Here is a 288,358-nt window from a genome sequence, read left to right on the forward strand (position 1 = left end):
GCTTATGTTCCCAGTTTGGTCACCACCTTTACACTTTAGGAGGTATATAATAGAAGTGCTTAGCAATTACACATTTTTTTTCTCCTTCTCGGGTTGTCAACCTGTAAAGGAGACATTCCGCACGACAAGGGGGTTGGGCTAGACACTGTAATTTCTTCTTCAGACCTCAAAAATCTAGGAACTATTGAGTAAAAGCCTTCATTGGGTTCAAGTCACTGGAGACTGAAGTTTTACTGCAGCTGGAAGGGATAGAAATTTGCAGGAAATACAGTACAGTATACATCAGAAAAGGAATGGGTTGTTTCAAATAAAAAGTTGTGTGACTTGTTGCTAATTCCAGAGAAAGAGGTTACAGCTTGCAGATGAGGCACGGGCTGTAAACTATTCAGGGTGACTTTCATTGCTCAGAAGGTATAATTAAAAGGATGAAGCAAACTGCCAAAATCTACAATAGAAATGAATAGTGTACACCGGGTCAAAAGGGTTCTGGATTCATTTTTGGAAGAAGAGACAGTGCACAGCTGTTAGCTCGAATTTTTAAGGGTGAAGATGATCAGTTACTAAATGAATTGATGGGTATTTCCTGGGCATGTTCTGTTAGGATTTAAAGTCTTCTCCTGGACCTCCATGTGTCATTGTTTCTATCTGGCAGCTGCACCATGCCTTCCATTGACTGAAAATGCATACTGTAGATTAAAATTTCTGTAGTTATCATAAAAAATACCTTGGTGTGAGGGAATTTTCTTGGTTTTGCTGTGATGCAATTCAGATTAGGCAAAAAGGAATGGGTAGCTAGTTCCACCATTGTGAGCCTTGTCTCCCCTTTAATCTTCATGACAGCGCCCAGATCTGGGAGTATGGACGTAACTAACTGCACACACACATCCACGCAAATAGTATCACAGAATCATAGAATGGTTTGGCTTGGAAGGGACCTTAAAGATCACCCAGTTCCAACCCCCCTGCCATGGGCAGGGACACCTTCTACTAGATCAGGTTGCTCAAAGCCCCGTCCAATCTGGCCTTGAACATTGTCAGGGCCAGCTTCTCTGGGCATATCCAAACACTTGCATGTACTTTTTGAATCTGACTGACTCTACTGCTTCTGCAGTGTAATGTAACATGTAAAAACTCGGAACAAGGGAAAAGTAGGCAGGACTGAGGATAATCTGATCAGATGACACTGCAACTGTCATCGAATCCCACCACAGCAACTCAACCTGCCAAGCCTAAAAGCACACTACCATCTGAAATGAGCAGAGGCAGGCATAGGTAAAACTGAAGAGATTTAGAAAATCTAAGGTTCACAAACTTCTTGGATGCTGTAATCCTCCCAATCACACAGTAACACTTAGACACCTCATCATCTGTAAGAGGGGGATTACCACTTTGGAGACAATTGTGAAATCACTAGAACAACTGATGTGACTTTAAGGAGTATGTTTCCACACTGCTGGCACAGAAGATATGCTCTAAAAGGGGAGGTATTAGGGTGAGAACAGATTGCAACCATTTGGATTTATTGGAATAATTCTTGGAGCCCTCTGTAGCAGGCCGAAAAGCTGAGGGTTAAGGAGCCCTGCCTGCTCCCTTGCATGTCTTGAGCTCCCATATATTTGGGGCTGCAAATGCTGCATCACTTCAGCAAGGCTCTCTTTGTGCGGCATAAGGTGGAGGTGGCCAGGCATGATTGTACTTACTCTTTACACCCTCTGTGACATGGAGCAGCAACCCACTTTCACAGTTCCAAACCAGGGAGGTTGAGTGTGAAGGCTGAAGGGTTTTTTGTATCCTGGACAAGTTACCTGGGACATTAACTGCATGAAATCTGCTTACACCAGAGCAGCAGCACAAAGAAAGCCCAAGGCTTTCTCTGCTTTCACTAGCACTGTGGATCCAGTGCAAAGAGGCAATAGTTACTTTTGGCTTAGCTCCAAGTTTACAGGGTCCTGGGAAAATAAAAGCAGCATATGGAGGCAGCTCCTGTGGCTAATCCTGGTGCCATGCAGCCACTCTATTTGATACCTCTTTACTCAGAGGAGTTCGTAAAATTTAGGTCATATTAGTATCCTACCTATATATGGAAAAGACCATGGATAACCAGTTTTGCTCCTAGGCTTTTTTTTGGCATGGTCTGAGTCACCCTCACTAGATGTAGGAGCAACAGAAATAGAAACTGAAATTCTCACTGAAATAGACCCAGAGAAGTCGTCATAGACTCAGTCTTCTCTCAACTACCCCCCAGGTTTTCCTAGGCACTGCATAAATACAGCAGGAGATTCTCCATACTTCAAAGGTGTTTTAATCTAAATATTAGCAGAGATTAAATAGCAGTTCAAATGTTTCAGAATTTTCCAGCTTCGCATACCACATGCGTTGCTAGTGGTACAGCTCTCTTTAGAGCAACTTGAATTGCACAGGTGAAGAAGCCTATGGGGCTATGAGCCTCTGAATGCTCTTGGGGACTGATTTTTAATGGACTTCCTGCACTGTGTTTCTGACCCTATTTTTAACATCTGCCCACTAGCTCTTCGAATATACTGCTCCTGACTGAAAGAAGCTGTCTCAAAGGGATAAACTGGACAAATTACAAATTGTGTTGTCAGGTGTCAGGTGGGTGGCTGATCTGTGACCGTTACCACTGATACACCTCTGCTGGCTTATGGTGAACATAGCTGGCTTGAAACAATCAGCCTTCCTATCCTTAACCTATTTTCCAGAATGACATAGATAAACACCTAACAGTGTACAGGTATCCCTGATTTTCATCTGTCATTCCTCGTCGTTCAGGACTAACACCTCATGAAACAGGTGAAATCTAAATTGCCCCGGAAATTTCTGGCAAACTTTCCACTAACATGAATAGAGTTGGGATCAGTGTCCCATCACTGGGATTTTGACAGTGATGTTTGTTTCTATATTATTTATGTTCAATATTTCCTATCCATATCATATTTATGGAACACCATAGTAGAAAATAATGCTTTGGCATAAATGTTTCAATAAGCTTTGACGCTTTTTCAAGATACTGCTCCTTGTTTTGAGGAAGGTGTTCAATGGAAATTGCACAAACCTTTCTTCTGCACTGAATTTGCTGAATCAAAGAACAAAGAACCAAAAAAACTGTAAAAGGAACACTAAAATACTGAGAACAGATTGGATATTTCACTGGTCTTGCTCCCATTTCAGCTAAAGAACTTTGGCAAATCTTGTATCTTAAACACCTGGCCCATTGCCTTGGCTGAAGAGAGATGTTTTTCTGTGTCAGGCCTCCAGGTTTAAAAATATGTTTGTGTCAGCACCAGCTGGTTCTAGTGGTTCATTGATCATACATAGGAAAAGATCCTACCAAGTCCTACAATACTTCAGAAAAAAATTGCAATGAAAGATTTCTCCGGATGTGGTTAATGCTCCTAAATGATCATAGGGAGCATCAAAACTATTTTATGGAGCTAGTAGTATGTGATAGTAGAACTACACTTACAAAGACTAAATTGATCCTAACTTGTAAGTGCTCGATTCTGGTTCTCCAATATGTAAGTTTGTAGTTCCTCCAAAGCAGGATTTTAGATATTTTTTTTTCTTTTCCTACAAATATTCCTTGGTTATTTTGCCCCATAGCACTAGTGTATGGACAGCAGAAAGAAGTCAAATAATTCTGAAAAAGTGATCCTGGGACCATAGTCCAACTGGACAGGGCATTGAGATTGGAAGATCACAAGAATACTCTCAGCTACCTTTGCTTCTGAAAGGCTGACGCCACTACTCTCAAATTTATCTTTACTCACCCATTTTAGCTATAATCAGGGCTTCTGTATTCCTACCTGGGATTTCCTGGCCTAGGAACCATGTACAGAAGAAAATGCTTCTTTTAGGAGATGTCTGATCTGCAGGTAGATTGTACACATGCACTAAATCTGAGGCTTTCAAAGTGTACCAGACTTTGTGCTTGGGTATTAACGAGCTGTATAGCTCTGGTGCAATTAAATCAATACTGCTGAGAGCTGTTGGAGTCACAGGGAAGTCTGGTGCAGCGGATCTGCTCTTGCACTGACAAGGAGGAGCAGGGCCCTGAAGCAGTTAGGTAGGAGGGAGTACAGATCTGCTTCCCTTGTCCTGCCAGATGCCCAGGAATCCTGAACAAGTCTAAAATCCCCTACAGTTCTTCCTAGACAACATTTCTGAATGGCAAGACAATTTTCATGGTGACCTTGCTCAGAGCCTCCTTGCTGGGCTGATGTTTCTGGGGAGCTGTGGGGCTGTGCCTCAGCTCCTCACCTCCTCTGGTGCAAGCAGGACTCACAGGTTTCTGTGGGACAAAGTCGGAAGCTCGTGGCAGCTTTCCAGTCACTTTTCTGGGGTTGGGATTAGGCTGGTTGCCTTTGGCATGGGAGTTTGTCAAGAGCACAGGAGGGCTGCAGGAAGAAGAGAGTGGAGCTAATGTGCATTAGCTCTTTTTCTGTTTCTTCCACATGATTGCTGGCAGATGTGACCCATGACAAATCCTTGAAATATGGCTGTGCTAACAGAGATGGGATAGATCCAAGGGTAAAAAGCCTGTGCTTAGGATATTCTGTGCTGTGACAGATTGCATGAGTTCATATGTATCTCTCCCATCTTCATGTTTGCTATTGCTTACTTAGAGGAAAGCAGAACTGTCAAGGAGGACGGCTGGGTAGGGCTCACTTCTTTATTCCCGAAACCTATGGAGTGGGGAAACATATGCTAGTCCAAACACTGATGGTCTCCTAACAATATGGATCATTTGAGACTGAGGAGTGGAGCTGAAATGACAGAGATAGTTTGTGCCAGAAGTGCATTTTTTGTGAATGCTGAAATCCTGACATTCCTGGCTAGCCGAGTATAAATATGGCCACCCAAGTGCTGTGGCATTATTTGAGTTCATCTGCTGGATAGCTGTTATGTGGTTTCTTTGGCAGCCCAGTGATCCCCTGAACTGACAGCAAACCATGGCCTTGCTCTGTGTGGCTGCGTGGGGCCAGTGTTACAAAAAATCCCAAACACGCTGTGACCATGCGAAAGCACATGGGCCTGTGCATCCCTGTTGGCATGCAGCTCGCTAACAGTGTTTGAAAGCAAGTGTGTGTGCACACCCCACACCAGATCTATCCTCTCTCCTCCTCACCTGCGTAGCTCTAGCAAGACTCAACCTGGGAACAGATTTCCCTGTCCTCCCTCTTAAAACACAAACAATTTCTCACAACTGTAACTGGAGGAAGAGGCAGCGCATTTCTGTTAAGCTTGAGCTTGGCTGGGTGTGTTTATGCTTTGTTTCTGAGAACTGGTCTGGGCATATCAGTAGTGTGGGACAAAGTTCAGTTTGTACGATGCGAAGAGGGCTGTGGGGGGAAGATGACCTGGAGGTCGGTACTGAGGCTCCTGCCTGGGATATTTTTTTTCTTTTAATATTTGTAGGTTGTTGTAATCTGGTCCCTCCTAAGGGAAATAATTTGCTCTGTTCAAGACATTTCATAAGCTCCAAAGAGAATCTCTTGCTGTGCTGGGACAACAGAGAGGAAGAACCACAATATCCCACAATAGTGGAGAAAACGTCATAACTTTACATTCAGATACAAGGCACGACTTTTCAAGAAGGGAAAGAGGAAGACTCTAGCAAGCTAGGGAAAGGTGAACTATCAACACCCTTCTTTGAACTGAAAATTAAAAATCAGCAGAAATGCAGTGGAAGCTGCATACAGGGCCCTACCCCTCCTTCAGGTGCTCGCCCAAGATTTTTGTACCACTCAGGAGCTATTTAGTTTCTCCAGCCATAACACAGGAGTAAAATATCAGCCCACACTGTTTTTATAGTTAGTGGATTGCACTACTACACTGTCAAACCCCAGCATTTTCTAAAACCTAAAGCAGTGTAGAAACACTGGAGTGAAGGAAATAGGGAGTTCCACTGTCTCAGTGAGCAGGCAAAATTTCCAAACTATCTGAATAATTTAGAAATGTAAACCCCACTTATATATGGCCAAGTCAGTTAAACAGAAAGTATCAGTGTGTCCTTTCGACTAAACCACTATAGGGATCCAAAAGTTATAGTTGAACCCTAGTTTAGGTGTCAGCCCTGCAGCACACCTTTAAGAGGCTCCCACCTTTGCAAATAGGGTTCACACTTCAAATTCACTTGATCAGGACTTAAGTCTGTTACTCAGACAGTGTTTAACTGTGATAGGGGATAGATAATGCCCCATGTTAAAGCTTCCACAGGCAAGAGGGGATGCTATTGGGCAGCCGGTGCAGCGCTTGTGTTCATTCTCATAGCTGCCCTGGCTGAAGCAGGGCCAGCCTTTCTAACCTCTGACTACCTTGCTCAGTCCAGTCCCACAGTACTTTCTTTGTTTAATGCTGTCCAGCAGCCTTGAGATAATGGGGATGTTGCTGGAGAAAATGGGGCCAGATCAGGGCTGGCCTCATGGCTCTCCAGAGCCAAACAAATCATTGCCCAGGGTTACTTCAAACACTCTGGATCCCCAAGTAGGCCATAATGCCCAGTACCAGCAGGTCAGAACTCAAATGCAGGTTGCATTTAGAGCTCTGAGATGCCTGCTTGTCACCTAGCCATTGGCAAAATCTGGTTTAGTTCAATAATCTTGGGCTGTGCTGGCTGCTGAGATTCCTGTCAGTGTAGAAAACGCTCTTCTGCTCAGAAGAAATTAAAACAAGCATGTCAAAAATATCACATGTATGCATGTATGCATGCACATATGTAAAGATATGTATAAACTTTCCCTTTGAGAGCTGTGTTGGGCATGGAAAGGTTTACAGGCCCTACAACGGAGCAGTGCTGTCAGGCAAGAGGAAAAGAGGAAAGGGCAGCAGCTGCAAATCCTCATACAACATCTCACTTAAAATGTCATGTGTGCTACTTGGTTTAAATTGTCACCCCTCCAGCAACCACAAACAATGCAGAAACAGCAGATGTGTTTTCTATTTAGAATTAAACAGTTTATCTCAACCACTGTCATTGTTACAGAGGAAAAATAAATAAATATCCATGTTAATGTAAACTTCAAAAGGTACTTTCTGGCATGAATGGCTATTGTGAATCCAGATTTCACTGGGAAAACTAGGATTTGACCACAGATTTTTTTTATTTTTTATTTTTTTTTTCATGATAGTGATGCTGGCAGCTCAACATGCAGTAAAACTTAGACTGGTGAAAAAGATTTTTTGGCAAGATATAGCGTCCAATAACTCATGTCATTTAGACTTAATGGTCCAGAAAATTTAAGTAAACATCATAAATGTCTTTTGTTATTAAACTTTTCATTCAAACATTTTGTTTAACTCTTTCTTAATGGGGACTGAAGATGACATTTTGGGCATATATTTTGCTATGTGATAATCCTACAGTCACTTCATTGTGATTTAAAGATTTGCCACAGTCTTAGCCTAGGTAAGCACTCAGCAATTTAAACAACAGTTGGTGTGAGCATGTTCTCCAGAGAAGTTAAGCTAATGATGAATTTGACCTTTAGAGGTCAAGGTCAATTTATTGTACAACTCTTAGTTTTAACAGTCTATTGCTTTCTACTTTGTAGGGGCAATCAGGTTCTTATGCAAGAGCAAACATCCAAATATAGTGGATCCTATTTTATTTTTATGAGAAGACACTATCTGTAAAGGGTGTTGTTGAATGATGTGGTCGGGATAGGCCTTAGGAAAATATGGTCCTTTTGCACAAAAAATGTACAGCTTCATTTAGTAATCAATGCCCTTTTGCATCGATGCTTACATTTAATATACAAAACCAAAGCAGAACTCTGTCTAGTTGTGAAGATATTTTGACTAAATGTAGCTTGATTTGTTTCCATAGCCCAAGAAAAGTTCCAAAGCTGAATATCACTGTGTTCCTCTTTGTGTATGACATGGTCTTCACCAATACCTTTCTTGTGTTTGATTTCCAGCCAGTATTTCAAGATCTCACCAGCCAGCTTGTTTCCAGATTTTACATTTTCACAAAGAGTTTTTTGTCTTTACAGAAGCAAACACACAAATGTTCCTGTTACTCTTCCTGCCTGAAATGGGCAGAAGGGTACATGTGACCAGCAATAAGCTGTAAAGACTGAACTGCCAGTAGTTACTTCACGGTCTTATAATACATTCAATTCAATGCTTGTTCCTCCACAGTCATCAGAGTCCTGCAACTCTGCAGTACTTCTTAATAGTTAACTAGATGTCTGCAGACAATGCAGTCATGAGGACAGGCACACAATCGGTGTTAGTATTTTGAATGAGCTGAAGAAGACACTGTAACCCATCATCCTCTGGGTTCCCTGTAAGAAAAGGAGCATTTTGAGAACTGCATAGTTTATCAGTGGTTAAGGCCAGAAGGGATCATTTTTTCATCTGGTCTGGGGGCTGACCACAGGCACACATTTGAGATTCATCAGCATGAAATCTCAGCAGCTCTTTTCACACCACAGAGAACTGATCTAATTCAGCTGTCCTGTCCTAGGACAAGATCTGTCTCTAGTGTTTGGGGGGAAGGATTAGGAAGCCCTTCCTCTGGACAAGATGGGACACTTGTTGTGTGTTGCAATGGGATTCCCTCCTCATCTCTAAGCAATTGCCTGTAAACATCAGATTAAATTGGAACACTTGATTAGTTTAATAAAGAATCAAAATCATAGAATAGTTAGGGTTGGAAGGGACCTTAAAAGATCATATAGTTCCAACTCCCCTGCCACGGGCAGGGACGCCTTCCACTAGACAAGGTTGCTCAAAGCCCCATCCAACCTGGCGTTGAACACTTCAAGGAATGGGACATCCACAGTTTCTCTGGGAAACCTGTAGCAGTGTCTCACCAGCCTCATAGTGAAGAATTTCTTTGTAATATCTAATTTGAATCTACCCTCTGTCAGCTTAAAGCCATTCCCTCACTACATCCCCTTGTAAAAAGTCCCCCTCCAGATTTCTTGTAGGCTCTCTTTAGTTATTGGAAGACTGTTACAAGGTCTCCCCAGAGCCTTATCTTCTCCAGGATTAACAAACCCCAGCTCTCTCCACCTGTCTTCATGGGGGAAGCACTCTAGTCTAGTCCCCTGATTACCTTCATGGTCCTTCTCTAGACTCACTTGAGCAGGTTCTTGTTCTGTTGTGTTGGGGTCCCCAGAGCTGAACGCAGTACTCCAGGTGGGGACTTACAAGAGTGGAATAGAGGGGGTGAAACACCTCCCTTGACATTCTTCCTGGTCATGCTCCTTCTAATGCAGCCCAGGATATGGTTAGCTTTCTGGGTTGCAAGCACACACTGCCAGGTCTTGCTGAGCTTCTCATCAACCAACATCCCCAAGTCCTTCTCCTCAGGGCTGCTGTCAATCCATTCTCTACCCAGCCTGTGCTTGGGATTGCCCCACCCAGGTGCAGGACCTTGAACTTTGTTTTGTTGAACTTCATGCCCACCTCTAAGCATGTCTAGGTCCCTCTGGATGGCATCCCTTACTTTCAGCATATAAGCCAAACCACATGATGAACTTAGTGTCATCGGCAAAGTTGCTGAGGGCACACTCAATCTCACTGTCAAGTAACATAGTGGTCAACATAATTTCTGTGTGTGTCATTCTCATCAGCCTCTGTTAGCTCTCCTGAGGAGAGGTAACATGCGAGAAGGTGAGAGCAGAGCTGGTTTCAACGAATCGTAGTTCTGATCTCATCACTGGTACACACTCGTTGCAGTAAATCTGCAAAAATTAGTGAAATGCTTTGGAATTAAAGAATCAAGTCTTGGCTAAGCTTTGGGCAACTTTCAGTAGTTTTCTGTCAGCCTATAACAATATGCACATCACAGGTTTTTTGCTGTCTTGACTCCTCTTCTGGTTTATGGGATTTGAATATAGATCAGAAGGACTTTTCCAAACATGGTATTGCATCTGAGCTTCTTTTCACAAAGCAACAATTCTGGATCAACATTCCTGAATAATCCCATGAGTGGACCATTTTAATGAGCAATAACAATATCTACATGAGGAATTACACAGAAATAGGTACGCAGTTTCGTTTTCCACCTGCATTTGTGCCAAGCTAATTTACAAGTGTAAATGACCCTTAAGAGGTTACATATTTACTCAGAATAGGAAATTCATTCCTTTATCATAATACTGAATGTGTGCAATTGAAGGAACATGCAATGCAAACGGAATGGACAGAAATCTGTTACTGAATGGGAACTGAAGGGCTTAACTAAGTGCACCACTGAATAATTAAGGCCTTTAGTTCTTACTATTGGCTTGAGTGTTCATACCCATAAGCATCTATAAATTCTCCAAACAACTGAATTGTATATTCACATATATAACCTCTTCCTCTGAGTTATAGCTTGGAAATACTTTTTCTTTTCTGACATATATTAACATACATCTGAAAGGGAAGGGGAGCCTTTAGTTACTTACCAAAGTATGAGTGAAAGCAGACTGTGAAAAATACAACTAAAGAGGTAATTTCCTTGTAGTTTTTTTTTTTTTTTTTTAATGCTTCTGCAAGATTTAAAATTGATTTGCAGTAACTTGGACATTTGAGCAGATTAATTTGAAGCCAGTATAATTTTCTTATTGCTTGCTTTTATTTTCAGAGAGCCTTATTTGAAATTATTTTAGGCCATCACTCTTCAGGGATCCTGAGGTCAGGCCAAGAAACCTTCCAAAGAAACAAGAATTTCATAATAAAACAATGCTATCAGATAGGAAACATAAATGATAATGCTATCTACTTGTCAGAGAGCATGGATAAGTTCTTACAGCATTACTGTGGCAAAATGGATTTGCTTCCTTACTGCGGAAATCATACTATTGCTATTAGTCTCAACAGAAAAAAAACCCAAAACTGTTTCTGTTTAATAAAGGAAAAAAACCCTTATAAGAGCAAGAGAGTAAGTAACAGCAAATCATCTGATTTGGTTCTTTTCCTTTTTGTGAGCTGCCTAGGAAAACCAATTTATTTTGCTGAAGCTATTTTATTTTCTTAGCTTGTTTACCACATTTAGTTATACAATAATTTATGACTCACACACAGTTTCCTCAATGTATTTAAGCAGTGCTGGTAACATTTATTCTTACAGAGATCATGACAAAGTTTCACTGTCTTGATTCAACAAATAACTCTCAGACTCCTGTTTCCACATTAGACACAATCAAATATGCAGTGTACTTGATTATTCTTTGATATCAAATAAAACATCTAATATCGCCTTTACATCCTTTTCTCTGTGAACGTGGATGGTAGCAAATTTATTCAACAGAAAAAATAATGACCATAAAGTTGGCCAAACTTAATCTCAAATTAATTCAGTTTTATCTAAGTTTCTGCACAAACAAAATAGTTGGTAGTAAGTCTGTAGCTCCAGGCAGTACTCTCTCTGCCTCAACACAGGGCATATGCCTCTATGCAGGTCAATCATGTTTTGTTGAAATCATGCCAAATAGACATAGGTATCTGTGGTGCAAACTGTAGGGTTAAGACTATGTTACTAAATTTAATCCTTTATTAATTTTGTTTTTAATAATACCACCTATATTTAAAACACAGAAGTATTAGGATTCCTAAAATGCCTTCTCCAAATCTTTTCTTTCCAACAACTGACTGTCAGGACAAGAACTGCTTTTACCACTGCGATGTTATTTCTCAGGAATCACAAGGTGAAACCTTTGCTTTTCACCTGGGAAGAGAAGCTCTGCAGATGCACATCAACAATGAAATAACTGCTTAAGATTCTGGCTTCTTCTGAATCCTGACTCATCTTGTAGCTTCATGCCCAGTTTCAGCCCTCAGTACCCCCCTTTTAGGGACTCCAAGCATCTTTCCCTGATGGGGCTGACAACAGCTGTCACAGTCCTCACTAGCTTCTCATACCCACAAGAGTTTTGCTCAGGAAAAGAAATTTTTCTTCCATTGAAATGGCTGCCCAGCCAAACCAGAAAGAGTGGAGCCCTGTGAACCTCTGAGCAGTGGGAGTGAGACAGGATAGCAGGTGTTCAGAAGCAGCAGTCACAACTTAAAAGCATTCTGGGCATCTCCTCCCTCCTGCCCCCAGAAAGCAGAACATTATTTGGTTCTGATTTCCTTCACAGACAACACTAAACAAATTAATTCAGATATCTTCAGAACTCTTTTTCCTCAGATGATGATGGGAAGCAAAAAGGCCATGCCCATCTTTGTCTAATGACTTGCCCTTATCACAGTAAAATTACTGGGTTTGCAATGGAGGAAAATGTTCTTTATAGGAAAAGGGAAGACAAAAGAACATGGATAAAATGAAAGTAGTAAAGAGGAGAAGGAAAGACTTTGAAGATTAACAGTGAAAAAATGTTCATTGTAGGAGGTGAACACGAGAGATGATGCTTATGATGACGTTACTTGACATCCTAAAAATTATGTGTGGTTATCAAATTATCGAAATGTTTGGTTATCAATTGATGAAATTAATTCAGCTCCAGTGTGGCACAGTGATACTGCTGAGATGGCTGTCTTTTGTGACTTTGGTAGCTCAGGGTCATTAAGAAACCCAACATAATACCTACATTTTCCTGAAAAGTTCTTTCACTGAGGAGCAAACTCTATTTTGACTGCTTAGATTGAAAATAAAATAATTGTAATCAAGACTAAAATATCCCATATCTCAGAATGAAGGTAAGCTTTGCTTCAATTTCTTTCAAAATATGTATGGAAAGGGAAAGAAGCTCTAGCTGTGAACAGTGAGAAAAAGGGACCTGCTTCAGATCTCATTCAAGAAAGGGAAGAGTTGCCTTCTCCATCGTGATTTTCCAGTGGTTGCTGCAGGTGAGTGGGGCTGCTGTTACCAGCCATCCTATCCAGGTATGGCCATGATCCTGGATGTATTTCTGATTGGCAAATTATGCAACAGGCCATGGGGTGCCTATGTATCTATAAACCAAAGGCCAAGTCAAAGTCTGGATCCTTGCAGTGACTTCTCTGGGACATTCTCCTAGTCTGAAAAATGCTCCCTGTTCCTGTTATGTTCTTATTAGAGCCAGTAAAATCTTGGAAGAGTGAAATAAGTGTTAATTCCCATCTTGATTACCTCTTCAGCTTTAAGCTGGAGCACTCCAGCTGGGGGTGAAAGGCCTGTTCAGTGTCCTGTCATCAGAGCTTACTGGAACCTGTTCAGTTTTTGAAAAGCTCAGGGAAAAATACCGTTTCATTGCAAATTAGAGCCTTGAGGGGCACAAAAAAAAAAGATAAGATGAACTTCTGACTTTGACTGAACTTGGAATACTTACCTCCCACACTTCCATTAAATTCCATATGTTTTTATTAATTTCAGTATTCCTTTATATACATGACACTGAACACTAAGTAGCACCATTAATTAAAAGCCAACAAAACCAATGACATTTCATATTCTGCATAAAGCTATCTGAGTAAGAATGACTTGTTGTTTCTCTGTGTATATGAAATATAAATCATCTTTCCATCAGGGTGAAGCAGTCATGGTCTCAACAGTACAGATCTCTTTGAATTGGCATGGAAAATGAAAAGGAAGGGGAGACAAGCCAGAGGAAGTAGTCCAGTGGTGTTTAGTCACAGCAGCAGCAGCCATCCCACAGGAAGTATCTCTGGCCAAAAGGATGAGGGGTGGTCTCCCTTCCACTGCTCTGACCCTTGCAGTGCTGCAGACCTGTCTTTAGGGTGTTAGAGGCAAGGAGTACGCTGCTCGAGAAAGCCTGGGACATTGGAGCAAAGTAGCGAATCACAAACCATGACTGCATTTGCACTGGGCAACAATCCTGCAGGCTGGGTGCTGTCTTTGAGGGGACTGACACAATGCAGATGGGCAGCAAGAAAACAGCTTTCAAAAGCCTGATTGCAGCCAGCGCTGCAAACGTCACTGCTCCTTCAGTTCACCACAATTTCTTCATTGCAGCCTCCCTTCTGGTTCAATCAGATACCATATGCTAATCAAGCAAATAATTTCTGCTTATCACTTACTAATATGTCCAGTGTTAGACACAACAGTTGGCCAGATACAGACAGATGCTTCCAACAAAACTTGACCATGGGCTTTGCCCCACACTTAGAAGAAGGAAGATTCTTCAGTAATTTAGGAGGGCTAAACTAAGTCTGTGTTTGGTTTTTAAAAGGAAAGCAAAATTATGCAGATGTAGAATTTTGGAAGGCCAGATGGATTGTATCTGGAAGTGTTTATAATTTTTAATATTTTGAAGCCAGATGTTGTTGCACAGATATTGCTGGTTGCAGCCATAGGAAGCTGTGTTAGAAGGACATTCTCTAACCTTTGTTAAAAAATTACAATGTTTTGATTCAGTTAACATCAACTATTAGTACAGAACTGGCCAACCACTGCTGTGAGCCGTTAAAAAAATAGGAAACAGATGCTCAGTAGAAAGAAAGCTATCAGCCAGGGCATTCCTGATCTTTTTATAAAATGTAAACTTAAATACTTTATGTGTCCTTTAATGAACTGCTATGGAACAACTATAGTAGTCAAAACATCTCACAAGATTACACAAATGCAATTTGTCATTTATTAATATTTCCACAGAAGTGGTGCTCCTTTGAAAAAGGGCACAGAGGTGGCACATGCCAGGTGATAAATGTAAAGCGTTTCTGTGACAGGAATTCAACTCAGATCTGATACTTGTAAGACTGATGGCATTTTGATTGTAAGAAAGCAACAGCTTTTATCCTTCAAACAGACTGTGGCTGTGGGGGAAGTAACAGCCATATCTACATTATGTGGCGGCATCTATAAATGTTAACAAGTATATGATAATTGATCATATTTGCAGGAAGGACAACCACAGCAATGCTCAGAAACTGAGAACAGAGTAGAGATGTTGCTGCTGAAGCCTGCGCCGTTGTTACATTGAAGGATTAATTCTGCTTTTTGGTTTTTTTTCACTGTCTTGCAAAGCTCAGCGATCTGGTCCTGCCCTGTTTTCCTAGCTGAGAACAGTGATGAGTGGCAGGCATGATAGTGAAGCACCTGCCACCCTCCTCAGAGCTGTGACTTCTGTCTCAGAGAAAGAACGGAGCTGGACCAAGACCCTGGAGTAAGTAAATTTTCTGAGTTCCCCATGTCTTCCTTTCTTTCTTTAAAATGAGGACAATAATGCTTCCTATCTCCTCCTAATTTCTCATTTTAATACAGACCAATAATGGCAAGCACTGCCAAATTGCTTTGAATTACAATGGAGCCAAACCAACAACCTTTTGTTCAAACCACATTATACAGATTGACTTGCTACTTCGCGCGAATTTGACAGCTGGATCCTGCCCTCATGGGGAAAACAGTAAAACAAACAAACAAGCAAGTTAAAAATGGAGAGATATATTGAAGGTATGTCTTAATGTGCTGTGGAAACCAAGGCAGAATGATCCTTCTTTACTGCAGGGCTCTTCCGCAAAACATTTCTGGAGAAACACATTTATGCTTCTTCTGTCCACTTCGTACTCTGCCCGTACTCTTTCAAGTTGGGGAATGCAAGCAGGTGATGGGACAGATAAGGCAATTTGATCTACGTGGTCCTTCTAGGTTTTCTTCATAATCTAAATGGTCTGGGGGAAACGTAAACTCAGCAGTCAGAGGTATAACTGAACATAAGATAAAGTGATTTGAGATAGAACTCCCAGTAGAAGGGAGTTCAGAATAAGACAATTTGTTTTCCTTCTTGGCCACATAGGCTGGGTTCAGTTACCATAATCCTTAGCCATTTGTACCTTAGGTAACAAGTCCCAAGGTATATCAGGCTCTCCATCCTGCAGCGTAATCAGGGGATGAAATGACCACCAATGTACCCTACACCTAACAGAGGGGATCTCAGAGCTGCACTCTTCTTATGAATCATCCTGGTTGATTCACATTTTAAAAATGCAGTTTCTCAAGCAGAGCAGCAGTAGTTTGTTAAAACATTGGACGCAATTGCTGCACAACCGAAATAACACTCCCCAACTCTCCTCCCCATTTAGCACAGCCTCCAATGTTTATCATATGAAATCAGCACAACCACAAACTGGATTACATTTTTTTTTCATTTGTCTTTCCCCCAGATTAGATGCAATTTGCACATGGGGCAAAGAGTGGAATACGTCCTTTGAGTGCATTTTAGCAACCAAGTAGTTAGGTCTTTTGTTCACAAACAAGCTGCTACTTCTCTCTGTCCTTGTTTTTGGAGGCTATCCCACATTTCAGCTCATGCTAACCAGAGCTATATTACATCTGGCACTGTCCCTGTGATTGCTCAGGCAGCTGGAACAAGTTAGATTGCATTGTTTCCTGTGACTTCCCCTTGTATATCAGTTGCCATTACTCCACCTCTGCTGGAGCGCTTTTCCATCTATGTTCTCTCCTTCTGTTCTCTGCAAACTGCCAGAAGTTTTCACTGTTTCTTCATTTCCACTGTGAAGTACATCGAAGGCCAAATATCCAAAAGCAGATGCTAAGGAAAATATAGTATAGCTTTTGGACCAAAGCAATACAGATTACAGTAAATGCTACTGTACTACTGCATTCAGGACTGTCCTTATTAAATATGGGCACTTCTCTTTCCTGAGGGAGGACAATGTGAGGTGTTTTCCAATCATTCTTCTTGTAGTTTACAAATCCTAACATTTCCAGACAGCAGCCTAAACCCCAGGTCCACTGTGTGTAAAGCAGCAGTGATGTTAATAGAAACATCACCTACATTTGGCAGGTGATAACTTTGTCAGAGGAAGGTCCTAAGATCCCTTTCCTTATATGAAGTGCTCATTATCTTGAGAGTGCTGATGCAAAGGTATATCTCTGTAAATCCAGCCTGGGTAAGCCACCTTCTCTGTTCTTTCTGAGAGCTGGGAATTGAAGACAATTGCTTCAGTTTCTGTGGTGAGACACAGCCACTAGTTCATATTTCCCTTGTGCCACCATATGCAGCTTGCTCCTTCCCTGCTATATGTACCTAGCCAAAAGCTGGGCCCCAGCACCAGTGGGCTTTGCAGTAGATGCTGCCATAGTTCAAGTTATCATCGCCCTGCAGCACTTGTCTGAAAGCCACTTCATCACCCCAGTCCATACCTCTGGATTATGGCTGGAGCTACCATGATAGATGGTGCTTTTCCCTGGAAACCTGTGAGCTATGGGCTAGAGGTTGTATTTTCTCATTGCAAACATTTATGGTTACAATAGGCATTACATTTGATGTAACATAGGTAAGGTGGAAGATGTATGCATTTTTTATAAAGTACAGATACACTCTACCCATTAATTTCTGGTCCAGATTTGGATTACTATTGTTTATTTCTTAAGTGCCAACAATGTGCTCAGAGCTGTAGAAGACTCGAAATGAAGACAATCCCAGGCCTCAAGAACTTGGATCTGAGATTCTCCAAAAGTCAGAAGAGGGTTTAGATCAGGTGTTCGGGCTCATCTCCATTATGAAGTGGTGCTGAAAAAATCCAGATGGTTAATAAATGATTGCTGCATTTTCTTGTGAAAATGCAACATTTATTGTAAATGACTAATTTTTCTAATGAATATTTTGGAAGTGACTTCCATGTGGAGAAACTATAAACTGCAATAAATTGCTCAGGGGTTGCCTGATGTTTGTGGGGGCTGAAGAGAATAGAACTTTTGGCCAAGATGATGAAAAACTTTCAGACAAGCCAGGGAGTGAGTGCCGACATGGTGTAATCTTAGGCATCCATTAAAGGCTTCAGGCTACATTATCTGTGTAAGTGCTGGACAGACATGGACTGAGGCACCAGAGCCTGTTATAACAAATAAACGTTAGGGCTGTGAGAACAGCAAAACTCATGTGTCGATATACATTGGGAACTGAGGATATCTCTCTCTTTCTAGCCATTCAGCCTGGGGGATAAAAAAAGAGATGCACAAGAAGAGTGACCTACACTTTGCTGGTGAAGTACAGAGGAAGATCAGGAAGGAAGCGGTTAACTTTCTGGTGGGTATGGTTGGGCTTTAGCACTCAGTTCTTTGCCCAAAGCACATCAATCCTGTGTACTGCATTGCTCGTGTATGAGATGATACTCACAGCCATAGAAAAGCAGCACACAATGTGTGTGCGCAGCTTTTTCCTTCCCCTAAACTTGTACCTCTGTTCTTTGGGATTCTGGGCCTCAAACACCTTGCACTTGACGTGCAAAACACTCATGGTAGTTGACAGGAGGTGCACATTCATTAGATGTGTAATCTGCTTTAACAAGAAGCAAAGCCCTAGGTATTTGAGCCTCAAACAATCTATTCCTCATTACTACTCCTGCGACAAATAAAACCAGCTGACACATGTGGCATGATCCAAAGCCCAGGGAAAGTTCCCATTGATTTCCATGCCTTCTAGATCAAACCATCACCAGCTAGGGAATTACTTAAATCTAGATTAAGAGTTATTATTAAAAAAAAAAATAAAAAATAAAAAAAATACATCGCTGTTTTGTACATGTTGGAGAGAAAGCAAACACCTGTTCCTGGTAATTTTATCCCAAGTTTGTGCGAACATTTTGTTCAGCTTATTTTTCCTCCCATATCCCCTTCTCTCACCATCTCCCAAAACTGGTCACCTCTGACGCCGCATTAACATAACTAATCTCTGGGTGGAAAAATTACATTCCATTGTGGATGTCTCTAGCCTGGAGCAGGGTGAATGACACACCTGTGTATGAGACCTACTGCGTTGTTTAGCATGGATAATAAATGAGTGGATGTGATTTGTACAAGGAATGTGTACAATTACAGGCAAATACTGTAAACTACTCAAAAGCCTTTCCACCGGGACAGATCCTCCTGTCTTTACTCAGACGAAATTCCCACCACTTTCCTGTCTAAACACAACCTTATTTGCAGTTCAGGTTTACTGTAGGCAGTCGGAAGGAAGAGGAGAAAGGGAGAGGTGTTGCTAGTGCTGCTGTGCTGAGAAGCTGCTTTTAGGTGGAGATAAAGAGTGGAATGACCCCTGGTGTTCTGGCAGGGAATTACTGGCCTTCGGCTTAGTACCGAACTGCACCTCCACCGGCGTCCCGCAGACGGCCCTACGTATTGGAGCAGCGACAGGCACAGAGGCTACACGCACAGGCAAATCAAACGTTCTTTCATAGAATCGGAGAATCGTTTAGTCTGGTTTCCAACCAACTCTTAAGATCGTCGAGTAGAACCATTAACCCAGCACTGCCAAGTCATGGCCCTAAGCTCCACATCTACATGTCTTTTAGACAACTCCAGGGATGGTGACTCCACCACTTCCCTGGGCAGCCTGTTCCAGTGCCTGACAACACTTTCAGTGAAGAAATTTTTCACGTCTTTACCTCCCAAGTTTTGGTTTCCTTGACTGGTATTTTAAACAGCTAAATGTAAAGGTGCATGAATTTCTGCTGATTTCTAGCACATATTAGGGTCGTTTTGGAGGAGAAAATTACGGCATTGCCTCCTTTAAATGCCTTCCTCCTTCAGAAAAGTGGTCCAGGTGTGTGGCTTAGAGGGTTTGAGCAGGAAGAGGCACAGGCAAATTACTGATTCCTATCTCCCTGCTGTTGCTGGTGCCACCTACAGCCTGTGACAGCCCACTCAGTTCCACCTGCTGAATTTGGGCTTGTTTCCGTGTATCATCTCTGGCTCACTGTGCTAACTTCTACATCAGACCGTTACGCTTCGGCAGCCAGGAGCGTGACGTCCCCCCACTGGCTGGTAGGCTGCCTGTAGCCAGCTCTCCAAAACTCCTCTGCATTCAAAACGGGAACCAGCCTTGGGGCCCCATGCACTTGCCTCCCGCTGCTTTCCCTGCAGTATCCTCAGGAGGCACTGGTACACAGCCTCCACCCGCCTGGAGCTCAGTGTCAGGAGGTGGCAGTGTCTCCTCACCAACGGCTGCCCCGCAGCCTCAAACAGCAGCAAGAGCAAGAAGGCCTTGAGAAGCACAGCCAAAGCCACAACAAACATTTGTCTTGATCTCTCCTGAAACATGCTCAGCTGTGCGTTTGTACAACCCGTGCTTGATAGTCTGGCACTGGAGGAGAAACTTGGTGGCTGGAGGCTTGGGAGCAGCAGCAGCATCCCTTAGGCTACCTTCCCACCCTGCTGCCACTGCCTGTGAGATAGGGGTGCGGGCTGGTTGCTTGAGCACAGGCACCCTCTGCTCCCTGCTCCTTACACTTACCAGCCAGCTGGGTCAGGACTTAAGCAGGCACTGAAACAGGCTAAAATGACTGCTTCTGAGCACTGTGTTGATGACACTGATCTCTCTGAGGTATAGGTCATTGGACCAATGCAGACAGCTTTCTAAACTCTGTTCAGCTGGTGAGCTGAAGACAGCAATTGCTGCTGCACAGGGTACAGAGAAATGGGAAGTTAGTGCAAGGCAGGTGGGTACACAAGCAGTACCTCCTGTGTTTTGCAGCAGGCAAAATACAACTGATTGTATGTACTGTGCCAGCCTTATGAAGTTCAACCATGCCAAGTGCAAGGTCCTACACATGGGTCGAAGCAATCCCAGGTACAGCTACCGGTTGGGCAGAGAAGAGATTCAGAGAGGCCCTGCAGAGAAGGACTTGGGGGTGCTGGTCAATGAGAAAATAAACATGAGCCGGCTTCAGTGTGCGCTCGCAGCCCAGAAAGCCAACCGTATCCTGGGCTGCATCAAAAGGAACATGACCAGCAGGTCGAAGGAGGTGATCCTGCCCCTCTACTCTGCTCTTGTGAGACCTCACCAGGAGTATTGTGTGCAGTTCTGGTGTCCTCAACATAAAAAGGACATGGAACTGTTGGAACAAGTCCAGAGAAGGGCCGTGAGGATGATCAGGGGACTGGAGCACCTCCTGTATGAAGACAGGCTGAGAAAGTTGGGGCTGTTCAGCCTGGAGAAGAGAAGGCTGCGTGGAGACCTCATAGCAGCCTTCCAGTATCTGAAGGGGCCTATAGAGATGCTGGGGAGGGTCTCTTCATCAGAGACTGTAGTGACAGGACAAGGGGTAACGGGTAAAAAATTAAACAGGGGAAGTTTAGATTGGATATAAGGAGGAAATTCTTTCCTGTTAGGGTGGTGAGGCACTGGAATGGGTTGCCCAGGGAGGTTGTGAGTGCTCCATCCTGGCAGTATTCAAGGCCACGTTGGACGAAGCCTTGGGTGAGATGGTTTAGTGTGAGGTGTCCCTGCCCATGGCAGGGGGGTTGGAACTAGATGATCTTAAGGTCCTTTCCAACCCTAACTATTCTATGATTCTATGATTCTACTGTATACAACCAGATGGATGCTTGAGCAACAAAAGTTTCACATCCCCATCCAAACCTTCCCATAGCTAAGGTATTGAGAATCACAGTTTCTGCAATCACAGCAAAATCTACTTTGGATCAGCCTATATGAAGAAAAGAGGAAATGTGTACAAATAGTGTTCTGTAAATACTCCAGGGCTTCACTGTTCTAGGCACAAACTGTCACACAGCTGTTCACCTGTAATAGTTTATCTTCTGCCAGAGTGATAGCTACCAGAGTACTGAATGATAGGAGAAATATCTGATTTTTTTCTGGGAGGGTTCAGTGGGAGGCAGAAAGGGAGGTTGCATTCTCCATCCCAACACGAGCCTATGGCTAGAGAAGAAAACTGCTTTCCAGTAGCACAGCAGTTCAGGAACAGCTCATAACCCGAGTGCTGCTGCAATAACTGCTTTACAGATTTCAAGCCCTGATCTGTACCAGCAGCCTCTAGCCCTGCCCCAGCTCCTGTCTGTACTTCTTCCTCCAGTTTCACTTCCAGAGCTCTTTGTGCACCTGAATCTATTCAGCAGTGTGGAGGGGCCATGTTTCCCAACTCCTTTTTCTCTCATCCTTTAGTCAGTCTTATGTCACATCTCTTCCCCTGCACATCTCTTCCCCTGACCCAGTCCCAAGAACTCCCAAGATAGAGGTGGGAGGGTCCTTGAGACCCTCTAGTTTCTCTTTTATTTAAGAAAACCAACAAAAAAGAAATGGTTGCTGCAAAGGTCTTTCCTTGCTTCCTGGAATTACTTTCAAAAGTAGGAAATTTATCTCTGGATTTGTCTTTTTTATCAGTCCCTTTTCTCCCGCCAGACTTTTCAAGACTCTTCCACAGATAGTCCACATCACCTATGAGAAAGACAACTGGCATTTTCTGACAAACATTAACAACATGTGTCTGCCTGAGACTACTAGTCTGCCCAGAAAGTGAATGCGTACGTCAGTCAGTGCTTCCATTAACGTTTTTTTGGTGTCTGAGGTGATGAAGCAATTCACAAAATTCTCTGCCAGAGCATCATGTTATTAAGATTCATTCTACTTCCAAAATGAAAAGCTGTAATCTGCTTGCCTTTTGTGTCAACTTGTTTCTGTCAGGCACTGAATAGTGGTGAGGCCAAAGGTTCCAGGGACCCATAAAACATTTGTCCGAAACATGTATGGATGTCTTCCATTGAGGCAGCTGTTGAAAAGTTTGTTGTATCCTACAAATTCTATCCTATGTTTCAGAACGTTTATATTTTTGTTATTAGCAATAAGTTTCAGTCCGCTCTCAAAATAAAATGGGCAATGGAAAAACATGGCAACAGCTAGGAATTTTTTAAAGGAACCCTGTAAGGATTGCCATAGCAACACTGTAGTCCACATTTGTTTGCTGTTAATTCCACCGGATTACCAAAATACTGAGTAGCAGAAAAGACTTCCAGAAGTCTCTGTAGTTAGAAATTTTAAGAGAGGCATTCAGTAGTACCCTATTTTTCAGGAAACAAATTAATACATCTAGCCTCCCATCCTCTCCTCAGCCCAACAGATGCACTCAATCAATTGAACTGAGGTATGCTGAAAGATGTAATGGCACTGGCAAAGCCTTTTGGAGACCGTCAACTACTGTGAATAATGCTATGACTAAGTCTACTATTTAAATGGCTGAGGTCCAAGGAATTTTCTGGTATCAGATACCTATGAGATTGGCCCACCAGCTCCATTTCACTTACTACTCCTAGAATGAATCAGTACACAGAAAATTTGTGACCTCAAACAGGCATCTAAAAGAGAACAGGGCCACAGCTTTCCTAAGGTTGCTGACAATTGTTTTGCACAAAGCCTCTCTAGGAGGAAGAGCATGGGAATACTGGTTCTTTTTTTTACGCCTGGGAGAATGCAGAAACGTTTTGCAGATAGCTGAATTACCCACTCTCAATATGCTATGACCTCAGTAGAAAGGAAACTCGTTCGGTGAAAATACTCTGCTTTTCTCCTAGGTTCTTTGAAAATCAAATTCTGGCTCCAGAGATCTTATGGAATGTCTCCTGGGAACGTCTCTGTGGCCAACTCGTTGCCTTGTTAAGCACAGGGTGATAAAGTTACAGAGATCCCAATCTGCCCATTTATCTCCGCCTGTTCTTACACATTGAGAGCTGGAAAAGCCCCACACGCTGCAGTGCAAACTCTTTGGGCCACATTCCTGTCATCTCTGAAGGCTCTTTCTGTTGCTTTTGTAGGCAACAATAGGTCTGGTCTGTTTTTCTGATAAATTATGTGATTTGTCTGAGACATAAATTTGGCTCACAGCAGAAGCATTTGCCTGGCTGAAAGGCATACTGTAACAACAAATGTACTTATTGGATTGTCTACCATCACTGAAGTCATCATCTTCCGGCCAAGGCCAAATGTTACAGTGCACATGTCTCCCCTCATCGCTCAAGCAAATCACAAGACTGCTTACACAACTGAGAAAACTTCACTACAGATAGCATGCTATGGAGCTGACACTTCAGTAATGTTACACATATGTGATCTCAGTTTATTGGATGCCCGTCAGCTTCAGAGATAGCAATTTCAGGAAGTTTTCTCAAGTGACCCTCAGACACTCACTACCTCTCATTAAATGGGACATGCAGCATAATCTTCTTTTCAAATGGCCTCCAAAAAATTATTGCCACATCCTAAGGAGATGTCCAACTAGTCCCATAGGTGGACTAATTCTGAGGCAAACGGAATTTTAATCCCTCAATGCCCAGACTTGCTCAACCATCGTGAAAAGGTTATTCCTTGGTGCTCCTCTATTTTAGATGTAAGGGCCATTGTCAGACAGCTGGAATTCTGTTTAAATCCCTGGATGCATTGTTCTCTATTGAATGAAAACAGATAGTACACATGCCAATAGAAAGTAATGGTTAGCGCTGTTTTTAAAACTATAATTCCGGATTAATGCAAGTGCTTGACTAAAATCAAGTAGGAGAAAGATAATTTTTATGCACAATAGTTACTAAACAGACTAGAAAGCACAGCGGGGATTAGCAGTAAAATAAATTGCAAAATGTAAAAATATTGTATGAACAGAGATACTCCATCAGCAAGGGGCAAGAAAGAGTGAAATACCCAAATATTGTTTCAGCTATCTCAGACATCTTTGCTGAATGCACAGCTATGCACTACTGAGTATACAGATAATTAACCTCATAAAAGGTGGGAGTAGGAAGAAGGGGTCAGGAAAAATACAGTGTTATTGCCAAGTACTACTGCCCTTTTCTGACATGCCCTGTCCACTTGATAGAGATAGACAGTAATTATTGTTATTTTGCTTTCCCTATATTCCACAATTCTTCCTTCCCCATAATATTGTGCAGGCAATACCAAATAAAATCATGAGAACAAATACAGAACAGAGAGATGTGTTTTCAAAACAGTTGTAACTGACCTGTAATTTTGACTTCCAAATACAGTTTTGAGGGAAAGAGCATGATAAGTTTCAGAAAAGACTACAGTTTTAGATGATGAGTAATAATATCATCAATCCCCTCATTGCTGGTAGTTATGCAAGTTGCTTTCTTAAACCAGTAGCTGCAGAAAGACTGGAATAAACTTGTTCAACATGGGGAGCAGCCTCTTCATCTGTCCTGAAAGTTTTTCCTTTTTCCTTGAAATAACCTGGTGCTGGTCCCTGTCAGAAACAGGCTAGATGTGATAGATAGCTGCTGTAATCAGATCTGATATGGCTTTTCATAAAACACATAACACCTGCCTATGTTCTCCTGAGTAACTTTGAAAGACTGAAACAACTTCCACTTGAGAAAGCATCCAGAGAGCCTTGAAGCAGAAAATCCCCCAAGCTGGGACAAGCTTTAGACATCTGTGACACAGCACACTGCGAGGAGCTGGCAAGGGAGTGCAGCTCTCAGTATTGCTGGTCCTAGGTTTTAGCTACCAAAGCGGCCTTTTACTTATTGCTGGGCTTTGTCCCTCATTAGAGATGTTTTTTTCAATGGACAATTGATGTAATGATTTCTGTGGGTTTAGTAGCAGTAACAGAAATAGTCTTTTGCAGAGCAGGTCAATTTATCTGAAGAAATAGCTGCAGGTAGGCAAGTGGAGAACAGCCATTCCCACAGCTACAGGTTTGGGACTGCTGATGGTGAGCTAACCTGCTTACATCTGTAGAAAACAAAGCAGTCTTCTTTTCTTTGGTCAGCTTTACTACACTGAAGCCAAACACACGACTGAATGTAGGCTTTTCAAAACCAGACATTAATGCTACGTAGCAGTAGGCTGCTGTGAAAGGAGAAAGAAAAGGTAAAAGAAAAGGTGAAAGGTAAGCTGGATCATGAGAAAATCTCTGCATTGGGAAATAATCTACGCACTGAAAACCAATGAGGAACTCGGGATTAAGTACAAAGGTGGGGAAACAGGAAAGAAGCATATTAGCCAGGATCACATTACAGAGTCTGCATGCTGTTATTCAGTTTGCTGTTTTAAACAAAGCAAATGTCAACACATTTGTTTTGTTCCTGACTGTTCTAATAAATCCCAAGAGTGAGACAAGGGTTTTGGCTTCTTCTATTCATTACGTTATCCTGAAATCCACAGTGATAAAAGCTCTGGAAGCATTGCCTCTCTATATAAAAAAGCGTCAGAAAGACCGATTGTCAATTTACTACTGTGAAAGTCAAGAAAGTTTAATGGCAAAAGACTTAAAGTTACAAGGCTAGGAGTACAATGTGATGATTTATCATGACAAAATGTTTCTCGTAATACATCTCAATATTGAAATCAGTGGTTACCAGAGATAAAGAGGTTTCCCCTCTTTTAATTCAGAAATGCGCCAAAACAATGTCATCCGCTTCTCGACATACCTCATCCTGTTAAAGCCATTTAAAAGCAGACATTGTCGCAGGGTCCAGTGGTTCTTTTCTGTACACAGAAAGGTGTTCTGTGTATTGCAGCACCACAGAGATCTGTGTTACCACATTCGGTGCTACTGTATCACTACAGAGATCACAATTGTAGAGTCTTCATAATAGAGACAAGATTTCTTTATTAACCCCAGAAGTCTGTGTGTCAAATGTCTGTAGCTTTGTATATTTGAGTGCAGGAGCTGCTGGCTCTGAGATCTACAGGTGCAAGTAAAGATACTCAAGGTCAGCACTGGAGTTGCAAGGAAGACTGAAATTTGGCAAGGACAGCCAGCTGAAGGAAGCAAGGGAACACATGCTCTCCAGATGTTTTCTAGCATAAAACCACAGAGTCGAGTTTGATGGTAGTTCAGCAGGAGTGGGGACAAGAGATGGCTACCAATTAAAGATACATATTCTACATACCTCTATGAAAGTGGTCAAATTACTAGATAGAAATTCAGTATCTATCTCTTTCATTAATTCCTCTTAAAATCAGAATGCTTTTATTATAGACCTGTGATAATCTCTGCAGATGGAGGAGAATATAAAAGTTCAAGAAGGATAAGCAAGTCACATGGGGCCTTGGCCAGAGAAGGATACTGGATTTTGCAACAGGTAAGGGCAGAGAGTTGAGGTTAGTCTGGGATTTGTGATTCATACCCTGCCATGCTGTGCCACCATAAATCACTTAGTGCCTCAGTTACCTATGTGTTAGAACAAAATAACAGTGCCCTTCCACTCAGCATGGAAGAAGCAAGCTGTGTCTCTCTGAAAGCTCTCTCCCTAGGCTTGCTCAGCAGCAGAGCACCATATCTCTTAGCGGAGAGTGCCGTGAAGGGCTTCAGCTTGTTGGGCAAACTAAAGGATTTATTTTTTTTAGGGTAATCTAATAGAAAGGGAAAGGAAAGAAAAGAAAGGAAGATTTTTGTTTCTTAAAATCCAGCCATAAAGATTCTACCTGCCTATTCTGACTGTTCTCCAGGATTTGTGAGAATAACCATGCTGGGACCCAAAAGTAAGTAAATGTGCCAACAAAGGCTAAACTTGCCCATGCCATTAACAGCTCTGAGCAGACCTCTGTGAACAGGGTGACAGGTGATGGTGTATTTCAGACTGTGGGGGGAACAAGTGACATGTAAGAGGTAAACAAGTTATTTCTTTTGCAGAGCTACATCCAGAGCACAGTCTGTTCAGCCCAGCTGCAGTGAGGTAGGAGCTGGCTAGGGAAACTACATATAAAACATAGCCTGGCAAGTATTACTTGCCAAAGGGACTCTGCTGTTATCCACTTTAATGGAAATGACTGAATCCTCCTAATTTTTTTCTGAGAGGTGCACACCTGACCACTGAATTTACAAACTACATTAGGAGATTAAAATCTTTCTTCTCATAAAACTAGAGGTTCCCATCACCTGCATCACTGCCCAGGATGGGCCAGGTTTCTATCCTTTAAAGGGAGGATTTCAAGCAGCGTGGAGCTTTTCACTTGAGGCAATACTGCTTAGCACCGTGGACTTAGGTAACAAAATGGCTGGCAGTGCACATGGAGCTGGGAACAGCGTGGCTGAATGCCAAAAAATATGTTAACAGTCCACTTGTGCATACTGCCCCTCCTTCAATGGCCTTCAAAATGAAGAGGCATCAGCTGCTGTGACCTAGGAGCCCTGCGAGAGTCCAGGCTCTCTGCTTCCAGCCCTCTGCAGTAGGACCAGCAGCATGAAAGGGACCAGCAGCACTTGTGCGTTGGAACCAGTAGCATGAATGGGATTTGCGTGAGCAGCACAAGGGGGCTGTAGTAGTGGTACCGTTTGCTCCTTCCTCATTGCCATGTGCCTGGGGACTGACTCTTTCCCCATGTGTGCCCCACTGCTGTGGCTGCCATCAGCAAGGGGGAAGGCTGCTGCAGTACATTATTTATGGTGAATTTAGGCTTATTATTGCATGGCATTCCAGCACGCAGGCTCCACAGCAGCTTGTGGGGAGATTTCTGTGTGATGAATAGACTGAGAAAGGCCAGGCAAATGGTATTATTATAACACTACATAAATATGGATTTTTTTCATTTAACATTAAAACACCTGATTTCCTTTAACATTGTAAACATGCCACTTTATTAGGTTTGGGAGAGCTGATGAATTTAAAGTCATTTTCAGCAAACAAGTGGCAGTCTTTCTGCGTTTTAAATGGAGGTGAAGGAAATAAACCTTTACCATGAAAACATATGGAGGAATAAAAGGGACAGGAGAAAGCTGTCACCCACTCTGAAGTTTCCTATAGAGAGGGGAAGAGCCACCCAGGTGATGATATTGTTGGAAAACAGTTAGAAAATGGGGGGAATATAGGATATAATCTCCTTGAAACTGTTGGCACAGTCTCTGTGTTTTGTAGCTAATAAATTTAGTTTTCAGGAGGAAATTCAAATAAGCTGCATTTACTAGTTTTTACGAATGAAAATGAATGCATTAATTATGTACAATGTTACCATCTGCTAAATAAGGCAATTTTGGCCAAGTCTTGGCAATTTCTTCCCACACATGAAGTTTAAAACCAGGTCTTTTCAACCATAAAATTACTGCCCTGTAAAAGGACAGATAAATGTCTAAGCAAGCGCCTCATTACTGTCAGAGCAATGATTTGTTGTTTCATTTTACTGTTGTGTTTTCCTGGTTATTAGAGTGAAGGTTGACTCAGCCTTTCCATTATAAAGAAACTGCTTTTAAGGAACTGCAGTTTAACCAGAAGAAAACTCACTGTGAGCATTTAGGTAAAGTGAAAAAATAAAGACACTAGCCGTACTTGGGTACCCTTTAGGCTGAGTGGTTTTTGACTTCTTGAGACCCCAAAGTTGTTTTTCCTCTGTGAACAGGTTCCGCCCAGCTAAGATCCTTGTTCCACTGAGAACCAACTTAGGTTAAGGAGGGTGTGAAGACGACTCAGAGATAACCACTAAAGCACTGGAGCTGCACTCCTTGTGATGCTGCCTGGGCCGTTGCCTTCTTCCCACTGGGATAGTGGCAAGCAAGGTTGTGGTGGGCAAGGTGAGGGGTGAGTGGGGGTGGGTGCTCACCTTGAGAAGGGACCTGGGCAGGTTCAGCACTTTCCTCTCAACTAGCCATGGGGGCTGTATGGCTACACAGCCTCTGTTACGGTCACCAGGAGGTTCAGTGTTGAACGTGAATATGGTCTTCATCAAAACTACTCACTGTTTGCGATAAAACCTGCATTTTCGCTCCCAGTGAGTAACAGGAGAAGTTGGGGTTTGCTAATTACCTTACCTCCATCAGCTGCCATGTGTCAGTGGCCTGTGGTGATTGTTGAGGATAGGATTGCATTTCATAAATCATTGTGCATACTGTTCGAGCAGAGCAGCCCCACACACTTGGCTCCATTCTTCTCCCTCCCCCATTTTTTTTTTCCTTGTTTTGTTTTCCTTTAAGTATGGGTGATCCTGAGGCACAGATGTCATTAAGAGTTTCTGGTAAATACCCCTTTGCATGGGCTCCTATACTATAGCACTATGAACTATATAGCACATGGCTTGTACCATAAAACTGAATCAAACTTAAAGATTTCCATGAGAGAAAGACAGCATCTGAAGCTGATGCACTCTTGTAAAGATAGCATTATAGGCTGCTCATAGCACTAAACCTCCCCAGCATGGAACCTTGGAGCCTTGCCCTGGCAGAAGAACTGCTCCTGGGCATGCTGGTGAGGGAGGTAGGGATAGCCTGTGAAGACCTTGCCCTCCCTGAACAGGGCTCCTGAATAAAGGGGATGGGATCAGGCACCGTTAGGGAGAAACTAAGCTACATTAGCAGCACTCATACAGTGCAGCTGAAAGAGGAGCAAGAAAGCAATTAATTGTTTCTATTTTGTTTCCTGCTAACAGCAATGACTTGTGTACAGAGGCACTAAGCTGGACCTCCAGTCAAGTCCAAAACCTTTCATATGCAAAGTGCAGCTTGAGGGTGACAGGTCAGGGCTGCATGAAGGAGGTGGCATACAGCCATGCAGGACCAGGAGAGATCCTGCCTCCAAGAAACAACAGCTTTTATCCTGAAGCAAGTTTCACAGAGCAATATGCACTCACTTGTCAGCCCTCTTTATGGGTGAAAGATAATATTCATATGTTGCTAAAACCACACTCAGAAGATATCCATTTCAGTCCCTATTCACTAGTGTCCGTTCCCAGCAATTAAACTGTTTATTCCAGGAGAAAAATAGTATATGTATATATACACACCGATAAATAAATTAAACCATCCTTTTAGACCATTAGCTTGTTGTAATGGCAGTGGATTAAATCAACTGCAGCTGACTGTTACTAAAGTTTCACCATAAGAGCTAACTATTTCCTAGAAAATTAATTTGTCTGCATGCGGCAGACATCATGTGGCTGTGAGTTGCCATGCTTTCATGGGTTGCTAGGAGCAAACAGCTCAGCTGCCAAATGGCTGGGATGGCTCTTACACGCTTGGGTGGCACTTTTCAAATGGCCTGCTGGCTTCTTTGCTAAACAGGTCCTAACCAGAGGTGGTGCAGGGCATGAGGATCATTTTGGGCACGAGGATCATTTTGGGCACAAGGATCATCTTGTGCATGTGGGAATTTCAATGGGACCTGCCTGGTGTCTTTAAGCACACGAGATGCTCCTCTGCAAGCTGGCTACTCAGGGGCTGGGAGTGGTGCTTCGGCTGGGGCTGCAGATGGGATGTGGCAAGTGGGCAGGAGGTGAAAGATAAGTCCCTGCCTGTCTCAGCCAGACATGAGGAGTTACACCTGCCGAGACCTCATCTGGCAGCTCTCCAGCGTCAGGTTTAAGATGTGCTGGGCCCTCTTCATGGGCTCTGGGTAATCTGGGCAGCAGAAAAAAACCCTGTGTCTTCCCTTTGTTCTTCTGCTTGTGGTTAGGTCTGTATGTCTCCTGCTCAGACTTGTCTTGTCCTCTTCCACTGGGCTTCCACCATTCATGAAAACCATGCAGAATGAGAGATTTGGTATTGTATGGGTTTTTTTCAGACACACCTTCCTTTCCACCCCATTTGGGTGCAGGTACCCAGGAGCTGGTGGGAAGGGGGGTGAGGGGGTGGGGGGAGGCGGTCAGGACTGCCCCATGCTGGACATGGCCCATCCCAGCCAGCTCCCACTGACCCACCACAGGGCATGGCAGAGCGCTGCAGCCTCAATGACAGCACCTCCGGGAAAGCATGTGCAAGAAAGGCTGGAAATCACCCCACAGACAGAGGAGGAGGGAACAAAGAGTGAGAAGGAGCAGAGAGTGCCAAGACGAGATGATGATGATGATGATGATGATGATGATGATGATGATGATGATGATGATGATGAGTTCCATGGTGGAACAGATGTCCGCACTGCAGCTTGTGGAGGACCCCATGACACTCCCCGAAGGAACTGCAGCCCGTGGAAAGGAGACGACACTGGAGAAGGGGAGGAGCATGAGGAGGAAGTGGCAGCAGAGAGGGACCACTGTGTACTCACTGACTATAGCCACCATATTCCCCCATCCTGCCATATCTGTCCAGGGAACATAGAGGAATGGGCAGTGGAGGAGTGAAGCTAGGCAGGGGAACAGGGGGAGGAAAGGTGCTGGTTTAGTGTTTGCCTCTTTGTTTCCCACTACCAAATGCAGTGATTAGGTGTTTATTTTAACCAGCAATAAAGTAATTTTCTCCAGGTGGAGTCTTTTTTCCCCATGGCAATAACTGCTAAGCAGTCTGCTTGTCTTCATCTTCACCCACAAGCTTTCTTATTAATGTTCTTCCTACTTTCTCCATCCCACAGAGGGGAGGAGTGAGCTGGATGGGAGTTTGCTTGCCAGCCAAGGCTAACCCACTATACCCCAAAAAACCCTTTCAAAGAAGTCCTGCTGCTTAGTGCTATTTTGCTTGCTATTGAGGCTCACAGTACTAGACACGATCCTACACTAACCCTGCAGACTGTACTCAATACCTCACTCTCAGCTCCACAAAGGGACGCATCCATTCTGAGTGCTTGTTCCACAAACCCCTTCATTTCATTCAAAGGCTCAAGCCTTTGCTGACAGTTTTCTGCATCTGTTGGCTGTGAACAGTGGCAGAGGAAAGTATTTGCAGCCCTACCTACCAAAGAGAGATGGGCATGGCTGGCGGGGCTGCTGCATATGGCTGGTCCTGTGTGTGCATCTCGTTTTCCTACAAGCCCATTATCCCGTTCAGGCATGGAGGCAGACCTGTGGGGACTTGCTCACCTCTGTGGCCTCTGTAGCTTAACATTGCTGGAGCCTTCTTTCTATTTCCAGCAAAAGCTGTGAGGAATGGGTACACTTGAAAGGTTACTTGGAATCCTAGCAAATTCACAGACAGTGAAGGGTTACAGCTGCACTGAAGTAAGAAAAAGGTGTAAAACCAGAAAGAAACAAGAAAGCAAAGAGACCAGCCTGCAAAAAACCATGGACCAGCGTTGGTGGGACAGTTGAAGAGGGTACCTCTATCGGGTAGGAGTTTAGAACACAATGAACACAAATGAGGTGTGCTGTGAAACAAAGCAAGATACACACACGCTGCCCAGGGAAAATGCTCTTCCTGGTTGCTGGGCTTTTCCATTGTCTTCTCTGTCCTGCCTCACTCTGCATCCAACTGACCAGCTAACCACAGCTTCTCAGTTGCTAAACCCTTTCTGGGAACATTTCTTTTTCCAGAACCCTTCACAATGGGCATAGTGATTTTAGTGCTGGGTAAGGAGGGATTTGGGGTTTGGGGATTGTTTGTCTTTTTTCATTTCTTCTTCCCTTTCAATTTTTTTTTATTATTATTTTATTTCAGAAACATTCCTCCTTACTATTGGACCAAACTAGGATCTTTTTGAGTCAGAAAGCTAGAAACCAAGAATCCTAACCAGCCAAGCTGAAAGCAAAGAACAGGGGCTTGATATGCCAGCTGAGGCCCATAGTCACCGGACTCCTGCAATGGCTCAGACTTTTTTTCTGGCTGATTCACTTTCTCTAAACAGGACTAGAAATGTTCCTTCCATTCATTGACATTGCTTTGCATAGTCCCAAAACAATTCAGTTTCACAGTTTCTAATATTTTCCAAATAGCTCCAGTAGTTGTTTTCATGTAAAAAATGCGTGTGCTTCCTGGTGAAGGGCAGAGTAGGCTGTGTAGTAGCCTAGGAAACGTGAATCACTTTCCATTTGCCTCTCCTCTGCAACACTTCATTCTCCCAGACACCGAGAGCACAGCAGAAAGATCAAGTCTAATTAACCTCCACTCTCAGCCTGACTCCTTGATGTGATATAGTTCATTTAAGTCCTGTCCTTCATGCTCCTCTGCTCTCTTGCTTCATGCTTTCTGAAGTGCACACGTGGATTTTTAATAACCCATGTTTAGATGGATGATTGATAACTAATTCATATGACAAATTAGAGAAATGATGCTTTGTGCAACAAAGGATTTTATTTGCTTGTCCACTTGAAAATCAATTTATGAAACTTTTTCTTTCTTCCTTTTCTTCCCAACCAGAAGAAAAATAATTCCTTCTTCATCTTTTATTAGTAGTTTCAAGTTAGAAATTCTTGGAAAATCAAGCCTTGAAATTTGTAGGGAAACTCGCATGTAAAAACAAACTATTGAGATGTTTTGACTTTCTCAGCATTCCTCCTACTTCCTGGGCCTTTGGAAACTGAAACAATTCCCCCAAATTTATAAACATTTGCAAAATGTTTCTGAATCCATTATTTGTTTGGAAAAAAGAAAATGGATCAAACAAGTCAACCTTAATTGCACATCCCCTAGAGATAATAACACTTCGGCAAAAAACAGAAAAGACACATAAATAATTCCATTTTGAATTTCTGCTTTGTTTTCCTTGGGGATTCTGTGTAGGCAATGGGTAATGAGGAAGAGGTATTTTTGCACCCAAATGAGGTAGAGTTATTTCTCCATCCATAAATGCTTTCAGTAGGATATTTTTTTTTCAGTTCAGTTCAGCACCGTCATGTACAGGACATACTGACATTTAGAGCATTGAGTTTCTAAGAAATTTCTCAGAATTACCTTTCCAGGAATGAAGGTAATAATGCTGTGCTATAATCCAGACAAAAGCTTTTAAATAAACCCCCCCAACATCTCATTTTTCATTCTGATACGAAAAGGGAAAAGTTCTGTGATCTCCCACAGTTTTAAAGGGGAGTAAAACCATTTTCTGACTGCCTTTTACCCCACTCTCCTGAAATGGTACTGAATGTTTCTTCTTCTTTGGAGTCACATGCAAACCCCTCTGGTAGAGACAGTGTTAAAACTACTTTTTATTATGGGCTGTCTGCTCAGTAGGTGGGCCTTCTTCATATTTTTGATGTATCTTCCTTTTTGTTCCTAAAATTGGAATAGAAGGCAGATGTACATACATACAGAACAGTTATATTTGTAACAGACATGCTTTCATCTAACTCTTCAGGAAAATTACACTATTGACGAGCTGTCTCTTGTGGCTGAAGCACTGTGGTTACCAAGGCTCTGCCACTTGCTGTGTTCCCTAGATGATAAGGTCACATCTAAGAATGCAGTCCTGTGGTCCCACTTTAGCCTTAAAGCCTGCACAGCCAGACTCGGGGGGGGTATTGCTTCCCTGAAACCAAGGTCAGCACCTCACTAGGACATGAAGCACTACTCCCAAAGACACAAATTTTGGTGAGGCTGAGCTTCAAATGGAATGCCTGCTTGCCCTTCAGTAGCCCAGTCTATTTCCTGAAAAACTCATGCCCATAAGAAGGATATTAGCATAACATTAGTAAGTGAATGGTAAGGGAATTTAAATGAATATACTAGATGTCTAGACTATTGAATAGGTTTGGTTTGTATTTTGGCCAAAGGACAGGGAAACAAAGGTGTTAGTTGTCCCTCAGGTGGCATCTGGAGCAAGGTTACCTACTGTTCTTGGTGAGGAAACCTTGTTGCAGAGCAGAGGGACATTCCCTCCGGTGGCTGCACCCCGCAAAAAGTATGCAGGCGAGACAGGCTCTACCAAACCACACCGGCACAGGGCTGCTTCAGGCATGAACCACAAAGGCAGAGCAGACTTACTTAAAAAGAGTCCAAGGTCACACTCAGCTCCTTTAAGAGACATTGTGAACGGAGGGACCTTGACACGCTTGTGAGGTGGGCTGATGCCAACCTTATGAAGTTCAACCACGACAAGTGCAAGGTCCTACACCTGGGTCGGAGCAATCCCAGGCACAGCTACAGGTTGGGCAAAGAAGAGATTCAGAGCAGCCCTGCAGAGAAGGACTTGGGGGTGCTGGTCGATGAGAAAATGAACATGAGCCGGCTGCAGTGTGCGCTCGCAGCCCAGAAAGCCAACCGTATCCTGGGCTGCATCAAAAGGAACATGACCAGCAGGTCGAAGGAGGTGATCCTGCCCCTCTACTCTGCTCTTGTGAGACCCCACCTGGAGTATTGTGTGCAGTTCTGGTGTCCTCAACATAAAAAGGACATGGAAGTGTTGGAACAAGTCCAGAGGAGGGCCACGAGGATGATCAGGGGACTGGAGCACCTCCTGTATGAAGATAGGCTGAGAAAGTTGGGGCTGTTCAGCCTGGAGAAGAGAAGGCTGCGTGGAGACCTCATAGCAGCCTTCCAGTATCTGAAAGGGGGGCTATAGGGATGCTGGGGAGGGACTCTTCGTCAGGGACTGTAGTGACAGGACAAGGGGTAACGAGTTAAAACTTAAACAGGGGAGGTTTAGATTGGATATAAGGAGGAAATTCTTTCCTGTTAGGGTGGTGAGACACTGGAATGGGTTGCCCAGGGAGGTTGTGAGTGCTCCATCCCTGGCGGTGGTCAAGGCCAGGTTGGATGAAGCCTTATGTGGGATGGTTTAGTGTGAGGTGTCCCTGCCCATGGCAGGGGGGTTGGAACTAGATGATCTTGAGGTCCTTCCCAACCCTAACTATTCTATGATTCTATGGTTTCGGCTACAAACCAAGCATCTTACAACATCATATAGTGCAGAAAATGCCATTTCCAAGTGTATTTATTGAGAAATAGTAAAGTTGTACATAATTTTACAAGCTTTTATTTTTAATTTACATTTTCTTAAATTATGTAGGCCCTAATAAACTATAATGTGCTAATATAAGACAGAGACCCTTTGTTTCAATTATACCTCCAAAAATGCTGCTATTGCTGGGATTTTGGCTCGTGTCAGTTCAGCTCTGCAGAGATACTAAATACCATATTCATTTAGAGCATATGCCTGGTGTCAATCCTGTAAAGCAGAGACAATTTTTGAACCTAAACCTTAGATCTGGATACAATCTCACAGCTAAAATCTAGTCTTCGTTTCATGGGCCAAGTCCATATTGTCCATAAACTCTGCAGTTCTGTTTGGCTGCAGGACTTCATCTGCCCTGAGATGAAGTATACTTGTATACAGGATTTTGATTTGGCCTCATCTCCCTTGGCAGTGCTTGCACTGGAACATACTCCACAACTGCTTTAGATGCAAACACTGCTTCTCACACTGGGTTCTAGCGGACACAGATCTGGGAGCTAACTGCTACCTGTATCTTTGTGCACAGTCTCAACAGGCATCTAAAAATAAGCAAAACTTTTAGCTTTCCTGCCCTTTTACTGTTAGACTGAACTGCACAGTTATATCAATTTAAGGTACTATTCTGTGACTGCTATCACACAGTATTTGTATTCTGCAAGCTGACTACACAAATTGCCTAATGAGTGGTCAGGTTCTGTAACTGACTGAGAACTGCCAGAGTATCAGCAAAAGGCATTATATTCTATACTTCATTTGCCCAAAATACTTGGAAACATGACATTGTGTTCAACCTTCATTGTTGAGAGACGCTGAAAGGACGGCAGTCTCTGACTAATATGCTGTTGAATTAAAATGCACTCAATGTCAAAATGACCAGCCTTCCGTTTAATCTACTTAGGCCCATCTGGAACAGTCTGGCGTGACTATGTCTCTGCCTTGGTTATATTCTCCTCTGTATTGTTCATGCAGGAAAATGTATCAGAGCAATTTTTCTGTAAAAGGCGTATACGCCATTTCCTTAGCAGGAAATTACTTGTGCTCTGAAATTTTCTTTTATAATTCTAGTATTGTGAAGAAGGCTTTTGAGCTAAATCCTTGAATTTTCTTTGGATGTAAATTTTTGTCGATTATTTATTTTTATGATTAACTTCTGCTATAATAGCAGAACTTTGTCATGCTCTTCAAAACTTCCCCCACTTTTGCCTCCCTCTCCTCTCTAGGAGTCGAGTATATTAACTGAGCCACAGAGATCTAAGCACAACTCCAACGAAGGCACTGCAAACCTTTTATGAGAACTGACAGTGGTTGCTGGGCTAGTTTTTGTTCTTACATATGATTAGGAAAAGAACACTGAAAAGCTGAGCAAGCTGAACAAATAATTTAGAGAAACAAAATTGCTTCATGCATTTAAATAACGTTATGACTTGTCACAAAGAAAAGAAAAAAAAGAGAAAGATTCTCATGCAGTGTTATGATGCTGGAAGTTGAGAAGGGCTTTGTTTGAACTTCTTTCTTATTCTAGTAGCAACACTTTTTTCCCACCTGAAAAACTACAACATACCAGTACTGCAGCTTTTTATGAGAAATGAACTTCCATACCAAACTTGACTAGATGGGCACTGTAAATACAAAGAAGGTATGCCTCATGTTTACTTTTTAGGTATGCAAATCCTTCACCCACATAGTTAATGGCAAGTGTCATGTGACGGCTTTAAACGGCCCTGTGATAATTAATTATAATCAGTTTGTTGTGTGGTGACTTGCATATCCAATTCCAACACATCAAAGAAGTCCCATTTTTATGAATTTATTTTTGCTTTGGACTTTCAATGGCTCCAGGCTTTCACCTACCAACTAACTTTCATATAACCTACAAAGTTTAATGAAGTTACTACCTGGTAACTAGACATACGGTGGCTTCACAGCACAGAGACGGAAGATCTTCACCTCAGTGCTCACTACTGTGCTTGTGTAGGCATCCTGGAGTTTACATCTTGCACACACCTCTTCACACGGTCACAGAAAAGGCAACCTCAGGTGTCTCCATGTATAAAAAGCAGTTTCCGTTTTCTGCCATGAGAGACAAACAACTTGCTGTTGTTTCAGAGTGCTCAAGCTGCACATGGAGCCCCTGTGTGCAATGTAGGCCTTGCTCATTTTCCAAAGTTGGAAGGTAGCACATTCAAAACTCGCAAGGTAATCATCATGGTATGGACTGCAATTTTTAATAGAAATTATGAAAATTTAGTTACTATATTTCTCAGTATTTCTTCATAAAAATCCACTCCTTACCATCTGCTCAGCCGCCTGAAATGCTATTGTAATTTCTGATTAAAAAAAACATTTAGGGTTGTTCCTGTGTAATCCTGTTGTGCAATCAAAAATGGGTGAGGAAAATCCCATTGACCCAAAACGGAAGACACGTAAATGTGGAAAAGAATGGAAAAGTTACTGAAATGCTGCTGTATTTACCAAAGTAGACTGTGCTCCTGAAATGGCCAATGTTACCATACCAGCAATTTCAGCAACTTGTGTTGATCATGAAAATGCTAAGTGTAGTATCATTTGTTCATCTGACTGCTGAGGGAATCTTTAGTAATTTTTTATTCCTCACAAACTTGTGTTTTATTCTCCATTTGAGCTTAACTCCACATTTTCACCTTCCAGTAATACCACCTGAAAACTGTCTGCTGGGTGCAAATTTGTTCAGATTTGCACAGCTGGTGTACTCACTATATGGCTTTCAGTGGAATAAGTTATTTGTGAATATGGCTCTCAGTTCTCTTGTCAGACTATCAAGAAATGATACTGAAGGTGTTGAATGGGTTTTTTTAGCTTTCAAGGTAGAGGTCCCCAGTATCAACCTCCCAACATACTCTTAACTTTCCTCAAACAATCAGTGGAATTATTCAGAATCCAAATAAAAACACAAACTTTCCTTTATTTTTCTTACTGCAACAAATACTTAAATGCCAAAGCATTTAAGTGCAGCCCTGCTCTTTGTTTTCTCTGAATTTCAAATTTGGTCATGTCAAAAATTGTCACAAAGGTTGTTGTTTTTTTTTTTTTTTTGTTTATCTACATAGTTTTTAACCAAAATTACATTATAACACACAAACACAGTCTTCTCTTTAAGGCACAACACATCATTATGCACATTCTGTTTGCCAAACTTATAAAAGAGACAATATTATATAACCCTCTCCCTCCCCTGCCCCCCAAAAAGAAAGAAAAATTGCATCCACTTCCAAAATCAGCTGCTAATAAAGTCACAGTAAATTATTTGCATCAATAATTTACACAAATTACAGGTCTAGACAGGATTGTCATTATACAGTCTGAGTGCATTCCAATTCAGATTTTCTGGGTTAGGTAGGCTAAAGTCTGGTTCAAACCTCAGTGCTGAGAATATATCCCATTTTGAGGAATGTTGTTGAACACCACCTTGTTGGCTGGAAAATGGGTGTTGGTGCTTTGCCAGTTCGAGTCCTTTGTTCACTCCTGTCAGGGCTCACTTGGTGTGTATCAGCAACCTCCACAGTTTCAATTCATTTAAAAACGTTGCATATATAAGACCATAGAGCTTCCTTACGTAGCACTAACGTTTTAACTCCATTCAGCAATCTGAATTCTTCAATTTGGAATTTTTAATTCCAAATATTTCTTCCCTTCTTAAGACAATTCATATGTGTAAAGCCAGAGGCATTGAATCACACATAAAAATTCAGTGTACTTGAAATATATATATATATATATATATAAAAAGGATTGCCAACTTTAGAACACAGTTACAAATACTCTAGTTCCAGTGCTTGATGGAGAGCCAAGAGGTCCGAATGACTGGATATCCTCCAGAAAGGCATGTTGTGCTGTGTTTGTTAGAGGGGAGAAAAGGTCAGGAAAGATGAACACTGTGACACAGGGTGATATGTGACACATGAGGCTAGTCAGATTACCACCACGTATTTTACACCACTGTGCTTCTGGATTGATTTTTGCTAGTAAAGTACCGACAAAAATCAGACCAAAATAGATCTGAGCTTTATAGTTCAACTGAAGTTAAAATAATTAGATAGTCTTTCTTAACAGTTTTTTTTTTTTTTTTTTTGGAAGGAGCCTCTTGCTTAATAAGGACTATTTGCTTACTGTTAGCATGCAAACCCATACCAAGGAGCATTAATAGGAAAACCCATTCTGCTCCATTTATTAGACTTTGCAAAATAGCAAACCATCATTTAAAGGTCCATGATACTTTCATTAAAGAGCTTCACACGCAACCCTTTGAAACAGAGTTGGATTACTTTTTACTCTGGGGGCGGGGGGCAAGGGGGGGAGGTGGAGGGGCGAAGGAATCTCTTTGGTTAAAAGATTTCTGGGTCAGAAAAAGAAACCTTTCTGGTTTAGAAAATGATAATTTGTGTCACAGAAAGCATCACTGTCTATGAGAGATGCAGATATATGCACTATTCTCCTTCATCAAATCATCAGAATAGAAAAAAAGCATTCTTTCATGTTGTGTTCAGATCTATTTGTAGTGTGCTATATTCATCCAGCTCTTTTAATTCTGTATCTATCCATGCAATATAGCCAATATAAGAAAAAAGCATGCCAAACTGGAAAGTACACAATCCAACCACCTTTGTTTAGCACAAACTATGAAAGACCCATCACCAGGACTGCACCTATAATAAGGAACCATTTGGAATGAGCATTTTGGTTTATTTTAATTTTGTTTCTATTCTAGCTACAACACTAAAAAGGAACTTTATTTTGCTACTCCTAGCACAACAATATTTACATCACTTTTCCTGCACAGACATTGTGAGACAAAAATTTCAGTTTCTACACCCTTCCAGGGGTTAAACAGGGAAGCATGGTGCAAATTACCCATTTAATCTGTTTCTGAATATTGAAAACTTATCTGGTGATATTTTGACTTGTATTATTATAATGAAAAACTTGAATATTTCTAAGGAAACCATTTGGTTTTTTAGCAAGACAGGTTTGGTGCACAATCTCTATGTTGTGTTATTTTTTCTTTTGCAGATATGTCTTTCTTGGATCAAATTATATGTTCATCATATTTGGTTCAGCAAACTACAGATCTTCATCTATGTTAGCAAAAACATTGCACAGTCCTTCAGATGTTTTTCCACATTCTCTATAACTTCTCTCTTAAAACCTCTATGATTTCACCATTTAAAGAAAAAAACACCACCCAACTATAATAAAATAGCCCTTTCTGTCTCTTCTGTTTAATTTGCTTGAAGTGTCAGACATTTTAGCTGAAATAATTTTTCATTTTTTTTACAATAATTTTGCTTTTTTTTTTTTCCTTTCCAAACTGAAGTGAAGCAAATGCTGAATCCAAATAGTTCATTAGATTACGCTAAATTTTGATCTCATCATGCTCTTGTTGCCTTGCATCTGTGGGTGAAAGTATTTGTCATTCTGCAATTGTGCAACACTGACAGAAATGCAAACAGAAAGGCTTGCATTAGTAGCTAGGTATCACACCAACATTTCAGAAGACAGGTTACCTTTTTTGCTGCCTGTTCTTCTTCTACACCATCCCCAATTACAACATATACTACTTTTCTGCCAAACCTTTGCATTATTCGTTCAAAGCAACTTTCTTTCCCTGGAAGATAAATGAGATAAGATTTCAGAGTGAAGTTACCTGATTAGCTGCATGTTCCTCATCTCGTCCATCTCCAATCACAACATAAGTTATGTTAGTGCCAAATCTGGACACTATACGCTCAAAACAGCTCTCTTTGCCTGAAAAACAATGCACTACTTATTCAAGCTATCAAGTGAGTTATGGTGAAGCCTTACAAAGGATTAGTACAGTGGTAAGACATTGTTACTACTACTTTTTTGAAGTTTCCAGCCTTCGGATTTAGAGCCAAAACTAGTAAGAAGCAGTTAATCTCCTTAGTGACACTAAGCTCTTCCAGGTAAAACTAAATCCCTTTCTTAATAGTTACAGGAAAGCCACTAAGATAAAGGAATCAGCAGCACTGCAAAAAGTAATAGCTCAGTAAATGAAGAATAGAATTTAAATATTTCCCTATTATTGCAGTAGTATTTTTTCAAGGAAAGCGGAAGTTTTAATTCTAATTTATCTGCAACAATGGGTGATGTAGCAATGGAGATACTGTTCAAAGCACAACAGACAAGCAAAATAAAATTGAACAACACATTCCTGGGAGAACTTCATAAAGCATTTGACTCTTTTGCAGAAATGTGGAAGCAAGCAGGCTAAACCAGTAACAACAAAAAACAGGACTGAAATGGACCAAGCAAAGTCATCTACCAACCTTCTAATTGTATACAGGTTCAGTTTTCTAAACAAATGATTGTGCTATCGATCCTCAAACTGTCCTAATGGTTTCACTATTTCCACATGTGATCTCCATATTTAATTAACCCTTTTCCATTAGGAGGTTTCTCTTTGACATGCGAACTACACATGCACTATTGCAAAGAAATCATCACCTATTGTGAGACCTTCCCTCAATTTCTTTCCCCTCTGCAAGAGCTTTTTACCTTGTTTGTTATGTTTATCCCCACCCCAGGTTTTTAATCTCTTCTCACAAGCGCATGATTTCTAGATCTCCCATTCTTACTGCTCTCCTCTTGCTTTTTAAAAGCTGGCCCACAAAAAAGGGCTTATGATTAGGAAAAGCATCGTGAGTATTAACTGTTGAGTGAGGACAAGATTTCAGTGTGTGCAAGCAAGAGCTGCAATTATAGTCCTGTGCTCAACACAGTGCAGAGATCACTGAGATGAAAAATAGAGAGAGATCTTGTACCCCAGAGTTTGCTGTGCTCCCGACAGGGGTGTAACAGCGGCCACACTGTTCCCAGAAGGAATTCCTGGTGCAGAATTACTTCGACAGCGCCTCCAGAGACTGTGCTTCACTTCACCACCCCCTTCTGTGCTGTTGGCGCTATTTGTTAATGCTCGTTCCTTTGGTCCAAGTGCAATCTCAGTGACTGAATCCAACATGTACAGGCTGTATGACAGATGACATTCATTCCAGAGGCTGCACAGTACCATGTGGCATTTGGGATACTTTGTGCCTTAAGTTTTTAAAGTATTTAAGGCTTTCTCTCTAGAGGATAGCTATAGCTAATTAAAGAATCACTGAGTGATTGTTTTTCCTGACACTCTTAGAGTATGGAGTTTTTTCACTTGTTAAAATAATTTAGGAAATATATTGCAATGTATATTGTAATGCTTTTGTCAATGAAGTGTCACGGTGTATGTTATACAGGTACATGTCATAGGTACAGAAATTAAGCATTCCTGAAGTAATAATTGGTAAATCATGAAATCTGCCAAAATTATCATTGTAGGCTGAGTTACATTTCACAGGAATGGTAACTTTTCTTGGTTTACAAGAAAATTTTGGATGTAACTTCCAGAAGCCATAGATTTCCAAACTGTAACACACAAGAGGTACACAGTTATCAACAGAATAGGGAAATGCCGTTGTGGCATCCATCAACACGGCTTCTGTTGGCAGCAGTTGTCACTACCATCACTGATGTACTATGCTTCCAGAAAAACCTTGTGAAGCAGAGGCCTAGCTTACATACAGCCCAAGGTCAGAGCAGAGGCCATTTTAAAGAAGTTCTGCTTATATTTGAATTCACAGAACACTTCACTCTTTTCTGCACCATGTTTAGGAGTTTCTGAGGGTTTAAATCAGTTTGGAGACCTTTATTCCTTCAGGTATCATTGAAAATAAGGTGAATTTGGAATTTATCAACATAAACATATCTGAGCATATGCAATTCCTAAATCCTATAATTAACACTGTAAGTGTCAGAGAAGTGTCTGGAATTCATCCACTGCTGGCAAAAATACATCGGTAATGCAGTGTAGTCAGAATGGGTGAAAGAATAATTTTCTTACCTATTTTGGTTGCACTGTAAATATTTTCAATAGGAAAAGCTCCTCCTAAACTGTATAGTAGAACTTTTGCAAGTGCTGGGATAAGCTGGGTTGTTGTTACCAACACATTTACACAGTTACTCCTAAAATGAGAAAAACAGTTTAAGTTTAAATAGTCTAAAACTGTTATCAAAGTGCTGAGGAGGTAAACCAGTTGTGAAGAGCATATTCAGGTATCCTCAACATTTACCTTCACTCAGCACCATCACTTCCAGAAAATTTTGGCAAAATCCTTTAAAAGATTATGCAGACCTGATTTATAGGAAATATTCCATACTGGTTTATAAAAGAAAAAAAACCCAAACAAAACAGGCCCTAAAATAGAGACAATTAAGATCACTCAATACCTCTGAAAATAGGCACTCAAGTGCTTTGAAAGCATCATTTTCATGCTGGCAAGTAATTGGCAGTAGCCACCAGTGAAATAAAAGGATTAGGAGAATGAAAAACCATAATTTGTTAGTCCTGTCTAGAGAGGAAATACACAAACAATACATATTTCAGTACAATGGCATAACTTGCTTCATGTTTCAAGAAGAGAGGAAGAGATAAGAATAATTATGTTAATAAGCTAGCATTGAATGCTGAAGATGAAAACCTGAATGGACAAGTTGTGCTAGCAGTTACACAACAGAAAACTGAGAGCCTTGCTACTGTATGCACTGACAGGCTGGAATGTGAGCATGACCATGGTATGACTATGGAGCTAAGAGCAAATAGTTGTGACTTCACAGAATCATAGAAAGGTTTGGGTTGGAAGGGACCTTAAAGATCATCTAATTCCAACACCCCTCCCTGCCATGGTCAGGGACACCTTCCATTAGACCAGGCTGCTCAAAGCCCCATCCAACCTGGCTTTGAACACTTACAAGGATGGGGCAGCCACAGCTCTTCTGGGCAACCTGTTCCAAAACTAGAAACTTTTTTACAGTAGACTCAAATACATACCTTGTGCTGATAATTGATAATGATTTAAGTGCATTTGTTAGCCAGGAGTCTGTCAGAGCTTCAATCTCTGCTCTTAATTGCAACCATGCATCTCTTTTAGCAGGCCCCAGGAGTCCTTTTCGGTAAAAAAGCAAGAAAAGAAAAAAAAATTAAATTCTGTATTAGCTGGAAAGTATAGATTTTAAGGTTGCTGTTTATATTTTGAACTCTATTAGAACTTGAAAACACAAAGAGAAAATCTGTTTTTCAAGGCTCAGTAAATTGCTCTCTTTTTATTTGCACTCCACTGTATCAAGCAATTGCAGACAATATTGCAGATACTAATAATCAGTCATTTTATTTTATTTTATTTTATTTTATTTTATTTTATTTTATTTTATTTTATTTTATTTTATTTTATTTTATTTTATTTTATTTTATTTTATTTTATTTTATTTTTTGGTCTATTCAGGCTGCTTTACTACATTTTGAAGTATACCTTTCAGAAACACGTATTTTTAAAACCTATTCTTCACATACATCTTACTCTCAGTGTCACGGTTTAAACCCCAGCCAGCAACTAAATACCATGTAGCCACTTGCTCTCTCCATCCCCTGGTGGGATGTGGAGGAAAGGGAAAAAGGTAAAACTGGAAAGAAGATCTATGCCATTGGGAGCACAGGCAGGGACAAAAGAAGACATTAGAATAAACTTGCCTTTGCAGTATCTGCATATGTTTAAAACTGCCCTTTTTGTGACTGTATGTAGGTGAAACTCAGGTTAATACATCTGGAAATACATTTGTTTGCTGATGACTTGATCTTCATATCCTGTTGTAGTTACCAGTGATAGCTCCTTTGACAGCACTTACAGCCCTGAAATGGCTGCACATTTTATGTTCTTATATCTCAGTCAGTCCTTAAAAGCACCCTAAAATCTCCTGTTGGGTATGAACAGTCAGATTTTAAAAAAATACCCAACCTGTAAATGTTGAGACATGAATTTTTTGGAACCAAGGTATTTTAGAATTAGATCTGATCCTAGAAGAGCAGGGAAGCAGGCTTCCTGAGCTTTTGTGTCCCTCTTCTCTTTCACACCCTATGTTGACAAGAAGCGGTGATGACTGTCTTAAAAAAATCTGAAATGAAGCAACCTTAAAATACCTGGTCAGGTCTAGCCTTCTGTTGCCTTCTAACAGCTATTTTGAGATACATAGATACATGTTTTATAAAAAAGATTATTAAAAAGCTAAGTAGAGAATGAATGAAGAAACATACCCACTTCTATTTCAGAAGCAGGATTTGTAGATGAGGATAAAAACCTTGACACAATGAACCGTATTTGCACTCTGGTTTTGGAATGATTGTTCCCCTTAGTTTGTTTCCTTTTGCTGTGCTCTTGGATTTGTGCTCTTACTAGTATTAAAAGTTTTATGAAATCCAAAAACTTCACAATCTTAGATGCATCAGGAGATATACTAAAACACTATGACATTTTCGTTAATACTGTTTCCAGAGGTATTAATATATAAAAACTCTATTTACAATACCAAAGAAGGGCAAGGCAGGGCAAGAGAAAGCCAACCATTTCCTATCACTCTTTGGTCCTATTGCTCCTTCCTTTGTCAAGTAAAGACTCTGAACTACTCAGAGTGAAAATGTATATTGCAGATTTACGTAAGTAAGGACTAAGTCATTGCCCATTTCAGTTGTACGGTTTTGCCATTTCTGAGAGACGGCAGGAAGTGTAAACCCCCACCAGACTGCTTCAGCAAAACTGAAGGTGAGCTTCACTTTGAGTTTTAGGTTCCTCTGAAAAAAAAAAGTCAGATGAGTTGAAAAAGCCCATGCTATAGAATGGGAGAGTGTTCACTTGGACCCTTTCCTGGCTGGGCTGGGCTCAGCTTATCCTCAACTGTGGCTGTAGCCTGAAGTTGCCTGAAGACTTGTAAGCATTCTTTGTTCTCAGAGTCTCTCCTTGAGGGAGTCAGTCGACATACTGCCCTCCTCAAACGAAGGATGGCCGTCCCTGCAAGTCACATAGGATTCTTCAGGACAGATTCTTTCAGTTCTGCTGTTTGATTTCCTACACGCCTGAGGTCATGGACATCAGTGAGTCCACAATGCAGGAAAGCTCTTGGCCCAAATGAGGTTTGTATTTCTTGCTAACACAATTAACCGTGTAAGCTAGAGTCAACAAAACGGGCTAGTGGCATGGGAGTGCCAGAATTTATTTCATCCACTGGTAAAAACAGACAAGAAGGTACCCAGCGGAGAATTGAGCAGAATACTGTGTTGTTACCAACCAGATCATGAAACTATAGGATGGAAAAGTCCAGCCACAAGTAATTTGTACTGCAGTAGCTGTACAGCCTCTTTCCTAAAATAACTGTATGTCTGAGGTAGAAAAAGTGGCTCAAGCACTCAGTAACGTGAGTATATCCAAGCCGGGTCTGAAGGAGAAAAATGAGCTCTGTGAAAGCAATATGGAGGTCTGCTCGGTTTTCCCATTTCTGGTTCTCCTTCACAACAGCACAATGTTAGCTCTGCCATCACAGTCAGTAGCTTTCAACAGTCCAAGGTCCAGTCACATCACTTTCCATTCACTCTGTGGCTTCCAAGGCATATTCCCTCTGTGGGAGTTCACTGCCGTACAGTTTAACCTAATCAGCGTTCTGAATTAGTTTTGACACTTAAACTCACCTCCTATGTTGTTCTTGTAAGTATTATACAACTCTTTTACTCTTCTGTAACGGAAAGCCAGCTTCCTCATCCAGTCAACCCCTCCTCTTACACCTGTTGGCAGACAAAGGTTTGCACTACTTGCAGCTGCATGGAAGCCATCAGTTGCAAAACTGTAGGTACTGCAAACACCCAAAATACAGTAAAAATAAATACAATGTATTCCTGTAAACGCTCAATTTATTTAATCTTTGAAGAAAAAAAACAACCAAAAACAAATGCTGCTTACCTTAGGTCTTGTCCATTATCATCAGAAGAAACATCATCTATATGAACTTGATCACACTCCTGTTGAAAAAAATCCAAATGATAAACTATAGGAGAGTATGCTCACCATACGCCTAGTACAGATGTTGAAGAAATGATAGGTGCAAGTCGCGAAGTACACCAGAAGATGGCAGCGTATGTACACCTACAGCTTCCTATCACCGTCAATTTCTTAAAAATAATGCAACCTTCAACTCCTACACTGTGTAAATTATTAGCTAAAATAGGCTTTTAGAAAAGCAATATGTAATTTTAGTCTGAGTTTTAGATTAGAATTATTTTAATTGAAAAATACCAACAATTGCAAATCTCATTTATAGTTTCTCTGGCATACAAAGTCAGCTAAACCTTATTTCCCCACTTCCTAAAAGCTAGAAATGATGAACCTCAACCAGCATACAACTTCTGTTAAGTCTCCAGGAATCTGGATGCTTATCAGATTCTTTTAGTGATTTATCCAGTTGCTTTGGGCTGGAAAATAACAGATAATCAAGCAGTCCTGGAGAACTTCATTTCCTGGCTTCAGAAGAGATAGAAGTACCTCTGGGGAACTGAGGTACATTGGAAAATTGAACTCCCCTCATTTTATAATTGGATAGCTAACAAATATCCTTTTCTGCAGCATGGTTATGGCACAAAGATAGGAAAATGTGGGGGAAGCACAAATAAATAAATAAGCTACCACACAATGCTAAATATGAACAGGCATCATATGACTGTTTTCTGTAGCTCCTAGAATAAAAATCTTAACCCAAAAATGCACCTGAAATTCAGTGTTCAGAGATTTTATTTTGCTGTATGCAATTTTTAATATTTAAAATAATTGTTGTTAACATAATCCTATTTATGAAAAAGTTCAAGGACACATTTAAAAATTACTACCCAACAAATGTTTTCCAATAATGACAAAATGAGGCTGAGCTTTCAAAATGCCCAGTTCTGTGCCTCAAATAAAGAGTCATCTGAGTCATCTATGTCAAACAAAGTTGCTGACAAGCAGTACTTAACTCAGACTCTCTGTGACATGCTGAAGTCTGCAGTTCTGAGTTTCCAGTCTCGGTCTCACACCAATGTTAAGTTGTCCAGATAAAGGACAAATATGAACAAAGAAGTGATTTCCAAATGCATATGCCACAAGTTCTCAAGAGTGTAAATTTTGGGAATTAACATTTCTTCTTTCTGTTTTGTTTTGCAACTAAATGAAAACATAACAGATTTCTGCCCACATGAAGTTGTTAAAAAATTAATTAGCAATTTTTGTATAAAATAAATACATATAATTTCAGTTTCAAAGACATAATTTCTTTACATCATACAAGTAATACAAGTAATTATAATTGAAAATTTTGTGCCAAGACTAAAAGAATGAGTGGCCAAACTCTGTTCATCTGGCTTAATCTGTTAAGACAGGCATGAAAGGTCTGTGTTCGAGAAACAGAAATGAAGCATACTTCTCCCCACTGGAGAAGTAAAATTTGTTGGCTTGTCTGAGGAGATTATTTTTGAGCTGTAGAAAATTTTTAAAAAGCTGCTTTTGGATGTGTATAGCAGATGAAAAGAGAAAGAAAAGGGCAAGTGGCAGCTGAAATAAAAGATTAAATTCTTTATTTATTATTTACACTTCAAGGAAAAAAAGATGCAACTATAGTCCACCCAGTGTAGGGCAGGAACTCAAGAATCAGACAAAAAGCCCCACCAGGACAAATTTTAACTCTGCATTTTGTGGTATCTGAGAAGTACCTGGCTTGCAGATCACCTTCACAGATTTCCCTGGAACTGGTCAAAGCATACGATAACTTGAAGGGTTTAAAAATCAGTGCTGTGGATTTGAAGGTGTACTAATTAAATGGAGGGCACACAGAAGCCCTGATGGATAAAGGAGTGTCTGCTGCTGTTTGAGCTTTGTTAAGCCTTTCAGCTACATTGTTCCAGCATTGGAAATTCCAGATAACTGTTCTGCTGATAGTTTCATTATTAAGTTAAATATGAGTGGGTGGCAAAGGCTTAGCTGTTTACTTTTATTTGTTTTATCTGACAATTTGTGCACTGACTCTAGGAACAGGAGATGAGGGGAACATGCAGTTTTCTGATTACTTTCCTCTTGTCCCTGCAAGAAGGTTAAGCTTAGAAGAGGATCAAACCTCATAGCCCTCTCCAGCTTTCTCCTTTTTCCCCTTCCTCTCGGATCTATGGCTCACCTCAACATATACTTGCAGTACACATTTGCCAACAAACTCATGTGCCCTTCACTCTTTGCTTCACTTTGCTTTGTTTTCTTTTTTACTTACGTACTTCAACTAAAATGTTTACATTTTACAAAATCAGGAACTTTCAGGAAAAAAAGAAAAAGCAGTTTGAGCAGATTTGAGATAGTTTGCTACTTTTCTCCAAAGAAACAGGAAATTGGTGGCACAACACTACATTGGATTTTGCTTGTAAAAGATATCAAACAGCTGTGGGGAGAAAGGAAAGCAAGCAACTTCTCTGTCACTTTAAATGGTAAGGTAAAATACTTTTAACATCAGCTACCTACTGGTTACACTCAGGTCACAGAGACTCACTGTCAATGCAAGGTCAAAACTAAGAAAGATAAAATATATTTCCTGAGAGTTCAGGAACCTAGGTATAATAACTGTCTTTTGCTTGAAGCAATACTAATTTAAATTATATCTGAGTGCAGGCAATTCTTTGCAGCAATTTTTAGAGCCTGGAAATTGGAGAGTACAGAATCAACAAATCATCCATAAAAATTATCCTCCTGGAAAGGACAGTAATTTCATTATCCAGTAAAAACACTGACTCACCACACTGAACACAAAAATGTTATTACTAAGGGTATATTCAGCACTATGCTTTCTCAGGCTATACACTTCTTTTAACGTATGTGTTTCAGTCTCTGTTAAAACTAGTTTACCTGACTCACAAATTCTGAGACTTACCCAAATCCTATTTTTCATTTCTCATTTTTATTTCTAATAAGAAAAAAAAAAAAAGGATGATAAAACCTTATTTGAAATAGGGTAGAATTATCATAAAAATAGACATGGGATTCAGTTTGTTTGAATATTCTTTTCGTCATTGTCCCTGAAAATGGAGGGGTATAATGGAATTGGAAGACTCATGTCCAAATTCCTGCTTGCAATTTGTAGGAATTGTTTTTGTGTGTGTGTGCACAGTATTCCCTACCAACATTTCTGAAAGCTGTCTTAAAATTAATACTTCAGGGTGAAAAGCTCCATTTCATCCCTTACCTGATTGAGAAGAGAATGCATTAGTCTGGATATTATAACAGAACTGTGTCCCATCTCTAAGCACTGTTTAGGCACATGAACTTTCTAGAGCACCAGACTCCTATTTTCATGGCAAAACACCAACTGCCCTCCCAAGCAATACTTCTCAAGCTAACTAAAATTTATACACTGAGAATGAAATAGCTGGAGAACAGCCTAGCCTGAAATAAAAGTGCAGCTTGGCTGATTAGAACATGGGTTACTGGGTCAGCAGGGAACGTCTCAGCAGATTGGAATTTCTGCATCAGCACTCATCGTAGTGAGACAGATTTGCATAGAGGAAGGAAAACTTTATTTTTATATGTGATAATTTCAATAACTTGGTTATTATTACTAGACCCTGGTATGTGGTGTTCCCAACCAAGAAAGAGAGGGGGAAAAGACTGCTTAGAGGATGCAGTGACTGGAGTCCATATTACAGGAATATAGCTTCATCAGTACCTTACACTTGTCATGTCTGGACAAGGTTTACTGTGGGATAAAGGTGAAATCAAGACAGAAGGAATGGGACCAGATGGCTCAGCATTTAAAAAGTGAGATGACGAAAAGACATGTAATCTGTCTAGTGAATAAAGCCTGTCTCACTTCCTCAGTAACAACTGAAGGTCTCGTGTCTTGATGGCCATGACCATCAGCAACTCAGCATTCATCTCCTGGGGAAGGATGGTCAGAGGAATGGACAGAGAGATGGAGAGAGGGAGAGAGACAAGAGAGAGACACCCAAGTCGGAACTGAGGAATACTCAGAATTGATTACATCGTCATTGTGCAGATGCACTGTAATATTCAGTAATGGCCACGTGCTCTGCAAACACAATTAAACAGACAGATTTATCCATTTGCATATTAGAAGATGCCTCTGTGTACTTCAGGATGCCATGCAATTATGTCTTATTTTCTAAGATGACAGAAAATCGGTGGTCTTGCATATGCCAGAATGTGTGCATACAGCTCATTTCAGAACAAGAAGTTCAGAATTTTAGTAATCTTGTAAGAAAGTTGGTTAAGAAACAAAGATGAATTCTGGGCTAGAAAATACCTAATTGCATATAGAAATTGGTTTTAATCAAATCAAATTGATTGAGTTATGAGATTCTCCAAGAGAGTCCTGAAGTAGTATTTTTTCATTTATTTGAAACTGAAAACTGTTTGGATACCGTTCAAGCTCTGGAATGAGCTGGAGTATGATTTTTTGGACAGGATATTAAAACCACCCTATGAAGAATATACAAAATGTGATGATCCACCTATGACAGCTAAACCTGAGATCTACAAAGAAAATAAATATTGAAAGGAATGAAGTTTCAATGGCCATTAGCAAGAATAAAGATGTATGGAAAGAGGGCAAAGCTCCATTTTGCTGAACTCTTCCACTTGAACTCAGCACAAGATTGAAGAACTCTGGGCATATGCTAGCGAATGGTTTAAACTTCATTGGGTGCCACATGAAATCTGAACACACAGGGGCAAAGGTCTGCTAAAAAGAAATTTAAACAATGCTTTGAAAAATTGATTTGGACTCTATCTCTGGTAGAGGGCACCAGAAAGAGAACATTCACTGAACGCACTTGCATTGTCAAGTGATGACTCACTAGGGCTGCAAAAAAACACTGACTGGTAAAGGCATGTCCAGGGCTTTGCTTTCTTATGTTTTCGCTCCTGGAAGGAGGAAATGCAGCTCAGGTATAGGGTGAAGTAGATCCCAGTTTCTTAACTTAAAGAAAGCTAAGAATAAATGAGGTGTGCAAAGGATGACAAAGACAACTGCAGCCTGATAATTCTGCTTTTCTTATTGCCTACAGTTGATAAAGGAACAAAAGAAGTGCATACATTCCCAGTGAATGGAAAAATCTCACCCTTATTTTTTGTATTCACTCACAAGAAACCTTTCTCTGGCATTTTAAACCAAACCTCAAAGTCTTCCAACTCCCATTAGTGGCAAAATATCCGTCCACAGAAGGAACTCTGGGATCCAGTAAGAAAACAACTAATTTAGATCACGGGATGGCCTGAAAACCCCCGAGTCTCTGATGCTGCATGAAGAATAGTTTACATTTGAGCAAGAAAAGGGGAGGTGGGAGGGCACCTGTGGCCAAAAGGCTACTCAGGTATGCAGAAAGAAGAACAGACTCTCTTTTGGTAAAATAATGACACCCACTGAAGGCAAATTTAGAGAACTTCAAGAGAAAGAATGTGAGGCACATATGTTCCTCTCCTGGAAATGACAGTACACAGCTCTAAATCAATGAAAATGGAAAAGACAGCCATAGGACAAAGAAAGGAAAAGGTAGTTTGCAGATTCCCTCTCTCACACAGTTTAATGGAAGCACTCTGGTGCAATAGAAGTCACTGCCATCTAGCTAACCTCTCTGATTAAAGTATGACAATCCCAAAACCTAGATAGGCAGAAAATGTCACACACAACAAACAGTAATGCACAGAAAAACTAGTCTGTTAAAAACTCAGGAGTAACAGCGTTCATGCTCATTTGATTCTTACCTCTAAATCATTAAAAAATAAATGTGTGTCAGCAAGGTTAAAAATCATTTCTTCCATTCGCAGTCCAAGAGTCACTGCCATTGGTGGATCCTTAAAAAATAGAAAGCACAGTTAACTACTTAAATAGCTTATACTAGAATTACTTTTAAAACTGCTGTATAGAAAAATTGAAAAATTAACACCGCAAGAATTTTCTCCAAAAATCCTTTCTGCTGTATTGATATAATGCTACAAGAAGAGACCGCTGAATGTGTGTGAGAACATTTACGGTAGCTGGGGATGTTGAAACATCAAGTTTTTTGACAGTCAAGGCATTTACAACTGGGCCAAACTGACATGGGAAAACCTGGTGGCTGTACGTAAACCTGCATAAAGAAGGCTGTAAACAGGGAAGGAACTTCTTACAAAAGACGTACATAAGAAAACCAGCACTTATTATTATAGCAGCACACCAAAATTTTCACCCCTGAGCCTTTTATATAAATATGCAAATATGCAAATATCTTGTCTGTCAATTTATGGGCAGACAAAAGCTGAATCATGGAGCAGTAACTAATTTTTCTCGCCCAATCCACAGAGTCAGCAGCAGAGGCAAAAACAAAGTTCCTTCGTGTGACATTCAGTCTGCTGCAAAATTCCTTTGATCACTGGGCTTTTCTTCCCAACTTTTGGACACACGGAAGTCCTCACCAAGGTTATGCTAAATTGGACTAGGAAAGGTAGTAATCTACCAACTGATTACTTTGTGAGCAATTATCCTAAACTGTGATATGAAGGTGTGATTTAAGAGGCCTTTTCAATTTCTAATGTCTCTGCTTTATAAAAATACAAATGGTACTCTGAACCTATGCCCATTTCCCCAAACTGAGTTTCACTTTAGATAAATCATCACTGCGTTGCCTATGTTTAGGCCTACATCACTTCATTCCCACACTTTCCATCACTCTAGTATGTCTCTTCAAACCATGCACTTAGTCCTTCTCTGTCTCAACATTGACCTTTCATGCAGGCACTCACTGATGAATTTCAGGGCTCTCCTTTATGATTTTATTGCAGGTATCAATTCAACAAAGTGTCTGTAAGTGTTTTTCTTAGTATTCTCCTGTGTGCTTGCAATCTATGGCACAATTCTTTAGGTGATCCCCAGGAATGGGAAAGGATACGTAAGTTTGTTTGCTACAGATCATCCTTTCATTTCTGGTGGAATATAGGATTCCTGTCCCTGGATGAAAGTAATTTAAACTGTTGCATTTGTTCATAGGTTGGCTTCCATATTATCAGATCACCTCGGCAAGACAGCACAAATCTATGGATCTGCAATAACAGTTTATATGAGACCATTTAGTGTACAGTAAATGTGAGATAATTAATTTAAACTTGCAAAGCTTGCTGGGAAAGAGGTTAAGCCCATTTGCATTACTTCACATTTGTTCTAGAATAACGTAGCACACGGGCAGCTTCTGATGCTTAGCTAATACCTGGTAAAACTAGTATTATCATTGCCTTAATCATCTGCCTGAGCTTGTGGAGTTCAGCTAACATTTTATGGTTAACATACTGCAATGGACTTTTAAAATAGAATCCTAGGATCACAGAATGCTTTGGGTTTGAAGGGATCTTAAAGCTCATCCAGTTCCAACTCCCCTGCCACTGGCACGAATGCCTTCCACTAGCCCAGGCTGCTCAAAGCTCCATCCAGCCTGGCCTTGAACACTGCCAGGGATGGGGCAGCCACAGCTTCTCTGGGAAACTTGTTTTAGTGTCTCACCACCCTCACAGTAAAGATCTTATTCCTAGTATCTAATCTAAATATCTCCTCTTTTGGTTTACAGCCATTACCCCTTGTCCTTTGACTACAGGCCCTTGTAAAATGTCCCTCTCCACCTTTCGTGTAGGGCACCCCTAGGTACTAGATGTGATCCTCTTCTCATTAAAATGAAAAAAAAAAGAAACAAAATCTGTATTTCCTCATTCAAACTCTGATTGACAATAGCAAGCTTTCAGAAATCCCTTCTTAAATACCTTGAAATTAAAAGTCTAAAAGTTTACCAGCATCTGGCAACAAAATCACACAAAACCTCAAATGCTCATTTGTTAGTATTAGGATCAAAGGCTTCCCAATCAGGATCAGACGTCCCCTACTCCAGGGCTTTGCAACAACAGAATAAAAGATGGTTTCTACCCTCAAGCACTTAAATACTAATGGTAAAATCTGAAACACAGACATATTTTGACCCTTGCTCGTAAAAAAGTCAGACTTGAAGGGAGAACTGTGTACAAGAAATGGTAATGATCCAAAGTTAGACCCAACTGTCTGGCAATGAAAGGAAATATTTTTATGTTGACCCTTGAACTGGTCTTGACTACCTTTCAGAAGTAAAAACCAAATGCAGTGCCTAATAACACAATTTCATCCCCTGTCTTCTGCAGTCACGTTCATGGGATCTGAAAGTGACGTGGCTGAAGGCAGCAGCAAGTGCAAAGGTCACTTTTCCAAGGGGATGATTAAGGAAGATATGTTAACAGATTTGCAAAAATCATGTAAGAAATTAGGACACAAATCATCAAAATACTCTGTAATCATAAGATTCTTCATCAAGCCATAATGCTTTTCTCAAAGTGTCATTACATACAAACGTGTTTCTCTCTTTTTTCTCTTGTGCTTTTTTTTTCTGTGCACAGTAAATCGTATTTTTTTCTTTCTAGACACAATATAATGAAGAATATTTGCAACATGCTTCTTTACCTCAATCCTATGAACACTGAGGCATGTGCATAACTTTGTGCACAGGTGGTAACTCATTATTATTTATGTGAGTTAAGTTATTCACTGGAGTGTTTCCAGCACAGGAATCTCAGACTTTTGATTCTCAGCCTCTTTTGTCCCCTTCCTGGGTAGAAGCAGACTTAAATGCGGAAATTTGCTATAACATATTCCATTATAATCCAATTTATTTTTACAGAAACTACCAACTATGTATCACAATTTCCTGCCTTGCCTAGTATAGTTGAAAGACATAAACGTGACAAAGCTTTTCTGATTTTCTTATTAGTAGTATTTTTGTAACCAACTATGCCTGACTTTATTACTGTTAAAATTAGATTTCCTATGCTCCTGTTTGGAAAAGGCATGTGTAGGATATTTCTAGGTACTATATGTAAAATAAAATAGAACAAAGAGAATTCATTTCAGCTTAGTGTGGAATCAGTCTGCGATCTCACACAGCAACTTCTGCTAAGAATAGTTACTGGAATTGAATTTTCAAAACATGGACAATTCTTCCTTTAATAAATTGGCCAAAACTTGCACTGCAACTGTTTAACAAGAATTAAACATCACGTTCCAGATTTTTCCGTGTTAAGTTCATTCCTTCACATACAAAAATAGACATAGAAAGCGGATTTGTCAGGGTCTCGTGGTTTTATAATGTTTGCACAGTGTGGAGGAACACCCCAACCAGCGTTTTACTGTCTTTCAAGTTGAAGCAGAAGTTGCAGACTAACTGAAGTGGCACAAAGCACAGAGTGTTGAAAAGAAAGCAAGAAATATGTGCAGCTGATACAGATTTGAGCACAGCAAATCGAGAGACTGAATAAGAGGCAGACTGAACTTCTGCCAAAATGTGTTTTGTGCTACTCTGCACAAGAATACACAAAAGAGAAAACAATAATAAAAAAATTAACCTGGAAGTGTTCCTCAGATAATTTGCAGAATAAAGAACAACTCTTTGGCCCTCAGAGGAATGATTTTAGCCAGATGTCATCAGTGTGCAAAAGAATCACAACCAGCTACAGCACTTCTGTATACCGAAATACAAATTACTTTAGTTACTTTAGTATGAAGGCACTAAACTGGAGCCAGACTGTCTGTCTGTGGACTTCTGTACTAGACTGGTCCATCCACTGGAATGCCTCCTGGGAGACTAGAAAAAAATACCCTAGGAGGACCAATATTTAAATGTTTCATCCAGCAGGAAAGTGACTTGGAAAAAAACCCCAAAAGTTCAATGTCCATTAGTGGAAGAAACCTATTTAATGCTGTCTTGGAAGGTCAGGTTTCAGCACAAGATGTTCAAACTAATTTAATTTCTTGAAAGAAAAAATGGAAACACACCAAACTGGTTTTTATAAAACCTCAGAAAACAAATAGATAGACTGCCAGGTAAATTCATTGTGACAGGAATTTGTACACATGAAACCTTAAAAATAAGCAAGAAAACAAAAAAAAATATATAAATAATTTTGTAAGAACAAATATTCAATGTGTGGCTGTCCTGAACAGACTTACAACAAAATTGACCTCTGGAAAAAGTGGAAGATGCTTACGTACCAATATTTTTAGCTTAAAAATACTTCCCTCCATTATAGGAATCTCAGATTTACATTCAGCTCTCACTCTCTTATAGAAACAAGTGTTCCCATATTCATGGGAACAACGAAGGATGAGAATACATCTCTTCTTGGTAACTATATCTAGCTGCTGCTGAAGGACAACATTTCTATTCCACAGGAGTTTTTGTTCCACTCTCTCTAGAAAGTGGTAGGAAAACGGACTCAGAGGTCTCAGACAATGAGGGACTGGATTGAGAGGACAACTGGAGGTCATGAGAGATAACTCCATTAATACAGGCAGACAAAAGCATTTTTATGAGTGAATTTGGGAATGTCATTATAGGTGATAATGGTGACAAAGTTTTTCTGTTTAATGACTGGACAAGCAGAGAGTTAGCAATAAAAAGCTACTAAGCCCTTTCCAGACAAGTGTACAAGGTTAATGTCACCTCCCCAACAGCTTACTGTCATTAGCAATGCTATCAAAATTTCCAACTGTGATCATCAGGTACGGATTTGTTTTGATTTTTGCACTTGGAAATCACATTCTCCCCCTTCAAAGGTTACAAGGAACTTTCTTTCTTTTTTATCCAGTTGCACCTTGAATCACAGCATTTATCTGGACATCCTTGCCCTCTGGATCGACCTGGGAGAAATGAATGGAATATAAAATGCTTGGAGGTAGACAAAACTCCAGCTTAATCAGCCTTAAATCAGCAAGGATAACAGGAATGCAATGGAACAAAGAATACGCACTGTTCACAGGGAATAAGAATGTACCTCATAAACTCTTAACAGATGATGACATCTCCTAACACATGTCCTGTCACATCAACAAATCCTCACTTAAGAGCTCAGCATTGTAGAAAACCGTATCTGCCAACTGGTGCTCAGCTGCAAAAACCATCATCAGCCACACAAGTCATAAACTTAACAGCTCAAATGCCAATGTTCATAATTTGCCACTGCAGTAAATAATTAAAAATAGAAACGTACTGGTTTTATGATGTACAGAGCAGATGAGCAAATGAGCTGAACAACTCTGAGATGTGCTTTTACTGCTGGGAGGCAGCATGGCTTCCTTGAAACCTAACACAGGTGTAGTGTAGTTTTTATTCTCTTTTTATGATAGTTCTGACCAGCCCGATAAAATAACCACTACACCAAAAGTCAGGCAGAAACACCCACATGTAGAAAACAGCAAGCCACAGAATATTCCTCTGGGTAAGTTTTATATTTTAAATACCAAACTGATGCATTGACCAACCTCTGCCAAATCTCTCAACTTCAGTGGAGTTTAAAGCTATACTCTTCTGCTGCCCAGACAAGCAGCAGTTTGCCCTGTGTTTTAAATGAGATGTTTACAGTGGCATCCAACAAGTTAAATCCTTCAACAAATCAATAGTTTTGTTTTTAACATGGTTATTGTAACAGCCCTACATGATTCTGAAATCAAATAATCATCACACCATGAAAAGTGCTGGACAAGTATACACCAAGGAGAGTGTCCATTCTCAGCTTCAGAAACCCTCACGCGTAAGTCAGAAATCTGTTTTCTCTTGGCAAATATATAAACTAAAATTTGCCTGTTGGATACAGACCTTCCCACTAATCTCTGCCAACAAGTGCCCCCATTGCCTATGGGGATGTTGGTTTGTCTTTCTTATTTCTCTTTTACTCCACTGTAGGAATCTTTTGAAAGAGAAACTGTTTGTCTTGTGGTACCAATGCAGTTCTCAAGTGTGCCCACACTCATACACTGGTCCTGCCACCTGGCCATATCAACGTGATGGCCACCTCCCCTTCGCTGCATTCCCTTTGCAGCCTGAATTGTAGCAAAGCAGGGAGATTAAAAGACTAATTTGTTTTCACCCAGTTACTGCAAGATATAGGTTGAAGTGCTAGTGGAAAAATGGAATTAATGTTTACATGTCAAGCAGTAGATGGGAAAGAACTGAAGGAGACTATCCTTGCCTGTCTGTATATTCATATTAGCTCTAAACCCAGCATCACTCTCCTTGAAAATACAAAGTGAGCATACTTAGCCAAAGAAGATGCCTTCCCTTAAACCAATGTTCACATTAAAGACTCACTAATCTCATTTAGTCGCTTTTCCTGTGACTTCTGTGTGTGTGTGTGTATGTGATTTCTATTTTGGGAGTAACCTGATAATGTTATACAAAATGGGCTCACAAAATACATGTGGAAGAACACAGTATGCACAGCTGAGCATCTGTGTGACATTATACACTTTTACTTTTTAAAAGCAGAGAGCAAATCACCACAATTATGTGGTATCATTATTTTCCTGTTTTTCATTGTGAAGTAATTTTCTGACACTTTTCCATGATAAACAATTCTCTTGACACTTTTGCAAGACCTATGTGTTCACAAGACTTCCACTGAGAACCTCACAATTCATGGACTATTTACTATCATAGCAATCTAATTTTCAGAACAATCCAAACTCTAGTCTGGATTAAGACCTTGTTTACAGATGGAAATCACAAGCAATAAAAATAAGGGCCACATCTGGTAAAGAGGTCATGCAACAAAGACTGACTGAGATCCATGGGTGATACCTTTCCCTTCCCCCATCTCTAACCTCTTAGGCACTTAAGCTTAGACACATCTCACCTTAAGTTTAGGCAACACTTCAATGACATGCAAAAGTTAAAGCCTACCCATGATAAGCTTTCCTTGTGCTCCCTGCCTCCCTGCAGTCAGCAATATATACATTTGAGATTCATTGATAATTAGTCATTACCTTCCTAACAAGTTCTCTATAGATATGGCAAAGGTAGTCACTGTAGGAAGGAAAAGTCTACTACTTTTATTTTACAGTGTCTGGAAATGAACACATTTCCTGACTTGTGTGGATGTCACCTATCAGTATAAAATAAATAAATAAATAGAAAAGATGGATCATACTTAAGAATTCCTCTGCTTTTGCTCATAGCTGTTCATGTCATTTGTTTACTGATGCTGATCTCAGTAGTATAATTACATTCATTTCACTTGCCCTTGGAGATACTCTTGGTTTATACAATCCAACTTTTACCTGCTGTCAGTACTACTGGCTGTTAATATGCCATTACTGGATTCTGAATTGACAGTCACTTTTAGCAGGATGTGTTCTTAAGAGCAGTGGTTGTGATTTTTTTTTCCCCAAATATTTTTACTCATAAAAAAAGCGGGAAAAAAGAGGAATTACATGTCTCTAAGATAGTTTTCAAAGTTATCCATAGATGTTTGTGAGCTACAAAATGTGCTCTGATTTCTAAAACTTTGTATTAAATTTGACTTTGACTTTAATTATTTATTATCTGAGATGGAGCATAAGATGTAAACATCCCAAGGGCACAATCAAAAAAGGATTAATGAAATGGCACTTCAGCAAGTTCTGTGGCAGTTCTGTTCACTGAGGCAATTCAGCAAGTTCTGTGGCAGTCTATAGGCTGCACTCACAGTGATATATTCATGTTTGGCTAGGTTTCTCTCTTGTTTCAGTAACTGTAAGATATGGTTTTGAAAAAGTCACAGTTTGAAAAAGTCAGTGTTTGGAAAACAGCAGAAGAGGAGTTTTTGACAGTGTACTGAAATGTGCACTGTGGAGCTGCCAAACAAGCAAGGCTGTTTTTTGCAAGATATGAATAACAACCCTCATCTTAGCATTCCAGAAATTCAGCTTTTTGTCTAGGACCTTTGAGTTTTCCTATTAAGTTTCTCTTTTAATAAACAAATAATAAAAACATGGAGGACTGTCCCATCCATGTTTATAATCCAGTTTCTGGCTTTGAACATTTCTAGCCTGCTGGCTGGAGAGGTGGGTGTGGAAAACATTTCTTTAATGTACTGTTTCTCACATCCTTTCCTCAAGCATCTGATTCTGCTGGGATAAATGGCAGAAAACATGCTAAATAAGCCCTTTATCTGACACAGTAAGGAAATGGTTACATACTTAGTTTCACTTAAATGGTACACCACCTAGAAAACCACACATGTACCTATCAACATTCCCCTTATCTATTTGTTTTCCTTCCATATATTTGCCCTAGTTTTTCATTTTATCCAGGCCTTTAGCTCTACCCCTCCCAGCAGCCTGTTCCTGCTGCTATGCTCTGGTCTTCCCACCAGTCTCTTCCCCCCTTGCCTGAGCAGCCATTTCCCTGTCTCCCATCACCAGCCCCGTGGGGCTGGTTGCTGACTCAGCAGGGGACCTCAGTCCTGCTCCTGTAGGCTGCAATAGTTTCTCTCTGCCTCCCCGGCTCTTCCTTCAGCTCTCCGGCTCCCTGCTCTGTGACCTGACTCCTTGCGGGTCTCACCAAAGGGGAGACAATGTGTACAATTGTCTGCCTGGGAGAGGATTCACTCCCCAGCATTAATTACCCCAGAGCCAGCCAGGGGAACCAAAGATTCAACAAAAAAGCTGGGGTGTTAAAGAGTAACATCTGCAGCTGGCACTGAAACAGGTCAGTCTCTTACTTATGTGCCCTGATTCCTCAATTTCCACATAAATTCATCTATTTTTCCATTTATTTCTTAATTCTTGCTCTACACATCCAGATACTGTCAGTTATTTCCATTTGCCATTGTATCTATTATCTCCCTGCAATCTCTTCAAATGTTCCTCAGGACCCTCATCCTTGTTCCTCTGTAAACTCTCCCCTATTTGCAGCGTCTGCTTCAGCCTTACCTCATATATTGTGCTGAGGGTCTGAGTCTCATTTCATCCTTGACTTTTTCACACCAACCCTCTGAAAACGGTGTTTACTGTACACTTTCCTTCTAACTTCACCCAAGCCATGATTAACACAGAAGGTGAAACACACATACATGTGCAGGCTAGGCAGCTCTGATACAATGAATCAACATGGAATTCACAGCTCACATACCTTGCCATACTTCTGTGCATAGGATCCTGTTAGCAGCGAATGAAAAACTATGATTGTTTCATCCAAATCCCAAACAAATACACGCTGAAAACAGAAATGGGGATAATATTATTAAACAAATAACATCAAAGTCCCACCACCATCCCACCCAGGAGGCTAAAAATCAACCGCTTAACCAAGCAAGTTTTCTCTGAAAATCAGCAAAAACGGTGTATCATGCATGGTGAAAGTCAGAAGGAGGGTAACTTTTGAAGTCTTCAACCATTTCTTATTTGTCCTCTAAAAAGCTTTTCAAAAAAGTTGTATAAACATAGATTTCAGAAATGTGATGGGGGTCAAACATAATTGTTAATTTAAGGATAAACAGTACTCTCAGATACTTCTCCATGTCTTATTCATTCAAGGTCTTTATTTCTACTGTATAGCTAAAATAAAATCTTGGGTAAAAGTGTTATATGTCACATATAATGTCATACAGATTTTAAATAATATTGTAGGATAAAATGTATTATGCTAACTTAAAAAAGATATAGGAAAGAAAACTCCTTTTATTTATAAGGGGTTCATTTTCAGTGGTAAACTATAAAATAGACAGGAAAACTGAAATGTAAGAAGTTAAGAGTTTTTTCACCAGAAAAGTTAAATCCTTTGAAAAGCACAAAATGTTTCAGTTTCTATACAAAAGCCATGGCATTTACATTCAGTGCCTAGCATGGCAGCCCACCCTGCCACCCTAGGAGCGGCTGCATGGTCAGCCAAGTCCCAGCAACAGTCTTCTGCTGCACCCCACACTGGTCAAAGGCAGAGCAGTGGGGCTGGCCAAGCAGCAGGGGACACCCGTGCAGCATGCTTCCCGAATGCCAGACCTAGAGTGTTTCTTACACACACAGGCACTCTGTTTCCTCCTCCTGCTCCTGTCGCTGTAAGGCAGCTCACTGCTAGCACAGGAGTAATATGACTATAATTACTCTGTTGCTAAGAGGTCACCTGTGTTTGAAATCATCTGTATTAGGTGAATACATTTCTTCATGAAGGCACTAATCTTGCACATACTTAATGACAGTTATAACTTCACTGATGTAAGGTGCCTCACTGAAATTCAATGACATTACTTGCAAGCACAAGGACAAACTTGTACCTAAGTATTTGAAAGGCTATGATCAGATGTTCCTGCACATTTGCACTGCATTCATAAACAACACATGTAATTAAGTTGAGTAATATACAAGAGATTTCCTTTAACAAAAAAATGAAAATGTGACAACTTTGCATACAGAAGTCTCAAAATTTTGTGGTTCTACTGCATGAGAAACTGAAAGACACACAATCTTAGAGCTAAAAAGTGGAAAGCTGAATCACATTTGCTTTTCTGCATAACTTTGTCATACAGAACAGTAATGTCTCACTATATATGCATGTTAAACCAGCAACTAATATCTGTCATAGTCAGTTAGTGAGACTGAGTCCATGATGTTTTCTAAAATGCTTTAAGCTATTTCCACAGCTGTAGTTTTCAGAATTTACTTTTCATCGGAAGAAACCTCCACATTACCATTCATCAATTACTGCAGGCATACCTCCAAGTCACTGTCCGGAGGGGGTGATGGATTATTCTTCCGCCCTCTACCCCGAGACTTTGACCCAGAACTTCTACATGTTCTCTCATCAAGATCTTTGATTGGCGTGGAAGGGCTCTGCACTGTGTCAAACTCCCCTGTAAAGTCAACCATTCATGGCAACATTAGTGCTGCATTTTAAATACTAAACCCTTTTTCTCAAAGTCAGACATGTCTAGATGCAAACTCAACCACAAAATGCACCAAAAAGAGCTGTATAAAATGAGTAATAATGCGGTTTGTCTTATGTAGATGGAATCTGCAGATGCCACATACACTTTTCTCTTTACCTAGGAAACACTGTAAACTGTAGCAAAATATGAGAAAGTTTAAAATGACACATGTGTGTGCAGATCTATATACAAATACACATAAGCCCATGCAAAATATTGATTTATCCAAAGAAGATATATTTTAGAAGTTACACCAATGACTTCTCAAAACATAAAATGCCTTTTGAAGTAGTTCATTTCCCATGTTTGGAGTTCAGCTATACTTTTTCCAAGACCTGTGTTACTTTTACCAGAACACCCTTTAGCGCTATTCCACACACTAGAACAGCCTTTCAGCTTCCTGCTTCATGTCCTCCTCCCATTTCACCTGCTCTTAAGTAGAGCTCACTTTTTTTTCAGCCCTTACCTCTGCCCATAAATTGTCAGAGAAAAGTCATAATATTAAATGTAATATTCCAGTTGCTACCAGAAAGAGGGTGAAGTCATACAAGTATGACTGATCATCTTTCTCTAAGCATTAGCTATTGTCTGCTGCCAGAGAAATGATGTGCTGAAAGGACCTTTGATCTGGAATGGCACAGCTGCTCTGAACACTTAGGCCAATCCCTGACTTACCTATTTAATCTGCTTTGCCTTTGCTGATAACAGTGTGCTGTAGAGGTGATCAGAACCAGTAGCTATGTAAGTCAGACAAAATGAAGAAGGTATCTCCCAAAGGATGACATGGAACTTCTCTTTACAAATTACTTTTATGCCACAACTCAGTAAATGGAAAATAACCTTTTATTCACAACACAGTACCTTCAGTGTTCCTTTAAAACTGCTAGACACAAATACAGTTTGGCTAGGTCCCCAGATGCTAAATGACATAAATCTTCCTTCATCATTGATCCTATTAATGATTTGATTTTTCTCCATTAAAGAAGGAAAGGCTACAGCTTGATCTGACCTCTACTACAAGGGAGTCCTTGTGCTGCATGTAACTGTGCACTTCTGGGCCACTTTGGTAATATTTGTGAAAAGTGCTTATGATGGCACATCTACAGAATAAATTAACACTTGGTACAAACACTTCCGAAGAATCATCTATGATGCATTTGATTTTGAACTGGAATCTGAACATTTTTTATTTTTACTAAAGAATGTCACTAAGCGGCCAGCAGATCAAAGAGAATGTTTTTTTCTGCTCTGTTCTGAACTTGCAAGACCACATCTGGAGAAATGTGTGGTTTTGGGTCACCAACTAGAAGGAAGATATTGACAAACCGGAGTTAGCTCAGGTGAGGGCAGGTAAGAGGCTGAGCATGCAGGAAGAAAGGCTGAGTGACTCTTCAGAAAGGTATGCAGAGAAAAGGACAGAAGATGAAACAGACAGAAATCACAGCAAGGGATATTCCTGTTAGACACAAGACAAAAACTCCTTCACTGTAAGAGTGGTCAGGCCCTGGGACAGATGCCCAGAGATGCTGTGCATTCTCCATCCTTGGAGATACTCAAAACTCCATTGAACACAGCCCTGAGCAACATGATCTAAGTTGGCTTGTCCATGAGCAGGTTAGATCAAAAGAGTCGCAGAGGTCCCTTCCAGCATTGAATGTTTCTGTGATCCTCCCTGAGTCATTCACCTCATTCTCCCTCAACAAAAAAACAATTCTGGTCTAGCAGGCTCTAAGGAGAGAAAATAGACTGCAGTCTCAGTTAAGAGTCTGTGCATAATGTAACACAATAGTTAAATTCTTAATCTATTCCATCATTTATTTATACCTCACAGAGATCCACATACAGAAGATTATTAAAATAAATACACTAGGAGATATATTTATATATCTTGACTGGAAAAATACTGCTGTATTTCTTGGAAGAATAAAATTTAAGACTGTAATGTCACATTCCTGAATGGGAGCTCTCGACATTGTGAGGAAAGAATTCAAGATTTAGGGAAAGGGGAGAATGAAAAGAAAGATAGTTCCTGAGTGTATTGGTTAGGACATTTACCTGGAGAAGGACATAGCTAGATTGCACTGCCTTCTTCAGGGTACCTTTGTTTATTTGACTGAATGATTAATATATATGAAGTATAAAGATGTATTTTCATGGCCCAGAATCCACATCCCTATATCCCTGAGTGGAAGGTGATGAATACTCCATGAAACAGGAGGAAATCAAAACTGTCTTGCTCACTTCCTGGGAAAGTACTCAAGTTATTCTGCTATGGCCTGGAAGAAGATACTACGACTTTTTTCCCAAACCAGGTGATGGCTATTTCTATCTTGCAAAAGCAATGTGCTTCTCTGCTTGAGCAGAACAGAGCCACACTTTCAGGCAGCAGCTAAGTCTTTCAAACCCATAGTTTGAGAATTTATTCCAGACACCGTTTTAGAGAGGTCTGTTCTGAACTAGATAAAGATCATATGCATTCTATTGTAGTTTCTCTTTCAGCTGAAACTCTTATTTGCCAAGAAATGATGGGAAAATTAAGTCGCAATAATATCTAATTAAGAATGTTCCTACTGTATTTTCTCATGTCCGTGGAGCAGACAGAGAGCAGAGTTCTTGTTGACTAATCATTTCTATTCCCAGCACAGTGTTGATGTCAGTAAGGACACTGCAGGCAGTGGAGCGATCAATAAGGTCACATTAACTTAGTTCCTTCCTCACAAGATGAGCAGTAAAATATACTTCAGTAAATGAACAAATGTACAAAAAGATGGTTCATAACTAGAATCTTTGTGCAGTTACACTGGTTTCAAAAGAAGCTCTGAGTGTGCAAGAGTTCTGTATGAAAATATGATTTCCTATATTTTTCTGACAAAGTGGAAAAAATGTCCCAAACCAAAACCCCAGAAATGAAAAGGCAAAAATTAAACAAGATGAATGTTTACATTCTTACCACAAAGGTCTTCATATTTATAACATTTCAACATTTTACAACAAAATCAAGCCTCATTTCTACAGTAATGTATTAAAACATCTGTTCTCAATGACTGTGTTTACTCTAATCTACCAAAAATAAAATATATATAAAAAAAGCCCTATTCTCAATCTTCTCTGAAAGTATCCAAGTAGTGAATTTTCATTTAGCATTAGCCATTACCAGTTGCCTCGGGCTTCTGCTTGGGTCAATGCTGTACATGATTGCATAATTATCTATTAATCAGTACTGTAACTAATCACCATACCTTGTAAGTTCTAGATATTTAAAGCCAACTTTATTTCATTACACTAATCTCTAAATCAGAATGAGCAGCTGTCTCTTACTTGAATGCAAGTTATGCACCTATTTTAGAACTGCAGAAGTCAGTAGTGCATGTTTTTTTGAACAACTGTAGGTTTAATTGCTTGATTTGCTTTTTACCAACAGCAGGCTAAAGGAGCAACTGCATTTTCTTACCATCTGTTTGCTTTATAAATGAGGTCAAAGCTGATAAAAGGAAAATGTATTAAAAATCCAACCATGTAACATAAAAGAATATGAGACATTCTAGTACCAGAGTACTGAAAACATTACCCTCATGAAGAGTTCTTTCTGCAGCTCATAATAGAAATTTTTATTGCAATGTTTGAAATTTTTTAGCTTTTCCAGTATTCAACACATGCCTAATAAATAACTTTCATAGCCTCCTCCCACTGGAACTACGAGCAACATCAGAGATCCAGTAAAGCAAGAGGAAAATGTTAAAACCAGAACATTGAATAACCGCTTTATCACAGATATTTGTACACTGGTTCAGATCTAGCATACAGCCTTCCATGCCAGGGAGACCCTACACCTAGTTCCAGCTAGAGGACAAGGAGTTACAGTATCACCATTACAAATTTAGCTGGTCTTTCATATAAAGAAGGTTGTTTCTCACCTCTAGAATCATGTGAACATCCCCATCCTCCCTGTTAAAACACAGCTGTACAGGAGAAAAGAGGTGTGGGCAAAGTCTGCATATAGAAGCGTATCTCCTGGAGAAGCTGCAGAGTGTGACTTCATTGTGGGCACCAAATTAAGAGACACCAAACTGCTGCATCCCAGTAACCAAATTGAAGCTAATAACCCATGAGTGATTCACCTTGCCTAACTCTGGACATACGAAAGTGAGGTGCCTAAATATGAAGCTTTTACTCAGGCCTCCTTCCTCCTCTAGAATTTTGTCTGCCCTAGGTTAAATGTAATCATGTACTCATCAAATGTACTCATCTCCTGAGACCTCATCTCAGGATTCATCTGATATTCAAGTTGTGATGAACTGCCCTTGGAGATACCTATTTGTCTCACAACTACTCTGTGGTAATAAGTGCGTTTTCAAAAATCTTAATATAGGACAGGCACAATACCAGCTGTGGCAAGGCTAAGAAGGTTGTGGGATGGATGAACTTCTGAGTCCCTTGCTACACTCCTTATGGATTGACTTTTGTTACATAACCTTATCAGACAGAGCAGCCAGAAGACAGCTCAAACATTACAAGCATTTTTTTCCTGGCTTGTAATGAATTATTGCTTGCTATGAGTAAGAGGAAGGTAAAGTCTATTTCAATTTTCATCTCATTTTTTTTACTTGGTCAAGAAATAGAATTGTAACTGATATTAACTCTTGAGCTTATGAGGCTTTATTAGGAAAACAAGAAACCCTGTATGTGTGGAAAATACTACAGGCTTTAATTAGTTATCTGAATTAACAGCTAGCAGAGATGGAAAAAAAAGTGCCTTGCTGTGTTTAATCTTAGATTTTAGTTGGAATAAGTCTCAAGGACCAAGCGGTAAAGACCTGTTAGACAGCAAGGGAACACAGCGAGTGCTGAAACTCTGCAGTTATTATCTACTGTATCTGAAGTGATCTCCAAGACACTGCACCCCACGGCTGGAGATTTATTTTTACAGTGACACGGAAGGGTGCAGGCATGCCATGTATTCACAAAGTGGGTGTTTTACTCAGCAGAGGGTCGCATGATCAGTGCAACACTTCACAGAAATAAGGAGCGTGTGGGCAGATTTGTAAGTTCAGGGGCACAACCTACTTAACAGGGAAAGAGTTCATGTGCTTAAGCAATCCACAAACAAGAAAAATCCTTTCTGTTTCATAGATGTGAAGCCTTCAGCAAATTTTCAACCTGTTCTAACTATGCAAGATTCCTTTTCTTTGCCAATGCTATTCAGTACTAAGGGAGTTTTGTAATACATGATAAATTTATACAGCATTTCTAGGAAACACAGATACACAAGGGAGAGACAATATAATTTCCCAATTTTCTCAAATAAGAATATGGAGGAATAACAAAACAGCAAGGAAAAGTACATAGGACATGCACAGTTATCAAAACATCACTTGTGAGTACTCTTCACCCTCTTTTAAAAATACTTTGCATACAATCTGTGTCTGTTACAGATGTCCTGCAACTGTTGAAATTTCACTGGATTTCAAGTTACCTCTTGACATTTTCTTCCTCAATTTGCATTCTGAGACTACTGAATAATGTTTTACACTTCTATCAAGAACAAGGGAATGTGTATCCCCTATAACCATACCACACCACAAACATGGACATGGGTGTACACACATATGCACAAACACACACACACTTTAAATATCAGCCTGAGGAAAACAGTTGTATATGAAAGATTTCAACTCACACAACTAAAATTCCAATGTTTTTAGTGACTATAAACAGCTTATATGAAAGATGAGGCCTTGCTTATACTTTTCTACACAGTATTACCCTTCCTTTGTACAAATTTGTTATTACAATACATAAGTTTTTCTACTCCACTTCTCTAGTAAGATGGTACAGTTATCTGGACGATAATTAGGAAGATTTATGCCATGAATTGATTTTGTAATTAAAGCACATATTCCCCTTCTATTCAGAGCCTAATCCAAAGCCCAGTTTGTTAAGTTTTTTAGAAAAGCTCACAGTCTGTGGGAAAGGCAGACAAGTAACTATGCTGCACCAGTGGAGTCTGTGTCCCTGCAAGAGGCTGCTGTAAAAGCACCGAGCCAGGCAGTTGGCAATTGATAACCTCTTCTATCGATGCTACGCGCAGCCTTAGTAGGCTACTTAAGTTCTGACTATGGGACATAATACTGAGCTAGATCTTTAAGAATTTCCTATATATTTGAAACAATATGGGAAAGTAAGCATGAAAAAGCAGGCTTTGTTCACCCAGTAAGGATACCACACTCATTTGACTGTTGCTGTGAACTCCTAAACTAGCCTACCAAGATCTTCACAGCTCTGCATGAAACTATGTATAATTCAAAATGTATAATTCTACTTTCCCTTTCCTCTACTCCCATTTATATTAAACGTGGAAAAATTGGTGAGATGTTCAGCAACACAGAATTCTATCATGAAACAAAAAAAATTAAGAAATCCATATTAACATTTATGTTTGCAGAACACAGAAAATGGAGCAGGTAAGTGAATGTAAACTGGGTTATAGCAATAATAAGAAAAAATGAAATGCTGCCACTACCCAGCATTGGAGCCTTCGGAACAGTGTGTAATACACTGTGCTGTAGTGGATGTGCACAAGGGGGCACAGTTGGGCAGCCAAATTGAGTCTCCTGATGTTTCCTGACAACCTGTTTTTTTGCAACTTCAATTATATCCTCATTTTTAAAGAGACTCATGATAGTAACCGATTACTCTAGTTACCTAAATTAGTGAATTAGCAAGCATGGCTTATATACATGTAAATAAAGCCCAGGTATTTTTGCTAGCACAACTGGGACATAATTAAATAAAAAAAAAGTATCTTGTTTTAAATTCTTTACAGCAATACTTCAGAACATGCAGGTGGATACAGGAATGTAGAATTACTTTCAGTAATAGAAAAGCTTACTGAATTTTTCTTTCAAAATTTGCTAAATGTTTTTTGCCATACGGTTGTGTTTGGTACTAACAGATCCCTACCAGACTGTTGTAACTTTCTTCAAGCCTACTCCTTCCACAAGCATCTCAGTCTCTGCAAAAGGGTTTTTTTAATTAACAAACAAACTAGACAAGTTTCCTAACTAAACAGACAACTTATTTTGGCTGGCATTCAAACAGGATGGGCGTGGAAATCTTGTCTTTATAAAAGCACAGAATAAAATACAAAAATTGTTTTCACCTGAATGTAGATCTGTACCTGGTTGACTAGTCAGGCCAGAGAGGGAGTCCTGTAACTGGTAGGTTGATGATGATGAAGATGTACCATCAGCCGTGTTGTTTGAGGTCATATATGCACCATATGTTGATGCTGAGTAATACTGTGCATATTGATTTTGGCCAAAAGCTGTGTATGATGGATAATCCTGAAACAGCAAATGCAGCAGAGTTCTTAATTAGTTATCGTAAGGAGTGATTTTTTCCATTAAGTATTTCTAAGTGTGAAATCATATGACTTTTGCAAGAGTTTTTGGGGGTTAGTTTAGATTTTTTTTTTTTTTTAATTTAAAGATATTGAAGATTTTTTAATGCAAGGATATTGACTAAAAGATTACAGGGAGGCTGCTGAGTATTTAAGTGGCAAAAGATGCAACTAGGCTTCCACTGTGTTTGATCACGCACAGAAAATAGCACTGTACCACAGTGAGTCTAGTTCAATATAACAACAAAATTAAAATAACATGCTATCTATGAGTTATGTAAATCCTGTTGTAATCAACAAACCACAATGGTAATATTCATACCTGTTGTGAACTACTGAAGTTTGTAGAATTTGAAACAGAATTGTTTGCATAAATAGTGGATGATGGTGTAAAACTAGAACCTAAAAAATACAATTAACTGTAAGAACTTGCTTGTGAATCAAAATAAAATTCTAATACAATATTCCATGTTAAGATAAAGACAAATCAGAAGAACAAACAACTTGTGTTTAAATGATAAAATGCTGTAATGAAACTGGAACAGAAATGAAATACTACTTCCACACATACAGACATACATTCCTCTTCACATCATGCAGGGAAGGTATTGGCAGTGAGTCATTAAACCAATCAAGAAAGCATTTTTCAGTTTATTGCAGTGTCTCATGTGTCCTTGAATATTGCCTTAATTTCTAAGGTCTAACACTTTAGTGTATGCCCATTTATGAAACAAAAAACTTTTAAAAGAATATTGTAATGATCCATGTGTTTTTAATCAGTCTGTAATGAGGCATGTCCTTGTTTCCAACATAAGTCAGATGAGTCATAATGCAATTTGTAATATTTAAAAGATCAACCATTGTATAAGAAGCTTAAAAATTATCCAAATAGATATCAATGATCAAAGGGTAATAAATGAATCAATAATTGAATAATAAATGAAATAATAAATCTGAATTAAGGAAAAATTCTAAAAAATTATGTTAATCCAAAGAGAAACAAGTATCAAATAATGTCATATTCAGAAACATGGAAACAAGGAAAAGTGATTTGTGAACACTATTGAGTACAGCAAATGCTTCTAGTCCTGCCATGGGATTTCACTCCCTAAAATAACGAAGATGCAAGTAGGGACTGCATTGCATGGTCAGATCTAAATTAACAGATGACCAAAATGAATACACATATGCTTATTAGTACTGGAAAAAAATACATAGCTTTACATTTTAGGGGTAAAAGTAGCTGCCAATGATAAGCATACTTGCTGGAGCTCACAAAAATAAATGGAAAATATATCGTAAATTTGAGGAAAGGGAAAGCTGTTGGCAGCAGCAGGATGGGACGAGGTCTGACAGTGGTGGCTACTCACCTGGCATCTGGTAAGAATAGGGTGTTTGGCCTGGCTGTGGGGTGGAAAACCCTGGGCTGTAACTGAGGCACCCGCTCTGCAGTGGTGATTGGGTCTGCGAGAGCCCACTTTCCGTCTTGATGCCTGGCAACATTACACCCAAATCTGTATAAGAAATTAATTTTCAACTGATTCTTTCAAATATTTTCTTATGGTTGGGAAAATAAAATAAAAAAAAAAGAAAAAAAAACATTCATGTCGGCATTGCTCTTACTTCTATGTAAAGTGAAGTAATAAGAGGTCAAATACCGTAAGTGGGTAAGCTGTACGGCTGTCCTGTCTGTGAGTACGCTGTATAGACCGCTGGCTGCTGCATTCCTGAATACTGGGTTTGTCCAGCATAGGCAGACATTGTTTGAGCTGCTGGTGTAGAAAGAATGTGTGGATAGGGCCTAAATATCAGGAAAAATAGCATTACTGTGGCAACAAATACTCTGTATGTTGATTCAAGCAATAAAGTAAAGAAAAAGGTTTAAAGATGTCCAAAGGCAGTTCATTATTCTGCCAACTGTTCCTCTTCTGGGATTTATTCCATCCCCCACTGAAATAATCTGAAAACCATTCCAGCTCACATTCCCCAGGGCACGGTAAGCATTTTATGCTGTCCCATCACTACAACTTAATTCTCTAGCTACTCAGCTCTAGGTGGACTGTGCCACTGCTGTGTATGGTTTTTTATGTATCTGCCCCTTTCAGCCAAGATCAGAACGCTTAAATCAGGAAAGCCCCCATGCTTTCATAATTCAGAAGAGGGAAACCTGGGCTGGAAGAATAAAGGATATACAGAGGTGACCACTAAAGCTACTACATTGTGTCCTCTGTGTCCAGGTCTGCCTCAACAGACATCTAGCCTATGGCTTCAATAGAAGATGGATCGTGCCCATTGAGAGTGGTATGAAAAATATTGCTGGCAACACTTTGGTAACCAGATGGGATTTAAAAGTTTGGAAAATATGGTGTAGAGAAAGAGAATGGAAATAAAAATGGTCCTTTATTTATGAATACTGGGGTTTTATAGAGAGATTGAATAAAATAAAAAAAAATTGCCCTGCAGAGTTGCAAAAACATACAGAGAAACATTTGTCTTGGATTGTTTTGTAAGTTAAATAAGACTCTATGGACCAAGAGTTGAATAAACATGTTCTGCAGAATTACGCTAAACTGAAACCTGGTTATTAAAAGCCATGACTGAATTTGATTCTGAATTTTTTTATTATTTTTTCTTTCTAATTAGCTCAGTACAGTTGGCAGCAGTTATTACCAGAAAAGGATTACTCATTAATTTAGATGCCAATAAATTGTAACAGTAGATTAAAAATTCTATTAAACTTTGTAATGTATTTGGCCAAAAATATCTCATATAGTTTGCCAAAACCTGTTTTAAGAGGAATGAGGGTTGTTCTTAGCTCAGGCACCTACCTTCTGTATCAATAAATATAGGCTACCATGATATGAATGCAAACTTGTTTAAAGAAACTTGAAAAAGCCCAATCAGCAACATTTTTGATATTTTCTCTGTATCAAAATCACACAGGTAGCTGTACCACATACATAGAAACAAATAGATGGCACACTGGAATCAAGCACCCTCGTGCACAATGGATTCATGTGATTGCCCAAGAGTCTGGTTTCCTCAAAAAAGTGAAATAAATTTTCTAGTCCTAACAACACCTATTGGCTTAAAAATGAAAAAGAAAAAAAAAAGAGAAAAAAAAAAAAAAAAGATTAAAAACTAATCCAATTTATTTGCTTTTTAATTTTGCTTATGATATTAGAGAAGGAGGAGGAAAACATGGTTCATGACTGTGGAATGTTTGGAAGTCTTTGGCGGCAGTGGCACTGGGAGGGTCTGTGAGAGGGTCACCCCTCAGTATGCATCTTGCACATGCAATTGTGATTTCTACACATACACTGTCTTCTTCAAAGCAAGTCTGTAATACACTGCCAACACTGTAAAGGTGCTGATGTCTGAGAACATAATACTTCGATTTTTTCCTTCTGTGTGTGCAGTTATCCAAGGGTATTTCTTATGCAGCAGCACTGCATAGAGCAGGCTCTTACTCTGCAGCCATGTGAGGGAAAAAACTTTGGAGAGGAGCTAGTACTGGAGTCAGTACTGAGGCTTAAGTATTTTCTTTTCTGTTTCTTCTGCTGAGGAGCACTTGTTTGCAACAAACCACAGAACTGCCTACAGCCAAGGTCAATTCCCTATAAAAGACTAGAAGAGGTGCAGACACTAACTTGGAGGGATATATCTGTGGAGAGTATTGGTGCGCTGATCTTGGGCTGTAGCCACTACTTGTTATTACTGCAAAACAGAAAACAAAGAGTACAGCAGTTAGAAACACCATGAAACCAATACAGCCAAACAGTCTGCATACCAATGCAGCAACATTAGCGGAGAAGCTTATTGAAATGGACAACTTTTCAACAGTGTAGATGTTACCTGAACTACAACATCTTAACACAAAAATTAAAACCCCACCAAACCATTCATCGCTGTACAGAACTCTTTAGCTGGGATGGGTGTGTTGTGCTTTTTCAGCTTGACTTGACATGTTTCTGAATATACTGCAGAGGCACACATTTCATGCATCATCTGCTGTGCACACACCACAGGTCTTTCAAATTTGCAAGGTTTTATTAAAACTGGTAGTTAAAAAGAATCTTGTGATTTAACATATGGTATTGCACAGGATTGAAATAACATACATATACTTTTAAAGTGTCACATTAACAAGTTTAATTTTAATACTGGATAGGAAAAATAAGTTTTATATGGATGTGGTTAATTTTAGTCAGCTGGGTGATGGAAGATACCAGAAAACAAATGACTACTAGAAAATGAATAGCATTCATTATCAACAGGCAATTAGAACATGTCCACTAATAACAATAATTTTATTTCAAAAGTAAATACGAAACAGTCCTGTTCAGTAGCCATCAAAATCGTGTATGTCTATACTATTAACAGCTGCATTCTTCCAAGAAAGCTAACAGAACAATAGTCATCTCCCATTAAAATTTCATTCAGAAGCAGTGCTCACGCTGGATTAATTCCAAGTGTTTGGAAGTTTCCTTTAGCCATCTGTCTTGACTAAGACAGATGTATTCCAAATATATGTACTCTGAAGTGTTGAACCAATCCCTTCAGAGCAAATCCATACTGGGAAAACATACAGAGTGTCGTTATTAGGCCATCTGCTGTTCATTCACTTTTCAAAAGATTAAAGTAGTACACAACGAAGCACTGGAATTTCTTTAGTCTAATCAATCATACTTGTACTTCAAAGTGTACCCTCTTCCTGAGTTGTTCATAATGGTAGTAGAAATGAACTTTCAGAATTATATAAGTGACAAATAGGTTTAGGTTCCTAACTATTTTATGAAACATGATATATTTCTACCTCCAGGCCTAATTAACGTCTTTGAGATCTATTGCTTTGAACATATGCAGAACTTCATATTTTTAAAGCTAGTTTAAATGCATTTAGAGCACATAGGACTTGAAAGGAAAATACAGTAGAAGAAAAAAAAACGTTTTTTTAAATGTGCAGCTGAGCATGGCTTGAAAATAAATAAGAATTAGGTAATAATTTTTGGAACATGTGCCACCAGATTTAATGAAAGAGTTGCTGATTAAAAAGATATGGAAAGTTTCTCTGTGCTGGAAATCTGCTGAATTTAATTTTGTGTGATTATTCTTTTTCTTTTTTTTTTTTTTTTTTGAGAATGCCTTTCTGTGATTTAAACTCAGTTCACAGAGTGATCAACTGAGTGTGCATATGCCTATTCCCAGACTTAGACAAACCTATAGCTGTATCTAGCAACATAATCAGTCCATAGAACTCTAAAGGGTGCTCTTAGATATTTAAGGCTTGAAGAATAATTAGTCTTCCCTGTTGTATCCCTATGACCTTTCTAGAGACAAGCAATAGCTAGCAGCGTGAGCTTGGTGATTCCCAGGGCAAGGAACTTTTGTGATGCATTACTGGCTTATCGGTTCCTTTTTGCCCATACTGCTCCTTTTTTACCTGATCATTTGCTGGATGACAGCCCACTTGATTAATTAATTTGGTTAAAGCACATTTACCTTTCCACCACACCTGATGTAAACTACAAAACATAAACTACTGTTCATTTAAATCGCTTCAGCTATCAAAACCCTTTTTTTTTTTCAGCAAAAAAAAAAAAAATTGTCCTGCTCACTTTCTTATTCTTTCTGCATATACCTTATTTTATAAATTCAGACAAGAAAATAAAATAGTTGTCTGGTTTTGAGTTTCCCTTTTTTCTTTCATTTTCCCTGATGATACTGCCAGTTGTAGGGAAGGGAGAGAAAAATATGTGAATGCTTACAAAGTAAACTGTGTACTTTTCTAACTAAAACTTTTGTTCCTTTCACTTTCTCTGGTAGCTTGTCTCATCAATTTGTGTGCTAGATTTTAGGCTGTGAGATGTTTGAGAAACACAGGATGCAAGACCAACCATAAGAGCACATGGTGACTGAGCGGAGCCTGTATCTCCTAGATCAGATTGTTAAATCTAAGAGTTATCAAACTTAACTTTCACTGCCAGACAGCATTTATTTCAGAGGACCACTGGAGATTGAGGAAATGGTGAAGGCAGACAGTTTTTTGTAACTGTGCCACTTTATAGTGCCATTTATACGAATGGGGCTAAACATTGGTTTATGTTGCTTATATCGAAAACAAAGTCAAAGCTGTTCCTTCTCCAAAAAACACCAGTATTTCTAATACTTCACTAACTGAATTTATCAGGGTAATGCTTTTCAGGGCAGGTTTAAGACCCTCGATATCTTAAGTCTCATTATAGCACCGAGGACATATTCCAGTCCCCACTAACGCCAATTCACAGAATGGACAAGAAGCTGGCAGCCTGCTTTTGCCAGTTACTCTGTTACCTCAACTGGCCAAGGTGGCTGTGGAGAATTTAAGTGACCATAAACTGTTCTGAAGGCATATGTAGAGTTCAGTATTTTAACACAGACTGGAGGTTTGTATTTTTTGTTATGCATCTGGAAAATTCTTTGCAAAGAGGTTAGGTTAAAAGGATCGCTTTTAAATAACAAAGTAAAATGTCTACACACAAGGGGATCACACATAGGTTATACAGCAGTGGTGTTTCCTAACTATGCCTTTATAGCCTTCAGAAATTGTTTTTCATATCCTTTTTGTGGGTAATAAATACTAAGTAAAAAGGATGATGAGAACTTCAAATGTCTCTCTGTGCTCCATTAAAATGATAAACAGTTCTCAAATTAATACACTATTGAAAGCAATATAAACACAAGAATGCATGCACTCACAGTACAGTGGCTGCAGCAAATTCACAGAGTATGAAAATGCTGAGCTCAAGGCTGTCCAGCTCTCCACATCCTGTGTATACACACCCCAACAGGGGGCTGCTGCAGGACCACAAAGATTCAAATCGAACATACCAATATTAATTACCAACTGTCATTCTTTGAAGAAAAAGGAGGAGGAAGAGGGGTGTGCAATGTGATTCCACCTGGCTAACGTTTGCTAAGAGGCACAGTTTCTCCCAGGGGCAGCTCTGCAGGACAGAGGAATGGGAGCCCTGAGTATAAGCTGCAACACGTGAGCTCCAACCCTGAGGAGGAGCTTTCCCAGTGAGCTGAGCAAGGCCACCATGGCAACTGTCACTCTAAATCCAAGAGATCAATGTGCTTTAGTGTTCCATTTTTCATTCAAAAATTGGGGTTCATCACAGTTACCTGTGAAGCCTAATCTCTCTCCCGCCCTACACCTCACACAGGCTGTTTGACCATCACTTTCTGTGTGTTACACCTGGTCACTAGGGACACAGCTGGCTACTTACACCCCACAGGGCTTGTTCAACCTCCTGCTCAGCTCCAGGACATATGATTGGTTTTGACTGCCCTTGGAGCGTGGAAATCAGTTTTAATGGGTAGGGCATATGAAGGAGAGAATTTTTATGTGGTAGACTCTCAAATGCATCTCAGCACCAGGAGAGAGATATGAAGACCAGTCACAAGTGGTGCTCCTCAGAGGTCCGTATTGGGACCAGTCCTGTTCAGCATCTTTTTCGGTGATAGTGGGATTGGGGAGCCCTCAGCAAATTTGTCAGCACTAAGCTGTGCAGTGTGGTCAACATGCTGGAGAGAAGGGATGCCATCCAGAGAGACTTTGACACGCTTGAGAGGTGGGCCTGTAGAGAGATCTCCTCAACACTTTTTTTTGAGTCAGTGGAAGCTAATGGGTGAGTGGCACCTGGGGAAATTAAGCTGTTACTTGGCTATCTAAACCTGAACTGGAGGCTGCCATTTTTGGTAACCTTTCATGAAATTTTTTTAGCTCTGTTCTGTACATGGAATCCAACTCACATGTATTAAATGCATGGTAGAAACTGATAAAATTTCACCAACAACAAAAAACATATATATGGTTGGACAATTTATAATCTCTAATTATTACTAATAAAATTTTAGGATAGAGTAACAACAGAGGGAAAAAGAAAAGAAAAATTTTATCCAAGACTATTAATTTTTTTCTGAAACTTGTTAGACTTAAAGATGATGGGGTTCATTTCAGTATAATAATGAGGAAAATGTTTTCAGTTCTTCTAATCAGAAATTGTATACTCTGGCTTTACATGTCACAAAGGACCTTTTCTTCAGGCACTAAATTTGTTATAAGTACTTCTCTTAATAACCAACTTCAGAGTATATCTGCATTTACTGATGCTTAAAAAACAAATCCAGAAACATACTCTCAATTTTTGAAACATTTTAATTGCACAGAAACATTGTGATTTCCAAAATATTTTAAATAGTACATGACTACCTAAATCTACCAAAGTAATGACAGTATCAGTGTGGAGTGGCAATTCCTCACTTCAGTGACATTTCAGTCAGGCCATCACTGAGCTAGTATTTTCAGATGCAAAATTTATTCTCGTCCTTCTCCTTGTTAATGTTATTATTAGCAGGACTCAGCTTAACGATTAGAATGCAGATTACTTGTATTTTTTCACAGGTCATCACCATTTAATAATTTATAGGAATCTACTTAAAAATTGCTGTTTATTTGATTTTTTTTTAAGAAGTAACTGAACCTTATGATTATTTAAAATCAGATACAGACTTTATTTTTATGGAAAGAAAGTAGCTTCTGGCAATCTGGTTGGTATTTAACTGCTCATAGGAATAAAAAGATTAGCACTGAAATAAGATTTTAAATTTTACAAATTAGAATGGCTATTACAGATACAATCAATTTTTTTCCTTCCTAAGACTGTACAAGACTAACACAGAAAAAATCTGAAGTACAAGAACATTATTATTATGAGATTTTTGCATAATCATTTTATGCATGATTAAAGCTTCTTTAAGATCACAGCTCATGAAAATTATAATTTTCAATTACAAAAATGAAAAAAAAATTATTATTATGTATTAAAATGTTACTTTATTACAGTTTTTTAAAGGTTGCTTCCATGCAGTGAAATGTTCATTAGTGAGAGTTATTAAATGCTATATTAATGTGCATCTAACAATACGTGATCTTATTATGGCTTTACCTGACCCAGTAAAAGTGTCAAGCGATCCATCTCCAGTTGTTGTTGTTGTTTCACTGCTGTTCATGGGTTCTGTTTTGACTGCAAGAAGAGACACTACATAGAAGAATAAGTAGACATGAGATTCTACTTCTGTATTTATACTGGAGTCCTCATGCCAGTCTCACTAGCAGCAGTCCAGCTAGAGCAAGCATGCAGTTCAACAGCTTCAACCTTCACTCTACCACCATATTGAGACAATCTACACTTGCTCTGTCCAGAATGGTCATGCATTTACATAGCTTTTTATTTGTGCATTCATCTGTCTATTGGTTTTAGCAACTGGAATATCTTCTGGGGAGATTTCAACCTAAATCTAATTGATTCTAACAATTCCCTAAGAGTAGCAGAACGGAAGGAAACATTAGCTGTCAAGGGATGTAGCACATAACAAAAATAGTTCTGCCTGACAAGTGAAACATGCTCATATAGAAGCAAATTGCTTTAACAGTGCCAGCATTCTGCCTTCCCCCTTCCCCTTTTACAGATTCTGTGGGGGGCTTTTTTAGGTAGGTCACCAGCAAGCAGTTTTCCATAAATGAAAAAGGAAGTTTAAAAGAAAACAAAAACAAAAAAAAAAAAGTGAAAGTACTCAAGTAATGCACAAACAACCATGACAATTCGGCTTCTAACTCAGAGATTACCAAGCATTTGGGTCCACTCTGAACTCAAACTATTTCTTTCAGATCATTATGCACTCTAACCATTCAAGTTAGTACTGAAAGCACCACAGAGGCAATCTGGATTTTATAGTTTAGTATGTTACCTGAACAGACCATCTGGCATGTACTTTTGCAATAGTTTGGGAACCACCCTTCTAACTGATGTAGTAAGAAACAGAATACACCACAGCTTTTATGAGACGTCTGACTGGCAAATTACTACGACTGCTTTGTGAAGGTCAGTTAGGAGTATGTGTGAGGCTTTAGCACATACATATCAGCAACTTGCTTATAGATACCACAGGACAGGTCACTGCCCTGGGGTGCATACTGAAGAGGCAAAGAGGACCTGAGAGGGCCACCACCAAGGTTGTATGCCAGGTATCAAAATTCCAAGGACACAGCCTGGTATTTGTGGAGAAGCCTTTGCTGTGACAGCCAGGCTGGCAGAGCCTCCCAGCAGGTCTAATGTAAGCCAAGCAAAGGCATTTTCTGCCAGGTAGTTACATGATGCCTCTGTGGGACATCAGCTAAGCTGATCAAAGCTCTCATCTGTCAACATCACTGCATCCATGTTTGACTTTACTGGAAATAGTAAGGGAAGAGGGTGAATTTCATGTTCTGAGCTGGCAATGTATTTAAAAACTATGGCTCAGATTCAAGCCACCTAATTTAGCCATATAAATGGTGCGTACTAATCTCCCTTTATGTTCAGTCAAGAAAGAAAGGTACTTCTAGAGGGCAATCAAGTACAAGTACAGCCCAAGCTGCCCGCAGTTCACCCTCCCTCTTGCAGTCTGTAGAAGAACAGGTAGTGGATGAGCTAAATAAGGGATTTTATTGTCTAATGGAGAAACATCCAGAACACCTACACAACCATTCTGCTATTCTCCCATGTCATGGAGCACACTAGGCATTGCACAGCTAGCAATATAGCCACCTGTGACAGGCCTTGCATGAGTTACCTCTCTACAACATCACACCCAATTTCCAGCCACACTGCTTAAGTACATCAGTACATCATGTGGGATGCTGCAGATGTCTGCGATTGCACAAGTGACCTATGCTGAATTCAAAGGGGTGCCTGTTTAGATTAAGTAGGGAACATATGAGAAATTGGGATGTATTTGTCACTGTGACAGGGAGAGTGCCCTGCAGTGGTAATCAAACCAAGTAACACCTCCTTACACAAGTTATACAATTGTATCTTTCCATTTACTGTACGATATTAAAAAATATCTGAATGTGTGTCTTCCAAATGTAAACTTTTTTCCATTATTGTTTCTCTTAACAAAACTGACACACCCAAATATTCTCCCTGCAAGCAGCAGGATGTTAATTCAATATGAAATCATCAGGGAAGAATTTTAGCTGCATTTTTTCAAGCTGTTGTGCACTCCTGTAATTTTGTTATTATCTTCTCATTAAAAAAAAAAAAAAAAAAAAAGCTGTGACAAAAATTACATAAAATGAGCAGGCATTCATCAATGAAATTTACATAAGCAAAAAGCTTAACAAAGTGAGTGCCCCCACTGAACCTCAGGCCTCTCAGCCATGTGGAATATGGCTGTTGCCTGAAGCATGACCAGTAATTAGATTAATTTGTTTTCTGATTCCTATATTCAGATGTCTGCACATACTTCAGCAGGAGAATGAAAGAAAAAATCATACTAAGTTGGGAAGCTCTGTATTTTTCCATCTGAAGATCTTTGGTAATATTTTACTTTCTAAGATGCATGTCTCTTTTCTCCGTAGAGTGGACATTTACCTACATGAAAAAAAATTTAATACCTTTTTCTCTCTCTGTTCAAGAAGGTATTCCACTATTTCCCACTCCAAGCTACAAAACTGTGTTCAGTACTGCATCCAGACACTGCAGTATGTGCCTAACTGTTATATTTAACAAAACCTACAGTAATTAATTGAAATGTTTACTTTAGAGTTGTGTCTAGCTCTGGTTAATGCCAGCTGCACTGCACCTCCATTAGCACCAATAGTCACCATCTTTTTCTCTCCCTGTCAAACAGAAGGATCAAAACCAAAGGAAACTCTCTCGTGTACTTAACTTGAGGAAAGCCATCATACTGGCACTGTTCTTTGTTGAAATATACATGTACAAAGTATTTATATGTTCTTGACTTTAAACAGTTCTACTTCATTACATTCAGGTTTTATCACGGTAATGAATTCATCAAGGTCTTTCCTCAGTGTAGCTAGAGATTTGGACTATTACCTTTCTTTCTTTATGTTGCATGTCATTAAACCGAAAGGGGAAAAATCACACACAGAATCATCCTTATGTTTCACAAATGCATGGTTCTGATGCTACTATTGCAACTGCTCTAGACATAATGCAAATACTATGAGTTTGAATCAGCATTTTTGATGAATACTTTAAAGACTATACATTTAATATTCTATTTTCTGAAGTGTGAATTAGTTTGCTTGGGTTGTTTTTTGTTTTTTGTTTTTTAATATTCTGAAACAGTAAAATTAAATGAAAAGCAGTCTCAAGCTGGAAATACATTCGAGTGTTGCTACCAGTGAAGACTGCACATGTCAACAGAGTAAAGCTACCATGACTGTCAGGGGCTGGGACATATGACGTACAAGGACAGGCAGAAAAAGACAGATTTGTTCTGACCTAGGAAGAAAGGGCTGAGGGGAGAGTTAATTACTGCCTGCAGCTATCTAAAGGGACAGACCAAAGATGACAAAGAACAAAAGCACACTCTTCTCAAAAGATGCCCTTTGAGATGACAGAAGGCAACAGACACAAGCTGCAGCAAGGGAAAAAATCCAGTTAGAGGAAAATTCTTCACCATGTGAGCAGTCAGGCCCTGGGACAAGTGCTATGACTCCTCCACCTTGGAGATATTCAACACTCAGCTAGAGACTCTGTTGAGCATCATAACCTAACAGCAAAACTGGCCATGCTCAGAGCAGGGGTTGGCCCAGCTGACCTCCAGGAATTCCTTCTAAACTTAATTATTCTAAGATGAACTCAGAATACAGCTCCCACCCAGCCAACAGCTTCTACAATACATATTCTTTACTTAATGAAAGGACTTAACAACTTGACTTCTACTTTACCAACCTGGGCTTTATTTTTACCTAACGAACCTCTGTATGTTAAATACTGAAAATGAACAAAGACTTTTAGGAGCAAGAGATGCTACTACTATGTATGAAGCACGACAAGCAAATGGAATAGCTGTTAGAGCAACAAGTGTTACTGAAAGCTCACATGAATCACTAAACCAAAGCTTGTCATAGGAATGATTTTCCTCTTTCTTTTAGAGAGCCTTAAGGGTTTTCCTAGGTACATACTCAACCAGAAGCACACCTATGGAAAATTAGATTTAATGCAAGTAATGCAAGGACTTTCTCATTAGATGTCCTCACTACTGATAATTAGTACTTAAATTATTACCTTCCACATTATGTGAACGTGCTGAACACTTAAGTCTGGTAACAGACTAAGTTAGCTCAGTCCTTCCTTAAACTCTTGTAACTGAGCAGAAGCATTCACAAGAAATTGATTATTCCAATGCAAACTATTCTTTTGTGTTCAAGTCTGAACTTTTTTTTGGTGTAAATTCTCTCTGTATATGTGGCTTATACAAGTGGCAAGCTAATTCTGAGGGAAAGTGTTTGAGATCTTTCTAACTTCAGTCTAACCTGCACAGTTTAAGCACCTGTGTAATAGCCTGTAGAGGGTCATAATGATGAATGGTTACATCTATAGTTAATCCTATATGTACTGCAACAGTGTCATTTATATAATGATTAATCATTGTAACTGATAAAAGTTAATAATACATGACCAGAACCTAATGAATGAAAACAACAGCTTGGAAAATTTGGCCAGATATTTGTAAAGTGGCCAGTTACATATAGTAGCACACTAGACATAAGCATTAATTAATCATGAAAGAGGAGGAGTAATAACAATAATATCAACCTTGATTTCTGCTCAAGCAATCAAGCAATGTTTTACCTAAAAATTAAAGAAAAACAAATGGGCATTCTGTGGAAAATCCATTGGTCTGACTTCCAGCAATGCTGACTGCTGGCAGTTCCCAGCAATGTTGATCACCATGGGGCTCTCCCAGTTTCTCAGAGCATGTAGACAGTTAAACTAATTTTAAGTGGGTTAAATTCTCCTTTCTCACCAAATGACTTTCAAAGTATGGTAAAATAACCATTTATTGCAGCTTCCTACCAGTTTTCTGGCTATGGGAAATGCCTCTGAGAAGGGGTGGAAAAAAAGGGGTGGAGAAAAAATCGCTATGAAAATATTCAAACCACATAACAAAAGAACAGAGCAAACCAAGAGAGATGTTACACAGCAGTCACGAAGGCACACCAGCACACGCATGCACTGTACCAGGGTCTCCCATACTTGTTGCAGAAGAGGGAGTACTGCAACTCAGCAACCAGTCTGCAGTATTTAACACAGTCATGTTGTCTCCTGAGAACAGGAATGGTATAACAGCAGTTCATTCTCCCAATGTCTGTTTAGTGTATGTGAGTAGTCTTCAAGGCAAGTAAGTTGGTTCTGCAATTTGAGCTAAGTCTTTTAACTGCATTGTATGGTTTTATGAGTATTATTTTAACTGGTTTATTTATGCAAGTATAAAACAGAGGCATCTAGTTATTGGTGTTTGTTAATGATACGCCTGATGTTTTTCCTTCCTTTTATGCCAGAATAAGGATTGTATCTAAAAATACAAATAGGCTGAACCTTAATGGTTCAGCCCTTACTTTTAACTGACATTGACTTTTTTTTTTTTTAATAGGAATAAGCAAAAAAAAAAAAAAAAAAAGGGCAAAAAAAAAAAGCTTTACATTGTGGCCAGAAAGAGCAAGCTAAAACCAGAATTTCTTGGTGCCAACTGTTAAAATAGACAGAAACATACACAACCCAAAAAAAGAGGTCTGAAACTTTAGCTTGACTTGTATCCATGGTGTCTCTCTCATGGACACAAATGGGAACAGGACTCCATCTCAGAACCTGGTACCCTGTCTCCCACTGATTCAATTCACTTAAGGCAGAACCTGTTATCTGAAAGCAGTGGAACATCTGTGTTGTAGCTGCGTGGTAGTGCTGTCCCTACAGTAATAGATACAGCAGTAACGATCAGTTACTTTTGTGGAAAACTTAAAAATCTCTTTACGATAAACTTTCATTATTTGCAAAGAAATGGAATTAGCATGTTCATCATGTAAAAATATTACCTAAGCCTAATTTTGATGTACCTCTTTTGACAGAGATTGTAAATTAACCTAAATGTGTGTAGCTCAGGGTATAAGAGTAAATTATTACCCAGCACTGAAGTATTATGTAGAAAATTGTATGTTTCAAGTTACCAGCAGGTTTAACCAAACTTTTAATACTTTGCTCAAATCAACCATTTCAAGATTTTCATTGTTTTATTTTTGCACAGTTTTGCCTCTTGCTTCAACTGCTGCCAGTTAAAAAAGTGCTGCTGGAATTAGTAGATTTACACTGGTATGGCTGCCATCTTATCATAATTCCTGTTGTGCTTACACTGTGTTTATGTTCATCCTTGAATTTATGCTTAAAAATGTGTTATGACTGAAAACTAGCTCAAAACTTTCTATGTGCCAGCAGTGTCTTATACTTACCTCCTGTTCCATTTGTTGTAACTGATGTGCTACTGAGATTAGGTTTATCCAGTTTGGAACTACCCGGTGCATCACTACTTCCAACAAGATTATGAGGACTGGCTAGATCTTGCATTTCCATAGACCTGTTAAAGAAGAAGGGAACAGTATTTAAATGCATTGTGATGGTATCTGTAATCAACTGCTTTTTTTGATAACACTTTTTTTACTTGCAGAATTTGTAGTGCAGCCAGATTAACAAATCAACGAAAGTTCCTTAAAGGTCATCTTTGCCCTTTACCAAACCAAGAAAACTAGCTAATAATTTGATGTGAACAGCAACAACATCCATATTTTTTCACTTTTCTTTTAGATACTATGAAGTAAATGACACATGCTTATGAAACTGCTCAAAAGGCTTGTAAAAGATGTGCATGAGGGAGTGTGTATAGATGGACACCTGGAGGGATAAATGGATAAATTCATGCATGTAGGTATTTCTTAGAGAAAAACGGAGACATTTCTTAGATGAAAACAAATTTAAGTGAAATTAAGTAAAAAGTCAGTTATTACACAAAATGTCAGAATAGGAATTTCTGTCTCCCATTATCTGTATTCCAACTACCAGCAGTCACTGCATCCACACCAAAACATAGGAACAGATCATCTATGTGAATGAACAGTACAGAAAGATTTTTCACTCTTACAAAAGCATACATTCTCAATAGCTCACTTGGTGTCTTTTTTCTTCTGAGACATTTCTAGGAGACTTGCAAAATTTCAAGTGTATTTAGACTGCAATGGATTTCAGTGTCATAGTTGTACTGGGAGACTGTGGACAGCTTTCATTCAGTGACAACATATCTGCCTTTCTCAGACAATGCAAAGTAGACAAGGAGCATTTCTTGCTAGACCGGTAACTGCAATCCAATTTGCAGTGAGTGCTCAACCATTCCTTGCTTCATTTATGAATTAATTACACAGATTTTTTCCCCAAAGAAACATTTCTGCTATGTATAAGCAAAGTTGCCAGCCCATCTGCAACAGGAGAACCATTTACCATATGTATACTACAAAGGCCAACAGAAAGATTGTCTTACAGAGCTGTAAAAACCCAGTTACATTGTAGAAGACTGAAATGGCTAGGAAAGGGATGAGCAGTTGGGATAGTTCAGTAAGAATAACTGCTCCTGTATATTTATATTCTTACCAGGAAAACCAGTGGCAAACTGTTAATGCAACAACCAGATCTTATATATTGCAAGTTTCACATTTTGCTTTGAAATTACCTATCTTCTGTGCTGCACACATCCTCCTCTTGGGACAAAAAAAAAAAAAAAAACCCAAAACATCCAACCCCTCTCCAAACCCCAGCATCTTTCAATCAAATATGGGTCTGTTGTCTAAATCTGTTTTCTTCCTTCAAGATAAGGAAAAGAAATAAAACCCACATAATGAAAAGGTCTCCCATCTTGTACTCCAAATTTCATTGATCTCCTGAATGCTTTAGCTTGCCTCTCACTGCATTCACTTCACCCAAGACACAGATTCAGAGCTTTAATGTCTCAAATATGTCCCAGGAAATGTAGCAAAATGCACTGGAAAATGCATCAAGGCCTTACCCAAAGGCACATGAAGCAAAGAATCTAATTTACTCTGGTAAACACTCAAATCAAAGCTGAGATGCACTGATACTCCACTGTCAGGGCAGCCTCCCAGCAGCAGTCTAGATGAGCTGGGGAAACTGCTATTTCAGGAAGCCATGCAACCGCAGGTAAGACTTTTATAGCCATATTCAAGGAAATACAAAGGCATAAACTGAGATCTGAATTACTTTGACCTGAATTTCTTTACCTAATTGTACACACATTTCTACACATTTGTCAGCAGCGCATTGTTTTTATTGTCTACTGGAAATGTGATCAGTGTTAGATGAAATAAAATGCAATCAAGCGGTTTACAAGTCCATCAGTTTTTGTTTAGTAGTTCCTGTACAAGGATAACAGCTAAAGGTTAAAAAAAGTCTGTGAGTTTCCATTTTGCATGTGTTTAAGGGAGCAGGAGAATGCTACACAAATAAACAGTGTTTCATTGCATATACAGTGTAATACTCCCCACGTGTTCACTTAGCAGTTTCAATGTCATGATTTCCTGTTCAATAAGATTTCCCCACAAATACCTAACAGGCAGTTCTAGCTTAAAAAGTTCATAGGTGTTTTTTTTTTTTTTTTTTTTTTTTAGCATGAAAATTACAATAATTTCTTTTCAGACAGGCATATACCATGGCCACAGATGCAAATGCTTCAGCAATATTTCACAAGCAAAACTGTCGATTTACCTAGCTAGTGTATTTAAGAAGTATCCATCTTAAGCACTTTTCACACTCAAATGAGTCAGATTTTTTTACTTGGATCAGATTTTGTTCATCAGAAAATTAAATCTACTGATTCTCATCTGCTTGGCAAAGAATATAAGCAGTCAAACTTTGTAAAAGGAATAGTTTTTGATACATACCAGCAGGAAAACTTTGGTGCAGAAAAATATTTTATTTGCCTTACATCTGTTTTCTAAAGCATATAGTATCCCAGTCCACAAGCACAGCAAGTTAAATGAACTAATACCATTTTAAAAGTAGAGCATTTACAAATATCCATTTTCTCTTAATGAGTAAAAGACATCTTGCACTTATTGGAAGTCTAGTAACGATAAAATGATATCTAAACCAATAAAAAAGTTTCACAAAACCATGTGCATACATTATACTTATCCTGGGTGCTCTATACTGTGTGAACAAGCAAGGGGATTATTTTAATATATCCCTATGTGATTTATTTATTGAAGTGCACATGTGACCTTCTGTGTAACAGATGTCATTCAATTCACATTTCTGGATGTATTTGGTTTACCTTTAGCCTAAAATTTCTCAGGAAGATGTAACAGCCCTGCTAAAATCTTAACAGTTTCAGTGAATGGAGGATTCAGGAAAAATGCTTAGTAAAATGGATGAAATAATTCCAACATCTTGAATTCATTTTGTCAAACTAAATGTTTATCAGAGTCCTGCTTTCATTGAGTTAATCAGAAGCAGGTTTGGGTTCAGTATGTGTTTTCCTGCTCTAAAAAAAGTCAAAAAGAGTGATCTCCGAAGGACCAATTAATACTTCTAAATTTATGCGGTTATTTATTGAAGACTGTTTTCTGGCAAATGCAGTGCGTTTCAATTTAAACAGAATAAAGCTTGCTGTTAAAGCTGCTTAAAACCCTACATTGTACAACTTTATTTTCCATTTTTTGTCCCTCTGCCAGGCACGTAACTGTTTGAGATTCAGTTTTCCCCCTCTTGCATTGTCTCAAGCTACTTTTTACAGTAATTGATTAAAATGCTAAGTTGTAGCAAATGATAAATTTTGAGAGGAAATGGATTACTTGGTAAGAAGATGTTTTCATTTTCTCTTGACTCTTTGTTTGGATAACATTAGCAGGATTTCAAGCTCCTGAGCAAAACCCTGAAATTTGGCAAAATATTTTGTCTTTTATTCTGCTGTGGCTATGCTTTAAGCCCTTGAAAAGGGGATCATTTTAGAGGCTTACTGGAAAAATCTCAAAAATGTCCCATTTCACAGAACGGTCTCCCAGATCCCTGTGGTCTTTAACTCCAACCTTGATGTGCACAATCCTACCAAATTGAAGGGCATTTGTATCAAAAAGATGGCTGCACAAGAATCCTGGGCCTTCTACTTTAAAGCACATTTTGTTTCCTGAGCTGAAGTGACATCTTTTCAAGGGTTAACTTATGTTCATAAATTGGCTAAGGAACAGCATCCAAAGAGAGAAATTTTCACCACTCCATCTTTACACAGGCAGCCAAAGAGAACTGATGATGCACCCCAGACCACCAAAGTGCACAGCCCAGCATCATAACCCAGCCTTGCGCAGGAAGGTTTAAGTATAGCTAATTATGATTGCCCAATTTGACAAGTGTATTTCACTGTATTTCTGTGCAGCTTTTGCTTGTATTAAAAGTAAAAAGCTGAAACCTTGCTTCTAGGGTTGTGTTTTTAAGATTCCTTTTTTTTGTTTGTTGCATTACAATCACATTTGTGCTCTGTTTTTCTGCAGCAGAATTAAAATCTATTTCCAGAAAATCTGAGTTGTTATAACTTTGTTATTCTATTTGCATTTCCAATTAAAATACTATAAACACGGACTAAGGGATGGGTGCTTACAAACCTCAAAATTCCATTGATTATTCATGAATTCTACAGGTAGATAATATTTAGATAATTTTCTTCTTTAAAGAGATCATATTTTAAAATGTAAATTTTTGACCACATAATCTACTTTTATTGCATTTCACTTTTTTACTAGACTGAAAGTATGAAACCATTTATCAAAGACTTATGAAAGAATAAATATTGTAATGTGAAAATAAGTATTTCAAATTCTAGTCTAACCAGAACATCTTACAAATACTGAATCCTCACTGTGCAGAACTGGCAGCAAATCCAAAATGAAATAGAATTGAAAGAAGGACCAGCTAAAAGCTATTTAAAATTGCATAATTTTATTCAGTTTACAAATTGATCAAACTTTTTACAAGGTTTTTAAAGGATTTTTCTTTTTAAATGTATTTGATAGGAAATTCTCCACATAATTTTCTTTAGCAGAATCTTTACTAAACTTCATTGTGGAAAAAATGCACGTTCTCTCTGGTTACTTTTCCCCCTGCTTTTCTTATATCCCTCCTATTTTAAAAGTTCCTACATATCCCAGATTTTTACACTGAAACCTGAAACCATGTTCAAGTAAGATGTGAGCTACCTTGGAGCTTCTGAAATTAAACAAACACGGAATTTCCCTTTATTTAAAATTAACTCTCAGAGCAATATGAAAGCTCGGTAACAGAGCTGCTCAGACTCCGCTAAATCTGTTTCCTGCTGCTGTCAGCTCAGCTCTCCGGTCAGCTACAGTTTTGAAGACAAGTGGGGTGGTTTTTTTTCCATTTCCCACAGAAACTGTTTCAGCCAGGTCTTTCAACCATGTTCTGAACACGGCTAGTGAGCCCACCTCTCTTCCATACATAGTCTGAACCGGCTCATACAAGCCTTCCACTCCAACAGAAAATTAGAATGGATGCACACACACAGATTTCTTCAGTCCGATCAAATCTACATGAAATTTGCAATAAAGTTTAAATCAATAACAAGAGATACATTTATAGAGGTTTTTTCTAGGTTATTTTTGGAAATCTGTATTTTAGACATTACATTCACAGTTAGGCAAAGGATTTTTCACATGTACTTGCACCTACACAAATGGTAAATAATGCAATTAAGAACAAGTTACACCAACCCTTTAACAGCTCTCAAAGACTCCAGTGGGTAGCAAGATAGAAGGGAGAGAGGTATTCTGAATGATGGATAGGTTTCCAGAGAATATACACATGCATATACATACATGTACATTAACACACAGCTACATGCAAACTTTTAATGACTTTTTGGTGCTAAATATCCACACACACACGTATAATAAACACAGGAATATACAAAAAAACTTTTCCAACTTCCACAAACATGCAACATAACACGCAGCCTAAGAACACTCCTCAAATGAGTAACATTTTGAATCATTACAGTAACCAAAAAATGCAGGTTAATAACGTTTTCTTTCCCATGTGCTTTTACGCTGCCTTGTGGTGTTTTTTTGCCAATGTAAAAGGTAATGAAGAAACAGCAAAAACAATGATATAAATTTGTTCCATTGAGATGACTGCCCCTCTTATTCTCCCAGGCTCATCAACCCCTCCTTCTTCTCAAGCTTAATAGATGGCCAAAATAGCAGATCTTTCGCTATTCTAGGCACAATCTCACAAAAGCACGCCTCTCCACCATGTGAGTTCTGGGAGCTTGCCAGAGAGTTAAAAACAAATAATACTGCTGGACACTAGCAAGACCTCCTTTCCACTCTCCTTGAGGCCTCATTTTTTAACTTGTAAAGTGGTCTGATACAGTGCTAAGAAGCAGTAAAAACTGTCATGTTATAGGGACAAAACCACAAAATGCTATTCCGAGTTTTATTTTATTCCTTAACAATCCAGAAAACAACTGCTAAACATTTTGCAACCATTTGGGGATGGAAGATGGATTCTAGATGTATATTTTCTATTTCTCACGGTTTTGAAAGTAGGGCGTCAACTTTCATATTAAAGAAGTAAGCGAAAAGCAAAACTAATGTCACATTGATATTCCAAGAAAAATACTTCTCCTCTGTCAATCTACAACCAATGTCAGATAGAGGATATCAAAGAGAGAGAACCTTAATGAAACAAAGAATTAAAATATTAGAGTTTTTCTATGTCAAAAAATGTCACATAGGTAATAATAAAAATATCATGAGGTTCAGCTTTGTAGAACTGTAAGTGTACAGTAAGGACTATACGAGGCTTCTTATGAACATGGATGATTCATTACAAGCTTCAATATCATCATGCAGTGTTCCAGAATATGACTTTCAGCTCACCTGGAAATAACCTTTACCCAGGGACTGCAATAACTGCACTGTGGAGAGGGTCCTTCTAATAAAAAGTAACAATAATTTGAGGAAAACTCAAAAATGCCTGATATTGTTTAACAGCCATTTTGATCTCAACAATACTGCTTATCTTGCAGAGGATGGGACTCTTTAGGTGATCCTTTGGGATATAAAGTGGCACTGGCTGTGACTGTATCTCAGTTTTTCTTTCACGCCTATTGTCCTTCTCTTGGCTATTCAAGCTCTAATTCTAGGAACAAAAACCTTTATGCAGACAGTATTACTTTAAAGGAGCTGTCTGACAGGCAGTCAGTGTCAGTGCTTGGGATGCACTTGGTGCAGAGGGATCAGGTGAAAACGTGGGCAAGCAGGTCTGGTGACAAAGGCCAGCACTGGAGTGTGCATCCTTGTGACGTTCACAGCTAGAGAAAAAGGACATTTGTTTCAACAGCACTGCAGCTTCTCCCCTAGTGCCACTTCCCATTTCCCAGGTAAACTTTTGCTACCACCCTCCCTTTCTGACCCTGTGCCACCTTCAGATTCTCTGTACTTCCTGACACCAAGTGCCAGGTAATTTTTGTTTTCATTAAATCTATGGCTCCCTCTTTTCTAGCTGCAGGAGCAAATGGCAAAGGCCACAGCTTTTGTTATTCTAGCATATGGCCACTGCTATAGTAATAAGCAGATATTATTTTATTTAAAGGGATATATGGATTTCTTCTTTGTGGGTCTAGTGAAAAAATCTGGCTAAATACTGTGAAAAATAATTGCTTACAAATTCAAGTTTATTTTTGCTGGAAAAGAAAAACTGACATTTTCTTTTCCTGCCTAAGGAATAGAATGAAGGTGAAAAGGTTAGGTTTGCTCTGGTGATGACAAAACACAGCAATGAATTCAGAGAGCTTGGACTGTCATGCTGTATAATTGCTGAAAACTATTATTTGCTTAAAAGTCAGTAACTGTATGGTTTCTCTGGTTTCTGATTGACTGAGACATTTTATTTCAGTTTAATGTCATTTAATGTGGTTTCCAGAAAACCACAGAAAACTGTCTATTATACTGCAGTTCAGCTGGCCACAAATCCACATTACATTAGTTTCTCACTGCTTTCTGACTTTTATTGGGAATGAATGCCATTGGGAATGAATGTTGTTTCCCTGACACAATCAAAAGACAAGTAAAATTAATTTGGATTTCCATACTTGCGGATAAAGCATAGAATAATTTCTATAAGCCATATCTGCATTCTCCTTTTGGACATGTAGTCCATTTGTCCAAAGCCAGTAAGTATTAAAATGAACAGATAAAAATCAAGACAAACAAAGGGTGGGGAACACATTAAATATTTACCTCAGCATAAACTTCCAGCTCACCCTCTTGATGCTCAGGACATTTCTTCAGTTACAAGACACAGGTCTACACTTGCAAAACGGGCAGGCTGTCACTGAAAAGGTAGATAATGGGAAGCCTTTTTTCCACATGGCTTCCTTCCACCTCACTTCCCCACTCTGCAGTTTGGGACTGGTTCGATTTGATAAAGACAAAGAATAGTTTTATATGGGAAACTATTATATTCTGATGTAATAAACTGATGCACACACAGAAAAGCAAAGCTATGCAGAGCAATATCTTCTGGCCAGCTGGATCCCAGCCTTTGAGATCTCTTTTCTGGGCTATCTAAATGTGACAGCCACAGGTTTGATGTGATATGGTTTTAGCTCCGGGTGTATGCTCCAGACACTGGAGGAAGTATCTGGAAAGAGGTAATGTGGTGTCTGAACAGATATTTCCCGTCTCCTCAAAGGAAAAAGAAGCTGGTTGGAGAAAACCACTCCAGAAGCCAGATGGAGAATATCTAATCTAAGAAGTGCAAGGATCAGGGATTGATGGAGTATCAGAGATAACAGAAGGGAGCTCAGTTCTCTTACCCCAGGTACAGGCTGGTCCATCCTGAACCTGGGCTGTACCAGAGCATGCCTGACAGGCACCAGCTGGCACACACCAAACCCATGCCTAGCACAGCAGCAATATTCCCAAGCCACAACTTGGGTAGTGGCATATTCCCCACGCTGCCACAAGCTCAGGAGTGCAGCCAGCAGGCTGTACTATGTGGTTCCTAGTCCCGTTGTGAACAGAAAACATATAAAGGTATAGAGGAGATTAAAGTCATGTTTAACCTGCTACTTAAAAAAAAGGTGACTGAAGTAGGTTTTGAAGTCATTATGTGATCATTTAAATAAATCAAAAGCAATAATGACACTGTCATTCCACAATGAGCTGTCAACTATCCAACTTACATGAAATACAGACTACCAGTTTACAGATACATAAGATCTAAATGCAAGTCCTCATATCACAGGGCCGCATTTCCACTTCTGATCACTTCCAGATGTGACTGGCACTTGCAAATTCTGTGGTTCTTACAACATGATGAGCTGTGTCATAAACAAATAACAAACCTTTCTGTGGGGACGGCTGACACGCAAACAACAAACCTGTGGCCTTTCCTCCCATGCCACAGCTTCTGCAGAACTGCCCCAAGTCCCATCTGAAAAATCTGCTAGGAATTTCAGAGTCCTAGCACGTGGCTCTTTTACACCAGGGACTGCCCAAGGGAAAAGAAGCTTTCAGGTGTGCTGTAATTTCTCTAGCCACCAGTACAGGGGCCTTGCAAAAACTTCATCCAACCCCAGAAAGGATGAGTTATGATGACAAATCAGGCAGAACACAGGAGCTGCCAAAACCTTGTAGTTTTCATGTTCCTTTCAAGCTTCACATGTTAATGCAAACATTCTAAATATTACCTGGGGGGTTTTGTTTGTTCGTTTGCTTGTTTGTTTTTAACTATAAAATACAGAGAGTTATTGGCAAGCAATCTTAACATGGGAAGGATTAACCCATCTCATTTTTAATAGCGAAAGTCCCACTAAAAGTTAAACCTGATCTGAACCTTGGCTCCCAAGACAAATATTCTGTAGTTTACCTTACATTGAGCACATTATGTTTTGGCTCCAAAACAGTTTGTCTCAAAAGAATTATTTCTGTTCCCTAATAACAGTCACAACAATGAGCTAGGTTTTGAATATAAAATAAATACATGCAATTTTCTCACTTCCTGATGCTTTAACTAATTCAGCATCTGATCATTCTTATTAAGTCCAGGAGACTCTATTACCTGTACACCTGAAAGAACTGGGAGAGTATGGCATTCACTTTTAGTAACTAGTTACATTCAAAACAATTTCTACTACCCTGAGCAAGACAGCGAATGACGCCTGATAAATGTACTCATGCTGTCTGCCCTTTACAATTGATATCAAATGATTACATTTTGTTTTGCTTTACTGTTTGATTTCCCCAAGTCATTTTATAATTTGATACTAAAAACACAGTTTTTATGTAGCTATTTAATTTGGGGTGAAGTAGGTGATTTTTCTAAGAGTCAATAAATATATGTTGCTGAGGACTCTGGAGCACAGTCTCCCCTGAATTATCCCCTTGAGCCACAGGAAGCAGGTACCAGCTGCAAACCTGCAACACTTCCAACTCAGCCAGCACACTGATATCCCATCTGGGCAGGGGGACACCTGCCTGCCCAGGCACAGCCACAGGAGTAGGGCACAGGCAGAGCCACGGCACCAGCCCCTCATTGTCCCTGTACAAGGCAGAAGTGGAGAACAGCCTGTCTAGTAGAGACTGCCCTTTATAGCTCCCTCTTCTAAAAGCCTGCCTTACACCAAATGGTTTGACCTCGCTGTGACTTTTGACATATTGCCTAGCCTTTAAAAATCATTAAATATCCACTTCTGCCCAAGTCCTGAGGAAAATGAAGGGCAGGAGGAAACCAACCATACAGTGATGTTGTTTTGTAAGTTCACACGCATCTGTACTGTGGACATAAGATAACTTTTAGCACAGGTTCCCAGTGGTCAAGAACCTGGTTTGGGGGACAGGGCACTAGGGTAGGAGATATTAATAATACCGTGGTTGGTTTTTTATAATTCAGTTATTTTTGTTTCTCAGCAAATTTTGAAATATTACTGTTATGAAACATGGCATAATAAAGAAATGCTAGGGGGGATGAATATGCTTCTCAGGTGCTATTTTGAGAAAGTCATGAAAAGGACTGCATCTTTGAGAGCATAGGGTTTTGAGGTCTTTTTCTATTTAATTTAAGCTACATAATTAGAAGGAAAATGAGACATAAGCCTGAAATAACATAAGAATAAAACATGACCTTATGTCTAGTCACCTGCCAGTTACTTCTACACTGAAAAGCAAATAAAATCCCCAAAACCCTTAAAAATTAAAGCGACAGAGATTCAGTTGTAAATTGAAATAGTACTAAAATTAAATACACCAAACTGGATGTTCTCACTCTCTGCCCTCTTCTGCACTTGCACCACACAACAAATAATTCTGCTAATATGTTGATCCCTGGAATTGTTTTATTTATTTGGGCACTACATATGCCTTTCTCCACAGATGTGCCAAACATACCTTCCCACAGACTGCTACTTCAGTCCTGGGCCTCTCTTAAACGGCAGACAAGAATCCCCTATGAATTAGATTGAGACCATGATGATCATTTTCACATTTAACCAAATCCAGATTTGAACTTAAGTTTTCAAAGGTGGATGGCTAGTGGAAGGCAAGTATATTTCATGCTTCAAGGGAAGGTAAAGTTACCTCTGCTCTACAAACAACATAAAGTAATTCCCAAAGAAATTTTACAATAATATGGGCTCATATCACAGCAAATTATACCACTTGGCAGCTAAACTGGAGAACTAAGTCCATGAATTGCCAACAGAACTCAAGGCACACATTTGGATATATGGAAAGCTTTGTGATTTCTAACAGAAAAGAGCCTGCACAGGCATCTGATGGGACCCATAAAGAGGCTTATCAGCTAGAAAGGAGTGTGTAAATTCTAAGGATCAGATGAAAGATTTTGCCCTTTTTTTTTTTCGATAAAAACATTCAAAAGGAGCAGATAGAACAGACAGACCATCTGCAATGTAACCACATAAAAGGCCCCTGGGCAAATCCAAACCCATTAGCAGAAGTGCTTGACAAATCTGCCAAAGAGCCAGATGCTGCTTAGGGTGGAGGCTCTGCTCTCTACTTGTCATCTGGATCCTCTGACTTGTGCTCCCAGAGGAGGACAACGACTGGTGCTCAGACCAAGCTGTGTGTGGAGAGAGCTGAGGCACAGAATAACTCCCTGATAAAGCTACCTTAACATAGAGACCACGTCTGAAATACAAAAACAGTTTTAACATGCATGTGTGTGATGTGTGGCAGATGCAGACGTTAGAAAGCAAAGAGCAAACTTGCAATTAGTTTATTTGCATGTGGTCTCTTTTTATATGATTTTTTTTTTTGTTGTTGTTTATTCAATTCTTGTTTCCTACATTTTCTTTTTAGTGACCCATAAGGATCTAGTAGGATGGCAGGGGTGATTTTTGGCATGTTAAATACTAGCACAGCATATTAACTGCATGGTGTTAGTTAAATGCTTATCAAGTACATAGACTGACTGATGATATTTAAAGCATGTCTGAAGAAGTTGTGAAACTTCTAGCCAAGAAATTACACTTAAAAATATTAGGGAGAAAAAAGCGAACCTTTTAAAAATTAACTGTACCAATCTCAGAACAGGGGATTTGGATCTAAACAGACAGGTTTTCTTAATGTTTACATTCTTGTAGGAATCTATTGAAGCAGATTTGAAGTGCAAAGTAGGTGGAACCAAGTACTTTTACTATTCAAACTCACCAATGGTAAAATGTATTTGGAGTATCCAAGAGGTCAAAGAAGCTGGAAGAGGGTGTGAATTAGTTCTCCTATGTAGTGCTGTAATGTGATATGACAGAGCAGAAGATAGACCAAAGAGGAAAGAAAGAAAGAGAGCTCCTTCTCATTGTAATTACATTTGCTGCACTTGAAGAACCAACATTGTCATTTTATGGATCGAAATCCAGTTCAGAATTAGGATAAGACTCTAAGAAACTACTGGATTAAGTAACACTACTTGCAGGTATTATCTTAGGTTATCTCCTTTTACCCAAAACCAGTATCTACCCAAGACATTATTGAAAGTTAAAAAATATTAAATTCTGATTTCTACATTTATTAGTACAGAAATACATGCACTCCTTCTCTCTTTGAAATTCAGGAAGACTGGGTGCATACTAAAAACTACCATGACTTAGTAGATCAACAGAAGTAGTCAAAATGTGGGAGAGAGTGTGTATAAGGAGGAAGAACAGGGCAGGAAAGGGAAGTATAATGAATGCTTGTCTTTTAAAGGTCGGTCACTTGGACTTTGCCTACCCACTTTGCAATATACTCACCTTACACAGAAATCCATTTCAGGCAGCCCAGTGACTGCCAGACTGATATCTTGGAACTGCTGGCAATCCAAGAGCACTTTCTAATGAACGCTAGCTGGTCTATAATGCAGCATGAAGAACAGACATAAAAGTGAACTTATATGCAACTGGTTATAGCTCAGGCTTAATGTTGTGCTCACACCATGTTCTGACAGAAGCAAACTGTCATAGGCAGGTGGGGAGGACATTGTCCACTCACCCGCACTGGTATCTGATCCATCAAAAATAGATGAGTAACAACCATGTGCATGCTAAGCCCTGGGACAGCTCCAGTCCTGATCCCTCCATACACCTACAGCTCCAGCTCAAGAAAGTGGATGAGGGAGAGTGACGATAGACTTGCAAATGGACTCAAAATTGCCTTTAACGTTGCTGTCAACGTATATGTTACATTCTGCCATCTGTTTATCAACTAGTAAAGACAGTAGAACATATATTGTCATCATTCCTTCTTGATGCAAAAATAGCTGTAGTTGCCCAAGTTATGCTATGCAACAGCACCCATGTATAAAAGGAATAATAAAGGGGGTCAGAGATATGTATGGAAGAACTGCATCACACACTGCTGCACCTGTGCTCCTAACCAGCTGTTCTGAAATACTGACTATTGGATTACATTGATTATTTCAATGTGCTTTCAAGAATCTTTAATTGTAATAGTCATGTTAAATTGCCTGCATCCACTTTTGCTTATAGATTGCCATTTCTGGTGGAAAGCTATTACTGTGAACAAGTTGGTTTTAGTGTGCTCCTTATACATGAAATTTTGGAAATTCACTAGCCTCTTTTCTGATTTTACTTATTTGTGGTTCTCTTGGTACTGAACCACCATTAATACTTATTGATGCAGCATCAGCGCTTTATTTTTGCAAGTTTTTCACAGACCTTATAAAGTGCACTAACATGCATTTAGACTGAAAGGCACTCCTCATCCCATTGCCTATGATGTGAGGGTGTTTTAATGGCTGGGGCCTGCTGAATGACTTGTACCCTTAAGCAGGCTCAAAAATCACTTTGGAAATTCACAGGCTCAAAAAGGCACTTTGGAATTCACAATTATGTCAAAACTATTAATTATAAAAATATATATGGGGTGGCTCCAGTCCTCCTCACAATTAGCCATAAACATTCACATAAGAAAACTTCCTTTCTCTGAAGAAAGACGTGGAAGACATGAACAGAGACGGGTACATAGCAATATCCTGGCAGATGCCACCTTTGTTCATATAATAGTAGTGGGTAAGCTAGTAATTACTCAAGACAATGGGAAATTTTCACAGAGCTCAGTCTAGGATAGCAAAAGGGACTATATTTATGTGTGCTGGTTACAGGATACCCTGGTTTAATCCGTACTCCAAGAAATACATAATACTTGTACCAAGTGGAAAGGCTTTCATAACAGCTTAATGTTTTGGATGTTTACTTAAGATATTTACAACATAAGGCTATATACAGTGAATAAATATATAAAGTATCAACTACTTTTTAATGCCTACATCTTTGATTTGTTGAGTGAAAACTAGGAAAAAATAAGCAGTCATTAAATATTTTAAGAGTAGGTGGTTTAAGCCATTATTCAATATGATTTTAATAATTTTCAAAATACACCTAAGCAAACAGGAATGCCAGCCTGTTTCTAATGGGACAGCAAATAAAATAAATCCTTTAAATTTAAATTAATAGAGTCCAGCAGGCACTTGGATATTATTTTGTATTATCTACAGGACATATTCCTACCAACAGACAAGAATAAACTGAGAAGTGTTAGAGTATCATATTTTTCTGTTTCTCAGAGATCTTTACCTCATTTACAGAAGCATTTGATTTTCTTCTATTTTTGAAATAGGCTTTACATCATTAGTGGTGGTTGGTTCTTGCATCCCAATAGCACAAATCTATCCTAGAAAGGTCTTATCTTTCACAGTATGTGATGTTGGACAAAAAGACTATGTACAGACACTTAAGGGTAAATACAAAATACCCAAATTACTTCTACAAACACTTCTGTTAAAATCTTGCTATCTAATTTTTTGTTTTGTTTAGGTTTTTTTTTTTTAATAAGGTGATACAAACTTCCAAAAAGTTTTCAAAACTTCCTGGGTTTTGTTGCTTTCACTTATTCCGAAGTCTGACCCAACACTGATTCAGGTTAATGCAAATCTTAACACTGACATGATCTGGCTTGGGAACATACAGAGAAATTATTAATAATACAACAGAAAATATGTTACTCATGATGTTAACAAAAACCCCAGGAATTTGTAACAGACCTTAAATATGAAAAATACATTAATTATATTGTTAAAGCCACAGGGATCTGTTAATATAAACCATTCAAATACTTCCCTGTGATGTCATCAGTTACCATGTGTTTGCACTCTAAATAGGTTATTGTAATTTCTGCAAACATATCATATATATTTTTAGAACTCTTTGGGGGCTTGATCCAGAGCCAACAAAAACCAATGGGCAGACAGTGACCAGCTTCAATAGGCCTTTGGTAATCAGAAGACAGTTTCTAAAGTTAACAAATGAGAACATCAGCATAGAGCAGGCAGAGAGATACCACGCAGCCAGCTCTAAAAATAGGAAAGACTTATGCTGCCTGAAAAGTACATGCCTGAAAATAAAACGTGGATAGCAAGGTAACATACTCCTTGTAGCAACTGTCGTGCAATTGTTGTGGATGCTGAATGTCATTCAGTTAGATGTATCTGCATAGTCATTTCACTAACAATGTTATTCTAATTTGACTCTAACTGCCTACGAGTCATGCAGTCTCAATAAGTGCACCAAACCCTTAATAAGTAGCAGATTTGTATAAAATATTCTCTCTCAGGCTAAGCCTGTGTGTCTCAGAATGCAGCCTTTATGAGAAATTTTACTCCACAACGTAGTTATTTTAAAATTGGAAAATTGTGATTCCTTTTTTGCCAGCCACTGTCCTGACTGAGAAGTCTGGGCATGATCCTGCCAAACACTTCTCTTAGGTGAAGTGTTTGTAACTATAGTGGCCCCAGTGACATGAGGGTTATATTTTAATAAACATATACTATCCCTCCTGTTAACTGGATTTTTTTTCTTGAAGTTTCCAAAATTACTGGTGGCAATCTTTCAAGGTCAACTTTATTTACTCTGTCTTTTCATAGCAAAGTTGAAATACTAGCAGTTAGTCACAAAGTGTTTTTTCCTGGCTAGAGAAAAATATTTTTGCATATATTCCCTTCTGGAAATGAACAGTTTTGCAGAAAAGCAGAATCTGTAAAATCAAACTAAATGCTTCCATTCCACTCCAAATGCTCACACTGTGTAACTAGCTGGTCTTCGTGTAACAAATCAGCAGTACAACAGGTGATTTCTGGTGGAGTCTGCATGGTTGCTTAGGAGAAGAGGTACACAATACGCTGTCTTCACTATCAACAGAAACATCAAATAAATGGCATCTCAGAAGTGCCTGCTTTACACATCTACTGCAGCATGAGATTAATCTCACCTTCAGAGTCTAAATCAGAGTCCTCTCAATATTTCTTTAAGTGAAGCCCATTTACCCACAGATTCCTTAGTGTGAGAAACTGGAGCTACACTGCTCCTGACTCAGAAAAGCGTTTAAATTATCCTCTAGCCAAGATAAACTATGTATGGCTCACAGACAACAAACCCTTACCTTCTAAAAAAAAATTTAAGATGTGGATGAGAAGCAAATGAGGGAGTGTAATGTGACAAAACAACACATGCAAGCTTGGCTGTCTGAGCTTCCGCATTTTTACTCCATAACTAATACTATGTTTTGTTTTTCTATTATAAATGCTGTAACCTTAATGACAATATCCGTAGCTATTGCTTGCTTTTCTTGCTTGGCAGCTCAACCTTAAAGCTCTTCTTCACCATGTAACAACAACTATTTGTCGTTTCTCTCTAGAACTGCAAATGAATATGAAGGTAGTGCTGGTCTCACTCTCCTAGTAAGGTACGCAGAACTGGTATGCAGAGGGTCAACTGTGCTCAAACTATCATGGGAAAGGCATGACAGCTTCATCACAGAATCTGTCGGATGCCAGTAAAGTTTGGGTTTGGGTGGAGAAGTTACAATGTTAGATCTGGTAAATATAGATAATTACATGATATTAAAATAAAGCCAATACATAACTGAAAGAATCAAGCATTATTATCATCACCCTGAGATAAGACTGCAAAGGGTTTGTTGAGGGAATTAGTCAGTGAAAAAGAAATCTCAGGGGTATTTTGCACAGTCCAAACTGCTAAAAATGAGAGGGTTTTGATGATCTGTTGTCTAGCATAAGATGCAGAAGATAACTGTTATTTTCCCTTTAATTTTTGTTAAACATACAGATGGCCATGGAAGCACTGTTCAGCAGTGCACTCATGCAGTATTAGCATAGCTCAGATACAGTAAGTATATATTTACAACAGTGTCCCCACATTGAACAGAAAAAAAAACATGGTCAATTAACTGAATATGAAAACTGTGGTAGCTCTCACTGACATTCAATACCATCTATTTACTTGCAAATGCATTGATGACAGTAATTGTCTCTGGACAGGTACATGCAATCTACATCCCGAACGAGATAAAACCAACAAAATGAGACCAGTGAGAAAATGTGGAAGTCTATTTCTCATTCAGAAGTTTTAAGAAAGACTTTTAAGATGAAGAAACAGAAATAGGAATTCATCTTTTAAATCTTACTATCTGGTGCACTTCTAAGCAGTGTGGGTGTGGAAGAACAGGACAGCAATCATCTGGTGAACAGCTGTAATCTACACTAAAGGCCTCATTGAAACCTGTATTAAATTGAAATATTGGAGACTTTTTTAAACACATTAAAAAGTCCCTCTGTGCTCTTTTGAACAGCCTGTTTATCTGGTAACTGCGTCTGTACATATGATTCAGTATTTACCAGTGATCATCACCAGTGAGTATGTAGTTGAGTAATACACAGGAACTTTGTCTAGCTGGTACTAATACAATAGCTATAATGGCTCTGATTACACTCTTCTTACAGCATCTGATAAAGCTTTAAAAGGGAGGATTTGCTGAAGAGTGGCTTATTTTCTCTTTCTTTTGTTTTTAGAAATAATAAAAAGTATATAAAGGAAAAGATGACAGGAAGAATGGATATAGCTTGAGACACTAGATCCACAGGTTTATAGCAAAAATTATTCAACAAGAATAGAGGGCTTCTTACTCTGTAGGACCTGCTTCAACTTACCAATATAAAGGTCCACTGCCTTTCTGTGAATACAAAAGTGATGTCTTTTTGGCACCACTGCGTATTTTCACAAGTTAGTCAGCTAATTTTCATCCCAAGATTACAAAAAATACTTGTCAGAAATTTCAAGTTTTCCCGTTTTCCCCCATAGATATCATTTTCATAATATAAAGATTATGGTTTCAAGAGGGAAAGTATATGAAATGTATGGCCATTTTCCAGGAAAAAAAGAAACTGTGTTTCAACTGTCAGTAAAATCTTCTCATTCTTCTGCAGACTCTTGTATCCTCTCCAAAGGGTAAAAAAGCATGATTTCCCCTTCCACTCCCTCTGTAGGCAGTGGACTTTGAAGAAGTAGCAGAAGACCCTGCTAATTTTCCATTTGCGGGGACTTCCTCTCCTTTCCCTCATTTCTTTCCTCCCCGTTTCATTTTATAGCCCAGAAAACCCGTATTTATTGTCAGATCTCAATTCCTGATGTGACTTTGGTCTTACAGCAGAGCCTCTGGCTGGCCTGGTGGGAAAGAGGATTTGGGGGTAGCAGACATATACTTATCGAGCAGTCTGTTGTAAAGAAAGATGCTGCCCTGGGATACATGGCTGAAGCGAACATAGTGTAGCTGAGTGTGAGCAGAAGTCTGGAACTTGGTATTTATCATTTTTCCAGAATTCAAAATCACATATAATTCTAGTGTTTAACTCCTTTCCACACTGGGTGGGAGAGGGGGCGGGGGACAGGGGCAGGGGGAGGGGTTTGCAAATTTGCAGGTAACAAAAATCAGAATTAAAATGGCTTATTTAATTATCCATATAAAAAGGGAGCTCATTAATAACTGCAAACAAGGTAAATCTACTAGATTTCAGCAATTCTTGTACAACATTAAATTTCATGCTGGAGCAATTCAGCATGCTTGGAATTTTTACCATTTGAACGTATATCTGTCATACAAGAAAATTAATAGCAATGTATGTTTATAGTCTCTGTACACAGGAATTTATCTTCCTAAACTCACTAGTGAATTTGATGCAGGGCCAGCATGCTGGACCACCACCCATGCAGGTTGCCCATCTCAACCAGACCTGTAGTAAGGCAGCTGGCAAGTCCCTCTTTACTACCTCTGTCTCACACACCATCAGCTCCAGGAAGGTGTAAGCATTTTGCATGACTGGTTGGCTATGCAGACTTGAGGGTGAATTTGATTTTTATTACAAAATTATGAAGAAAAAAATGCCATAATATTGACACAGGCACAAACCCACCATGATTCAGTATAATACCACCATTTAGGGATAGTAACTAAACATCTGAGAATAAAAGCACAACCAGTTCATAGGGATTTGGTAAATAACTCACAAGAATGACAATCTGTAAGACAAAATAGTGTCTGAATCAAAATTTGTGACAGAGATACTGAAAAGTTATGCATATTTCCTTTTGTGTTAACAATTCACCTATCCACCATGACTTCAATTAACTATGGTTCCCTCTCTATCTGTGCAGTTTGCCTGTCTGTTGATACAACCATTTTCTATAAATAAGTGCTGGCAAGCTTGACTTTTACTGCATGTATAGCTGGATACTTCTGAAACACATTTTTTGATATACTGCGTAGATCTGTAAATACCCTTAAAAAGAAATTTACTAGTCACATCTGCAGTTTGAATGTTTCTTTCTAAAAGACAAACCAAGGCCAAACAAGACAAAGAATCTGCTGATACACACATGTCACTCCAAGAATTCTCCTGACAAAGTTCCCACACCCAATTTAATTACTTCCCTACTGTAAAAACACTTTCCATCTGCATTTATTGTAATAGTTTCAAATCCAAAACCAACAGACTATAAAGCTAGCTAAATAAATGAATGATATTGGCCTTAGGTCCCAAGCCAGGAGCTATTCTGTAAGGCTGTGTGTCTCCAGCATTCATTTTTGTGCTGATGTTTCATTTTATGTGCAATGTTTTCACTTAAGCCTTGTTTAGAGAAGAATTACCTTGCTCCAGGCTCTCAAGTTTTACGCGCCGCGCGGTGCCCTCTAGCGCCGCTTCAGACAAAGCTCTGACAGCGATTACGCCGCAAAACCAGTCAAATCACGGATTCGCATCTGACCAAAACCAGTCCCACTGCAGGCTGTATGCACAGCACTGCACCCACTCAGTTCAGGAACATTAATTCCAACTGTAGCTGATATAGCCTCAGACTGCGGCTGTGGAGCTCAAAATGAAAAGCATCTTTGCTTGAAAACACACCCTAAAAAATAAATAAAATTGAACTACCAGATTTAGCCACCAGGTTGACTATTTGTAGTCTGGGTTCCCTTTAGCACTCAGGAGGAAAAAAGTATCCCATTCCTCAGAGATGGTATGAATAATTTAACTACAGCTCATAATAACCACAAATTGACTATGAAAGAACTTGTGAAAGGATTTTCCTAATTAATTCTGATTGGGATTTCAGTGTGTTTCCTTAACACTTATAATTGGCAGAAGCCTTTATGTCAGGATCCTGAATTTGAGAACGTTCTATAAAACTCTATTTTTATTTTTTTTTCCCTTGTGGAGCTACTCTGAGAGGGCTTAGCTCAGTTATAGCTATTATACATGCTGCCTGATAATATCCCCTCCTTAAAAGGATAATGCAAAGGAGATGTTCAAAATAGTATTTCTCACTTTGATATGTAAACATTTAGTGGTGGACTTGGCAGTCCTGGGATAACAGCTGGACTTTATGACCTTAAAGGCCTTTTCCAATCTAGTTGATTCTATGATTCTATGATACGCAGAAATAATGACAGTACATTGTATTCCGGGTCCTCAGGTTTGTTGCAATATCATACTCTGATGAAATTAATCAAACTATGGACTTCATAATTTTTAAAGACCTGAGATAAACCAGTCTTATTTGCACAGGCAAGACATTTAAATCTATGCACATGCACAAGTGTTTTGCTAAATTAACATTCTCCATGCCATCAAAGTATTTGGAAAGAGTGTGCGCTTTATAATAAATTTTAATCCAAAGCAGCAGCACAGCAGATACATTTTTTCATTTAGAAGTTATTAAACAAGGACTGACAGGCAAAACATGACTCCACTGAAGTCCAGGGCAAAACTGCTATTGACTTCATTGGAAGTGCACCGGGACATCAAATTTTGTATTCCCTTATATACGTTCAGTTCATAGAGAACTAAATGAAAGGCTGTGATAACAACTGACATAAGCTAACCAAAGAAATTCAGATGGTACACAGCACAGCTCAAGCCATAGATACTATACAGGCCTTGGACATTGCAGGTGACACCCAGAGGGTCCTACTGCAACAGAGGCACAAATACATGGTGAAGGATGGGACTGGGAGGGAAACCTTGTATTACTTTGCTTTTCTGAGCTTTAATCACAATGTTAGTGTGATGTCAGATTTGTTTTGGGGCTCTCCACTCACAATTAAAGCATCTGAGTTTCAGTGAATCTTAAAATAGGTCTTCTAAACAAAAGCAAGATGAAGATAGACAAAAAGCACTACAAACCACTGGAAACTGAAGAAAGTAATATGTTGTAGCTCAATAGCTTACTAATTAACAGCCAGATGTATTCTTAATGTCAAATTTAAACTAATTACTACTTCACCTGCTCAACTTTATCCATACACATATATACGTGTGGAAAATAGGGAAGGTAAATCCATTTCCTTTTACCCATGTACATGAAATTAAAAAAGACTATGTTTGTAAAGTTTCTTTTTAAAGTATGTATGGCCTTGTCCCAACTTACAAACATAGAGGCATGTTTTTATAGGTGAAAACTAAGAAGTTTTGATAAAGTTGGATTTGCTCCAATAAGGACTGAATTGCCGACACTGAAAATACACTACATTATCAATAAACTTCAAGACTCAGATATGCAGAAAAGGGATAAAAAAAGAAAGTGAGATTTGATTACACAGATTTCCCTACACTATTTAATAGTTTATGGTTTTTTTAAATGAGAATGACGATTCAGTGCTATGGCACCATCCAAAACTCGAAAACCTAAATGCTAGCCCTCACCTTTAACTGGGAAAAAGGGGGGAAAAAACCCCTTCCAGAGTGAAATCAATTAAAATTCATCCATCCATCCATCCATCCATCCATCCATCCATCCATCCATCCATCCTTTATAAAACATGTCTCTCGTGCTCTTGCTGCTATGGAGCTGCAGTAGAGCTCCGCCTCGCACCCCGCCACCACGCTGCAGCGAGTCAGTGTTTGCCCTCTTGTACCATACCTGGGATTCTGCGGCTCTGAAGCATCTGACTCTGTACACGGTTTCTTTACCTGCAAAAGCAAATGAGTGCCAGTTACTTTCACTTGAAACACAACTTCCTCGCTCACAGTTCATGCACTTACAGCGCTTAAAGTGGATCCAGCTCTGTTCACCGTGATCTCTATAAAATACTTCCCGCATTTTACAGCAGCAGTATGCAGTACTAAACAGTGTGTTTCATTATTATCCCATGAACAGCTGCCAACTACACTTCCCCAGGCTCCATTAGTATGTAAAATGTTCGGCTAAAATAGCTTGGGAGTAGTCTAACTGGGAACAAAGAAACCAAAGAATCAGGTTCCCCACTTTGAAACGAGAAAGCCATACTGTTCTCAGCTCAGTGAAGAAATGTTTTCCCAATTGATAGAGCTTCTGTTTCCTGCTAAAGCTCACAATAATAAACACCAGATTCTGGGGCAAAGCGCAACGTTAGCTAAATAAGTCATATGTTAATTTTCATTTTGTGAATCTGCTAACTGTATGTTAACTGTATTTTCCTATTGCATCAATGAACACATACACCATTTTCACCCATAATTCCAATATATAATTACATAAAAGGTATTTCAACTCCCAATTTAATCTTTACAATACATTGCTGTAGGCTAATTAAAGCTGAAAAAAATCCAACACTTTCAAATAAAAAGAGAAAAATGTCCTCTTGCAGACTAGGTATCTCCTTGGGATCTTCAAGATATCCTGCAAAAATTTAATTGTACCTTTTGGAAATATAAATTTCCTGTACTTTCAGCAGAGAAAAATATACTTTCCTCAACTGTGTGCTAAAGCAGAATCCAGGGCTGTGTGGGAGGTTTCAAAACTTCATTGTTTAAAGCTACCTAGAAACATCCTAGTCACTCAGACTCCCTTGATGTGACTAACACAATATAAAGAATAAATATAAAGAATAAATATAAATGTTATTTATAAGTGTTCAATGACAATTTTTGTTAATACTTTGCATCACGATTTCTTCTATGCCTTTTTGCTACTTTAAAGGCATTTCAAACAAAACAAATTTCAGCTGTAACTCACTTCTATTGAAGTCACCTGCAAAATACTCATCAACTCCAACAGAAAAAGGATTAGGCTAATGCTAAGTATTTTCCCTAAATACTTCAGCTGAATGCCACGCAGCAAGATGCACAGATGTCTGCGTACAAGCATGGTTCAGCAGATGGTCATTTTTGTTGTTCACTTGCATTCTAGATACTGAAAAAAACATAGAACTACAGAATGGTTTGGGCTGGAAGGGATATTAAAGATCATCTAGTTCCAGCCTCCCTGCAACAGACAGGGATGAGTTTGCAAGTTCACCCTTAGTAAATTATATATACATATATACGTATAAAAATTACACTTAAAACTTTGACCAAGACTTTCAACAGTTAAACAGATTTCTATAGATACCTCCCTCAAACATTCTGTTTCATCACCACTAATTTTGCTCTTCTTGGATTGTTTCTTCGCTGTTCTTACTGTGCTATTCAATGGACTTGGTAGTTGAAATATGCTACAGAGGTGTGAAGGTGCAGCAACTCAGCACGAGAGTGAAGGCTCACAAACTCCAAAACTCACAGGCACTATTTCATAACATTTATATGCAAGCTTCACTGCTGTAGCTTTATGTTAATTACATTGTTACTAAAGTAATATTAGATCTGAAATACAGTAAAATACTTGAGATCCAAGCACATGATCAAATATCAAGAAAAATTCCCACAGTGTCTGTTAATACACAAACAAGAGAAATACTCATTCAAATTAGTGTACCAAGTGTCAGCATCACAGGCCACTGTTCAAAAAACAAATTTAAAATCATTCAAAAAGACTGGAATTGAAACATTCCTTGAGAGGAAGTGTGTACTTTCAGAAACAGATTGTTTCAACAGAGTTACAGGAGGACTTGGACAGAAAAAGAATCTTTTAATTTTACACATGAAATATAATTGAAAATAATTAAAAATATAATGTATTGAGAAGTATCAACTCTAATTATAAAAAAGAAAGCATTACATACAATTAAATCATATAATTAATTAAAATATAAATATATCTAATTTATTTAAATCCTAGTAAAGCTGCATTTTCTTGGTCCCTTTAGCATATAGTCACTTCCAGGCTATTTTTGTTATCTCTTTACTGTTAAATTTACTGGCATTTATGAATTTCTTTCCAATTCCTTTGCCATTTGTGGGTCTGCCACCAATAGACAGGTTGCCTGTTACATTTAAACTGGTTAGGAAAGATAGGAAAGTTCAGGTTAGGAACTTTCAGGTTAGGAAAGCTCAACCACTGTCTTCAATCAGTTGCCAGAGAGTCTGACAGTGACCCAGCACATCCGAACACCCTGATTTTGCAAAGTGATGGCACGTCCAGTGGTGGGGGTTGCCACAGAAACCCAAAGATAATTCAAACATATACTAATGCTATCTCAGTACTTTTAACACACACAATATATAAGAGCCTTGGTTTTTATAGGGAAAGATGAGTTCACCCAGTTAAGCAATAGCTGAGTACTTACAGATGAGTTGTCCTATCCCTACTCCCACTACTACTGCATCTTGCCTTTACCAACTTTACAAAGTAATGGCTGAAAGATTACGCTCTACCTGTGTAAAAAAAGTCAAATTTTGGTATAACGTAAAAGGGAGTAGCAGAAAAGTCATGGAGCAATTGTACCAAAAACATGCTACGGACTTGAGAAAAAAAAAAAAAAAAGGTATTGCATTCAAGAATACTGCAATGAAAACAAGGTTTGGTTGTTCTGTTTGTTTTGTCGTGTTTTGTTTTTTTTTTTTTTTTTTCAATAGGAATATTTCAGGTTTTCAGCTTGGTTTATAGATGAACATTCTCTGAGGAAATGTACAGCATAAGCACATGGTACAGACATGTCTTTTCCTCTGAGACTAAATGTAAACTTCACTGTATATGTTCAGTGTCCCTCTTTGAGAGAAAAGATTTAATAAATAAAAAAGTTATTTCTTAAAGGAGGAACAGGCATGTGATTTTCTTTCAAGTCGCCATATGGAATGAACACCACTGGTCTTTAAGGCTACTCAAGTAGCAATACACATTTTGTTATAACTAAAATTACACCACCCTTGAAAGTGAACAGAAAATCACTAAGAAAACTTTTGATCAAAGACTAAATATTTCCTTTGTCTTAAGATGTGCTGTTTTCCTTCTTAATCTGCCTTGTTGACTGTTATCAAAATAATTAACTTACACTTACACCACATTTACTTACATTCTCATGTTAGATGCTATAAAAAGAACCTTTTTCTTTACTCTTGCTCCTACCGAGTCAACATTTTAAGCATGTGCCTTAATCTTTGCCTTGGTTCATCAGATTTCAAATATGAACTCAGTTATAAGTGTCACACTATGAGGGTACTGTGGAAATGATGCATTTATTAAGCACTGAAGGACTTTGATTCAGGTATACTAGAAATATTTACATGACAAATGATTTTATATTAAGTATGGACTTTGGATGCTTCATGTTTAACAACTACAGACTGAGGAACATAAAAAGAAAAATCTAACTGCACATTTGCTGAAAAAAGGAGACGACCCCTTGAAAGCCTAGTATGTCATCAAATAAGATCTGCACCATAATGCGAAAGAGACTGGGTTTCCACAGGCCATATTAATTCTGGCATTTCCTTGCTTCTGATGTTTTCCTTTGCAACATTAACATCCTTTTAACATGATTTTATTGGATGTTATTACACTACATGTTAAACCATGAACTGGTCCTGCTCTATGAGGTGTTACCATACACATGCTCATGGTATTAAACTCATAATGCAACACAGGTGAGAAATCCCTTCTAACATTTAAAATAAGCACAGCTGAAAAATCTTGCAACATCAGCAGTAAATTTTTCTGGCAATGAATTTTCTGAGCTCCCCCATCTACTGAATTAAATATGGCCTTGGGCATCCCTCCCAGATTGGTAGGCATGCAACAGGGTTGAGTAGAGCATACAATGCTTTGGGCCTGAAGGAAGTAGTTCTGCATGGTGGAGCTATGGAAGCTCTAACACTAAGGAGACAAGAATGAAAAGCAAAAGAAGAGGGAAAAGAACTTTTTGCAGACACAAAGATATCGCAAAGCACGTCTACGTGCTTCCTCAGCCTGTGCTAATACCACTTCTGATTGATCTGCACAACCTGGATGCAAATGACAGCATATTACCCTGGTGAAAGCTCATCAGCTTCTACTCACTGCCCAGAGAGGGGATCATGTCTGTGTAGTGGCCCCAGGACAGGACGGGGCATTCAGTGGAACAGTTTGATGGAAATACATGAGAAGAATATGGCTCAGGATGTCTGTGACACTGCTATGAGTAGTAAAGAAAACTTTTCCTTCAAACATCTTTTAGATGCTGACCTTGACACTGTTTACATATAGTTTTATAACCATCTTGACAACAAAAACCTTAGCACCGAGGCTGTCTGCACAATGCTTAGTATAATAAAGACTTTCTTTGCTACCATGACACTTTTCATGGCTACCATAAAACAAATAATGACGTTATCTTGATCTACAAACACAGGGCAAGGGGTAGTTTAAAGATACAGTGCCAGGATTGTAAAAGAATTGTAGCCATTCAGAAAATGTATATAATTTTAAACTGATTTTTTAAAAAAATACACAAAAATTACTGAGAATGAAGCAGGTTCTTGACTGCTAAATTCAAATAATACTATAGCTATATACGGCCCATCAAGGCAAAATCTCAGGGAAGATTCTGCAAAATCAAACAAATGCTGAAGACACCTAGAGAAAGATCTGAAAAGAATTCTAAATAATCCCAAATTCCCTATTCTTCCCAGTGAATCATTATTATGCTACACTTCCATAGGTCTCATAAGGATTTCAGTTACTTAAACCTAATAATAACAATAAACTTATATAATTATGTAAGTTTATATATGATTATGTATCAACAGTTTGTATGAAAAAGTAATATGAAATGAAATTAAAATAAGTATGAAAATGTAATACTATATAGTTACCATCCATTTTTAAGTAGGTTTCTGACTTAGCTAAAAATCCAAACACTGATGCTACCATTGAGTGAAGACCCTGAAGCACTAGAAAACTGGGGTTTTTTTCCCTGATTTTTCACAGTGCAGACACTGTGCATAGCTGTATTTTAACTGAATCATATCCTGAATTAGATTTATCATATCTTGGCAGATCTGAATATATGAGTTCTAATCACAGTGGAAGAATGAAGATAAACATGCTATAGGAATCAACTTAATTTCAAATTCACTATTAAAGTTGTTTTGCTTTTAGTTTGGGTTTTTTGTTGTTTTTTTAATGTTTATACGAACTTGTCTTCAGTGAAAATAAGTTTTCCAGTTATCACTTGAACTAGGTTTGACTATTCAATAGACTTCCATTTTCTTATTAATGAAATTGTTATGCCGTCAACTCAAATTGACAACTTTTATCAAAACAGATAAACTTTTTTAATGAAATTAATGTAAATTATTTACAAGTTTTGAGTATGGAAGCAGATTGCTGAAATTGGTGTTTATATTTTAGGCAGCACAATAGATGAAACTTCATATTTAAAGACATGTTTCCATGCCTTTAGAAATGTAAGAAATAACAACACTACGTGAGGGCTTCAACCGCACAGCACAGCACAGGTACAAGGGGAAGGAAATTGGAACAGGGGAAGCCACTCCTATTCCATTATAATTTTGTTCTCTTTTCCATGCACATCTTTCCTAAGATAGACATATGCATGATGAAATGTATCATTGCTACCCTCCTGTCTCCTGCACCTCTCCCCAGACTAATACAGGAGTATCTCTGGGCTGCAACACTATGTGGCATACATCTAACTTTCAATGAAAAATAATCCAGAAGGGATACATCCAGTATGAAATACCTGCAGTTTAGGCATCTAAATCTACCTAGGCTTGTCACCCCAGGCTTTCTTTACATCTAACAGAAAGTTGCAGATGTATTTCACCAGACCTGGAGTAGTCATCTACTTCAGACAGAGAGGAATTAGGCCAAAATTAACTGTGAATAATGGCTGCTATTCTCTGCTGACTGCTGAAGAAGACAGGTAGTGGGGAAAATATTGAGGAAATGGAACTGGTGCTGCCAGAGAGTGAGGGACTGCCCATTGCCACCACACAGCCTGTGCATCTCAATCCATCTTCTATGAAATTCTCTTTGTCTGCAACACTGACTACAGCATGAGGAGAGATGGTTGCTGCTAAAGTTTCACGCTTTAGAGCCTCAGCTCCTTTGAACCAGTCTTTGACTATTCATTTTCAGAAGTTGCTATCATTTATAAAGCACATACCGGTATGCTAAATGCTTTTACTTTTTGAGATGACACTCTTCATCACTCCCACAACGTCTTAGATTTTCTGCATAAACCTTTGCAGAGAATAGTGTGGATGAAACTTTGACAAAAAACAGTCTCCAGATAAGCCAAGAGGCTGCAAACCAGTCCCAAGTTTCCCTAGATCTTATTTCACCAGGCTGGAATGATGAGCGGTGACACTCTAGAGCTCTTGCCAGTGTGCACGGTACACACGCGGTAAAATAACCAGGGGTTTAATCAATCCAGATAAATGCCTTTTTGATACTTATAGGGAGACCATAATGATTGTTTCTTTCAGGAATACTGCACAGTCTTATCATTGACAAAAGCCTCTGTGCTACTTAAATCAGAAAAAATTATCCAATATAAAATTGTGTTTCTATTGAAAAGTTTTACAGAAGGAGGTGGCATTAAGGTGTATTTATGACACAAACTGATAACATCTGAGACAGCTTTAACTCTGTTTTCTCATTTGTATGCTATCTTTTGGGACAAAACTTAACTTGGTACTTTCTTGACAGTGGAAGGGTTTCCTACATGTTTGTTTTTGCAGCGTGATTCATGGGGTCACTCAGTTCAGAGCTCTAAGCTTCTTTCAAGTCTTTTATACCTGCAAACATTTTTAAAACACATTTTAAATTGTCTTTGGCATAAGTGCACTTTTAAAAATATCGGAAGGTGTGACAGTCAAGTCATATTTTAAGCAACTGGAACCTGTAAGGTACTATACACTACATTTTGTAACGCATTTTTACATGCACTGTGGGAAAAACTGGCATTCTTTTTTTCTTTTTGTTTGTTTGTGTACGATGAAAGAAGGAAATATGCTTTCCTTTAACTGGTGGGGCAGGCAGGGCAAATGCCACACCACAATAGGACTTTTTGTTTCAGCCTGGGTTACCTAATAGCTCAGAGCTCACAGAACACTTTCCCCTGCCCTGGTGGGAGGATGGGCCATCAGCCTGGCTCCCTTCCCAGAAAGAAAGAAAGAAAAGGAGTCAGCTCCCCATTCAGCAGTTGCAAAGGCAGCAAAACTCCACCAGCCTGGAGCTCATTTATTGTCCAAGTCAGATTCAGGAAGAAATACTAAAGCAGAAAAAGCACTGGAAATCTCTCTTTCTTTTTTTCTCTCTCTCCCTCCCTCTCTCCCTCTAAAACCCTTTCCTCCACACACACACCTTCCCTCCCCTCCCAAAGACAAACTCTTGGCCTTTTTTTCTGCCTTTTCAAGTCAGCAGTATGTCTCAGTGCATCTGAATCTGCAAGCATACCCTTGGTGCCTCCCTGGTATCTCCAAACTGGAAATCACTTAGGAGATACTGTTCTTAATCTAGACATGGAAAAAATGTTTACTGTTTTTACTCCAGTTATGGTCCCATGATCTCCTCCAGATTTGTTGCAATCACACAACTGTTATTAGTTTTAAGTGTTTGCTTTTAAAATCTCAGCATTCCCAGATACCGTTGATCTCTTTTCAGGAGAAAATCATAGAGGGATGTAGGAAAAGAGCCACACTGTGCAACGGTGTCTAGCATTAATCTTGTGATTCCCCAGCTCCTAAGAAAAATCATAATCAAATTAGGTGTTATCTAAACTGCTTTGCAGTTCTTATTTAATATTCAAAGGAATAGCAAGTCGTCTCCCATTCCACGCATAGAATTCAGTGCCCCCTGAGAAAACCTGAACTGATTTTCTTTCCTCCCGCTTTTCAAAACTAACCAGGGCCAACAAATGCAAGGGGAAAAAAAGTAAACTTTGAAGCTGAAATTTAAAGCAATGAAAGTCAGGAAGTTCAAAAGTTAATGTTCCTATGGCTGTGTTAACTTGGCCATGTTGCAAATACATCATGCAAATACTTCAAGCTATTTTGTTAAAGGCATATAGTACTGTGCCATAAAGCATAATAAAACATGCTGTTTTCTTTTCATGTGGAAACCATCTTGTACGAGCAACAGTACAGTGTATTTCTGCTGCTAACACTGATTTCTCTACCACAAGTCAAGCATCTCTGCCACAAGATGCTTCTCTGTTCTGAAAATGCTGGTGCCTTACTGGGATCTAGCTCTCCCTTAGCTCAACCAAGAGCTTACCTACAGACCTCCCCAGGAACAAAGGGCAACTTTCTCTCCTGACAGATTTCCCTTACCAGAAGAATTATCCCCTTTAAGATCAAAAAACACTTGTCACAGCTTTTCCAGCCCTCACTTAGAGAAAATACAAACAAATCACCTTGTTGGTCATCTCCTCCTTTCTGTTCTATTCTAGTTTCTACCTAGGAGTATACTGATACCCAAGAGCAGTAAACATGATCACCCATCCATCAAGTCCTCATCCTCACCACAGATGATGAAACTATCTATTAAGAAGGATTCATGTCACTTCTGTGTCTTTTGGATCCTTCATCTCTCAGGAAAGACAACTGTATTCAGTGTAGAGTGCTGCATGCAAGAGAGTACCATAAAGATGATAAAATATAACTGATTTATTCACAGATCAAAAAAGATCATCTACCCTCTCTGTTAAAGCAATTCAGTCCTACATCCGGATCTGAACTCAGACTGTGTGTGGACTAAAATGACAACTTCAATTAAATGATCTTGCAAGTGTCCACAGGGTAGTTTTGCTGTGATCAGGCTTCAGGAAAGGGGAGGCCTGACTGTAGCTACAGGCAAGGATCACTCCAGACTGTGGGCTTTTTCATTGTCAGCTGAAGTCTGGAATGTTTGACAGAAAGAAAAAGGAAAATTACTGCTCTAAATGGATTTTTTTTTTTTTTTTTTTTTTTTTTTTGTCAGAGGGGACACCAGTCATTCATTGCCCTCCTTCACAGTCCTGAAAGGCAAGAGTACCTGGAGGTACTGGGCACATGTACTGAGGTCTGGGAATGCAAACAGGCAATTTGTGACTAACGCAATAACTGCAGAATATTATCCAATCCTGCCTAGGATGCCATCGCCATGCTTCAACAGCAGCGAGGGTAACAGCAACAGCTATCTGAGGTTATGTTGTATCCAGTTCTTTACCAAAAGACACTCCCTGAGCTAAAGTTGTCAAGCTTCAAGAAGCCTACAAAGATCTAAGGTTAAGTCTAAATAAGAACATGGTGGTTAGGCCCATTATCTTCAATTAAACAATTCAGAATGAAGTAAGTATATGAATATGTCTTTGTAGGATGGGAGGCTCAATTAAATGCCAAAAAGCAACAGGTGGACAGAGCAAAAGACAGGTTGAAGGGAGGATGAACAATGTAATATGAGAAGGTAACATGAACACGATTTCAACTCAGCACCTGCCTACCCATTATCAGCTCACAGAGTCCTAGTAATGTAGGCATTACGGAAGATGGGAGTTAGATGGAGGCCATGTTAAAACAGTATTAAATTAAATTAAAGACAAATAAACAAACAACACAAAAAACAAAGTAAACCAAACCAACAACAACAGAAAAACAACACACAAACTACCAACAAAATAATCTGTTCTGCTATTCCCCGGCAGTTTTTCTCCTTGTAGCAGATTGTAGATATTCAGCCATAAACATCTGAAGTTTCAACAGATAATATCCATGAATCTGAAGATGAACAAATAACTTTGTCTATGAAAATAGCCCAAGATGAAGTCATCCGCTAATTGTACAATACTAGTATATTTTGTACAATGCACTGAGGCTATTCCAATAAAACCACCTACTTAAGATGCATATAAATGCCTATGTTACAAATTAAAACCAAGAGTGTGCACAAAACTGAGGAAAAAGTGGAAGTAGAAGGTAATAAGCAGTTGCACATTACATTCCACCTTGAAAATTGCCAAGTAAGTCACCTGTACATCTACAGCGAACAGCTGTTCTTTTTCTTCAGTTTCATACATATCTGTTCCTCTTCATTACTGAAGCTAATTTGTTTAGCATTGTAGCAATAATTTCTAGCAGCTGTTGCAACATTAATAAACTACATCAGATAACCAAAAACTCTGGCAACCTACTTCTGTTAGAGTAAGGATGCAAAAAATTCTTTGTAGCTCAAACTACTTGCTGGTCAAAATAAAATAATCAGTTCTTTATAGCCCAGATGTTGTCTAACTCGTGAAAAAATAATTTGTTAGAGGAAAGATAAAATGACACACAATGTTGCAGTATAAAATCTCACAAATAGATATAATTTAAAGACATCTTCACATGCTTTTGTGATGTCATGTAACCAAATTTAGTTTGTTTCTAGTTAGTTTTCAGTGTCTCTAGAACAGTTCAATAAAATTGAAGAAAATGTTGCTAAGAAATTAGTTTTTTGGTTGCGCTTGGTTGGGTTTTTTTCAGAGTAGAAAAAAAATGAAGAATTTATCTGAGGCAATCCACAGGTAAAATACTTTCTAAGAAATACATGGGGAAGTATAATACACATAATGTACACATTGCTACTATATAGTAGTAAGCAGCACAGAAGCAAAATCCTATTTAGTGAGACTAGTTTGTATATGTATGATTTACATTTAATTATTGAAATGTTAATGAAAAGGTAAAGTTCAGAAGCATTTACAACACAGCATTCAATAAAAATCCTATTAATATCATAGTATGAAAATATTGAGAGAAATTTATCATAAAAGGATAAATTATTAATTTTTTCTATGCACAGGGATACATGTTTGTTTGGACACTAATAACAAAGCCAGCCACAGTTAGAAAACACATTAAAAATATTTTCCTTTTTTTTTAATTTGTTTTATGCTGTAATTCTTAACATTAGCCAGAATAGCTGCATTTACAGTATAACGTACGTAAATAAATCTCAAACCATCATCCAGCAATATTCTTCCGTTATTAGTCAATGGGGACAATATCAGAGGCAGTATAGCTCTTACATGCCACAAGGAAGTACCTCTTGACAGATCATATTTCAGCTCATATATAAGTCCATTTTGCCTTTTTTTTCAGGTTTGAAAACTTGACTGGTTTATCCCAGTATACTACTTTAGCATATCCAAGTAATTTTTCAGAGTTTTTATTAACACTACTGTATTCAAATACATCATTTTAATATATTTAAAAGTATCTTTTACTTTTTACAATTTCTATAAGCAAAGTAGTTAAACTGGGTTTCCAGAGGCAATTAATTGATGGGTTGGGTTTGTTGTTTTTTTCAAATTCATACCATTTTGTTTATATTTGCAGTCCTCCAGTAAATTTTTCAGCCAACAGGCAATTACTTGGAATAAGGAGTTCTCCCAATTTATTTTGGATGGTTTTATACACACATCTCAAGCATTAAATAAAAAAACTCTCTGGTTGAGGAAAATGTTAACAACCAAGATTCTCTAAACTTTGAAAGCATTCAAAACAAAACAAAAAAAGACAGCTTCATAGTGAAGGATTAATTTCATCTACCAAGGTCAATGGTCAGAAATAACAATAAAGAATATTGCAACACATTTGCAGTGCTTTCTCCCACAAGAGTCTGTGCATTTGCCCCTATTTCAGAAAAAGCAAGTGTCCTTTGTCTTCTTTTTAACGTGCCAAGTCTCCTGCATCTTTTGACTCTCCCTCCCTTCTGTCCTGTCTCCCCAGCCTGATCTTGGAATGTTTCGGCCATGAGGTTAAGAAAGATTCCCCCATTTATCACAACCTGCCAAGCACAACAGGGTCACAGTCCCAGCCCCAGTCCTACTGCTTAACTAATCCAGCCTCAACACAGGCATGAAACTTCAAAGATTTTTTGCCACAGGCAAAAATTAGTCCTTATTTGCTTTAAAATCCAAGTATCAATCAAGTTAAACTGTGCTTCAGTGGAGCTAACATTTTGAACATTTAGAGCAACATGCACATTTGGTTCTTAGCTGCACCTCTAATTGAATGCAGAACTCACCTGGAATAGCAGTACGAATACTTTAAGTACAGCAAAAAACTCCAGTGAGATAATTCATTTTATCGAGAAAATCCTTAATAAAAAGACCATTCAAACATGCATGCAAACACACAAGAATATGTTTTTGTGCATGTGTGCAAATAAAGATATACAATACATACAGAATCTCTGTATTAAATCAGCTCAGATAATTTTACACTCCAAAGGTTTTATTATCAGTTATACCAGATGATCAGCCACAGTTACATATTTGTAAAGCTCACTTAATGACTTTTAAATATTCCTGAAATTAATTTTGAAGAACAATTAAAGATTTGTTATGAGAATACACAGAGAACTTTGCTTCAATATTTAGGAAGTAAATTTTCAATAGTCTCTAGCTAAAATAACGTGTAAATTCTACTCTTCTGGGATACTGCCTACCACTTTTTGTTAAATCCTATGCAAACAATAAGATGATTATGTTTTTTTTTTAACCAATTGAGGTTCTTCAATATCTCTTTTTAAATGCACTGTTTTGGGGCTACAATGGGATTACATTTAAAATTAGCTTTAAGTAAAATCTTAATTTTCCTACAGATCTTTATTTATAATTGAACACTGTTTAATCACTTAATAATTCAGGGTAATGATTAAATATTTCATAGAGTAGAGAAATAAACCACATAGACATTATGTTTCCTGTTAAACTATTACGGAAAAGTGCCTTTTTTTTTTTTTTTTTTGCCTTTTTAAAGAATAACTTAAAAGATTTCATAAAATGAAACTAGAAAGTAAGCAGCATGTCAACTAGAGCATTAAACTCTACAAACTGCTCAAATACCTTTTATACATTAATGTCATAGAGCCATGCTCATTTTATTTAAAAATACTGAAATCATACATCATGCTAAAATTTTAATCCCTTGCAAATAATATTTACTAAATAAATTTTGCAATTCAAAGTTTAAAACTGACTAAAGTGCTACTAATTTCCGATAATCTCCCCAAGTAAACATAACTTCAATAAAGTTTACGTATTGCTACTTGCAAAAAAAACAACAGAAAACAAAAGATTAAAAAGATAGGTAAGCATGTGAATGAGACAGTACATAGTGGTTTTTCATTTGCTTCCTTTATTTCACAGTATACTCAGACATTTTATCAAAATACTACTGGAAAATAACCTTGGCTTCTAATCTCTGTAACAGATTAATTAGCTTCCCTGTATGCACACTCTAACATGCTTCCATGACCACAAAAACATGCAGATATTTCCCCAAAGACAAATTCAAGTTCTTTCACCTGATATTACCCACTTTCATACAAGGTTGATGCTACTTAATTTTCCTTACTATTTAGCAAGCTATACTAAGCACTTAAACAAGTCTAAAATCATCCCAGAAAAATGCTTTAGCAAGAATTATATTTTTAGTTCAGGAATTAAAATTCAGGAATTCCAGAATTCAATTTAATTTAAGTCCAGGATTAAAATTTAATTCTTGCTTAATACACCATTTTTTAAATTATGTTTGGTTTACTTTAAAAGAAATTACAATGGCACAAATTGTAGTGAGACAGTTAAAAGATGAAATGTATTTGAGAAAATAGTGAACAGTCCAAGAAAAGAAACATGTAACTGAGTCCTGCTGCTTGCTACTCACCAGACCCCATACACAAAATCAAAGAACTTATTGGCTGTAATAATTTATCATACCTTTCTTCCAAACAGGTTCCCTACACATCATAGTTCCCTATAGCTGTAAATGGCTTTTTACAGCTGGACCAAACTGGGTTGCTCTTTCTTCCATGGGACTTTGCTTGCTGTGCTAGGATAATAAAACAGCACTCCCAGAGTCAACCCCTTCCAAGTTTCCCTGAATGAAACGGACATTTAAGAAGCAGTAATCATTATGCCAGCTCCCATCGTGGCCCTCTGGATCCAGCACAGCAGCAGCATTGCTACGCTTGCCTGCTATGCGGACCCCAAGGTAAAGAAAACATTTCAATACATTTCAGCAGCACACACGCACCAACTCCCTGAAGAAGTAAGGTTTTAATCAGAATTTATTCTCAAAGAATGGTCTATGCAATTGCAAATTGCATTAAAAAGTTTGAAACAAATTCACAGTGAAGTAAGACTCAAATACAAACTCATGTTGCTAACTGACAGGTAACATTACAGAGAAAGTTAAAGTGAACTTTAAAGAGGTGGGATTGATGCTTACATGAAATTACAGGTTAGCGTTATTTGTTCCAAACTTATGTCTAACCAAGTTAGAAATGGACTAAATGAACTCGAATGAAGTATTAATAAGTCAAATTCACTTTATTTCTATCCACAATTTTTTACTTTAGGGCTAATTAATTTGAACTCAGTTTATGGTTAGACACCTGTCTCAGCATACGGGCCTTAAGTGCCTCTTACAAAAATGTTATTAAATAACACAACAGCAAACTGCTCGCAGATTTGACAAAATGTGATGCTCACAGACTATTACAGAATGACGCATTTTATTTCTTACAGTTCTTAACAAGCAACCTCCTGTGGTAAGAAAAAGCTGCTCCTGAAAGAACTTCATGGATCCAATCCTGTGACCTACCTAAACTCCTGTGCTCTAGAGCCACTATGAACAAATATGTTGTTCTAAAACCAAGTCTGAAACTGCTACTACAGAAGTGAAAACCAAATCTCCTTTTCAGAGCAGAATCCGACTGTGGAATTAATACCCACTTATATTTCCCGTTTCATCACTAAACAACATTTACATCACTATTGCAAATTAAAATCCATCAGAACATTACCTTAGTTGTCTCTGAAGAACAGAATTCCCCAAGTATGCAAAGTCAGTTTCCAGGATCTCTTATGTTTCACACTAATTAACTTCCGATGTACGGCAGCTCAGGTGTGCAGACAGATTTTCAGGACCAAAATACTTTCCTACCGGTCAGCTAGGAGTTTTTAAACTCAGAAATACTGAAGATGCTTTGTTCTTCCGTGAACTGTCACACAGCGCGTAGCACAGTCTGGTTACTTAAGTTAACTAAGAAGAGATCTGGGTAGTAAACAAGCTTGGCTCTGTCCAATGGCTTTCCACACCCTTCTGTTTATAGTAAGATGACTTGCATTCAGAGGTCACCCCATCAACAGCTCCTGTCTTTCAGTGGGTATCTAATGTGCTGCATTTATCCCAAGGCTCTTTTAATGAAACCACCTTCCTGGTCCCTGCTCGCCTGCTGTCACTGTGACACATCTGCTCCTTATTGTGCAAAGTCCTATTAAGTGTTAAAATATACAGAAAAGACGTACCTGGGCATATATTCTGCAAGGAATATGAATACTTGTAAGTGCTAACCGTGTCTGTGTATATTGACTAAATAAAGTCTTTTTAAAGATCAAAGAAAGAATTTTTCCAGCAGCATTCATCTTGTGAATAAAACAAATTCAGGTGGAAGATGAATGCCATTGTTTGAGCTGGGCTTAAAAACTTTTAAAACTACTCCCCAAAAGGATAATGCATATGCCTACGCCAGATAATATTTACTTGAATATGTTAACACGCTGGAAACAAGAGATGAGGAGTCTCTTTGAGCTCTGCTGCAAAATGACACAGAGCCAAGAAAAATGAGGGTCAAGTGACAGGACCCCAATGCAAACACCGAGGCAATTCAGGGCTTAAAGAATCCATGGAACTGGCAGCTCCTACAAAACGCAGTAAATACACAGCAAACTCCTAGCACTCATTTTTTATGCATCCAGTGTGCTACTGGTTACAAGAGGTTTGCAATTCAACTGGCAATTATTATTTTCTTCGAACAGCATTGCGAACCAAAAGAATAGACCCCAACCTTATTTTTTTTTAACTGGAAATTACTCATCACAACAGACATATCTAAATTATGTTATCTTGTAATGAAGACAAGAACATGGTGTTTACCATTTTAATTTGTAAGTCCAAAGCCTAACAAAAATCAGAATTGAGAACCACTTCCCAATTTCTGATACTTTTTCCTCACTTCTTAGCCACCAAGTAGCACTAGGAAGTTCACACTTGTTTCACGTCGAGGGGTGAAACTGAAGATGGCACTCTCTCCCCATGCAAACAATAACTTGACTGCTGCTCAGAAATGCTCTTTGAGTGAAAGTTACACCTGCAGCACATTTTCAGCACCAGTTTTTGTCACCACTACAGCATCGAAATGACAGATAGCAGCTTGGCTCTGTTAAAGCTAATAAAACATGATTGATGAACTGGGCTAGAAAGCCATGTCAGTTCAGATTAGGATATTTGTACCATCATTTGACGGGTCCCACACTTTATTATTAGAATGGACTCTCAGGACTGTAAGGGCCACTAACAAATACAAGCATCCAGATTCCCTGATGCCCTTTTTTCTACTTAAACCTGTTTATGAAGTACAAAAGGGTTGGGTTTTTTTTGTATGAAGTCTCACTTAATTTTTATAAAATACTTGTGCTTAGAAATACTATATACTTCCTTAAACAGCTGCCTGTCAGCTGCTGTTATCTCATGCGCTGAAATCCAAGTAATCCTCATTTTACTGCATTATGTGGCACAATAAAGGCCCACCTCTTTGACAATGAAAACCCACTAAAGCATATATAAAGTACTGGGGAGAGAGCATAATCAGCTTTCAGATGTTGGTTTTGACATTAGCATTAGGTATAACCTCTTTCTTAACTGCTGAAATAACTAACACGTCAGATGTGGAAGGTTGCTAATGCAAGACTGCTTGCAAGCAATTGGTATTTCACTACCAAAAAGAAAAAAAAAAAGGCAACAAAGAAAAAATCTATTGCAGAAAATGCTGCCAAGGGAAGACTGAAAGCCATGGGACATATATGAACAGTGATCTTTAAGGCTCAGATCTTTAAACACTGCACAGTGTACTGCAGAGAATCTTCACATTAACAGATAAGGAACAAAATGTGTCTCTTCTTCTAGCAGGTATCAGGCAGAAGAAAACCAGCCTGGTTCTAGACTCCACAAGCAGTTAAGGAACATGCCATCACCCCCTTTGCACACCTCCATATACAAGAGCTCCTTGCTCAGCAGCTCAACCACAGCAGATTGTTTGCCACCCGCGCCACCACTTTACCTCTGCCCTCCTGTCTTCTGCCACAAACATGTCTCTGTTCCCAAAAAATTCAAGGACCAAAGAAATGACCATCAGCCTTCCTCCTTTTCCCAGTCAAACAAGATGGTTTAATAGTTTCTCAGGTCTGGATAGCTGGAGGCAAAGCACAGTCCTATACACTTTTAAAGGTCTTTATCGCATAGTGGTTATAAAAAGAATTCCATGCTGTAATTCTGTCCACACAGCAGTAGTGTCAAGAGATGATCACAGAAAATTATTACATCTACTGCACCAGCTCCTTTTTCAGGCTGACAGGGGAAACCACTGCCACAGCATCCCTGTGACTGATGAACTGCTCAGTCTGCAAACAGAGATTACCAAGGAGGAGATGTTTTCTATGGACACATGAATCAGAAGTTTCTTCCAGCCCTGTATTTACACTATCATCCTAAGGACACAAATGTGACAGAAGTGAAAATAGCAGACATTACTGATAAAAACTGTAGTCATTTGAGAAAATATGAAAGCATGAAATGCAACCAGACGTGTTTGGTTTAGGCCCACAGTATTGAAAATAAATTAATTCAGATATTATTTTTCATATTCTACAGTTTTCTTTATATGCTGTTGTTCACTGTTTGCCTGCAATACTGAGAAGCACTAAACCAAAAAGAAAAGCTTGGCAGCATGCCTTTACATTTTAAGTAGCACCGCAAACTAACAAACTACGCAGGACATAAGCTACAGCTACCTTTATATCTACAGCTTTGCGGACTAATAAAGATATAAGTGGAGGTATGAAAGATTATTCTACCTTTCTTTTCCTTTGCCTCTAGACAGAAAAATTGGGAAAAGGGGAAAATGCTGTACTTATATAAGCAGTAATCTCTTTTTAAGATACTACTGGGAACACAAGCTTTCCTTCAATGCATTTTCACAGTTGCTGGTTTTGTTACTGTTCCTTCGCATTCCACCATATGATCTCAAGATACCTTAGAGGAAAAGCACACTGTAGCAGCACATTTTGTTGCCATTGAGCAACCTTGTCTAATACATTTGGAGAGCCAACATAACTACTCCACATTTTCAGTCTGTTTTCCAAGCAATACCGTTATAAAAATGGCTAAAGATCAAGAAAAGAATGGAAGAGGTAGAGACACTATTTGAGAAAAGGCTGCCTGTGAGATTTTGGGTTGGTCAACAGTTTCATAACTGGAGATCAAATTCAATGCCAAATAGATGTTTTAGTGGACTCTGATCTTGCATTCAAAGAGGGTTTGGAGGTGCTTTGATCCGAGAGGACTGCGACTCTCCCCCCTGGGGCCTCACATTACCCTGGCTGGCTGACTGGCTCTGGCAGGTCACAGCAGGCCCTGGGGGTGTCAACCTTTATCCATGTAATGGATAATGGTATAATGGTGCTGCAACCAAACCAGCTTTTGTCAAAAAACTCACTCAACTGCTTTTACCTTTTTTTTTTTTGTTAGTTTGCGTTTTTAGTTACAAAACTGCTAGGAGGAATAAATGCTCAGATCTGAACTGCTGTGTTTTTCAATAAATTTAAATTGAATTTAAATTTACAATCCCTTCTAAAATGGCTTTGTTGTCTGGTAACGTTTTGTTTGTTTTCTCTGAGATTAATCTAATCCAGTAGACTTTATTGGAAGACAAACTATCCTTCAATTTCACTTCATGAGTGCGCCCTATGTGCTCCACGGCTTGTCTGTAGAATCAATGGAGTGAGGCAAATAAAGTCGTTACTATTATAATACTTCCACCAATATGTGATACTGTATTTATTAGACTCCTCAGCCATCACTAATGCTGTGTTATGTTCTACCCGGGCACTCACCAGCCTTCAGCTCCTTTGAGCAAAGTCTGTGGTTTCATTGCAGTCCCCATCACCTTCCCTCCCCTTATTCCCTCAGCCTTGCGGAGAGCAGCTTCTCAGATACAGAGGACAACAACAAAACAGCAGAGGACACCTGAGCTTCAGGATGTTCACTTTTTTCATTACTGAAACCACTACCAAAAGTAAAAACTGTTTGATTAGATCTCAAATAAAAGAAATAAATTTGAAAACCAGACAGAAGCTGGCTAAATTCTAAGTAAAACAAAATAAATAAATAAATAAATAAATAAGACATCTGAGTATATCAGATTTTCAAACAATGAAAACTGAAAAAGCTTATAAACATAAAGAAGAACTTCACATTGTAAATCTAAATTAGTAACAGCTACACACACATACTCCCAAATCACATTCCTGAAAGGGCTTTAAGACATCAGTTGCTTTTTTTATGTTTTGAGGTCTTCTTAATCTCATTTGTGTTTTCTCAGCAGTCACATTTTCCAACTTATTTCTGTAGTCTTACACGTAACTTTGTAAAATGCAAGTATACATCTTCATGCCTTTAAGATGAAATACTAAACCTTTCCCTCGAAACGTTAATGCCATAAACACACTAAAATTGTCATAACTGGCAACACAGTATTTTCTGCCTTAACATCTCCATCTTGATTTCCTCCACCGGTTTCAATGATTATTTTTTTTCCAAGAAGTGCTTATTTACATCTTATTTCCCTACCCTGTTAAGTGTCTCTGATATCAATTCTGATTTAAAACAAATAAATAAAATTATGAACTTTTCAAAATGCAGACCAAGTTCAACATACAAACTTTGTGAAAAGAATTTTCATATAATTACTTCTAAAGGGAAGTTGTCAAGCAGCACCGTATCTTTCAAAGGCATCCAAGGTAAAAATAATTTATAACAGTATTCATTCAAGTCCCCACTAATTACTATGAGCTTTTATTACCACGTTTTCTGGGGCTCCAATCAAGATGAGTAATGTGTCAGTGATCAGTGCTAGGCACAAATATGATCTCAACACTGAAAGCTTAAAATCTAGTTTTAGTTATGGCTCCAGAGAATCTAGTATAATCTTCCAAGTTTATTTTATGACCAAATAAAAGTTTATTTAAATAAGTACAGGAGAGACTTACAGTTATGTAAAAGTTGGGAAGGAATTTAAATTTTTGAAGCAGACCTTGCAAACTGCAAGGGAAAGAAGAGGTCAAACTAGCGGGAGTTTTTGACTTGAACTTCTGATTAGCAGACAGCATTTTCAATCATATTAGCCATTATGTGTTCAAAAACACTCAGTAAGAGAGTTTGAGCATGTGACTGCTCTTAGCCAAGCCTCCTATTCCAGGTAACATCCAGTCCGAGTGAACAAAATGCTGTCCATTTATATTTGGGGTTTTTTTTCGGACGGGTGCAATACTCCTCCCTGCTTGCACTGAGCAGTGCTTTCTGCTTTTGTTCTGCTTCTGCAACTCTCTTTCCGCTTCCCACCTCCATCAGTATACATGTAGCTATTTCATTGTACATACTCAGAAACGATGTTCTGAGGAATGGCATGGTACATTTTTCACATGAAACAAGGAATCTATCCTTGCTTTAACTTAAATGTTTATTTTGGAAGCTTACTAGCACCTCTGTAATTACCAGGGACCTCCTCACCAGAAAGCTAGAGCAGTATCAGGCCCAAGACAACCAAAGCAGGAATTCTTAAGCTGCGGTATGCAAACCACTTCAAGGCGGCACTTTTGTGCTGGGGGAGGCAAAAGCAGGATCAGCAGCAACAGATCCTGACCTTTCTGGGCACAGTGTTAGGACTCACATTGTTTATTTGTGCCTGGAGCAAAACTTAGTGTGGTAGACGTGCTTTTTGCATGCGGGGAAAAGATGGTGTTTAGGTTCTGACTTGAGAGACACGGGAATTAAGGAATGGCTGACTTACCCCCCAAAAGATCATCCATATGTGAGAGTTTGGTTTTGTTTTGGTTTGAGTTTTTTTTTTTTTGGTTTTTTTTTTTTTTTTTTCCTGGCAAATAATCTCTTTTAGGATATCACTTTAAGGAATTAACAAAATCAGCAGTTTAAGTGAGGTGACCCCTTTATTAAGACTGATAAGTAAGTATGTAAGAAAAATTCCATTGTCTTTTCTTAAAAAATATAAACTTTCAATGCAACATGATGAATTTTACACATGCATCAAAAATACACGGGTACAAACAAGAAATTACAAAATAAAACAGAAATAACAGAATTTCTAAGTTTGGAATTGCCTGTACAGTAATTCCCTCAAACAAAACCAAAGAAAATCTCTGGTTGTGAGTGAATGAAGTGTATCTTTCATAAATTTAGAGAAGCCAGCCATTTCATAAAGAAATGGTTTTCACTGTATAAAAACCTTGAAAAGGAGCCATAACTAAAAATTAGCAGCACACCTGAGTTACATACATTATTATGGTGAAAATTCTTGGGCTTCTCTGTGTCTACTTATGGACACTGCAGGGAGATACCAGGCTTACCAGGGTCAGTTAGCTTGGCCTTTACTGGAAACAGCTATTCTCAGACCATTCTGAGACACTGTACTATCAATGTCCTTCAACATTTTAAATAAAAGATAAATTAAAAATAACAATATTTTTTGTACAAGGTTTTAATAGCTCTTTCTGTACAATTACTTTTATGCAATGTGTCACCAATGTGTTAATAAAGAATCTATATGCTGAAAGTACTGCTAAGCCACACTAACTATTGCTCTCTTGATCTCTTCATCTAAAAAGACTTACAGCTAGCTAACAAAACCCCTCAGGTATTACACGGCCAGACACTGTAACTGTTAGACAAGTCAGCATTCCACATTTTTACGGTATGCATCTGTTGCTGAAATAATTCCTTAGAAACAGAATTCTAACAATCTTTTACCATAATTAATTAACAAATTTCGTATCTACTTTTCTGATTTGGGTAAGGTCTCTGTGCTTTTTTCCATAATGCTTCTAAAATGTTTGTATCAAACATGGTGCTGATAAATTTGCTCCTTTGAATGTGGATTTTCTTCTACTCATCAAAGGAGGACTTGCACAAAAGTTTCCATTTTTTCCTTTGTTTGTGCTGGCAGCTTTACCAATGGGAATTACAGAGAATTTCACAGCCTGGCAAAGGGAGGAAGTGACATCTCTATATCTCCAAATTATCCAGCTTTCAGCAGCTCACTCCTTTTCTGCTCTGGTACACTATAGGCTTTTATTCCTTTTTCCTCCAGTGACAGCTTACTGCTTAACTAAAATACAGCCCTTCCTCGCTGTAATTCTGTTAAATTCACCTTTTCCTTTAAGCTATTGCATCCTGAAGCCCAAGTTATGTTTGTAGTCCTCTGCAACACAGAAAATCACAGGGGTACGTTCTGTTCTCTAGAAGTGTGCAGAATGCACCACAATAATGAAGAGTAGAATGTGGGTTTTAGCTTCCAGAGATAGCTTTGCCAAAATATCACTGCCTTAAACTGATTACTCAGTAAAATCTCCAATCTTTCAAAAACTGTAAAGCACTTTAAAAATCTACATTTCTTCATATGCAAGAATCTTTCAGTGTTTTTCTAACATGCAGATTTACAATTGGAAATACAATGGTATTAAAGTCCACTTGTGACAATACTCTACTGCAATCTAAAACTATGCCTAACATAGTTGCTGCAATTTTTTACCTACTATTACTATGAGCAAAGAATTCATTTTCTATGTATAAAGTTTTAATTCACTGCATCTGGTTTTCTTGTCATCACTCTTGCAATTCTGCTACAGTCAATGAGGATTCACTCTTGTGAGAGCAAAATATGGATCAGGATATAGATTTCAACACCACCTTACCCAAAAATATAGTGTTTCAGAGTTTTTACCGCAACTTCAAAGGTGGATCATTTTACAACTGACTAGTGCTGCAGAGCAAACATCCTTCATCATCATAACCAATTTCTCAGCACCAGCATAAGCATTTGGAAGACTTACTTAGTTTGCATTGTGATCTCTGTTTCTAGACAGAAGTACAGAGCTGAAGATAAGTTATTTTTACATACTATTTACACTTACGTAGATGAGGACTAAAATAGCACAAATCATAGTATTTTGTAACATAATTCAGAAGCTTTAATAGAATCAGGTTTTTGTCACTGTCATGAGATATTGATTAAACAGTGATTCAAAACTGGTAACAAAAAAAAAAAAAGCAATAATTTCAAAAGCCTATAGTGAGGTGGGTTTTTTGCTTGCACAGCTACAGGTTTATTTTCCTAAAACAGACTTCTAAAAATCTACATTATGGCCTAAATAGGGAACATTATATTCTGCTTCTCCAACTGGGCTGTTGATCATTTCCAATAATCAAACAGTACCTTTTCAAAACTGAGAATAAGATGTAGAAGCTTCAATGTTTTTTCTGTGGAAAAAGAAGTTAACTGAAATACACACAAAATGAAAGAATCGAAACTAATAACTTTTGCAGGTAAACAAAATTTCTGTCTGAACTGGGAACCAAGCACCAAACCCTAATGGAAGAGAGACAAAAAGCCATTAATGGTATTTCCTTGTAGTATGCCAAAGCAATTTTCTTCTCTCTTGGACAGAAACAACTGTATTTTGATAATTGTTAGGATACAAGAAAGTGTTTTGGAGAAACACATTTATGCAAGGTATTTCTTTCCAAATATTAGTTTCTATGCCAATAGAAGTATTCAACACAACCTTTTAAAAGCATATGCATGTACTTATTTCTTCACATGTGATACGTTTCACGGCTTTAAGAAGTGTTTAATTCATGGTGTGGAGTTAGGCATATGTGTAAATCACCACAAGGATGGAACCTGAATTGAAAAAGCGTTGTTAAGTTTCTGCCAGGGATTTCAGGTCTATTGTCTTTTCCAGATTTCTAATGCTTCATTGTTTTCAAGGAAAAAGACATCACACTGTAATATGTGCAATTAAAAATGAGACTTACTTCTTACACATATTTCTAGATATGTACCAACACCTTCAGATAGTATAAAAATGTTAAAAAAGTGGATGAAAACATTGCGTCAGAAATTTGAAACAATTCAAGCACACATATATTAATTCAAAATAAATCCGCTATAAATATCTTCAGTTTTAGCAAGAGTTCAAGGGAATCTTAGAAAATACTAAGGACTATTTAAATACCTTGAGGTGCGCAGCAGAGGGATGAAATATGCAAGTTGGTAACTAAAATATCTAGCTAAAATAAAACAGAACTATTTCACCACAAAAAAACCTGTATCTCATATTCAGAGTGCACAGCATTACTGGCTGGCAAAGCCATGTATGCAAGCTTTATGTTGATTTGGCCCAAAATCATCATATATGGACAGAGGCAGGTCCCAGCCCTAGACAGAGTACCATGCTACTATATCTAACTCGAGTTTTGCTTTCTGCCTCTGCTGTGAGAGTACAAGCTCTATATTAAAATTACTGAGGGATAAAAAGAAGTTTCAAACAACCTTCCAAGGGTGTTTTTGACAATTAAGTGCCTGGCTGTGCCTGTCCAGAAGGGCAGGGCAGAAGCAGAGTCACAAGTGAACTCCTTCTGAGAAGAGCATCTGTTTGAGAGGGAAGCAGGGACAACCAGCAGAAGAGGGAATCTGGTTTGGTTTGTTGTTTTCCCAGTAAGTGTTGCACTGGAAGGCTGGCTGAGAGCTCAGTTTAGAAGATATCAGCCATGGTATCTCTGCCTCCAGTCTCTATTACAAATAAGATTACCAGATTAGATATTTGGGTTATACAGGATACAATGGCATATTTATGGAAGCGGACATTACTGATGTTTTTTCAAGTAGATTCAACAGTCACTCCATTGTCCAGTGAAGTTATGGAACAATCTGCCAGGATAGGGAGCTCAGTCATACCTGTATACTACATGGATTTGTTAGTGTGTAAATTACAAATATTTTCTATCTGACCAAAGCAAAACTACTTAATATTTGTGGATGGTCTTATTTTTCATGAAATAATTTCAGTCATACAGTCATACAGTTATCCTTGTCCTCTAGGGGCAATGAATTCTAAATCTTTATTATGTGTTGGTAGAAAAGTATTCCTTTTATTAGTTTGAAATATATTTCAATTTCTCTTAATACTCCCTAAATTGTAGCACTTGAAATTGCAGTCCATAAGGGAGGGTTGGGGTTTTGAATGTCTTCATTAATTTCCATTTCTCATATCTGAAGTTCTTCCAAATACATAGCAGGTTGAGCAAAGATAAATTAACACAGAACATGAATTCTCCTTCCTCCCATCTTCCTTGTGGCAGCACAGGTAGATTGAGGGAGACTCAAAATTGACCACTGGGTAACCTTACCGTAGATTTTGTGCGAGATCATTTCTGCTCTATTTTAGAGTACCAATACTCCTACCTACGTAAAGAGTATAAGAGAAGGAGAGGGCAAGGCAGAGGGGTCTACTCACATTTTAGGGAACTACAATACAAATCTACACCATTTCTTTTGACTAATCCACTTCCCAATTCACTCCAAAGACTCTTTCAACATGAGACTTCTTTTGCATAAGCAAAAGAAGACCTAATTCACTGCTGCAGAGGCCACATCTCTTCATAGACTGACTTCCAATTTGGGTTCCTCTTTGGTTCCTCAATGGGAATTATGATTAGGTTGGATGAACTTGAATTTTGAGTCACTAAATATCTACATAGTTAGATGCTCAATGCACTTGTGTGGACTCTCCTTTTATCATATTTAAACCGTAGTGTAACCAAAGATTTTGCTTTAGTGAAAAAGAAAGTTAACACCGGGAACCTTAAGCTGATACTTTAGTTTTTTAGTTAAATGAAATCTAAACTTCTGGTTTCTCTAATAAGATTTACCACATAGTCAAAAAGGGAGTGATGATCACAGATAACTATTCAGTTTTGTAAGCTCAGAGGGACACATTGTCTCGAAGTTGGTTATTGGGAAAGGAATACAAATAGGAACTGGAGATGCACCAAGTTTAAGAATAAACTAAGCAGCTCAAAGAGGAATTTGGGAGGGGGGGAGTGGGAAGGCAGAAAACAGGGAGTATGGTGGAGACAGGGACAAGTAGCTTTAAAAGCTACCATCTTGACAAAATATAGGAAACCAAATATAAAAAAGAGCTGATGTTGTGTTTCAGAAGAACATGTGTGAATGAACAATTAACTTTGAGCACTTGGAAAACATTAACTAATGCCTTCCATTTGACACTATGTGGAAAGATCATATAGCTTCCTGCCGCATGAAGCAAACTCTATGTCTTGCTTTTTCTGAGTCTGTATCACCTGAACCTCAGCAGCACAGAAAAGATGAAATCAGGGCCCTTGATGGTGAAGATGGAAAATGGAATTTTTCATTACATCTCTATTTTTATGGTAAAATATTACACGAATACTTAGATTTCAGAGTTCAATAGATCAGCTGAGTTCTTCAGCAAAATTAAGTTTTAACAAAAGCCATTTTCTGAAGGTCAGAGAGCAAATTCAGACGGCTAATTCAACTTAAATGGATTTAAAAATGAGAAGAATACATATAAACAGGAGCTGTGCTAACAGTAAAAAAGCAGGAAATGAATATCACAAAAATGTTATAGTCTGCAAACTTTTTAAAATTCACCTGGGATTTTTGGGCATAAAATCTTCCTTTTTTTTTTTTTTGATTTTTCAGTCACTAAAACAGAATTTTTGTGGTGACTGCTAGGTTAAATGCAAGGATATACAATTAATTTCATCTATATGAAAAAATTAGCACCAAAGAGTGTGACTACTAACCTTGAGCATAAATGAGGATAATCATTATGACATACAACTAGTTACCCAGAAGCATCTTTCACCTTTTGTCTTGATGTTTAAGTTGTACAAGGTTCTAAGATTACCAGGTTATGAAGAGCTGGTTCATGAGCTGATTCATGTGATTCAGTGCCCCTCCAGCTTTAACAAGATGGTCTGAAAGCCCACCAGGGTAACTGAAAATTCTGCTGAGGAGGAAAGCAGGCCTGATATCACTCATGCAAACTATTCGAAGGTGTGATGCACATGGCCATCCTTTTACAAGACTGTCTTGCTAAAGAGACAGTTTCTCTGAAGTGCTATTATAGTATCTGGAAAGATACCAGAAATATTTAAAGGTACAACCAAAACATTGCAAAATACTTGTGTCCACCATATATAAAAACTGTCAGAGAAGCCACATTTTAAAGGACTGGTATTTTCTTTTATTTAAATAATTTGTATTCACTTTTAAGCATTTTGAGATTGTAATTATTTGATTCTATAGTAACACCAAAGTTTTCTACAATTAGAGTGAATAGGATTTTTTAAAAATAGTGTTATTGAGTCATTATTAAATGCATAAACAAAAACTTATATTTTAATCTCAGATATAACTAGGAAGAAAAACTTTCTAAGCGTAATGAAAGATTAAGAAAGGAACTACAAAATCATACTCTACCCAACAGATAATTGGTTTATAATATACAATGGATAAAGTGTTGGCAATTATATGTTTTTCAGATAAATATTTTGTTTCCAACCACACACAAATGAGTTTTCCTAGATGCTTTAAGTTTCTATTTTCTTATCAAAGGAAATAAGGTTTTTCTACCTCTGATGTAAAGGAATTCAAATGCAAAAGAAGTAAATTTTCTCTTTTCCAATCCGTACAACAAATCAAACAATAGCAGCTGAGCTTTACTAGTTAAACTATTTTTTGAAGGTTTCTGGTACACAGAACTTCAAAGTTGTCTAAGCAGAAAGAAACTTAACTGTCAATTCAAGCTCATTTTTTTCAGAGGTTAGCAATTAATTTCATTTGTAACACATGAAAATCATCCTGTATGCCTTTCAACATGCTTATGATCCAGACAGCTTTGGAAATCTTTCCAAACGTGATGACTTGTTCACTTAGTAACTGTGATTAATAATTCTCTTGTATAATAAATCCTTTGGACTTGTGTGAATATATTTTTCTTATGTATTCAAAGTATTTAAGGCTGGTTTATTTCAATAAAAGAAATTAAATAGTTTTTCTGAATTGGGGTGGAATTTTGATTTTCATCCAAACTGCAGGTTGATCCAAATAATGAGCTCAAATCTGAATTTCTATGAAGTAACAAATGTGGTATCCTTATTCTTCATGAAATATGAACTAAGATTCAGAAGTTGAGTAAGCTCATAAAACTACCTGGTTTTCAGGTGTCATGCAAGCCAGATCCACGCTTCATGGTTATGCTGTCAATGACAAGGTTTCTAAACAAAATAAAATTTAAAAATCCTCAAAAAAAAAAAAAAAAGCAAGAGAGAGAGTTAGGTTTTTTCTGACAGGTGGTTGAAATCGTAGTTAAAATTGTTGTTTAAACCACTTTGACTGAGACCAGCCAGCTCTGGGAAGTAGAATGACTTGAATTAAATCTAAGAAATCTTAAACAAGAGCAAGACTATTATTTTGAAGGGCTGATCTTTGACCACGAAAGTCAACAGAAGATCTCTCTGGCCAGACTCAGAATGCTCTGAAGAGTCTAGAGCATGTCGCTCCTTGTTAGCTTCATTTTTAGTCTCTTGACTCTTGGGATGGTGGAACTGGCCTTATGACTGAAATGAGTGAATCTAGAATCATATAATAGGCAAATTTAGATCCACACTCATTCAGAAATTGTAGATTACATCTTTATATGTATTATCTCTGAATTTGAATTATTAAATGTATGTGAACTTCTAAGGGTGTTGCTGACACACTGAACAGTCAGGAGAAAGGCTAAACAGGCAATGCAGCTGAAAGGAGCACACATTAATAAGTTAGTTATCCAATCCTATAGTAACTTACACCTTCTTCTGGCTCTTTGGTATGCAAATTGAAGTGACCGAAACCAATTTACATTCACATGTATACATCAGAAAGTGGGTGGATATCTAGATTGGCTGAACTTACAAATTCGAATTTCTTGGCAAGTTAAATATCTCACCTAAAATCTCCTTATCCATTTATACATTAGGAAATGTGGACAAACCAATTATGGAACAGGCACAGACCCAATGAGATCGAAAGCAGATCAGTATGCAAGGGTGGCAAGCCTAATGTAAACACGGTTTCAAATGGCATATTTTAAACTCAGTGGGAGCCAACTGGGACTTTAGAACATGGAAAAAAGTATATGGGGAGAAGTCCAAATGCACACACAAACTGTAGGGAGCAGACACTTCTCAGGAGTTAAGGAAAGGCTAAGTTAATGGCACGGGGATTGTTTTGACTTCGAGCCAAAGCAATTAAGGGACCGCACAATATTATGTCCTGCCCAAGACTACCAGAATGTTCTACAGACCTGTGCTCTTCCAAGCAGAAAATGTCCAACTGGCCAAGGTTTAATTTTGCGACTTAATAATGATATTAAACATTTGTCCAGATCTCAGTATGTGCTTGAAGAAAGAATGGGATGGACTGTTAAATACATAAAAACTAGCCAGTATTACCCTCAAATCTGTCATCTATTGAATGCATCTGGGAGAAGCTGGACACAAAAGTAAGACGTTTAAAATAAATCCACAGATCACTGAAAACTTGCAATAGTTCTCCTCAAAAGCTAGAACTGTATTGGATCAGCAGACAACTTTTCAAACACATACACACCCAGGTGTGGGTGCACACCCACCCCCAAAACCAGATTTCCTAATATCAGCCAGGCCACCATGCCAGAAGTGAGTTTTCTCTTTTCTGACTGGAGAGCATTATTTTTATGTGCAGCTGTTGAGCAAAATATTCTCCATAGCCCTTGGATAATAAATCCTTTGAACACATCTAAAAGTGTGTGTGTGTGTGTGTGTGTGTGCAATGCCTGAAATAGTGACTCTTCTTTGAATGTTTCCAGCCTGTGTCATAATACTCAACTTGTTCCAAAGCCTACAGCAGTTACTTGGAAGACTCCTCTAAGCATCAGGGCGCTTTGGATCAGCTCCTGAAGAACAAAGCCAACTTGAAATTTAATTGCAATGCAGAGATGTATGTAGGAACCCAAAAAATGCAGAATAATAAACCTGGCTGATAATATAGAGTGGAGTATCCTGCAATTTAAAACAACACAGTGACTGGCCAATACCAGGGAGATCACAGGACTGAGCTCAGCGGCTCAAAACAAAGCGAAATGTGCCCCTTTAGTAAGGCACTAGGTATTCTGTCCGGAGGCACATGCAGATCCCACATCAGTACACCCTGTGCTAGCAGAGTGGGTCACACTGCAGCGGTAGAACATCCCTGCAGTCTGCTTTTGAGGTCACACTACTGCACTAAGCTCAATGAGCTTCTCAGACATGATCCAAGATAACACAGATTTTTCTAGTCAACAACTTGTTGCTTAAAAACATCAGTAGACCTGTTCAAGATAAAAAAAATAAAATACATCAAGCATAATATCCCACCTTCAGCAGATGCTGAAAACATGTAAGAACAGGGAAATCACACACATTTCCTAAAACATTCTCCAACCCTTCAACCTGTAAATGTTAACTATTAAAATGAAATTAAAAAAAAACCTTTTTTTATTATATCATTAAATGCCTTTTGACACACATTGTTTCCTATCTTCTAAGTAGAGCTTTACTCATGTGAGAACCTACCCTCTCCTTCCCAGTCTGTCAAGTACCTTCAAAAGCAGTTTCATGCAGAACACTACAGCATGCTTTATGATCAGCCACACTGGCATCTCTTCAGAGAATTCTAAAACAACAGTGAGGCATGTGAACCCTTTGTTGTCTTCCTTACCACTGCATAAAAGAGGCTAAGACCCACCATACTGGAGGAAAAGCTCATTTTGAATTATTTATACCAAAGCAGATACTGTATGTCACATATACTGAAAAAATTGGTGAGATTAAGACAGCAAATTTGAATCTTCTCATTTTAGTAAAAAAATAGAAAAGAAATGCATCAGGAGTTTAGCATGCCTCAAGCTTTGGTGATTTTTCCTCCACCATTTTTAGGGCTTACTTTAAATGAGACCCAAATCCCTTTTAGGATGAGATATATTTCCATTTTTGATTAACATCTTACAAAAAATTACTGAGTCATATTGCATACTATTATTATTATTATCCCATATGATTCTTATAACTACTTCTATCATATAACATAGGCTTTAAAGAACAGTTCAGACATCACTGTATTATGCAAACAATGATATCCCCTAAGAATCTATGGAAAGTTGATAAGAATTTATTGAATGAATGAAAACTGCCCTTGCCAAAATCCTTTGTACCTGAGAATATTATGGGGCACAGACAAGAAAGTATCTGGGATGCAAACAATTCTCATTACAAAGATTTTTCAACTGTCTTAAAACTGTAAATGACAGCAAATAATTTCAGTCTATGATTTCTAAATATTTCTGCTCTTACTACTGTTTCTCACGAGTGATATGATGCCATTATAATGTCCAACTGCTGTAACTATATGTTTATGTATGTTTGAGAGAGATGAAGAAACAAGGCAACTTCCGATCACATAACTAGCAGCACAGAGAGCTGGAATACAAATCCCTTTACCTTTTTTTTAGGAAAGCCACATAGTTCTCATGTAAATGTGCAGTTCTGTAGGAAGGAAAGTTTACGTAAGGTGACACTAGAGTTCCCTACCTTTAGAAGACAAGTAACGTATGCCACTGAAGATGACAGTTGCTAGCAGTACAACATTTTGGCTTGACAAGGGACACAGCTTTGATGAGACACCAGAGCTTAAATCTGGGCTGTGCTGAAACATATGTCAAATTCCTATTAATTTCACCAGAGGTAAGATCTTGCTTTAAAGGTATTTTGGTTTTCCATGCCTTTTATTTCTCCCTCCAGTGCCAGTGGCTTCCTTTCAGCACATAAGGGCCACAACTATTGCCAAACTCCTTCATTAGTGCAACAAGCTGGAAGAAGAGGCTATTCTTCTGAAAAGGACCTTGAGTCCAGCCCATGATGGCTGCAGAAGAAGGAATTCCCTCAGCTTAGGGAGAGAAGTCTGTTCACATACTTCTTCTCTCATCAATGAGGCCCAAACATAGGCTGTGCTATCAGGCCAACAGGCTAATGGTAACCTACAAAAACTGCATTCACTTGAGAACCCCACTTATGTGGCAGGTTGTTACTGACACTCCTCAGAATCGACAGCTCTTGTTCTAACTTTGGTCTTATTCTTTCTGAAGCAAAATTATTTTTCAACAAGTTACAATGAACGGAAAACAAGTATCCACAGAATATGAGAACTAAATCAAATGGCAGTTCCTTCAAAACAAATGCAGATGGCAGGTAACGCGGATGGCCCAAGACCCCGAAGAAATAATAACTCTGTGGGTAGCAAATAACCATCTCCAGCCTTGTGGAATCAGTTTGCATTTAGCAAGTGAGAGCAGGGTGGTGTTCAGCTTGTTAATGGAGGCAAAGCCTGTTATGGCCAAACAATAAAGACCCTTATAAACAGCACTTGTAATACAAACGCTAATGTAATCCACGTGAAGATGGACATTACAGCAGAACATGGGAGAAGCTGCACGGGTGTGAGCACGTGTGCATATAAACATAGGTGTGACCACACAGATTTGTCACATTTTGGGTGAGGCCTCAATAAATTATACCTACATTTATTACCTCTAAGTATACTTACAATAATTAACTGCTATAGATGAAAACAGAACCAGAATTTATTTCTGGAATTTTGGAGGTGACTGATTATATAATGACTGAATCTAACGCAATATTAAAACATCAATAGTTACTCACCTGCAGAAACGGGGGTAATATTCTGCCTTAAAGTTTGAAACAAAAACCAAACTCAACAAAACAGAGATCATGATAGCACAAAAAACACAGCTTCATGAAAAGCACTGCTCTTCTAAAGTAGGTCCTTCCTTAGAAACAGAGCAGACACAGCTTCCATTTATTATTTATAGTGCCTTGTGCCTATGTCAGCTCCTGATTAATAATTAAAATTAATCTCATTAAGGCAGATTTCATTACAGGATAATTTAATTAAATGATGAATTGGCTCCCAGATGTCACCATTTGTGCCATCTTTAAAAGATGCTGATGATGACACAGATTTACAAGATTTTAGTCCTAACCTGAAAAGCTGTATTAACAGATTTATAGCAATTTTTCATGAGCAAGGCACACGACCTGAAATATAATTCAGATAAGGATAGACAGGCACTTTCAAGTGTAAACAGAGGTAAAGCTCTGTTTCTGTGTGTCATGAGGAAGGATGAGAAGGTCAGCTTCAAATTTGTTAAAGAGAACTCTAACTTCAGTATTTGTGAGGCTCCTACATACTGGATATTTTAAGCAACTTCTTCCTTGTAGCACCAAGCAGCTAAGACAGCTAAAAAAAAATAAAAACAAAAAGTAAAGTATCAGATAGGTTTACAGAAAATTTCTTTAATTTTGCATATTCAGGGCCTCAAGACTTGAAAGAACCAGGAGACAGACGAATAAAAAGAAAAAATGTCACTGGGAACGGGAGAAGATGAACCCAGCTGCATCATACTTCCGGATACCCTTTCCATAATGCCATGTAAGTTCTGTCTGGCTAGTTAACGAAGAAAAAAAACAAAACAAAACAAAAAACCCGAAAGCAAACCAACAGTGGAATATCAGCTGCCAGTGAATCAGCACTATTAGAACAGGCCAGAAAGCAAGAGCTAATGAGGGTGTTTCATAAGCTACAGAGCAAACAGAACAAAGAGCAGAAAGGATGCCAAGCAGCAACATAAAATACTGTGACAAAAAGGTTCAAAATAGAGGAGAGGCATTTTCTCTGATATTTCTCCAGTGTCCTATATCTCACAGTGACAGGCTACATTCCACAAAACCTCACAGACCTTTTTAAAATATGCAGTGTAAGGGAAAATGAAAGCATGAAGCTGAATTACAAGGCTGCACCATGCCAGTATGTGCATTTGTGGGCTAATGGTGCTATTTTTAGGCAGCTACATTTGCCTAAGGCATGACCAGCAGCCTGCTCTCGATCTGCTACATATTGTTGCTTTCCAAAAACAGTGTACGAAAAGCACCACATACATTGAAGTTCATGATCACCAAATGATCTTTGAATGTATCAGACAGAAGATGGCATAACCATCTTCAAGCAGAATTCTGTTCACCCCCGAGATTGCACCAAATACAGGTGCAAGTTATCCTTCGGAATGGAAACACTTTAATACTGATACTTTTGATTAAAGTAATACAAAACCACTCAGAATACTTTGAATGTTGAAGCTGCACCTCCCTTAGGTATCCCTGACCCATTAAAACTATCCAAACTCTGCCACAGGATTACTGTTAATAACACCCTCAGTGGAAAAACATCGTTGCTTCTGTTTCTGTCAGTAACAAGCAAAGTAGCACCCACTTACAGGTGACAAATCTGGTAGCTGTTTTCATCACTAGATAATCTTATTGAATAGCTAGCAGGGTTATCAAAACCATAACCAACCAGGTACCAAGGGCTAAGTCTAGAAGAGAAGATTTAGGTATTTAGAACCAAGCAAGAATCCTGAGCCCTAATTTACTTTTTGGGCTCCACATTTCATACATGGAGGGAGCAAAGCTGTGCCAAAAAAGTCAGTGTGCTGTGATCCTTCTACCTGGTGGGAAATGCTGTCCCAGTTAGGTGCCTAGGCAAGCTGGCTTTTTTTCCTTTTTTCTTTTCCATTTTTCCTCTTTTACTTTTCTTTTTTTTTTTTTACAACTGGAAGGGTATTCTCTAATAAAAGAAGCAAATGGATGGCTTGCAATAGATACATACATATTTAAGTTCTCAATCTGTTATGCAGCAAGAAATTTAATATAAAGGGTGCTCTATTCTCATGTCCAGAGGAATTAAAACACCCCCACAGACAGACACATATACAGACATATCTCCCAAATGTCTTAACTCCCTGTGTCCCATGAAGTTACAAAAGTCATTCCTGTTAGAACCTCAATGCTGAGGACAATACGCAAAAGTGAGATAAGTACCTGAAGTGAGACTGGTGCAGTACATGACAACATCTACAATTTCACTCCTCAAAACCCCCACTTATTAGTTGTAATTCTTTTTGACATTGCATCTCTGCTGCACAAAGCTAGAAATATCTAATACTGAAAAACTGAAACCTCTTATTCCTTGCTTTATCTCTGTGGGGCATCATGGAATGGTACTTCTTTGGTATTCTTGCAGTTATCACAGATTCTTCTTAAATCCTTATACAAACTGTTGAAAATAAGCAACTTAAAAAAAAAAGGTAAATTTCAACATTACTGTGCAATTTAAGAAACTACTTTTTATATGTATATATATAATACTAAATAATATGTTCTTATTAATAGAATATCTGTGTGAATTTTTAAAGCATTCATATAGGGTTTTTTTAAAGACTACAGAAATAAACATCTCTGTTCAATAAATCTTTTATAACATTCTCTTACTATCTGCAAAATTAATATGCCAGTCCTTCAACACCATATGACTAGGCTCCCAGCAACAAACTACTGCCTGAAATGTGAAAAACAAAGTTACTGTTAATTTTTGGCAGTCCCATGGTTCCACTGCACATCAAAACATTTTCTTTTCCTAGAGCTACATTTTAATTACTGTGATTATTTAATTATTGGTTTCATAATTATTTAATTATTGGTTTCATTTAATCACTTAAGTTATTAAATAGCTCATAATTAAAAATAGATATTTTGCAATGAGTTTAGACAGCTATGATTTAGGTATGTGTATACATATATACACTTTAAGGGATGATTCAACAGCATTTCTATGTATGCGTTTATCACAAAACTCTGATTTAGCAGCAGTCTGGTTATATGCATTTACAGGAAGAAACTCATAATCTTTTCCCTAACGTCTTACCTGCCTCTGGTCCCTCCTCACCACTAGACAGGGCAGAGGGGAGGGAAAGAGGAATATACATTTACTCAAATAGCTGTTTTGCTCTGCTTCCAAATCTATGCAGATTATCACAGCCCCAAAGCTAACTGGTTTATATCCATAAATATGTGGGATGTGGGCTATAGGTGTAAAAATGAACAATATCTTGCTCTAATTCAAAATTTTAATATAATATAGAAGCAACATTCTTTCATTGCTTTTCTTTCTTGATCTGTGATTTCTGGGGAAACTACAGGCCCCAAATAATATACTAAAAGGGAACTTTTCTTTTTTAATGCTATTAGGGAAAAATTTTAAAAAATAACCCAAGCCTCACACTTCAGATCCTTCCTCAAGATAGCTATGGTCTTTGTAACATATCACCTTTCGAGCAGTATAATGTGTATCTCCTTATCAAAATTAGTATTTCTCAGCTGAAGAAACTACACACAAAAAAATGGAGAAAAAGTCAGGTAAATTCTTATTTTCTGGAATGCCATGGTTCTAATTACATCCTCATAAAATTGTACAAATTACCTCAATTCATCATTGTCCAAGAAGTTAATATATATTTACTAGTTTCACATTTCATCTTGTAAGCCAAACATAGCTCAGCATCCATTGTATACAAAGTGAAAAGAATTTTGGTGTAAAAAATTTCCCCTCAAAATACATTTTATCTTGCACACATTGAATAATAAAGCCAGCTTTTTCATCTACAGCATTGCTGTTACTTGTTTAGCAGTGTTTTGTGAAGCATCTAAAAACCTAGCTATGCATGAAGAATTGGGAGTACGTTAGGGTGATGCTGATAACTCAAAGACTTAAAAAATATGGATGAATATTCTTATTTTAGAATCTTTTTGTAAAATATGTGCTGCCAAAAATATGTGCCACTTTCTAAGCATGAATTTAAAGAGGAGTATGCATGGAAATTTCATTCAAGAATCACTACAGTACTTTGGGATTTTTTTTTTCTTAAAAGGAATATTTTTCAGTCAGGATCTTTCTAACAAACCCTTGCCAGTTTTACAGGAGTTAGGTGAATAGATAAGGCTTTTCCCCATTTTTTTACTGAGCTGGGAACTTAGACAATTCTTCTCCGTTACCACAGTCTGATTCTAAAGCTACTTTAATTCTTAATGCCTTAATCACTTGTGCTTATTAAATTATTTAAAACATGCTCTGAACAACAAAGAAAAGAAGGATCTTCCTTTGCAGCTAATGAAGCAAAGGAAAGTTCTGGTTTCACAGAACCTGCAGGGTTGATTGGGCAGCTGAGGAAAGATGCCCTTGAAAGTTTGTTTTATGCCTTTTGCCTTATTTTTCTACTTACATAAGAGGGAAACAAAGAAATAAAATTGTTGCAATAGTAGCAGCAGAGTTACCATCACATTATAAATCACTTCCCAACAGGAAGTAATTATTTTCCTTGGTTCTGTTAATTCAGAATGTCCCATGATCATCTTCCTATTCAGTATTCCTGCACCTCAAGATGCAGGTTACAAAACTAAGTTTACTGCTCTAGTGTCATCACAGCATCACACGCCCTAACAGTTGCACAGGGAATCTGCATCTATCCTCTCTGCAGTTACCTCTCAAGAAAGCTGTAAAACAGGTAGGCACGTGGAAATATCATGAAAAGGGAGGAATCCAAAGCAAGGGATAAATTTAAATATGAAAAGAAAGGATCAATGACCACACAGGACTGGTACATGTGCATGGCAGACAGACTGGTTATTGTGTCAAACCTGTTAACAATTGTGTTTTCCACAGGGCTGGAAAGCACTGTTTGAACCCATACATTAACAGCTGCTAACAAGAGGGAGGATATACTCCATCTTACCTGTCAAAAATGTATTTTAATGAGACTAAGCACAGAGATGGTATTGTTCAATCAGCAAGTACTGTAGCCTTCACAGAAAACATCCCGTGTTACCACACACAGAACACTGGCATCTGGGTGTGGGGATTTGGTCACTCTCCCTTTTACGTTATCCCCTTCTGCTCCCAGCCTATGTTTTTCTCCTAAGAGAATCACTTTAGCGAGGTTTATGAAGTATTAAGCATTCTTCAAGAAAAAAATAAAAACAAGCCTACAATATTAAGATGCATCTGTCCAAGCAATGAAATAGTTAGAAAGAATATTAACAATTCAAATGAAAGACAGTTTGGAAAAAATTGTATCACTATGAAATGAGCATAACTACAAGAGATCACAGAACATCTTTAAAAGAAAAACCAAACCAAAAAATCAAATTACTTTACCAAAATAGGAAGCCAACCTCTTTCCACTCCTCCAAAGATCCTTTTTGATATATGTATTTTGTAATTTTTTAGTACATTGCCAAATTTGAAGAATATTTTGTGTTTTGTGAATACAGAGACAAAGCTTCTTGCTGCCTGTGCTTTTTTTTTCTATCAAATACTCAACAGAGCCCTCAGAGGAAACACTGGAACCTACCAGAATTCTCAGAAGTGGCAAATAACATGCAAACTGCAGAGTTTATGTTACTTGAATAACCTCCCAAAACTAGACACCAAACAAATCTTGAAAAGTTTTTGAATTTTATGTATATACAACTACTTAAGTGTGCTAAATATAATAAAATTTGTGATTTGTGGCCTTTTTTTCCTTAGTAGAAAGGCAACAACACTAAATCAGCAATACGTTATTACTACACATTATAGAAATTATCAAGGGTGAAATCAAATTTATTGCATCTCTAACATTTCCAAAAGAGAACAGGAGTCTGGGTCTGTGCCAAAGAACACACTTCGGGCAGTCAATCACACGATCTTCAAAATACCTAAATTAATTTTGTTGTAAAAATAAAAACTAAACCCCACTAAATATCAAACCCAAAGGGTACAAAAGTGTTTTCCAGATTGATTTCTTTAACAGCTGCCATGGCATCTAGATGTCTAGGATGAAAAGCAAATACACTTTCTAGCAATTACAACCTGTACTTATTCAAAACAAAGGGATTTAAGTGATGAATACCATAAATAAAAAGTCTGATTCAGCTCACAGATGAATGCATCTTATCAAAGACTGAAACCATCTAGAGCAGTAGGAGACTTCCACAAAGTAGGAATAGCAGAAAAAAAAAAAAAACCCTGTAGTTTGTCTTCTAATATCCACCCCCAGAATGTCCCAGTTGGGAAATTACAGCCCACATGCCAGTTACTCTAATGGGCCCCAATTCAGAAAAGCATACTTATTCAGGAAAGCACTTAATCAAGCACATGCTTGCATGCTTTTCTGAATCAGATCTATGGTACCATAGGAAATGGGTGTAACAGCTATAAAATGCATGTGTAAAAAGTAACTAAGAATTTAGCTCCATAGCATAAGCTTTCATTTATGTACTTTTAAGTACATAATTGTACTATGTAATACATAATTATGTAATTTTAAGATATGATGCACTGCTTAAAACATAGCTCAGCTAGCACACTCAACTGTAAAACACAGTGTGGCTCAAAGGAGACCTGGGCATGATGAAATTCCAGGACCCATTCAGTATCTCACTTGCCTAGTTCACTGCAGAAAGTGCTGCAAAGTACCGTTTTTTGGTTTGGTTTTTTTTTTTTTTTTTCATTATTTTATTTTCCAGCAGATAGGCAGCTTCGTGCATATTGATGTAATGGGGATAAATAGCAGGTAGCCAAAGAGCTGTTTGTCACAGTTCTGCGCTACTGACACATAACTAGCTAGATTCAACAAAACCAGGGAGCAAGGAAGGAAAGATCTCTATGTGTTAATCATGCATAGGAAAGATGACTGCAAGAAGGTCATTCCTTCGGTTTCACTAGCAGGACTGCAGAGCAAAAACTGTATTTCCCCCTCAATTCAGTGCTGCCCTCTTGACAAACCTGGAGCTGAAAAAGGTGGCCACCAGCAAGTGAGGTTGCCCAGTGGCTGCTTTGAGCAAAAGCAGGAAGGTGACTGGGCACACGTGGGCTAGATGGATTAAGGGCCACTAGCAAGTTCCGAAAAATACCAAGTTTCGATATGCTGTCATATCTGCATGTGATTGTCAGCCAACAGGAAAACCCTGTGGTCTGCACTTAAACCTAATTTAAGAACAGTAATTTTGTGTATGCATGGGAATACCAGACACCTCTTCTTTAGCTTCATGTAACTGTTTTGCTAAAAAAGGTTACTTCGCTTCATCTAGTTCACATTGATCTTCTGTCTTAAAAATGATAGTATCACTTCTATCACTTAAAAATTATAAAAACACTAAGCTGGGTAAAAGTATTTAGTAGCAGAGCCATTCAGAACACTGAGAATCACAAAGTTTAAAAATACTACTCTGCCCATAAGAGCTTTAACCAAAGAGATAAAGGCTAGATTTGGGATTTCCCTCACTGCAAGACAACAATAATTGTAATATAGGACCTTCTACAGCCATACTAATTAAAAGTACTCTACAGAATTAGCTGGGTTGTATTTTCATTTTTCTTCATAATTCTCTATAATTCCCTCACTCTATCAATTTCTCTCAGTAACTGATATACCCGCAGAGTGGGAATTTACAGATTTTTGCTGGGCACACACACACACACACACACCATTACAACTCAAACAACCTTGAACAAATCTCCCAAAAATTGCCAGATTTTTTCTCATGCTCAGACTGAATTTGCTCAAATGACAGATATTTCCAATATGAACTACAAAACACTGGTAGGATGAAGTGCACACACACCTATTACTCCCACTGCATAATACCGTGTAAGGTCTGTAGGGTTTGTTCTGGTTACCACATATTTTGTTACTTTGTTTACTCTTGTTCTGGAAGCCAAGTAGCTTCTTCTGAATTAGACTGGTTTATCAAAATTCATTATTTAAAATCTTAACATATTTCAGTATTTAAACAGCTGGAAAAGTAACAGCTGTTAAAACTGATTAGATAAAAAAACCCCACAAAACCCCTTCAAAGTATTTCCACTAACTTTTATACATTAATATATTTACTCTAATAGCAAGAGTGTGAAATTTCTTCACATGATAATAGGAAGCTTTAATCCTCAAACTAGTCCTTCCGTCGCATACAAGCAACAATGTTAAGGTACCTGTAAATGAAGCAGATAACCCCAACAAAGGGCAGGATCTGCTGTAAAACTGTAGTGGTCCTAAGTTTAATCTATTATTTCTTTCCTTTAAAAAGTATCTGCACATTACTTAAGTCCCAGGGAAGCAGTAACTCACAAGCCAAAAAGTAATACTGGTCTTAGGCACTTAAGTCTGCTATTCAGTATAGACTGTAATAACGTTTTAATAAAGATGACCAGAACTATTCAGAAGTCTAGTGTTGTATGAATGGGGCAGGCCTTTAAATGATAGTAGCAGAATGTATAAAATTTTTTTCTAAAACAATAATTTAAAATTGTATATATTTTATAATAAGTAGGATAGTGTTAAATTCTAGAACTTTAATTATTTAAAATGCACAATACCATAATAGACAATGTAAAATAGTTCATAATACGGCTAATTACATAGAATCATAGAATCATAGAATAGTTAGGGTTGGAAAGGACCTTAAGATCATCAAGTTCCAACCCCCCTGCCATGGGCAGGGACACCTCACACTAAACCATCTCACCCAAGGCTCTGTCCAACCTGGCCTTGAAGAACCACCGGGGATGGAGCGTTCACAACTTCCTTGGGCAACCCATTCCAGTGCCTCACCACCCTTACAGTAAAGAACTTCTTCCTTATATCCAATTTAAATTTCCCCTATTTAAGTTTTACCCCGTTACCCCTTGTCCTATGACAGCTACTGTTGTCACAACTAGAAGACCTCTGCTGGCATAATAACAGTCATGCTCCCTGCTTAATACATATTTCCTGCTAAATATGTTTGGTTTGCTCATATTCAAAACATGTAAAGACTTAGACATTTATCCATAATTATAAAAAGAGATGACGGTACATATGAATAAAATGCAAGTCTTTACAGTATCTGAATGTCAAAATTCAAGGACTTGATTCTTTGTAGAGGCAGAAAATGGATGTCATGATCTACTGGAATTATATGATAAATCTCTTGCTAGTTAGACAGATGTTGGATATTTTTCAAAATGTACTGACTGGGGAAAGGATCCAGGATATGCAGGCATACAATGAGACTACTAATGAACCTTAGACTGCTATTCATCATAAACTAGATTCTGGAAAAGTTTTTGCCTTCTCCCAGAAGATTTACTCAAATGTATTTTAAGCAAAGTGAGCATGTACTGTATGAAGAAAAATAAGAAGGAAAACCACATCCCCACTAGCCTAAATGCATCACTAAAGAAATACTACATACCAACAAAATTCACCACATACGTGAGTGTATTCTATTCTCTTAAGGTAGATGGGGATAGAAAGATGGTTGTCTGGAGTAGACATAGCATTCCTCTTGTTTTTTATTATATCACCTGGAACAGAACCCTATTTCTTTGCACTCAAAATGCATATATTCTTTATTACAGGTCACTAGTGTGGGTACTGGGTAGAGCAAGAACAGCAGTTCTCTCTTGTGTTCTAGTACATCTTGCCATTAAAATAATGTGTGATTAATGGCTTCCTTCAAGCAACTAAGAGAAGTACAAGCACAAAAAAAGCTGAAGGATGGCTGCAAGCCCATACAGCATCTACCCATTTATGCATCCTTGCAGTAGAAAGCAGTGCCAAATGCTACATGCTATACCTTTATTACACTTTATTACATTTTTAGTATTTGCTTTTTATTAATACAGAAGAGTCCTGTCAGTTACAGAAATGAGAGTGTGATTTATCCCATTATTTTCTTTCCACCTACAAGACAGCTACAGTTTCTCTTTCTTCCAAGATGAATATTTTCTCTGTTTTCCCCCTTTAATATGACATCATTAAGCTTATGACTTACAGGGCATTATAACCTCACAATATTTTTGAGATGATGTCAAAAGGGAAGCCCTGGGAATGAAGCCAAGTTCCAGTAACTCATGGATGTCAAACTCACGAGCATACCTTAGTTTGGCCCAACTCACTCATTGGGCTTCTCGAATTTAAATGCAGGCATATTCTTCTAAGAAAGCAGATAAGTTATACATGCAAATTTGCCAAGTGACATTCCTAATACTTATAAATAAAATAACAGATTAGTCTCTTCCTCCATCTGGACTGACCTTACTGTAGACCAAGAAATGGAAGACAATGCCAAAAACGTGGTTTTGGACTTTACATGATAGTAACCTCTTTATTGAAGCCAAATGCAAGTGCCTCATCTCTGTAGCAGTAATCATAACAGAGACAAAATTACTGCAGATATTATCTTCATCACCATCATAAAAATCTTATTGTTATGGACAGATTTACATGCAAACCTTTGCTGCCTGCTTTGTACTGTGGCATCTGCTAAAGACTATTTTCTAAAGTCAAATTTCAAGGGAAACTACTGACACTCCCCTGAGAGAAGAGTCTCATAAACTACAAGGATAGTAAAAAAAAAATAAATATTCCCTGCACAATCTGATGTCTGCGTCCCAACAAGCTTCAAGACTTTCATAAAAGTTTGATTGTCCAAGATAATTTTTCATTAATATTAAGCTTAAAAGCTGCCACTGAGCAGCAGCAGAATAGCAGGGACTGACTCTACCATTCTCTCCCAGCAACTAGTAGTAGAGGATGGGTAAGCACTAGGCGCAAAATGGGTTAGCTCCAAACATCAGAGGATGTTCCATGAGCCTCTCCTAGATGACATTTATTTAATTTTTCAAGTAGTTAATCAGTCATGAAACTTTGATCTTTTGATACAACAAAAGCATTGAAAAGTGAAAAACATCAAAAGAAAACACAGCGGCTTAGCAAAACCAGCAGCCAAAGAGCCACATCTGTGTTATTCACACCAGCAGGCAGCCATGCTGCATTTCACTTTTCTACACTGCTCTATACACTATTGCTGTACATACTTCCCTCACAGTCATCATCTGGCTATTCTTTTACCAAAGGGTGCTATTTTCTATCTTTTGCTCTCTTTCAGAATTAAAAGTTTGCCTGAATATCACACATAACCTCAACTGAAAATTTTCTCAGGGAAAATGTAAATCTCTCAGAAGAACTGAGCCAGGTATTACAGATGGTATGAGCACTATACATTAATATAATACTAAAACATTATATTCACATAATACACCTTTCACCTATGAAACTTAGCCATGTTCTATGTGTCAGTGTAATTAATGAAGTAACAACACTGTGTCCCAACAGTACAGCGTATAGAATATTTTTCATACAGAAATGGGGGTATGGACAATACAAACCTCCTGTATGTTGAGAAAAATACTCCACATTAAACTGTCAATGTTAGCATCATTCTTCTGCACTTTCTGATCTATCCACTGCAATCCTTCTCTTTGGAGGAATTAAAATGTGCCATTGCTACTAGAGCCCTGCTGCTAAAGAGAAGGTGAGAAAAAGTTAGAGCAATTGAAAGCTGTCACAGTATTTCAATAAAATAAACAACCTTGTTGATGCCTCCCATTTTAGCTAAGAGTTAGAGGACAGCCTAGCCTAGAAATAATTCTAAAATTACCATGTGTAAGCAGTGATGGCTCCAGTTAAATCCCTCCAGTCCGAGGGGATAGGTAACTAGTGCTGCACAGAAACAGAAAGGAAACTGTGCAAACCACACACAGTCAAAACTCACAAACTAATTCTCTTTATTTGAACAATAGCTTAAATTAGTACTCATGAAGAAAAATAAACTTTACTGTATTTTCTTCCTCTCACTAGCCACGGAATGGCTGAACTGGTAGAAGACAAAGACAGCCTGCTGGAAAGATACTGGCTACAAACAATGGCAATAAAGTTTCAAACTCCAAAAAGGGAAATGTTCCTTTCTGTGGCATAATAAAGGGGTGGGTGGTGGGGTGGGGTTCCACTGGGGATTGTCAGCTGTGCCACTTCTTTTTTCCCCCCTTTTCCTGACTTTTATGGTGTAATCATTATGGATAATTTAAAAAAAAAAAACAAAAAAAAACAAAAAAAAAAACATCCTTGATTAGACTGGATTGTGAATTTTGGTTTTTTTTTCTCATCTTTTTCTGAAACTATGCTAGCAGCAAGTATAATTTCAGAGCACTGTGAAGCACTCGGCTGAAAACTTCAGAGGTTTCAAAACACTACATTGTTTCTGGTTAGACACTGCATCCCATATTCACCGAAGGCCTCAAGAGTGTCCCTGGAGACTGCTGGAAGCCAGAGAAGGACCGCTAGTAGATCAACTCCTGCTCTTAGGACATCTCAGATGGATTTCTGTAACTGATGATTTTAAAGAAACCACACTCCATCCCTTTTACAACCAGCTGTCATCCTCCTTCTTCAATGTATGTCATGTTGGGTGAACCCAGACAGTAAAGAATAAAGCACTGCCCCTGGAATAATTACAGCTATTTGCTAGCTCCGCACACCTACAGGTAGACTAGATGAATTTCACAGCATGATTTGCAGATGCACAGTCAGGTCATACCTGCAGCACTGAGTATTACTGCAAGATCAATTATAAATTCAAGTGTACTTAGATGTAAAATTGTACAGTGGTCTTTTTCATGCACACTGGGCACTTCAAAAACATGAGAAATTCATTCTTCCATGAAGGAATATGTGGTACAAGCTCGCTGACCATTATAGTCTGCATTTTATCATTATGTATTTTAGCATGTAGGCCACACTATGATTTCCTTGTCTGATAAAATATACGATTTCCCATACACCACAGAAGAAAAAAGTAGCAATTAGTACAACCTAAACATAGCTCTTTTTCTCCTGTCTTTTTTTAACTGCTCACATAATCTCTTTGAACAGTAGCTCTGCTTGATAACCTATTGACAGGGTTTCAACAACTGGTGAATTTTATAGCTGCATGACACAGAAATAATTATGTTGGGATCAAGCTCTATAAATGTATTCAATTTTTGTAGACATAAAAAAAAATCAATATGTTAACTGTAACTGTATAGCTACAGAATGTGCAAAACTCCAATATTACTAATAATTCTGTATCTTCTTTTATCAATATACAGGCATTTTAATAAAAATATAGAGCATGCCTGTAGACTTTCCAAACCTCACCACTGCAGACAAATAAGTCACTACTTTAAACCTGATTATATTTGCTATGATGTCCTGTTAGGCAATTATTCAGTCTTACTTATCACAGCTCAATACCAGGATTTTAATACAACTCTTTATAAAGTTATGTCCAAAACAGAAGACATCCAACAGCATCAGAAAAGCGGCTGATGTATGCCATTATTACTATAACATATCTGCTACAGTGGGCATATTCTAAAATGCAGATTAAATTACGTGAACTTAGAGATTTTCAGTAAATGGTTCAGGATAAAGTTCTCAAAATGTTAGTTAATTCTACCCTGTTTAAATTATAATTAGATATTATTTCTAACTGGAAAACTCATGTCAATGTTGTTGTGTTTGCTTTTACCAAAATTAAGCACTACTGAACTCTAGTACTAACAAGAAAGAACTGAAGAGTTTATGAACAATCAATCAATGATGCACTACATAACTGCCCTGATTCCCACAAAGACTGCTTCCTCTACAAATTTAATTTTGCAGTTATCTCCAGATGAAATTTAGCATCTTGCAAGAAAAATGCAAAAATTTCCTTCAGTTAATTAAACACTGGATCCCTTGACTTAAAACAAGTCATTCATGAAACACAGAATGGTATAAACTCCTTGGAAGCCTGTAATTTTCACTTGTGATGCCCTGAAGAGTATGGTTTAAATTCTCATTGCTACATTTATTCATAAACATATAAATACATTCCATTTGAAATAATAAACTGATGATATGAGACCCCTTACACCTTCAAAGCTAGGGAAAAAAAGTATAAAATTAGCTTAATTTTTATGAATCTTCTAGATTCGGGTGCCACGTTACAGGGGCTGCAGGTTAATCCTTACTTTCATAATGAAATACTAAAAACCCATGAAAACTCATTATCAAAGCTGTTTAACTTGGGCAATGAATTTGAGAACATGATAGACAAGGAGTTAGATAACAGGATAAAGAGCAGGATGTCTGAATTGCCATAATTCAGCAAAGCTGTAGCACCGCTTCAAGAACCATCACAACTACATGGAAGAGAATGTACACAGAAAGAAACAAATACAGCTTTTAAGATTATTTAACAAACTGAACACGTGACTGTGCTACTGACTGGCACTTGAGCTTGGTTTGAGTACTTAATCACTTGAAAAGTAGACAATAGATACATAATGGAAGATGATAACCAGTAGCTCAATGCACAAGAAACAAATGTATATAAAGGGAAGCTGTGGTTGGATTCAAGCTCTTGAACACATAAAAATGTATAGGATCTGATTGACAATGCACAGCATTTGCTCTTGCTATCTGTTGTGCTTCCCTGAGAACAGACGCATGCCCAACACAATAAAGGCTGAGTGAATGTGGTTCCAGAAATAAAGCATCCTGGAACAGCCCATGGTGCCCAGGAGGTAAGCAAGTGAAGTTTAGGTAGTCATAATGGTTTGGGGTCTATCAGGGTCAATACCTGCCACACTGTTTAAATAAATGCAATTAATAATAGTCATTGATGTAAAACACAGGAGAACAAGTTAATTAACTCTGTTAAGTATAGAACACATTGCTCCATCTGATGGTAAAACCCACTGAAAAGATAGAAATACTCCACAGATTTAATTGCAGAATTATCTTCATTTTGTTGTTTCAAAAATTGCCATACTATAAAATTTACTTCATATCTGAAAGAAAAGAAGCTGAAAACAAGGAAAGGAAATGACAGTGTATTACGGTCAAGCAAACTGCTGAACTGCTGGGAAGCCACGTACTGCACTCAAGGAACAGCCTACAGGAAGAATTTTAACAGAGTAAGAATCTTTCAGTGGGTGGGAAAAAAAGAGCAAGCAGAGGTTTTTCTAACTGCTCCAAAGCCACTAGGAGAATCACCATTTAGTGAACAAGTTCCTTCTCACACTTAATCCTATTTGGGCTGATAAATGCACAAATCCAATTTACTCAGAGTCAGTAAACAGAATTCCTAAAAACATTTTAAGCACACATTACTCATTGCTTATTTCTGAACTACAATCATAGTTTGACTTTTTTGAAGAAGGAAACCTGTGCTAACTCTTTAACAGCATTGCTAATTGAAACAAGAAAAACATTTCATTTCAGAAATAAGCTTGATTTGCCTTAGCTCCTTCCAATGTATGCTTTGACTGAATCACATAAGCAAAAATTTCACATGGCCCAGAACCAAATTTATTTAATTTAATGCCAACATAGTTTTACAGAATCAGGACTAACCAAAGATTTGCACTATAAAACATTATATAGTATTACATTGGTAATACACATATAATACCATAATATGTTTGGCCTTGTTACACTGCTATTTTTATTCCTGTTAAGCAGTCTAAAAAATACTATTGTAATACAGTTATTTACTGTCAAGATTTGCTTTTTCCAGTGCATACCAGTGGCAATTCATGCTACAAAGAATATTTGACTACAAGATTGTTCAGATTTCTGTATACCCCTTTTTCTTTCACTACAGGAAAGCACATTAAACTTTTCAAATTAGAATTTATACCAGTCTTAAACACAGAAAGAAATGTCTTCTCTGCCTATCATCCAGATATAGGTCTATCATCTACTGGTGTCAGCAAATCAGCACACTTATGTGAGCCAGCAAGTCCTACTGCATTTGAGACTCAGGCTTATCCAAATCATCTGCGCAAACCATTAGACTTCCACTGACCCCTTTTCCCCTTTTTTATCCTCTTTTTTTTTTTCTTTTTTTCTTTAGGCAATGCACCTGGAAAATGGGAAAACCTCTTGACTCCACTGAAACACAGTAATTTTACTATAGGTGGCCTAGGTTTTCCAGGATAAGTAAATTTTCTGTAAAAACTCTTCAGTTTCAAGTACAGCTTCTTAAACTCTACAGGAAGGACTACACATCTTTTCACAGTATTTCTCAGCATTGTAGTTAGATGACAAATGACAAACACTCGGCTTATTAGTAGCTCTGTTCAAAAACATTCTGGTTTTATTTTGCCTTAAGTATCATGAAACTAATGTCAGGATGCAGCTAACATATATAGACAAAGAGAGAGATATGGTAAACTAGGTCTGTTGCCACATTTAAGAAAAGGCTTGTTCAGTCAGCTCTGGTCTTCAGTTATATTATGGCAAAAATATTCCCATTCACTGTAGCCATAATATTTCAACACTTCTAACATTTCCTCCTTTAAGTTCCTAGAGATTTAACATAACAAAAGAGGACAAGGATGTGACTGTGGTTTAATGGCTCTGCATGAGCTCAATGTGCTTAAGACATACTTTATAAAATATAAAATTAAATTTTTCGCCATTTTATTCTTTAAAAATTTCACACTTCAACCTGTCATTCTTGTCTTTTCTAATAGAAGTTGACTTGCATGTCAACCGCTCACATACCGGGGTAGAGCTCAGAGAAAAGTTAACTACAGTGAGAAGAAAGAAACCATGACTGTTACATGATGCTGAAAAAATACTAGCCATAGCCACAAATCATTCAGAAGTATTTGCTAATAAAATATTTCTGAAATGATGGCTTTTATTTTGTACTGTATTTCCAAGCTTTTTCCATAAAAGTATTTAAGCACGTGCCTAACTTAAAGCACATGAGAAATACCATTGACTGTAGTGGTCTTAATCATATCCCTTAATTCCCACACGTTCTTTAGCACACTACTGCATCTGGACTCTTTACAATAATCTAATGAGAATAAACCAAATACATGTTCAGGGTAATCCATAATTTTTGTATGAGAATGTAGACGTGAGTTTAACAGACATACAGTAATTAGTTTAACAGACATGAAAGCACCAGGCTTTTAGCCTTACAAAATGAAAAGGCTAGAGAAAATTTATTCACTGTCATACTATCAAATATTTTCTATGTATTATGAAACTACAAACTCTTTGTACTGAAGCAGAAAGTATTTCTGGACATGTTAAAATCACATGCACACTCTCAAAATCAGAAGCCTAAGCTGATATGCAATCACTGTGCTAAGGAAATTATTATATACTGATTTTTGCATTCGTAGATAGGACCAATATGGACATCCTTGGAAACGTTATGAGTAATTCCAAGTTAAAATGCATCATTAAAATAAATTAAACGTATAGCATTTTATAAATTTGGCATTTTAAATGCTTGAACAAGTATCATAACTTAAAAGCAAAATACATCTGCAGAGCTTGAAATGTGCCTGTCAGATTCTGATGACTCATCATTTATAGGGAGAGGCAATACTTCTAATTGGACTGGCTCATTTGTTCCAAATATTATGTATACACGCATATATACAAATATTTTTTTAGGTGAATAAGCCTTTGTTGAAACTTCAGAGAAGGTCTACGTGTTGGCCCAGTTTTAAGGCCTTAAAAGAAGTTTTTGTACCTGCAAGTGTTTTCTAGTGGTATTATCTGTTAAAATAGAGGTTGCCTCTGATATCCTTATAGCTTCAGAGCTATAACATCATTATTAATACAGAACTCCATGCTCCCAGAATCCTAGAGTCCTCTGTGTAGAAGACAGTATCTACTTTGAGTGAAGTTCATGTAGCTTATGGAAGTAACAATTTTCCCAACTAGTTTTATCCCTAAAATTCCAATATGGGGTCCCTCTAGAGGTGTCTTTTAACCAACATCACTTATTTGACAAGATGAATCGCCTGTAATACTCCAAGTCCTACCTATACCAAGTCTGGTATAACATAGGTAGAAACCACAACATGCTATGCTGTAATACAGAACAGTCTTTTAAAGAATGACTGACATTGAAAACTCAGTAAAAGAGTTTAAACTGCTTTTCATTTAACTGAAATGAGCTTCAGCCAAAGTTTCCAGCATGCAAACAGGCTGCCCACCCGGAGGGGAGAAGATTAAACACTGCAGGTGCAGGGTTTGTAGAAAAGAGAAGTAGCTACAGCTGAAAACTAACCTGCAAGGGATCACATCTGACACTTTCATATGTTAAAACAAAACAAAAAATGGGGAAACAATACTGTCCAAAAAGGTTGCCAGGGACTGACCAGCTGCAAGTAGGGCATAAATGCAAGTAACAGATATGATAGCCTATATAATGGGATGAAAAACAAATAATTTACCCAGGGCACAATGGGGATGATTGTCCAAATGTCACAAAAATGAAAACCTGTCCATTCCGGTTTAGTCTCACATCTGCTAGTGTCCTGTCCCACAGCATTGCAATCTATTGTTTAATTCTAAGTTAAAATGAAGTACTCTAAATATGCTTGCTGCCATAAAAGGGCCAGGGGATGAAATTACACCAGTTTCTAATAAAGCCATTTGAAACCCTAAACTAGCAAGTTAGTGGCTAACTTATTTTACTGCTACTAATACAGATTGAACAGCAAAGAATGACTACAAGAATTAAAAATAGTGTAAAACTGCAGTTCTCAAAATCCTGTATGTGTTTATTATATCAAGGCACAATAGAAAACCTTTAAGGTGCAAAACATTTATCATTCTATTTATCATCTCCAAGACTAGTCTTAAAAAACTTTTGCTTCTAACTGCTAGATTCTTCATAAATACAAGATCTACCCCACTTCAAAATTCAACAGAAAAATCTTTAACATGCATCTTCTGAAAAAAAGTGTTTCTAGTTGGAATTTAGTATAAATCAGCATATTTATTTTGAAGGGTAGCAATAATAGTAACATAAAATCTAATATATTTTATCTTTTTTTTTTTTCGTTTTTTTTTTTTTTTCTAATTTAGTGCATATAAAGTCTATGGAAACTACAGTTACTAAAACTACATTTTTACCTAGCCACATCTGTTCACGTAAAACCAGTTTATGTGACTTTAAGTATTCTTTTACTTGACAAGTAGCAGCCTGCACATGGTGACAGACATCACACTAGAACATAAAAAGAGGACCATTTGGTTATTTTCTTCTGTCTGTGAAATACGTGTCTTACTGTTTTCTTGGGGATATTTTTTCAGAATACTATCAACTGAACCTTTTTATCAATGAACAAAAAAAATTTCCTTCCTATGCATGGATATACAAGCATATTCTGCATCTGAATTGGACGGAAAAAGAGAGTTGTGAGCTCTTCAGGACACACACACACCCAAGAAGTACAGTACCATAATATATCCCAGACCAGCCTGTTCCACGCTAGCTGCAGGAACCCACTGGCTCTCAGCTGCACCTGAAGGATCCCAGCATTCCTCTGTGTCTTGTAGTAACTTGCATCATTTTCCTGCTGATCTTCAAAATACGGCTATTTACCTATGTGGTTGTGTGTAAAGACAGGAAAACCAAAGTAAAACAAACTCTACTCTAATTGTGATTCTTTTTATCACTGTATGATCTTGATTATTCCCCACCTCTGCCACATGTGACTGGGAGTGAGAAGCAAAGGAAAGGGAGCACAACAGATTTCTCAGTATGGAGTCTGTACAGTACAATAAACAGGCAAGGACACTACCTTCTGGTCAGTCAGTGCATAAGTATTTAAAAATGTAGCCGGGCAAGGAATTTGCTGGAAGAAAAAAATTGGGAAAATAAATGAATTACTGACATAATGCAATAAATGGTGAATACGTTACATCTAATCAATCCTGCAGCTCAGAAAACACAGCAGCTGCTCATTTCAGTCAAATGTAATTCTTTAGAGGCTTGGAGAACAGCCTCTAAACAGGGGTCACTTAGATTTCTGAAGCAGCATGTGGTCATGCAGTCACTGCTCTGAGACAAAAGTGGAAGAGTTTATTTCTTATATGGCAACAGGCATGCTGTGGAATTGTTCATAGATGTGATCATACGAGTCTCACCTGACTGTGATATAGTTTAAAAAGAGGAATCATAGAACCAATCATTTCTTCTGAGTGTATTTTACGAGGAGACAGGGTAAACAACAAAAACTTGAGTTAGAACAATTACAGCGATCTCAGGTTTATGGAGAAGACTGTCAGAATAAATGCTACACTACAGACCATCAGACTTCAGGAGGAAGACCTACTTGCAGAAATTAGCCTCATTTCTTTTCTTTAAAATAAAACTTCCAAATTAACCCTGTTCACTTTCCCAAGTAACTGTGCCTGGACTCCTTTACCACGGATTAAAGCCTCTTAACAGACCAAGGGAAATTAATTCAATGAAAGAATCTCTCTACTCAAAAATCAAAACTGTCCATCAAACATACCATCCAACAGCAAGCACCTTCTAACCCATCTCAGTTGCAGAGACAGGCAGTCTTTCAAGTAACCACGGACTAGAATATTCGGGGCAAGGTGCCAGCACAAGTCTGACCACAGGTCTCGCATTCATGCTTCTTCACACAATCTAATACGCTCACAGCAGCAGCTAGATCCTGAGGCTCCTTGAATTTCCATGATCTAAATCTTATGCACCCAGCTCCCAGCCAAGAATCTTGAAGGCAGAATGAAGTATCTAGGCTCTTTGAACATGTCAAGACCCAGAAATCCTGCATGATGAGCAGAAACTCTGTAGAGCTAACCAGCATAAAACACATTACCCAGTACAGAACACCAGGGCAGTATGAGCAGAAGGGCTGTAGAATATAAACTTGATATTTTTCCAGAGGTTAAACCACCAAAGCTTTGGCTACAGAATGCCACCTTCTCCCTGGGATCTCTAGCCTACAGTCCTGGCCTGCAGCTTTTAAAGAACTAAACAAGAAACATTATTTTCTTTTGAAATATTTTTTAATTATTTTTTTTTTTTATTTGCTTCTGAAGTGAAGAAATAAAGGTTCAGTATCTGCTTTAGGCAGATGGGCCTCACACCACAATTCCTTTTCTCAAGACAGTGCTCAACACCTTAGTAAGATCTTAGTCTGGGTGCCCACCTGTACGAAAGGAGTAATGAAACATGATTCTTCCCACCCATTACATTGAAGTTCTGCCACTATTCAGCAAACAGTAAGAATAATCTCCTGTCTTGAATCACAGTTTTCTGTGACACTAACAATAGTGTAAGGACAGAAAATCCTATCTCAATATGCAACATGGCACAGATACCACTTCAGACTGTTTTCATATACTAGTAGAAAGCTATGTAGTAACTATGAAGAATACTACAGAAATTAGACTACGATGAAGTAGTAAAATGGCTACTAAGGTATGCATTTATCAGGCATCCCGTGTGCAAAAACATCTTAACTACTATGAAAACACATTTTTGCACTAGGCTAAACTGGCTCGTCTACTTCCTATTAATAACCTACCATGTACGCTGCCCAGAGTAATTATTTCACAGACTATGAGAGAAGAACTCCTGCTTAATCTTTTATGACCTTTATAAAACTTTATTAAATTATGAAGCCGTGTAGCTTTTACACTGTTAAGACTTTCCAAATCTGTGCCATTTTAAATGAGCAATAAAACTCTAGTCCAAGATAAAGTCTCAGATAGGAGCTATCCAGTCAGGAGCAAAGTACTCCTTATTAAAGAAGATTACTGACATTTTAAAAATACACACAACTCTTCTCAGTTCCTTGCACTTGTGTTACCTATAAAAGTCTCTGCTATTAAAAAAAGACACTAAAACTAGTTTAATACATGGACAACCTTTTTCAGCATGTCAGAAATAGAAATATGAAATCCCTTTGTTGATCTTCAGTACACTGAGCCCAAGCTGAGACTCCTGGGGTTCATGGTACTTGCAAAACCTACCAGTACTGTGACCACTAGAAATTAAGATGTTAAACCCAAAGCAAGTACTTAGGATGGCAAGCCCAGCCAACTATAAATTTGATCAGAGCATGCTGCCTCCTCAGAACTGCAGCCTGGTGGTAAGGAAGTCTGGAGACTGTACCCTTAAAGAAAAGTAAAAATTAGAAAGGAAAAAGGAGATGAAATATTCACCCATTTTTCGCAGCTATTTCAATGCCAAGAGGAATGACCCTCTGACATGGGACAGGGAGATACACTGCCAACTCTCACAACCCCCTTGAAATCCAGGAGAGACCTGAAACAATTCATGTATGTCATCTGCCACAGTCTGACCATTTGAAACTTCTTGTTTGTGTTTTGGTAACTCTTACATTGGCAAAACTGACAGACCACTATGGATATACATTTTGATACAATTATTTGAACAAGGTATACTACTGTGCAAGTTTTCAACTGTTTATTCTTCCAGTGTACCTTAATCATATGCATCAACCCTCCAACAATTCTATTTCTGCAAAATCCTGTACAACTATGATCTTTTACCTTCCAACAGGTAAAAAAGATTAAACCCACTCATTTCATGTATGAGCTAAGAAAATGTTTGAATCCAGAAACTCAGGTTTCCCCAGACCTCACTATAATTCTCAAATCCAAAGTAAAATCCCTTTGAACACAACTTGAACAGAATTCAGTTTATTCCATTCAGTTCAGCAACATTTGTACTTACTGACTGTTCACTTAGATCCTGAGAGTCTTCCATGGAGGTTATTCACCTTTTTTTTCCCCCCACAAGCAGAAATTATCTTCCCTTCAATTTACAGCTCAGTAGTCTAAATTAAAAAGAGGAGAAAAAATTAATATGTTAGTCTGTGGGCCTCACTTCTAAGGCAAATCTGCAATAAACAAACATGGTAACTGAGGCAGTGGTTTTACTATAATCTACAGCAAAGGTCCCATTGGCTTCTGTGAAGCCTAATTTCATATAAAATGTTTCAACACCTCCAGTACTATTTTGGGAAGGTATCTAAAATATACCAGTAGAAGCGGGAATACTTAAGTAACAATTCTTCAACTCCTGCAAGGAAAAATAGTTAATAAAACAATAAAAAAGCTAAAATGTTTAATGCAGGCAGTTGTTTAAGTAAACACCAACGATAACCCTTGGGAGAACATATTAGAAAGGCAATTATGAAAGGTCGAACAAAACTGCTTAATACACATTTAATGATAACCTCTTAGTCATTAAATGTCTAGCAGAAAAAGGTTACTATGCAATTATCAGCATGAAGTCCCCTCTCTAAAGTCCATTAAATTCCTTTATGATTAAATAAAATACACAAAGTGGTTTATAACAAGCAGCTCCCTACAAAGTGATAAACGATAGACATTACCCTAACTATCTGCTATGTATACGCCTTCTCTCATAGGATGAATCACTCTCATCAAATATTGAGATCTTCAATGGAAAAATTCTAAGAGCTCTGTATACAAATGGTTATGGTGACCTTAACTATATATAGAGCCACACAATTATATTATAATTGCCATTCTCAGAAAAGATCCACTCTGGATTTACACATATTTGCATAATTGAGAACAAAGCATGCGCCAGGGATATGTCACATATGTAATAATCATAATATTATTAATCACAGCTTGTGTTACATTTAAAAGAAAACAAAATATATAACAGTATGTAAACACATAAATTAAGGAACCGAAACAACCATGAGTTGTTTATCAGTATTGTCACGGAACTGTTTATCAACAAGAAGCCCAAGAAACCATTACCTGGGAGTATACCCAACAACATGGACATACTGCAGATCTTTAAGTTCTGACCTGCAAACACTTACACTTCATGCTACCTCCACCCTGCATAAATGTTACCATTACTTATCTGAGGTTCAACAATGTATAATTCTGTTGGCACTCACAGAACATTTAAAAAGATCCACAGCTACAACTATTGCGCCATATGTTGCCCTCTGTCTATCTCCTTAGTTTGAAGTGCCTTTTACTTGCCATACCTCTGTTTGCTCAAAAAAAAAAAAAAAAAAAGTAAATCCCCACTTTCCCTTGTGTTTTGCATCATATATTTCCTATAACATACACACATGCACGTTCGCAGCCCCAGTCTTTCTTTCCAGTCTCACCTGGATTTTTCCTGCCACCAGATTACACCCTCCTGTTTTTCTTCCCTCTTCTCTAAGTTTCAAAAGTATTTTCATTCCCATTAACTTTTGCCATGATGTTACATAAGGAAAATACCAGTTGCAAGCAAATCACGTTGCACGTATTTCACCTTACCAGGAAGCTGAAAATAATCCCTGTTTTTCAAAATAGCTTTAGTGTCCTGACGTCTTCACCCATGATGCATCTACCAAAACAGTAACCACCGCCCCTGGTTTTTCAGTCAACGTGGGGTCCACACCCTTGTATTTGTAAAAATCTCCTGCAGTCTTCATCCAATGGAGAGAAAAGGGAAATTGAAAGGCTTTTCTAAAACACCCCCTATAGGTAAATTTCAGAGAGAAGCCTACCAAGAACAATGGGTATTTTGACAAAACACAGCTGTACATGGCATTTCCTGAAGCAGCCCCTGACAAAGGAGGCAATTCCAAACATAAAGACAAATTTTCACAAATACTCCTAAAATATTCCATGAATAACTTAAACACAAAATCTGCTTTAATTTAATTAAGAGTTTGAAGTATGTGCATGTTGTTGCATTAGTAAGACTGCCTGCAGAAAGAAACAGTCAAGCACTTGGTAGTAAAATACAAAATTAGGAATGAATTGTTTGACTAGTTTTTAAGTTTACTGACTGAAAGTCAGTACCTGGTTTGTATTCAAACATTAAATGCCCTAATTCTGACTGTCAGTGACAGAAAGTGACAGATTCCTCACTTTCTATGTAAAACTCAACTACTACTTAACTATGGAGCCACAACAGACAGAACCATATTCACATTTCTTTCTGTATTTATCAGGATCTTAACCAAAGCATACTGAAATCAACAGATGGATGTCACCTTTTTCATTAAAAAAATGAAGTGCATCAATCAATATTTGAAACACATCCTGACCATGCAGGTCCAACAAGAGTTTTATAAAGAACTGCATAAGATTCATGCACAGTATGTGTGCTGTCCAAAATTCAGGTGTATGTATCCACTGGAATGCATCATTAGATATACCATTTGTATTAGTCCCCTTCTGAAAAAGACTGACCTTCACAAATTTGTAAACTTACTTTACTGAATTTTAGGACAAAGACAAGGTTGTTTTAATCTCTGCAGAAGTACCCAGTGTGTTAAAGATATCTTTTGCATGAACATGCTAAATTATAACAGTTTCTAGGGCACGGTTGTTCATCTTCACACTACCTCAAAATTCAAATACTCTTACTGGAAATTTAACTTTCTAAAATAAAATTCAGAATTAGCATTTTATCAGCATTCTACCTATCAACAGCTAAATCCTGCTACAGTTTGAGCCCAGTGAAAGCTTCTGATTATAACCAACTGCTAACACAATGATTTTTATAATGGCAGTTATGCCAATTGCACTTAGACGAAATCCTTTAGGATTTAGTTTTATAAATTTGTAAAAGAGGAGAAAAACCATTAGAGAAGTCAGTGATTTAAATAAGACCAACATTACTCCCTAATAAAGATATAAAATTAAAGGATAATTGTAACCTCGTGCTGTTTTATGAGGCAATAATCCAGTTACCAATTCAACCTTGTAGTTTATCCCATCAAGAGAACTAGATTAAAAACAGAGGGAGGGAGGGCACTCTTATCCCCATTATATTGCAAGTGTTTCTAACTGGGTTTAAATATTTATAAAACTGTTGTTAAAAGTCTTAAACTCACAGACAAGCCCGAATGAAGAAAAGTACCTGTTTCTGCTCTTGATCCAGTCCTTGCAGATGTGGCTTTAAAACTGATGAAGTGTTTTATGCTCCCAGATAAAAATTTTACCTTTCTAAGAAATGTCTTAATTAGGAGAATTCCTGACTTTCCTCATCAACAAATGCATTTAAATCTGATTTTTTATTTATTTATTTTTATCTGGGGGAATAAAACACTTCATCAAATTTAAACTGCAACTTCCAGGACTCGACCATGAGGAGAAACATATGTTTCCTTCCAGAGATACACCCATAAGTTCAAAAGAAAAAAAAAAAAAGGAAACTACTTGACGATTCCTGCATACTGTTTTGTAAACAAAAATGCAGGACAGCAAGGATCTCCCTCTCAATGATTTCTCCAGAAAATTAGGATTTCAACAAACAACAGACTGAGGCAGTTCCATTTTCTATGGGATGCCTAGTAAGATCCTGTGCTGCAACTTTCACAAGCTCAAGACAGAATGTGAAGCTTGGGGATCCACATGTGAAAAACAGCCCTAAAGCACTGATGTTTCCCAAAGTGTATTTCAGAGGCTGCTTCAGGCCCTCCAGTCAGCCAGATGGGGAGATGGAGTTCCAAGAAGAATCCATCATCTAGAAGAGGAGTTCCGCCATCAGATAAAAATTTTCCTCCCTTTCACTTTAACCCAAAATCTTAGGAAGAAACTCCTCTCTTGATCCACAAGGAATTGGTCTTCTTAGGTGAAATATGGGGGTTGGGGGGGTCCTCTGTTTCATGTTAATCCCCTTGAGCACACTGTCAGGTTCTTTTTATTCTGTTTCATCTGAAGAACATCTACTTCTCCTGAGGTTATATCAGAGTCATGCTCTGGCATATAGTACAGGAGGTACAAAATCCCTCCCAAATCTTCCATCCTAAATTTACGATATTGCTTTTTACATTTTTAAATGTGTCAGTAAGTAGCCTAGAGAATAAACTGAAAGAATGCTGCTGTGGTTAACATAATTAACTCATAGCCACAAAGAAGATTTCATTTCTATCACAGTCACAGGTTGAGAGTCAAAATGTAAAGTGAGAAGTTGTCACATATAGAGCAAATTCTCATTTTCTAGTGCTCTACTTCAGAAACATGTGATAGTAGTAGTACTTAGTGCTTATAACTGCAACTGAATGAATGCAGGAGGTGTAGCAGTAAAGTGACAACAAATGGGGACCAATTCCAGGGTCTAAACCCACCCAGCCTCAGGCAAGCTTCTATCTGGGTTTGATCACTCCTAAAGAACCATGCATCTGAGGAGAGTGAAGCACATCTGAGGCACTGTGAAAGGTTATGCAAGGCTGGTAATGAGAATATTAATTGCTCATGAATCAGTGCATATGAACTGCAATCTCAGTAACTGATACAATTTTATGCTAGCTGTTTCTCATGAAACTAATTTCTTTGAAAGAACAGGAGAGGGTACAGGCAGTAACAAACAGGTACCACCTAACAATCATTTCTTACTTGGGAAAACATTCTTCTAGTTGTCTGCACATATATCATGTGCAGTCTCATGTGAAAAAGATAAAAGATAACCTAAATTAAAAGGAAACCAAATGCTGATTTATTAGAAATTCAATTCAATTTGAATTTTCAATTTATCTACAGTCCAAAATCGTATTTCAGGCAGTAGACACATACTGCTTTCTCAGGCCCTAATAGTATCACTTTCGGAAAAGAAGAAAGATCCATGCCCCAAATGGGGAGTAAAACTGATGTGCTTTATAACCTAGCTTTCTTCAAAACTCAAGTGAAACTATTAGCAGGCAAGCCAATAAGAAAAACATTCTAATTTAACACTTCTAAAATAAGCAAAATTGTAATCATAGGGCTTTCTAGAAACTGGAGTTCACTGTCCTGCTTTGGTAGAAAAAGATGTCAGCTTTCTTATGTTGTAAGGCAAAATGAAATCTCAGTTCTCAACCTAACCTCAGAAAATCTAGTACTTGATAGTGATACCTGGGAAGAAAGGGTTAACATTGTGACTGCTTGCTTAAGCAGTCGCTGTGCTTGGTGAAGTAGAACCATAGGAGTCAAAGTTACTAGAATGGTGAAGCAGAATTGTAGGAGTTACAGGCAGAACTGTAGTAGATAAGATTCATAACTTAATATTTAAGATATTCTTGTTTAAATAGTATCTTTAGAAACAAAAGGAACAAAAGATAGCCAGAGTAACAAAATTTGCAAACTTGAGAAGTTTCTGTTTTAAGATACATAAAACCAGCTTGTACCAGACCTGAAGGTTGGATAGGAGCCGAAACCCTATTGAATCTGCGTGAAAGCAAGAGGTTACTCGCGGTGATGAAGAGGAACTACAAGCCTTCATCCTCACGACCCCCTAACAACCACCACCGGGAGGCACTGCGCAGGCACACCAATGGGACGAATGCCAGAAAACTAATTATAATACTAGATGGGCACAGGTTTTGCATATGCATTAGGCGTGAAGAAATCTCATGTTTAGGTAATCATTATATGTAATATAAACAAACTGAGTGGCAAAGAAAAGGTGTGCATGCTTTTGGAGGAGCAATCCCCATGCGCCTCAGCGCTGAATAAAAGCATACCTACTTTACAACTCTAATGAGTTGTGGAGTCTATCCATGTACCAATATAGTTCTGACTAATTTTAGAAATAATTTGTATATATATATATTTATCTTAACTAACTTTTCACTTCATTGTCTTTTGTGTTTTCTCTTATACAAACACTGTATCTTATTGAAGGGAGTGCCAACCTTAATAAAAACAATTCTTCACTAGTGGAAAAAACAGTAAGAAAGATTATTATCTATATCTAACTTGAAGGGACAGCAAACGACAACTTTTAAACACCATAAACACAGCAAGCAGTTAAAAAGGCAAGCAATGCCATTCTAACAGTATGACCTTGTCAGGGACATGTACTGTTTTCCTGATAAAAACTGGTAGGTGGAGAGACATATACAGGATTTCTACCTTTTTTTTTAGCTCTCAAATTTCTCTTTTCACATTCCTTTTAACCATAAGGATTCCTGCAGGAAACAGAAGTGGCTTGGAAAGATCTCATGCATGTTTAGGCTTAGCTGAGGTGTCTACCTACTGGTATCAAGACAAGTGAAATGATCCTCTTGAAAAACTCAGTGTTGGATGGTAGAAATAAATCTTGCTCCACTGATTAGAGAATTAATGGGAATATGGAATACCTGTCTTTCCCTTCCTCCTCTTCCAATACTTTCTTTTAATCTCAGGCCCATATCTCTAGTGGGTTAGACATGGACAGCTCTCTTCAGATCAGCTGGGTCACAGCCCACTTTTACCTTGTTGCGGATGAGCATTTTACCCTTAGAGGAGCTTTAGAGCTTTTCTGGAACCTTCTGTAGCACATCCAGGTACCATTTCTGCACCTATTGGAGTGACCTTCAGGATGCCGAGCTCCACCCTTCCTTACCCGGAGGGAGCCGCTGCCCTGATGGCAGGGATGGGGAAGGGGGGGGGGGGGGGGGGGGGAGCGGGGGTTATTGATGGGCGCAGGCCGCCCCTCTCTGCACAGCTCCTTTCAGCTCCAAGCATGTCCAGCAGCCCCTGGTGGAAGGAAACCACCTTCGCTGGGGTTTGTGCTGTGCAGAGCACCTGCCTGCATCAATTTGCATTTGCAGACCGTTTGCTTAAATAGAGAAGATACATTATTCCTTATTTTGAATTAGCAGAATTACGCTAGGAGTTCACACAACCCACGCAACTTCTGTAAGCTTCTGAGCAAAGAGATTTCCTGCTGACTGCAACCAAGCACACTCCTGCCACACATTTACAGGGAAGGAATACAGGAGGAATTTCCATGATACACTGAAAAGCAAACAGATCTAGCTGCTTCCTCTATAAACAAGAGCCCTCACTCTCACAGCAAATACATGAGTGATAGCGCACCGGCTAGATGGAATGGGTTGCACTAGGCACTCTTCAGAACCTGGTCAGCATTCGCAGCACAGCATCCAGCATGCATGTGCATAAGAACATGCATATGTGTAAACTGGATGAACACTGTATATATTCCAGTATATATAGAAACGATGCATCTGAAATGAGTAAGTTTCAAGGTGCAATGTCAGACACAAAAAAACCTGTCCCATTATTATCATACAATAAAACAAGTAGGAAAACAGAAATACTTCTTGGCAAATAGTCAACAACTGCAAGCACTGTGTCTCATTTACTGTAGGTAAAATAATACTTCAGTGCAGCACTCATCTTGGCAAAAACGGGTACCAATTTTACAGGTACCCAAATATGGTTAAAATCAAATCCCCTGCTTTTCTTAGCACTCGCATCCAATACCTGTGCAACAAATAAGGATTAGTTTTAAGAATTTCAGAGTACAGAATTATAAACTCAACAGTTCCTCCCTTCTCCTAACATTGTACAATATGCCATGAAATTGCCAAGATTGAAACCAGAGCTGTGAATCTACTGATGCTTGTTGGCTTCACAACCATGAGAGACCACTCACGCTTAGATAAGGCATGCAGCTACACAGAGCTCTTCTGACTCATTCCAGATTAATCAATTACAGATTATTCCAGCCAGAAATAAATAAAACAAATGCTGAGCCTGTTTCTGGCTTGCATGTGTAAACAAATCTAAACTAGAATCCCACTGTGCTCCCCTAAAAATATAGGAAAATTGATTTGCAAAAAAATTAAACACAGTGTTTTCAAATTCATGACTGATGAAACCCACGCAACCCTTACCAAAAAGGGAGATGGTTCTGGGTTGGGGGGTAGGGAGAAGTAATGCAAAGATGCCACAGATAGAAGCACACTCTTTTAGAACGTTAATAAAAACTTTAGGTTTATTTTCCTACTAACTGGCCATTTCAATCTTTTGAACAACTAGATTTTTCAAGGGGTGAGGATTCTGGGTTTTATTCCATAGCATATTTTGGTTAATTTCAGAGATATTTTCTTTCTGTTTTGTTTTGTTTTGTCTTGTTTTTTTTTTTTTGTTTGGTTAGTTGTTGGTTGTTTTTTGTTTTGTTTTGGTTTTTTTTTGTTTGTTTGTTTTTTTGTTTTTGTAGAAAATAGCTGGAAACAAACCAAATAAAACATTTCAGTTTTTATAAACAAGCCACTGAAAACAGAAAGACTATACTTTGTTAGCCAGAATATTTAAAGAAACAATGTCAACTTGAAAATATTATTTATTATTTCTCTCCCCCAAAGACATGTCAAATTTACCTTCAACACATTAAAAAAAAAATCACTTTGTGATACAGAAATAGCATAAGGTAATAATAAAGCTTATTTATAAAAGAGAAACCCTACTTATCATTTTAGAATTCAGGAGAACCTAAAAATGAGCACATCCTTCAGCTGAAAGCAAACAGCGGTTTTACAAGGCTGGATAAATTAACTCAATGAATCCAACCCCACGTTAAAATGAAAGCCGTGACAGCACAGAATGTATACATCCTGTTTGTTTTTAAAAGCCATGCTAGTTTGAAGAGTGTATTCAGCACTATGAGTATGCAATGATAGTTAATGATGAAGTTCAAATACTCGCTAAGATTCCTAGAAACATCCTGATGGAGAAGGAAGCTTGTAGCTTGCCCTTCCTTTTCAGCTGTCAGGGTCATTGCCCACCCCTGGCTGTCAGCTGCCATTACTGTTACTGCAAGTATTTCTCATACAGCTCTTCAGTGGAACATTCTTAAGTGCCAGAAATAAATATAAAAGTAAAGCCACTGCAAATAAACACGGGTACTTTGGTTCTGGTTTGGTAAGAGAAATGCAACCTTGTTCTTAATTGAAGTTGACAGTTAACTCCCAAATGTTGCATTTGAGAAAGTTTTCCGTTCTAAAGGAATTACTGAACAACAGGAAACAAAAAATGTGAATGCAAAACTGTCCCAGAATAAGGAACTCCTGCTGGTGCCAGCATGCAGCTCCAGCAGTTTCTGATGGAACAGAAGGACAATTACTACTCATAAAGCCTAACACTGCTGCACCACGGATGTCAAGTTAAACTGAGGGCGTCAGAACACAACAAATCAAAAATAGCAAAATTCCTGTGTGCCACCTTTGTCCAGCCCAAAGCAAGCACTAAAACCTGTATTAAAAGTGCTCTGTAGTCCACATTTTTTATGACGTTGATCCTCACAAGAGGTGCCTGCACTCATTTCAGTCCCTGGCCCATCAACAGTCCCTACATGCAGCTGAAGCTGCCAACATTAAGTGCCATGACATCCATGGAACAGATCGCCATCCCACAGGCGAGTCTCTTCAACCAAGAGGCAGCACAAAGCATGCCACACAAGGCATGCCAATCATGAAAAACAGGTATTCCCAGATTTTAATTATAACAACTTTTGCTGTGACAATGGATCCTTTACCAGATTTCCTTACCCTGATTTAGATATTTATTAGCTGTGATTGAACAATGCTACTTTCTCCTTTGGTAAACTAAAATCTGCTCATCCCCTGGAAGACATGTTTTCCAATTGTTTAATTACTCCTCTGGTCTTATATCTGAAACTCCTCCAATTTTTCAAGTTTCCTTTCTAAAACTAAAAGAAGGCACAGCTTTCCAGTAGTAGCTGCATTCATGCTATCTCTACAGGTACTGTAACCTCTCTTACTCTGCCTAGTATTTTGTTTAAATTACTACTCCTTTTTTTTGGCTATGATACCATCCTGATCATTTGCTGTGGCATCCAGTTGTTTGGGGTTGTTTGTTTTTTTTTTTTCAAATAAACCGCTGGCTTGCAGCAAAGCACATACTTTTTGCTTGCTCTCAGCTTGCTTAACAAGCCAGACTACTCAGCAATCTGCTCTTCATTGTTTAACTCTTCCCTCAGCCTTTGTAGTAGCAGTACTACAGGCATTAGTGTCTGACAGAATTACAAGAAAGTTTGTAAGAAGAAAGACCTCTTTCATCAGGTCAGCCATTGATCTAATCAAAGGTATTACTTCTTGTAGAACTTACTGATCCTTGTGTCACAGGTAAAATAATTAACAGGGTTTTATTTGATAACTAGGCCCTGAAAACCTCTTTATAATATTGTCCTCTTTAAAGACTCATTAACAAGGATTTTTGAAGTCCATGCTTTAGTTTGCCATTTAATCCATTTCATTTGTGCCAAGTTGATATTTTATCCTTCAAGTTTATTAATCAAAACCAACACTTTGTTACATCACTACTCTTATCTCCAGAAATCAAACTTGTACTTACATCAAAAGTAACATCTCTAGAACAGCATGCTCAAGTGTTCATAAACCTGTGATGTGGTATAGCATGCATATTTCACTGTTCTATAGGAACAACATACAAAAGGCATTTAGAACACAACAGCATGTAAGTTAATACTTTGCAACAGTGGAGACTAATAAAAAAAATATTCACCATAAATTAAGCTGTCTACAGTGACAGCTGAGTAGTGGCCAATTTTGAGAAAGTATTCCACTTCTTTCCCCAGGAACAGTGCTAAGAGAATGCTCTGCCCATCCCCGGTGAGCCCAGCTTTTGGACAGTGATGCACAGATCTGGAGAAGTTCTGTGGTCTGGTATCATACCTGAACTCCTTCCTCCCTTTGAGAACATCATAGCTGTCCTTCCAAAGATATCATAACTTTCCCTACTGTTTTAAGCTGCACATATACCTGAAAATTACTGGCATCACTTTAGCTTTCATTGAAAAAATAAACAGACTAACAAAACCTTTTGGTTAAAGATCGAGAGGTCATTTTTGTAGACAATGTTTTCATTCTGAAAAATTCCGCTTATCCCACAGACTTGACCCTGCACTTAAGTTAACAGAGGTGGCAGATTAGGTAACGGAGATTGTGGTTCTGCAGCTATTTCTGCAGCGCCGGTGCCAGGCTGGGCAGCGCGGGTGCTGCCACTCATTCCGACCTTTGCCTCCTTGCCAGCACAGCTGTTCATGAACCACAACAAGGAATAGATCCAGCCTGAACGAGTGGCCAGCAGAGGAAGGGTAAGGGGCTGCTTAAGAAGCACTGCCATCAAATATGAAACCATAGCTTCACGTTCTTCCATCCTCTGCCACAGAAAACAGATGGGCGTAGGAACATCAGACATGGTTGGTCACACATAGATTACTGCTATTACTGCTTATATGAATGAATGCCCCTAGCAAACGATGCAAAAACAGAGCAAAATGATGGACCTCTTCCTACAGACCTTACAATCAAGCTGCTGCAAGTTTAGTTCTGATTTGACAGCACCTCTTGAGCTGCAGTTCCAATCCTGGACTTTCTTCAATGCAGATCTAAGCAAGATCTCAAAATGTTGGGTAGTTTCACAACTATCGAGGCGCAACTCCTTCTGTTTCATTTATCTTAAGCCAAAAATCTGACTATTCAGTCTTTATTAGACTATCATTTAATTACAAAATTGGAAAACAAGCTGAATCATAGCTAATTAGCTACCAGAAATGGCTAGGAAACATATCATCTTGTCATTTTAGCTGAAAGACCTCTTACTGCAGGTGATTCCCAGCCATACTACTGAACAGTGAACTCAGCATTCAAATGGTGCTTTGAACAAAAAAATTGCTTGCCTGAAGGGCAATCAACTGAATGAACATCACACCAACTCCCTCTATCACACCGCATTAGAATAGACATAAAAATAGGTGGCTGAGTGGAAAAGTACTTTAATCTTTCCAACTGGAAAACCTACCACAGTTCCAAATCTTGCCTTGGGGTAACCCAGAAATTTTATTTTGGAGACCCTTTCCCAGAATAGAATTATTCCATTTGTAAAACCTCCACACCATTTGGCCCTATTAGTTTGCAGCTCCCTAGTTCTCTGTGTTAAGACCACCAGGAACATTAGGTTGTGTCTGAGTTGCATTGCTAGAACTTGGCAAAGGAAACGTACATAATCTGCCTGAGCCGTGCCTGGTTTTGTGAAACCACGTCTAAGTTGGGATACTCAGGAGAGCTGGAAGACCTCACATATAGCATGATATCAGGATGCATAAACTGGAGCATACAGAGGCTGGTTTAGCTGCTCTCACTTGAGAGTAAGGTGAACTTCATTTTCTGTGATTCACTGGGAATATACTACAGTAAGTACAAAAAGGGGATTTAACATGGTAAAAGACTTCACACCTTTCATTGAATAGGCTTGGCATTCACAAAGTGTCCCTGAGCAAAGGCAACCTGACTGTTCATTTCTGTGAGCAACAAAGTTGCCTTAAAGGTATTAAAAGAATACAGTCAGTTAACAATATTTCTAACTGCACCATTTGCAGGAACACAATTACTGTAGAAGGCATTTCTGTGGTCATTTGTAAAATGCTGTAAAAAAAGAAATAGAAATATATATTCTAATATAGGAGTATGGATATGTTTTAAAATGGAAGAAAACATATTATTTGGACATTTATACTTAACCCTCCTTTGTTTTTTCTAACTATTTGTAAGTATTGCAGGATCACTTCTCTGTGCATGTGATCTCACACATATTAAGTATACTACAACATCATACCCCCCCCCCCCCGAAAACAAGCTGCACTAAGAATAGAGGACTAGATACTCATCTGGCATAATGTGAGACCACTCCAGTAATTTCAACATTCCTAGTCCAATTTGCAACAGCTAAGGATCTGGCACAAAACATCGACTTAAGTTTCCAATTACCTCATGCACCAGCATTGATTTCAATAGTTATATACACAGAGCCATAGAGGAGAATTATTTGAAAAGTTGCTAACTCAGCTCTGTATTTCTTTTACTTTTGTGGTCTGAATCAGACCCTACATGGTATTTTAACGTAGGGTTTAGTGGTTTAATTATATATGCGTCAAGAGCATAACAGTTACTTGCTGTATCTACCCAATTAAAAAAAAAGGCAGCAATAATTTTACACTGCTGACAATGTCAACTTATCCTGGTCATGTCACAATAGCAATAAATTTTAATGTTGCAAAAAAATCAACTGCATATTAACTTCAATTAGTCTTCTGCATGTGAATATTTTGCAGGTTGCCTTGGGAGGTCTTTTTTGCAATCTGCTGCTCCGAATCATCCAAACTGTATAGTCCAGTCACAACAGGAGGCGACCATGGCGTGAAGACACAATACCCAGCCAGCCCAGACAGGCTGAGTTCTTCAGAGACAGCACTTAAATTACATCTAATTAAACAGCTCTACACAGTCCTGCAACATCACTCACTATGATGTACTTCCATGGACAGCTGCTTAATGAAAAATGGCCATAATTCTATTCATTTCTCTAGTTCTAGAAAAAGGATGCAGACCTCCAAAGAAATTCAGGTACAGAAAACCTCCAAAATCCTTCTGTTCAAATCCATAGTAACTGAAGTCTAACTCAAAGTTTAGTGCCTAGTAACTGAGTCTAATAGCTTAAGACCAAATAGTAGTCTCATTGGTATGCGGACCTCTGAAAGTTCTGAAGATAATCACTCCTCATTACAATCTTCCCTTATCATGAAGAAAATTTAAACAAATTGAAAATAAAATGCTTAACTTTAGTATTCCTCAGACAGCCATTAGCATTTGACATTCTGCTCAAAAGCCTGACAACTGGCCTATATACAATCCTGTGAGTGAGACTGCCCAGTGATGCATTTTGATATAGGATAATCAATCATCAAAGTAATTTTACTGCTTAACATTAAAGCAAAAGGCGGGCCAGCTATTCAAAGCGTTTCTCAGGCTTAGAGACAAAAAGAAGAAACTCCTTTAAAAATAGTTTTCACCAAGGTCCTGTATTACAGGCATCCCAAAAGCAATTGGCAGCATTAAAACCTCCAGCGTGGACTAAAAATGTAAGTTTTACTGCCTTTTCAAAAAAATTTTATTCTTTCCTTGACAGATAAGCATTCCCCGTATCTGAGCTTTCGCACTACAAAGTGCATCCAAGTTCCTTTAAGCACCTCAGATTTAATGACAGATTTAATAGCATTGCAACACAGAAGTGTGGACTTGGCCAAAAAAAATTACTGCATAAAAATCTGATTTCTGTAAAGCAACATCTAAAATGTCAACTGATACATCTGAGTAAAGCAGAAAGTTTTTAATGTATATTGTAAAGGCCGGGGCTTTGATAGGTAAAACATCTACTGACTTTAAAATACCATAATTTATTTTTAATAACCATTTTTATTTAATTTTAAAAAGAGTAGCAGTTTATGCCTTCAGTATAACCATACCCTGAAATCTCAGGGGTGATTAAAGGGCCATGGCAAAGCTGAAAGGTTTCAAATATCAAACTATACTATTATGTCAGGGCCAGCAAGATCAATTAGCGCTTTTCAGTGACAGAAAAGGTTAAGTTGGACACACATTTACACAATGTTTAAATACAAATTAGAAAAATAGCACATATTAAGTTTATTTGTAAACCTCTCAATTGGTGACCAAATCTCAAAACTCTTCTTCTACTTGCATAACATAAATACCGTTTTTCTAATAGAAAATGGCAAAAAGATTATAGATACATTAGGCAGCAGAAATAACATTGGATTCTCACGTACAAAGTAAAAATCAAAGACATCTGAGTGTTTCTGCTACGAGACTTGGTTTAGTGCTGAACTTTCAAGAAGCTTTAAAAATACTTGATCAGCTTGACAGATGCCACTGTGTTTGCATTCTCCTTGCAAACCCTGACAACACTAAAAATGAATGACAATAAGCAAATAAACCTATTCTCATGTTCAACTAAAAACCAGATAGGAAACTGCCACACAACAAAAAACCCCACAAAGTAAAAGTAATAATCTGTAAATTTACTCATCTTAAATCTGGGAAAAAAGCAAGTATACAGCTTTTGCAATTAAAAAACATAGACACATGCACACCAGGAAGCAAGGGAGCTTACTTACTTACTTATTAAGACCATAAGTTCTTAATACCTGAAGAATACTCGTTAAAAGTACAGGTATTTTAGAAGTTAATTCGACACCTGTTAATGCAAGCAGTGCCGCAGTAAACGTAACTTGAACAGAGTACCAAGTTATGATATCAAATAAAGTCAGTATAAAATCACAATAAAAGTGTGGGAGATGAAGAAAACCTAAGGAAAAAAACCCACACTACATTGAAATCAGTGGTTTAGATAGCAATTGCATTATTTTGAGTAAAAGCAAAGCAATATTACTCTTGTTCAATGATGTATTTCAAAACGTCTTCTCTATTTAGTTCTTCATGGGGTGATTTGAAATATTTACTACCAGACAGTACCTAATTTTAGGTTTTAAGTGCTTTAACAGCTCAATGAAATATGATCAGCAGCTGCAATATAGAAGTATGCTGAATAAACTCTCCTTATAAAAAGGGAGACCTGTTTTACCCTGAGTTCATAAAATCTCTACTTTCAAGAAAGAAAAAGATAACACAGAAAAAAATAGTAGCTGCGTCCTAGAGCATTTGACAGAAATTCCAGGAATTTCTTTCTTTTTTCTGTATTAGCTTTCATATTTAAAAGAGGAAAAAGCAGTTTAAATTTCAACACCAGAGGATTGCACTGAATGTCATGCAATACCACCAGGTCATGAAGGAAATAGACAGGTACCTCTTCCATAACAAATGTCAGTGTTTAACACTGATTAACTGTAGGACTGAAAGGTAAAAGTTGCACAAAGTTTAACGAGAAGCTCTCAAAGCTTGCATCAGAGTCTAAAAATATGCAACAGGACACTATCTATAGCCGTATTTCTAGTTGCCTTATTTGAAACATTTTAACTGGGAAAAGCAAGTAATTGTTTTCTACTTACTAAATTCCTTGTTTCGAATTTATTTATCCCATTGGCATTATCCATACAGCAGAATAGATTTCTATTGCAAAGTGTTCTGAAGCCATTAATAAGTACAAATACAACAAGAGTAATCTTCAACTAAATTAGTATAACCACATAAGACATATCAAATTCTAAATGCTTATGAATTACCTGGAAAAAAGATACATGAAAGATTAGCCACCACACTCCTTTTTCGTTTTTATTATATTTGATTGAAGAACATTCGGCAACATAAATACCAGAATTTTCAAAAGAAAGCACGAAGAGCTGTTTCGGACGTAGCCCAGCTAATGTTAGATGTCAAACGTACAGGAAGAATCACGAGGAGGTAAGAGGAATGTCAATTTATATTTCCACTTTACTCACAGTATGACACATGTCGGACGTATGCAAACATTTGTTATTCGGCAGCGTTTTCAGAAATACTAGTAGGAAAAGTCAAACCTACTGTAACTTTGCATCAAAGCTCAGCTTGTATCATTGTTTTATTTCCTTAACACTCAGAAGTTTTGCAAGTACACCCTTCAAATAACAAACAATGAGGTCAGACAAAAAAAAGAATATTTACCATACAGAAAAGATGCTTGCTTTGTATACTTCACTCCAAACCTAACCTGCTGGTTAGTTTATCCCAGACATACTTTCTAGTCTCAGCAAGTGAAACACGCAAAACAAAACTCGGAATATTGAAAATACTGGTTTCTTACTGTTCTAGCATGGCTTCGTGCTTAAACCCGAATCGGCCAAGGCGCTCCCTGGTCCGCTACAGCTTGCCTCCCACGATCTGTGCAAATACCAGCTATGTACTTCACATCCCCACTCGCGAGATGAAGGTGCACCTCCGTGTGCGCGCTTTAAATCCCGCCCGCAGGATAACGGGAAGGCAGCGCAGTACCTACTTGGCTCTCAGCGACAGCTTCATAAACGTAAATGAAACTTTAGATGCCAAGTAATGACTGGCAGCAGCCCTGCCCCGGGGTCCCTCTCTCGCTCCGCTGCGGGGTCGCTCCCCGCGGGTGAGTGCCGGGCGGCGGCCCCGGGGCACCCCCCGCCGCCCGGGCACGGTGTGGAGCCCCTGCGGCCCAGGGAGAAGCGCCGCCGGAGCCCGGTGAAACCCAGCCGGCGGTTTTCCGCCAGTATCTGATTTGGGAAGTGTCTGTAATGACAGCCGGGGAAGCAAATTAATGGCCAACAGCCCACTGGGTTTGAACACGGAGAATCCTGTTACCTCCTCACGGATCAAGTACACACACACACGCACGCACACACACACACAGAGGCTTCCCCACGTGGAAACGCTTTTAAACCAAAACACAGGACCCCCTATCGCCGGCGGGACCCCCGCGCCGGGTCTTTCCAGCGCCTCCGTCCTCCTGCGCAGCGGGGACCGCGACCCGAGGTGGGACGACCCGAAAACGCGCCGTTTTGTCTTTAAACCGCAAGAAAAAAACAAGTCGAAGCGGGGGAGGGGAAGGGCAGGAGGGATCCCTCAGGCAGAGGAAACGGCGAAGAACAAAAACAACGGGCAGCTCTGTCCCCGCTCCCTCGGACAGTGGGAACAGTGGCTGCCGAAGCCCCGTGGGGTTGCCAGCCGGGAGGTAGCCTGCCCCATCCCGTTCAGCGGCACCCCGAACACGGCACGCCCGAGGCGCCCCAAGGCAGGATGGAGGCAGCAACGGCAGACCCCCGGGGCAGAGCGGGGCCCAAGGGCGAGCGGCGGAACCGATCTCCTCTGCCACCGATGCCTGCGGGTCCCGGACGAGCTGCCTGACTCCCCGCTCTGCCCAAACCCTAACCTCGCTGGCAGAAGAGAGTTTCAGGAAGGGGCTTGCTACCATCCCTGCTTGTTTTCAGGCCGGAGGGGGCTCCCTGCTGCTAGAAAACTTGTTTCCTCCCAACCTCTGGTCGAGCCGGCCCCGGCTCTGGCCGTAACAGGGGCGGGCGGTGGCAGGGCGGCTTGGGGAGCCCTCCCACCCCCAGCCTGCCTCCTGCCTCGCCCAGACGGGTCGGCACCCCCGGCTGCTCGCGGGGCGCAGCCCGGGGCCCCCATTTCCGCCGCTACCGGGGAGGCGCAAGCGGGGAACAATGCGACGGCAGCCGGCACGGCTTGCGTCCGCCTCGGGGCTCACCCCAGCAGCCACGGTAACAGCCGGTCGAAGAGGAGTGAGGGCAACACGGCAGAGACTGTCACCTGGAGAGAGGCAGAAAGTCACCCCGTCCGCACCGGAGACCGGCGGGATTTCTGCACCTAAACTTGTGCGGGGCCGGGGGGAAAGCCCGGCTCTGGCTTGCGATGGACGGCTCCTCTGTTCCTTCCCATCATGTTTGTTTTACAGCAACTTTCTGTTTTCTGGTCATCGGACCAACAGGAAAACAACGCTAAATAAAGCCTAAACACAAGCACATGCACACACACACCCATCTCCATGGACGCATGCACTCGCGACAGGGAGCCGGTTTCCTCCACCCCTGAGCACAAGGAGTGGGAGGGAGGCTCGTGAACGGGAAAGCCGGGGAGAGACTCACCTTCTCGCTGCCGGGATATGTCGCTACCTTTAATTTAAGGGCTGCTCCTTATTTATTTATTCTCGTACCTTCTCCGAGCCGACGTTCCCCTCTTGCACGGCCCCTCTGGCAAAAACAGGACATCCCCTCTACAAGTCGTGTTCCCCCCGTCTTTCCTCCACACACAAAGTGCAACTCGGAGCAAAACGGGAGGAGAGGCGCGGGGGGTGTGTGTGGGGAGTTAGATGGAGGAGGAGGCTGGTAGGGGAAAAGCCAAACACTCGGAGTTGAGCGAGTGCAACTAGTTGCCTCTCACGCACAGGCACGTAGAAAGTTCCCCTGGCAAGGGAAGGGGCTTTGCTAAGAAAAGGTAACCTCCTACTCTCAAAAAAGTCGTCCCGGGAGCTGGGAGGTAAGGGGCGAGGACCGCAGGAGCCAGCGCAGCCCCGGGACACGCCGCTTTGCACTTGTGCCGGGTCTGCGCCCTGCGCCGGCCCCTGCTCGGTGCAGGAGACCGGCTATCCCTCTGCCGCCCCGCTCAGCACGCCTGCGCTTCCGCCGCCCCGGCCCCGGCACACCGCGGAGGACCGGCTGGCCCGGCCATCACGAACACCCGAAGAACCCCTGCCCACCGGCCGGCCCGCTTCGCCAGGCCTGGACCGTTAACCTTCGCTACTCCCTTGCTGCCATAGCCAGCAGTGATGAGAGCAAAGAAGGGGAGAGCCCTGAGAGGCATAGGTCTAACGCTAGTCCACTCGAGTGTAGGCACTATAGTCCACATCACACTTTCTCCTTTTGTTTCTGTTATAATAAACCAACATTGTAAAGTAATGCTGATTTTTTGGGAAGGTTGGGAGTATACAATCTAGCATGACCAAGCACTACAGGACAGGACCTGTTGCTGTACCCTTTTATAGGATGCATTTGTCTCTTCCTCAAGCTGGTCAGTGTGCATGCACACAAAGTCCTAACCTGCTTTCAAACTGAACACTCTCTTCTGCTGGAAATTCAGCAGCTGCATTTGGTCTTGTTTGCTACCTAGTGTGGGGAAGTGGAAGAAATTCCCTAACTGCTTAATCACATTTCATACTCTTACCCTTCACCTTGGATTATCTCTTAAGTACTATTTCACTGAGTGGATTGGGTGGCTCTTGTCAAAGCAGCTGCATCACCCTCTTTCTGTCAAGGTAACTTCACTCTCCAAAGGCTGTTAAGTCAAAAGAGGAAGTAAAAGGAAGACCTTGGAGAAAGACAGAAGAGGTAGTTCTTGGTTTTCAGAAGTACAGAATGTCAGAAGCTTTTGAGGTAGGCAAGTCATTTGAAATGAGGAGAAAAAAAAGGCACGGATTTGTGAAAATTCTTTCCTACCTGCCTTCTATTTGCTTACTTTGTATCCAGTGATACTATTTAAAGCATAACTTTACTCAAGCTGTCTGCCTTCGAATTTGCATTCAACGAATTGTACTAAGATGGTCATCTTTCTCCTAAATAATTTCAGACTTAAGATGACTAAATCTTCATGAAAACAAGTCTATAAAAACCCTGTATTTGCTGTCTTGGGAGAGTCGCCACTGAGAAAGAGAACAGACTTGGAAAAGTCTTTTGACCTATGAAAATACAGCTAGAAAAACATTTAAACTAAAAAAGCCCCCAAAAGCCAGGCTTCAAACTGTAGGACAAGCCAGAAATATGAAGTGAACTTTGAAACTGAGAGTTTACAGAGTAAACTGGCAGGGGGGAAAACTGGGATTTGCAGGAATAATTGCGATTGACAACCCCACCGCAGAGTAAGAATCGTGACTAACGCCAGTACCCATCTTGCTAACAGGCTCCTTCTGTAGGGAAATGTGCTAACAACTCCTTCCTTTCTAGAAGACTTTTGTGAGCAGGAGAGATCTAATGTGTGGTACTCAAACAGGCTAATGAAGGTTTTCTGAAGTCTGGTTTCCTTCCACTTCAGTGAAGCAAATTCCTGTCCCCTCATAACATGGGTTGTTTTAATGGACATATCACTTCAAAGCAAGCTTTTAATTATCTGCTGCACCCTCTCTTAAAATGGAAGATACAGCTGACTTGAAAAGATCATGTATGATCTTTGTTTGATGTAGCATGTTTCAAGTTGAGGAGGGATGGGACAATCACACGGCTGTTACATGGTACAGACCCAAGGCAAGTCTCCCTCCTATTAAGGGCACTGGCCTTGGTGTCACTGACCCCTGTTGCTATTTTGCTACTGATTTCAGTGAGAGTGGGCAGGGTCATGCAAAAAATAATGAGCATTTGGCCTGGATCACGTGAACCGAAGGAAGTCTTGCAGAAACTGATCTCATAACTATGCACTAATTTTTCACAGTGATTTATTGTAAATATGACTTTTACAGGTAGGAATTAAGTAATGACTTAGATTAAACTAGTGTCTTTGGGTTGAAGTAGATTCCAGTGAGCTTAATGGAAGTTATTTCAGAAGGCAGCAAATCCAAAATCTAGTGCAATATACTGAGTCATATAAACTATTCTGTGTGGCCATATACAGCCCTGCATGTAGAAGGTCATTCTAGAAATAGTCCTAACAGAGCCCAAGGAAGGGCTGTAGGATCCACTTTTACACAAGAATAGAAGAATAATACCTTATCCATTTAAAGCAACAGGGGAATGTAAGTAGGCAGGATGTAATTATCTAGATTGGTATTTGGCCAGACACTCCTACACTTGCAAAAACTACCATAGGGTGTTTAATGACCCCAAGTGCTTGGTATCCTCAGTTTTAGCTCTTACATGATCATCATTGTAATCATATGCTTTACGCTGGTTCAGTACTGAGTCAGCAGAAGAATGTTGCCCTGCACAAATACCAGTCTATACAGTAACTTGGAATTTCCTTGGAGGTCTTCCATGCAAATAATATAGACCCAACCCTACCTACCTTATGAAATCTAATGAGATTACAGCCATAAATATGGTTCCAGATAATCATGTTTGCATATATTACTACAAACAGTATGGACTTTAGAACCATTATAAGTAATTTTGAAATGAAACCAATATATTTTACATTGGATCTCGGTGACAAACAGGTTTTATTATTGTTGTTTAAGCAAAGGGATTATACATAGTTATTCCAAGAAAATCTAATGACAGCCACTATTTTGGCAATGTGTCATTATTATGATTTATTAAAGTGCCTACCATATGCCACATCCAGCTTAGGTACCTGTTGTAAATTTTGTTTTACAAAACAGGGCTTTGAATTACGCTTTCTGATTTTCAGATTCAAGTATGAGATCCAAAAGTGTGCTAATTTGGCAAAGTTTGTTTGATACTTAAGGTTATTATTGGTGCCTCACAGCTTTATAGTCATAAAAAAGAAAGAATGAATGAGGGTTCTTTTGCCCTGGTTATCAAATTTCAGGTTTAAAAAGAAGGTGACCCACCCTTTTCAGTAATTCGACATGCAGGGTTCAGCTGTGGGTTCAAAAGCAGGTTACAACTGGCTAGTCATTGTGATCTTGAAATGCCAACTGTGCCTTTAAGTATGTTATATAACCAATTTTTTAGTTTCAGTTTTCAATATGGCATCATTTCAGTGTTATTTAGATTTGCATGTTTTTTTTTTTTAATCCAAACAAATCTGACCTCAATCATAAGGTTCCATGGCTCCGAATAGCTGAGCTTTTCTAATATTTTATTTCGAGTGCCTATGTTCAATACTTCATCACATAGATATGTGCTGCGGACGGTGCCAAATACGGTGCCAGGGGTGTCCTCAATTATCTTCAGTGCTTACCAGGAGAGGGCTCTGTTCTGCATCCCATACGCAAGCAAAAGCCCTACTGAAATTAGTACAAGTTTTGTCTTTAAAGCTTACTTGAAACGGAGCTAACTGAGTGCAAAAGAAAACCTGCATTTTTCAGCTGGCTGTGCAGGCAGAATGAGGTGTGCTTGATAATTCTAATTTGTATCCTGCAATTACATAAGGATCATTTTTTTCATTCCTGGGAGAGAGTCAATCTGCTTCCAGCACGATATCGTTCCTTCATGTTTCATGGAAGTTACATGAAGTTTCATTAAAATTATTTATGGACCCTATCCAGAGAAGATGCTGGGACATACTTTTTTCTTTTCTTGATGGACCACATGTTCTCTGTCATTGTGGGATACAAAAACTATGTCTGCACTAATCAGGGCTAGCACACAGATCTGTTAGCTTACTTCTTGGCATGGTTTTATTCTCACCGGCTAGTGTTTTCCTAAAAAATGTCCTGGTGCTGTTCAGGGTGTGGTTCAGGGCCAAGGAACATTCCTGGTGCTTTGTCTGGTCCAGGCATTCTATGCTGGAGAACAGGAGAGTTAATAATGACAGCTTTATAGAAACACTGCCCTGGCAGATGGCCTCAGCATAGAAGAGGACTCTGCAGACTGTTTCCTAGTGCATATGTAGCCTGAAAGTCACTCTTAGACCTGTTCCAGAGACAACATTTGGTCAGGTTGTTGGCGAGGTGGGAGAGATGTCAGGGCTGCTGTTAACCTCACCTCCAGAGCCTCTGGCACTGGGGCAGGGTTGAGTGTGCCCCACATCCATCTGTGTTTATTCTGTCCATTAAACACTTTCATCATAAATAAAATAAAGAGCAATCCTTAGAGGATTTATAAAAATGTGAACATTTAAATCTGTTCTGCTGCTTAGTGTAATTCCTTTGTATTTGCTTTTTCACCAGTTTCACGTTAGATGTGTTTACCTCACTTTCTGAGTACCATCTTTTAAGACTTCTCTCTGCATATCTATATCCATTTGCAACATTCTTTAATGGAAAAGCTTTGAGATGGTCAACATACTATTTCTATAAATCTATTTAAAGCATCCTCAAATTTGTGAGACATAAATACCAGGATTTTGAAAATAGATTTTGATTACATGTATAGGTAGCATAAACAAAAGTCACAATATAATAATTTTACTGTCACTGATCAGAAATGGTCTGTGTATGAAAATACTTGTTTTTATTAGTCAGCTATCAGGTATGTTGAGGTTTCCAGTGAAACCAATGCCAAAGCATTCATCAGTCATTGTCAGCAGGATTGAGCTCATTATGCAATAAACTCAAATACAGATTCATGCCAAGAACTTGTTACTACACTGTAACATCATATTGTTACTATATTGCATTATATTATAATAACATATATTCAGTAAAGAATAATTGGCCATGAGCTTTTTCATATCTTTTATAAAAGTAAAAATGTTGTTGCCAAATGACACTACAAATGACATTATGTATTACTATTACACTAAAAAGAACTTTGTTTCTTCCAGAAGCATGACTGAACTAGATTCCTAGTAGTATATGATTAAACGAAGCTCGGGCAATTTCACTCATTTATTTGCAGGTGGTGTGCCATAGAGGAAGGAAACACAGAAAAACTATAAAATGAAAAGCAGAGATTCAAAAAAATTATGTCAGAGGGTTTTCAGAAAATCTGTTTTATTTCAAAGTACAAATTCCTTTCTGCTGTTAAAATGTTGTATTCAAAGACTTTGGACATTTCTGAACTTGTAAATTACAGGTCCAAAAATATATATAGATTTAAGCTGCTAGTTGCAGCACTGTAAGTATGGTAATAGGCAGAAAGCTGGGCGTAGCATTTGTAGCATTTAGGGATTATTATCCTTCATATTCAGCAAGTATAGCAATGTTGTCTTGTGTTGGGATATTCCTTACTCTTCAGGTATTAGTATCTGTGAAGACCTCATCCCAAATCTCAGAGATACCAATTCAAAATTAACTGTTTAGGTTACTTCAAGGACATTAAACAGCAGTTCTAGAGGTCTGTTTTGTACTCAGCTGTGAGAAACTCATGAAATCATTCTTTGTTCACTGAAATCTTAAGATATCCATCAGGATGCATTCTTCCAATGCGTCTAGCCCGTTTATGTAATATATTATTAGTTATTAATGTAGTTACTGTGTTTGGTTACATATTAATATTTACTCATAATCTATACATTTTGCTTGGGGGGTCTCACTGCACTCTGTAAACACAGAGGCAGGCATGGTCCCTGCCCCAGAGATCTTGCCAGCTAGCCCTATGTATACTGCGCAAAAGAAATTACTAATATTATTACCCCTGGCATGGTCACCCACCAGTCGAAGTTGATGGAAAAAAGCACTCAGTTTTTATATTAACTGAAACATACCTTTGATATGCGGATTGACTCCACAACTCGTTACAGTTGTAAAGTAGGTATGCTTTTTATTCAGCGCTGAGGTGCATGAGGATAGTTCCTCCAAAGTATGCACACCCAGGGTCATTTTTCCCTTTACATTTATTTTCTTAAGGTACACATATGCGTAGATTGGACCCCCCTTTACTATCCCCCTTGTACATTGGTTAACCCCGTATCACCTTGATGCATATCTGGAGCTTTCATGTGAATGTTACTACTGTAATTACACAGGACTACATATATGATGAAACACACCGTCAGCTGAGAAGCAGCTAATCGTTTGATGTACTTTCTGAAATGCCAGCTTCGAATTTTAAGCAATATAAGAAGATGCTAGTGTGAATCTAGCCTTGTTAGCCTTGTCTCAGCGAACTGAACAATATTGATACATCAGGAGCTTTGAGAGCTACTTAGGCAGCAGTCAGCTTATTTTCCCAAATCAGACAGAGATTACATGCCTTCCCCATTCTGGTTTTTTTGGGAGAAGAGATTGTCAGACAGAGCTTCCACTGTGTGATTGAGTACTGATGCAGTGGTACATGCACATTTTTCTCTCATTAGTTTGCAGTTGGGTAACAGCAGTTCTGAGACAGGAAAAGGACATTTTTGACAACAGCCTCCAAAGCAGTCATGAGTGGGTTAAAACATGAGGCAGAGGATTATCAAGGTAAACATGCTCTCTCGAGCTTTTATCCTTCTTTACCCCCTCACATTATATTCTTCTTTTCCTGGTAGCAAATACATTTATATATATATATACATATTTCTAAAATATATAAATATATATATATATATTAAGAATTAAAACCGAATGGTGTAGGTTTTGCCACAGCTCCTAAGTTGTTCCAAGACCTAGAAGGGGTTACTTCAGCTCTGGTTTCAGGCATATTTGCTATTACAGTGAAAAGGAGAGGGTGGAAGAAAAGGACACAAGGGATGTGGACCACAGATGAGAACAAAGCAGCTAATGTAAATCTCCACTCCTTGCCCTGTAGTACACCTCCTCTTTAAAAGACATACAAAATTCTCTTCCTCTTCACCTTTTGCATTAGTTGACTACACTTGGGATTGGCTGTGAATGTGAGTACCTTATTAGCATTTGAATGACCTGTACTGCTGTGTAAACGAGACTGAAGATTGAACTTCAGGTCAAAAGGAAAAAAAAACCACATATCTTAAAAGGTGGCAGTCTGTGTTTCATTTTCCCTGACCCATATCCTGTTCTAAAAACATATAAAAATTCTAAGCATGTATTTATTTACTTACTTACTTACTTATTTGTTTATTTTTCACACTTTTGAAGTAGAGAGAGGGGCCTAAAATCTGGGGAGAGTTTTGCTCTGGAAACAATTATTTTTGTTGAGAACTATTGATGAGGTGACTACCTAACAATTCGGTGGTAGGAGACTGAAGAGGAGGCAATTGCTGAGTTTTGGAAGATCATCAGTAACAAGTGAAAGCAAGTCAGGTTTCTCCACTGGTTGTTTACACAGGGCTGGTTGTTGATAAATGAACTTCAGATTGGATCTTAGAGGTACACAGTGTGCAAAGTGTAATAAAACTTTTACTGCTTAAAGCTTGTGAAGACTGCATTAACTCACAGGCAGTTTACTCAACCTTTGTAAACAAATAGTAAACCCCTTATAGTGCTGCTCATCATCATGTATTCTGCTAATGATATTTTTGGTTTGGGTTTGTTTATGTTTGGTTTTGTTTTTTAAACATGCATCAATTTTCCTTAGGTTTTGTTTTTGCAAACAGGCAGCAACTTCGAAAATAACTTCACTCTGTTATTGATAGTTTAATATTACTTACTAAGCGAGGTTGATAAATAAATAATTCCATGTCTTAAGCATATCTTAGATAATATAAACAGCAGTTATGATGCTCAGATATATGGCATTATGGCTTTGCTCTAACACTGTAGTAGTTAAGGCATGATACTACCATAGTTGGCAGCACGAGGAGATGCTTTGTCAGTTATGTAAATATGCATTTCGTTATACAAAGTCAGAGATTAATTTACTTTGATGAATTGGAAAGGAAGAAGGGGCCAGTGCTGGAGCCCTTTCTTCACTTCGCCAGGTTCTGGGTGATGTGGCAGAAATGTTTTCTCACATTCCTTCCTGGTACCTTCACTTCTTAAGATGAATGGTAATAGCATCTATATCAGAGTGCCAGAAGAAAAGCAGGAATGTACTTAAATCAGATTTGGTTTCACCTCTTCAAAAGTTTAAAAACCTTTTTGTTATGATGAAAGGGTTTCAGAAGGAAAAGATTATCATAGGGCAAGTGAAATAGCAATTTGCCCAGGTATTCATGAAGCTTCATATTTGTCCTGCTTCATATCATGCATACTGCTGTAGATAAATCATAATGTGAAACAGGATTTCTGGTAGAGTGAGGTACTGCTGAAGTAACTACTATTTTTTTTTAACTAGAAAATTGTGAGTCAGAGTTTGTTTCATCAACTATTCTCAAATAGAACAATCTAGAAAAGCAAAGAAGCATTGCCTTGACATACAGCCAAATGACAGTCAGAGATGAGAACCACAAAAATAAGTTTCTCAGCCTTTATAGGTAGAAATGTGCTGTTTTTTTTCCTCCTATATTTTAATGAAAATTAAGAGTAAGGAACAATAATCTCTGGGAATTTTTAAGTACGTTTAATTCTGGGAGCACTTGTCAATTTAAATTCTTACAGATTTTAAGGATGGAGAAACAGGCCTAAAGAGCAGACTTAAATGAGATTGTCAGTGGACAAGAGTTCTTGGTCTGAATGCTTCTGAGTTTCTGTAGAAGTTGCAGCTTGTATTATTGTCTGCAAGAAATGTCCATAGAAGGAGGAATTACGCTCTTGTAATAGCTGAGTTTGGCGACATTTATAATGTCGAGATAACAAGGTGTTGACATGGGCCCATATCTTTTCCCCTTGTGATCATGGTCTGTTTGAAATGAGTCAATAGGTATCATATTTGCATTTCAAATACTGCATCTGTAGGTTGTGCACAAATACTTGAGATATTTATTGCCCGTAGTATATTTAATCCCCTAAATTATACATATATTTACAGTTAAGTTAGAATTTTCAGGCAGTTTAGTAAGATTAATAGATGGCTTAATAATACTTCACATTTAGTAGAATTTAATTTAAGATTTAGGCACTCTTCTTTATGCCTTAATTTAGTCTCTTGAGAACTGCCTATTCATTTTCTGTTGCGTTTATATGGATTTATTTTTTTTTAGCATTAATTCTGGTATCTTCCATTCACACTGTAAAATAATTCTATTAGTATTGTCATAATGTAGAAGCTGCATTTTATTAAAAGAATACTTCACAGTTTTTTTATATTTCTCTGGCATTTAGTCATACATCAGTGTTGTAAAGTTTACTCCTGTAATGTGCATAGATATTTCTATCACTATCTTACAGAAACCAAGGAAATAAAGCATGAATGATTCTTTCCAGGGAACTGTACAAAGTCTGAGTTTGACAGACCTTGCAGAGGTGTAGAGCTTAGTTTAACCCAGGTACTTCATATTATAAGGCTGTAAGCAAATTATCTGTCTACAGAAGCTGCAGGTGGGGAATGCTGTCAGCAAAACTTCTTCCACCTCCACAGGAATCCTAAGCTAGTATTTGCCCTAGTTCTTGGGCAAGTTGTGAAAACCAAATATGTGAAAAAACAGACATGTCAAAAGTCAAGAAAGAAGAAGAAGAAAGCCACGTATATGTAGAAGAAAATAATTCAAACATCTGCAAGTTTAGTGATTGTTTCATTCTATGTGTTGATTATAGTTATGCTAACATTACTGTAAGAGTGTAAGTTTGCAGCAATGTAAGTCTCTTAATTTGAAACAAAAACTTCCATCAACTAGTACATGAGGCTTCATGACCTCATGGTGTTTATCATCTGACAATGGTATTCTGGAAACCAGAAGTTGATTGCTACCCTCAGTTCCCATCTTACATACCCTGTAGTAGCTGGGGTTGGGAACCTGTTGGAAGAATACACTGCTGTCACTCAGCAGTGGTCTTTCTGGCTAATTAAAGAGGAGCACTGAGAAGCTCTAAAAAGAATCCTGTCAGACCCCATCAATTAGAATAATGTGACATATTACATAAGTCCTGAGGAAGGGTTTTTTAAAGAAAGGAAAAGCAAAGATGGGTAGTAAAATCCCCACAGGGATAATGGTGTGATCCGGCAGAGGCAGCTAAAGTGATGCTAAACAACGATGCTGCCTTTCCCTAGCTTCGTTATCAAAGCTTCATACATATTACAGAGATTTATACAACTCAAATTGACACTTTGGGAAATAAAATGCATCAGTCCATGCCAGGACTCTTTTATAGTGGGTGTTATATGACTGTCTAATGAAAAGGAAAGAACCTTCCTGCAGAGCTTGAAATTTAAGGGTGTAGGAAAGCAAATATAAACCAGTTAAAATACTTCCCTAGGGTAAAACAATTCCTCAGTATTTGCCCTGTGGTGCATCCTGCATCTTAAGTGTAAGAAGTATAGTAAGTAGCAATTTTCATTCTTAGATTATTAGGTTATTTTTTTCTAATTTTCAGACTCCGAGAATAAGCTGGATCCTCCCTTTTCCCAAATGCAAAAGTATCTTCTGTTCTGTATTCCCTCTTGAGGCCTCATAGCCCTTCAGGCTTCCTTTGCTTTTGCAATCGCCATCAGCTATTAGCAAAAATACATTGGATAAGACTACGTACACATAGATGAACAAGCCAGCGCTTCCTGGCTTGAGCCACGTGCTGCTATATACTTCAGTGTTATGAGCATTAGATTGCTCCGTTTCTGCTGAAAACATGCAACTAAAGAAAACACACAAATGATAAAGGCCTCTTCCTTATTCTTCTCACATACCTTCTAATATCATAGGGCTATGTATATATTAAGGGAAGCTTCATGCCATGATGGAATAGTGAAAACAAACTTCAAAGGTATAACGTTAGTGTTGTAAAGGTTCACCACTGATGGATTTCTCTTCTTTATTTCTAGTAAGCAAGTCTGAAACTGCTAAGAGTTCTGAAGGGAGATAGATTCTGCATTAGAAAACAACACTTAAGCCACAAAGACGAGTTCTAGTGACAATGTTTGGCAATTTCATTAATATGTGCCTGCAGAGGGAGAATTGGGTGCAGAAAGAGAGTGTGGAAAGAGAATCTTAGTTACATTCCGGGGAACACATATTTCTTAATTTTGCTGTGAAAGTGCCATGCCATTGATGCGTCAGCATATGCGTAGTGCAAATTCAATACGTATTTCAGTTAACGTAGCTGTAGATACTTCCATGAATTGTATAAATAATGAAATTAAAGCCAAATGTAACTAAAGCTAGAGCTGTAGCAAGATATCTGCATGAATAATTTCTGCAGTCTAGGTTTGTTTCTGTAGGACAGAAACTGATTATACTCACACAAAACAGCATAAATTCTGTGTTCTCCAAAGAAGTCTGGAACTGCAGTATACATTTGACATTTGTGTAATACTGAACTGAGGAGTTTCATCCTCTCATCTAACTGAGATGTTTATAATCTAAAGAACAAGAGACAACTTGAAGCCCATCATCATCATGGGCTATCTTAAGTATAGCCTGCATAGTAGCTCATGGCATCGAAAGCCAAGTATAACCCCTGCCAACAGTTCACAACCAAACCTTCTCAGCCTCCAAATCCTCCTGATAATTTCTAACTACTCACACTTCCATGTTAGACTTCCATGCCAGGCAAAGTCTAGGAGGACCACTTATAAACACAACACTAAGATAAGATGACAGAACACCTCAGCTTCGTTGTCTCAAACGGACCTCCACTTTGAAGAGGACCTTCTTTTTATGGAGGACCTCCACTTTGCCTGACATGGAAGTGTACTTAAGATAGCCTGCAATCATGACTGGTTTTAAAAGAAGAACAAGTGGTAAAAGTGGGCAACAGCTTAATTTAAGATCTCCACTGAGGCAATCGTGAGTTTGCCATTCCCATCCAAGGAAAAAGTATTTAGCGCAGGGCTAGAAAAAAATACAAGATTATTGAAAAAGTTTAGCCATAAAATTGTATGCAAGGTATCTTACTGTAGTGGACTCTTAAGGTATTGGAACATGCAAATATCTTAGCATTCATTAACGCACACACACCCCCGAATACTAAATCGTAGCATATACTTGTTATATTGCACAGGAATACACTATCTGCATAAAAATCCACTCTATCTAAAACTGGGTTTAAATGCACTACTGTGTAAATAAACCTGTTAGCGGAATATGTTTGCTATGAGCTTATCAACTACATGACGGAAGAATGAAACTATTAAAAATGCACCAGTTAACTTCTTTCACCTCCTACTTTTGCCAGATTTTGCCTTTATTTTATCTGCTTTCAGGGCAGTACTGCAAATGCTTTCCTGTGTGAGTAGTTAGAAATTATCAGGAGGATTTGGAGGCTGAGAAGGTTTGGTTGTGAACTGTTGGCAGGGGTTATACTTGGCTTTCGATGCCATGAGCTACTATGCAGGCTACTGGCTCAGAATGTATCATAAGCTCTGATGTCTTCCTTTTTCTTCCTCAAATCTGCTTATCCAGTGCTGTAACGTTTGCCACCCTAGTCACGTAAGCGTGCACTGTACTAGCTCGTTCATTTATTAGTCGTAACACAGAGCAAAAATCTGGAAGAAGGGTTTTTAAAAATAAAATCACCATGAAGCACTTACCATCCATTAGAAAGACACACATGGTGAACATTCCACTGTATTTCAATACCAGTGTTACATCTCAAGAATAAGCACACTAATAGGAAACCCCGTTAAAATATTTTCCCACCACAAAACCCTCCAGCCGGAGACCATTCCAGACAATGGTTTCACTTTTTTAGTAATGATATTCCTAGCAGTCCCATTGTTCTGAGCTGGTCCCACAGATATCTAGTTTTTAGTAGGATAACACACATTATTATAACATCAGAATTTTTGACCAGAAAATTTCCCCTCTGACTTTACAGACCTAAGGGCACTATGTCACCATATGTGGCTTCTTGCATTTTTCTGACTACTGTATTCTAGAACTAAATAAACTTTGTCACACCAGCCTTATCCATGACAGATTTCCACTGCCTGGGGGTGTTTATGGACAAGAAATAAGCAGTCTGTTTTAACTCATCAGAAAGTGAGCCTAATGAATAGGCTTAAAGCCTCATCTGTTTACTAGTATTTTATTATTTGTTAAACTGACTCGTGGTCATTCTTACTATAGCAGTGCCATTCTCACCACTGTACTTAGCTAATGGCCTATCAACGTTCCCATTAGAAACTCTTTTTGAGAAGTTGGTGCATTGGCTGTGAAAATTTACAATAGCGGTGCCGACCTGGAATACTAGTTCCCAGATGTGGTTTGAATATTTTTATTAGATTTTTAGTATGAATGGGTGTATATGAGTGCTAGTGAGGAATGTTAATAGCCTTATTTAAACCAGATAGGCATTGCACAAGATTCAGTTCCTTGTTGCTTAGCTAGTGCACCTCAGGCTTCATCGCAGGCGACACCTCTATTACTTCAGTTGACAGGTTCTTTTAAACAGTGAGGTGCCTTAAATCAAAAGTCAGGGATCTACTATCCACTTGAAACTGGGCCCAAGTATGCTCACAAGGTTCAGGAACATCATGACGGGCCAATTCAGATAGCTCTGCCAAATTTGCAGGCGTTGGGGACTTCCTGATGTTTATAAGTCATATTCCAGTGTCATGCGGTGTGCAATATGAGCTGCTTCTTGCTGACTGCAAACTCCAAAGTGGTGTCATGAATCCTCTTGGGAACACAGACATCATTCGTTTTATTAAGAACCTGGCTGGGACCATCACACATTCTGCCCACTTCTGATTGAAGATGAAATATGTACGTGCTCTTTCCTTCCCTCTTTCTCTAAAAATTAAGTAATCAGTCTTGAGTATTTTTTCCAATTACCAAAAGCAGAGCATGTCAGAAAACTTCTTCAAATTTTATAGAAGCAGAAATGTTTAGGAGAACAATATTGAACAGCAGCTACAATGCTCCACTCTGACAAAAGGGCTGTACCAATGTATTACAGCAAGTACATCACAAAGCAGAGGCAGTTGATGCTAACAGGAATAGAAGAGTAAAACCCTTTTAATATCCCTTCCCTGGGTTGATCTGCATCACTGAACATTTCAGTACAACCAAATGGCTTTGAAAATACAGGTTTTCATGAAGCTGCTGGGAAAGCAGCTCTGCTAGGGATACAATGATGATTCTCCCCTACATGCCTATGTTCTTCCCAAACATACCTTGACATAATCAAAGCATGAGCTATCTCCACGTGGGGTTTTGACATATTGTTGAAAATGGCTCAGTCTGGTTTATACTGATAGTTTAATAGTCTGTAGTATTGCCTAAATTGCTTGTATAGTCAAAATCCATTAATGACAATGTATGACTGTATTGGATGGCAGATTGTACCTGGGGGCACTAAATATCACAGATATTTGTAAAACGTGTGAGGTGCAATCAGCTCTTTCTTGCTGTGTTTCCTATGATGTATGCAATTTGTGCTGCTTAATGCAATTTGACATTTAAAAGAAATAAAATGGGATTAATTATATCTACAGCAGATTAAAATATATCAACATGCAGATAAAGAATCTGAATCTCTAAATTATTTTAAAAGATATTGCTCTGAAATGTACTATCTCAAACTCTTTTATTAATTTCAGAATGAGATTCAAGCAAGCATAAGGCTGCATTCACATTTCTTGCTTGAATTTGCTAAAACCTTTATGCTGAATATTCGGATAGAATTTACAGGTATTAAAAGATAATGTACTGTTCTTGTAGGCTCTCAGACTATTCAGTTGCTATACAGTTGTAAAGCAAAATATAAATAAACACTGAAGTCAAATAGGAAATTAAATCTCTGTTTCATGCAGTACTATTTCAATAAATAACCAAAATTTTATAAATTGTCCCAATAAAAAACTTTCCAAATGAAATTTTGTTCTACATAACAGAAATGTCAGGTTTGAGAAATCAAATGTTGTAATGTGAATTAAACTACCTCATTTTAATATAAAAGAAACTTAAAAATTATGGTATAAAAGATTCCATGAATTCATCTAATCCAGTAAGCGTAGATTTACAGAAGTGCACATGGGGCCAGAAGACTGCTGTTCAAAGGCTCAATAGGAAGACTCATTTGAATGGGAATTGAAATATGCTCTAGACCTAGCTACTGTAAAGTGGTAAAGACTTACTATATAAAATCCTGGGCCATATTTTAATCATACAGACTCATCTTTTAGGAGGGTCTACTTTGGAGAGTAAATGAATCCGGTGGGAAAGCCTTTAGTTCATTCAGCTCTAAATACCTACATGTAATATTCTGGCATGCACTTTTTTATGACCTTCACATTTTTCCCTCTAGAAGGATTGTCTGAGTTGACTGAAGGAGTTAAAAAAACATCTATGATGGTGTAGTATTTCATGGCTGAATGCAAAGATCATTCATTGCTACTTTTTTTTTTGTTGTTGTTGTTCCTGGGTTAGAAAACAGCATAAGCTCATTCAGAGTTCAAGTATTTTTTCTTTTTTTTTTTTTTCACTATATCCTTTCTGTGATATTTAACAGTTGTGATTTTATTAGATATATTTAGTTGCTGCTATGTAGGTATTTAAATATATTTTGGTAATTCTCAGTATGTGGCTTTTGCTGATGTGAGGACTAGTAAATGAGTAGTTCATTTAGTTCCTCATTCAATTAGATAAACTGTGGCTCAGCAAAACAGTGCTCTTATAAACATACAATGATATCTCAAACCTTTTCTCCCTGGAAAGCAGCAGCTTTAGTAAGGCCATTGTTTAATGTTAACTGGCTGGGCCCTGACTGTGGTCCCAAGACCACAGTGATGACAGAAGCCTAGGCACCAAGTAAAGTAGCATCAGGTGACCTGAGAAATAAAGTCAACTCAGGGTTTCTTCAGATACTCCTTGTCGCATCAAGTTACATGAAAGGGAGGGACCAGGATGCTGTTTGGGAATTTGCCTTTATCAAGACCCCTTTTAGTACAGGGTCTTATTTAGGTAGTCCATCCCTGCTAAGTCACAGCCTTTCATCTTCTTCATGACTCTATTTCCCAAGTGCAAATAGGAAGCAAATCATATGTGAAAGCCAGCAAGGAGTTTCAGGAACATGGGTCTTGAGCCAGAGGAGTTACCCCATGCTGCTCTGTGATTACATGATCTACAGGTGATTCAGAAAGTAGTTGTTACATGGCCCAAAAAACGAAAAATGTGTATTGGCAGGAACTAAAGGAGATGGAAGAAAAGCAGGGTCAGTTAAAAAATCTAACTGAATAAAATAGGTGAAATAACTGCTGAGTTGGACCTTTAACTTTAGTTCTCAGAAGATGAGAGAAGTTGAAGTGCTCCGTTATGCCAGGTTTGCTTACGCATCTTTATTGTTTGAGGCAGCCATAGAAGAGGATTTGCAGTCTTACCCTGAAAGCATAGCAACCAAGTGCTCTATGGAAGCATTACACAATACTCCAGCAGCAAGCACTGGGAGCCTATGCAAGTCATGGGCCCATGTTTTGTAATCCCAGTTCATAAGCTATAAATAAACATGTAATTGATCCCTCCTCACAGAACAAACTGGATGCTTTCTGGTGTCAGCTTTATGTGAGGAATAAGTTTTTAATTTTCTTACCAAATATTCAAGTGCGCTTGACCAATTTCAATTACTTAGGGCAACGTCATTTGTTTCTTTAGGAATAAATGGAGTGTGGAGCTTAATAATGAATTCACAGGTTCTTTTGCAATATTTTTCTACTCTATTTTTTCTTATTAATAAAATTCAAGATATAAATTCCTATTTAGTTGTGGCTTTTTGACCCTCCTTATTGCTTGCTTTTCAAATCTCATAACTGTTTTGTTATCCTTGATTTCGTGTAAGTCATTTTCTGCAAGAGCTTTCGACTTTAGCACAGTCTGAACTAGTGTGAAGCAGATCTTCTTCCAGGTACACAGCAGAAAACCTAACTTTTTTCAGCATTTGTGGAGACCACAGATGATGTGCTTCATACTGTTGATATTCAGTGCCTGGGCACTTTTACAGAGGGAAATAAGAAATTCTAGATACTGACTGCTTCTAGTAGGGAAAAAAAAAATAAAAAAAAAGTGGGGAGAACAAATGGGTAAAATTTAAATCAATTAAAGTCGAAACCCACGTATTTTCAAATGTATGGGATGTTGCCAATGGAACCAATTCAGACAGGAAATAATACCTGCACTGACTCCTTATGTCTTTCTAAACGAGTCTGGATGCTGTACTCAAAACCATTATTTTGATTATGAATTATAAATACAAGGAATTATATCATTTACGTCCTTTTGGGATCACCATCTCATTGTCCTTTTTAGATTTAAAGTCTATAAATCTTGCACATTTGTGATAATGTGGCTAACAATGATTTGATGGTTCATTGATCATTCATGTGAGAATGAAAGTTTTAATACAGCTGAGGCTTGGGGTTTTTTTTTTTTTTTTTTTCTTTTGGTTTTCTGGAGGGGCTGCTTATTCATGTTGAACTTATTTAAATAAAATATATAGGTATTCTTTTTAATGCTTTTATGTTTTTTACTTGGCTAACATCTCTCCACAACTTTGCAAGTAGATTGAACAGTATTTAGACAGAAATGATAACCAGTTACAGGATGTAGTATGCATTTATCAGAATCTTTCTAAAGAAGAAGGAAGGCTTTACACCTGGGTCTGTACCACCTGGCTTTTGGACATTAAATGCAACCACAGTGGAGTACTGGTGGGTTTTTTGCCGTAAAATGGAGTTCTAATAGACTTTGCAATAATCAGATAATGTTCTAAGGAAGATTTTCATGGCAGGTCTGAAGATTAATCTCTGACACAGTACCTCTCAAAGGACAAGACATGGATAAAATAGGTAAAAAGTGGAATGCTCTTCTCACTTTACAAAAGGAGACCAGAAGCACTGGGAGCTTTGCCCCAGGACACACAGGAACTCAGTAGTGAGCTATGAGCAGAATCCACTCCATGCCTTAACGACAACCCTGTTAACTTGCATTATAGTTACTCTTTCTGTTATTACAATTATAGTAGGTCTGGAAAGAAAACTAAGGGAAAACAAACAATCAAGTTTATCAGCCTGCTTTATTTTATCTATTTCAGTATAATTGCTACTACAATGTACAAACTCTGAACAGTACATAAAAAGCTTTAATGATCAGGACAGAAGGTTACTAGGTAAAGAACAATTAAGCTGTTACCTCCTAAGTCGCCTATTATACATTCACATCTGGAGGGAAATTGTACTCTAAAGACTGTCTGCAAAGGGCTCTTTGGCAACACTGGACAGTGCTCTGCCTAATCTCAAGCATCCTACAGCAAAGCCAGAAAAGAAACTTTGGCCTTGTAATTTTTTCCATGGCGATGCCTGTAAGGCAGGCATCTCGCTCCAGAAGCATAATGTGCCTGCCTGCCTCAGTTCCCAGAGGAATTCACAGCAGCTGGCATGCTGAGCAGACACCAGGGCAAGCCTTGAGGACGCAGTGTATCTTAGGTGTCAGTACTTTCTAAGGCTCAGATGCCTTACACGAGCTGCGGGGCAGCAGGATTTGTAGTCTCCCCCCCTGGAGTGAGGTGTTTATGTATCTTTTCTTGTTTCTTTTTCTTCTTTTGACAACCAAGTATTATTTGTTTCATCCTTCCTGAAGACTTCATTGAAGGAGCTGGCTGTACTCCCTGTGTTTCAGGAATCCCCAAACCCTGTATACTGGAAAGAGCAAGAGCAAGAACTTTGCCCTTAGAGCCCTGTTTGTATAGTACCTTCTTTCTTATATCTGTCACTGTTACTGGCGAGGTGCCCCCAAAGGCTTTACACAGTCATGTTTGCACAGTCACATTCAGGGTCTGTGTGACTGGTAGACTTGACAAAACAGATATTCAAGGAAGACCTACAGTGTGTTATATTTAGCATGCTAGCAACTTCTTAGAGATTTAAGAATATGTATTAGGCTTTTTAAAGTGGGGTACTTTGAGGCTGAAGTAAAAATACAACAGAATGAAATGAGAGCTGCTGATACCCCATTTACACTGGGTGGACCTGGGCAGCTGTGGGGAAGGGGAGAAGAGGACAAGCACCCAGAACTAAGCCCAGAGGAACCTCTATAAAATTTCACTATTTTGTTTCTTAACCAAGGACACACTCTAAAAAGTATAAGTGAAATAAACTGGAATAGTCAAAGAGGCTTTTCAACAAGTACAGGCTTAGAGCTGATGGCTATCACGCATCTCATTCCATCTTTGTTACTAGTCACTCAGTGGTTTGAGCACTCCCCACTCTGGGTTCAGTATCTTCCTCTGCATCCTCAGGAAAATGTTACAACAGGCAGACCAGAAGCTGTAGTGGGAGAGAAGAATGATATTTTGATTTACTGGTCTAAAGAAAGGGAAAGTATGTGTACAATCACACATGATGGCAAGCCACCTGAGACAAGGAAGGCAGACCTGAATTTCAGTCTTGCACTAGTGATGACTTAATTTGAAAGGCTGGAGCTGTTTCAATAGAAGGGAATTAAATAGTCCAGGACAACCAATAGTCTTGTTCCCTGAGATAGGCAGATAAAGGATAGAACTGAAGTTGCATAAATATTTTAACCACTACTAAGACCTTTTGTGGCCATTGGTGTACTGGGCTTGAATATATAGGGGTATTCAAAAACTGGCTACCAGAGCAAAGCTCATTTGAAAGCTCAGTGAGGCAACAACTAATTTGCAGATCCCATTGAGCTTCAAAAATGAGTAAATTACCAAATTGCTTAGTCCTGTGGAAAAGGGTTTCTGGGTATATCCAACAGCAGGCTTTTGGCTGCTTAGAAATTTTAAAATAAAACATGTAAATGGGATTAGGCAAAAACTAAGAAGGAGTTGGGAATCTGTGCGGCACACTGAGGTCCTGATGGTGCAGGTAGCCATGTATTCCTTCATGGATATGGCTGTAGCTCTAAAGCTCCTCTGTGACACTACTTGTGAATTTCTCACATCCATGCTTAGATTTGAAAGCTGATCATGTTTAGATCTGTGTTTTTTCACTGAATGGAGATAGTAAGTCCCAGGCTCTCCCTTACCCATTCCAAATAAAATGTGATCGCTTTAAATGTGTTAATTTTGATTTTCTAAATATTTACCCAGGATTAGCAGTTCTGAGCATTAAAAAGCCTGGATTCAAACAAGCAAAAATACAAAGTTCCTTTAGAAACTCTTAATGAAGAAAAATTATAACAAGCAATTGCCCCTTTGGTTTGGAGTTTTGGTTGTTTTTTTTTTTCCTCAGCATTTAGTACCTGTTTAGTTTACACTGACAGACTTTTCTTCACAAAGAAAGAGGAAGTAGAAACTCACATAGAAGGGAAAATAGCCTCAAGTTGCACCTAATATCCAGTTTAGACTGGGTATTAGGAAAAAAATCTTCACTGAAAGGGTTGTGAATCACTGGAACAGGCTGCCCAGGGAAGTGGTTGAGGCACCATCCCTGGAGGTATTTAAAAGATGTATAGATGTGGTGCTTAGGGACATGGATCTTAAAGATCTTTTCCAACTTAAACAATTCTATGGTTATTGATTAATAACAATAAAAAAAAGAGATCCTCTTAAACTTGCATTATTTTAGGGTTTAGGCTCTCTGGAAAATCTCTCTAAATATAGCACAAATACTGATGTAGACCTATATTTTATCTCCAAAGTTTTAAGGCTGGCAGTTCTTTCTCAAGGGAAAACAAAAGGATACTATGAATTCAGGTAAAATTGTCATTGCTGTGCTAGGGAAGCACAAAGAAGGCTTTCTCCTGATGGCAGTGATGGAAGGAATACCCCTGGAGCAGATCAGAAGGCAGACATCACTTTTCTTTCTTTCTTGGACACTGGGCCAGCCGAGCTGTCTGTGTACACAGGGACGGTGGTTCCCCAGGACAGGGGATGGCACAGAACTGCATGTCTTCCCTTACGTAACTGTGTTGCGCCCTGGGTTAGGAATATGTGCCCTAGGACACTCCTTCAGCTGCTTCCCTGCTTGTTTTGAGGCCCTGAGCTACCTTGTATCAGCCAAAGCCTGTAAGGTACAAGCTGGTCTTGAGTGTTGCATTGCAAATAACGCACAGCAGTATTTTTTCAGAAGGTACATTCTCCTTTCTGTAACCATGAAATTCCTTCTGCTGTTAATGGGAGTTGCCAAAGCAGGAGGATAAATCTCAGAAAACAGTGATTACAGCATGTGACGTGCTTAGTTGTGGGGTGTGAAGTTCTGTCTTCAAGGGCCATAAGAGCTTAGGGAGATTTCCCAGGGCCATCAGAAGTGAATCCAAAGGTCCAGCAAACATTTTCTTTTCACTGTATATTTGTCTCCCTACCAACCCCAGTGAATTTTTAGTTCAATGTCTCAAAAAACCTGAAAGGGAAAATACTCCTGCCATTACTGCTATTACAAATTACCAGTGATGTGAAAGCTGAAGGTAATCCATGCTGGAAGCTCTAAGCATCATGGTTTTTAATCTGTAATAAAAGAATTCAATGGGTTTTAAGTTTCAGGGAACAAATGAGAAATTTTTTTCCCCCCACAAAAAATATTCAGGGGAATGGAAACTTTCCATAGGAACACACCAGTTCAGTGGAATATTTTGGGCACCCCTCTAGTTGAAAACTTGATTTTTTTAAATCAAAACTAGAGAGAAAAGTGAAGGAAGTGATGGGAAGAGAAAATGATAGGAAACCAAGAATACCAAAGATGAACTTAGTCAGATACTGACTTAGACAAAGACGCTGACTAAAGGCTCTGCTTCACTTAGTATTTATTTACTGCATAAATCTAGACGGTTACAGCAGGAAACTCTTATGGAACAAGTAGTGGCCTGTTCTTTAGGGCTGTTCACTGTCAGATAAAGAGGACAGTATAAAGGGAACTGAAATTGTCTCTCATGCGTATTTTGAGCATCCAAAATGGTCACTTTTGACTGGCTTTACCTTTATCTGGTTTTATGAATGGAGCTTCAAAGAATCTTGATTTAATGGTGGAAGCATTTATGAAAACTTGACAGGTTTCATGGGACAAGAAGTGTGTTTCCTGCCTAACTCTATGGGAGGCGTTTGTTCTTTAAATTGAGAATTTATTGCAGTGTGATAGTCTGCAGTATGACATTCTTTTCCTAATTCTAAACCCGAAGTTTTCCCTACAGAAAAAAAAAAACCCTTAAGTGAGCCTTATCAGAAACCAGTACTGTCATAATTATGATTGTCAGGATACTCAGAATTAATTACAACTTCAAGCTGTGACAGAGCCTAAAATAGCAAGAGCTGCTGGTGATCCAAAAATCACTCACAGCATGTCCAAGCTAGTATTTGGCAGAGAGCATATGCAACTTAAAAAAAGAACATAACCCTTTAGGCCCATGCAAGCAATTAAGCTCTTTGTGGAAATGTCAGGCCATAAGTATGAAAAGACCTTTCAATTGTTTACATCCAATTTTCCTCTAATTAGCAAGATCTGATTTTAATTTTTCCCCCTTCGTTTTTCAAATAAGACCAGATGGGCTTAAGTTCGGAGGGCAGCTGTTCTGTTCAAAAGCAAAAGAAGAAAAAAAAAGAGGTGATTCTTGGCAAGTCAGACCCCATGATTCTTATAGTGAGGGGGGTACAAGTAAATGCCAATCAGCTTAGCAGCATTGAAAGATACGTAAGGAACTTAGCCTGGGAGCTCTGCTGACGACGTAAAACAAGAAGACATTTCCAGAAGTGTCTGTCAAACAAAGTATAAAAATAATCAGAGGCTGATGGCACAAGTTACTGACACTTTAGCTGATGTACAAGTGAGTGAAATTTAACAGCACTTTGAGAACTTTAATTTCTTGTTGCAGTGTGTCTTGTTAGTGTTCTAAATGCAGTGATCAATGAGGTAAAAATATATATGGTCATGTTTGATCAGAGCTGCCTCAAAATGTTGGTGGGCAAGAATTTTCTTTCATTGCACAAACTGTTAAATCACTGCTGTCACATGAATCCGTGTTGTCTCTGTCATCTCTTCACTGCCCTATCTTTATTCTGAAAGACAATAACTTACGCCTCTTCATCCACTCTTCCTGCCTCTCTGGGCCTGTAGGAACGTACTTTAAGTCACTAGCATGATGACCCCAGCACTACCTAACCGCAAAATAGGCCAGCAGAATGAAAAACAAATGTCACCTAACTAATAGTCAAGACTGCATGTCTTTCCTCCTGGAGTCTTGCCTCAGCTTGGATATGTTAGAAGGATGCTGAGCCAGTCCCTTGACTTTCTGTGCTTCAGTTTGTAAATTGAGAACAGTATTTATCCATTGCATTGGAGAATGAGGAGGCTGCATTAAATGGTAGTTGTTGGAAATCCTTGGGTAAGAAAGTGCTTATATAAATAAGACATTTGTCAGTCTGTTTATAAGAGGGAATAAATAACATGAAATATAATGATTTTATTTTCTTATTTCCTTTTACTCACGATGTCTTTTAAGCATCTTCGTGCAGTCCTGCTGAAAATGTCCAAGTGTAAGATCTTATTTAGATTTTTCAATATGAATATGTATCCTCACAGGTTATAGTGTTAGTCTGAGCTCTTTTTATAATTTAGGTGAGTTATCTATGTTCACTTTGCTTCTGTTTTCCCTTGCATCTGTGGTCTGTGTTACCTACTTGAATTGGAAGATCTTTGCAGCAGGGAATATTGTAAGGTGTCTGTGGTACCTGACAAGTCAATCTTTTTTTGGCCCTGTTGGCTCTGCAGTAACACATAGTGTGAAAAATTAATCAGTTTAGTGTTTAGATTTGCAACTACAGTCTGATGGAAACTTACAGTCCAGGAGACAAGTGATATCCTCTTACACTGACAGAGCCTGCAGAAAAGTGTTCTTCTCAGTAGGTCAAAGCAAGAAAAAAAAAAGTGATGGAATGTGTGTGGTGTCAGTGCTGCTGTAATATAAAGCTGAGACAGAAGCATACATCTCCAAGAAATAAGTAATAAATGAACACTCAGAACATCAAAGTAGATCCTGTTGGATCCCTGTGTTGATTCCATGCTTTGTGAGCATAACTGCTAAGGGCTACCTTTCTCTTCTACTCCCACTGAATTTTGTTCCCTGTTCCCATTTCTTCCTATCATGTTACTTGCTGTACCTTTTTTAAATATATATAAGAGTAAGCAACATTGCAGAATATTAAAGTCAATTCAGGACACATACCAGTATTTGCCTGGTGGCACCAAAGGAAGTAAATAGTGAGTTCTTGTTCATTTCACTACTAAAATTGCAAAAAGATGGAATCATCAGGATTCTCCATGTAATGTGGCAGCTGGCAATGGGTTGTGTTTCAAGGCATCTTGTGAGACTGGAGTCTCAGGATGATGAATCATTTAGTCCTGTGCGGGACTAACCACAAAAATATTCAGCATTCACGCAGGCATGGGTGATGATTTAGTCTCAGAAGCTATTCATTTTCCCTAGAAATTGAAAGAAATACAAGTTTAAAACAGTGGTGAAAAGCTGAGAGTTGAAGCAGGAGACTGGTGGGTGTCCTAAATGAAAGAAGGGATGGTAGGGCTGTGTCTGAAACACCAGAGCCTTTTTCTTATAGCAGATGAATATAACTGTGGGTGTAAATACCAGTCTGGAGAGTCATGATTTCATTTAAAATGTAGTAGTATAGGAGTCAGTAGCACAAGCTGGGTTTCATTCTGTCATCTTCAGCACAATTCGGGTCTGCTCTGGAAAACATGTCTCACCAAAAGGTTCGGAAGGTGATAAAGGGGGCTTTAACAGAGTATCTCCACTCTGCCTTGTGAGGATCAAAATTAGGAAAGAGACTGTTCAGTCTGCCCTCTTTCTTGGTTTGTCTGCAGAACCTTCAAAGGAAGGGTGCCCAAACCAAGCCCTTTTCACACATATTGCTGAGAAACAGCCGGATTGCAATGACTTCCAGTCATTAGCACCAGCCTGGCCTGAGGCTGACCCAGCCAGCCCAAAGCAGAAAGCTCTGTATCCGATTACCAAAACCCTGAACTGCCCAACTCACTTGACTTCTCATTGTATAGACTATAAATAACTTCATTCCAGACATTGCCAGGTGCTGCAACAGAGTGAAGGCCACCACAGAGGAGACTCTGCTCTCTTCAAAGCCCGTATCTGAAAGCTTGCTTTCAACTTCTATGTCCAGTGGTTTACCTGGAAGGCCACCTGCCAGAGGTGGTGTTTTGCTGACATGCCAATGGATGCTTAGTATTTTCTGACAAGGGAACTGTGTTTCCCTCAGGCTTTGGAGGGGAAACAATGACATACCCTCCCAAGGATTAGGTAAACCAGGGGGCTAAGCAATAGCACACACATGCCAAGGAGCTGACTTTGATGTATTGGTTAGAAATCTACAGGAATTCCAAGGCCAAATCCCATGGATCCTGGTGCTGGCACAGGGAGGAAGCTTTCCCTCTGGCTTCCTCACTACTCTCAATCTGTTTTGCAGAGGCAGCGCAGGCAGAAAGGGCCTTGGTTTGCCCTTGGCTCCTGGCCAGCACCTGCATGCTGAGCCTTGGGCTGGAGGTGACAGGCCACAAAAGGTTTGCTAAAGCTGCTCCCAGCATAACTAACATATTCTTCACTCTGAACTTTCATTCCCATAAGAGCTGTGGTCTCACTTCTTAGTGCCTTTGTTTATTGGCGCCTCCTCTTGCTAGTGGGCTGCACCTTCAGCATGGCCCATGCTCCTGCATATGGCAGCTATACCAGTCTGTCTACTTTGCCCTGCTTCCTGCATTCTCTGTAGTCATGGCTAGCGCAATGGATGTTGGTGGGGGATATTTACCAAAAACATCTTTCCCCTTTGCAAAACCTGCAGTCTTTCCTATGCATGTTTATTTGCGATTTCCTTTATAGCAGGCTTACTTCAAATTTCCCATCATGGGGTTTGATACCTTGTGCTCTCAGCGTGCTGCAGAGTGGCTTAGGACAGTGCTTCTTTGAAAGTGAAGACTGGACTGACAATGGATTTTATTTTGTATTGTTTTCATGCAGAAATAGAAATATATGTTGTTGTCATGGCTTGGATCATTTACATGAACATGTCGTTCCTATGGAAGTTACATAGCTGCCCAATAAAGAAAGAGTGATCTGGGAGGCTGTATTTTAAGGTTAGTAATGGCTAAATTACAGCAATAGCAGACGATTGTGTCTGCTTTCTATCCCAGTAGTAAGGTACCTAGAGGACATGGGCAAGATTAAAAGATAAGAAAGAAAATATGGAGAATTAATATAGACACACATGCAAAAATAAAGTATTGCGTTATTATCAGAGCAAGTCCTGTTTAGGAAGGCTTTTAACAGTTATCAACAATTCTTTAGAAAACAGCCACCATTTACATGTGCAGCCAGTTGCTTTCTAATTGCTACAGCAGGCTACCACTGGGAAGAACAAAGGAAATATTTAGCACATCGTAAATTCTTCTGCAGCCCTGCCGAGTGGCTGGAGTTCAGATTACACGTTTATAACCAACATTTGAGAGCAATTTCTCCTCCACTTTGAGAAAGTGGGTGGGGAAGCTGTTCTACACTTTCTTCAAATGCCTGAAGTAATGTGTGTCTGAAAGAAACGGTATAGCTGAATTCAAATTTCTCTTCCATTTGTCTTTTGATTCAGGCATACAATGTACTGTAATATATTGAAATGTTCAGAAAAACCTTGTGTAAAAACAGACTTGTGTACCATTGTTGTTGCTGTTATAGTCACTGGTAGCTTCCAACATTACTGCTAGCTATTGTGGATGATTTGCTGAAATCTTGCAAGCTGATCAGTAGTATTTGCTCCCACCAGTGCTCAGGATCTTACGAATTTTGTGCGGGGTGTGCTGGTGACTGCATGGAAGGTATTAATTTCTCTGAGTTGGTGCTTAATCATGTCCCTGTCTTGTGAATGAGGTGTCGAGGCTCTGAGAATTGTAAAGATTTCATGATGTAGCAGAAAATATGCTGGCGCCCTGGCCAATTCAGGGTCCCCTTTAGTTTCAGTTCTAGGTGAATTCAGATGTTGCTCAAGTTTCTCTTAGCTTCACAGGGATAAAATATTGTTCATTAAATGTTCTTAATGAGAAAGCAATATTACTGTCTACTCAGCAGCTGTCAGTAACGTACAAGAGATGCAAGCAAAGTAATCTTCCGTGTTGCAGTTATTCAGTTTGTAAGCAGATCCCATTACTTTTATAAATTTATCTTTAAAGAAAAAAATGTCTTAGACCTTAAATCATCTGAGATGTTTGTCTATAGTTTGCTTATATCTACTTTGGCATGCCTTTTTTTCTTCTTTTTTGGAGGGGGATGTGTCAGTACTTCAGCCATTATTACAGCTACAAATGGGACAAGGATGGCTTCCTCCCCCTCCAAGTTAAAAATGCAGTGTACTTTGGAGCTTAAAAATTAGACTCCCAAGCGCCTGTAGCCAAATTAGAAAACAGAAAAATGAGGTATTAAATGTACTTAAAAAAAAAAAAAATCACTTTTCAATGTTTTTGACAGGAATGAGTCTGTATCCTTTGCTACATGTAATACATTTCTTACCTTGCTGGTCTGACAAAAAATTCAGCAGACATTCCTATATTCTATCTAAACACCTTAGTATTGATGTCAGAGGCACTCAAAGAGGAACAATATGTTTCTTCACCAAAAGTCCTCTACCAACCTCCAAGTATATAGCTCTAAAATGATATATTTACAAAGCCTACTCTCAGCCACTTGTGTAAGTTCTCTGCAGATGTACTTCTATGTGAATAAGAGCAGCTGACAGTCTAATCATACAAAAATCTATAGAAATACAGAAGTGCAAGGAAACCAATGCATCTGTAATGGAGGGAACAAGGATGTTGCAGATGTTGCTAGAACATGATGAAATCATAGTTCCTGCCAGATAGTTACCTTCACTTCTGTGTTATCTGCTTGTGGTGGGTTCAGCTATAAAATGTTATGGTCACACTAATGCATTAGCTTAGACTTAGTTGTTTATCCAACTTTCTTCAAAGGAAAATCATTAATTAAGTGTATCCTTTAAAAAAAAAACCTTTATAATAAAATTCATAGGCCCATTAATTGCATTAAAATAACCTTGTTTCCAAATTGTTCCTTGTCAGCCCTTTAAAACTAAAATGGGGATAGCTAATGGAAAACAGTCCAGAGAATGAAGAAAATGTCGTAGTGTTCTCCAGTAACGGTAATGTACAACAATTGTAAATTCTAAAAAAACCCCACTTGTTACTAAATAGTTTAAGCCCTGACTTTAACTTCAAGAAATCCTAGTATCCCACTTCTGAAGGACATTTTTGTCTGGAATAGACATCTCTGATGACCAGAGCAAAGCATTGCATATAAACACAGCAAAAGGCTAGGGTATACAGTATCCACAGTGACAAGAACTTGGGTCTCTAACTAAAAGCAGTCATTGGTTTAGTATGGCCTGGCACCACCATGCTTACACAATAAAAATTAAGTCAGATTAGGTAAACTTTCAAAAATAGTTTAGTAGCAGGAGATATAGGAAGCCTGTATCATTAGAGGAAAAATCTCAGCACCCAGCCATTACTGGGAGATTTAAGCGTTTGAAGCCGCAATACAGTGGAACGGCTGAGGTGTTCCATAGATGTCTGTTTCTATTTATGTCTATCATCAGCTTTGCACTCTCCACCCCCACAAACGTTACTCCTCTTCCACTGAATAAATGGAATATTTCACCCATGAATAACAATGTTCTTTAACTAACCTAAAAGTGCCACACAATGGCTTCACACCTGCAGCATTTATAAATTGCAGGTCCTATGGTCATGAAAGGAACTTAATAAGCACACTTCACAGGTGAGATGGCTGTAGATTAGAAGCAGAATGTTTTTCTAAAACCTGCTGGATTTTATCATAACAAAGGGTATAGTTTCCCCAGCCTTAGCTCCTACAGCCCATGGTCACAGCAAAACTATTTCCGTGGCAGTAAAGCTATCTAGAGGGCATATTGTAAATGCATTTACTTTTATAGTTTGTTGCCAGTTTGGTAATCCATGTTTATAAGAAGTTGCGGAAGTGGTTTTAAAGGTCACAGTAATGTGCAGACTGGACATGAAGGGGCTGCCCCCACCTTCTGCCATTAAATGAAATGACAGATGGACGTGATCTTACATCATGAATATAATTGGTACTTCAACAATTGATGCTGTTGCCACTCTTTTTCCATTCATGCTTCACCAGAACTTTTCCTCTCCTTCCACATCTCCCTCACTATTCACTTGTGAAGCACTCGGGTCTGTTTTAGGAGAGCTTTTACTGGTCTTTTCAGTCGTGCTGTTTTCATCTGGATTTCATGTGAAGCAAAGTATAAGTCTCATGCAAAACAAAGTAACATTGGTCCTTTCCTTACATTCAAGTTCTACAGAATAGCAGTAGGGGCACTCTTGGAACTTTTCCAAGGCTCTTAGAACTTTTAATTTAATTTTCTCAATTACCGGAAGTTTCTTCTCCTTGTCTATTCTGACCTTTATAGCTGTGACCATAGGATTTTTCCGGTGTTTTGAGGCATAAGGGTAAGGGGCAGGGAGTCTTACAAAGTGAAAGATGTGGCTGGATTAAGAGATGTCAAGCCCTCTTGAGGGCTAGGTGTCTGTGTAGAAAATCATCTCCCATTACAAATAGGATTTGGGGGCTGATAGGTTAAAACTGAATGTAGAAAGCAGTAGCCTCCCATGTGCACATAACATGTGCTTTGCAAATGTGTGAACATATGCATGGGCACACAAACCAGAGAATATATACATTAATTAATAGATAATATATATATAAAATACATCATTAAATGTTTGGATTTAATGCATAATCACACAATATTTACATCTGTATAAAATGTACATTGCATTTGGAAAATAATTGCCTACTATCCTTAGTTTTTAACTATTAGACTACAGTCCAGCTGGGAAGATAAGCTCCTGCCATGCTGAGCTGCTAGGACCATACACAGGGTATGTCTGAATCTATACAGATCCTTAAGATAGGAGGAATTTGGAATCCAAATCAGGAAGCGTCTTAAATAGCAGTATCAGAAGAAAGATGAGACCTGCTGATGCATTAGTGGGAAAGTGGTGAAGAACGGTGCCTTTGCTTTATGTTATTGCTGGTTTGCCACTTTGCACACCATCCCAGCTAGCCATTGTATGCACCAGCAGCCCTTGAATTTTTAACTCCCTGGAGACACGGAACAAACGTAGTAACAGATATAAACCAGTATACGAAGAGTTGAAGCAAAGCCCAGTGAGAGGTGCAAAAGACTTGGGCAGGAAGAAAGTTTACTATCCTCTGGGGTCTGCCAGAGCTTGTGAAGGTACATCTGCTGACGGGAATCCAGGAAAGTCTTGCAGCTGGTTAGTGGGTCAGATATTTTGATGTCACAAGGGAGTTTTGGAGCATCGGCTTCTAAGCGATCACATACATTTCAGAAGCCTGAAGTCACCACTGTCTGCATGTCAGCTCCCTTTTGCTGTTGCCATTGCTTCAGAACAAAGCTCATATTAAATGTTATGAGTCCTGGCATAACACAGATCCCTAAACCACACTTATCCCATTACCAGTGATGAGTGTGCAGTTCTGTTGTTAGAAGAAAACCACTTCAAAATACCAAAATATATGCTTTATACATATTTTCAACTCTCTTCTGTGTGAAGAGCAAAATCTTTTTTTGACCTATTTATTTATTATTTATTTATTTCATGTTTTTAAGAGCTTCACTGTGAGATATCAGGTATTTTTTGTCTTGTTTGATGAGTAAATTTTACACAAGCAAGTGTGTTTTGACATCAGTTCTTTCTCTTGCCAGGCCTAGGAGTTCTGGGTGCAGTGTGCTCCCTGAATTACTTATGATGTCACTGACACCTCAAAAAGGGCATTTTTCTGTCCTGATTTAGGTGTCAATGACATCATCATCTGCTGCAGTGGAAACAAACCCCTAAAATTTAAGCCTGAGTATCTAAATTGAAGAGTATCTATTTTCCGAACTATTTTACTTTAAAATGTAATATTTAGTCTAGGCACAGATTCTGTTAATGATTTGGGATCACAAATGTTCTGTGTACAAGAGAATTGCTGTTGACTTTTAAGAGAAAAAAAGAAAAAGTCACGCTTATAAAATGCTTTTATATATCTGAAAACAAGAACTGCTCCCCAAGTAAATATGAGTGCAGTTGGTTGTGGAAAATGCTAGCTGCCTATAGGGCAGACTAATCTAATTTACTTAATTCCATTTTATCAAGGAAATATGAACCAAAATTACCTGAAAATCTTTAAAATTTATAACTGTGGCTTCTGAAACAAACAGAGCTGTGGCACAACAAAATGCTCAAAAAAGAACAATTGGGTTCTATCTCCTGAAAGTTGTGTTTCCAAAACACACTCAGTTTAAGCCTCACCCAACCTCCCACCTTGATATAAGTGACTATTATAGCTTTGGAAAAATCCTAAACTGATTTAACAGTGATGCTAACTTGTCACATTTATGGACTGAATTACAGCTATTTATTTGGCACACCTTCCTTACAGGTTTTTTACAGAAATACTTAGTTCATCTTTAGTTCAGCTGCCTGCAAGACACAGTCTAGTACCCACTGATCCCAATAAAAAAGCAAACCCAAAATAACTAGATTATGCCAGTTCAAGACATGACCATCTCTGAGGTTTTGTCACCAACGGAGCAAGTAGCCCCCATCAGAATCAGGATTCTAGATTTGTAAAGCACCTATTTTCATCTGTGGCGGCAAAATTGTAAAACCCAATCACTTTTTCATTCTCAGATGACCTAAACAGGACTTTGGTAGTTTAAGTACAAAAATGTGCGCTTCTATTTCATGTGACAGGGCTATTACGTCTGCTTTGATCACAGATTTCTGAAAGCATTTTTAAGGAGATTAAAGGCAATTCCATAATTTTCAGTAGAACACGCAGTGAATTGGATACTGTCCCCACATGGATGCTGCTGTTGTGTTTCTCTTGGTTCCTGTGCTCAGACTGCTACTTTATCCAAGAATAGTTTAACGTAGCATATGTACATAAACCTCTCTCAGGGTGAAAGCCAACAACCAGATGAATAAAGAGTCAAGTTAGGAAGAGGGAAATGTGGGTTAAAATCCTGTGAGATAAAGCCAGGAACTGAACCTTGGTCACAAGATTTCTTCAGTCAGTGCTCAGACCGCAGTGTTGTGGTATAAATGGAACACGGGAGCGGTGAGAGTCCTCCTCCAGCTATTCTAAAGAAGTACAGAAAGTGCTACTGTGTTTTATGGGTGACTGTTCCTTACTGCTGTGCTTTAGGGATGACTTTATGCAATGTATTTTTATGAGCCCCTCAAGGAATTTAGTAGAGGGTGCCTGGATGCCAGGCAGGCTGAAGTGTGAATGTGGAAGTGAGCAGCTCAGCTTTGCTTGTTAAAAATGAGACATTTTCTGTGTATAGACAGAATAAATGTTTTTAAATGCATAGGCATCTTGCAAATTACCAGCTATGATGCCTCATGGAGTAACTCAAGGTGAGTTTTAAGAATCCAAGTATTGCATGCAGTTATCTGCATTTCTACTTAAGTCCCTCTTTAAGTCTCCAAGTTCTCATGTGAATGAGACAACACCACTGGTTGAAAACAAACCTCATTTTTGACAGTTTAGCTTGGTGAAAATGTCACCTACTGTCCCTCTGTATTTGTATTATTATCTGGAATTTATTTGTGGTGTGTTTATTTTTGTTTAACAGTAAAACCTATACTTAGGTATCTTGAAAATAAAAAATAAAGACAAGACCATCTCAAAAACATCTGTGTACATTAGCTGTTAGTATTACCATTGCTCATGGATATCCTCACAGCAACTGCATGCCTTAAAGGTTGTGGAAGTTGATTGATTGTTCCCAAAGTACTACATAGTTTTAGTTGATTAACCACACATATTTTTTGCCAATATGTCTGGCTACCTCTAGAAGTTAGTGAGTTGCTGGCCATATTACAGAAACAGATTTTTCAAGGATTGGAATCAGATTTGGCAGTAAAGGGTTCAGTTGCAAATTCATAGGTGATCTTAAAATTTCATCTGACATAAAAGAAAACCCTTTGCAATGGAAAAATAAGAGCCTGGATTCTATTTAAAATGACATCTCCCCTTGCAACTGTTTTTTTCTTTTTTTAAGCTTTAACATAAGCCCTCTCAGGGCAGTGCTTGCTGAAATTTCTGGTATTTTCCCTGTTCATTTGAGATTGTCTTCCTAGGAATGAAGTAACATCCTGTCTTTTTATACACAGAAAAATGTCTGTTCACAATGTCTTCTCATTAAAAGGTCTTTTGTCCTTTCCTTTGGCTTCTTCAGTTTTTAATGAGTTGTTTATATATCTCAGTGGTTTGAAAAGACAGATGTATTTTATGTAATCTTCCATGTAAGCTCTTTTCATTTTGCTTATAAATTACTTTTCCATATTTTAAGATGCAGTTATGTTTTCATGGAAAAATCACCAAAAAAATTGTGAACAGTCATTTGCTGCCCACCATGAGCATCCAAATAAAGTGAGTATAAATTGCAGTAGGTGAAAAAATCCCAATTTAAAAATAAGCCACAGTTTTATTGTAGAAATAACAATTAAAACTGTGTTGTTATGTTTTATTTTTACTCTAAGACTGTAATATATGAATTTCACTTGGGTAACAGTTAAATAGTTAACAGCATGCGCTTTGCTTTGCTCAAAGGACAACTGTATGTTCTGAAGTTAGCGACATCACTCTCTAGCCCCAGAGATAGTGATGAACGGGCTCTTCATAGTGAAGGGCTTCCGCAGCCTACCAGTAAAGTCTGTAACCTATATGTTATAAACTTGTAAGGAACAGTGAATGGCAGAGATGCCAAAACTGTGAACCTTGTAACTGAATAAGAATAACTTAAGTTCATATTCTAGGCCATATATCATAGATTTCTGCTTTCTGAAGCACAAGCTTGACCAAAATGATGTCCCATTTTTTCATCTTTATAAACCTTTCCTCAGTTTACTGTCAGATGAACTTTTTACTCTTCTAGGCTTGAACACAGTTCAAGCATAGAGCCTTAACTGCATCTTGAGCCCTAGTCTTCAAGAAAATAAAAGACAAAACAATTGTTTTGGTGCTTTAAACAGGTGTGCAAATGTGTATTTTCTTGATTTGGAATACCAATAAATGTGAAAGCTGTGTGACCTGTGGCAGAGATCCCAAGTCTGGCTTTAAAATCACCAGTGTTACTTGGCACTTAGTCAGTGAAACAGCATTTCATGCCAGAGGAAGATTTATATTGTTATGACTTGGTATGGAAGTGGTATCCATAAATACCCTAAGCATACATTTAAAAAAAGAATGTATATATTCTCCTATTTGGAAAAATCTAAATGATGTCTGTGAAGCTCTCAATGTAAACCACAAAGCAAGCCAAGTACAGACTTGCTATTTGTATTCTCTCCTGTGGCTGTGGTTAGAAGTTGTGAGATGTTTGTGTTTTTGTTGATTCTTCCTTTGTTCAAATCATGCTCTTGTTTGCATTATTGCTTTTAAATTAGACAGAGTCACATAACTCAGCCATAACTGGCAGTGGTTATGTCTGCATATGTCTCAACTACTGTTTAGGTTTCACCATCATCCTCCACACAGAGTTGTATGTCATCAGGCAGACCCAAAGTCATGCTTTCTAGAACTGCAGAGCTGGTGAATCTGTTTACCATCAAGTCACTGGAAAGAAAGAGAAGGGAAGGGAAGTGAAAGGAAAGCAAAGGAAGGCAAAGAAAAATAGGTAAGAAAAAAGAACAAAGGAAAAAAAAAGAAAAAGCAGAAAAGAGTTTAGATTGTCGAATTGGGAGCTGGATTTATCCTGGTGTTCTTTTTATTAAGTTTAAGATGATATAATTTTCTGAAAACTTTTCTCAATTATCCCATTGTGTTGATTTCAATAAGGGAGCTGAATTTCATCCAGTGTACTACAGTATCCAGTACACACAAGCAGAACTAATATACACACAAATAAATTATAGAAGTCTACAGTTACTATACATTTATAAAAACATTCTTTTTTACTTAACAAAATTGTTTTCCATTAGAACAACTCTCTTGTGCTCATGTTTTTTGGAAGTAATCCCAAGTTTTCAAACCATCACCTAGCCATAAGGAAGCTGTTGAAAAAAAGAGCCATGCAATGGACTATGCTATAGTGAGGTAAGTTCTAATATCACTGCCATGCTATAAAAGCATCTAATGAAAAGATCACATTGTATGAAGCCAAAAGACTTCTTTGATTATGGTTAATGTATTAAAAGATATAATGGTATGTCATAAAATGCTACATGAAATACCTTGTACAGTTCTATCCTTTAAGCATTTAAAAATATTTTATTGTTCAGGATATGCTGCGCACATTTCGTATATATTATTAAATTAGCAAAGTGTTATTGTTTTAATGCGTACCTACTGTATTATTTTTATTGACAAGGAGTCATAGAGGTCAGATTCTGCTCTTGACTATTCAGTTTTAATATGGGCATCAATACATTAGTGTATCCTGAAGACCCTAGTTCTCTGTTTACTAGTGATAAGGAAGAATGTTCATAAAATTTCAAATAAATAAGATAAAGCATAATGGTCACGATCTTTTCTTTATTTCTACTGTAATTTTGAGAAATGGACAAATATAATAGAAGTAATTTTGCAGAGAAGCAGTTTGCAACTTCATATGAAAATTTCAGTTTTCCTCACTCAGATTTTAAGTGATTTTAAAAAGAAAAATGTGTGTTTGAATCCTACTATATGACTCCTATTCACTGAAATGGTCTTCAGGGCTAATCCTTCATGATCAATATAGCTTGGGGTGGGAAAACCACCTGGAGGAAACTGGGCCAGCTCTCCTAGCAGAGGTTGGAGCTCTGGAATATAGCAAGGCCACACATTAAGTTCACAGTCCTTAACTGAAATTTATTTCCAAAGGGCTGTCATAGGGAAGAGAAGTAGAAATACAGCTTCCCTTACGGGTCATGTCTCCACAGCCACTGCAGATGGTAGCGGGTTTCTCAGCTTCTAATCCTGATTGTCCAAATGTGATCCTACTCTTGTCCTCAAGCCACGCAGTCACGACAGTGTGGCACAGTGCCTGAATTGTTAACCTCTGCCATAATTAGAGGATAAAGTACAGAAGTAATGCAGAATTCTTTTTACTCACCTATCACTGTGGACATATACCTGAGCTGCTTTAGCTTTCTTACGAGAAAATATGAAATGATTGCCTGGTTTTGGTTTTTTGGTTGGGTTTTTTTTCCCTGTTTGTTGGTTTTTTTTTTTCCCTTGTTTTTAATATCTTAATGATAGAGTCAAAGTTTTGGGTTGGGGATATTTTTAGTGGTGGCACAGTTGTTGCCTCTAAAGATCTGAGGAACAAAGCTGAAAAAGCACCAAACCATGACTTCCAGGAGTTTTGGGGGCAGAATTTGAAAGGATATTGCACTCCAAATGTGAATTATACTGTAAAACATAGTGAATGCATTACTTTTTAAAACACTGAAGATTCAGGAACAGATTCCTTGGAGACCACTAGAGCTGTAGAATCATATAAAGACGTGTTATTGACTGTTATTGACTACTATACTTGGTCATATGCTAATCAGACTGTGTGTATTTTAAAGCCCATTCATAATTTAATTTATGACCAATCGCACTGCTTGTATGGTATTTAAAGGTGTCACAGACAGTTTGGATGTAATCCAAAAAGCAAGCAATGTTTTCTTCTTTCTCTAAGAATCAAGCAATGCACTTTTCTTTCCTTGATGAAAGATCCTGGCTCAGCAGGCTGAGCTGCCTCGCAAAATATATATATGTCTGAAATATAAGAAGCTTGCACTGACAAAGGAAAAGCCAAAAATAAAATAAAGGCAGCTAGCTTGATGACAAGCTGGCATGTTCAAATTTGAGGCTCAAATTCAGTGTGAATCACAAACATGTGAATTTTACACTGTTTCAGAATTGAAGCAGAGCTCAGATCTTGCAAACAGAGCAATTCTGCCCCGATTTACACATGTGTGTAGACCTGATCCAGTCCATGGGATTGCTTGCTCATGTGTGGAGCTGCATGTGGACTAGATTATCTGGTTAATGCCCTGGAAAAACTTTCTTACTCTTTTTCTGATGACTTACCATCACGACACTTCCGTTTTCTGGAAAGGCTACCAACAGGAAGGACTGTTGGGTATCATGGCAAATAGTTCTTATGAAAATAAAAGCTGGATAGACTTTTCAGCAACACTACCAGCACTATTTTTTACAACTGTTTAAAAATGCACAATTGTTTCTAAGGATTTGAGAGAAGGGTTTCATTAGAAACAGGGCATCCATGGTTTCAATGTCTTACTGCGTTGGGAGTTGGGGAGAGTAGGGGCAAGGAGAGGGAAAGGTAGGAACAGATTGTAATAATAAAACCACACAATAGTATTACACATGGAGTTTAACATTAAATAAAGATTGCCCGAATTCCTACCTGCTAATGCTTAGCCTGGTGTTCGTTACACTTCCAAGCGTGAAAGAAAAGCCACAAACATTTATCATGATTGTCAGTACAGCCCCCTTCCGCACCTCTCCCATACTCTCCACTCCTTTCTCTGCATTTCAGAGCTGTCAACATACGTGCTTGCTCAAACCCTCATTTTGGACCATTAGTGCAATACGGGATTGTTTTACATGGCCTGCCTAAGAAGCAGCAGCTTGATTTGAGTAGGAGCTGGGAATGGTCCGAGCCCTGGCAGCATTCAAAGCATCCTCCCTGAGGCTCCTACCTGTTGAATTACCCCAGCCTGAGCCCTTTGCATACAGCAGCCTCTACCAAGCATTGCTATTTTGGGGAATGTGATTCTACTGTGGCGAGCAGTGTGCTGCAGTGGACCTAAGCTGCAGGAGCTATTCTTCACTGAAGTCACAGGTCCCTTTTTGTTCCTAACTGAGGAATGTGACCCACTTCTTTTGTCTCCTAGCAAATTCTTAATATGATTATTTAGCAAATTCTTAATATGATTATTTTGTATTTATGTCCTCCTACCATGTTTTTTGCTCTCTTTTCTTGGGATTCAGTCCCTTTTCTCTGTCTTATTTTCTTGCTCTTACAGATTATCAAGGTTTGTTCAGTGACCATTCTTACATGTTCCTATATTTTGTCATATACTTCTAGTACAATTCTTTCAGGGTCTATCAGCAAGGGGAGTGCTTTAGGAATAAAATTATTAACCCTCATTATTCTTAATCCAGATACTGGTCGTTTACAAAGAGAAAGTACCTTTTAGGTATCTGAGAATACTACACTGAAGAAGGTGGGTTTTTATGTGATGTGGGCACAAGTGAGGTGGGGAGGAAAGTCCTCTGGAGGGAAAGAAGAAGTCTGTGGAAAGGATCATGCAGGGCTGATGACGACCTCACCTGAATTCTGTCTCATGGAAATGAAATGCAGAATTAACCCAGCAGTGAAGGTTTGGCTTCACCCATCAGTAAAGCATTTGTCTTCTCCATTATTTCTGAGGAGTGGACTTTTCCTCAATTCTCTTTCTCTTTCCAAAACTGCAGCTATGAGGACTAGTGGTGTGCCAAGGTGACCCCACAATCTGGCCCATGGTTGCCCCTTGGCAGTTTGACCAAGCTTTCCAGGTGCTGGCCCAGCATCTCTGCAGAGCCACCCTGTCCCACACTGCTGCTCATGCCCTAACAGGAAGGGTACCACAGCCACGTCATCCCAGCCAAAATCAGGTCTCCAGCATGATGGAGCATAGATAAGCACTTGCTTTGTGGATCTTCTGCGAGAAGCTCTTCCGAAGAAATTCCACAAATATAATTTTTCCTAGAGCACCACAGTAGATGTCACAGTCGTGGCATCTCCTATTCATGCTTTTCAGTTTCCAGCTCCAGCAGCTAGAAATGCAATGTAGATGTTGCTTTCAGACTGAATTCTTTGCAGAACCTGTAAATGAAGGAAAGAGGTAGTTAATACTTTCCCTGGTTGTGATTTTTGTAATGGAGCCAAGAGAGGAAGCTTGTGGTTAGGATTATAATGACATGACAGTCTTCAATCATTGTCAAACTGAACTGTGTTCATGGCTAAGCATGGAGGGATTTCTTTTTTATGTTTTAAGCACAGCAGTCCCCCCGAGGAACGTGTATCACAAATCTATTTTTAATTATGGTGATTGCTAATAAATTATTCCACTTGCAGTTCTTATATTTGCCACTCTTAGTATTTCATAGCTTTAATTTATGTTACTTCATTGCCACTGCTTTGTTTGGCAATTACACAAATAAAAAGTGCACCTTCACCCTCCTGTGTGCTTTGTGTTGCCACTGCACAATAGCACGCATTGTCCACATTTTGAAGAAGGTCTGATGCAGAAATTGCCTATATGAGTAGCCAGGGACTGAAATGGATATCTGCTAGTTGCACAAAGGCAACTAAATGAGATATCCTAGGCTTATTTAAATAATTTTTTTGTAGCTGTCAATGACTTTATCTGTTTAGGATTCAGGCACTCACTCCTGACTTCTGTCGTGGTTTCCTTTCAATATTTGACTTTAGATTTTATAATTATAGGTACTTTTACAGTTGATAGTAACTATGATTTTTTAAGTAATCAGATTGTGAAGACACTCTTCCACATATACAAACATATGCCTAAAGTACTAACAATTTTATCATGCACCTCTTCTCAGCTTTCTATAATGTTTTAAAAGGTACTGTAGGCTGTTAAGTATCTTCAATAGCCCTTTAAACCCTGCAGATAAACTACAGAACCTATACATGATACCTCCAGCTCTGACTGTGACATGTATTGTGGTCTCCCAGAAAAGCAAGCTGCTAGTTATTGTGGTACAGATTAAATTCTTTATTTGTCAGGGAGGGCTCACAAATATCCATAATTTATACTTCATTAGTGCTAGAGTTATACCACAGGGGAAATTTCACTATCATTTCCCTTCCTTCTCTGAGAATCTGTAGGTGTTATCTTCTGCCTACCTTCATGGAACTCAGTGTGGAAAAAAAAATGTTAAAACCAGCTCAAACTCCTAGACAAATCTACTCCAGGACTGTCAACCCACCAGAGAAGTTTGGTTCCGATTAAATGGAATCATTTTATACAGATCTGTCTATAATAAAACTTTCCCAGATGCTGTAAAATGATATCATTATGCTTCTTATTCTGAGCTTATGAAAAAAGAAGAGTTATACCATTTTCCATGCAGATTTGTGGAGAACAGCTACTGAGGCTTCTCCCTATTCCTATTTTTATGCATAAATTGTGTGCTTTTTCTGGAGTCTGGTTCTTAATACCTTCCAGGGATCATTCGTATTCAGTAGGACTACAATGAGACTTCCTCCAGAGGTACAAGAGGCTTGATAATCAGAAATGAAGTGGGATGGGTGAAATAATTTTTTGCACCTTGCTGCACCTTCCTTCCCTCTAAACCAGAGCCAGGTTTATACATTCATATTCATACCACTTTTGAAGGAAATACAGAGTGCGACAGACACAAGTCTGTCCCTTTGTACTCGGCACTGGTGAGGCTGCACCTCAAATACTGTGTTGAGTTTGGGGTCCCTCACTACAAGTAAGACATTGAGGTGCTGGAGCATGTCTGAAGAAGGACAATGAAACTCGTGAAGGGTATAGAGCACAAGTCCTATGCGGAGCATCTGAGGGGGCTGGAGTTGTTTAGCCTGGAGAAGGCTCAAGGGGGGACCTTATCGCTCTCTACAGCTACCTGAAAGAAGGTTGTAGTGAAGTGGAGATCTATGTCTTCTCCCAAGTAACAGGTGACAGGACAAGAGGAAGTGGCCTCGAGCTGCACCAGGAGAGGTTTAGATTGAGTATTAGGAAAAATCTCTTCACTGAAAGTGTTGTCAGGCATTGGAAAAGGCTGCTCACGGGAGTGGTGGAGTCACCATCCCAGAAGTGTTTAAAAGATGTGTAGATGTGGTGCTTAGGCCCAGGGTTTAATGGTGGAGTTGCCAGCGCTGCATTGATGGTTGGAATCGATCTTAAAGGTCTTTTCCAACTTAAATTATTCCATGGTTCTATGATTCTAAATGGCTTTTTTGTGGCATTTCTAGCCTAAGCGCCTTGTGAAATTGAGTTACAGAGACAATTCTGATGCCATACACATTCTGATACACATACACATACAATTCTGGTGACATACACATTTAGAAAGGTTTTGAAAATCATTTCATCCTGCTCCCTTGTCCCTATTTCCTTTCTGGCTTCCTTTTATCTTCTTTTCATTTTGTTCCTAATACAACATTATTTCTTCTACATATTTTTCCTGATGTCTCACCCTGCTTTGGAAGATCACTTATTTCTAAGCTAAAGAATAATATTCTGATCACATGGAAATAAAGGGAGTGGTGTCCCAAACTAGTGAAGAAAAGCCTTAATTTTTCATATTGCTTTCAAAAATGTCTGGATTTTGTCTCAATGCTGATACTGTTGAAAGCTAAGGATAAAAAAAAAAAAAAAAAAAAAGAAAAAGCTGCTCAAGAGTACCAGACCTCTTCCCCTCAGATATAGGGGGGTCAATGTAAGGTGTCCAGCCCTTGTGGTACAACACAACTGTAATCTGTGTGGAGGCCACACAGAAATATGGAAGTTATTTTGAAATCAGCTATACCTTTAGTGAAATTCTACAGGCATGAAGTTGAGGAATTAACTGACTGAATGTTCAGAACCTAAGTTTAGCCTAAACTACATGGGGAGGCCACTCCTAATGCAGGCAGTCTAGCAATATAGGAGCAGTGGTCATGTCTGGAAAGTCTGGGGCCACAGTCTCTGGTATGTGTCTGTCTGTTGGTTGTGTATCACAGAATTACCTTTACCCAGGCAAGCCTGGTGAATTTCATTCCTCTGCAGGAGTATTGAATATTATCAGTTTAAACATGGTTTTATGGTTAATAAGTACTCTTCACGCTGCTAAGGGCCCCCCAGGGTCTAACAAAGATCATTCTTTGTTTTAAAAGAATCTCATAAAGTAGATTGGTCATTCTGATCACATAGACAGATGTGTGCAGCCCAAATGCTCCCTATCCCCTGCAGCCTGCTGAGTGCACTTGAGGAGTTCAATAATATGAACCTCACTAATCATCAAGGTGTCAGGTCAGGTCACATTGCCACAGACTGAACAAGGCATCCCTCCGCTCAATATGCGATGGAGTCCTATCGTGCTCTGAAGCACTAAAGAGCCACACCGTTCTGCAACAGTGGATGCAGAAAGATAACCCTGAAAGCCACCGTGCCTTTTAGGGCAGCAGTGACGGAACCTCAGTGTCTCCAAGGGTGAAGCCCTTTATCCCTATTTGTTCTGTCCCCTTTTCCTGAAATATTCAAATTAGATGCTGCTTTGCAAGTTTGGGCTTTCGTTTTTAATTTGTACCCTTTAGAAATACATGCAGCTTTTAAAGCAAAATACACCATGGTTCTGGAAATCAGGTGCGATGTGTTAGGCATCAAATAGCCCAGAGGACTCTACTTAAGTGGAGTTCACTCATGTATTTTCCCCATCTTCCTGGAATTCCACTGAATGCCTGACCTGAGACTCTTTTGTTTTACTTTCCCACAGTCCTCAAAGAAAATTTGCCACTGTCAGAACTGCTGAATTCCTGGGTCACCTCCTCCAGCTCTTCACTGCCTAAACCTCCCCAGCTGAGATCATTGATTCACCATCTACAAAAGTCTTCTGTTAGCCTTTTGCTTACAAGCATCTAGGTTCATCTCTGCCTGCCTGCTATACCTGATGTTGCCCATACCCCTAAACATACAGCTCCCCTCTCAGCTATAAACTACCCAGGAATACTCTTCCCTACTGCCAGCTCTTCTGTCCTTCTTTTCCCATCTGCAGAGAATTGTCCTTTCCTCTTTGCTCTCTATTTGACTACAGGATTCTGATAGATGCTAGACTTTGTTTTCAGTCCTAAGCAGATTTCTGTAGCCACCAGTTATTTCCCTATTGTTCTTGCCATCAGCTCTTGTTTTAACTTTCCTCTTTCAGTGATAACCTCAAGAAACAGTTTGTGCATGGACAGTGACAAGTGGACATTGACTGGTGTTTTAAAAATGTCTCAGAAAATATTGTTCTCTTTTCAGACATTCTGCTACTTTTGTGTGGCTGCTTTTGAGGTGAGATACGTAGGAGACAGTCCCTTTATTATTTGCTGTAATATTTTATCAGGATTTGGTATGCGGCTTGGAAAGTGGTGACAGTAAATCCTTTTCTAATACACCAAGGCCACTACAAGGAATGCTCTGCTCGTTTTTAGGCAGACACCTGGGCTGAACTCAACAAGGCATTTGGCTAAAAATGCTCACTGACACATCTGCTTTATTCATCTATTGTGGAGGAAAGGAGAGGCAGGAGTTGTGGGGCAGAAAAATTATTAAAAACCCAACACCTCAAATTATTATTTTAAATTATTTGTGTTGATGTGAATGTAGAAGAAGATTAGATGACTATCAGGAATCACAGCACCAAAATGGCAGTAATGCATAAGATAAAAAATGCTTTCTAATACACAGACACTTCTGCTGCAGGGCTGTATGCAACAGAGAGACACCCATGATTCGGCTTAAAAAGCTGAGCCAGAAACTGCTTTGTTTCTTTCACTGCTCTGTTCATAAGCAGGCAGTGGAGTACCTTCTCCAAGCTGGAGCCCATTTAGAAACAGACATTGCATGTCAATTCAGATGTCTAAAAATATCTCTTCCAAATGTGGTCCATAAACATAAAAAATTCCATTTAAAAGCAACAGAAAAGAAGTTTTAAATCTACATGATGAAAAACCACTAAAAGAGCAGTGCTAGAAACTGATGTGTTTTTCTGTCTTGAAGACAAAATACATTTTAAAGGCAAACTAGAGTAAAATATTCTGATACATAAGAGCAAGGAAATGAGAAGTATTCGGCATGTACCATCTTACTCCTGAGAGCACTCACTTGGCTGTATTCAATTCACATTTTATAGAAAGTTCTCTGTATGATGCTGTTGCCAAGCTCAATGATTTGCTCTCCCGAGACCCTACTTGATGGGAAGTGTACAGTGTATAATGAAATAGACAGGGATGTCAATGAGAGCTCCTCAAACCCGTAATCCTTGATATTCCACTTCACACATGAGAACCTTTTGGCAGCTAGGAAATCTGATGAAAGCTGTTGCTAATCAAATCTCCTAGTATCATTCCCTAAAGAGTCTCACCTGCAAGACAGGCTTTATAAGGCAACATTTTAAGCTCATGAGAACTTGCTCTCAAGTAAACCAGGTGGATTTCCACAGGCTTTGGATCAGCCTGTTCACTGGATAGAAAGGACCTGTTATACGTGCATGTTTTTGTGGCTGGGTCAGGATCTTGACCTGGCTACTTAATGTCATGGTGCTAGACAACATGCCTATGTTGGTTCCTCTGGATACCTCCAGTTCTGGTGACAGCTCATGTTTTCCTATCTAGCACACCAAAGCACAGAGAAAAGAAAATTAATGACTTATACAAATCCTTAGCCAACTTTATGTCAAAAGGTAATTTAGGACAGAACCTCTTTCCTTTTTTGTCACTTTGATCTCTGTGTAAGTAGCTCAGAACATGATTTTTAAGATTTATTGTACTCATTGGTGTTCCTTTATTGAATCTGTATCAAGCACTCAAGCAAGTATCAATTTATGATAGTAGCTTCAAGGTTGTGTAATTGATGTAAAAATTTCCATCTTATTTGCTTGTGATTTCTTGCAAAAGAAACCATTTGGGGGAATTAAAAATAATGATTGTCAAATGTCTGTTTGGCAAATAAACTCTTTAAACAAGATGGTTTTGGATCAGAACTTTGCAATAAAATATAGTTCTACCATTTAAAAGACTTGTAGATATACATCTTCACTTATTTCTCCCCATTAAATACTATAAAAGAGTTAACAATACAGGGGGAACAACATAAGCTAGGAGAACATGGGGTTTTAGTTGAAGCTGCCATAGTGTTTGTGATTGAGACTATGAGAAGTAGCCCATAGTGAATTCTCACAAAGAGATAGCAAAACAGCAATGAGAGTTGTGCTAGACAGCATCAAAACTCCATCCATATACTGTAAAAGAAGACATGCACTGGAGATATTTCTCCCTAAACTAACCTAACAGAAGGTAGTACCCAGATTATACCCCAGAGTGTAAAGGGTTTCCCCTTTATAAAAGTTTTATCTCATCTAATGTAACTGTGCCAATTACATATGCTTTTCTTACTAAATTGTACATCCCCTTTTGAAGCTTATTTAATTTTTTACTTGTTCTATTAAAAACCATTTTGAATAATTTTTATTTCATTCAGGTCTTCATTTCAAAGGTAACAACTTTCACTTAGCACTTTGTTCCCATGGAACTCTTTTAGTGACAATTTTTGGGGAAGAAAAGACTATTTTCACTGTTTTATCTCAATGTTCCATTTGTTATCTTGTGGAAAACCCAATCTTTTAAAATATGTTAATCCAACTTTCTCTAAGAAAAAAAGTCTGTAAAGTAAAACATCTGAAAGCTGGTGCTTTGTCATTTCTTTACATGATTCCTCTCAGTGAAAGAAATATTAGGGGAAGAGACAGTGTGCTTCACCACGTGTTCTTTTACCATAAACACAGTAATGTTTTATGAGGTATCCCTCAGAGTAACAGGGAAATAAAGCACCAGCTCTATTCCCACTGAACAAAATGATATAACTATTTGTGCTGGAAGAATGAGTCTTTTCCTCTTTTGGCACCTTTTAATTTCACAGCATGTCTCCTCGTGTTGTGCCATCTTGAGAATAGATACATAGGTTTTTCTGATTTACTTCTCTTCCGTATTCATTGCATTGTAAATCTTTAGTGTGAATCCTCTCAAGCAGTCATAAACTGTAGTCTCTTTTTATGCAAAACTGTTTCCATATTTGTACTTATCTTTACTTGCCACTTATAACCATTGTCCACTTGTTAGGTCCTTTTCAAAGTGGGATGTCCAACACTGGCCATGATTTTAAGAAAGATTTTAGACTTCAATGACTGTGCCAAAGGTCAAAAAGGCTAATGTGAGCAACAGTTTCCTTCTGTGTTATCTCACAAGCTGGGTAAAAGTGTTAAATATTAAAAGTCTGGTCAAAAGTGGTGTGATGGGAAGCATGCTTATGGCAATGTGTTAGTGGCAGTGTATCACATGCCTTTATATATTGATATTAGCCCCAGTGGTAGTGTAACACCTTCTAAATGTTTTCTCTCGAGGAATCTTCTTCCTTATCCTGAATATAAGAGCTCAGTGATATAGATGGTTCATGAACAGAATGGGCAGTCAGTTTCTATGGCCTCTATACATTTGTCAGTGAGGGCAGAGAGCTGTCATTCGAGCAACATTTGGACACAACAGGTTAAGGGTACTTGATTACAGTAACTTTTTGCTCTTGCTGTGACATAACAAAGGCATATTGGAGATGGATCCAAAACCCATGTGACATCATTTGGACTTCGGTATATGCAAAAGCCTACTTCAGTTTTGGGAAAGAAATAGCAATCTTTTTGTAATTGTTCAGACCTGGGACTACAAAAGAAATCAAATTAAAAAGTACTGTTTTGAAAGTATCTTCAAAAATAAGTTCCTCTCACAGCACTTTTCTATCACGTTGTCTCTCCTGCATGTCATGATGATGAGAGAGCCGTGGGTTGCATTGCGATGGCTGGTTGTCATTGCCAGGATGGCTTTCATTCTTTTTATATAGGGAGATGAGGAGTATATCCAGACTCTTACAGCTGTCAAATACTTATCTCCAACTTACGAGGTCACCTTAGGCTGGATCTCTCTCTATCATCTGTAGCAGTTCTCTGTGCTGAGCTCTCTGGCCAACAAGAATTTTGTGCAGGGGCTTTTTCACTGTTCTCTTTTTTCCACACCAAAATGGGCTTCAAAGAGCAGATCATTCTGCACAGCGTTCTCTGCTGTTCTTCTTCTGCCAAGAAAAGGTCAAAACTGCAATGAGATTTATAGGAGTAGAAGCTTGCATACATGGGAAGATGAAGGAGTTAGTTGGAGGTGTGCCCTAAGAGAAGCTTAGATGGATGGAATGGGTCTCCAGGATCTGGGATTTCCTGTTTCAGAGACAAGAAACCAGTTGCATGCACATGCTGTACGGGTTCAAATTTTGAACCTACTTTTGAAAACAAGGCCCTTAACAATATTAATTACTTGTATGTAATCCTTGAAATTATATTGGTGGTAAGAGTTTTAACACTACTCACACAACTTAATAGAGTTATAATAATAAAATTACTTTTCTGTTTTTGAACTATCACTGCATTTTAAGAGGTATGATACATTTTAAAAAGTCACTGGAAAAATGGAAAGTCAAAGAAAGCAGTATGGTGCTTAACACTGAAGAAGCAGCATCTAGGAAGACTAAAAGAGATAGTGTTTCCATTATATATTAATTTCATAACTGTATCATTTTTAACCTTTCATCTATATTTCCTTTTTCCTCTTGGATTTAAAAGAGCTTTTGATTCTGAATGGATCTGAAGTATAAAGGAGAAGCCAGGAGGTGGACATGTACAGATGGCAATTAACATAACCTTCAACAATATCCTTTTTCATTAGTTTGCAAAACCATTAAAAGCATGTTGCAAAATTCCCATTCTGAGCTGCTATGTTGGCACAGTTCACTGGCTAACTCTTTTAAACCACAGCAAATCCAATAGGTTATTGCATCTTGATACTCTTCATTAGCAAACTCCAGCAGTCTGATCCTGTCTAGTGGATCTTCTACAAATTTCTAAGCCACTTTTATAAGCAGCAAAGGGAATATGAGGTGGTCCACCCATAAGGCTCATACATACAATGCTGCAGATTCAACTAGTGGTTGTCACATGGCAATAAAAAAGCAGTAATAAAGCTGGATATTTGGAGACACTAAAAATTGTATTTTAATAGGTGCTTTGACTTTTTTGTATCAAATGGTAAATGGTATTTGGAGTGATGACATTACAGCCATAACAATCATTACTGAGCTCAGCTGAAAACAAAAAACCCAGGTAACGCGTCACCAGGCTTGTTTCTACTTATTCAAGCACTTATCCTTTGGAGACTATCTTTTTCTCACTGCTTGAGCTTTATCATCAGGAAATGCTAATTAACTTGCCCTAACATAGACTTTTAGTAGAATCACTGGGAAATTATTTCTCCTATTGCAATTATTGTCATTCCTACTGGAATTTGTATTTTAGTAACATGGTCACAGAGCTGAAGGTAAAACCATGGCTCACATGCTGTGAAGTCCTACAGGGTGTGCAGTTTAGGCTGATAGAAAGGACACCAGCTTTAACATGTTTTGACAGCCTCCAAACACTTGCAGTTCCTCACACGTAAACAATCGTGCAACCTTTGTCACTTCTTAGGCAGTTCTGCTATGAAAAGATTACAAGCTTTCATTCCTTTGAATGATTTCTTCAGTGAAGATTTAATTTTCAAGATTCGCCTCCAGTGAGTGTCATATGTAGAATAGAATCTAATCGAATCATAGAATAGTTAGGGTTGGAAAGGACCTCAAGATCATCTAGTTCCAACCCCCCTGCCATGGGCAGGGACACCTCACACTAAACCATCCCACACAAGGCTTCGTCCAACCTGGCCTTGAACACTGCCAGGGATGGAGCACTCACAACCTCCCTGGGCAACCCATTCCAGTGCCTCACCGCCCTAACAGAAATTAATTTCCTCCTTATATCCAATCTAAACTTCCCCTGTTTAAGTTTTAACCCGTTACCCCTTGTCCTGTCACTACAGTCCCTGACGAAGAGTCCCTCCCCAGCATCCCTATAGGCCCCTTTCAGATACTGGAAGGCTGCTATGAGGTCCCCACGTAGCCTTCTCTTCTCCAGGCTGAACAACCCCAACTTCCTCAGCCTATCCTCATACGGGAGGTGCTCCAGTCCCCTGATCATCCTTGTGGCCCTCCTCTGGACTTGTTCCAACATTTCCATGTCCTTTTTATGTTTATATCAGCATAATGGATAGTTTCTTATTAAAAAAGAAAAAAAAAAAAAAAAAAAAAAAAGAGGTATGATCATATTTGTGGTTATGGCCTGACCAAAACTATTTGGAACCTATATAATTTCTTTTTTTCAGGCTTTGAATTGCTTTTATCAAGCAATGATGGGTGAGTTCATAGTATATTTATGCAGATTTGTCATCAGTTTTAATACATGTGGGCTTTAAAAATGTGTGTCCTCCAAATCTAGGAACGTCTAGAAAAAAAAACTATGGCTTCTTCTAAATGACAAAATCCTTGGTGAACTGAGAAACTAAAGTTGCTTCTGCCTATACCCAGTTCGGCTTGTTGCAAGGAAACAGCAGAATGAGATCAGACAGCAACCTTCTATTCTACCTGAGAGGACTTCTATATAAAGATGTTCTCGGTTGCAGAGCCCAAAACTTCACAGATTTCACATTACTTTGCCTTAATAATAACAATAGCAATAATAATAATCTTTCAAATTGAGTCTTAATTGACTCCATTTGTCCTCACAGATTTTTAAAGTGAGGGCCTGCTTAACATTCCAGACTGTGACTGACCAGCTGCATGTTTAGAACTCACCTAGCTTTAAGCTTGTAAGCAGTGATTTTGATTTTTAAATTACTCAAGCTTAAAAAAAAACCCAAAGGGATGAATTCAGCGATAAGACTCTCCTTTCATCTTTGTTTGGAATCTATTGAATTGGAAGATCAGGAATATATTGTGTGAAATCCCTGTCCCAGAGAGCTCAATGACTTCAGTGTTATTTGTGGCTTTATCTACCACTTTCTAAGGAGAGTCTGGGTCTTCTTACATTAACTTGGATCTATACAATACAATGAGTCCTTATACCAGCTGCCTGTGAAACAAGACCATTGTATTCTTCCTCTTAAATCATTTAAGGCATAAACATACAGTCCAGTTTTGAAACTGGGAAGTAGGAGTATAAAATTAACACGGCCTTTTTATGGAAATGGCACTTATCTCAAAATCCACATATCTCAGAACAGTTGTTTAGGAAAGAATGACTCTGTGTTCCAAATTATGAATAAAAATGTTTTCTTTTCACCCTTAGTGTTGAGGTCCCATACTGCACCATGTGAGAAGCCGATGCTGATGATATACAGCTTTATTCCACAGGTACATGCAGGAAAGTACCATGTTAGTACAAAAACAACCGAGAAAGTCTTAAAAGAATAGTTGCAGGGTAAAGAGAGAAGTATGACCCATCTTATCATTCTCCTCTCTGCTTAAATGCAATGTTTCATAACTATTGAATGAAAGCGACTGGAGTGTACGTTAACAGGCACCCAGCTGTGAGCCCCACAGAGCTTTAAAACAGGCTGCATCAGAGCAACTTAACTTTATTTTGGGAGGTTATGGGATAAGTCAGAACCTGATCTCTGTTACAGCTAGATTCCAGAGATATGATCTATTTCAGCAAGGGCTCAGAGCTGCCATATTATTGGAAGTGGGTGAAAATCCACCTGGATTTGGCGCTTCAGACATGCCTAATTAGAATTCTTTAGGAGCTGTAATGATTTTTAGAGGACTACAGATAGACGCTAATAGTGTAGTGAATTTGTAACATGTCTGTTCCTGGAAATGTCATATGACTTCTCACAAGATTGCTGTATCATTTACATGTTCTATACACCTCTCAGTTCCAGGAAGAAAATTAAGAAAAGCCAGGGAAAAGCAGGAAAGGCTTCATTAAACTGCTGAATTTCTGGTTTGAAAAATGACAAGCAAGAACCTATAGATATTCTTAGTGGAGGATCATGGTTAGTGAAAGTCTGTCTTGCCAGACTGAAATTTAGAAATCATTGTTCATCTTCTATTTCTGCTTTGGACCTTCCATGTAATTGGCTTTCTTAAGCAAGTCATCAGGAATCAGATCCATCTCAGCTAATTTTGCCATCTAGAAGGGGAATTTCTGCTCTAAACTAGTTGCTTAGGTGCTGTCCTTCATCATGCTGCAGCTAGAAGACATTTCACTCCCCTTTCTAGATTCTGCATGGGCTAAATCTCCTTTAGCTGTATGCCTCTGAAAGTCTATTCTGTGTAGGTGCTAATTTTCTCCTAGGATCCTTCCAACACAAACCCTGAGCATGAATGGAGAGCTTTGCCTCAGGGTCCACTCCATGCAAGAGGTATTGGCCACACCAGCAACATCTGCTATTTTTGTAGATTCATGATTATAGAAGAGCCTAGACCTCTGTCTTAGACTAGATGCCTGACTTTGAGATAGCTAATATTAGATGTGATGAATTCTGACACTGGGGTTCTACATGCTTCTCACACTGTAAAGTAGGTATAACAATAACCTTTTGTCTGTCTCAAATTATTAGCATTCAGTACTGACCTTTAAGTGTTAGAAATGTTCAGTTCCATGCAACTCCATTAATAGTTATTTAAAAAAAAATTCACCCATCTTCCATTTCAAACACAGAATCACAGAATGGTTGAGGTTGGAAGGCACCTCCAGAGGTCATCTGGTCCAACTTCCCTGCCCAAGCAGGGCCAGCTACAGCTGATTGCACAGCGCTGTGTCCAGATGGGTTTTGAATAGATGAGATTCACTGTTACTCATTATCCAATCCTGGCTAAAAGTGATAGTTCACTTAACAGTTATTTTAAGTTACCAAGACTTTTTTTAACAGAAAGGAGGGAAAGGAAGGGGAAGGATTTTATTTGCTAAGCATAGCAAGTAGATAGTAGATCTGGATACAGATAGCAGACTTGGAAGTCCATGATGCCACTGCTTTGCCCGCTCCTTCATTAGTCCCTAAAAGCTCTTTCTATCTGTCATAATTTCCTTCATATGAGCAGCCTTTTGTTGTTTTGCTGTTGCAGTGAAATGGATTAGCCTTTCTCTGACAGTTTTCTGAGGGTAGTTTCAAAATGGCTCAGAAGGTAAAAAAGAACTAGGAGATTTGAGTCAAATTCACGCTGTAGTTTGTTGGTACCCTTCTGGGTGTGTTAACAGCACGCTGGCTGCTGGCTTGATTAAATGCAGTACAAACAGCTCTCCACAGCTCATTGCAGTGCAGGTGTCCGAGTCGCTATGTTAATTAAAAGCCACGGATATCTGTGGAAAGTTTTGTGTCTCTGCTTACTGAACCGGCAAACACAGGGAAACCTATAGAAATTATAATGCATTTTATGAAATGAGAAGAACTCATTAGCAAAATGCTAATTTCCCATGTTTTCCCATGAGAGTTGATGGGTGAGAGATGAATTGAACAACTGGCAGTTTTATTTTGGGAAGAAGATCGCAGTTTGTGTGGTTCAGCATCTAACAGACAGTCACAGATTTTTATTCTCCTAAAATCTATCAAATCTGGGAATCTCGAGTTACTCATGTGGCTCTTTCCAAGTCACTCATGCCTGTGAACACAAAACAAATCTAACATTTCTTGCAGGGGAGAGGTGGGGGAGAAAAAGCAAAGCAGCATACCGCACCACCGCCACTTCGCTGCTCTCCCAAGATTCAGATTCCAGTTTGGCCAGCGATGAAATTGATAGCTCTGCAGGAGGAATGTGGGAATAATGGGCTATGGACACTATGAATGAATTATGCACTGCAGGCACGGGGCTTCTCAGCGCATCGCTGTCCAAAACTGTATTTTTATATGGCACATATTTAGAAAATTGAGGAGCGCCTCGGAAAGTTGGGACAGCTGGTGAGCGCGTGCGGGGTGCCGGGGGAATGCCAGGGCTCCGCCAGCAGCCTCTGGATGTGCAGGTCTTCGACGTGCCTGCCAGCCCACAGCCCCAGGAGCAGTCCCACGCTGCCGCCGCCACTGCAGCTGGACAGATGCTGTGAAAGGGCTGGCATTAAGAGCCTTTTGCAGGATATTAAACCAGCACCCGAACTGGTAAAAAAAATTAATTGTCACTGACATGTCGGCCTGCTTGGAGCCCTCTCTGCTACTTTCTGCAGTCTGGTAACCATTACGCACAAGAGATCAATATTCTCCTCTGCACTGGAATTTAAGTAATGATTTCCAATAAAACCTATTTCAGACTGTTCTGGCTTAAGGACAGAGACAAGCCACAAAACGTAATGCATGTAAAGCCTTTCTTTTCTTGTCTTTTCTTTCCTTTTTTTCTCCTTCCTTCCTTTTTTTTTTTTTTTTTTTTTTTTTAAAGACTTGAATAATGGAAGCAAGATCTACTGATAAGACACATGCAAGTACACAAAAAGAAGGCATTTTGGTCCAGGCCGATCTGCTTAGCTAATGGCTGTAAACTGACACCCGTAATGAAATAAAAATGTCTCGGTGCAAGTGCATGGCTGTGCAATTGCTACCAACACCCACCCTGGCAGCCCCACTGATAGGTGCTGGGAACACACCCTTCCACATCACTTTGTTCACTTCTCCCTGTTTTGCAGCAAATAAAAGATGCATTTCCAAAATTGAATTCAGTGAATACTTTACGATTTTGTGCTGCAGAAAGTCTGATGTCTTTAGAGGTGGTGAAGAGCTGTAGCTCCAAGTAACTGTAATTGACACTCCAGGTGCTCAGCGCTTCTGAAAATCAGGTTTCTAGTACTGTTCCAGTGCTTTTTGCTTTTTGCTTTTTTTTCTACTTGAAAGCTTTTTTTTTTTCTTTTTCTTTCTTCTGGTCTTTGCAAAAGAATCTGAAGCGTGTAAGAAGATGACTGGTGCTTGAGGAATGAAATTCTGATCTATTATCTGTTAGTGAAGGAAATAATTTACAGAGGTGAGATAGATAGAGATGTACACATATATCTTCCAAGTTGTCATAGTTTTATATTTTGCCTTTGGCCTCACTGTGCTGCCTAGTTTCTTTGTGTCCCGCAGTGCAGACTTCAGACAGAGGAAAGACTCTGTCCAAGTGTGCTAAGACTGGACTACTGTGGTTAAAATGGTTTTCCCTAGATCTCCCTCACAGCTTGCAGTTGTCTGATTTCAATCAGTGGCAGTTCTCTCCACATGTCTAGCCATCAATCTTTTCCTGCTCCTGGATGAGTGTGTCACAGCATGGTGCATGTTCCAGCTAAAAAATAGACCGTACTGCAGCTCTCCCTCTTCAGTCATTGATAAGTATTCCTTTGATATTTTTATTAAAAAAGAAAGAGAACACATTATGATATATGTTTCTAAAAAAAAAAAAAAAAGAAAAAGATAATAAAAAAGTGCACCCCCTAAGCCCTGGAGGCTGTAGGAACAGCAGGAAGCAGGGAGGGAGTTTGGGGTTATGTGGTTATGATGAAGGTAATGCTTGATAAGTTAAAGTTTGTGTAAGAGTTGAGCATTTCAATCTTTATTGCTTTCCACCCTGTGCTCCTCCAGCAATAAAAGTTCTCTATACATTGTGTGAGTCTCCAGTGTTCACCTACTTCACACCCCTTCCTTCACCCACAGTGAATAACAATTGCTATTTGAAAACAGAGCTGCTTAGATATGGAGGGGGGTTTGAATGAAAAAAACTAAGCCAAACTTGTCATAGTCCCTCATTGTCACCTTTGGACCTTCTGGAGAGGGAAATAAATGGCTGTTTCTCTGTTTTAATTCATCTCTTAGATTACAGACTGGTCTCCTAGACCACCTTTCCTCTGTGTGATTGAGATACATGCACAGGAGCATCAAGAAGTTGCTCAGTAGAAGATGAAGTGACCTATCTCCACATACGTGTCCTTATCCAAAGAAAAACCACCTTCCAAAAAAGACTGAAGCTACAGAGAGTCTGAATAATAACTCTGCTTCTGAGAAAGCACTTTTCCATGGCAGAACTCAAGGCACTTTATAAAAGGAGGTAAGATTATTATTCTTGTTTTATAAATTGAAAATTCAGACACAAGAGGGAAAAGCAAATTGTGCAAGCAGGCAATTGATTTGGGGGACTATAAAACTCCTTTCTCTCAGGTATCAGGGTTGTATTTAGAAGGTGTTCTACTTAATATCTCACCCAGTAATGAGCTTTTACTGTTCATATATCGAAGCTGATGAGATTCAGCAGTTAAAGAAAGATTGCATAAATGGGCTTGAATCAACCAGCCTTGAGCCTGTTTTTCACATATGATGTGAAAGTCCATTTAATTTCTAATGCCAATAATTCTAATTTAGAAAGAAAGTGAAAGAGGAAAGCAGCCAGCTGAGAAATAATCACATTTAAGAAACATAATTAAAAACTAACCACTTGCGACATAGTTATTTCTTAAGCTAAAATTAATCTCTCACTGCTACATTGTCACATTGTTTCATTTCAATCACCAATCTGCACTGAAATCAATTGATTCTCAAATCTCCACATATTTTTAAGAACCCTTCTCCATAATATTAACTAAAGCCTCTAAGTCTGGAAAACTCACCCACAATAACACAGTTCACTTTCTCATGGAAAACCATGTGATGAAAGCCATAGGAAATAGGTACTGTTAAAGCAGTTCATATGAATAACTAACTTTAGGATGAAAAATTTGCCACCAACACTGTTAATTAATAAGGAAGAGTTTTTATGGTATATTTTTACTATTTTTTACAGTGAGGGGACAGCACTGTACTAGCTCCTAAGAAGGAGAAAAATGACTGCTGCTGCTCAAAACCAGGACAATTATGTATTTTATCAACTCACTCTTTTACACCGAGGACTGGTTAATTTTATTTCTATACAAAACAACATACATTATTCCCTTTTCTTGTCCTCTGCAATTCATCTCAAAAAAGTTAATATACATAATAAATAAAGATTAAATAGGCATATTTCTAGCATAGATTTGTTGCTAAGTAAGATTGAAGGGTATAGAAGAAGACACAAAATCATTGCGAATGACACCAAAATTGGCAGTTATGAGTAATGACGAAGTCGTACCAGTACTGCACAGAAATCTGGGCTGATTACTAAATTGGACTCATCTGTGTCACTGCTAAATGCCACATGAGATAGTTAATTAAGACCTTTAATTAAGAATGAAAAATATGGATTAGTTTTACAGAATGGTCTACAGTCTTTAGGCACAAAGTGACTCAGAAAAGGATTTAGTGGTTTTGCTGTTCAGACAGACGAGCAAGAGCTCCCAAGGCAGCACAGAGGCTGAGGCAGCAAATGCTGTCCTGGATGTACATATGGGAGAAGACTACCAGGTATAAACAAAGGAGTTTTGCTCCTATGGATTACTGACAACTAGTAAGATGTCTCTGCCCACTTCTTATGTACACATTTAAATAGGATGTTGACAATTTGAAAAATATTTGGAAAAGACCTACAAAACACAACTTCAGTAACAGAAGTGAGAGTGAAAAGCATCTTAATTTAGTCACTAAACAGTGCAGATTAAGAAGTAGTATAATGATGGCCTGAGGATACTTCTCCAGAAAGAAAACTGGAGAATCTGATTTTTTAACTTAACAGAAAAGGTCATTATGGATGGAAGCCCACAGCTCTTTTCAGTGAAGCGTCTTAACTGCTGAAAAGAAATCTTGTCTAAGAATACAATGCATTCTCTCTCCTGTGAAATCTCTAAATCAAAGTTGGCTGTCTTTCTGAAAGCACAGCTACAGTTCAGAAAGCAGCAGTGGATTTCATATTTGGAACACTTGGCAAAATTCTTCAGTCTTGTTATGAAGGAGTTCAGGATACATGATTATTATCATTCTTCCTGGCCTTAAATGCTATCAATCTATGAAACATGGACTTAACTTTAAGTCTTGCTCTAAATCATTTTACATTCATTTGACTTCAGTGGAGCCATTTAACATGGTTGAAGTTAAGCATGCGCTCAAATGCTTTGCTGAGTAAAGGGCAACTTATCATCTTATAAGCGACCCCATGCCAAAGTGGTTTATTGAAATGGTGCCACAAGTCTTTATAAGTCTTCAGAGGTGCAAATGAGAAAATCCTTCACGTTTGCTTTTTCATAGTTTTGAGTTCAGAAGCTACTCTTTTGCTCACTATTTTCTCCCTCCACCATATAAATTCTTTACTGTGCCACAGAGGTGCCAAATAGCATTGTCTCTTCCTGGTCTCTTTCTGTGCTCTAGGATTTAAGGACAAGTCTGAATTCTCAGAATTTATCCAGGTACATTAGAGGGTTGTATGTACAGGCCATTTCTGTGACGGCAGAAAGAGACTTACCTTCTGGGAGGCAAGATGCTGCTTTAAGAGACGTGATTACCTCTGCCTACCTGCGTGAACACAGTATTAATAAATACTGTGCTACAACTACAGCTTTTATTAGTGTAAACTGTTAGAGACTGAATCAAATCAAACTGATGCTACATGCCATGACTGTAGAGGACTTTTCCATCCAAAATTGTAGTCAACATTTCAAGCACTAAAGTGACAGTGTTAATCCTCATTCACACAGGTTGGTCCTTCACTGTTTCAGTTCAAAAAGAATTCAGAGGACGCATAATGATGTTCAATGTAAGGACTTCCTGAACTAAAAAAAACCCCAACAAAACAACAAAAAAAAACCCCACAATCCTGCATTTTTTCCACTTTAATAGCCATATTTTTATGCAGCATTTATTGAATTTCATTCTAGTGAAAAACCCTCACCCTATGTCTTCACTTTTAAAAAGCAGCAAAACTCACTTCTATGATAAATTTTGCTGTGCCTCTTTAAAGGGTAGCTGACTTTAGAAAGAAATAAATGTGGTGAGGTGATTAGTCAAGTCCTGAATTTCATATTAAAAACAAATAAATCACCAGTGGAAAGCAGTCAAGTATTTGGTACTGAAAAGACTCACTATAGCATAAAAAATGAAATACGGACTGTGAAATACTGTGGGAAGTGCTTATAAAGTTCATTATCACTTTTTATATTTTCAGCAATTTCAAAAGCCAAAGAGAACGAATATACTTATATTTTATCTCAGTCTTTCACTTTGCTTTACAGTTCCTGCCAGGCAACTTGGTCTGTAAGGCTGAACTATAGGGGCATTCCTATTAATTTAGATATTCATCTCAGCTGCAGTATGCAGCGTTGATTCCTTGTTAGGCGAAATGGTTAAAGTGAGCATTTGCAACTTTGATTTACGTCTTGCAAATTGTATTATTTATAGCAGTTTTGCCCTAAATTGGCTGGTTAACAGAGTTCAGCAAAAGTTAAAATTACTTAAGCCTAGTGCTAGATCATGCATCCTGTACAGTGCTGACTTTTGCTTCTGGAGAACTTGGTTCCATATTTACAACGCAGACCACAAAGAAGTGCAAGCCAGAATTCAGCTCCAGCTAAAGTAACCCACAAACATCTCATTAAACACAGTACACATGGAATCAAAGGCTGAAAATACAGCTATGCATTTGCATTTTCCAGCTCCCTGTCCGATTTTAGCTCTGAAATGGTTTTCTACCACAGGCAGTCATGGCATATTATGTCTTTGATACCCAGGTCAAACAGATTCCCAAAAAATGTAAGAGCAGGGGATGACTAGAGTCAACTACTGCTCAGCAAACATTAAAATTAAGGGCTTCTTTTTTAACTAGTATCAACTCAGTGATTCAACTTTAAAGCGTAGCCCCACAAGCAACTGAAAGAGGACAAGGAAAGCTGGAAACTGCAAAACTGTAGAAATTCCTGAAGGGGACAAGTTTTATGCTGTCAAAGGGAATGTAGTTAGCTCTAACCATATTAGGATTTTCATTCAGTCCCAGTCTGACCTCTAATTCCTGTGACAGCCTTGTGCTGGGATTCATCACCAAGATGCTGAATGAGTAACAATCTTCTCAGCACTTTTCTATCCTGAAAGGAAGGAAATGAAGGAACCAATACCTTCTATGCCAAACCGCCTGTCTGGAGGCACAAAGTAAGACTTCTGCTGTCTTGGATAGTTGCATATAGTTATGTTTTTCACCTCAACATTTCATTTCAGGTTTGGCCATGGGAGAAGATTCCATATTACATTGCTGCTTGTCTTTAATTAACAATAATAATAAAATTAGATTTGGAAATGTCTCCTCATTCTGGATTTATATGGAACCAGGCTTGATTATTTAAGGACAGGATTCTGTCCTTAAAATTATGTATGCTAAGAAAGGAAGACTGGATCATTTCACAGAGTGCTTGCCAATGACTTATTAGACCTAAATTACTTTTCTAACCTGATCAGTGTGTAATTTCTTACGGGTCTAGTGAGATTAATTACATGGTGACAGACGTAGACTTGTCTCTTGCAGAATATCCTATAGATGGGGTGGAAAGAACATGACCTTGCATACGAGATTCCTACGGGAAGGTGGCAAAACGTTTTTACATAAACTTTCTTCCAGCCACTGCAACTGTAAGAGCTAATTACAGGTTTGCATCTTAGCCTTTTTAAGCATATAACAAAATTCAGCCTTTCTTAGCAGATAATTTCCTTATTTGACCCTGCCTTTTTATTGTGGACTGCAGACCTATCTCCACACAGAAGACCACAAAAACTGTCTTCTGTGGCATCAGACCTTTCTTCCATGGGCATGGCATTTTTACTTCTCTGTCTATGTGTAGCACAAGAATGTAGGGGAGCACAATGCCCTTTTTTCTGAGGGGAATGGTGCTTCTTTGGCATACTTTGCACATTGCCAAGCTACTGGGCATACATTCCAAGTAAGTTCAAATGTCAGAGCTACTACATCTAATGGACCACATTAAAGAGATCCAAAATCAGCCCAGTCATTTTCTATAAAGAGCAGTAAAAGCTCTCCAACTTAACCTAATAAATTACCGTTATAAAAACAGTTTTATGTAATGTGCAGAAGTCTAAGAAAAACTGTTTTAATGGTTATATAAAAAAGAGATTTGCAAATCTGTGAATATAAGTTAACATTACGCATTTTTCAAGTAAAGGGGAAAAAAGAGAGGCTAAATTTGCCAAAGTCAAATGCAAAATAATGGAGTCTCAGTTTCATTTTCATCCAGTTAACTACATTGAATATGAAAAGACTACTCTACAGTGTTCCTTTTAAAAGTTGGATTAATTTAACTTTGGAAGTTGAGTAGTAGGTGTCAGGTGCTGCGCCTGCATTTTCTCTGAAGGTGAGGAGAACAGACGATTGAGCAGAGCTTTTGTGAGTAATTCACTGCATACGCAAAATTCTGACTATGTTGTAGTCAGTGGGGTTTTGGCTATTGGCTTGAATGAGATCAGGAATTCAATCATTTTTATCTTAAAAAACTCTAATTCAAATTAGAGAGAAAAGGAATCTAAGTAATTGTCAGGGAGAAAAAGAAGTTTGGGGAGCTGAGTTTATTTGCAAATCAAGATTTAATTCCATTAATAGTTTTGGCCAGAAAATAGGGATTTGTTAAAAACATTTAAGACATTGAATTTGCATCAAACTCCACTTTTTTCTACTAAGTCTGAATGAAAGTTACACTGAAATCAAATAATGGGCTTACTAATTTGAAGATGTTTCGCTGTGGTTTGTGAAACCTTTGTGTTTACACAAATGATCATTTATTCAATTTCCTATTTGTCATTTTACCCCAAAGTTTCTATTTCAGTTTGACAAAACCTCCTTTTCTTTTTGGTGCAGGAAGAAAAGAAGGTTCATTTTTCACAGATCTTCATAGAACTCATGTGTAATAACGCATGTGCACCTAGAAATACATTTTTTCAACTTCCTGAGGAAAACTGGAAAACCTGACTGCTGAAGTCAGATATTTGATTAAGACAGAGTAACAGGCATTCCGTAATAAACCCATGAAATAATAGAAGAAGGAGGTTCAAAATTAATGTGTGTGGCTTAAACCTGAATATGCATGGGTAAGTCACAGTAAAGAGAAGGTGACTTCCCATGCCTAGACACTATAGCATGTACCCTTGTAAATACATAACTAAAACCCCAGAGTTGGCTTACCTACCCCTTTAAAAGCAACACCTTCTCAAAATATCCTCCACCTACCCTCCACTTTATGCTCTAACACTTCTGTAAGAACTTTTTTTTTATTGTGTTGTCATTTTTGCACCAAATTTTCAGCCACTTTTCAATAAAATGTAGTCTAAAGCCTATACAGGCATGCTCTGTAATTCTGCATGCAGGGCTCAGTGCGGCAGTATTCCTGTAACTGACTGGCACCTTGGCCAGGGTGCAGTGCAAGTATTAAACAATATTAGATGGCTGGGTTAGCCATTGCTGTGATTATCCTGTGATCTAGACACCCTCTCACCGTCCAAACATTTTAACAAGTTTCCATTTTTCTTGGTGTTAAGTATATTTTAAACACCTGCTGTGTCTATTACCTTCTATCAGAAATTATAGTTGTAGTTGTCAACTAAGCCCATGCAGGCGGCCGGTTATAAAAACACTGCACATTGTTATCTTGTTTTTCCTTCTCTGGTGGGAAACAGCTTTAGACTCTCAAACGTTTCCTGAGCGGTGTCCCATCTCCAGAGCAATGGTATACTTTCTGTGAGGAGACCCAAAGTGTCCAGTTTTGCAGAGGAAATGGTGCTAGCACCTCATACAGTCTCCGAACACTGGAACTAATTTGGATTTCTCTCCTCATTCATACGCTCAGTCTTCTTCCCCCACTCTGCTCCACCTGTTTTCCTTTTCTACTGAAGTCATACAATGAACTGATGACTGAAGATTTTCCTATCCACAATCCTTGCAATTTCTTTCCAAGTCAGGGCATAGCATGATAGCTGAGCTTAACTGTATTTTTATTTTTTGGGCCAAATTCAGCACAGTACCACCCTGTACAATCCACTGAAGTCAGTGATATTGCACAAAGAGGAATTCAGTCCACTATTACAAAGACATAATTTTTTTTCCCAGCTCACTATGAGCACTAATTGCCTATGAAACTTTAATTTTATTCGTAGTATCTGGCAACTTTAACGCTTTTTCCTTATTCTCCTTGTTTGGTGTCGGGTGGTGCTTCTTTGCTTCCTGAACCATCTTTAGCACCATTCAATACTCTCAACCTGTTAGACACCCATAGCTCCCTTCCCTTCCCTTCCCTTCCCTTCCCTTCCCTTCCCTTCCCTTCCCTTCCCTTCCCTTCCCTTCCCTTCCCTTCCCTTCCCTTCCCTTCCCTTCCCTTCCCTTCCCTTCCCTTCCCTTCCCTTCCCTTCCCTTCCCTTCCCTTCCCTTCCCTCAGCTCACTCATTTACTTCCCCATATACAATCTAGTTACCTCCAGACACTGTCCGTGTCCCCACCCCACACCCCCCCACACCCCCCTCCAGCATCTTGCTGCAATCCCACAGCTGGGAATCTCTACTTTTCTGTCATTCTGTGTGCCAAGCTAAAATCTACCAACTCACTGGCCACTCTGAAAACCCAAGGTGTCTCCTGTATCCCAAGCAGTGATTTCTCAAAACACAATGCTCTCCTCCCATCAGCTCTAATGACCAAACCGTTACTGGTTTGTGCATCCTGTTGTAGGAACTTAACCGTCTTAATGGGAGAATCCCAGCAGTGCCCAGAAGCCCAGAAGAAAACCTGATGAGTAACTTGAGCAAGAGAAATTGCTTTGTCCTTTGAGAGAAAACTAAAATACATGGACGTGAATATCTCAGAGGGTGATGGCAGAAGCAACCTTCCTGGGGCCAGGGTCCTCACTTCTCCATCTGAAATGCAGGTATCAGTAAATAAGATTCACTTGCATGTGACCAGAGAACAATCAAGCCAAAAACCTCACAAGCCAAGTGCTTTATAGCTGAATTTTTGTTTGGATAGCAGCGAGCTGGGGCAGTGCCCCATACATTGCTCAGGAGTAAGGTAAATGCTGAGGATAGGCTGAGCGCAGCATATGCCACATCTGTTATTTGCCAAGGGGAGGCCACTGCATCTGTGGTTTTGCCACTGAGTCCTTGGAGCAAACACGTTCACTACAATATTCCCCTGAGCAGCAGCTGCAAGAGGATCACTTAAAATTGCATAAAGCATTAATCTGAACTCTGAGACAAGTTTGGTACCGCACAGTTGGACATAAGCCAAAGTGTCCCATGTAGTAAAGGGAAAGGGGGAAGGGAAGAAGCAAAAGAAAGGAAAAAAGAAAAGACAGTCCTGTCAGTGGTTTTAAGCTGCCACTTTTTTTTCTTTTTTAAATGGAAAAAATCTTACAAATGGGTTCTTCAACATATGTTATTAATTTCATTGTGCTGGCTTCTTGCCAGTTAAGCATCAGTCCTGGTTTCTTTGCTTTCAGTTTTAACTAGCAAAACTCATGAGGTCATTAACGAAAATGGACACAAACTTATTTTCTTTTTTTTTCTTGCACACAACTGTTATGAAGCAACTGACTCTTTTGAAGGCTTTAATTTAATAAAACTTCAGCTTTTTTCTTTAATACGGAGATGTGCTCCTCAGCAAAATCTGGTGTTTCTACTATAAACAAAGCAACATGCGAAGGACTTCAAACACATTTACTGGTACTGGCAAGAGTAACAAAATCAGAAACTTTAAAAAACACTCATAAATGTTAAGTAACATTTCATAAAGTTACAGTGCTATTTACTTTGCTCAATATGTATACATGTGAGAGACCAAAGTGGTCCTGAAAAATAACAATGAAAGAGAATGTGGCTTGACAAAAATATCTACATATGGAAATGTTAATTAAATATTACTAATGTTTGATTTGGCTTGTAGAGAACTGCAAAACCCACTTGAACAATGAATTCCATTTCATGGATTTCTGTGTAAAGCAACATTTCCCACAGAGTGAGAGCCATGCTGAGGCCTTAGTCCATTGTGTACACTTCCTGTAAGTGTGGGCAGGGACACAGGCTCATTTGAAGAGAGAACTGGTTTATTTTACAGGTGGAAACTGATATTATTCACTCCAAGGAGTAGAAATGTGAAAATGGTGCTCTTACTGGTTGCTAAGGGTCCTAGTGGCACTGTGCTGCTGTTGCATTGCAAAAGTGTACAGTCTCTACTCCCTGTCTGCTTCCAGGCCAGCCTATGACGGCCAAACCCCGTTATGAAGTCCTCTGCAACCCCTGCTCACAATACTCATCTCCTGGACCCAGCTGAAGGCTGTGCTTTGTAACCTAGCAAATAAGAGGAGAAAAAGGCTATCCTGAATGCTTCGCCCCATTCTGCCTCCTGCTTCAGATCTGCCACATGCACATAGCAGGCATTGTTGGATGGTTGGCACTGGACAGGATCTGGCAGAGGAAGTCAGCACCAATGTCCATCAGACCTTACGTATCATACCTATCTATTGCTCTATACCTGTAAAAAACCCCATCCTTTAAGAAAGTAGAAAATAAGCTTCAGAACGGCAGGCATAGCCTCTATGGGTTATTAGTACGTATGACAAAATAAGTACTAAATAAATAAATGTATAACTACATCTTCATTTGCACAAATAACAAGGCTGGAGAAATGCCTTCACTCGTCGCCATTATCCTTGTCCTTAATTCCCCCCCTTCTCTCCTGTTTAGTACATGCTCCTATTACATCATGTCTAAAATTAGATTGCAGGATCAGGCTTTCTTGTGAAATATTTAGCACTTCTTTCGTTAGGCAAGACCAGGAATTCTACAAGAAAGGCTTTTTTCACTACTTTTTTACGTCTTAGCCTGATCCTGCTGCTGCCAAATGAAAGAATGTCTTTTTCTTGGCTTCAAAAAATTTTGGGCTGGGCCATGTGGCTGGAGACCACAACATGGCATACTTATTAGATAAAGGAAAATGTATGCGTGTACGTATAAATAGCAGATCTGCCTGCTAGAGAGAAAGAACTCTGCTCAGAGATTTCTTTTCTGATTAAAAAAATATTATTCAAGTGGAACCAAAGTCTTTCTCCTACGCCTGAGCAGCCCTGCAAATTATACTAGAAAGAGACACAAGAATACATCTTCCTACTTTGAAGATGCAGAGACCATAGCACATAGATAAGGATATGCAGACGTAATCTAATATCCAGGGCTCTGTTACACACAGCTATGCATGCATGCACACAAATGTATGCACAGTTTCCAAGAAAGTCTCTGGTAGTATGAGCTTAGAAAGTACAGTCTGGCTACATAAAGGCTGCAGATCACTACCTTAACTGTCTATTTTTTCCAACAAACTATTTTCACAGCTTCGCTGTAATTACGTTGAGATGTTTTATTTGGTGGAGAAGGATGAATGAGAAATTAAAACTGCTACTTAAGGGTTTATGTAACTTCAGCTAAATTTCATGTTTTACTCAGAAATCCTCTGTGCCTTAATTTAAGTGCCCCTGTTCCATACATATTTATGAACGTAAATTTTTACCTCCCCTCAGATGATTTCTGAGAACAGGTATTTTGAAGTATACTGGCACATTTTTAATAGATCACTGTCTCTGCATTGTCTGTTCAATTCTGGGTTGCTTTTCTTTCACCCTCAGGAATATTGCTAGTCCTGAATGTCCCCCAAAAATATCTGCTTGTAGATCCCCTCAGCTGATCATGGCAAGGACAGGCCACAGTAAAAAAAATGTGGTGCTCTTTAGTTTTGATTGTCTGAAAATGCATCTATGAGTAGATGACAAGACAGGGCCCAAATGTATATTCGTTGGTCAAGATTGCCACACATAACTTTAAACAATTGAAAGTTCGTTGGCTAAGTCTGTGCCTGCATCACCATTTTGGTTGCAGGCAGCAGCATGCTTTAAAGTGAAACCTCTGATCACAGCCCCTTACTGCACACTGGTTTGGTTTGGTTTGGTTTGGTTTGGTTTGGTTTGGTTTGGTTTGGTTTGGTTTGGTTTGCAGAACAGTTTCAGTGGGTTGAAGCTTGATTCCTCCGAAGAAAATGAGGCCAGAAGCTCAACTTCCAAGATCAAAATGCTTTCCAACCTCTAGTGGGGATATAAGGGTGCTGTTCCAGCGTGGTCCTTCAGACAGCTCTGAGCTACCAGCATGAGCTCAAGCAACCCTCCTTGAACTGCATGCAGTGCTGATGTTGCTGTCAGAGCACCAAAGTTGCTTTGGCCTCCTGGTCTGTTCTAACTGCATTGTTAATGTTGGTAGAGCCCAACCCTCGGCAGCCCATGTCACGCCTCCTTATAGAGGCAATAGAAATAAACAAGCAGAGGTAAATCATTTTCCTTATCTGCAACAGCTCTCTCAGGACAAGATAAATGGAAAGGACAACCAGTTTAGATGTGCACGGTGAACTTTGTTGTTGAGAGTGAACACAGTCAATCCCTATCCTGCATGTACAGTTCTAGATATACTCAGCAATAGGTAAGGAACCAGCTGCAGACCACTTGCACATGGTGCGCAGAAGGAATGATACTGCAGCCCTGCATGGCAGGAGAGAACAGGGCCCTCTAGGGAGCCAGGGACCCCACACACGACTGTGATACAAGCTTGGAGCACTGCTTCTAGAACTGAATATACCTGGGAACAAGAAAGAACTAGCACTGTAAGGGATCTGCCCATTCCTGGTGCATCCTGTAAACTTGGCTTTTGTAAGCTTCAGAGGGAGTACTGCACTTCTCTCTCCAAGTTCCTTACAGCTCTACATTTTACTCAAAGAAGAAAAATAAATCCCTCGAAGAAACAAATATTTTATCTAATCAAGGACATACAGAAACTATCTGCATTGATGGACCCAAATTCATAGAAGCTATATAGAACCTACTCTATACAAACATCATCATATCGTACAGAATAAAATTCTTCTTTTCTTTTTTCTTTGAAGTTAACTGCTATGTTTCAGATTGAAAGAAGTAGTTTTATAGTTTAATTTATCCTGTGGCTAGTTCTGTTTAATAACTTCTACATTATCCATTCTCTGGTCGTCTAAGAACTCACTGTAGCAGTTGCTTTGCAAATCTTTCAGTAATTGCACTTTCATCGCCCGTGAGAAATGGTCTTGCAAAGTTTTGAATGGATGCAGTTCTTCAGTGCTGAATGTAGTTTTTAAAATCCAGGAAAAGGCTTTTTGTTATCTTTTACTGTGGTAAGGGTTAATACACACTCTAAACATTAAAGTTTAATAGAAAAAGTTATATTTGATTGATTATTTTATCAAAATGTTCCTTTTCTGATCTCAGAGGAAGGCTGAAGACAACCAGAAATACAGAAGTGATTTTGTCATCTATCAAAGATTTATTAGATAATGTATTTCACAAAGAAAATCTATTTGTCACATATGTTTGACTAATCTATTAAACAGACATGACTTCAAAGGATACAGAGGTGCAATAACGTTCACACAGAACAAGTGGCAGGACTGGGATGTAACACTCGCAAAGTTAAAGTGGAATAAAGATATGCTGCAGAAAGGAGAAATATCTATATATATGGCAAAAGATGAAGCCAACTGATTTTGTGTTCTGGCCATGCATTGCTACATACTGATTCTGGCTATAAATTTTTTCATAGATATGCTGCTCTGTCAGGATCAAAAGTTTCTGAGGAATGTGCTGGTTTTAAAAACATTTTGTTTCCAAAGTGAAAGACAAGATATAGGCACATTTGAGTTTTACCGCAAAAACACATCTTTGCTTTTACACTTTCTATATCAGAATATACAGATTAATATCTGAAGTGAAATATACAGATTAATATCTGAAGTGAAAGAAATTGAAATCTACCGTTTCCTTGACCTAAAGACATTTTTGACAGCTTGGTTTACAGTATGCATTTTAATTTTTATTCTGACTTGAATCAAAATTGATTTCATTATATTGAAATTTTGCAGATTTTAATTCTGACTGGTTCAGTTTCCCAGGCATTGAAAAGCTTTTATTTTAATATTGTCCTTTCCTAGTCCCCACATGACGTCAAGATGGCAAAATAAAAAAGCATTTTGGCTTTGACTGCAAAATGTAGCATACTTGACAATTACACTTTCTTCTGCGTATGGGAGGGTATGTTTCATAACATACAGTTTTAAATCATACGTGGTACTATTGTTCTAACTCAAAAACATACTCTCAGATATGATAAAGTGGCCAGATTATTAAATCACACAATATTTACATGCTTGAAAACAAAATTCTTCCTGCTCACATTGCCACTTGGTCTCTTGCAGTTTTTACTACTTTGCTGTTGGAATGCTTTCTGTCATACTTTGGACTCTACCTCATTTAATCTAGGATGCTGAGCACTGAGAAGTGTGTGATCCTTTCACCTTTGGACACTTGGTGTGAAAAGCACACAAGCAAGTTACTCTTGCCCTTATAGGAAGTCTGATAGTCTTGCTTAGACAGCGTGCCATTTCTCCATGCAGAAGGAGGATCATGTCAACGATAGTAAGATACAGTAGCTAACAGCTCTTGGGCTAACAGCAAAACTTTTATGCCTTTTGACATTACCCTTTCTGGCTTGAGGAGGAACAGTTCAAAAATAAATGAAATAAAAGAAAACACTCATGTTCCAGAATCTGTATTGATTTCCTGCTTAGGAACACAGTCTGAATGACTGACCAATATTTTCACTCGTTCATTGGTGAAAATGTTCCTTTTCAGATACTGGGACCTGTGAGTGTATTCACAGTGTTTCCCTTTGACAGTAAAAATCTCTCTGGTATTGACAGCATAGATAAATATTTTCATTGTGAGAAAAAAAGAAAGGGAAGAACCTGACCAGCTATAGCCATAATACAGTGCCATGATTTCAGCTCACCAGTATTTACACCAAACAGAGCTGGTGGCGACTCAGAACATCTCAAGCCAAAGAAGCACCAGCACCTGAGAGAGGGAGCTTGGTCAGATCCAAAAAGGTCTTACAGAACATGGCATCAGCTACAAGGAAGCTGCACTGTCAGAGGACTGGATTTAGAGTGTGGGCGTGTCCCCACTGTGTTCCTGTGACAAGAGCCAGAGTGCAGATTGCCTCCTTGATACCATCAAGTTTTCAATGGAAGCTACTGAAATACACTGTCAGATTTGGTTTGGGAACTGTATACGACTGGCTTCAAGATCCTAGATCTCTTTTACCCTTTTGGAAATGGTAACTTGTCTCTTTAGCTCCTAACAGGGATTCCAGCTTCTGCAAAGCTCAGCAAACAAGGCTGGAAAACAAGCTGAATCTAGAAGATATATGTGAAATCCAAAACTATGGCCTTCATCAGATAGGGACTGCCCTGCAACGCTTAGCTTGTTACATTTTGCTCTTCACTCTTTTTTTTGAGATCCATTCCTTCCCGATGTTCAAAATAAAGAGATACTTAAATTAATTCAAGGAAATGTAAAGGGATAGCTTTAAATTCCCATTCATGGCAGTGAATGGGTGAAAAGTGAGTTAAATAGTTTCAAACTTTGCTTCTGCTCAGCCTACCTAGAAGTTTTCATATGCCCCTTCAGACATTCCCGTTTTTCAGTTCTCCTGGAAAACTTCAGTTGACACGAGATGCCATGATTCTCCTTCTGAACAGACAAATGGCTCATTTCAGTACTGGAGGCCTGATACTTCTCCCTGGGGAAAATACCCTGACATAACTTCGACAGGGTTTGAACATACGGATTTTAGACCAGAGCTTGAGCAGATTAAAGCATTAATTTGCCCAAGTTTCCCAGCTACTGAATTTGAAACCTTAGGGCATCAGGTTAGTTTACTAGGCACAGCATCTCTATGTACTTTTATTTCACCGGTGTTTTATAGCAGGATATTGTCTTGTACAGTTCTTCTTATCTACATTTTAAATGGGTGTTTATAGTTTGTGGCAAACAAATAAATAAAGCACCCTTTTAGAATTAGAAAACTGAAATGTAATACATATAAACCAATCAAGGCAATCCTACAATCTGACAATGATTAACCACAGCAGCAGCAAAGCGAAGCTGCTTGGAACTTAAAAAGTCCCCAAAACCAAAACCCAAAAAACCCTTCCAATGATCTTTTGCACAGGTTAGTAACCAAAACTACTGAATATACCAGGTGTTAGATTGTGCTGATCATCAACAATCAAACAGATTTCATTTTCATGATTTGTGCTGATCATCAACAATCAAACAGATTTCATTTTCATGAACTTTGAAGCAATTTTATGTTGACTGTGCAGAGTATGTGTGCACTCCTGCTTGCTTGGGTGTGCTGCCTGCACGCTCGCGTGGCTTTGCCTGGAATGCTGTGGGTTTGCAGTCCAGATGATGGTGGTGGTGGTTTGGGGATTTATTTTTTTTAATGAATGAAGCTCCTGGAAAGCAGAATAAATATTGTGATTTTGCATGTGAAAACACGGCTGGGAGGTTCTAAAGCAGAGCAAGATCATTAAAATAAGAACAACTTTTCTCCCTCCAGGTCTCTTAATTGACTGCCTGAAAACTTTCTATCTGAAAATGATAGAGACAATGGGATCCTTCACAAAAATGTGCTAGCTACCACAAAAATTTGTTGAGGAAACAATTGGGTCAGTTCTGCTTATTTCGGTACTAAAATGACTCATCAACAGGATTGTTAAAAGTTACCATATGCCACCACAAAATAAAACCAAAATCAGCATAGAACTCATTATTCAGATTTTTTTTTTCAAGTCAATAACGCGCTCAGTAGAACAGAAGAAGCTGAATAATAAATGGACACTTGTGGCAATGTACTGAATGTTTTTACTTCAGAGCATTTCCACCTTCATAACATTTTCACTTGTGCCCAACTTTAGGCAGATCAGTAATTCTGTCTTAGCTACATCCTTGGCTATGTGCAAACACATAGATGTGTCATGGAAAGTTGTAAAAGTATTTTTTGATCCTACAGCTGTTAACACCACTCTGGTTTGTGGTCATGGTGAGCCCTGCCTCTGCAGACCAGAGATTTCCAGAGAATATTAGTCACTATATTTCTGCACCTCACCAGAGGCAGAACGTTCTGGAAAACTCAAAATGTGTTATTTAAGCACTTTCCAGCTCACCTTAACACTTATCAGGAGTGCAGATAGCCACCGTGCTTTGTGCTGAGCTTCAGAATATCCTCAGGTTTGTCTGGCATGGTTCCGCACAGTGCAGACACCAGGGACAGGAGAGCAGCAGACTGGAGGAACAGCATAGTGACTCCACACTGGACCATGGTATGGAAAGATGTGCTTTCTGCTGCGCAAAGAACTTTCCATTAGCAACTTGAAAATCTCATAATATTTTCTTACTATCTGCACTGATTTTCCAAGCCATTTCAAACCAAATTTGTATGCATGTCTTTCTTAAAGTAACATATGTGTGTTCTCAGGTGGTTTCTCAGGTATCTTGCCCAAAGGGTACATTCTTCTACCCTTGTGCCTCTCAAGTCCCCACTAACACCATAGGCTGCCAGCTGTATGTGTCATTAAGTACTACAGGGTCCTTGTTCAAAGGACTTTTGAATGGAAAACTGTATTTGTGGTATCGAACAATAGAAAAGGTAAATTACCTTCTTGTTTGCTTGGTTTTTTAGTTTAATGACTGACGTATTTACATTATGTAGTTATGTTCAAACTAAAAGTGACAAACAGTTTTCAGTAGAACCCTTGATCTTGGAAAACACCTATTGGTTTAATAAATTTTTGGATGCACAACAAAGGACTGAGTGAACCTGCATATATACTTATACGTGTATATATGTATTTATACATGGATATATGTGTATCACCATATAAGTTCCTACATAAGGAATATATAGAACTGTAATTCAGCCAGAGGAGAACAATGAAAGTATGACAGCAAATCTTTCTGATGGCAAATGGCTTTAACTTCATCCCACTTTTGACGATTTTTTGCTGCTCTTAAGTTGTAGGACTTTTTTTTTATTTAATGCTTACAACACAAGGCTTCTAATCAGGAGAATCTCTGCTTTGAGTGTCTTCACTAATGAGTCACAAGGTTGTTAACTAGTCAGTTTTGTTGCAATGTGAACATACAGAGGATCAGATACATTCAGGAAGTTTAGTAGCAGACTTTTGAAAAAGCAATTCCCATCATTTTGGCATTAAGTTATTCCCCAGAATGGGCAGCCTCCCCACTTTTTGACAATATTATTTGGTTCTCACAAAAAGCTTTTATAGTTGGTTTCTGAAGGCTGGAGCAGTAACTACAAACAAGCTTTTCCTCCTTTTGGGGGTTCACTGCTCTCACGCAGCTGTTGTTTTAGCCTCCTGTACAAATAGATTTAAAAAATAGGCATTTCCTTACATATAACTGTTCATGGCATCTGGAATGACAGGGTGGGCAGATTACAGTAAATGGTGTTTGGAAAGAAATGTTGTGAAAACAAAGAAAGCCACATAGGAAAACTCTGACAAAACCATACAAATACGTGGCTTATCTATTTTGACTATTTTCTTTCTTTATGTTTTGGAGGTTTTCACAGAACCCATGTGGCCCTCACTTCCAGGCACACAGTATGTGTGTTCAGGATTCTCCAAATGGAGAGAGTAGTCTGAAAAACTGCGAATATAATTAGATATGGAATACTTTTAACAGCTGGAGGGATTTCACACTTACAGCCTAATTTACAAAACTTTGGCCTTGGCACTGTTTCAACACTAGCACTGGAAGTAATAATTTCCCTGGCATTTTTTTGGCTCCTGAAGTTATTTATGTCTATACATACATCATTTTAAAATCACACACACACAAAAAGAATACTTCTACCTGGTTAGTGATAAATGAGCAACTTCAGAAGTAGTGTCAGAAAGAAGTCAGAAAAAAGTGATCCCACACGAGGCACATACTTAAAAATTACAGCTAATTTCTCTCCCAGTTTATAAAAGGTCTTGTGGAAGTTTCTTGTGCCACTGAAAGTGTTTAAGACATTTTTCTGATAATATAATGGAGTTAATATGTGTGAGATTTGCAAAGAAAAAATATTAGCAAGTAACCAACACATCAAATGCATTAGCTAGGAAAGCAGATTTAAGTAGGTGAACCAGATAGCATTTCTGATATAAGATCTAGAAGAAATGAGAACAACACAAGGAACAGATTATTATACTTATCATCTTCATGTTTTTTTCTTGGCTGTGTTTTGATAGTAGAATAAGAAGCCTGTGCAGACCCTGAATTACGTTGTAAAATGAAATCCCAGCCATTCTTGTTCTTACAGCTCCTGTGCATGATTTCTTTTCACGTTTGAGGCTCTAGAAGCTAAAAAAATATCCATCCTATCAGAGCATGTTAAAAATCAGAGCATTCCTCTCAAAAGGAGAGAGTTAGAGCTCTCACTAAAGCAATATCTGTGTAGCATCCCACAACTGTTAAGTCTGTATTAGAAGAAAAACACATGTCTAGTTCTTTGATAGCCTGTAGATACTAATACTGATATAGAAAAATTGGTGTAAGCCAAGGACTTTATGATAGCACCCAAACCAGTGCTTTTTGAAAGACGTACCATTTGTGGAAAAATATACCATGTAAGATCCTGGCAATGGTGCATACTTATGTTTTGCATTACATAGATAAATAGTTCCAAAAGTGTTTTTACACGGAGATACAAATGTACGCTCTATTTACAGTCAGTGAAGGGGGAAGATATGTAAATCCTTCTCTTAAAGTCTGCAGAGTAGGTTCATGGCTGCAGACTGCATGGTTACAGAGCTAGTCTCTTCTTGAAGGCTGTAGAATAGGCACATGAAAATAGGGACCCCTTGTGTTGCACAGCCTCCTGCAAGTATATGGTGGTGCACTCAGGATCAACCTCATGAAAATAAAGGCCTTTTTACTTCATTTCCCACCTGCCTTACACCACTGGTAGCTCACACGCTGCCTGCTATTTGGAGGAAGAGAGGGTCACTTACTCCGTCCATTAGGGTCATCCTGGAGCCCATGGGATTTAGGCCTCTACCAAACATGCCAATAAGAGGCACGGATATGGTGACCAGACAGTTGCTGCAAGGAACCAGCATTGCTGAAGGCCATTTAATGCCAAGTAACCATCTCACAGTGAAACCTCTGGCTTCACCAAGCCTAGGTGGGCTTCACGTTGGCAATGAGATGCTGAGAGGACTGAGATACCTTCAGCAGTGCCCCAGGATGCACCCTGCCTGTTCTCTGTTTAGTCTTTTGGACTGCTGATCTCTCCTCAAACTTTCAGCCACGATGGAGTTTCATTAAGCTATTGCATTATGAATAAAATTCGTTTCAACCCTAAAGGCACAAGCATTCTTCTGCTCCTCCCCTGATTCCACCCCCCTGGAAAAAACTTTTAAATTTTGCAAAACTGAATGCCATAATGAAAAAAACCTACTGTTTCAATACTTTTCTTTGTACTGCCAAAACATCTACCTCTAACATTAATCACCACGAGGGCTTACCCCAAATTCCCGTCAATTACAGCAGCAAGCATGGGCTGTAAGCATTCATTAATACCACAAGCAGACAGGAAGGAAGACATAAGGACAAATTCCTCATTGATCCATATGTTTAATATATAGCATGTATGTTAAGAATTACATTTCAGCACAGTGGCATGTCTCAAAAATAAAAACCAATTTGGGTAGCCTGAAAAGAGTTGTGTTTGAATGCGAATTGATAGCAGGACAGTTTTATTGCTAGAGGAAAGTTACTACAAAAAAATCCATAAAGGTTCAAATGGGTAAAATAGATACAGGCGTGAGAACTTACTTTGCTTGTATCCAGCCCTACAAAAATAAGAAAAATACTTAAGGTGTATATTTATAACTCCGTGCCTGTCATGTGGATTATTGAAATATTCATGCATCTGATCCAGAGTCCTCTAAAACCAATCTCTCCCCAGCCTCTGGGTCATGTACATAAAATGAAACACACAGATAAATCTCTACCAGATTGGGCTGTAAATAACTACACTTCCTGCTCCACCCCATCTCTAATAGCTTTAATCTCTTTCCAAGGGCCTTTACAGACATCATCTTAGAAAGACACTTTTATCAACTTCAACACGCAGTTGAATAGGAACCTCCAAGGGCTGTAATCTTGCTATGGCAGCTTGAAAGTGAGCGTTCCCCCACCTATATCCACCCTGGCATGTGCTAGCTCCAGGTACCCACCTTGACTGTGCCTTTGGCATGGAAAATCAGGCCAGCCTCACTGAGTTTTCCCACTGCCTAGCACAGACACCTTAGTAAACCCTACTTCTCCACTTCGGTTTTTATTTTAGCACCTGTGACGGGGGAGGTGAAATACAAGATATGCATGTGCCAAACAAAGGATGTCAGCTGACAGCTGTCTCTGCTAAGGAGACAATGTCATGCACTAGTGAGATCAAACATTGGGAAGAAATATGGTTGTAATATTAATAAACACCTGTCTGGTATTACTGTACCTGCTGCACTTCTCCCAGCAAGATAATTAGTCACCTAAACCTGCTAAAACAATCTCCTAAACCTCATCACTATATGCATAACAAGGTCAATCCAAACCTGCTCCAAAATTCATGCTGAACACCCCACAAACTCCTGACAGTGGCTTTTGAGTCAAGGAGAGCTGACGGCTCCCATCCCTCCCTGTGAGCTGAATCTAGAGGGAAGCACACTCGAGGACACAAGGCTTTCTGGTGACAGCTGCCACCCTGCCCTCCATAGCTTTGGAAAGGCACAGGCATAAGGCTGGGGAGGTGCCTAGGTAGGGGCTCATCTCCTCGTTTGCGTGCATCATGGTTCAAGCTGGCTGGAGTGCTAAAAACTCACTGGAAATATCACGGGCACCCTCAAGTTCTGTGGGGAAACTGTGGGATTACTTTAAACACATAATTTTGCAGGATCAGGGCTTGATGTGGCCATCCAGTCCCTTTGGTATAAAGAGGTCACTCTCTTGACCTGCCTGCAACCCCCGCCTCACTCTGCCAAAATAAGTTGCTCTCCTACTTTGATTTAGCTGTGTGGACAAACCTTCATTCTGTTACGTAAATAATACTGGCCCACTGGAAGCCATCCAGCCATTAAACCTCTTGATTCAGAGTTTAAGCCTGAGATCAGGATGAAGTCTAATGCGTGTGGATTGGAGATTATCCCCCATCTGCCAACCATGGTACGCTAGCATCTGCTGAGCACCTGGCGGGGGTCGTGGTCAGATCCATCCTACAGATCCAGTACAGCATTTCCTATATTCCCTTCTCTTACTCAAGTGGCAGGACGTCATCAAATATGTATTTCTAAGACAGATTGACCCCTAACTGTATATCATGCACAGCAGCCCCAGCTGAAGACAGTATGTCAGCAAAAGCAACTGTGCCCAGCTCCCACAGCCCATGTGCAGGACTGCTTTTGCTGAAGGTGCAAAGCCTTGGTTTGAGCTGTGCCACCCAACTATGCATGTCTGGGCAAGTGTGTGTGCACAGAGCATAAACAACCTGTTGGATTTGCCTGATGTGTGGTCATTACCTCTTGAGAAATGACATGAAAAGTCATCTGTAGGAATTGAAACTAGCCCAGGATGCAGGTTAAGATCCAAGGGAAAGACCACCACTGTTTCACCAGATCTCATATTTTACCCATACTGCAGCATTATCTCCATACTGCCTATCTCACTCAAACGAACACTCTGTTAGCCCTTCCTCCTTCAGTTGCATACAGGAGTATGGCAGGAGCCCTATGGCAGAATATTTATTAACACAGTATGGTGTCCTTTGTCTCCCTGTGCACACTGAGCATTTTTGTTTCAATTGCACATGCGGTTTTCCAAGGCTTCCTTCTGCAGGTTCAAGCTCACAATAACTAACTCTCCTTCATGTGTACTATAGCAGGCTGCAGCTATTGTAATAAAATAGCTGTGATCTTCAGCAACTGCAATAGAACATTGTCTTGAGATCAATTTCCTTTTACAATAAAGTCTTGGCTTTGCCTCAGCATTTATGAAGTGGTGGGAGGCTGTTATCCATTGAAATTATCTCTTTCATATACTATACCATAAAAATATGGCCCTCTATGTGTAGTGTTATTAAGGTATTTGGCTGACTGACTGACTTTAACCACCCAAGAAGAGCAATAAGTTCAGTAATCCTCCGGAAATGCATAGCCTGGAGTGTGTTATTGCAGCTAGTACACAGTGCACTCTACAAAAGCAAATCACCAAAACAATTAGATTTATGCATTTTAAATCCTTGATTGATACAGCCTTGACATAAATCACAGAGTTAGAAAAATACACTGCTGGATTAACAAACCACATTATAATAGTGTGGCTTGCAGTACCATTTTGCTGAGATATTTACAATACAAACAAAATCAATTACAGTCTTTAGCAAATTGCTGTTGTTACAGGGTGCTATGAATAGACTGTGCATCTAAACTTTTAGCATGTGTAAAACAAATGCAACCACGTTGTATCTTGGGACAGATTCTTGGGCTGGTGTCTGAGAATGGCCAGCCCAGTGAGCTCTTAAACTGCACTTGAAGAAAAAAGTTTCAACAATGTGCCATAGGTGAATTCTGGTCCAGTAATGTCCAGAGGAGAGACAGGAAAAAACATCATCAAATGTATAGCCTCACAGAAATGGTGTAAGATGCAGAGACTGGTGAAAGTTCTATCAGACCTCAAGTATGTAACCAGACTGCTTCGAAGTTTGACCAAGATCCACATCACTACGTGGTCAACTCAGCAACTGGGACATTATTCTCTTCTGAAGGGCATTACTGTTACTTCTCCCTCCACTGCAGCTCCCATTGCCCATAGTGCAGTGTCTTTATTGTATCCCTGTATCTCTACAGGAGTGAGCGATCAGCAGGAGTGCAGACTAAAGGTTTTTCTGGACCCACAATTAAATATTAAGATGGCAAACTGGAGGGGCGAAATTCTCCTCGAGGCCATCATTCCTAGAGAGCAAACATTAACAAAGATAGATACTGACTGAAAGAGTAGATATCCTCCAAAATAATAACACTACAGTTTATGTCAACCCAAACAGCAGTGTTTCATTTCAGCCATCTCACAGCTGTGAGAAGACAGCAGGAAGAAAGGGCAGCACATGCACTGTATGCTGGTTTCAGAGTGCTTTGTAATTACATGAGAATATTTTAAGACACAAGTAGATTAAAAAAATAGACAGTTGGCCAAGTCACCAATTATCCAGTAGTCAGAAGGTTAGTGTACCAGGGGGTTGCTACTTTCAACATCAGCTGCGGGAACAAGGAGGCAGCACCACTGCTGGAAGAAGTGATTGGAATAAAAATCACAAGTAGATATTTGGAAGTTGGTGAGTTCATAGAATCATAAATGCTTTGGGTTGGAAGATCCTCCAGTTCCAACCCCCTGCCTTGGGCAAAGACACCTTCCATTAGACCAGGTTGTTCTAAGTCCCATCCGACCTGGCCTTGAACACTGCCAGGGGTGGGGCAGCCACAGCTATTCTGGGTAACCTGTGCCAGAGTGTCATCGCCCTCACAGTAAAGAACTTATTCCTTATATCTAATGTAAATCTATCTTCTTTCAGTTACTTCAGTGAACACTCAGATCACAGTGCCAGTACATCTGAGGCCACATCATCTATTTTATTCATAGCCTTAAAAACTGGCCAGGTTGCTTACAGTTCCCAATAAACATCTCCTGTATTTAAGATCGGTCACAGATTTTGATTCCTGGTTCTGAGAGTAAATAAATAGTTGTTTGTGTTGACAGTGAATTAGACAGGGACTATGTAAAATGAGATTGGCTGTGTTTCCGCTGTTGTGTACTTGAGCCACAGAAGAAAGGATTATCACTACTAGTACAGCATGGGACTTTGAGCTGGTCTATCAACTGGCACAGCAGAAAATAATCCAAACTCAAAAATGCTAAACAGAGGTAATGTGGCCTGACTTTGACAGTGAGCAGGGATTCTGCTGGAGATAGCCTTTTCAAGCCTGTCCTACAGTGTTGTTTCTTACAATTTATGTTTCAGCAGCAGGAGAGGAACATTTGAAATTTGACCCGCAGTTTGAGGTAAACAATACGCTTTCCTCCTTTTCTTTTGCTTCTGCCAGAGTGCAGAACCCTGAGGAAGGGTAAAGATTTTACCAGTAATATTTATTACTGGGTCAAATCTCTCTGTATTTGTACACTTTGCGGCCAACCCCACACCCCGCATAAATCAACATGGTTTTCTCAGAGTTGCATTGCTTTGCTCCGCTGGTGATCAAGTCCAGAAAGAGTAGAAGAGGAATAAAACCAGAGATTCCTGACTGCCAAGAATAGAAGGAAGTTAGAGTAACAAAGGGCTGGGCAAATAGAAAGTGATGCTTACAAAGTCTGTGCATTTTCTCAGTATTTATTTGCTTCTTACAGTAGAAGCCCTGCAGGTCAGGTTTCAATAGCTGAGAAGTTGCAGCATGGGATCAATTAATCTAGTACTGTATTACAAGGAGTAGTTTATCAATGTGTTTCTTTGCAAAACAGCCTGACAACTATTCTATATTCCACCCATTCCAGTTAATCTGGTAAGAATAGAAATCCTGCAGCTGCCTCTGTTACTTTTAATCCCCTGGCTTCACTACCCTGGTGAGGAAACTTAATGTCTGTAATGTGTCAGTGTAATCAAAAGTGAGTACTCAGTTCTTGCTGAAGAAGATATTCTTAATATGATTTGATAGTCTCAACATTGTTGTTTCTGGACAACTTTATTATGTGAAAATAGTCTGCCTTGTAATAGGTGTGGTCAGCTGAAGTGTATATGAAGAAGATGCTCTGCATGGTGCTTGAACACCATCACACAGCTTGTAGAGAGATGCTCTCTCTCTCTCTCCATCCTCCACACACAGATGTGCCTGAGGCTGTTTTAAGAGATCAGTTGAGATAAAGATGGAATACATCCATTTCCCATAATGTCACACAATCAGAAAGATCCCCAAAACCAGTTTTTATCTCCCTTTTTTATGGAGGCTTGGCCTGGCAGCTATAGCCAGGTTCCATTTGCAGAGGTCTTTTATCTTAGTGACAGTCCTCAGAGTAACTTCAGCTGTCTCAGCAGTATCGCCTCAGGAATGGTGAAAGAACTTCCAACTTCTGTGGAGACTCAGGCCATGAGTCCCTCAGAAGCATGGGCTCTAGCAGTTTTCCAAAAGCTATAAACACAACACAACTCTGGCTGCACAATAAGTGATTTTCAGGGCTCTGTGTACAGAGGACTGGATCTCATGATCAGTGACATGATGACCCCTGAGCTGCCCGTGTGGGGCAGCAGTGTCTTGGCTGGGGTATTTAGCATCCCGCACACCCAAAGTGTGTTGAAGCGTTCTCCATCCTAAAGAGGGTGTGTAAAGGTAAGCAGGAGTGTTTGTGCAGGTTGTGATTGCTGTGATGATCTTCAGAGCCATGGCTCAAGCACTGTGCAAGAAATAAGTTATGAGTGCACATAGTGCTACTAAGTCCTACTTTGTCCACCACCACTATATTGAAATATCTTTTCCTGACCTTTGATGTGCAATTTTTCCCATTTTGTTCGTCATCTTGAGCCAACTTGAGAACTGTGTTCAGAATGCCTTAGACCAGGTAAGTAAGTTTATTTAGTCCTTTCAGAACTTGAAGAGGAACTAATGACAGGCAACTCTACAAATACTTTGCTATGTATATAAATTAACGAGTTAACATTTACCTGTTCCTATAAAGGACAGAACTCAGATAATAACGTATTGCAATTTGACTACCAAGAGCGTATACTTGTTAAAAAAATCCCCCAAATAAAAGGAAAAAAGGTAAATAAATGAAACAATTGATCCTGAGGACATAAACTTTCATTGAGGGGCACTACAGTGGCCAGATGTAGGCACTTCACAGGCACTTCACTGCTAGGAGAAGAATAAATTTTAGATAGGCTTTTATTACACATGAGGCAACGGGTTTACTTATTCGTTTAACACAAATACGCAAAGCCTGCTTTTGTACCACAATGCTACCACTCTCTTGGCAGCAATATTAAAGAGGTCCCCTAGTTTTGTTGGATATTAATACCAGGCTGCACTCTGAAATGCGATTTTAAAAATAGAAAGAAAGTTAATTGTTGGTGGGAAATTTTAGTTGAAGCTGATTAAAGGAAGCAACAAAATATATTGACTACTAAACCTCACTTCTTGTTTTAAGTGTGACCTGCAATGGACTCCCCCAAATCATTACGTGGTCCCTCTAAGTATTCCAGGTTTTTCATTTGAAATTCATTAAACATTTGTGTGTCTGATTTTTGGGGTTTTTTCTGAAAACTTTTATAGTCACAGCTGCACTAGTTATGGATAGGTTTATAGTGCCTTTGCCCATCAATTGGCCCACATGTCCAGTCCAGTTTGTTTGATACCCTACCTTTCACAAGCCTTCAGCAGTTCTGGAGGTGTTCTTATAAAGCTGCCAGTAAATGTACCAGCTGGACTCATTTACGTACATGAGCAGCCTCATTCCAACTGCCTTACAAAGAGCCAGTGGCAGTAAATCTGTGGTCAGTCCATATATGTATTTTAAAGTATTCTTTTACACTTCTGAAAAGAAAATAATAAAATATAGCTAAGCTTTTTAGTAAGTTATATGTGATCTTCTGAAGAACTTGAATACTCCATGGTGAAAAAAACAACCTTCTGAGAGTCCCTTTTTCTTTGCAGTAAATTCTTTATGCTGTGCAATTAAAGCTGTTAGGAAAGTCTGCTCTTTTAGAAGCACACTGATGGACTGCCTTTTTGTAGAAAATCATGTGAACAAATTGCTCATTATTTCCTTTTGTGACTCTTGCAGGTGCAACAGGAATAAAGGACTTCTTGAAGGCTGCAAACACCTTCTTCACATTACCCAAGGAGGTTTGGTGGTAAACAGGGCTGGTTTAAAAGCTTCAAATGGGTGGTAGATTACGAAGGTGCAGACAAGCCACCATGAATGATACATGCAACGGTAACCTCAACAAAAATTATCTCAGGTGAAAGGATTTCCAAAGAAAGGATGGGAGGAAAAAAAAAAAAGAAATAATAAGGAAAATTTTTTTTTCAGCATCTTCAGATTTATTCTGAGGGATCTTAAGCCTAAAGAGAGAAGATATCAAGAAAGGGAACTGCCTGTCACTGTTAATGCACTGGCCCACCTGCCAGCTTCATGCTACTCAGAAGAGCCTTCTTCTGGATATACTCACAACTCTCCTGTGCCGTGTGTGAATGTCTCAGTGCTGACATCAATTAGAGCAAGTTTTTATTAATATTTACCAACAGAGATTGCAGTCAATCCCATCTGAGAGACTTCCTGCTGTGAGCGAATTTGCCTCAACACTTGCAGTAAGAGCAGGGTCCCTGTGATTTCTATTTCTTTAGGTTAACGTGAATATTCAGCTAACCATGTGTGTTATTGCTATAACTCACCAGTGTTTTTTACCAGAGCTAGTTTTCAAATTAGTTCCCTGACAGCATGTCTACGGAACATAATTTATAGCTTCAGGGCAACAGTAGACTTTCCTGCCTTGTGTTTTACCACAGGAATACTTATGGCATGTCTTACTATCTCTACTACACCCTACAGACCAGTCTCTAGCTTTTGCTATGAGATAAGGAAATGGATTCAAGCTTCAGCAAGGAATATAGCTGGCATTTTACCAGGCTGGCTACTGTGGCAATCCTTTTCCAGCCATAGTTCTGTTGCAAGATACTAATACACATTATTGGTATCCGTGCTCTATTGCAGTCCTAGGACACTTTTCCTCTCTGATGGTGCACCTTGTCTTCTTCCTCCCAAGTCTAGAACTTGTTTTCATTACTACCACCAGCTAAAAATAAAATGGTTACAGCCTCCACATGGTGCACTGCAAAATATAAGCAGTGTTAAGAAATGAAACTCAGCATTTCCTAAAGCAATCTAATACTCACTTTTTTGGGGGGATGTATTTTTTACTTTGTTAAAATGTATTTGCTGCCAGCAGCTATCCCATGTTCTGGGAGCCCTTTCCAATGCTTCAAATTTCATAGCAATTAACAGTTGCAGGGAACAGTCAAAATGCAGTGCTGTCAACCAGTACGATCGTAAGTCTTTCCTAACCCCACAGCTTGTAAGTCATGGAAATTCATGCTCTAGGAAGCTTGGAGCCAAGCTGACCTGAGGGCATGGAGGCAACTAGCTGTGCTGCCAGTAAAGTGACCTGAACCAGGGGCTATGGCCAAGCCTATGAGCCCTCAAGCGTCTGCACTCGTGTTCATGCTTCATGGTTAATCCAGTCATCAGCTGCCTTTTGTTCACCACTTACATGTCCAGGGACAAAGTCATTTTCCACAGCTTTCCAAAAGGAAAGAAATACTTCTCTCTAGCAAACGGAACAATTATTATTCAATTATAATTTTTTAAATAGCACCAGTAAATCTGTATCAGTACAAATGCTTGTTACCCGAGAAATGCCTTGGCAACTGGTCTACAGATTGCACTCAGATTGTGCCCTAACAGTTCAAAAACACTTCCAACATTTTTCCTATTGTATGGTTACTTACTACTCAAAAAGTCAATACGTTTGCCTTTTCTCTAAATTTCTTGAAACTTGCTAGTTGATTTTAACACTAATCTCCTTTTATATATTTTTCTGTCAAATTGAAAAGGTTTGACCGCAGGTGTGGAGCTGGACATTTCATATCTTCTTACCAGTGCGATGTTTGGGGACTAATTCTATTATTGCAGAGAAATACAATACAAACTTTATGTGTATGATATTAAGGGGTCAGTGTCTAGACAGAGACTGGGTGCCTCTAGACTTGTGTCTACTACAGGGATTGATAGAAAAATGAAATCTCTTAGTAAAGCTTTCCTAGAAAGCCACACAAGTATTAATGGCTATATTTATGGTGCTAATATTTTAAACATAACATAATTGTGAGTTCAGCCATTTAGAATAGCAAATGAGTCAGGGCCTGATGTATGACTCCAACATGCAAGTGCAATAGATTGTCTTGTTGGTGTTCGGGGAGGGGGGATTCCTCTTTTTGAAAGAATACCTTTTAGTCTGCTTATGTCATTAACAGAAAGGTCATCAACTATGTCTAGTACTGATATTTTATCGCTAGTTTAACTGCAAATTTAAAATGCTTATGTGGTGTGCAAATTAGCTGCTGAAGAGCAGCCAGGAATGGCAGGTGATTGTGGCAGGGGATGTCAGAAGAGACTGAATTTTGAAAATGGGATGGCTTTCTTAAAATAGATCAACAGCATGAGTCATAAAGAAATTTCAGGCAAACGAACTCCAACTGTTAGACAGGGAGGTAGAAACCTCTCCAGGGTCCCAAAGCTGAATCAAGAAAGCAGCAAAGTTGTGAGTATCGGAAAAAGTCAGTGGAATAAACTGTCAATGGTTTTGTACTTTTTATGTTGCCATGCTTTATTAGAGTATATGAAAATACTTTTGTAGATACAGTAGAACATGTTGCATTGATTTACGTGCCTCCTGTTTGGGAGGACAAATTCTGAACAATTGAGGAAACTGTGCTATATTTGAACAGTTTTGTTTTGTGTGGAAGTGTGGACACTGAAAAAAAATGGAAATCTGAGAAACCTAAAAAATGCCCTTAAGCAGATGTTTATGTTTTCTGAATACTGAAAGAACACAGCAGGGAGCTGCCTGGCCAGGAGCCAGATCCTATAGAAGAAAACCAAAATATATTTACAAAAGCCGCATATGGATGACTCCCCAAAAATCCTAATACAAATAAGATACAAGGGGCAACTTGTTGTGAGGTCAGCATGACTTTAACTTAAATGCCAGTGTAGTAAAATATATGGCTTTTCAGAAGGGATGATTGGTTTGGGGTATCTTCAGAGTACCACCTTGGTACCCGACATTCAGAACTGAATTTGTGGCATCCCAAACCAGCCGCTGCATATGAATCTCATTCTTACTCTTCTTTCACAAAATTCATTGCAATGTAGGGGCTGTTAGATTGTAGTTCTGTTCATTATTACTGACTTGTTAACATTTCTCTCATGCAACTTCTGCTGTAGTGGATCTAAGGTTTATTATTATGACATAACCTGGAAAACATTTTAGCTTTTTTAATTCTCTTGGCAAGAAAATGCTCCCATTCTGGGATGAAAAGATAACACAAATGAAACCAGGCAAGGATCATTACATTTGCTAATCTGAAGTGAGAAATTAACATTGTACTCTGGACTAGCTCTAAAAATATGCAGGGTTTTACTCCATTTTCAGAACAACACCTGCATCTGCTGAGGTGTGGAGAGAGGGAAGGGATCAACACTGATTTTCCAGTCACTTTTATGGAATAAAGGTACTGCTGTCATGTTTTGCAGCTTAGTGACTTAAGGATTTGCATGTCACTACATCTTGTCCACTGTCACTTTGTTAAAATTGGAGTGCAAGAAAGCAAGAGAGGGTTCGTTAATTACTTCAGCTTCTTGGTAGTAAGACGGGCTTTTGATTTTAAGTTTTTATTTAAAAATGCAAAGCAAAGTTACTAACTTTCACTAAACTGTAAGGATAAAGGGCTCCTTCTCACTCTGGTGAGCAAGGAGCAGTGAAATATATTGAGCCAGAGCTCTCTTTTTTTACTTTACTCATTACTGCTGGGGCTGACTGGTTACTGAGCCCAGTGGCTGGTGAACTAAGATGAGTTCAAGGCCAGACCATGAGTGCCTGCTCACGTACTACTCTACAGCTTTTCCCAGAATATAGAATGGGCCTTTCTGATGGATTACAATTCAAAGGGACTCTTGGCGCCCAGCATGCTTCCCCACTGCTCTGCTCTTTGTGAAAGATGTGTTGCTTGGTGCTCAGCATTGCAGATGAGACTCACAAACCTGAACATATCTTGTGCTTAGAAACAGAGGTACAGAGGTAAAAGAGAGCAACCCATATTACTAACAAAACTTTAGATCAGGCTCATGGACACTTCCTGAACCTGAAGTTTCTCAATTGGCTTAAACTGATCAAAGTGTGTTTTGCTGCTGGAAAGGGTGCCTTGGGAGCCTCTGCCCAAATGTTTCAACAGCCTCTGTGCAAGGCTGTCTTCAGGTTTACCATGTTCTTTCTGAAACTGCATTGAGATTTGACATCTCTAATTCCTATTCCTATCTTTGAACCTTCATAAATCAGATATTTAACCAAAAGGAGTAATTTTAACATTTCTTCCCATGAATTACCTACTGTCTTCCAACTAACTTTCAGAAGGCTAATATGTTGAAGGTATACCTCAGATGAGACATTAACTAGTAAGACTAAACAAAACACATGGACTACTGTCTAATATTCAACTCAGCTCAAGGTAAATATTTTATTCACCATGAAAAAAGTGCTCTTTGTTATCTGAATTCCAGCTTTAATGTGTAAATTGATATACACTGAAAATCATATCTTCAGGTTGGAGGAGACCTCTGCTCATCTCATCTAACCTTCTAAAAGCAGAGCTGTCTTAAAAGTTGGATTGCTCAGGGCTGTGTCCAGCTCTGTTATGAGTATTTCCAAGAACAGAGACTCCACAGCCTCTCTGGGCATCAGTCCCAGTGCCTGGCCACTCTCATAGTGATATTTAGTTTTCCTTTAATCTCTTTTATCTTATTTCCTTTTATCAAGTGAATAAGCCTTGATGCAATTTATGCCTGTTGCCTCTTCGCCTTGGGTGCTCTTCTGAAGAATCCACTGTACAGTGCCCTACAGATTGCTGCCCTATAGAGACCTGAGGCTTCTCCAAACTAGACAGGTCTTCACGCTTTCTGCACACATTGTGTGTCACAGCCCCTTAATCACGCGTTCAAGTGATCAGCATCACTTTGTGTAACTATGTGAAAAACTTCAGGCGGCTTATTGCTAGCTCTTGAATGAGACTTGACGTACAACAGACAAAAAGTCTTGGATTCAGGTTGAACATTGCCAGACAGAAGGACATCTTATAATGCAAAGGGAGCAAGTACTCCAGAATGTTACCCAAGTTCTCTTGTCCTGTGCCAACATGACACCTGGGCCCTCTGCCATTGTCACCCCTTCCTACAGCACCTCACAACTGCAAGAACGGATTTTTGCATGTGCCTGTGGAAGAAACCTTTTTTGAGAAACGTGGTGCAGTGTGCCAGTTGCCAATGTGCATTTGGGCAGGACAAGCCAGAATAGATACAGAACTGCTGGCAGTGTAAACTTGCAGTGGACAAGCAGGGATCTCCTGATCTCCTGTCTGTAACCTCATATAACCTAACTGGAACATTAAATATTATAGAACTGGAAAATCCTGATCACCTAAATATTTTGCCTTTAACTTGTTGGTGGGCCTGATTTTATTCGCTTTTAAATAAGACCAGGTTTGCATATATGAGGAGCTAATATGATAACTAAGCCCATTTTCAGCACAAGGGTGCAAATATCTTTTTCATTGTTCCTTCCTCGTCTTCCAGAAGAACCACACTGCGCAAGAGCCATTCAACATCAGTCTTTTGGAGGGTTCACTGTAACAATCATGGCTATGGATAAAAGACTGGTTGGCAAATGATACTCTGTCACCCACTGTTGTGTCATATCCAATATCTTACATTAAGGAGGCTTTAGGGGAAATAATAATAATTTTGAGATGAAAAAAATTAATAAAAGTAGAGGTTTGGCAAAAATAAATGTTTTATCAGGAACAGCCCTTGCCAAGCATAACATTTTCTCAGGAGCCAATCTTGGCAAAATGAATGTTTTATCAGGAGCAGAAGTTTGGAAAAAGTAACATTTTATCAGAAGTGGAGACTTAACAGAAAACACCTTTTTATCAGGAGTGAGGACCATGGCAATTTAAGGAGAAAGGCTTGCTGAAAGTGGAGTTTTATCAGGAGTTTTCCTTGAGGAAAATAGTGTTTTGTGAAGGGCAGGAACTTTCCAAAAATAATGTTATTTTTAGGGGGAGATGGATGAAAATAACATTTTATCAAAAAGAAGGGGGGAGGGACGGATTTAGTGAGGGTAGTGTGCTAACAGCTTCTACCTTCCAGTATGGGAAGCTTTGCTCCTGGAAAAACATTATTTGCACACCAAGTGCTTGCCCTAGCTAAAATGCTGGTTTTGACAAGCTGTGCTGCTGATAAAATGTTATTTTTGGCAAACCCATCTCTCAAAGAGATGTTTTTAGAAAAGTCTCTTCAGAGAGATGTGCAAATTGACTATAATACCTGCAGCAGAGCCAGGTACCTCTCTGAGCCAGATTTTCATCTGTTTATTAGCTCTTCATGGCTTCCTTTCTGCCTTTTGCTTTACTGTGATGATGTTGATGCACAGTACTTTGGATCCTGAAACACTGTTCTGCTTCCAAATGTAGGCCTCCTTCATCATTTTGTTTCCCTCAGGTGCTCACTGACCCAGACTGGTTGACTCTTCTCCAAGTGCGTGTTATGCATCCTTTCCCACCAGGGCTCTCTCCCCACACCTGGAAGATTGCTTACACCTTGCTTCTAACTCCTCCAGTCAGAGTTTGACACCAGTGGGCTTGAGATGTCCCTGAATTAAACGAAAGACCCAGCAGCAAAAGCCGCATGGAAAGCCATGTGGAAAGATCTTCACTTTCCACTTTTCACTTTCCAAGACCGAATCGCTTGCAAAGTCCACGCTCACAAAAAGGGGCAGGAGAAAGTAAGGAAATGACAGGCTGAATCACTTATTATGTCTCTATATCTCATCTCATCTCAAAGTCATGCTGGACAATATATTCATCTGTTCCCCAGTGGAGTTCTGGGCAAGCACCAGTGTCAGGAGTCTCCCATAAGTATTATCTGTTGGTACCACCACTGGAACTAGGATCATGCATGAATGTAGGACTACAGCCTCTTAACAATTTGTTGCTTGAATATAAAAGTTGAGATGGCATGTACTAAACTGGAACCAGGAGGGCATCAATCACTACGACCGGATGGATGGGATTCTCCATGGACATTGCAGGAATTTGCAGGGCGTCATCAGAACCACTCACTGTTTATTTACAATGTCACTGAGCACCAGCAGGAAACCATGAGAAAGGCTGACTCAATAGCTATTTTTAAGAAAGGTGACAGGTGTGACCTGGCTACCACAGGCCACTCTGTTGTCTTCCCTTCCAGGTACTGTAAGACACTTGCACCAGGAATGAAATCGCTGGCTATTTTGAGAAGGGAGGGGCTCTGAAGCTGAATTCAACTTGAGCTCTTCTTTTGAGGCTGTAAGAGAAAGTGTCCTGCAAGGAATTGGTGAATGAAAACAGACAAGTTTATGTGATTCAGTATATTAACTACCTCAGCTGAAAACAGGACGGGGCATCTGAAGCACATGAAAATTCCCATAGATCTGACCAAGAGGACTTAAATTTTCTTAATGTCATAAGAAAGAAAGTATGTCCTCCAGTGTTTCAAAGTTTTCCTAGTGTCAATTGTCCTTTTATCCAGGTTCCACTGAAGCATTTCTACATACAAGTACTGTAAGTTAATGTCATTGTATTAGAGTGATTGTGCTTCATTGTAGCAAATTGACTTACTACTTGTACTATGTTCATCTGTAAATCAAGTTACTGATGATTTGTCACTATATCCCCTAATGAAGTATTTGCTGGTTTACACCTTGGCTCTATACGTGAGAGAGGAAGGATTGACTTCTAATGGCAAGAGACCCAGGTAAGATTCAGTTTTTCTGTGGGTGAATAGATCTAGGTAGTGAAGGCTTTTAGAGGAAACCTTAGATGTTTGAATCCATCTTTTGTGACTACCAACAACAACCTGCAGAGAAGTTACACACAGAGCAGGGTAAAGTGGGTAATGTCTCTCTTGGTACTAAGTAGAAGAACAAACTGGGGGAATGAAGGGTTCTGGGCTGACAAGGGGGGATTCAGGAAAACTACATCTGGGTCTCTGACTACTGCAAGTTCAAATGAATCTTATACTCCAAAGAAATTCTTACCTGAACTCATTGACTAAATTTTGTTTTGAACTTGAAACTCTAGGAAGCCACTTTCATGGAAATCTATTTGTATCCAGTTTCCATCAGAAGCAGCAAATTCTTTCCAGTTCGTTGGAGGCTTTTTCTAGGTGGTGTTTACCCAGATTTACAGCTGTGACTTTTCTGAATGTTTGCTCCTGATGGAAAGCTTGGCTTACCTTTTCTGGACACCTCATTCATGCCCTACAACTCTCACTGAAGCAGAGCATTCCCCCAAGGTCTTGCTTGCAGAGCTAGGCTGTGCCCTGCTAGTGTTATGCAGGTACAAGTTGCCCCTGAAGTAAATTGTCCTGCCAATTTCAGCCTTGGAGCTAGAGTATCCCTAGAGAGCACTCTGTCCCTCTCCTCCATGGCTCTGCTCCCTGTAGCCCTTCCTCTGTGCTTCCCTTAAACAGGCAAGAGAGCAACAGGTGCAGCAGCAAGAGGCATCTGTCCTGGATTTTTCTTCTGGTTTTTTCAGTTGTTATAAGGCACTTATTAATAACATTGGACTGTTATTGGTTTTTTCACTTGATTTCTGAAAGATGATTTGCAATATGGTGATAGTGATCTAACCCTGTGCACATATCGAAAGGGACTGGAACTATTTCTTTCAGGTTACACAAATGCTTTGCTTAAGGAGAACCAAAGAAAGGTTTTGGCTTGGCTGCCAAACCAAAACAAACCAGCAAAAACAACAAACAACCCACAAAACCCAAACCAAAAAACAATCTACTTCTATGCATAAGACAAACCCCAATGTCAAGTAGTTTCTGTCAGAAACTGTTCACGGTGCTCTTTCCTTGCATAGGATCTTTTTGTGCATCCCCAGCTGCAGTCTTATCATAGTCTTCCAGGAAACACCGTGACAGAAGGACCCGCAAGACCTTAGACCTCCCCATCAGAAATGACTCTTAGCCTGATGTCGTGTGTTTATTATAGTAAGCTATGTCATTGACCTCAGGAGGACAAGGGCTTGGCTGCCAGCTATTGAAATTACCCTTGATCTCTGTCTAAATAGCTGCTTCATTTACAGCTAAGCAGAAGATTTTAACAGCTGCGAGACAATTGAGGGAGAATTCATAGTAACATTTAACAAAAAAATGTAAATTCTTCTTTGAGAACAGTAACGGGTTAAAATTCAGCCTTTGCTCACTTTTATGAAAATGGTATCTGAGTTGTTTTCAGGCTTTTCCAGGGTTCAAATAACAGTGCAACCTCCCACTCAAACCTTGTATTTCTCAAACTTTTAGTATTGTAATACCCCATAATGCAAACATTATATTCAGCTCTCTTCTGCTCCCTCATCCAGGCCTTTTTGTCTTCTCTAAGAAAATCACAACACAAGTAACATTCAGGTCTTGTTTTCTCTCCCCACTTATTTTCTCTTCCTACTGAAGGAAATGATAATGATGCCTTTAAATGACTGATAGAGATCTTCAAGCTTGGCCTGTAGTTTCTGAAAACTTTCTCACCCCTCTTTTGTAAATGCTACTTTCTTTCTGTTTGCTTTGTTTTGGGTTTTTTTATTTTTTAAAGGAGCTTTAATCACCAAGAAATTTCTTCAAGATCAGGAAGGGGTCTATTACTTTCTGAGACAGTTCAAGCATTTTTCAGGCTTAGAGTATATCAAGACACAGGTGTCAGGATGATGGAGCTAGGCTTTTTTCAGTGATATCCAGTGATAGGACAAGGGGCAATGGGTGTAAACTGGAACATAGGAAGTTCCACGTTAACATCAGGAAGAACTTCTTTACTGTAAGAGTGACAGAGCACTGGAACAGGTTGCCCAGGGGGGTTGTGGAGTCTCCTACACTGGAGATATTCAAGGCCCGCCTGGACAAGTTCCTGTGTGATGTACTGTAGGTTACCCTGCTCTTGCAGGGGGGTTGGACTAGATGATCTTTTTAGGTCCCTTCCAACCCTTGGGATTCTGTGATTCTGTGATTCTGTAATAACATGTTGCTTAGCAGACAATACAGAATTGAGCAATACATATGTATAAATATATTTTTTTTTCTGTGGAATGCACAGCTTATAGGCTGGACAGTGTTTTCCCTTGAGCCCGCTGCAGGGCCCGGTAGTCCCACATCTCCATCCCAGGCAGCAGCTCTGCTGCACCCTGTGGTGATCACAGAAAGGATGGCATTTTTCCCTCTTTGAATGTGCCTGGCTTCAGGGCTTTAAGTGAGACCATTAGTGTTATTGAACTTAGCATTTGGTGGTTTATATATGATAAAGGGGTTATTACACAGTGATCCCTGTATGTTTAGGTCAGCTGTGGCAATCAATCAATGGACACTTTGCCTTTGACAGCACATGCTTCCATAAAAAAAATTCTCTGGCAGAGCCCTGTTAGCTAGTAATGACAGAGTAACCTCTGTCAAGTAATATACTTGATAAATTTTGCATGTGCTGTTGACTGACACAAGCTCTGGCTTCCTGTCTGACCAGCATACATGGGCTTCAAAGAGCACAGAAACCCCTTTTTCCTCTCCAAAAGGAGCTCCTGAAATTCATGCGGGTACAATCAGACCTGCCTCTGAGGGGGGAGTAAAACAATGCTGCGCAAGGGAGAGATGCTTTTATGCTTTTACAAAGCTAAACTTGCTCTTTTCCCTTTCCTTGACTTTCCCTGTCATAATTACCTGAGACTTGCCGGCTTTGCATGCTTGGCTGTGCGAAACGCCCGCCTGGGCAAGTGGTCTATGATGAAGGGGTAAGTGCCTTTCCCGGCCCTGCTGGTCAAGGCTGCCTATCTCTGGGATCTGTGGTGCTGTGGTGGTTGCCCTTTGTTTAGTCTGTGCGCAGGCAGTAATTGCCTGCAGCTGCAGCTCCTGCTCTCTCGCCTGCCTTGCTTGCCTAGCTCTGAAGGTACAGCTGCAGTAGGTCCACAGAAGCATCCCAGGCTTTCCCACCATGCTGATGCTCACGGGTGTTTTGGGATAATCCAGGAACAGGCAGCAAGCCTGGGCAGCTGACATCATACCCAACAAGCCCAGCTTACTGCTGCTTGCAACACAAGTAGCTTAGCTGCACATGGCCATGGAGAAGGCAACTTCACCATACAGACCCCCATCAATATCTGAGACATGTAAACAGGTCTGCTGGGCTCTTACCTTAAAAGGCTCTGACCATGTACAGGGAGGTACAAGGGAATTTCTACCTATCTACCTTATTGGTGTCTTCTCACAATCACATCCAGACCAGAGAGCACAGGAGGTTTTGACTCTTCCTCTGTCAGCTGCTCCTAATATACCAGTTTGCATTTTACCATAGGTACTGATGGCTGTCTTTAGTGGGTTCTGAAAAATTAAATTCCCAAGTGGCCAAGCAGAGCTCACATGAAGGAGGCTTAAACCTACTTGCTCCCTCACTAACCACGTGTATCTGTTTGTTTTGGAAAGAAGGGGATTTCATCATTTGCTTCCACAGAGGCACAATCTGATTATGTGGGATTAAGCCTGAAAACTACCCTAATCCTAAATTCAGCAATACACAAAGGCCGTCAAGCAAATGTGTAATCTCAGCTCCCGCACTTGGCTGTATAGGGCATACCCAAGAGGTAGGAGCTCGCAGCAGCACCCCACTGTCAATTACCACATGTACTAATTGGAGTGTAATTTAAAGGGACTCCAAAGCCCACTTGTCAACAGGTGTTCTTTAGGGTATACTAATCAAAACAATCCTGTTTATGGAAAATGTTATTTAAAACTGACATGTAGGCTGCAATAATAAAGTGACACAGTTTCTCTGCATTGCAACAGCACTGGGTGAAAGCTAGCCAGAACGAGAAAATATAAACCCGGACCCCAGTTGAATCTGTACTCATGTGTTCACACCATTCCACTCAGAAAAGACAGCATTTTTTGCCTCTCTAAATTTCCTTTAGTTTTTGGATCAATACCTGGTAATAGCAGCAGGAGGAGTTCCTCTGGGACTACCAAAACCAAAAGTGTATCTATCTGTATCTTTCATTTGTTATAGCATACTTGATGGTTTCAATCAGAATGCAAAATGATGACACAGGCAGTTAAATAGTACTCGTTATTCATCTGTCATTCATTACTTGTTATTCATCTGTCATTCATTTGGTAAGGGACCACTACAGAACTTATGATATAATAAATCTTCTAAGTATTTTCCTCCTTTCTTTCTCTCCAACTTAAACTTGGAAATCATATCAGAGAAGTTGCATGGGGAGATTTTAATTTTGAACTGGAAAAACTACCTCTGCAATGAACAACCATAATGAAAAGTGCTAAACTCTGGAAATGTAAACAATCTAGCAATTCAAACCAGCCTTGAAATTTCTGAGACACAGAAGATTCAAAGAGGAATATTTCTTCTGGTGGGATATAAAAATCTTGATGAGATCATTTTATATGGTGAAGTATGTGGTTGCACAGAAATAGTGCTTCATTTATTCACAATGGGAAACATTTTCATTCAGGAAATTTAAAAATTATCATTTCAAAAATATGTATTTGAGGAGTACATTCATAGTCAGGTCAGAAGTAATTTCTGATGGAGACGGATCTTCTGAAAAAGCCCATTTCCATAATTTTCCCTGCTATGTAAAATGCTGATTGTGTATATATGATGATTAATTAGACATATTCCATCTAACTATTCATTTCGTGGAGTTTGAAACAGCAAAGAAGGATTGTTGTAGGTGAACTTGAAACTTTCCCTTACAATATAGACTTAGGGATAAAATTCTGTTTATTCCAAAAAGAGTATAAGCAGCATGAATATTTCATGACCTGTAATTAAAAGTTTTCTGTTGAATACGTGCCTACTCTCTCTCCTGCGTTTTAACATCTTACAGAATTTTAATTCACTACCAATGTATCCTCTGCTCTAAACAGCCCTAAGCAACATTTTGAGAGAGCTATAAACTGTTCTTCCCCATCTTCAGTCTGCAAATGTGGCTGGAATACAATTTTAAGCAGGATGAAGGATTAAACAAACAAAAACTAATGAAAAGTCAAAATATGCACACTGTGCAAAAGCATGGTCAAATACATTTTGCCTTGTCTAAACTTCACCCAGTCTACGTGGGTTTTAACATATTTCCAAGACTTTAAATAAGAAAACATCTTAAAGTACAGCCCATGGGAAACCCAAGCTTGATTAGTTTTACCTTTTACTACAGCCTGCAGAGTGTAAAACACAGCACATCAGAATTGAATTTGTCATCTCCAGACCTCACAGGAATTTTAGGAACTAAATAGTTAGGAAGCATCCTGGTACTTCTCTTTGCTTTAATCATAGTAGAAGTTCCAATTTAAACATTCAGGAAATCTCCCTTATTTAAAGCAATCAACTCATTGCTGACAGGGTCTGGCTTTACTGTGTTTAATTTTTTGGCATCATGCAAAACTTGATTGGTTACAGCCAGTGCGTGAACAGGTCCTCTCCCTCCCCCTTGTCCCCAGAAAATGTAAAATATCCCTAGATCTTAGCTGTATCATTCTTAACCCTAGTGTGTGTGCAAACCAATGGGATATTAATGCAAAACCTCAAATAAAAAATGCATATAATAACTAGTATAGCCAAGAAAAACCTTATTGCCAAATAGCTCTCCTATGTCTTTTGGCTACAAAAGCTTAGCATCCATTTTTTTTGGTTCAGTTGATTCACTTTCTTGACTCTTATTTAGAGGGTGCCTCTCCTAATCTGGTTAGTTGTAGATTCACAACACATATTTTAAGACTGCAGCCGACTCTGTATGAAAGAAGAAAGCACTCAATTTCCCTGCATCTTTGAGCTGTAGTGGTGTTCACATAAATTAGGTTGCACACTCAGTTTTCTGTTTGGAACCCTTGGTAAGACCTGAGGTTAGCTATGAGGGCTAACATTTTAGGATAAGCACTGACAACAAAGATGTAACTCGTGATTAAAGACTGTTGGTAGGCTGGGCCATAAATAGATTACAGTATCTCACTTCCATGCTTACTTCAGCTGATAAAGCAACTACAGATGGATCTTACACAGAAAACATAACATTTTAGGAGTCTGGAGAGATGATGCATTGGACCAGTCTCCTCGCACTCTGAATTGCACTTACAAGGCCCAAGTCTATGAGCTTGGGTGAGCACAGACCATAAGAACTCACACTCAGGGTCAGGGAGGGACACCCTAAACCAGATAGGTGTGGAGAACACCAATAAGTAGAACACGTTTGATCTATCTTCCTGTCATACTTTCACACAGATCAGGGGAAAACGATAATGCTACAACACACAGATGTTCTTAAATCTGGAAAGATCAGTGCAGTCTGCACAAAACCTCTGGTCACTCATCAAACAACTTTCAGCAGCCCTTTTCCCATGCTCTGCTTTTCAGCCCTCTTTCCTCTGCTGTCCATCTACAGCCTACTGACCCACAGGTTCACAGAAGACAGTCAGGGTTTTGTCATGCTCTTCCTCTACCCTGTGCCTGCGCCTGCACCTGCACTCACATGGCAGCATATGGTCAAAAACTGCTCTTGAACCTTTGTTTTCAGCTGTTTGGAGGGGCAAGTTCAATGCTTGGCATAGGAAACTGCTGAGCTGCAGGCCACCAAACTGTGGCAATGCTGTTTTTCCTTTTCTTCATGATACATTTACTTTTAACAAGAATAGAGATTTATTTTTTTTTTCATTTCAGCCAACATCCATCTGGCTTTTTCCAGCACAACAAAGTATTGAATTCCACTGAAAGGCAGAGAGTGATAAACATTGGTAACTTATGCAAATTATAAGGTTGCAGACTCTCTATCAGGAAATGTTTTCAGCATCTCGACTACTCAGGCTTATTTCTTTGATACAGAAATTTCTTTCCCAGTTTAAAATTTTATTGTCCTTGACATTACCTTGAACAGGGAACCTGTGCTTGTCAGATCACGACCAAGAAAGTAATGTGAACTAATAGAACAGCCATTAGGCTTGTGCTGAAGAGCTGACATTTCCTAATGTGAAACTGTGCTGCATTTCTCACCTGGCAGTTGTTCTGCGGTTTATTTCTTGAGGCCAAAGTCCATGTTCATGTTTCAGGCTGGCATGAACACCTTCCCCTTCCATGGGGGAGCAGCAGTTCTCAGCATGTGCCTTGGCACAGAGCAAGGCCAGTCTCCTGTGGAAGCATGAAGATTTGCTGCCCAATATGTATTTGACTTAGATCAGCGAAAAAGAATTGCCTCACAGGGGGGAGGGCAGGGAGACTCCTGGTGCATCAGAAGGTAATGCAGACTGTGTAGGGTGTGTAAAGCCAGCTCCCTGCAGCCAGCTTTTCTCTGGTTCTATGGTCGTCTGCAGCTATGCTCTTCCATGAAGAACAGAGGTAGCATCTGCTTTCTTTATGATGAGTCGTCCATTATATCACAAAACAAAATCTACCCACAGACACTACATTTCAAAGAAGACAAAAGAAAACCAGAACCATTCATGCAATTTCTAAGATAGATTTTCACATGGTTTAAATCAGCAGAGCAAATAACTTAGTGATGTAAGACTGATTTACATGAATGAAGTCTAAATCTGACAACTGCATCTTGGCTGTGGTGGACCCAGATAAGACATCTAACATGTTATGCCTGTCAGTTTCCCTCAGATACGTAGCACATGCCACTAAAGCAGAAAAAATGGACATCCTGAACAAGTATTACTGCGTTATTGGCTAGATGTGTATTTTTCTTTTAATAGTCATGAACAGAGGATGAGGTGCAGAGACCAACAGTAGATGGCTTTATTTCCTGAACATACACTGCTGGAGTCACTCAGTGCTTCTAGCTCAAGTTTGTGTACCTTGCTAAAGATCATTTAATTTTCATTTTAAGACTTGATCCAAAGCTGAATAGAATAATTAGAAATATTTTTTAATTAATTTCAGAAAATAATGATGAGACTCTTATGATGTATGTTTTGGTAAACACAGCAAAGGAGCCCATCCACATCAGACGGCCATCATGGGGCTATTGATGGAGAAGACCTGCGCAAAGACAGGCTCATGTTTGTCTCTGAAGATAAACTATGTAATAAACAACTTGGCAGAACACATATGAATATTTTGACCAGAGATAGAATCACGTCTATTAAAATAGAATTAGTATTGTGTATCCTAAATCCTCTCACACTTTTGGAGTGGAAATTAATGTCCTGCTTTATGACTCTGCTGACCTGTATTGCATAAAAAGTCCAAAATCAAGCTCAAGATTAATTTAGGTTCCTGTTTCCAAGAGGCTTAGCCTCAATTTCTGCATTCAAGTACTTGGTAGCTTGCTATTCTTTATTCTGGATCAGCAGTCTTTGGCTCTCTATCTTCTGTAGATAGTTATGTCAAAATCATAGGTGTGAAACTGATAGAATAAAACAAATCTAAGCAGAGTTTATAGGCAGAATATGTATAGTACTAGGCATTAAGCCTTTGTGGAATGCAGATTTACAGTGTGGTAGTTCTATGAAGAAATATATCCATATTAAATAACTTGAGCTTTGGAAAAAAAAAAAAGCTAAAGTTTTAATAAAAGCTTAAAAAAACCTTCACATTGTAAAGATGGAAATCTCTCAATATGAAGGCTTATGAGGTCAAATTCCAATGTTCTCAATAATTATTACACAAATCTCTGAAATCAACGTATTTTCTTTATTGGTACAACCAGAGAAAATAATTGGCCTACTGATGTCAATGCACATATATTCAGGCAGTTTCAAGATAGAAGAAAAGTCTGAGATATTAGACACAATCTCTTATAATCATAGAATCATAGAATCATAGAAACATAGAATCACAGAATCATAGAACTATAGGATCACAGAATCATAGAATCATAGGATGGTTTGGGTTGGAAGTGAGGTTTGTGGGAGCAAGACTGGAGTGGGCACTGCTTTGGTTTAGAGGACAAACCCAAAAAGGGCTGTGCCCTGAACTCTGGGGACAGTAATTCCCCAAAGATTGAACTTCCTCAAAGGCATCTTTCCTGCCACTGCTTTGGCCATGTGACCTGAACTGTATGGCTTACCCTTCATGTTTAACTCAGAAGACAGAGAACCCAAAAGATAGGGGTACCTGAAAAATGTGGGTCATATTCCTGTGAGCACCAACCTTTGCTGAAAAGGTCCATATACTAATAATTCACTTTGTAGTAAGACAATCTTTATTAAGGTCAAAATAACACTGGAAAAAAAATAAATCATACTTAAACTGGAGAATAATGTCAAGTAGGGGAATAAATATAAACTGACACATAAATTACAACCACAGTATATGGATAAAATCAGCAATACAATGTGATTTATGAGAGTACTGCCTCTGATCCCATGATTTAAGATACTAGTAGGTCCAACAGTGTATATAATTATAATAAAACCAACTCTTCCAGAGTGACCTATTTAGAAAACATATTGTTATTATTAGGTTGGTAGTGCACTCACTGGATGTAAATCAATCTCTTCACTGTAGGTGCTGATGCTAGCAGTTCTGGACATGACAAAACTTTATGACACCAAAGCATCAGCAGTCCCACCTGCAGTATTCATTTATTATTTCTATGTTTAGGTTTTTGACCAAGACTGCTCCCAAAGATGGTAAGTTCCTGCTGTCTTAGTGTGACGTTCCCCTTGTTTTTCCTTTTCCTTTACCCCTCACTCAGTATTAATTACCCACTGCTTTGTATGCCATTAACTTGGCTTCTTCTGTATGAGACAAAAATCACAGTCAGGTTCAAAAGATATTTAGTTGGGTTTTTTTTATTATTTTCTGGAGAGGTTACAGAGTTTTTAGCTGATGTCAAGGCAGTGAAGCAGGTAGCCCTGCTATTTTATTACAGTGAGACCCTGTGTTATGTTTGAGAACCACTTTGGTGAAGACCTGTGCCAATGGTCATCTAAGGCAATGATGAAATTTACTGCTAGAAGGCTTCCTTTCACCAGGGCACGAGAACTCAACAGTTACTCAAGTTTAGCCCATTCTGACAAGCCAGCTCACTGGGATGAGCATCCTTGGCTTGACAGCATTACAAAGCTTAGGCAAGGGTCTACGTAGACATCTCTGTGTTTCATTTTTACACGTGAGGTCTGCAGGGGGGATGATCAACCCAAATACACATCTGTTGGAGGGCTGAGGCTCATATACAGTTTAGCTATCAATGGCCTCAATCTCACCTATGCTAAAAGATTTTCTTAAATTGCTCTGAATGTTTGCCCAGTGCTGGCACAAGAAACGACTCTGTGTACATAGCTCAGGGAATCAGTCATGTCGCCAGTATTGCACCAGTGTCAAGCAGAAGGTAAAGGAGATGAGAGTCTGCAGCGACATCCAGGCAGGGTGTCTTAATGATTCCCACTCTAACCTAAGAAGTTGGCAGTAGATGCTCTCCCCTCTTGGCTTTCCAGATCCCTCTGGGTAGGTGAGAGATAACTTGGCATGACTGGGGAAGGACATTCATTTGGATGTTCTCAATAATGTCTACAGTTAAAAATAAAAGCTATTTTATCATTCAAATACATCCTCATCTCAGTTTCCAACTTCATGCTAAAAAGAGCCCATAATTTCCTCTTCAAAAAACTGAGGTCTTAGGTGCAGAAAACATCCTTCCACCTCCCTGTATCCTCACAACCCTCTCCCTGCCTGCTGTATGGCTGGTTTCACCGCCCTCTCGGTACTGGTACCAGCTAAGCAGGGCAGGGGAAAATCCAGCGGCTTGACCTTGGAGGGCTTAGTAAGTTACCTGTAGGCTTTATCTGCATTGTTTTACATCCTTTTAATTTTGTTAGAGGCTGTAGTGGATCTCTTTCTTACAGACAATATCTTGGAAAAAGGAGTTGCTTTTTTGTTTTGCTTGAAAAATTTTACCAGTGAAATCCATGAAAACAGAGAAGCTGTAGCGAGAGGAAGCTAATAAAGAAAGCCCTAATATGGCTTCAAAAAACTTCACTTGCTCCCCCACTCCTTCCTCTTTTCTTGTTTCATGAAAAAAGGAAAAAGTTATTTCTTTCTTGTTCTTGTTCCTAGTACTATAGTTTAGAGTGATTTTAACTTTTTTTTTAAAGGACAGCTGTTTATCTTGCACTGAAGGTTAAAGTTGGACTTGAACAGCTTACCCTCCAGAAGGAAATGTAAAATGAGGATATTTTCATCACAGAGACAAGTATTTTATATACTGTGATTTTGGTAGGAGGTTACTTTTTTTTTAAACAGTTCTTAAAGTGACTGTGTTATGCCTCAAATTATTTCTAGAAGTCAACTACTAGCTACTTTCTCCCTCCAGCTCTCATTTATACTTTCTTTATAAGTTTAGTGAAATAAATACTGCTGAAAAAACATCTTTTTGGCTTCACTAATAGGAACATAAGAACAAATTAACTGAAGGTTAGTGAAGTTTCACTGTGTTACCCATGGCTGTGTCACTCTTTCTAGTCTGGGAATTTTTTAATTTCATTGTGGATATTGTGATTTTCTTTCCCTTACCTTTTCAAACTTTCTTCCAGCAACACAAGCTGAAAGCAAAGGTACAAATCTTTGAATTCCCTGTGAAAAAGGTCATTTTGTTTCCCTCTTTCTTTTCCTTTCTAATGATGATGATCTCACTCCTTTTCTGTAGTTGAAAACCACATTTGTGGCTACCAATCAGTCATGGGCTTTCAGCCAAGCATCACTCACATCTTCAGCTTCTATGCCATTAATGATCCCTAAAATCCCTTTGGGGTTACAATATTTACACCTTCACAACTAGATAGCTAAGGAAAAATAAAGTAGGCAAAGCCTGCTGAATTATTTTGGCATTTAAACTACTTTCTTGCACTCAGTGCAGGCATATCACTTCCACTTTAAAAGAAAGTTTGTTGGTAATGAAGTCATCAGTGTCTCATGTCAGTACAATGCATTGAGCAGTCAGAAGTTGTCTGGTGGCTCTTGCTCCTCTCCACTTCCTTTGTCACTGTTCTTTTGAGTCTTCCAATTCCCTTCCACTCCGACAGTCAAGGCAATTCAAAATAAGGGCTGTTCTACAGGCTCCAGCTGTGCTACTGAGACGTTCAACATCTGTTATCCCAGGCATTGAACTGGATGAATAAAAACATGACAATACAGCAGACAGAAGTGCAAAACTTGTGGAAGGGTAACAATTCTTAAGGTTGGAAAGAGTGCATCTGAGAGGGACAAAGCACTTGCATACTGTCCATAATCCTAATTTAGTCAAAACCTGGTCTAGAGCACGTGCAGCCTTCTGTGATATTTTCTAATGTACAAATGCACAGCTGAAACTATCACTATCAACACAGTCTTAAATTTCTCTTTCTTATTTAGAGTAAAGTAAGCCAACACATTTGCACATGACTTCGTATAATCTGTGCAGCGTTCTAAGGACCTAATCAACATCAACACAGGAAATTTTGAGAAACAGCCAACAGAAAATAGAGCACCAAGATTAAAAAAGTTAAAAAAAAAAAAAAAAAAAAAAAGAGGAGGAAAATTATCTAAAGGAATTTTTGGGGTCATGAAATAGCAGCAAAACCAATTCTGTTCAGTAATTTTTAGACGTAGAGAGTTACAGTGTTTTGAGAGATGGGAAGCAAAAGAAATTACAAAATTATGTGCTTAAAATGATATAAAAATAAGTGAGCAAGTGTTGAAATGAGAAAGACTCATTTTCTACCTGCCACATTGAATGTGATTCCCTAGATACGCTCTTCTGAGAAGGAATCAAAATCCACATGGTGACTTACTGTCATAAAAGAATATAATTTGACACAGAGAGATATTTTGCTGTTTCCATTATGTCATTAAATCAATTTAGAGCTGCTGCAATCCGCTTTGCCCAAGGAAGGATGTATTTCTCTGCAAGTCTTGTTTCTTAGCTTTATTAAACTGTAAATGCAAGAATCATGCATGACCTGCAAGGGATATAAGGTCAGCTGGGTTACATCACTATTGGTATGTGAACCAGCTGTCAAAAATGCAATAACAATACACTCTGGGAGATTATGGAGCTGGAGGACTCTAACATATGCAAAGCACACAAGTGATTTTTCAAAGAGGTGTTCACTGTCAAGAGCATTGGAGACCAGAGCAACTAAATGCCTTCAGTGGCTTTTCAAAACATACCTTGCAGCACTAAGGCACAAGCAACCTTCTTAATTCAACCTTTTCATTTTAAAAATACAATTTTTGTAGGAAGTTATTGACAGTTTCAAGTCTGTAAGTATTTGAGTCCTGGTACAAAAATTCTTGGTGCTTTTCATGTCATATTAAGCATTATTCAGAAGTCTGTACTACTTCTGCAAGTCCAGTATTATGAAACAGCTAACATCTCATTGCTAGTTCACCCAAAATGTATGACAATTTGTGATGTGTTTGCAAACCAAGTGCTTTGATCAGTCCTACAAAGACTATATAACTAAGAAAATTCCTCCATGCTACTAAATAATTCAGTGTAGCAACAATAATAATACCAGAGTGAAGAGTTCTGCAAAAATTAGAAGCCAAAATAGAGAGCAGTTATATAATAAAGCCAGAACTCAAAAGGCTTTTGTGATTTTATGTTTAACATTGTCAGTGGCACATCATGCAATGTCAGTCACTAGCTTTTGCTGAGGGAAGTAATCAGGTGATGCTGAAACTCAAATTCTGTGTAAGTCTTTGCAATGAGATTTTGCTACACGCTAACCATTGCTTCAAAATGAGTGGTGTTACTTAGGCCCTTAATTACCCGCTTGAAATGAAGCTTTAATATCTTAATTGCTGATGGACTCTTAATTCAACTTCCAGTTGAATTTCAGCTTTCAACTTTTTGTCATTTTCTTTTCATTTGCAATCTGCCTCATCAAGATGCTGTCTTCTGTCTTTTTCTTTGTAAATGTAGTAATGGTAAGGACACTGTACAGTGTATCTTAAAGTGCTATCCAACATCGATTGAAATCCTGATCTTTAGGGCAGTGTATTTCCTGTACACACATGTATCTCTCTAGCAGCTGTTCCTAAATGTATTGAAGTCTCTTATATTCAGACTTTTCCCACTGCTTTCCCATGCCTTTCTTTTTTTCCTACTGACAACCATGTCACATAAAAATGTTGTCAGATTAGCTTCTAATGGCTTTGAAATGTATCAGAAGAGTGGAAAAGAGCATTTCAAGAGGCTAGCTTGTTGCTTACTTTAGTCTGGTACTTTCTGGCAAACAAGTTATGAAAATGAAACAACCGTAAATCTTTGAATTCTTGTTGTATAA

General features: G+C 38.8%; 1 protein-coding gene and 1 long non-coding RNA gene across 9 annotated transcripts; one reads left to right on the forward strand and one right to left on the reverse strand.

Moving 5' to 3' along the window:
• Positions 1 to 14,815: 14,815 nt before the first annotated feature.
• Positions 14,816 to 18,274, forward strand: LOC136014324 (uncharacterized). Its single transcript, XR_010612638.1, has 3 exons — positions 14,816 to 15,059; positions 15,158 to 15,346; positions 17,843 to 18,274. It is a non-coding gene; the product is annotated as an uncharacterized LOC136014324 (long non-coding RNA).
• Positions 18,275 to 39,359: 21,085 nt separating this feature from the next.
• Positions 39,360 to 184,292, reverse strand: EYA4 (EYA transcriptional coactivator and phosphatase 4). Of its 8 annotated transcripts, none has more exons than XM_065680841.1 (19): positions 184,150 to 184,292; positions 165,667 to 165,769; positions 110,042 to 110,091; positions 87,636 to 87,760; positions 81,286 to 81,363; positions 75,943 to 76,009; positions 73,951 to 74,093; positions 73,663 to 73,785; positions 72,615 to 72,694; positions 72,053 to 72,236; positions 64,682 to 64,818; positions 63,105 to 63,188; positions 53,878 to 53,967; positions 48,052 to 48,110; positions 47,784 to 47,944; positions 45,102 to 45,216; positions 44,115 to 44,236; positions 41,868 to 41,968; positions 39,360 to 40,056 (listed from the first exon to the last, which is right to left on the reverse strand). In XM_065680841.1, exons 2-19 carry the CDS (start codon positions 165,697 to 165,699, stop codon positions 39,976 to 39,978), a joined length of 1,833 nt encoding a protein of 610 aa, XP_065536913.1. In that variant the 5' UTR covers positions 165,700 to 165,769; positions 184,150 to 184,292; the 3' UTR covers positions 39,360 to 39,975. The 8 variants fall into 8 exon arrangements, with proteins under 8 accessions (XP_065536913.1, XP_065536910.1, XP_065536912.1 ...); XM_065680838.1 differs by having other exon boundaries at positions 73,663 to 73,806; XM_065680840.1 differs by having other exon boundaries at positions 81,286 to 81,378.
• Between the last annotated feature and the right edge of the window lie 104,066 nt (positions 184,293 to 288,358).

Source organism: Lathamus discolor, chromosome 5, assembly GCF_037157495.1.
Source record: "Lathamus discolor isolate bLatDis1 chromosome 5, bLatDis1.hap1, whole genome shotgun sequence".
NCBI lineage: Eukaryota > Metazoa > Chordata > Aves > Psittaciformes > Psittacidae > Lathamus > Lathamus discolor.

Excerpts from the sequence above, each read along its gene's own strand:
- EYA4 (XM_065680837.1), bottom strand. The coding sequence starts at position 165,699 with ATGGAAGACTCTCAGGATCTAAGTGAACAGTCA. Across the intron at positions 73,807-73,950 it reads GTACAGCTTACCCACTTACG|ATTTGGGTGTAATGTTGCCA; the intron begins GTATTTGACCTC and ends TTTCTTATACAG. Across the intron at positions 40,057-41,867 it reads AGGAACATGCAGCTAATCAG|CACAACATGCCTTTCTGGAG; the intron begins GTAACTTCACTC and ends TAACAAACACAG.